This window comes from Heterocephalus glaber, unplaced genomic scaffold (genome assembly GCF_053883595.1).
Source record: "Heterocephalus glaber isolate CG9 unplaced genomic scaffold, H.glaber_assembly_v1.0 deba00001761, whole genome shotgun sequence".
Taxonomy (NCBI): Eukaryota; Metazoa; Chordata; class Mammalia; order Rodentia; family Bathyergidae; genus Heterocephalus; species Heterocephalus glaber.
The window spans coordinates 4,084,806-4,328,955 of NW_028258458.1; the positions used below are offsets into that span (position 1 = coordinate 4,084,806).

General features: G+C 42.7%; 8 protein-coding genes and 4 pseudogenes across 17 annotated transcripts; 8 read left to right on the top strand and 4 right to left on the bottom strand.

Annotated features, from left to right (window-relative positions):
- The first annotated feature begins 6,174 nt into the window (after positions 1 to 6,174).
- Positions 6,175 to 13,392, top strand: Map1s (microtubule associated protein 1S). The gene is made up of 7 exons (XM_004873469.3): positions 6,175 to 6,312; positions 6,950 to 7,051; positions 7,824 to 7,906; positions 8,509 to 8,649; positions 8,832 to 10,890; positions 12,362 to 12,594; positions 12,962 to 13,392. The coding sequence occupies exons 1-7, from the start codon at positions 6,216 to 6,218 to the stop codon at positions 13,115 to 13,117; spliced, it is 2,871 nt and encodes a 956-aa protein (XP_004873526.2). The 5' UTR covers positions 6,175 to 6,215; the 3' UTR covers positions 13,118 to 13,392.
- Positions 13,393 to 16,896: 3,504 nt separating this feature from the next.
- LOC147821145 (vomeronasal type-2 receptor 116-like) lies at positions 16,897 to 35,301 on the bottom strand (the record flags this gene model as incomplete). Its single annotated transcript, XM_087201998.1, has 2 exons — positions 16,897 to 21,132; positions 35,118 to 35,301. Coding segments are annotated over 2 exons (1,107 nt in total), but the record flags the coding sequence as incomplete, so codon positions are not given.
- LOC106007638 (zinc finger protein 433-like) lies at positions 35,301 to 63,640 on the top strand. Its single transcript, XM_013068696.3, has 7 exons — positions 35,301 to 35,602; positions 36,010 to 36,091; positions 48,370 to 48,496; positions 48,693 to 48,753; positions 49,516 to 52,838; positions 53,591 to 54,825; positions 63,513 to 63,640. Exons 2-5 carry the CDS (start codon positions 36,056 to 36,058, stop codon positions 50,246 to 50,248), a joined length of 957 nt encoding a protein of 318 aa, XP_012924150.1. The 5' UTR covers positions 35,301 to 35,602; positions 36,010 to 36,055; the 3' UTR covers positions 50,249 to 52,838; positions 53,591 to 54,825; positions 63,513 to 63,640.
- On the top strand, positions 43,452 to 48,198 carry LOC101696523 (WW domain-containing adapter protein with coiled-coil pseudogene; annotated as a pseudogene).
- On the top strand, positions 54,871 to 70,104 carry LOC101726653 (zinc finger protein 627-like). Of its 3 annotated transcripts, XM_013068685.3 has the most exons (5): positions 55,054 to 55,611; positions 63,513 to 63,639; positions 63,868 to 63,928; positions 64,775 to 65,217; positions 65,420 to 70,104. In XM_013068685.3, exons 1-5 carry the CDS (start codon positions 55,609 to 55,611, stop codon positions 65,692 to 65,694), a joined length of 909 nt encoding a protein of 302 aa, XP_012924139.1. In that variant the 5' UTR covers positions 55,054 to 55,608; the 3' UTR covers positions 65,695 to 70,104. The 3 variants fall into 3 exon arrangements, with proteins under 3 accessions (XP_012924138.1, XP_012924139.1, XP_012924137.1); XM_013068684.3 differs by having other exon boundaries at positions 54,871 to 55,611; positions 64,952 to 70,104; XM_013068683.3 differs by having other exon boundaries at positions 55,057 to 55,611; positions 64,775 to 70,104.
- Positions 70,105 to 90,099: 19,995 nt separating this feature from the next.
- LOC101710234 (uncharacterized) lies at positions 90,100 to 112,517 on the top strand. The gene is given in 5 exon segments (XM_021251088.2): positions 90,100 to 90,239; positions 94,243 to 94,369; positions 101,225 to 101,320; positions 109,122 to 110,264; positions 110,267 to 112,517. Coding segments are annotated over 5 exon segments (1,530 nt in total). The 5' UTR covers positions 90,100 to 90,152; the 3' UTR covers positions 110,344 to 112,517.
- LOC147821146 (U4 spliceosomal RNA) lies at positions 93,767 to 93,834 on the bottom strand (annotated as a pseudogene).
- Positions 112,518 to 124,489: 11,972 nt separating the features above from the next.
- LOC147821147 (kinectin pseudogene) lies at positions 124,490 to 129,660 on the bottom strand (annotated as a pseudogene).
- On the bottom strand, positions 124,490 to 158,625 carry LOC101725930 (uncharacterized). 5 transcript variants are annotated; one of them, XM_087201903.1, is made up of 6 exons: positions 157,785 to 158,625; positions 156,117 to 156,237; positions 152,550 to 152,685; positions 137,694 to 137,820; positions 137,429 to 137,489; positions 124,490 to 135,740 (listed from the first exon to the last, which is right to left on the bottom strand). In XM_087201903.1, the coding sequence occupies exons 4-6, from the start codon at positions 137,725 to 137,727 to the stop codon at positions 133,841 to 133,843; spliced, it is 1,995 nt and encodes a 664-aa protein (XP_087058029.1). In that variant the 5' UTR covers positions 137,728 to 137,820; positions 152,550 to 152,685; positions 156,117 to 156,237; positions 157,785 to 158,625; the 3' UTR covers positions 124,490 to 133,840. The 5 variants fall into 5 exon arrangements, with proteins under 5 accessions (XP_087058029.1, XP_087058028.1, XP_087058027.1 ...); XM_087201902.1 differs by lacking the exon at positions 156,117 to 156,237; XM_087201901.1 differs by lacking the exons at positions 152,550 to 152,685; positions 156,117 to 156,237.
- An 81-nt stretch (positions 158,626 to 158,706) lies between these two features.
- On the top strand, positions 158,707 to 183,937 carry LOC101709872 (uncharacterized). Of its 4 annotated transcripts, none has more exons than XR_015447601.1 (4): positions 158,707 to 158,885; positions 160,399 to 160,758; positions 161,427 to 161,997; positions 163,404 to 176,215. XR_015447601.1 is itself a non-coding variant. In XM_013068681.3 (4 exons), the coding sequence occupies exons 1-4, from the start codon at positions 158,877 to 158,879 to the stop codon at positions 182,678 to 182,680; spliced, it is 1,773 nt and encodes a 590-aa protein (XP_012924135.3). In that variant the 5' UTR covers positions 158,726 to 158,876; the 3' UTR covers positions 182,681 to 183,937. The 4 variants fall into 4 exon arrangements, 1 of the variants encoding a protein (XP_012924135.3); XR_015447602.1 differs by having other exon boundaries at positions 158,708 to 158,885; positions 161,427 to 161,550; positions 161,653 to 176,215; XM_013068681.3 differs by lacking the exons at positions 160,399 to 160,758; positions 161,427 to 161,997; positions 163,404 to 176,215 and adding exons at positions 178,712 to 178,838; positions 179,036 to 179,096; positions 181,105 to 183,937 and having other exon boundaries at positions 158,726 to 158,885.
- An 11,901-nt stretch (positions 183,938 to 195,838) lies between these two features.
- LOC106008527 (uncharacterized) lies at positions 195,839 to 227,741 on the top strand. The gene is made up of 5 exons (XM_087201907.1): positions 195,839 to 196,003; positions 197,802 to 197,828; positions 223,480 to 223,606; positions 224,175 to 224,232; positions 225,811 to 227,741. The coding sequence occupies exons 1-5, from the start codon at positions 195,941 to 195,943 to the stop codon at positions 227,576 to 227,578; spliced, it is 2,043 nt and encodes a 680-aa protein (XP_087058033.1). The 5' UTR covers positions 195,839 to 195,940; the 3' UTR covers positions 227,579 to 227,741.
- A 393-nt stretch (positions 227,742 to 228,134) lies between these two features.
- LOC110347278 (N-chimaerin pseudogene) lies at positions 228,135 to 234,527 on the top strand (annotated as a pseudogene).
- Positions 234,528 to 244,150: the final 9,623 nt, after the last annotated feature.

The window sequence follows — 244,150 nt, forward strand, 5'->3', positions numbered from 1 at the left end:
GAGGCCATGGGTCAGTGGCCTCCGCAGCCCACGCGGTGTCTTCGTTTGTGGCTCGAGGCGAGCGATGCCGCCGGTCGTGTTCTTGTTAGTGGCGCCCCCAGTCTGCTTCGGTCACGGGCACGGTCGGCTCTCGTGCCTCCGGTCAGCGACGCCGCCCGCACGCTGCTCCCTGGCGCGCCTCCCTCGAGCTGCCGGGCCCTGTCTTCCCATCTCTCTTGGCTTCCGATGTCTCCTCCCTCTCCATCACCCCGTGATCCTCAGAGAAGCCCTGCAGCCAGACGTGGCGCACCCCTGTGAGCCGCACTCTCTGGGAGGCTGAGGCAGGAGAACCGCAGGCTGGAGCCCAGCCTCGTCAAAACTGGCCCATTTCTTACGTTAAAACACAGGAGAAAACAAAACAAAAACCAGGAGAAGCGGCCCCCTCCCAGCAGCTGCCAAGTTCAGCTCTTTCTCGGGAAGAGCGGGGGTTTCCCCAGCAGTATCAGGTTGTCCCCGGTGGACAGGACGGGGCGCGCCTCGGGAGCCGGGCTGGGGACAGCGAGGAGAGCCTCAGAGCCCAGGCGTCGAGGAAAGGGCTGGGGGCGGGCCCAGGGCCATGGGGAGCCCTGGAGAGTGCTCTGCCGTGTGCGCTCGAGAACCCTTCTACAAGCAGGCGTCGGGGCGCACGCCGGTCCTCCCAGCACTCTTGGGAGGCTGAGGCAGGAGGGTCGCAAGTTCAAACCCAGACTGAGCAGTTTAGTGCGGCCCTGTCTCAAAATATAAAAAAAGGATTGGGGAAGCAGCTCAACCCGAAGGCCCTGAGGTCAGTCCCCAGCACTGAAAAAAAAAGAAGCCGGGCGAGGTGGCTCAGGCCTGTAATCCCAGCACGAGGGAGGCAGGCAGGAGGATTGCCGCGAGTTCGAGGCCAGCCTGAGCTACACAATGAGTTCAGGGCCAGCCTGAACTACAAAGTGAGACCCTGTCTTCACAAACAAAACAAAAATAAAAAAAGAAAGAAAAGTTTCCTGGAAAAGTTCAGGAGCCAGGGGCTCCAGCGACCCCCGAAGGTGCAGCCCTCCCTCTGCAGGCTGCACGGCGGAACTAACGCGAGGAAGGAAGTGATTGGATTGGCCTGTGAAGTGCCCGTAATGGAGAGGAGCTATCGAGTTGGCCAGAACGCTGACACGGGGGCGGGAGTTATGAGACTTGAAGGAACGGGATAGGCCCAGACTGAACGGGGGCGGAGCTGCAGGCTCGGAGCCCGGACTCAGCCCCAAGGTGCGACGGCGGCCAGTAGGGGGCAGCACGAGGCATGCGCGGTCCCGGCTGGACGCGCTCTCGGCCGGCCTGGTTTACTTCACAAAGGGCTGCAAGAGGCCGTGCAGAGCTCCACGGCCGCTAGTTCTCTGACCTGCCCCCATCGATTCTAGGGACGGGGAAGTGGGAAATCCGGTAGATTGCTGGCCCATGTTGACACAGCAGGTGGGTGGCAGAGGTGGGGTTTGAACCCAGACAGCTCAGCCGGGCCCCAAACGCTACCCCCACTGGCTTTCCTTCCCCAAACCTCCTAACACAGCAGTTTATAAACCGTGTAAACCTGGAGTAACGGCACACGTCTGTCATCCCAGCACTGGGAGGCTGAGGCCGGAGGATTGCAAATTCGAACCCAGCCTGGGTGATTTAGCGAGACCCTGTCTCAAAAATCCAAAATAAAAAGGGCTGGCACTGCAGGTCAGCGAAGGCCCTGGGTTACATCCCAGCCCTGCAAAGTTAATACTTGAAGTAAATTAATAAATGAAAAAGCAGGGGCAGGGGATTTAGCTCAGTGGTTCCAGTGGCTTCCTTGCAAGCGCGAGGTCCTGAGTTCGATCCCCGCTACCAAAAATAAATAAATAAATACATAAATAAATGAAAAAGCGAGGGCTCCCTCTCCATTCTTCCCCGGGCACCTCACGTGCCACCCCGGGAAGACAGCTCATTCCCACTTTACAGATGAGGAAACTGAGGCACAAAGGACTGGGCTCTCCACGGTGGGGCCTGGACCCTGTGCTCTTGGGCCGCTGCCCTCCCCTGCCACTCACGGCAGCCCTGAGTCCCACATCTACACCGGGCTGGGGACCCTGTGGCCCCATCCAGGCCGGCAGCGTGGCCGGGACACCCACTCGGGGATGCCTCCGCCATTGCTGGGGGCAGCGCGGGCAGACAGGCCAAGGCATCATCCCTCCTGGCAGCGCCAGGCCCCGCGGACCGCATGCATGCAGTAGGAGACGATAAACCGCAAGAATAACTAAGCCGGGGGCGGTGGTACAGGCCACAATCCCGGCACTCCGAGAGGCAGGAGGGCCGCAAGTTCAAGCCCAGCCTGGGCAACTTGGTGCCTTATTGAGACCCTGTCTGAAAATAAAAATAGACTGGGGTACAGCTCAGTGAGGAGGCCCTGGCTTGATCCCTAATACTGGAACAAAACAAAACAAAACAAAACAAAACAGAACTAAAATAGTTCCCTGGGCTGGGCCTAGGGAACACATGCTTAGCGCGCATGAGGCCCTGTGTCCATCCCCAGCACGCACAAGAAAAGAAAAAAGAGAGAGAGAGGAAGGGAAGGGTGGACTGCAGTTCCTTCTGCCCTGCAACTTGTTTTTTGGTTCTGGGGATTGAACTCAGGACCTTGCGCTTGCGCGGCAGGCAGCGGCACCACTGAGCTAAAACCACGGCCCCCTGCGCCTTGTTTTTGTTTCTTTCTCTTTTTTTTTGTAGACAGGGTTTCAATATGTAGCCCAGGCTGGCCTTGAACTCATGATGACCCTCCTGCCTCAGCCTCCCGAGCGCTGGGGTGACAGGTGTGCGTCTGGAAGTCTCCTCCTGTCGTGCTTCATCCGGGCCACTCCTAAACTCCCTCCTTCCTTTTGGAGGCAGCAGCGGAGCGCCTAACCCTGAGGCCCCCAGGCCACCCTGGAGTCGACTGGGAGGCCAGGGCTCCAGTGCCAGTCTCCGTGTCTTCGTTTTCGGGCCCCAGGGGTGAACTCTGAAGGCCCTAACGGAGCTGCAGCCCGAGCCCCTTCTGCCTTGCGTTTTGAGACAGCGTTTCGCTGCATTGCTCAGGCTGGCCTGGGACTTGGGATCCTGCGGCGCCAGGAGGGTGTTTCCAAGCGCTCTCCCGCTCACCCGCCCGCCCCTGGAGCCCGCCCTCGGGGCCTGGGTGGCCTCAGGCTGTGCTCGCGGCCTGCTCCTCCTCCTCCCGGCCTCTTCCCGGGAAGTCCTGGGGCCCTGCGGGGCGGGCAGGGGCGTCCCTGTTATCTGCGCCCCGCCGGCCCACCGTGACCCCGCGGGCCACGGCCGAGGTCCCCTCCGTCACCCACACTGCCGGGCCAGGGGAACGGCCACGCCTGTTCTCCCTTGTGCGTGTCTCAGTTGGGGAAACTGAGGCCTACCGGGGAGGCGGCTTGGGCTGTCAGCGGCAGAACCACAGACTGTCGGGCGGGTTCAGCTGAGCTTCTCCACCCACGCGCCCGCCCGCCCCTATGCCCCCAGGCTCCTCCAGTGCCCTCATTTCCGGCGCTACCCGCCCCGCAGGGAATCCCTTGGGGAACCTGCATCTGGCCCTAGCTCCCTAAGCCCTAGGTATCTTCAGGGCCAGGAGGAAGTGGGGTCAGCACAAAAGTCTTGTCTAGGAGGATGTTCATTAAATTAATAAATCCTGGTGAACTCCTATGCATGCTTCTACAGCCCAGCTGCAATGTCCCTTTTCCCAGGACACCCTCCCTGTCTCCTAGACGTATCCATGCTCCCCCAGCTCCAGTACCCGGCTGTGTGTATCCAGCTAGTCCTCTTCCAGGCTGATGGCTCCTTGGGGACCAGAACGACCACTTAGGGTCTCCAGCAGTGCCCCTCCCGGGGAAGTTTGGAGTGTTTGTTGAATGAAGGAATAAACGTGTCACAGGGGCCTGCAGTCACTTGCCCCACGTCCACATCCGGCCAGCCGCTCTGGCAGACTCTGCCCCTGGGCCTCCTGGAACCTCACTTTGCCATGTGTGAAATGAGTTTACCCAACTGGGGCCAGTGGCGCACAACTGCCATCCCAGCTCAGGAGGCTGAGGCAGGAGGATCTCTGTGAGCTCAAGGCCAGCGGGCCCTGTCTGAAACAACAACAATCACCCAAACAAAAAAGTTTACGTAGAGCCCAGGCCCTGGGCGGTGGAAAGGATGAAATTAACACCCAGGGCCTGGGATGTAGCTCAGTGGTGCCACGTCTGCCTGGCAAGTGCAAGGTCCTGAGTTCGATTCCCCGTACCCCCCCCAAAAAAAGTTAACACCCAAAGGTGACAAGGACCTCGACTCCCTTGCACTGCAGCCCGGGGGCCACCCACACCCAGATGAGGAGGCACACACACGCGCCTGCGCACACACAGACACGGGCACACACTTGCGCATGCACCATGGGTGTGGCCCGCAGGGAGGGAGGCGGGATGGGGTCAGGTGTGGAGAGGGGCTGCGGGTGCTGCTGAGGACCCGGGGCCCCTCAGGACACAGCCTGGTGCCCCCTGAGCCAGGGAACCAAACCCAAACAATCTTACCAAGACATGCTCGGAGTGGAGAAAGGCGCTGCCGGGGTGGGCGCCCTGGGCCGCCGTCCCGAGGCCGGGCTCGGTGCCGCCTCCTGGGCCAGCTGAGCGGGAACCGGCAGGGAGCCTGAGGCCCGCGCGGGGTTCCCTGGGGTTGGGGAGAGGAGCCCCTCCGACCCGGAAACGTGGCCCTTGCGGATGGCTCCAGAACTCAAAGCCTAGGAGGGGCCCGGCCTGGTGGCTCCCCCCTGAAATCCCAGCACTTGGAGGCTGAGGCAGGAGGGTTGCCACAGCGAGCTCCTGTTTCAAAGCACCAAAAAAAAAAAAAAAAAAAAAGGAAAAAGAAAGACAAGAAAGAACTTGTACCACAGACGACCTCAAGGCCTTGGGCAGAAGGCAGGGCAGGGAGGTCGGTGGGAAGGTGCTGGTTGAATCTTCGTCAACGGATGACACACAAGGAAGGAATGTATGAATGCGCGCAGGAGGAGAGTCACCCTGGGTCGCCCGACTCGGTCCTGCACAAGGTCAGGCCCAGGCCCGACCCAGTCCTGTGTGCCGGGGGCCAGGGAGCTGGGCCTGGGCACTCCAGCCTCGAGCTGCAGGGCTGTACCACGGGGTGGCCAGGCTGGAGGAAGGAAGGCTGCGGCCCGGGTGGAGGGGAAGCAGAGGCCGGGGTTAGGGCAGGCAGCCGCTGCTGCACTCTCCCTGACTGGGAGTGGGAGGAGCCCGGAGGCTGAGGGTGAAACGGATCTGCAGTTAGAAGTTTTTGCTAGGCCCAGTGGCTCTTGCCTGCAATCCCAGCACCCAGGAGGCTGAGGCAGGAGGATCGCTGTGAGATCCAGGACAGCCTGGGCTACATATTGAGACCCTGTCAAAGAACACTAAACCAAACCAAAACAGAAATTAGGAGTCGTTTCTTTTGGAGATGTACCGTTTCCCCAACCTCTCTCGAGTGAGGTTAAACTGAGACCCTCCTCCTCAGGACTGGGTGACGCCACCCTCCGCCCTGGTCCAGCCTGGCTGAATCCCAGCGGGTCTCTCCCCCTCCGTACCCCAGGCTGCTGAGCATCCAAGGGCGGCTGCTGCCTTCCCCACTTTGCCTTGCCGTGGTCAGGAGCCTACCAGACAGGGCAGGAGAAAGTTACCTGGGTTCAAATCTGCCCCACCCCTTCTGGCCCAGCGCGTCAGTTTCCTCTCCGGTCCTCTGAAATGCCCACGAGGCACAGGAGGTGCACAGTAAAACCGTGGCCTGTACCCCCCATAAGTGCTAGGAGAGTCCCCAACACACAAGCGCCTGCCTACCTTCTGCATGGCTGTAGCTTCTGGCCCCCTTGCTGTCGCTTTGCCACCCACAACTGCCGGACTCCTACACATCCCTGGAGGCCCTGTCTACAAGATCCATTTATTTTTTCCATTGGAACCCTGACCTAGGCAACTGGGAACACCCATCAGTCCCTGGCTCTGCCTGGGCCCACCAAGTCGCGGGTGCAGAAATGCTGACCCCACGAGTGGCAGGCGTGAGGTCAGAGCCTGAATGAATGGTCACACGGGAGGGGCAGCAGCCCCGCCCCCACCACCGAGACCCCGCCCACCAGGGGAGGGGAGACTTCCGGGCGGGGCCGAGCGCTTCCGGCGCGGGGCTTTAAGGGGCGGGGCCGGCGGGGCGGTGCGAAGATGGCGGCGGCGGTGGGGGGCGCGCTGCTGCTGGTGGTTGGCGGCGAATGCGGCGGCGTGGGGCCGCTGGGGCTCGTGCTGGAGGAGCTCGAGCGAGGTCGGGCGCGGGGCGTGGGGCGCGGGGTCCCCGACGGGGGCGGCCTGGGCAGGGCGGGGCACAGCTGCGGAGGAAGCGGCGTCCGGCCCCCTGCCCCACCCGGGGCGCGGACCCCGGAGGAGCCTGGGCGTCCCTCCGGTCCGGGCTCCAGCACCTGTCGGCCGGCGCCCCGGGGCCCGCTTTCCAGGGCGGCTAATTGGGCGTGGGCGGCATGGCGCGGCGCGTGAGTCAGGCGTGCACCTGCGCCCCGGGCGGGGACCCTCGTGCCGCTGGGTGGCGCTGGGTGCCGGGGCTGGGCAGGGGACCCGCCGGGGGCGCAGGAGCCCGGCCACGCCCTCGGGCTCGGGCGCTGGAGCCCTTGTTGGGGCACTGGGAAGGTGTCGAGGGGTGGGGCGGGGTGGGCAGGACCTGCTGGCCCTGGCAGCGGGACCCGGGGAGGGCGTCAGGGGCTGCAGTGGAAAGGCAGCCGGCCTGGCCGGCGGAGGAGGGGCGGATGGAGGGAGGATGCCCGGCGCGGAGGCCGCTGGCCGTCGGGAACGTGTGAAGTGCCCTGGGGCCTGGGCCTAGGCCTCCGAGGGCTGGGGCTGGGCGGGGGAGGGGCCCAGCTGAGCTCCGCCTCTGCGGCCTCCCCATCCAGGCATCCGCGCCTGGGACGTGGATCTTGGCGTCTGCAGCCTTGACCAGGAGCTCAAGACCTTCGTGTCCCAGCACTCGGCCACCTTCTCCAGCATCGTCAGAGGTGAGGCGGAGCTCCTCTTGCTCAAGGGCAGTTGCTGCTGAGTGCGGGCTGGGCCAGGCCTGTGGCGGGGCGCGGAAACAGGAACAATGATGCAGCCCCGCCTGGTTTAGGGGTGACAGGCAGAAACCTTTGTCTTCGGGCCACGTTGCAGACGAGGGACTTGGGGTGTTGTGGGCTGGGGTCTGGCGATCCCCCCGCCCCCCCAGGGGCTTGGATGAGGCTGCTGGGCTGGGGCCCTGGGTGGAGGGAAGGGCCCGGCGCCGGCAGTTGGGGAGCTGAGGCGACGTCAGGGGAGCCCATCCAGCGCCTGGCCTTGGGGGCCAGGATGCTGGGGTGACCTTGGATGAACGGTGCTGGGCGGGGCTTGGGTATCACCTGCACCTCGTTCTGGCTGGCCGGTGGAGCCACCTCCCGACTGCTGGAGGGGGAGGAAGTGTCCATCCGCGTCTCATTGTCCCACGGGCCCTGGTGGCTTCCTGATCCCTCCTGGGGTGGGGCAGAGAGCGGCTGAAAATCCCGTCTGCTCTGTGTGACCTCGGCGGCCACCTCTCTGTCTTGGCCTTGCTTTCCCCCGTGTGGGGCAGTGTCTGGTTAGCAAGCATGAGAAGGGTGGCCATACTTGGAGCTAGGGCTGAGCGTTTAAACCAAGTCTGGGCTCTGGCCACCGATCTGTGCGGCCTGATCCCAGAAGCACCACGCCCTGCCCACAAGGCCCCGCCCACCACACAACCCAGAGGGCCAGCCTGGCGCTCACTGGCCAACTGTCCTGCAGGGCAGCGGAGCCTGCATCACCGCGGAGATGCCCTGGAGACCCTGGTCCTTCTGAACCCATCGGACAAGTCCCTGTGTGATGAGGTGTGCAGGGTGGGCTGCAGGGCAGTGCCGGGCCCCCTTCATCTCCCCTGTCCTGTCCTCTGCTGCCTGGGATCTCTCCAGATGCCCAGCGCCAGCGCCCTATCCCTGTGGTTCCCGCCCCAGCTTTGTCCCACCCGTCGGGAGGGGAAGAAAGGTTGGCGTTTGGGACGGGTTCAGCACCCCCAGCCCGAGGCCCTGAAGGTTTGGAGGGGAGGACAAGACCCCAGTGACTGTGTCCTGCGATTTCCCACCGGTGGGGGCCGGGCCGGAGCTCCTGGGTGTGGCTTCTGGCTCTTCTGGCAGGTTTACATTGGGAGGAGGAAGAGGAGGAGCCCTGGGGCGCCCCAGGGAACCCCCTTTGATGCCAAGCCCTTCTACTCCCTTGAGGGGCTCTCAGGCCAGAAGAGGGACAGAGCCAGCCCCAGATGGCCGGCCGTCGGGTCAGGACTGGGCCACAGGGACAGCGGGCCGGAGGGGACCCTGCGTGTAGGCCGGGCAGGAGGCCTAGTGCCTCATCTCCCACTGGCGGCCTTGGGAGTGGCTTGGGGTCAGGGAGTGTCCCAGGGCCACGCACTGCATGGACCTTTAACGCTGTCCTGCAGCTCCGGAACCTTCTGCTGGTCCCTGCCCCTCACAAGCTGCTGGTGCTGGCTGGGCCCTGCCTGGAGGAGACTGGGGAGCTGCTGCTCCAGACAGGGGGCTTCTCGTCCCACCACTTCCTGCAGATCCTGGAGGAGAGGGAGGTGAGTCCTGCTCCCCTCTGTGGAGCAGTGGCAGTGTCCTGCATGCCCTGGTGTCAGAGCAGCGCCTCTCTCCGGGGAAGGGAGGCCTGGGCTGTCCGCAGAGAGGAGAAGGAGGGGGTCCCAGTGTCCCCACGGGGCTGGGCATTCTGGCTCCAGAAGCCCTATCCTACTCCTCACCGCAGATCCGGGACCTGCTGGGCCGCACCCCTGCCTCGGCTGAGCCGCCCACGCTCACGCTCGGCTGCCCGCCTTTCGGGGCCTGGGCGCAGCTGTGCGCCGCCGAAGCGGGCCTGCTTGGGCATCGGCTGCGGCTCAACCCTGCGGCGCGGCTGCCGGCCTCCGCTGGCCTGCGGGAGCTCCTGGAGTACCTGGCCGGGTCCCTCGAGCCTCCGTCCCCCTTCGAGCTGTTGGAGCCGCCGACCTCTGGGGACTTCCTCAAGCTCGACCCGCCCTGCTGCTACATCTTCCCCGGCGGCCTCGGGGACACTGCTTTCTTCGCCGTCAGTGACTTCACTGTGCTGGTGAACGGAGGCTCGAACCCCAAGGCCGCCTTCTGGAAGCTGCTGCGCCACGTGGACCGCGTGGATGCCGTGCTGGTGACGCACGCGGGGGCCGACAGTCTCCCGGGCGTGAACAGCCTGCTGCGGCGCAAGGTGGCCGAGCGGCGGGAGGCGGCAGCCGGGGCCTCGCGGGAGGGCGGGCCGGGGCGCCTGGCATCGCCCGGCCTGGGCGTGGTGTTCCTCCACGCCCGCGAGCCCGCGCCACGCCTGCTGGGGGGCGAAGACGAGGCCGAGGTGGCGCGCGGGCTCCTGGCGCAGCTGGGCATCGCGCCGCTGCCCCTGCGCCGCAGCCTGCCCGCCGCGCCCACCGTGCTGCTAGAGAAGCTGGGCGTTGGCCGCCTGGACCTGCACGTGCTGCACCCACCGGCCTCCGACGCCGGCGCCGCCTCGGCCTGCGCGCTGCTCGTGTGGCTGCCCGCCGACCCGGCCGAGAAGGTGGTGCGCGCGCTCTTCCCGGGGCGCACGCCGCCCGCGCGCCTGCTCGACGGCCTGGGCCGCCTGCAGCACCTGGGCTTCCTGCGGGAGCCGGTGGTGACGCCGCAGGACCTGCAGGCACCGCGGCGCGCGGGCAGCAGGGACAGCGTGGGCTCGCGGGACAGCGCCAAGGCCAGGCCGGTCCCCGAGCGGCTCGTGGCGGCACGGAAGGAGGCCCCGCGCAGGGCGCCGGAAAGGGAAGCGAGGCCGCCCCGGGAGCCAAAGAAGGACCCCAAGAACAGCTTGCCCCGGACCCAGCCTCGGGAAGTGCGCCGGGCCACGCTCGCCGCCCCGAACATCAAGAAGGCAGGCGCCCCCCGCGCAGTCCCGACCCCCTCGCCGGCGGCCCGGAATGGCCTGGAGCCAGGGCCAAGCTTGGGGGCCCCCGGCGCAGCCCGCCCCTGCCCGTCCTCTCCCTCGGAGCTGGAGCGGCCCCTGTCGCTGAGCCCGCCCCGGGACGCCTCTCCCACCACTCCTTCGCTGCCCGCCGAGGTGGGCTCCCCGCACTCCACGGAGCTGGATGAGTCTCTGTCTGCGTCCCTGGAGCAGGGCCCGCCCTCGGGCGAGGCCAGGCTGAGCCTCCCCCTGCGCGCGCCCGGCGCTCCACGCTCGGCCTCCCCACACGACGTGGACCTGTGCCTTGTGTCGCCCTGCGAGTTTGAGCACCGCAAGGCCACCCCCGCCATTCCCGCGTCCCCGGGCAGCTCCCAGGACAGCAGCGCCGGGTCCCAGGAGCGGGCGGCACCCGAGGAGACGCCCCCCGCGTCGGTCAGCGAGTCCCTGGCCACCTTGTCTGACTCAGAGCCCCTGCCCGCCGCCCCCGGGGCCGGGGACTCTGACGAGGACACGGAGGCCTTGGGCGCTCCTCGGGACCCGCTGCCGGAGCCCCTCAAAGACCGGCCGCCGCTGCTCGGCCCACCCGGCCTCTGCATGGTGGACCCCGAGGTGTTGCCGCCTGCGTCTGCCAGGACTGCCGACTGCTCCAGCCGCGCCCGGAAGCCCCTGGCCCGTTCCACTTCCGGCTCGGTCAACCCCAGAGCCACGCCTGCAGCTGCGGTCAAAACCAAGGGGCTGGCTGGGGGGGACCGGGCTGGCCGGCTGCTCAGTGCCCGCAGCGAGCCCAGTGACAAGGCGGCCCGGGCGGCCCTGGCCAGGAAGCCCACCGTCCCCAAGGCCGTCGCCCGAGTTGCAGCCACCGCCGCTGCCAGTGAGTGCTGGGCCGGGGGTGGGACCAGGGGGTGGGGCAGGGGCGGGGCCCTAAGCTGCAGAGAAGCGACTCAAGTCCTCTTCCTGCGCCTTGTGCAACCCCAGCCGCACCCGCCTCCCTCTCTGGGCCGTACTTTTTCTGTACAAGACAAACTCTGGTCCCAGTGTTGAAGCACCGGCCACTTCCCAGTGCTTGGGCAGGACCCTCGGTGGACAGCGGGTCTTGCCTGGTGGCTTTTCTGTTAACCACAGTGAGTCCGAAGAAAATGGCAAAGTCAATTTTAATAGCCTTGCAAATCCGCAGGTCCCAAATCCAGAGATCAAACCAAGCCAGGTTGGGGGGGAAAAAAGCCAGGTGTGGTGGCTCACGCCTGTGTTCCCAGCACTCTGGGAGGATGAGGCAGGAGGACCGCACGTTCAGGTCCCACCAGGTCAACTTTGTGAGACTGTCTAAAAGGCAGCAGAGGCTGGGATGCAGCTCAGTGCGAAGGACCTGGGTCATTCTCCAGGGGGCGCTAAACACGCAGACCAGCGCAGCTCGCCAGGTGGCCGAGTCCCACGGGCTCCCGGGCTCCCGGCTCCCGGCAGGTACTGCAGAGGCCTAGAGCCCTCGCCAGGCTGTGGCTTCCGCTGAGGCTGCGCGTGCTGAGCCCGTGTCGGTGCAGCTCGCAGGGCCTCGTCTCCTTGTTAGCCGGCGCTGACCGCGCTCGCGGAGGACCTGGAAGGTCGCCAGCCTTCACTCAGCCCTCGCGAATGGCTTTGGCCTGCTGTGCTTTTATTTTTTGCTCAGTTTTTAAAAAGCGGCACACGCGTGGATTTGCCACCTGAGCTCCGTGAAGGTGGTGCTGGGCCCGGACCCGGGGCCTGTGCAGGAGCTGGCTCCGAGCCCCTGTGCCTTACTGTGCGGCGGTCCCGGTCCCGGTCTCCCTCTCCCTCTCGCTCAGTTTCGGGCGGGCCTTGCCCGAGGGCCCCCCCCCCCCCCCCCGGTCGGTTGGGCCTCGGCTGACGCCGCCCGCCCTGCTGCTTTCTGTCTGCTGCCCCGGGAGCTGGGTGCCCTAACTCGTTCGGGCCAAGTTGCCGTCTGCGAGGGCAGCGCCCGCTGTGGGCTTCCTTCTGCAGACGCCCTGGTCCCGGGCGGGCGGGCGGGGCCTGCGGTGTCTGTGCCCTGGAGCCACGGCCTCTGTGCTTCTTGGCTGCGCCCGTCTCCCCTTCCCGAGGCTCCAGGTGCCCGGCACCTCAGTCCGGTCCAGCGGCTCCCCCAGGAAGGGCCCCATCACCCCTTCTCCCCGACCGGGACTCCTCAGGGTCCCCCTCGGGCTTCTGGCACACGGTGGGGTGTACCCAGAGGTGTTTGCACGGGAAAAAGATGAAGTGGCGGGCGACGTGGCGCTTGCCTGAAACCCTAGCACCCTGGGAGGCCGAGGCAGGAGGGTCGCAAGTTCTGGCTGGTGACCTTCCCGTCCTGCCCACAGGCCCAGCCAGCAGCCGGCCAGCCGCGGCCAACAGCCCGCCGGGCCCCCCGGTCTATCTGGACCTGGCCTACCTGCCTGGCGGCAGTGTGGGGTCTCTGGACGCCGAGTTCTTCCTGCGCGTGCGCGCGCTCTGCTACGTCATCAGCGGCCAGGACCAGCACCGCGAGCAGGGGCTGCGGGCCGTGCTGGACGCGCTGCTGGACGCCAAGCGGCAGTGGGACCGAGATCTGCAGGTGCGCAGCCACGCAGGCCTGGGCGCAGAGTGCGTCCACCCAGCCGCCTCCCTACGGGGCCCGAACCAGGGGGAGGCGGGCGACTCCCACCGGGCGCTGCGGCTTCTGGCTGCTCCTGGGTTGTGAGGTCCAGCGCGGCTGTGAACCGACAGCCAGGGTTGGGCAGGGGTCACCCCAAGGGCTGCTTCCCGGATGTTCAAACGGCCTCGAAGGGTGGGTGCGCGCTGAACACCCCGCAGCTTCAAGGCCTCTGGGGACTGAGCCCAGGCGCGGGGCAGCCTCGTGGCCGAGCAGAGGCTGGGGCGGGGATGGGTGCGGCTGGCGGGAGCCGGGACGTCCCATGATCGCCCGTCTGCCCCGCCCGCAGGTGACCCTGGTGCCCACCTTCGACTCGGTGGCCATGCGTAAGTGGTTCGAGGAGACGCGCGCGCAGCACCAGACCCTGGGCATCCGCGTGCTGGGCAGCAGCAGCATGGTGTTCACGGAGGACGACGCCTTCCCGGCCTGCAAGCTGGTCTTCTAGTCCCCGCCTGCCCGCCCGGAAATAAACTGCCTGCCCTGCTCGCTACGGCCTATGTTCCGCCGCCTGCGGGGGCCCTGGGGGCCTCAGCGAGCCCCAGTTCAGCCGGCCTGGCCCCACCCCAGTGGCGGGACAGAAAGCTCATGACTCACATGTCCGGGGAAGTCCCTCCAGCGCATTATTTGTTCCTAGTTTGTGTTTTTTTGCAATACTGGCAGTAGGGCCCAGGAACTATCTGTTTTATTTTTTAAGATGACAGAGGCACTGTTTTTGTTCAACCCTTATTTTATTTCGAGACAGTCTTACTGAGTTGCCCAGGCTGGCCTCAGACTTCGAATTCTCCTGCCTCAGCCTCCTGAGTAGCTGGGCTTGTGGGTGTGCGCCACCACAATCAGCAACACAAGTATTTTCATGTTAGATAACTCGTCACGCATCCTGGGCTGACTGGCTACCCCCAAAAGGCCACCCACCCAAATCCTGACCCCGGGTGTTGCATGAATTTGTCGGGGACCAGGAAAGAACGTGTGCTGCCGAGTTGAGGGGGCCGACAGTGCAAGGAGCCGGGGTGGCGGGGCGAGTGGCCGAGTTTATGGGGTGAGCAGTGCCGCCCGGGCGGGGCAGCAGCGGGAGGGTCCGGAGAGGCTTCGAGCGCCTTGGGTCCCGCGAGGGGTGGGGGGGTGGGGGGGGATGTCGGTGGGCGCTGTCCAGGTGCTGAACTTGTGAGCCCCTCTGAGCAGGCAGGCGGCCTGGAGCTCCGCCCTGGAGCCGCCTCAGTTGGTGGGGGGCGGGGGTGGGCGGGGCTGGGATGACCTTCCAGGCCCCCCACTGACATGAGAAGGGGCGACCGGTCCCAGGGCCCTTCTGGCTCTGGCTGACTGGAGGAGCCCAGGGCAGTGACCAGGTGCGGCCCGGACTCGGGGCTGCCGGTGACCCCCCACCTGCTACCATTGCTAATCGAGCGCCGGGTCGCTAAGGTCACCCGGGGCGTGGGGCCTGCATGGGAAAGGCGGGGAGGGAGGGGACCGGGCTGGGCCGGGGAGCCAGTACCCCTCCCCGTGACGTGCGCCGGCGCTCAGGGCTTCCCCGGGCACAGACGTCCTTCCCGCGGGACCTCCCCAAGTGCCCTTGGATCCTCTCCGCGCTGTCGCTGTCGGGGCCTCCCCTCCAGAGACCCTGGCTGTCGGGTGGGCGTGGTGCCCACGGCTCACAGACACGGGACACAGGACTGATGCGTGGCGACCGCGTCCCCGGCTGCAGGTGCCGCCGCGCAGGGGTCACCAGGGACGCGGCGGCCTCCTGTTCCTTCCCGGCTGGGGGGGCAGGTGTGCCCGCCCACTTTCACTTACACACGACCCTGACGATCACACCCACCCACGCCCTCACGCACCTCACACAAGCGCCTGCTCATTCTTTCTCACCCGCGTTTCACACTTGCAGGCGCATGCGCCCACCCACTCGCCCGCCTCCCGCACGCAATCACGCGGCCCGCTGGCACACGCGTCCCCGCCTGCGTCCCGCACACGGAGAACCAGGGCGCCCCCCGTGCCGTGTCCCTCCTGGTCCCCGACTCTGTGCACCAGGCGGCTGGCTGACACCCACAGCTATGCGGGGCCCAGAAGCCGGCCGACCCCGTAGGAGCTCAGGCCGCTGTAGGAGCCACGCCTGGCCACAGCCCCCGAGGACCGCCCTGCCCGCTCGGTCGCCCGCCGAGGTGAAATGACAGCCCCTGCCCCGGGCTCGGAGGACGATGTGGAGGGCGGGCCGGAGCCTCGGAGCCCGCAGGCCTGGGCCGGGTGGAGGCGGCGAGCCATGGGGACACTTGGTGAGCAGGGCTCCCGGCCCCAGGGTTTCCTGAGCGTTTACACTGCTTACATGGGCTGGAGCTCAGAACTGTATCTTAGGGTGTCTTTACTGTCTTTCTGGTTTTTGTTCTTTTTCCCTTATTAAGTACACTGCTAGGCTGGAAACACAAGTCAGAAAGACTGAACTGAAGTAGCCTCTGGGCACCGGAGGGAGAAATTAAAAGTACCAGAATGGACGAAGAGCCACAGCTGCCCGGAAGTAGACCACAGAGGCCTCCGAGCGCGGGTCGCACCGACTTCCTGGTGATTCGGTGGCCGGGAACCAGGCGAGGGCCGCGCGCGCGCCCCCTGGCGGCTCCACGGAGCACCTGCAGCGCGCCGCCACTCCGTCCTGCAGGGAGCGCCATGGCCGCGTCACGGTGGCAACCTCTCCCAGCCGGTGACCGCGTGCCTAGCAGGCAAACTGCTCCTACCCCGCCGAGCCCCTGCCCACGGGTGCCGGGGCCCCACTTCGGGCGCCCCAGGCTACATCTTGGGTCTTGTAATTACAGAGAGCGGAAGTTATACAAAGGCGCCTGTACTAGGACCTGATTTTGCACAGTGCTAACTGCACCTCCGCCGTGCCGCATTGCTTTGGCCGGAGACACTGAGGGGGAACAGGCCGGGCTGGTTTGGGGGTGCCCAGCGGGGGGCGCTGTGGGGACAGCGCGAGGCAGGGCCGGGGGCCACGGCGGGCCCTGGGGAAGTGGCAGCGAGGCACAGACCGGAGAGGCCCACATCCGTTAGGCACCCGGGGGTTCTTTTTTTGGTTTTTTTTGGTACCGGGGATCGAACTTGGGACCTTACTCTTGTACGGCAAGCGGGGCACCACTGAGCTAAATCCCCCGCCCCAGACGGTTCTTTCTTGACCAACGCAGTGGGCCCTCCCTACACGCACAGCCCCGGGCCGCTCACGTAGAGAAGCCCTTGTCGCGCCTAGGGTCCCCAGCACGGGCCCCGTCTCGCTGTGCTCCCAGCGCGACACAGTGCCGAGCGCAAACAGCCGCAGGTGAACGGCACACGCTTTCCAGGCGCTGTGGTCGGGCCACGGCCGGGAAGGCTGTGCCCCTGCCTGGGGAGCTCTCTCCCACGTCCAGGGTTCATTGCAAACAAAAGACTTCAGCCAAATTAATTATGGACGAGTAAAAATCCCTAAAACATTTAGGACAACCATGATTTAAAAAAAAAATTCAGGTCTAAATTGCCCGACCTTAAAGAACAAGGCCAGTATAATTGAATATTATAGTAATGGATAAATTGGCCATAAATTGTCAATGACAATTATTTCTCAGCTGCCACATATAAACATGGTTTTTCAAATAAGCTTTAAAGGCAAAAGGGGCAGAAAGATGAAACATTAAAAGCTCATATATAAACTACCGGTAGGTTTTAGTTTTCGAAAAGAACAAAAAAGATAGGCTGTTATTATTTTCCAAATAAGGACTGCCAAGTATCTTTTCTTCCTGAAGAAATTACTAAGAAATATACCCAATCACTAAGTAGCTGCACATTAAATCATTCTGTTCTGACGCTTGCATGGAGTCCAGTGTAATTAGATCACTTCATAAAAGGGAGATTCTCATGCGGAATGATTTAAGTAACTCACTGATTCTAATTTGGTTGTCGTGGGAGGAGACCCAGGGATCAAAATGTTTTAAACTGCATTTTGCTGGGGATTTAGCTCAGTGGTTCCGCCACCTGCCTCACAAGTGCAAGGTCCCAAGTTCGATCCCCGGTACCAAAATAAAGAAATAAATAAAATTAATGCAAACAAAAGAAAAAAACAAAAATTATTAAAAAAAAATAAAAATAAATAAACTCTGCATTTTAATATTTAACAAAGACTCAGAACCACTGAGTCAACTAATTTTGAAATAAGATAAATGGAAAATTGGGGAGGAGGGTTTATGTGTGTAATTCACAAATCAAATACCCACTGTATATTTAGTGTGTGCTTAATTTTATTTATGAACCATCCATTTATAAGATGAAAAGCTCTTCATTTTTCGTTACACTAGACCACGATTGTACAGCTTTGCCACTGAGTTTTCCTGTTGTCAAGATTTAAATTCTGAGGTGCAGTATGAGAACTGCACTCATGAAAACAAAACAGCTGCTGCTCATGTGCAACAGCCCCAAGCAAGACTACTGCATTTGGCTCCTTAAGTGACCCTTATTTTGAGAATTATAAACAGGTAAAAAAAACCCCACATAAAGAACAGATGGTGGATTAGTGTAGAAAAAATTTAGCTTACTCAATTTACTGTTTCAACACCAAAAATTTAACTTGGGTGAAAGTTCTGAAACAGTCGAGACATTGAACTAGGAAGCTATAGCTTTTGATAAAATGTTGATACACCCTGAAAAGCTACTGTAGCTGTAGCTATACTAAAATAAGACTTTCACGGTTAACTTCCCCTGTAGTGTGAGAATAAAGCACAACAACAACCTCTAATAATTTTACAATTAAATTAAGCCAGTAACTCTTCTATTACTTTGCTCTCAACATTTTAAAGACATCAATTAATTTTGAAGATATACAATTTAAGAACAGGATCCCATCAATAACAACCCCATTTTGTGGTGGATGAAAGACACATTCAACTATGCAATCCAGTGTTCAGTACCTAAATGATAAATAACAATGCTGACTGACCTTTGCTCTGAAAAATCACTGAAAACCAAGATGATACTGTGAGACTCACAAACATGCAAAGATAAACATTTCTATTTTTCCTGAAGAAATGTTACAAAATGCCCACTTTTTTGTAGGATTGATTTTTATGTCACATTCTTTATATTTTTCAATCCATCATCTTCTCTTTAGCATCTGTCATCTAAATGTATTTTAAAGTACAGATATTCCTGTAAGTTGTGACTGGAGATGAACTTTAACTCTTTAATTTCAGCTTTTAAGAAGATCTCAGTCATAGCCATATCTAGTTGCTGCCTTTTAGTAAAATAGTGACATTTGGTGGACAAGTGACAGAATCTTTCACAGTTTCCATCTGACTTGTAAACAAGTTTTCATTGCTGAATCCAGCTCATTTTGTGGGGACGTGGTGCTGCACACTTGTGATCCCAGCACTTGGGAGGCTGAAGCAGGCCAGCCTAGGATACATAGTTCAAGACTGGTTTGAACTACATGATGAGACCCTGACTCAAAAAACAAACAAACAAGTCCAACTCATTTTGACAGTATGCAGATTCTTTTTTATTTTTACTTTTTTGAGGCAGGGTCTCTCTTTGTAGTTCAGGCTGGCCCTGAACTCACTGTGTAGCCCAGGATGGTCTCAAACTCACGGCGATCCTCCTGCCTCGGCCTCCCAGCTGCTGGGATTTCAGGTGTGGGCCACCATGCCCGGCTCAGTGTGCAGATTCCTACACTGCCTTATAACTTTGGTACATCTTAGTGTAACCTCTCCTTCCTATTTAAATCCACTTCCTTTTGAGCTTATAAAATGCACAGCTCTTGAGTCTCGTGAGGTTAAAGGTGTCACTTGCTCTTCCTTGCTTCTGTGGTATCCCACCACTGACAATTGGCTCCTTTCTACACGTGGAGGAGTTGAAACCTGAGAACCAGATCTAAATACGAATGAACACTGAAGAAAATTTGCAAAGATGACATCTAGAATTATTTTACATTCCTAATTTAAGATATATTTTTGAATATAAGAGATATGATCAGTAATAAATCACATCCTCTTGCCTCATTGCTCAACTATGAAAGAATGCAGTTTGGCAATGCTGATTTCAGTGTTTAAACACTTATGAGTCAGTATCAATGTATGCCCATTGCACATTATATTTCAATTCTTCATCTCTGCAGAGCTCTGTTTCACCCTAGGTTATGCATGTTAGGTGTCCATTCAAAGTATAAAACGCAGCAGTGTCATCCCATCATTACTGGAACGTCTGCAGGTCTCAGCAAGGGCTGTTGGGTCACATGGGTGGATGACCTTGTGCTGCATTGTGTCACATGGCCTCAGTTCCTCTCACGGGGACACCAGACAGGTGAACAATGGCCCACTACCAAATGATGTTACTTTGACTAGGGATCGGAGGATGTTATCCTAATAAACATTATTAGCAGATCCTAAAAATATTCAGGAATAAATATGACAAGAACAGTTATTGCATGGATTTTTTTTTTTTTAGTACCGGGGATCGAACTTGGGACCTTGCACTTGCAAGGCAGGTGGCGGGACCACTGAGCTAAATCCCTGGCCATGAATGGATATTATTTATATATGCATGTAATGTGCAAAAAAGGATATGAATATATAGACACGTGTCTCACATTACAAAAGATTATTCAACAAGGATAAATGGCAGGGTATATTGGTTTGTGGAGAGAAAATTCCGCTACTCCACTTTAAAAAGTTACCTCCAAAGTTAATGGGTAAATTCAATACCCTGTTTTCTTAAAGTCAGAGTATAACAAGCTATGTCTAGAAGTCTGAACATCATATATCAGAGAAGTTCTGCAAGACTAGCTTCAGGAGTGTAGCACAAGGCAAATGTGAGAAGCAGAAGTAAACAGCTATAAAGACACACTATTGCTGGGGATGTAGCTCAGTGGCACCACACCTGCCTCGAAAGTGCAAGGTCCTGAGTTCGATCTCCAGTATGGCAAAAACAAAACAAAACAAAAAACCATACTATTACAGGCATATTAAATGCCTGATATGTTCTGAAGAGAATAAAAACCATAGGAAAATGCATTAGCTGATTGAAAAGTATTGATTTTTAGATAAAATTATATTAAAATTAGTAAAAGTAATCTAGAAATTTAAGAGGAAGACAAAAGAAAAGTGAATAATTAAAAAACTGGACACAGGGGGCTGGGGATTTAGCTCAGTGGTACAGTACCTGCCTCACAAGTGCAAGGCCCTGAATTCGATCCCCAGGACCAAAAAAAAAAAAAAAAAAAAAGATTTAACAGAATAAAGAAATCCAGAAGAAAATTCAAATTTAAAAGGTATTAGTGATTGGAAGACTATTAGAGAAAGAAGTCATTGTCATTTATATAAACCTCATATTTCAATCTGTGACTAGAAAAATAGTACAGATTTATCTCAGACTCTTTATGTATTTTAGGAAAAAAATTTTTTAACTTAATAAGTGGGCCAGGGATTTAGCTCAGTGGCATTGTTGCCTGCCTTGCAAGCACAAGGTCCTGAGTTTGAGCCCCGGTATAAACAAAATGAAACAAAACAAAACAAAACCCAAAACAAAAAAACCCCCACCAAACTTAATAAGGCTTCTTTCTCCCAGAATGTGTTTTATCCCTGAACTCTTGCAGAGAATTCCTCTCTGGCCTCAGCAAAATAATGTAGCACTTGGGGCCAAAGATGCAGCCCGGCAGCCCCGCACTGGAGGCCAAGATGGAAAAGACCTCCATGGCCACCATGACCTTCCCCTTGGTGCTGTGGTACACAGGGAGGAAGGTGACCCACACACTGCAGAACACCAGCATGCTGAAGGTCAGGAACTTGGCTTCATTGAAGGTGTCAGGCAGGTTCCTGGCCAGGAAAGCCACAGTGAAGCTCAGCAGGGCCAGGGAGCCCAGGTATCCCAGGACACAGTAGAAGGCAGTGAGGGAGCCCATGTTGCACACGATGATGATGTGGCCATGTTCAGAGTGTGCATCTGTGTCAATGTAGGGTGGATTTGTTCCCATCCAGACTCCACAGAGAGTGAGTTGGATCAGGGAGCAGATGAGGATGATGTAGTTTGGTGCTCCTGACACCAGCAACTGCCTCATCCTTCTGCCTGGAGCAGTGACCTTAAAGGCCAACACCACCGTGATAGTCTTGGCCAAGACAGTGGAAACAGCCACAGTGAACACAACTCCAAATGTGGTCTGCTGGAGGATGCAGGTGGCTGTGTTGGGCTGGCCAGTGAAGAGCAAGGAGCAGAGGAAACAGCAGGTGAGGGAGATGAGCAGGGTGTAACTGAGGGCCAGGTTGTTGGCCTTGACAATGGGAGTGCCTCGGTGCTTCACAAAGAGCCCAAGAACAGCAGCTGTGAGGAGAGTGAGAGTCAGGGCAGTGCCAGCCAGAGCCTTCCCCAAGGGGACTTCATAAGCCAGGAAAGTCACAGATTTTTGGAGGCAGTGGTTTCTCTGGGTGTTGGTATACTCATGATCTGGACACACTATGCACTGCTTTGCATCTATTGAGAAATACAAATGTTCATCAGCTCAGGTTTAATGTTTCTCCCTTATTTACAGAGCCTCACAAATGTTCATTTCCCTGATTTTGCTGAATTATTCTCATATCCATAGTGTTTTTTCTAGATTCTAATAGAAAATATATATATATTATATATGTTTTTTCCCAATTAATAATGCCTATCTTCTTTATGTTGTATGGAATACATTTTCTTTATTAACCTAGAATATTCATAAGAACTATTTTCTTTTTTCTTTTTTTTTTTTTTGAACTGCTAGACTTTTATTTCCCTAGAACATCAGGGCTGGTATAAATTATTTTCCAGAAATGAGGTTTCCTTTTTTTCTCATTGTCTGTTTTCAAGTTTTAGAGAACTAAATTTGCATTTGTTAAAATCAAAACATAGGAAAGATGTTCTTCACAAATAATCGTGATCAAGTATGTGTTCAAAGACAGCAGGATAAAAGGGCTTTTTCACTAACATTCTGCATCGTACTGTACCGTTGTTCAATAGGAATGAGCTCCTGTCGTTCGCTAAATGAGTGAGTAGTGGGGAAGGGGATACGTTGGGGATTCCAGACCTGGTAACAGGAGCATTCTCTGGGCAAACCACAGGCAGGGGCCCCTGTGCTGGAACCGTGCGTGAGGTGTTGTAGCCTGGAGCTACTCAGCCGGGAGCAGCTGCAGCCCCAGCCAAAGCTCCCTCGTCAGTTCCTTGTCCTCTGCCTCCAACCGCCCTTCCGCGCTGCTGCAGACACAGCTGTATCCACAACACCTTTTGCCTGAAGAATAATCTCCTTTTTCTTATTATTTGGTGTACTGGGTCCAGGAAACAGCTTCTCCAGAGCAGCTAAAGCTGCACTTGCCTCTGCCACTTTCTCACTTGGACCTGTGGCTCTGAACTTCTGTCATCCACTTCTACATCCACTTCAAATCACTTGTCGTGGCTTCCACCAGCCTCTGGGACGGGTTCCCACTTGATAGCTCGTCTTTTCCCCGGAGCTCCATTACAGCCTTTTTGCACATTGCTGTGAGGACAGGGAGGGCCCTGCATTCCTACCTGGAAGCTTCTGGAGGTTTCAGCTACAGAATTCCCAATATCATTGCTTGACTCTGAAGGCACTGTTTCATTTTTGCTTTCATTATCTGACTTTCATGGGAGCCCATTCATTCCATATCTGCATCAAAGCCTGTTGGGCATCATTGCCTGGAATACCTTCCCTGCTACGTAAAGTTTGGCAGTTTTCTTGGATGCTCCTGAGGCTTCGCGTGCTGTGCCACCCACATCTATGGACACCGTGAAGACCGAAGCATTGTCCTGGCCATGTTTAAAGCAAATGTGGAAGAACAGAAAACAGAGCAAGCCGCTTTCTCTTCCACTTGACACAGCCGTGGGCCCTGCGGTGGTCGTGGTCGGGGAGGCGCCTGCTGCTCCCCTGAGGGGCCCGGCTGGGGGTGTGGAGAGCCAGCTCTCTCCAGCGGAGCTGGGGATCCTCCCTGAGCTAGGGAGCCCCGCCTCGGCTCTCCTCGGATCCCCTAGGAGAGGACAGCCAAGCCAGGGAGCCACACTTCCACCCTACTCTTTGGACCAGTCCTGGGATGGGGACGGCCAGTCCCGAGCCCTGCTCCACAGCTGATTCTCCATCTGCAAGTCTGCTTATTTCACTTCATTTCATTTCCTGTTATGAGATGGGGTTCTCACCATGTGGGCTAGGCTGGTCTTGAACTCTGAGTTTCAAGGAATCTTCCTGCCTCAGCCTCTGGAGTAGCCAGGACTACAGATGCATGCCAGCAAGCCCACCACTACTTTATTCTTTTGTTTGTTTTTTTATTTTTTGGTTTGGTTTGGTTTGGAGACAGAGTCTCACCGTGTAGTTCAGGCTGGCCTTGAACTCACCATTACAGCCCAGGCTGGCCTCGAGCTCATGGTGATCCTCCTGCCTCAGCCTCCCGAGTGCCGGGATTGCTTTATTCTCATCTGAATCGAATGTGTGTTATTTCTCAGTGACTCCAGAAGCCAAAGGTGAGGGCTGCTGTGACCAGCACACCTGGCAAGACCTCTAGGGCTGGCAGGGTCGGCAGGAGGAAGCGAGAGTTCTGAGGTCAACCCTAGCACCGTTTCCATTTCTGACACTCTCATTTCAGAATGTGTGTGCAGGATGGGTGAAGAGAGCCACAGAAAAACCAGCCTGGGATGGGCAAATCTCAGTGCCAAAGGCGTGAACTATCTGGCCGGGCACCGCATCAGTAGCAAAGGAAGTCTCGTTGCTTAGTAAGTGCGGACTGACCTCCTTCCACCTCCCTCCTGCAGGCCACGGTTAGGTGTTTCTGATGCTCTCGTAACTTGGAAAGCCTCTTGCCAACACTGCTGCACACAGAATTATTCTGAGTCACCAAGGAGCTCAGGATGAAGCAGGTGCAGAGGAGGGAGAGAGACAGCGCAGCCGAAGCCCAGACCTCTGCCCACAGCCGCTGCGGGCCTCTCCCTGTCACCCACGGGACACGGGTGCAGCCAGGATCCCACCGGAAACTGCGGCGACTGTTTACTGTCCCCTGCAGCCGACCTCCCAGTGCCACCGCGTCCCGGGGCAGCCACGCCGGCGGCTCATCCTTGACTCTGCAGCGGGATGCGCAGAATGGGTTTTCAGGTCCCGGGGGAATCCGGTCTAGGCTCTGCGCGCCTGCGCACTCCCTAGGGAATCCACCCCTGTCCGCGGGTTTCATCCTTGTAGCTTGGTGCAGAGCGCACCTCTTGGCCCAGCTACTCCGGAGGCTGAGGCAGGAAGATCGACTCCGTCTGCGCGTTGGAGGCCAGCCCGGGCAGCACAGCAAGCGTATTGCACATTGCTCGCGTTTGGGAAGAACTTAGACCATCTCAGCCTGGGAGGTGAGCCAGGGTCCGCTCGCTTGGGGATGGAGGTAACAGAGAGGAGCTGCGGACCGGAGGCGTCCGGCTCCCTCCCACCCAGGCTCGGCTGGCGCTGCCTGTCCTCCTCTACTGCCTGCAGGCCCAGGCCTGAGTGTTAGGGCTCGGCGGCAGGGGCGACAGCTCTGGCTGCTGTGGGGCCATTTTCAATTTTTATGAAAACCTTCAAGATGTATCTATTTAAAACCATTTGTAAGAGTTAGCAAGAAAACTCGTTCAGTACCAGCACCTATTCAGAAATCACAGCGATGTACTAAGCTCTAGGAACATAAAAGCTGTGCTACCTGTGCTCCCTGGCTGCCATGATGTGAGCAGTTTTCTCCAGTGTGCCTGTCCACTGTGACTTCCAGGAAAGTATGGGCTGAAACTTCTAAAAATGTGAGCCAAAATAAAACACTCCAATAATCAGATAAACATGGTGGCAAGAAAGAAGAGAGTCCCCCATGGCAGCAGGAAATCTTGGCCATAGAGGAGGTGGCATAGGTACTGGAGACCCTGAAACTTGCCAGAGCTGCATTTGCCATGGCTGAATTCATGTTTGTGGATTCCACACCCTGTCTGAGGCGAGGCCCATTCTGTGTTTTGTTCCCATTCACACAGAGGAGCACAAGGACAGGATGTTAGAGGAAAGCAATGAATCACTTATAAATTTAAATGCATTAGGATTATCTCACCCTTCACAATACAAAAAAGGCCAGGAGAGCTTGAGTGGAAGTGTTTTAAGCCCTGAAAGAAAGCAATTTTCCACCAAGATTGATATATCCTGCAAAACAAACTTTCAAAACTGATGGTGAAGTAAGGTCTTTCCACAATAAAGAGTAAAGTAAGAAGCCACACTGTAAATATTCTCAAGGGTATCCTAGAAAAAGACAATGAAATCAGCAATGCCAAATTTATAATAGAATGAATACATCAGGCTGTGTGAACAAGAAAGCAGAGGGCAAAAAGGAAATCAGCAACAGGAAAATAAAGCAATGACAGGAATGAATAAATACCTTTCAGCATTAACTCTCAATTTGAATAGTGTCTATTCCCCAGTTAAATAACATGGGTTGGCAAAATGGATCAAGAATCAAAACACAGTGGTATATTGTTTAAAAGAAATTCAGACCAAAAATCAAAGTATGGAACACAATATTCCATGCAACCAAAATAAAAAAAAAGGAGTAGTTATCCTGTTTTCAAAGTGGACTTACTTCAAGCCAAGCAGGAAAAGAAGGTCACTACATGATGTTTAAGGGAACAATTTGACAGAACTCTTTCTGCAATTATACTCTTTCTAGCTATTATAAACCTATATGCACCAAAGTCTATTGTAAAACTTCATAATACAAACAATACTAGGCATAAAAGATCAAATGAACATCAAGATAATTACAATGAAAAAAAGACAATTATAATGGAAACCTGGATTCCACAGTTCACAAATCAACTAGACAAAAAATCAACAAAAAAAATCAAAATTGAACCATATCTTTTAAAAAATGGACTTAAAAGATATCTAAAGAATGTTCATTTAATAACAAGAGAATACACAATCTTTTTAGCAGCACATGGAACTTTCTGCAAAGCAGACTATGTACCAGGCCAGAAGCACACGAAAGTAAATGCAAAAGAATCAAACTTGTCCTATACATACTATCAGATCATACATAGCACAAGAAACCTAGAAATCAATGAAAAAAGAAATCACTGACATTATACAAAACATGAAAACTAAAGAATACAATCTTTAATAATCAATGGGTCACAGAAGAAATTAGTTCCTAGAATGAAGTGATAATCCCAGTGCAACACACCAGAATTTATGGGACACAATGAAGCAGTCCTGCCAGGGAAGTTCACAGCTGGGAATGCCCAGAACAGGAAAAGAGAAAAACTCCAAATAAATAACCTAATGACACAAATTGGGGTCCTGGTAGAAAAAGAAAAACCTAAATCAAAACCTCAAACAAAGAAGAAAATTATAAAGATAAAAGTAGAAATTAATCAAATTAGGAGTAAATAACAAGACAAAGAAATCATAGTTAAATAGCAAGTTTAAAAAAATACACAGAAGAGACAAACCCTTAGTGAATCTTACTAAAAAACAAAGAAGATACACAATTAAATAAGATGAGAAATCACAACTGACACTGCCAAGATTCAGAAGATCATTAGTATCCACTTTGAAAATTTTTACTCCAAACAATTGTAGAACTTATAAGAAATGAATAGATTCCTGGCTACATATGAACTACTGAAACTGAAAAATTAAAAAAAAACCCTTAAATAATACAATAACAGGCAATGAAATCGAGGCAATAATTAAAAAAAACCTATCACCTAAAAAAGCCAAGGAGCCAATTGTTCACTCCTAATTCTACAAGAACTTCAGAGTAGATCAACACTTATAGTACACAAGCACTTTAATAAAACTGAAATGGAAGGAATACTGTCAAACACAGTTCCTGGAAGCAAGCATTACCCTGATTCCAAAACAGAAAAGTACTCAACCATAAAGGAGACCACAGGCCAATTTCTTTAAAAAACAATGCACATAAACTCTCAATAAGACACTGGCAAACAGAATGCAACAAGGTATGAAAAGAATCAGATATCACCACCAATTAAGATTCGTTCCAGGGATGCAAGGATGTTTCAACATTTACAGAAGAAAGGAAAAACAATCACATGATCACCTCAGTAGACATAGAAAAAGCCCCTGACAAATTCAACAACCACTCATGATAAAAAGGAAAATCAGTATAGAAAGACGTCTCCATGTCATGAAAGTGATTTATGATAAACATACTGCCAACATCATATTAAATGGGTGAAAACTGCAAGGTTTTCATTTAAATTAGAAACAAGACAAGGATGTCCACTGTCACTGGTCCTGTTCAGTATAGTACTCAGAACATAAGCCAGAACAACCAGGTAAGAGAAAGAAATAAAAGAAATAAAGGAGGGAAGGGAAACTAGTACAACCACTATGAAAATCTGTGTGGAGATTCCTAAAAAACTAAAAACAGAAATTCCGTTTGACCTAGGTCTTCCCTTTCTAGGCATTTTCCTGGAAGAGTTAAAGACATCATAATATATATATATATATATATATATACACACATTTTTTTTTTTTTTTTTGGTACTGGGGATTGAACTTGGGACCTTGTGCTTTCAAGGCAGGCTCCGAAACCACTGAGCTAAATCCCTGGCCCCCGTAGACATCATATTATAGAGATGCATGCACACCCATGTTTATAGCAGCCCAACTCATAACACTTAAATCTTAGAAGTTGTCTATATGTTCATCAACAGATAAATGGATAAAGAAAATGTAGTATTTAGCTGGGTGTGGTGGCGCATGCCTGTAATCTCAGCAGTCTTGAGGCTGAGGAGGATGGCCATGAGTTCAAGGACAGCTTGGGCTACATAGTAACTTTAAGACCAGCCTGAACTACAGAGAGAGACCCTGTCTCAAAAAAAAATTAAGAAAGGAAAAGATATTGTGGTATGTATGTATGTATGTATTTATTTATTTATTTTTTGGTACCAGGGATGTAACTCAGGACCTTGCGCTTGCAAGGCAGGCACCAGAACCACTGAGCTAAATCCCTGGCCCTGAAATTGTGGTATTTATTTATGTATTTATTTATTTTTTGGTACTGGGGATTGAACTCAGGACCTTGCCCTTCCAAGGCAGGCGCCAGAACCACTGAGCTAAATCCCCAGCCCTGAAATTGTGGTATTTAAACAGAATGGAGTACTTTTCTATCAGAAAGGAAAAACTTGAGTCATCTGTAGGAAATTGACTACAGTTTCAGAACAAAATGGGAAATGACATAAGTTAGACACAAAAGTTTAAATAGTTTTTCTTATGTGAGAAACCCAAGATATTAATAAAGGGCAAAATAAAAGACAATAAGAAGTAGAGAGATATTTTGGACCTGAAAGAAAGCAAGAGATAGAGGGAGTGAGAAGAAAGAGGATGAGAAGGGAAAAAGAATTAAGAAATCTATGTACATGTAACAACTGTTCATGAGGGGTGTAATCACTATGTACTGCAAATACATAGTAATAAAAAACAGAGGAGCAGGGGATTTAGCTCAGTGGTTCCACCGCCTGCCTCGCAAGCCCAAGGTCCCGACTTCGATTGCTGGTACCAAAAAAACGCAAAAAACAAAAACCCAAATAGAACGAACAAATGTTAACCCGCCCTCATTTAAAAATATTTCTTATTCATGAATGTTTCAGGAGTTAGATGTAGAAGTAGGGTTTTAATACTTATATGCAGCTATCACTAAATGTAATTATCAATTTATTAATTTATCTGAATTTTATACTCACACTACTATCATTTGAAAATAATATCAATTGTATGTATTTCCAATAAATGTTTGTCTTTTGTTCCTTGAAAATATTGTACTGGCCAGGACTGTAAGTGTGTTCCTTAGTGGGGGTCTTATTCATAATTATGTTCTCATTCTTGCTTTCAATATTAAATAGCAAAATGTGATGATTTCTTTAGGGTTCAGTAAGGACTATTTGTGAACTAAGATTCCTCTTAGTCTTAATTCTTTTTTTTTTTTTTTTTTGGTACCAGGGATTGAACTCGGGTCCTTGCGCTTGCAAGGCAGGTGGCAAAACCACTGAGCTAAATCCCTGGCCCCTTAGTCTTAATTCTTCAAAAACTTTTGGGATTATTTTGTAAATCATAATGTGTTTGATTTTATTATATTTTTCTTCCATCATTGAGATTATTTCTATTTTTCCCAAAAACCAAATGTACTGAATTATGTCTTAAAAATCAACCTTTGTCATTATATGAGCTCCCAGGAATATATATATCCGATTTTCTGGATTAGTATGGGTAATATAAGAAAGGAGAATTTGTACACAATTTGTCACTTCTGGGTGCGCAAGATAGCCCACAGCACATGCATGCTCTCTTCGCCAGGTGTTTCAGAAACAACTGGAGTTTTGGAGAGATGTCTTCCTCTTTGACTCAACCTTTCAGGCCCCATCAGGGACTTCCTCCATTTACTTCCTGACTCACTTGGCCTGATCTGTGCTCTGCAAGAAATCCTTGGCTTTTCTGAGGGCCTAGGCTGAAATCTGTCTTCTCACTGGCACTACCCAGGTGTGCCATAGCTTCCCTTGTCACTCAGAAGTGGAGTTCCAGATCACTGGCCAATCGGCAGCACTGTACTAGCCATCCAATTGTGAGGGGAGACAGAGGTATCTGGTTCCATCCAATGTTCTTCTATAGTCAACCATGACCTCCTTTGTAGAATATCACCACAGGTGCACAAGTCTTTGACAGTCCCACCAGAATTTCCCCACTCCCCCTATCTAACTGCTATTCTGCTTGTGTAACCTCACCTGCTGTTTGCCTACCAATGATAGAAACTGCCATAGAATACAAAAGTGAAAGCAAAATCCCATTCCAGGCTCTCGAGACAGGAGTCCCTTGCTGAGCCGCTGGTAATAAAGCTGCTTTTTGCTCCTACTCCACGTCTTAGTGCTCTGTCCAGTAACCTGACTCTTTCCTTCTTCATTTGGCAAGCCAGCCGGGAGGCTTTGGAGTCTGACACAACCCCTCGTGGTGGATTTCCTCCCTCACAGGTGGAGCAGGGGGGCTTGGCTGCTGGATGGTGAACTCCTGCTGAGCACACACTGACAGAATATTTCCTGTCACATGGGAGGTCTCTCTTCACTGCAGGCTGAGGAACCCCAGCTGGCTATCTGAAGAGGGCTCACACAGAGAGGACTAAGTGGCATTTGACGGACATCTGACTCACGGTAATGTCAGGGGGCCCCACTTTAGAAAGGAGATCTGGAAAAGGATCTCCAAAGAGAACTGATCACCCTCGGTGTTCCCCACTAGCTGCTGGAGTGCAGAGAAACTGGAACACTTAAATCTGCTGCCCCTGGAAGGCTGGAGTCTGGTTGGACTACTTGAGTGAGCGTGTGTGTGGGTGAATGTGACAGACAACTCACTCCAAACTCCAGTTTGGGTGAACAGGACTGAGGTGAGTGCAGAGTCCTGAACCACAGGTCCAAGGCCACCTCACATGGATTAGGGCAGCACTTTGGTGACAGTTAGGATCACTGGCCTGCCGATACTAAGAGGGGCCTGAAATAGCTCTGTGAGGAGACTGGCCAGTGACAGATGAAGCAATCGGTATCCTGTTGTCTCTCTCTGTGGGAGGTGGAACTATGGGCAGGAATCAGGGTAAGAATACTCCACTGGAAATTATGATCAAACACTTCAAGAAGGGATTTAATGGAGATCATGGTCAGAAGCTTACTCCTGGGAAACTCAGGACCTTTTGTGAGGTGGGTTGGCCATCCTTTCACATTGGTTGACCCCCACAGAGGTCTTCAGAGAAGTCCTTGATCCAGGAGATGTAGCATGTCATGACGGGGAATCCTGGGCACCGAGATCAGCTCCCCTATGTGGACTCATGGTTGCAATTAGTTCTTTGCCTATCCCTTGGCTGAGAAAGCCCCTTTCCTAATCCCTACACCCTCCTAGGACTGCTGCTAGCCTCAGATTTCACCTGCAAAGATGTTTTCTTTTCCATCCGATTGGCCCCTGAAAGCCAGCCACTCTTTGCTTTCCAAGGGATATCACCTGACACTGGACAGCACATGGACTTGGCTGTCCCAAGACTTCAAAAATTCCCCAACCACCTTCAGAGAGGCATTGACCCAAGACTTCCAATCATTCCTGGCACAGAATTTAGGGTGTACCTTGTTGCAATATGTTGATGACCTTCTTCTAGGACACAAAACCTATGAAGACTGCATAAAAGGTACAGAGGAACTGCTTGGGCACTTATGCTGGAAAGGATATAAGATGTCCCAAAAAAGGGCACAACTGTGCTGCACAGAGGTAAAATATCTAGGATTTTATCTGTGCAAGGGAGAAAGAAAATTAGGGACAGCCAGGAAGGCAGTGATACAGAATATGCCAGAACCCAAGACCCAGAGACAATTACGAGAATCCTTGGGAGCCTCAGGTTTCTGTAGGATATGGCTCCCAAACTACACCATCTTAGCTATGAAGGTACAAAAGGGGAAGAGAAGATCCCTTAAACTGTGAAAATGAGCAACAGACTACCTTCAAGTTCCTAAAGGAGAAGCTCCAAGAGGCTCTGGCACTAGGCCTCCCTGACCTGAACAAGCCTTTCACCTTCTACATGACCAAATGAAAACAGACCATGGTGGTTCTTGCCCCGACTCTTGGTTCCTGGGAGAGACAAGTGGCCTACGTGTCCAAACAACTATAGACAGTGACACTGTAGTGGCCTCCTTGTCTGAAGGCTCTGGATGCAACTGCTCTAACCAAAGAGGCTGACCAACTGACTCTAGGCCAGAACATGTGAGTGCGAGTCCCCCATGCTATGGTCACCTTTATGAATGCTACAAGTCACCCACTGGCTTACCAACTTGTGTCTGACCCAATATCAGAGTTTGGTTTGTGGGATCCCTCAAATCAGGGTGGAAATTTCTAACAACCCAAACCCAACCACCCTTCTCCAAACGGATGAGCCTCTACATGACTGTGAAGAGGCCAAAGAACAGGTCTACTTCAGCTGGCCAGACCTGAATGACCAACCTCTTCAGCAGCCAGACCTAGAGCTCTTCTTCTACGTGGGAGCAGCCATGTAGATGAGACAGTTACTCAACTCTTACCTTAGAAAAGGTCATGGAATCCCGACCATTGCCACAAGGGACTTTGACAGAGGGGTGAACTGATTGCCCTAACCCATGCATTAAGAGTTGGGAAGAGGAAACAGACTAAATGTCTATATAGACTCGAAATACACCTTCCTAATCTTGCATGTACATGGGGCCCTCTACAGAGACAGGGGCCTGCTCACTGCAGGAGGTGAAGAGATTAAGCACCCCTAGGACATACTCCAGCTTCTAGAGGCAGTCTGGGCTCCTAGGGAAGTCACCATCTTCCACTGTAAAGGATATCAAAGGGGAAAGTCCAAGAAAAATTAAGCAACAACAGGGCACACCAAGAAGCCAAGGCCACGAGTCTGACAGCAGAAGGCATACTTCTCCCTTTGGTTCCCTAGAACAACCCCTATCTCCCCCAGCACCAAAATATATCCCATAGGAAATCCAGGGGCAACATCAAACGGGGAAAATAAGGGACCAGATGGATGGAACTGGCTCTCAGATGATCTGCTTATAGTACCCCTCCACCTAGGACCTTGGTTAGTCCAGGCTCTGCATGACACCACCCAGCTTGGGAGGGAAAAATTAGAAACTTTGCTTGGCCTCCACTTCTATGCCCCTCAGATGATGGCCCTGATAAAACAAATCACCCAGCATTGTGCTGTCTGTGCCCAATGCAATCCCAAGATGGCACTGGGGATCCCAGCACAGATCAGAAGACAAGGGCAGTGCCTTTTGAAGACTTCCAGCTCTCTTCACCCCTTTGCTCTGGGTAACTCAGTTTGAGTAAAAGATTGCCCTAAGGAGAGTCTCAAACCCAGATGGGAGGGGCCACTAATAGTCATTCTGACCACCCCCATAGCAGTTCAAGTAGGAGTCCCCATGTGGACCTACCACAATCGAGGGAAGAAGGCAGTGACCCCTGAATGGAGATGTACCAGGGACCCTCGCCACAACACCAAAATCATCCTGATTCGAAAGGGACCCTCATTGGCCTCCCCCTCCAAACGCGGGTCCTCCTCTTCCTCACACCAGGGACAGTGCTCTTGAGATTGCTGAGGCCAGAGGGACAGCCAACAAGAATGATGACTGCTACCCTTGCGTATGGGTCACCTGGACAGGGAACTCTATCACGACAACCTATTATTCTTGTTTTTCCACACCTATTATTTTCCACACCTATTCTCGTATTGGGGAAGTTGTTAGGACCTGTGCCCACAACCTGACTATATATGAGATCTGAAGCTGAGGGATGATACCACCCTCTGCTTAAGCCCCAAAATAGGAAGAACCTAGGAGTTCAAACTCATGACTATGTCTGGTCATGGGGAGAGATTAGGACCCATGAGAAGTAAAACCAAGAGATTAAGGCCTAGTGAGAGGGTAAACTTGTATTTTGATGCCTTCACAGTCATTAATTCTGCTGCTGAGAGAAACACTGTCCACACAGCATGGGGAGGTCTAGGATGGGAGAGGGAATATAGTCAGGATGATAAATATATGTGCCCCTGGAGTGATGGCATGTCTGGCTGTACTACTGTCGGCCTATTCAGTTGTCCATATTGGTCATGCATTAAATGGACAACTGGGCAGCTGGAGTCTCCCTAAAAGAAAAGAATACCTCCTCCACTCTGTGGTTCTGGGGCCTGCAACCCACTCTCCCTAAATATTTTAAACCCCCAAGACCCAAACTGGGAGAAGGGAGAAGACTTCGGACTTCCATCCTTTGGATGGACGGGGTGATAACTCAGGGGTTCTGATCTGCATCAGAAGGGTCACCTACATGCCTAACCCCTCCAGCTCCCAGGCCTTCCTCTGATTTATGAGAAGATGCCAACCCTTACCAAAAATTCCCTCTGGGACCCAAAACCTCTTCATGGGTTCAGCACACTTGCTGAACGTCACCTTGTACTGTGTGGGGAGGAACCCTGATGGGAGACCAGTGGCCACTGGAGGCCAGGGAATGGGACTCCCCTGAGGAAGGTCCCAGAAGGAACCCCCTTCTGGGGAAGGTTGAGGACAGGGACATAAAACCCTCCCTGAAGGGAAGCAACCCATGGATCCTAAAGACTGGCAATATCAGGAGGCATGCCTCACCAAAGGGGTAAAAACTTCCAGGTTCAGGTAGGGGAACTAATTTGTCTAGGGCAGATTCTACAATGAGATCAATGGAAATACAGAATGGTGGGGAAACTTGGTCCAGTGTCCTGACTTGAGCCCCAGCTGGGAAAACCTCATTGGTCAGCCTGAAAGGGCTGCACTGGGTATGTGGGAACAGGGTTTATGGCCAAGTCCCACCTAATTGGGTAGAAGGCTGTATCTTAGGAACTGTCAAACTGTCCTTCCTCCTGGCCATGCGCTGTGAAGAAAGGAGCATATCTATAGGTGTTGGAAAGATGATGAGCGGCCCCCAGAGAGCATAATCCAGTATTATGGACCAGACACCTGGGCCGAGGGTGGGATGCACGGATATCAGACTCACATGCTAAATAGAATAATTAAGTTACAGGCTGTATTAGAAATTATAACCAATGAAACTGCCCGAGCACTAAATCTCCCAGCCAAACAGCAGATGAAATTTCCCCATGCTTGAAGGACCCTAGTTAGCAGGACAGACTCCATATTGCTGCTTGACCCTGCCTGCCCTTTAGATGAACTCAGAAGGAGGAAGCTTAGAAACCTCCTCCCCTTAGAAAGTCTCTTTAGAAATAACAATTAATCAACTATTGTTTTACAAATGTTCTAGCAGCAGGACGTTCCGCTTCTGTACCTTTTGCTTGCTTTGCTAGTTCTATCCCATAGGGGTCCTAGAAACTGCTGGCCTCAAAGGTGTATAAAACAGGTTTGTGTCCCCCGAGTCGGGGCTCGAGTCCGAGGCTCGGCTCAGGTCCCAGCCGGTAATAAACTCCGGTGTGGATTTAATATCGGTCTCTGGTTGGTTCTTTCTCGCTGGGTCTAACAATGGTAAAAATCAGAACTGCTTGGCTCCCGACTACCTCCCTGCTAAGGTGGGAGGAGTTAGTGGGAAGCTCAATCTAGCTGTTGCCTCCACATAGATGATCAGGGACAGATAATAGAAGAAATCACTAGAAAAATGCAAGAAATAGTCCATGTGCTTGTCCAGACCTGGAAGGGCTGGAATTCAAGGGAAATGTTCAGTGGATGATTCACAGCACTTGAGATTCAAAACATTAATGGGAAGAATCATTGTTATCACTGGGGCCTGTTTAATCATCCCTTGCCTACTACCTAGAGCAACAAGAGCGACAAACACCGTGACTCAAGCCACTGCCACCGTGGACCAAAGAACCCCCGCGTGGACCCCCGAGTGCCTGGGCTGGGGTACCGGCGGATGGGAGAGCGCGTCAGGATTAATCGGATACCTGGGGTCAATGTAAGAGCCTCGAGGGGGGATGAGAGAGGAAGCTGAGGCCTCGGCTCCGTGCAGGGCACTCCCGTGGTCACCCACACCGGCTCTGGACAATCAGCACAACAGCACAGCGGTCTGGAAAGTCCCGTCAGAATCGCCCGGTCCCGCCGACCTCGCCTGCTGCTCGCCCGCCAGTGCTAGAAAGCTCCGTAGATACACAAGAGTATAAAAGTGAAACTAAAGTCCTGTTCGGGGCTCTCGCGGAGACAGGAGTCCCTCGCTGAGCCGCAATCCAGCGCTTTCAGCGCCTGCTCCCTGTCCGAGCGCCCCGAACCGCAGCCTACCCCTTCCCGCCGCAGTCGGAAGCGCAGTTGAATAGAGGCGTGCGGCGTGGCAAATCTCGCGCGATCTCCTTCCGTCCCGCGCGGAGCTTGTGTTGCTAGGTCCGCGTCGCACAGGCGCGTCCGTCGGGAGGAGCGGGCCTGGGCTCCGGGAACGGTGAGTGCCCGGCTGGGGCCCGGAACGTCGGGCTCAGAGCGGACGGGCTGCCCGCGGGGCCCCGCTCCGACCTCTGCGGGCAGCGCGGGGTGGGGCGGAAACGGAGTCGGACGCGAGTTGGGGCGTTTCGAGCGGGAATCGAGAGCTGAAGTGAGGGCCGGCCACCGGGGGCGCCGCTGACGCTTCCGCCTTCGCAGCGCGGGCGGGGGGCGAGGTGCTGCGGCAGGCTGCGGGCGCCCTGCCGCCCCGCGCCGGTGAGCTGGGGGCGAGAGCTGCCACAGGGGCCGCAGCTCGGCCGCTTGGGAGTCTGAGGATCCGATGGACAAGAAGAGACCTTCGCGTTTCGCCTGTTGTGACAGCTTCTTCGGGTCCGTGTGTGATAAAATATATTTGGTCTTTGTCCCCAGTCCCTGGCACTGAGGTCCCGAAACCTGGGGATTTCCCGGTTGACAGATGGAGTGGCCAGTCGTTCAGGACAGCCCCAGACAGGTAAGAGTGAGTCGGTCCTGCTGAAGCGCCTCAGTGAACACTTGATCTGGCGCTCTGGACTGGCTCCTGCAGCGGGAGCTTGGAGGGACCGATCCCTGAGCTTTGGCGTCTCTGCTCACTCTGCGCGCTGTCCTGAGTTGTTAGGACCCATTTGGTGTCGGAGGCTTGGTTGGTTTCAGCAAACACCACACATTTCGGGTCAGCAGTGATTTGAGAAAAGACTCCGGCAGCCAGCCCCCTAGACTGTCTGAAAAGTGTTCAGAGTGGGGTCCTAGAGGGAGATAGCTGTGTACGGTGTATGTGTGCTCCTAAAATTCTTGGCTTCTCAGGTTTCATCACACACTACCTAGGTGTGAGCCAGTCTTTGCTACCTCCTTGCTAGTAGAAAGTTCTCCAGGGATGGGGTTATGTTTATAATCCTACTGTTGTTTCTGGATCTTTTTGTTTGTTTGTTCGTTCTGTTTTTTTTTTCTTTTTATGGATTCAGGGAATCGAACTCAGGACCTTTGCACTTGTCAGGCAGGTGTGGCACCGCTGAGCTACATCCCTGGCCCTATCCTACTGTATTCTGAAGAGTGAGTGAAGCAGGCTGCGTCCTCAAGCTGCTTTTCTTTCCTTTCCTTAGTAGAATCTTGTTGCTATGAAGTCTGCATATGCATTCAAGGATTTTATTTCATGATTTGAGCATAAGATTGTGATTTTTCTCGTTTGGAATTTGAGTGCATGCAGTGGTAAGACCTGAAGATTCCAAGAGAATTATTTGTTTATACTGTTTTTTTTAAGCAAAACATTTATTGGCACTTTTTGACATGCATAATAATAACATTCATCATAGGGAATGTGTACCTGTACATGATATATTTTGCTTTCTTTCCCCCATATCCCCCCTCCCTCCAACCCCTCTTCCTGTCCTCATATACAAAAGGTTTCTTTCCATTTTTCCTTCTATTTTCTCTTTTTTTTTCTTGTGCAATACTAAGTTTAAATAAGTGCATATGTGTGCTTCATGGTATTGCCACACAGATGAGTACACTGGCCATGATTGTGTGTGGTGTGTTTCCCTGGTGTAATACACCTCTGCACCCAGAGCTGACTGTAGGGTTTTCTTTTTTTAAAAAAAATTCTTTTATTGGTACATTTTAGGCATACAACACAATTACATTTCTCATTGGGAATTGTACCTTTATATAATGCATCTTGGTTCTTATTTTTTCCTCATTCCTAGCCCTCCCTTCACCCCCTCCACCCTTCCCTATTTACAAAGACTTTATTTCCATTTTTTCCATTTCTCATCATTTTTCCTTTCCCTTCTTTCCTTTCCCCTGCCCCTCCCACTTCCCCTATACCTTTGAACTTTTTCTTCTTATTTCGCATTATCGAATATTCATTCTAATCATTGGTACATTATAGGTATACAATATAATGACATTCATCATTGGAAATTTGCACCTTTACATAATCTCTCTTGGATCTTATTTTTCACCCTTGCCCATCCCTCCCTTCAACCCTCCATCCCTCCCTATTTACAAAGACTTTGTTTCCATTTTTCCATTTTCACATATTAATTTCATTCCCTTCTTTCCTTTCCCCTGCCCCTCCCACTTCCCCTTCCCCTTCCCCTTCACCCCTTTTCTTCCTATTTCACATTATCTATTGTACCTTTTAGTCCTTATTTACATTTTCAGTTTCTCACACTAGAGAAACTATTCTGTATTTATACATGCATGTCCTATTTATTTCACTTAAGAGTATTACCTCCATGTGCATCCATTTAGCTATAAATTTCTCTAATTTCTCATTTTTTATGACTGAGTAGTACTCCATTTTGTAAAAAAACACATTTTCTTGATCCATTCTCCAGTTGATGGGCATTTGGGCTGTTTCCAAGTTTTAGCTGTTATAAATTGTGCTGCTATGAACATGGGTGCACATATATCACTGTGGTATGATTCTTTTAATTCTTTTGGGGAAGATACCCAGCAGGGGAATAGTGGGGTCAAATGAGACTTCCAGTCCTAGTTCTTTGAGGTATCTCCATACTGACTTCCACAGTGGTTGCACCAGTCTACACTCCCACCAGCAGTGGAGCAGGGTTCCTCTTTCCCCACAGCCCCGCCAGCATTTGTTATTGGTTGATTTCATGATAGCAGCCATTCTTTCTGGGGTGAGGTGGAATCTCAGCATTGTTTTCATTTGCATCTCTCGAATGACCAGTGATGTTGAACACTTTTTCATGTACTTATTTGCAATTTCTATTTCTTTGTCTTTAAAATATCTGTTCATTTCAGATGCGCATTTTCGGATTGGGTCTTTAAATTTGGGAGGTCTGATCTTTTAAAGTTCTTTACAGATTCGAGATAGTAAGCCTTTGTCTGAAGAACAGCAGATGAAGATATTTTCCCACATTGTGGGTTGTCTCTTCACGCTGTTGGTGGTTTCTCTTGCTGTGCAGAAGCTTTTTAATAAGAAGAGATCCCACTTGTTGATTTTTTTGTTCTAGTTCATGGGCAACTGAGGTTTTGTTCATAAAATCTTTTCCTACACCAGGGTCAAGAGTTCTACCTAAACTCTGTTCCAGCCAGATCAGCGTTTCTGTTTTAATATTTAGATCTTTAATTCATTTTGATTTTAGTTTAGTGCATGGCGACAGATATAGGTCTAGTTTTAATCTTTGGCAAGTTGAAACCCAATTTTTCCAGCACCATTTATTAAAGAGGCTATCTTTCCTCCAGTGAGGGTGTTTGGCTCCTTTGTCAAAGATGAGGTGGCTGAGTGTGTCTGGCGTTGTTTCTGCATCTTCTAATCTGTTGCACTGGTCCTCAGGTCTGTTTCTTTGCCAGTACCATGCTGTATTTATCACAGTAGCTTTGTAGTATAATTTCAAGTTGGGGATTGTGATACCCCCTGGGATGTCTCTGTTATCTAGAATTGCTTTTGCTATTCTGGGTCTCTTGTTCCAAATGAATTTTTGGATTGTTTTCTCAAGGTCCATGAAGTATGCTGCTGGGATCTCAGTTGGAATTGCATTGAATCTATATAGCAGTTTTAGAAGTATGGCCATTTTCACTATATTAATCCTCCTACCCAGGAGCAGGGGATGTCTGTCCATTTTCTGATATCATCTTCAATCTCTCTTTTCAGAGTGCTATAGTTTTCAGAGAAGAGGTCTTTGATTTCTTTTGTTAGGTTGATTCTTAGGTATTTCAGGTTTTTGGATGCTATTGTGAAAGGAATTATTTGCCCTGTTTCTCTCAGTGACTCTGTTGTTCATGTAGAGGAAAGCTATTGATTTTTGTGTGTTGACCTTGTAACCAGCTACTTGACTGAATTTGGTTATTAAGTCTAGAAGACTTTTGGTGGAGTTCTTGAGGTCTTCTATATAGAGTATCATGTCATCTGCAAATAATGACAATTTGACTTCTTCCTTTCCTATTTTTATTCCTTTTATTTCTTCCTCTTGTCTAACTGCCATGGCTAATGTTTCCAAAACTATATTGCACAAGAGTGGTGATAGTCGACATCCTTGTCTTGTTCTTGATTTTAGTGTGAAGGATTTCAGTTTTTGACCATTTAGTATAATGGCTGTTGGTTTTTCATAGATGGCTTTTGTCAGTTTGAGGTAGAGACCATCTATTCTGATTTTTTGTAGGGTTTTTATCATAAATATGTGTTGGATTTTGTCAAATGCTTTTTCTACATCTATGGAGATAATCATACAGTTTTTGTCCTTGGCTCTGTTGATATAGTGTATTACATTGATTGATTTGTGAATGTTGAATGTTGAATGCATCCCTGGGATGAATTCCACTTGATCAGGGTGTATGATCTTGATAATCTTCTGCATTCTATTTGGCAGTATCTTATTAAGGATTTTTGCATCTATGTTCATTAGTGAGATTGGCCTATAGTTCTCTTTTTCGGTTGGGTCTTTCTTTTTTGGGGGGTATCTTGGTGATGCTTGCTTCCAGGAATGAATTTTTGAATATTGCTTTCCTTTCAATTTCATTGAAGAGTTTAAACAGTAGTGGCAGCAGTTCCTCTCTAAATGTCTTGTAGAATTCAGGAGTGAAGCCATCAGGACCTGGGCTTTTCTTAGTTGATAAGTTTTTAATTACGTTTTCAATTTCATTGGTTGATGTTGGGTTGTTTAGAATTTTTAGGTCTTTGTTCAACTTTGGTAATTCATATGTATCTAGGAATCTGTCCATTTTTTCTGTGTTTTCCATCTTATTGGCCTATAGGTTCTGGAAGTAGGTATTAATGATCCTCTGGATTTCTGCTAGGTCTGTTGTAATTTCACCCTTTTCATTCCTAATTGCATGGATTTGGGCCTTTTCTTTCCTTTATCTGATAAGGTTGGCTAAGGGTTTGTCAATTTTGTCGATTCTTTCGAAGAACCAACTCTTGGCTTCATTGATTTTTTTGTATCATTCTCTTAGTCTCCATTGCATTGATTTCTCCTCTGATCTTTATAATTTCCTCCCTTGTATGAGCTCTGGGTTTGTCCTGCTCTTCTTTTTCTAGAAGCTTGAGGTGCAGCATCAGATTGTGTAATTGGGCTCATTCTGTTTTCCTAATGTGAGTATTCACTGCTATGAATTTCCCTCATAAGCCTGCTTTCATTGTGTCCCATAGTTTCCGATATGTTGTATTGTCATTGTCATTTAATTGAAGGAACTGTCTGATTTCTTCTTTAATTTCCTCTGTGACCCATTGGTTATTCAGAAGTGTGTTGTTCAATTTCCACGTGTTTATGAAATTTTTGCGGTTTCTTTTTCTATGGATCTCCAATTTGATCGCACTATGATCTGATAGTATACAGGGGATAACTTCACTTCCTTTGCACTTACTGAAACATGTTCTATGAGCAACCATGTGGTCTGTTTTGGAGAAGATCCCATGTGCAGCTGAGAAGAATGTGTATTCTGATTTTGTGGGGTGGAAGTCTCTGTAAACATCTGTTAAGTTCATTTGTTCAAGAGTTTGATTGAGTTCTAGTATTTCATTACTTATTTTTTGTCTAGTTGATCTATGTATTTTTGACAGTGGGGTATTGAGGTTCCCCACTATTGTCGTATTAGTGCATATATGACTTTTCATGTCCGTTTGTATTTGTTTTATATAGTTGTGCGCACTAGTGTTTGGTGCATAAGACATTGATGATTGTCGTCTCTTCCTATTGGATTGCTCCCTTTACAAGGATGTAGTATTCTTCTTTGTCTCTCTTAATCAGTGTTGGTTTGAAATCCACTTGATCTGCAAAGAGGATAGCTACTCCTGCTTTTTTTTTGGGTTCCTGTCACATGGAGTATTGTTTTCCACCCTTTAACTTTCAGTCTATGAGTTTCTTTTTGAATTGTGTTTCTTGTATGCAGCATATTGTTAAATTTTGCTTCTTGACCCATTCTGCCAGTCTATTTCTTTTGATTGGTGAATTGAGACCATTAACATTGATGGTTATAACTGATACGTATTGAGTTATTATTGTCACGACTTTTTTTTTGGTTGGGTTCTCCCCCTTTACATTTAACTTCTTGTTGTGCCCAATGGGTTCATTCTGGTGTGCTTTCTGGGGTTGTGATCCTCAGTGTCTTTTCCTAGGGTATTGTCTAAAATTTTTTGGAGTGCCGGTTTGGTATTCATGAAGTTCTCTTTATCATCAAAGTATCTTATTTCTCCATCAATTTTGAAAGATAGTTTTGCAGGGTACATCAATCTGGGTTGGAGGCTGTTTTCCTTGAGGGCTTGAAATACGTCATTCCAAGCTCTTCTTGCCTTGATGGTTTGCATTGAGAAGTCTGCTGTGATTCTGATGGGCTTTCCTTTGTATGTGATTTGTTTCTTTTCTCTAACTCCTTGTAGAACTTTGTTCTTCTGTTGAGTTTCTGGAATCTTAACAATTATATGCCTATGTGTAGATTTTTTTAAATCAAGGCTAGTTGTAGTCCTATATGCCTCACTTATCTATATGTCAAGTTCTTTTCCTCTGCTCGCTAAGTTTTCTGCCATCACTTCTGTGAACAGTTTTTTTATGTCCTCTGCACTCTCTCCTGTTTCTTCTTTGACTCCAGTTAGTCTTGTTATTCTTTGCATCATCTAGCAGCTGCTGGATTGATTTCTCGTGGTCCCTTACAATTTTGAAGCAATTTTTCTTTTTCTGGTCACTAATTGCAGTCTTATCTTCTATATCTGAAATTCTGTCCTCACATTCGCTTATTCTGCTGTGTAGAGTTTCAGTGGAGTTTTTGATCTCCTGGAAATCTATTTGCATCTGTTTTATGGATTTCATTGTTTCCTTTGTTGGGATTCCATCATGCTCCTTAGCTCCTTTCTAGATTTATTAATCATGTCTTCCACTATGAGCACAATCTCTGCTATTACCTGAGAAATTATTTCTCATTTCATTTTTTCCAGATCCTCTTTTGTTACAAGTTTAGGGAGTCCACGTGATTGAGTATCAGAGTGTTCCATCTCATTTCCCTTTGGGGTTGTTCTAGGTGAACTGGAAGTCTGCTTTTGAGACTTGTTTATGTGTCTGCTCATTTCGATGTGTGTGTGTGTGTGTGTGTGTGTGTGTGTGTGTGTGCTGTTGGTTCCCGCTTGGCTCACATCCTCTGAGCTGGGAGCCATGGGACAGTGGCCCAGAAACCCCTTCCTCTGGTCCAGGAGCTGCAGGATGGATGGTGGCCCGGAAGCCCCTTCCTCTCCGAAAGTCCTTCTCTTTACACCAAACAGAATTTCACTACGTGGTCTGTTGTGTGAAATTTAATGCTTGCCTGAAAAATCACAACTACTTCTCAAAAAAAACCTGAGTCCCTGAAAATCATAAGCCCTGGAAGGAAGAAAGTTTCCTTCAACCAGTGCCCTGGTGCTCCTTGAATCCTGTTAGAAGGACCTGTAGGGTTTTCTTTTTTGCTCACCATCTCTTTATCATGAAGAGTTACATGGTTTTGCTTCTTGCATTTAGAAGGAGCTGATTTTGCCATTAATACACTTATTAGCGTTATGCCTACAGGCAGTGTTTGTAGTTTCTTTCCTACTTTCACTTGTTTCCCTCCTTACGGGATTAGATTATTTGCAGATTATTTTTTTTATATTTTTCACAACATCATTTTTGATTTTTGTTTTACAAACGCTAATGCTTTATAAATTTCTGTACAGTGTGAGTCACTGATTTGTGTGTTAACTTCTAATTTGGTGTGACCTCTCCTATGTGTGCGTTCATTTATTGTGTGGTTTATCAACTCTTAGGATAATCTCAGTTACGTATTTAGTGCATCTGGTGTTGGAGAGGATCTCTGTATGATTATATCTTGCTTTATACCAATGACTACTGATGATGAGCGGGGTAGGTTGCTGAGAGACTAAAGAAAGTAAAGATGACTTGTGGAAGAGAAGGTTTAAGACTTACTTACAGGGCCCGCGATGGTGTCCCTCACTCCCCACCGTCCTCCTCCCGAAGGCAGCTCCCACCCTTCGCAGCTTGGAGCCCCTGGGACCAGCCTCCAGCAGGCCCCCGACCAAGACTACCCCTAAACTGGAACCACAGTGGCCAGACTTGTGCGTGAAGACGAGAAGTGACAACCGGAAAGGGCTGCTGGGCTGCGAGAAGGCGAGCCAGGCCTCGGAGGAGGAGGAAGGCCAGACTGAGCTGGGCTGTCACGACCGGAGGGGGAACTTGCAGCCTTACCAGGCACTTAAGTATTCATCAAAGAGTCACCCCAGTAGCAGTGATCACAGACATGAAAAGATGTGAGACGCCGCAGATCCTTCACCACCAAATAAAATGTGGCGGAGATCTGATAGTCCTGAAAACAAGTACAGTTACAGCACAGGTCGCAATAAGGGCAAAAATGTGCATACTCACAGAGTTCGAGAGAGGGAAGGTGGCACCAGTTACTCTCCACAAGAAAATTCACACAACCACAGTGCTCTTCAAATTCACATTCTTCTAATCCAAGCAATAATCCAAGCAAGACTTCAGATGCACCTTATGATTCTGCAGATGACTGGTCTGAGCACGTTAGCTGTTCTGGGAAAAAATATTACTACAATTGCTGAACAGAAGCTTCACAGTGTGAAAAACCAAAGGAGTGGCTTGCAAGAGAACAGAGACAAAAAGAAGGCAATAAGGTGGCAGTTAATAGCTTCCCAAAAGATAGGGATTACAGAAGAGAGGTGATGCAAGCAACAGCCACTAGTGGGTTTGCCAGTGGAAAATCCACAGCAGGAGCAAATCAGTATCACATTCTTGCACAATTCCTTCTACGTCTTCTGCCTCTGGACTGAATCCCACATCTGCACCTCCAACGTCTGCTTCTGCAGTGCCTATTTGTCCTGTCCCACAGTCACCAATACCTCCACTTCTTCAGGACCCAAATCTTCTTAGACAGTTGCTTCCTGCTTTGCAAGCCACACTGCAGCTGAATAATTCTAACACAGACATATCCAAAATAAATGAAGTTCTTACAGTAGCTGTGACACAAGCTTTGCTGCAGTCTATAATTCATAAGTTTCTTACTGCTGGACCACCTGCTTTCAACATCACATCTCTGATTTCTCAAGCTGCTCAGCTCTCTACAGAAGCCCAGGCATCTAATCAGTCTCCCATGTCTTTAACATCTGATGCCTCATCCCCAAGATCTTATGTGTCCCCAAGGATAAGCACACCTCAGACTAGCATGGTCCCTATCAAACCTTTGATTAGTACTCCTCCTGTTTCATCACAGCCAAAGGTTAGTACTCCAGTAGTTAAGCAAGGACCAGTGTCACAATCAGCCACAGAGCAGCCCGTAACTGCTGGCAAGCAGCAGGTTCATGAACCCATCTCTCCTTGAAGTCTTCAGCGCTCTAGCCAGAGAAGCCCATCACCTAGTCCAAATCATACTTCGAGTAGTAACGCATCAAATGCAACAGTTGTCCCACAGAACTCATCTGCCCGCCCTGCGTGTTCCTTAACACCTACACTGGCAGCACACTTAAGTGAGAGTCTCATAAAACATGTTCAAGGCTGGCCTGCAGACCATGTGGAGAAGCAGGCATCGAGACTGCATGAAGAAGCCCATAACATGGGAAGTGTTCACATGTCAGAAATTTATACTGAATTAAAAAATCTAAGATCTTTAGTCTGAGTATGTGAAATTCAAGCACCTTTGCGAGAGCAAAGGATACTGTTTCTGAGACAACAAATTAAGGAACTTGAAAAGCTAAAAAATCAGAATTCCTTTATGGTGTGAAGATGTGAATAATTGCACATGGTTCTGAGTACAGGAACTATAAATCTGTTGCCCAATCTTAACATTTTTGAGCTGCATTTAAGTAGACTTTGGACTTTTAAGCTGGGCAGAGAAAATGACAAGGGGATGATAGGGTCTGTGAGAGTCAATTCAGGGGAAAGATACAGATTGATTTGTAAAACCCTTGAAATGTAGATTTCTTGTAGATGTATTCTTCATGTTGTAAATATGTTTTGTAGAGTGAAGCCATGTGTAACAGAGCTTAGACATCCAAAACTAATCAGTGCTGAGGTGGCTAAGTACCTAGCCTTTTACATGTAAACCTGTCTGCAAAATTAGCTTTTTTAAAAAAACATGGGGGGGGGGTTAATTTATCATCCAGAAATCTTGCATTTTCAAAAATTCATTGCAAGCGCCAGGTGATATCTAAGGATGCGATTTTGAACCATATGGGCAGTGTACAAAATATCATGAAACAGCTGTTTCCACACCTGCACCTGATCAAGAGCAGTGCTTCTCCACTTGTTTTGCAGAGAAATGTGTTCCATTTCCCTCTTAAATCCTTGATCTGATTTACCCATTTTTTTAAGACTCCTCTTTTCCTCCTTTCTTAAGGCACTGTTTCTATGGCACTTTTCTATAACCTTTTCATTCCTGTGTACAGTAGCTTAAAATTGCAGTGATTATGCAATTGGCTGCAAATGGACTTTCAATAATTTATACTCTGCAAGAATGGACTTAAACTACTGCTGAGCATGTGTGCTGAGAGTACACGGATCGCTCAATTGTAAGGAAATGGCCCAATGAACATGGTTGTGGGAGGGGGAAGAGGAAACAAAGCTAGTCAGATGTGAATTGTGTCTGTTGTAATAAACATGTTAAAACAAACAAAAAAGACTTACAGGGAAGGAAGGGGTTAATTGGTACTTGCTAATAGGGAAGGATTTTAAATGAGTGCATTCAGGACCAGTGGCATTACTTCGAATATACACAAGGACCGTATATGCCTCAGTACCGCCCCTTGGCAAAATCCCATGAGGGTCGTGTCCTAAGCAGCATGCTCAGCAAGTCCCGTAAGTGGCATGTACTCAACTGTGACACTGCAGGGAAAATCCATGGGAAACACATACTATAGAACCACCTCACTTGGTAAAATCACGAGGGGTGCATACTTAATAATAGCAGTCATCACAGGGAGAGGGTTTTCTAGGTGACACTATATAGGTAGTGACATCATTAGTTTGCTTTTGTTCCATTGTATTATCAGCATACCAAGGAACAGCTAACTAGTATACGACCAGGAAGGTGGTTTCTATAGATACTGCTAGTTACCATTTCCCAGTGTCCTTTGGATAATACTCATCTAGACAGTTTGTTCTCTTGACTTGGCCAGAGTCTTGGGGTACAGATGTTGTGTTTCAGGAATTTGATGCCAAATGTCTTTTTCTCAGGGACAATACATTTCATTCCCCATGTGCCTGAATTCCTTTTCAGCCTTATTGTGCCCATCCTTTGCAATATCCTGTGGGAATTTCCAAGATGTACATTGCAACCAAATCCCACAACAACAGTATGAAAGGTAATGGATTGTGACAGGCCCTGCTAGGCGAGCAAGCAAATTGCATAAAACATTTCTTCAGGTAGCAGGAAGAGGCTGTGACTAACCAAGCAGAAGTTAGATTGTTTCTCTGTAGTTGTAAGGTGGTTTTGTAATTTATGGACTTAAAGATGTATTATTTGTTTGTTTGTTTTTGGTACCGGGAATCGAACTCGGACCTTGCACTTGCTTGGCAGGTGGTGGTAACACTGAGCTAAATACCTGGCCCAAAGATGGATTATTGATAGAGCAATATTATACAATAATATAGGCCCTTGCCTTGCCTCCATGGTTTTTGTTTTTTTTTTCTCCACAAAGTGTTTTGTTCCAGATGTAAGTTTGTGCTGTGGGGCAACGCTCCTGCCCAATGTAGCAAAATGTTTTGTGACTGAACTGTGACCTCTCACGAATGTTCCGTTAGCCCTGCCCCTTTCTGGAATGTTCTGTAACTCCTCCCCCTTCTGTGAGCATGCTCAGCCACTAGGCCTTTCAGGATCCTTCTGTAACTCCGCCCCCCTGCTTTGGTGAGCATGCTCGCCTACCAAGTAGACCCCTATATAAGGAGGCTCCCGTTTCTAGTCAAGGGCTCAGACTTGAACTCCTCTGAGCCTGCCAGCGTAATAAAGGTTTTTTTGCACCTCTTCGAGACCCAGAACTGTAACACTGAACTGTAACAGCTGTGCCTCAGAGTTATGGCATGTGGCTGTGACACTGGGCTATGGCACTGAGCCTGAGCTGTTCCGTTTTCCACAGCATTATGAGAACTTATGGAAACACACACAGTTTTATTTTATGAGAGTATAGGTGTCTCCTTGTGCATTAGTAAACTAATCGAGACTGTCAAACACAGGGGATCCCAACAAAGACTTAGTTATGCCCATCTCTTCCCAAGTCTATAGAACGGTTGTCTTGTATTCATGAAACTGTTCCTATTTGTAAGTGTCATGCTCTGCATTTTTTAATGGCAGGTCTGTTCAATCAAATTCAAAGGGACTCAGGACAAACTTGTGCTTTGACTAGACTGTTGTAACAGTTATCAAGTTATCATAGGCACTCAGTGTGTGAACACTTTCTTTACAATCTTTTGGCTTTGGTTTTTGGTAAGGCTGACATAAATGACTCCATCTTGATTTTGACAACTCCAAAGCCGCCTTTATATTCCTCCCTTGTCTTTGTGCTTGTCTCTCTGAAGACATTGTTAATACATCATCCTGTAGTTACGTTGTTAGTATCCCCATTGGTGTGATGACGTTCTGGTTGTTGGTCTTATTTCATCCCACAGAAAAGTTCTGAGAGAGGACATGAGTGTGAACAGAAAGAATACAACCACCAACTCGTGCAGTAAATGTTGGGTTTGCAGCATCATAAGAATGCCTCATAAATTGAGTACAGATCACTGCTGCTGTCTGTCTCATCCTTCTGAAAACATATTTGGGATGTTTTAGGAGTCAGTGACCTTTGAGGATGTGGCTGTGAACTTCACCCAGGAGGAGTGGGCTTTGCTGAAGCCTTCTCAGAAGAATCTCTACAGAGCTGTGATGCAAGAGACCTTCTGGAACCTGGCTTCTGTAGGTAAGGGAGACCTCTCTCTTCACTTAGTTAGGGAGCAAATATTTCTTGCTCACTAGTGCTATTCAAAGTTTTGTAATATGAAAAACAAACACCTTGGTGAAAAAATTTAGCATGGTTACAATGGAGCAGAACCTAGAATGGAGCATTTTTATATAATATAATAATTTATCACAATTTTCCGATGTCTGCATTTTAGGTCAAAAATGGCAGTACCAGACCATTGAAGATGTGCACAAAAATCTCAACAAAAGTCTAAGGTAATTTCCACTCACAAGAGAAAGCATTGTTCCTCACAAAATTTGGAATGACAGGAAATATTTGAAAGAAGCATAGAAAACAATCCCAGCTGCAAAATGATTTCCTTCCAGCATTTTTTTTCTTAAACTACATACTAGTTGAGCATTCTTATTCTAAAAATTTAAAGTACTAAATGCTGCAATATCCTGAACTCTTAAGCACCAACAAGGTGCCACAAATGATACTTTCTGATTGTTCAATGTACACAAACTTTGTTACATGCCTAAAATTATTTAAAATGTATATAGCTACTTTCAGACTTTTCATATCAGGAATATGTGAAACATAAAGAAATTTTTTATTTATACCTGGCTTCCATTTCCCAGATATAATGTATATGCAAACATTTCAAAATCCAAATTAAAAAACACTTCTTCTCCCATGCATTTTGGTTGTGATCAATTAGTTTTAAACACCACTGCATGCGGACCAGCCCTCCCATGCATTTTGGAAGAGGGATTGTAAATCTGTGTGTAAATGTAACTTAGATATTCAGTGTTTGCAGTATAGTTACCTTGGAAACAGTACTAGGAAATCCTTGTGACTATCAGTGCTTTGATATGTAATCTTTCAGAGCATTCATTTCATGCAGGTTCTCACAGTTTATACAGGGAGTAAAGCTGACACATTTCCCGATGACATTAAAATATAAGTCTAGTACTTATTAGTAAATGTAAAGTCATCCATTAACCTCTTAGTAATGTGTTGTTCTTTTATTATAGATGTCAAGTGCTAAAGAAATTCTTTAAACATAAAGAAAGTAGACAACATGGAGAAATGTTCAGCAAGATTCCAGATCATAGAGTGAACAAGAAAACTTCTAGGGTAAAACGACATAAAAGCCACCTGTGTAGAGAAGTGGTCAGTAGTCTTTCATTGTTTCCGAGAGACATAATAATTAACCATGGACACAGGCTATCTGAGTATCAGGACTGTACAGGGAGGCCCCATGAATGTAACAAATGTGATAAAGCTTTTAAGTGGCCTTGTGACCTTCGAAATCATGAAAGGACCCACACTGGAGAGAAACCTTACACATGTGTGCAGTGCGGGAAAACCTTTGCTTGTTCTACCTACTATCGAAGACATGCACAAATTCACACTGGAGAAAAGCCCTATATATGCCAGCAATGTGGGAAATCCTTCCGGTGTTCCAGTTTCCTTGAAATACATGAAAGAATCCACACTGGAGAGAAACCTTTTGTATGTAAGCATTGTGCAAAAGCCTTCACTCGTGCCAGTACTCTTCGAATACATGAAAGAAACCATAATGGAGAGAAACCTTACGTGTGTGATCTATGTGGGAGAGCTTTCCGAGAGTACAGCAAAATGCTAAGGCATGGAAAAACTCATAATGAGGACAGACACTGTGCATGTGAGGAATGTGGGAGAGTCTTCAGGAGCTATGGTTACTTGCAAAAGCATACCAGGATTCATGCTCACCAGAAACCCTAAATACAGAATGTGGAAGGCCTCTTTATCTGCCATCCACCGTAGCATACCTAAGAATGCCTAGAGGAGGGCCTCCTGTCAAGGTACAGTGGGAAAGCCTCTAGCACGTGGGTTCCATTCACAGGGTTGAAAGAACACAGTATTGAGAAAAACATCATTAGTGGAAGAGATGTGCAAAACTCTAGTTGGTCCACTTGTAAGCATGTACACTGGATCAAAACCATGTGAATGAGAAAAATACAAGAAAGATATCAGTTGTAATAGTTTCAGTGTCCTGTAAAAATTCCTTAGTCTTGAAAGCCTATGAATGTAAGTAATATAAAGGGTATAATGCTATACCTCATCTGATGAAGGAAACCTAAAAGGTACGTTATTATTGTGTCCATCATTGGCTCTTTTTCAGGGTGGATGGTGTTTGATTGAATCAAATAATAAAAGTATAATTATTCTACTGTCCTCATGCAGCAGGTTCTAGATATTTCTCACATTTTGCACATTTTTATAACTGAGAATGGATTTTGTTTTACCAGTTTTAGGACACATTTACAGTATGTCTTTGTCTTGATCTGTCCTGATCTCTGAGGAGCATCGTTTGATGTTGTGTGTAACTTCTCTTCATAAGCCATGACGTTGTAAATGTGAGGCCAACTGAAGTCTTCTCAGCGTTTTTTTCTTTCTACTTAGTATCTAAACACTGAATCATTTCCTACATCGTACAGTACACTCTTCTCCATAAATCAAATATTCTTCAACACAGGGTAAGGTTACATTTCTATAAACCTGTGATAAAAAAATATGAAAATCTGAAGAAACAGTACACCTAACCCACTGATTATCAGTGAGTCTCCCCTAAAATAAACTCACATCACTTACAAAAGTCCATGGGCACGCAAAATGATCTAGCAGGTGTGTTATGTGAATAGGTGTTGTAAATGTAGTGTAATTCATTCAGTATAGTCATCATGTAGTGTGGATTGCTTACCTTCACGATCATGTGTGATTCTGCCTAGCATAATGAGAGAGTGGCCTGGCACCTACCACCATTGTGAAACATTAATCTTGAAACTCTACTGCATGCATATTACTTTCCTATCATCGTTAATATTATCAGTTGGTGTTCATCCCTGTGTCAGTTAAAATATATGCATTCACTGAATCCTTAGCAAGATGTGTAATTTATCTCTTGAAATCTCCTCTGCGGGTCTTAAGGAGAGCAGTATATTTAGGTAAGTTATCAGACTACAAGCCTGAGAAGGGATGGAGAACACATCACTGTTGCACATAAGCTTTTCCTCTTCAGAAAATACGCCTTTCATGGTAATTCTGAGGAGCCTCACATGCTAGCTTCATAGATACAGACTTAACCATGAGTAACCCCGGCCTTCTGTGTTCTCAATGTACAGCTGTTTAAAAATGAGTTGCTGTCATGCTGGTGTTTGCTTTTTTTGGTAAGAAAAGTAAGGTGGTGAACAGACCCAAAATCTGGTGTTTATCAGATGGACATCTAAAAGCTGTGCTGTCCTCTCTGTGGGAAGTCATTGTGTGTGCCATCATCATTCTCTTCTTTTCCACACCATCCAACTGTCAGGCCAGGTTCAGCAGCTGCTCCGCTGTGGTCTGACAGTATGGGTCCTGCAGAGCATCCTGTTTTGGTGGGATTGACCATCACCATAGTCTATAAAAATCAAGCACAGGAATGATTTAGCAGTGGTTGAATCTCTTATTGCCTGTGACTTTGTGAGACTCTGGGGACCGAGACTTCCCGTTAATTTGGTTCACAGGTATCAGGTACATGTGTTTGATATCATTTGAGGAGTTTCAGCTGTACTTTCTGTGGGCCTATATCATTCTTCTCTGGGGAGTGAGTGAAGCAACATGCACCTCCCTCAATGCCTGGAGCTCCTCCCAGTTTGAGAAAGGGTTATGATCCTGTACACAGTGGCAGGCCACAGTGGGTGTTCTGTGTTAGTGGAGTGACATCTAAGCAAGCCACTGATTTTCTCTTTGAAACACCAAAGGAAGTATGGATGCCTCAGGGTTGCTTATCCAAGGTGAACAGCAGGCATAGCTTATTTTGAGTGGAGACAAGGAAGTATATTTGGCATACTCACCACGGGAAACTTTGTCTGTGAGTATAGCTGGGAACACTGCATTTCAGTGACCCACAAAACCCAGAGTCCATTTTGCTGTCCAGAGGTGTCCCTTCCATATGCTTAAACTTCAGCACGTGTCAGGTTTCATTAGTCTTCCTGTGTATGTAAATGAAAATGTAATGTACTTGGCTTCATGGAAATATAAGCTAGAGCTCAGATTTCACCTTGAAACTGACATGTCTCATGGTATTTGAATTCTTTCCTCAAAATCCTATGTGGAAAATTAATCCCAATGCAAAGGTACTGGGCAGTGGAGCCTCCTGGGAGGTGTGTGTCACGTGTGCTGTGTCCGTAGGTGTTGATTAATGCTGCTCTTGCCTATCTGCATTCTGCCCTGAGAAGATAGAGCAAGAAGGCTTTCATCAGGTGCTCGTGCCATGATGTTGGACTTCACAGCATCCAATACTATGGGGACATTCTCTTTTCTATGAATTACCCAGGTGAGGTATTCTTTTATAGCCGTCAAACTAGGACAGATTGAGTGCCAAAAGTGCAATGGGTGCTGCCACAGCAAAGACCTGAACATACGGAAGTGGCCTTGGAAGTCAGTGGGTAGAGGCTGGAACGGTTTTATTATGAATACTGGGGCGGGGGGGAACTCGTATTGCTGTAATTAGATCATGAAGGTTGGTCAGGTAAAGGCTTGTGGAAGAGAAGAGCAGTTCCAAATCCTGAATCCACTTAGAAATTAAGTGGCTTTAAATTGAACACACGTGTAAATACGGCATTTTCTCTGGTGTGAGAAAGTGAAAATAAGAACCAAAATGTGTAATAGATACTATGAAATAGGTAGAAATTATTCAAAATTATACCAAGTATGAGATATTTTGTCAATCAAAATGTTTTATGCAAAAAGGTATAGTATTATTAGAAAATGAGATAGATTAGCAATTGAAAATATATTCCTTTAAGATCATGATACAGTGTATTTACCAGTTACTTTCTATTTTGTTATGCAAAATTATTTTTTCATAGAACTGTTTATATTTTCTTTATTAATATCTACTTGTATTATTAAAATAAAAATTTTAAAAATTGAATAAAGAGAAATTAAGTGGCCTTGAGCACTGTTGATTAAAACATGGATGGCAAAAGCCATTGATGGATTATTTAGATGAGGATATATTGTTGGAAACTTGGAATTATCTATTCTTATTGCACAGAATTTGCCTGGATTGTTTGTGTGTCCTAGGATCAATGAAGTACAGAATTTGTGAGTGATGGACTAATATACTTGACACAAGAAATCCCTAAGCGTCAATGTTTGAAGATACCCATTCTTCGTTAGCTCCATTGACTTACCACCAGTAAAAGGTAAAGAAAGGTAAAGATCAATGGTGTAATGGAAATGTCTCCACCTGCCCCGGTAAGAAATCAAAGTTTGCCTGGGAGAGAATACCAAGGAAGTGTCCAAGCAAATGCCTAGAAGATGGGTGTGGATAGAAGGAAGTCAGGATCAAGGCGGTGGGGACATGACCCCAAAGTCACTGTGGTGATATTCAGAGCTGCCTGTTCCTTCACGGGTCCAGGGTGCTAGCACAGAAGAATTTTGTGGCAGGGCCCAGGGTGTCCATGGTACTATTGAAGCAGAACAGAGGAGTTCAGTGCCGCAGCCAAGTGTCACAGCTCTGAGGCACGGCTGAGCTTTACAGCCCAGTGTGGCAGCTCTGGGTCATAGCTCTCATAATTTGAAGACTCTAGAATCCAATGATCAGTTGAAGAGGTGGAGAAAAAACCCCTTTATTCCAACGGGGAGCCCTGGCAGCCTCGAGTCTGAGTGCCCTACCAGAATTGAGAGCCTCCTTATATAGGGATCTATAGGGTAGGTGAGCATGCTCATTGAAGCGGGGGCCAGAGTTACTGAACATTCCTGAGAAGGGATGGAGCTTAACCGAACTTTCTTGTGAGGGGGCAGAGCTTCACAGAACATTCCTGAAAGGTCACACACTTCAGTCACGAACCATTTTGCTATATTGGGCAGGAGTGCTGCCCAGAGCACAAACATTTTCAAAACAACATTCTGTGGGAAAAAATGGAGGCAAGGCAAGGGCCTGTCTTACTGTGTAGCACTTCTCTATCAGTACTATGAGACTGACTATTCAAGGCTGCAGCGGTTCTGTTCTCTGCATTCTCACGGAGCACACCTCAGCCACTCTAGTGTTGGTTCTAGAGAGCCAATATTGTTCCCCCCACTGCACTGAAAGGTTCAAACAATAAACTTTGCACTTGGTCTTGGTTATCCATGTCCTTGGTACAAGAGACCGAAAAGAATGAGTTTCCCCACTTGTATTTCAAAGAATGTCTCAGTCTTCAGGCCCAACAGAAGCCCGCCACAGGGATGGAGCCGTTACAGAAAGCCCACTTCGATGAAGCTCGGGACTGTAGGCTTGGACTGCTGCAGAGATCGCCCAACATGGCGGTATCTAGGTGAGAAAGGAGAGAGCTCCACGGGAACGTAGCACAGTCCCGGGACTGCCTTATGAGCAAGATCAGAGCATGGCAGCCCGAGCACTGGCTTCACTCAGGAGATGGGCTGCCCGGGTTTCACGGGCGGAACTTGACCAGTGTACAGGAAGTGGGGTGTGAAGTATGATTCCGTAGGCTCCGTCATCAGCAGGTTCACGTTCGACAGGTTCACGTTCGACAGCTTCAGATCAACCACAGTCTGAAAATACTAAATGGGAAATTTCTTAAAGTTTTCAGTCGCGGGCAGTTGTGATTAGCGTTATGAAACGTGCCGTTCTCTGTCCTCCACGTCATTTCGTCGCCCCCTATTGTAGCTGTATGACGTCACTTCTGGACTCGAGGGTCGGTAGCCTGTAATCAACCACATCCGCATGACTTTTGTCAGTGTGCTAGCACTGGGTCCTTAGGTATTCTTAATCCCATCGGGCTTAGTTGATTAAACTGTCCTACAGGGCGGTGGTGGTGCTGGGCTGCAGTCTGTCACGTCGTTCTCCCGGGCCGGGTGTGCGGCCGCATCCTTTGTGACTCAATGGTAGAGTGGAGGTCTGGTCTCTGGCCAATCAGCAGTGCGGTACTAATTTCCCAATCAAGAGCACCGTTGTATGGCGTGCGCGTCGCCGCAAACATCGCGAGATTTTCTTGCCGCCGCCGCCATAGGGAAGAACTGTGTGGGCCGCGATCCTTGCTGTACACAGCGCCGGACGCGGAGTCCGCGGGGAGGCCCGAGAACCACGGGATCCAGGGATGGTGAGTGCCTCCGGCGCCGGGACCCGCCTGTCCCTGCCCGCGTCACAGCACTGCCCGGGAGACGGGAGGGTCGGGAGCGCGGCTCCGCTCTCCGCAGGGCAGAGCTGCTGTCCTGGCGAGAAAGCTTCAGTACGGTTTCCTTGTGCTTCCCAGGCTGGCCTCGAGTTCGGAATCCTGCCCCTCGGCTTCCTGCGTCGCTGAGACGCCGAGCCCGGCCTCTCTGGTCTGCGTCTGTGCCTCTGGGCCGAAGGGTCTGGGCCCGGGGGCCCGGGGGCCCGGGGGCCAGGAGGCCAGGGAGGCGGGAGCCGGGAGCCGGGCGGGGCCTTTGGCTGTCAGCGCCGGAGGTGGGGACCTGCAGAGTCGGGAAGGTCGCGCGCCCGTGCCAGCTCCCCGAGTGGACGTGATCGTTAGTGCTAGAAAGACCTAGCCAGGCCCATCAGAGCACTCCATTGATGCGTTCTGAGGCCCAATCCTGCCCTTTCTGTCCTTCCTTTCTGCCCTTTTTTTTTTTTTTTTTTTTCCTTTCTTGAGTCAGGGTCTCATTCTGTTGCCCACGCTGGGCTTGAAATTAGGATCCTCCTGCCTCAGCTTCCCTGAGCACTGGGATGACAGGCACGTACTGCCTGTCCTGGCTGAGATTCCCTTTTGAGAACATGACAGGCTGATGTGTCCTCAGCTCGCCCTTCTGTTGTCTCCTGGACCCACGTTTCAGGCATGTGTGACAGTGGTGATTCTAGATCTCCACAGTGGCTGTCTCTTGTCTGGCCTTGGGTCCTAGAGGACAGTAGGGGTAGAGGGATGGGGCTTTTTAGGGATCTACCTGATGGACTCCTGTTGTGCCCGTCATCCAAACAGGCACCCCTTTAGGATAAGACTTTCCTACTTAGGTAGAAAAGGGTTCCGTTCCTTGGGCATATTCAACCACCATTCAATAATTAGATGCTGGTATTGAGAGGACAGGTGGAAATGATTCCTGGGCCCTGGATTCTCTGACTCGTGAATGGAGACAAACAGTCCCAGAAGACAAGGAAAACACCCATTTGAGGTGGTGTCAGAATCGAAAAACACCCTTCACTTTGGGGACACAGGAGGCACAGCCCAGTATGCGTAGGAGGATGGGCTGATGTCTTGAAGAGAAAGGTGACCTCACGTGGCACTTAAAACTTGATTCAGACGTGTTTGGCTTCCAGTTCTGTGCTGATTGTCCCTGAATCTGTTGTCCTGTAAAACCATGTTTGACTTCAGATTTTCAGAATAGCTAGAAAGATAAGGTGAACTACAGTCAAACGAGCCAGTAACAAGTACATTTCAGGGAAAAATATTAAACATCTAGCTTTGTATTTTCTTTGTTAACATTTTAAATTTTATTCTTGGGTATGGTGGCCTACACCAATAATCTCAGTTACTGGGGGTGGGAGGTGAGTCAGGTGAATTGCAGGTTTGAGCCCAGCCTGAGCAACATTGAGAGACTCAATCTCAAAATTCAAAAAATGAAAAGGGCTGGGGTAGAGCTCAGTGCTCCCTAGGTTCAATCCTAGGTCAAAAACAATTTTATTTACATATTGTAATTTTTACTTCTCTTCTTTGTAGTGTATACAGTACATTTCTCTGTTCTTTTTTGGAGGGTTAAGGTGAGCTCACCTGGAATTCTAAGGCTTTGTCTTCAGAGTTCTACTGGGGTAAGAATCTCAGAGAAATAGGCATGGTTGTTGTAGGGAAATAAGTACATTTCCACAGGTCAGTATGTAAACAGACTAGTGAATTACAAACACTTTTCAAAATATCAAAATCTCACTATGTAGTTCCATCTGGCCTTGAACTCACTGTGTGGCCCAGGCTGGCCCCGAACTCGTGGCAATCTTCCTGCCTCAGCCTCCCTAGTGCTGGGATTACAAGGGTGTGCCACCACGCCTGGCCAGAATCTTTTTTTGGTGCCTGCTTTTCAGAGGCAACCCCCAAAAGTGTTCAAATATAATTATTTGCTAAGTAATTTTTATCATAAGAATTCAATGATACCTTTATTGTCTGAACTTGTGCTTTTCTTGTCAAGCAATGAAACATATGCCTAATTGTCCTCCTCTTGCATATACATACATAAACACTGAATCTCAGTGGTCTTGCTGGAATATTTGAGCACTGATATTTTCTCTTTTAAAATAACTGAGCAGTCTCTTCTGAGGACAGAGGACCCCTGCCTGTGACTTCAAGGTAGGGTTGATGAGCCTGCAAGGGCCGTCACAGGAGGCCTGTGTTTCCACCTGTGCGTCTGCTCTTTGGGTGTCCCTGGCTGCTCACAGGGGACCAAAACAGCTCTTGCTGCGAAGACACTGAAAAGCTGGGTCCACTTGCCACCGTGGGTTGGTGTGGCTGGGGAGGAGAGTTTACCTGTCTGAGCTTGTAGCTGTCATTCTGGGGCTAGTCTAGACATGGTTGCTTAAGAATGAATGACTGGGAAGCCAACCTGGTGGGGCGCCCTTTTAATCCCAGCACTTGGAGGCTGAAGCAGGAGGATTGCTGCAAGTTTGAGGCCAGCCTGAACTACACAGCGAGACCCTGTCTCAAAAATAACTAACTAAATAAGTAAATAAGAATGCCTGTTCAATTAGGACCTGACTATTTGAAAGGAGTATTACATTAGAGAGAAGCTTGAACTCAGGTCCGTAAGCATCACCCTGGTTAGGCAGAAAGTGGCTTTTCTCTCACAAGGAGGAGCAGGCAGGAGTAGAAAGGAGGTGGGAGAGGAGGGGCTGTGGAGGGTGGCAAGGTCCGCCCCGGGTGCAGAGTAGGTTTTCCGAGGACGGCTTGTTCTTGGGGCGACAGTAAAGTGGGGGTGTTGTGCTACATGAGGCTGAGGATGGGTTAAAGACCGCAGGACTGCAGGAGAAAAACCTGAAGAGTGTGCTTAATACATGTTTTATTAGGGCAAACGATTCGGCTAATTTATAGCGGAAGTTGGAATTTGTAAAGTGAGCGCTGGCCTCTGCTGGTCGGGAGGCAGGCCCTGTCTGGGGTGGTCTGCGTGGAGTGGGGACGTGCTCCTGCGCACTGGGCGTTTCTCCAGACCGAAGCCGCTGTGCCGCCTGTGTACACTGCTGGGTTGCTAAATCCAGCTACATAACTAATAGATGCATCCCCATATGTATCATTTTTTTTTCTGTGAGAACACTTGTACTACCCTAGTCCCGAAGTAGTTTTTCAGAGTACAATAGAAACCTCTCAAAATTTTGGTTCTTTTCAACAGTATCTTTTCAACTCTCTCCATTTCACTTTTTGTTTGTTTTGCAGAGTTGGTCTTCTTTTCTCTGTATTCTTTTTCACTCTGTCCTTCTATCAGTGTGTACAGATAGCGAATGCTTGAATGGATTGTGTTGGTCAGCTTTCCTATTGCTGGGACAGAATGCCTGGCAACACGGCGGAAGGAAGGAAGGAATGGTTTGTCTGTCTCCAGGTTTCAGAGGTCTCAGTCATGCAGAAGCATGGTGACGCGGGCCATGGTGGAGCAACAGCCGTGGGAAGCAGCAGGAAGGACAGGGCTGGGTTCCGGTCCCAAGGCCAGGGCCCATGACCATCCAGACACCCTGCAGTGTGCAGGACAGCCTGCAGAGTGTGCTGAGTCCGGTGAGATTGACAGTCGTGCTCAGCAGCCATTGGTTATGGATGTACTTGAAGAAGTACTGTACCATGCCTGTGTTTTCTACTTTTCTTTAAGTTGTGAGTTTTTAAGCTTTCATCTTTTTCTATCTTCTCACTTTAATTGGGCATTTTATATGATTCTGTTTTTACTCCATGATTAGGCGTGCTTGTTTCCTAAAATCCTATTAGTGATTTCCCAATGTTAGAACAACCCACTTGCTGTGAACATAAATCATGCTTAGTCTAACGGTGTACTGTTCCCGGACATTGGCAGGACTGTAGAAATGTTCCCACCTTCTCTTCCCGTACCATGTACAGTTGCTGTCCTTGAGTTCTCCATCTGGTACATTGTCGATACCATTGGTTTACACAAATGCTTGTCTGTTCATGAAGATGGAAAGAATACTTGTCTTTCCATTTTCTTTTCATCAAAGTTCCTTACTTACCTATTTGCTTCTTTCTACAGTTGTTACCTGGCAAGTATCCAGGAGACACATTCTCTGATTGTTAATGTTCTCTTTCCCTTCTTCAGGCTGTGTAACGTAACTGGCTTGTCTTCATGTTGTTTTGGGTTTCTTTTTTATTATTACTATTGAGACAGGGTCTTGCCATATATCTTCTTCGTGTTAGTTGATTCTGTGTTCCGCTTTCTGGGCTCTGCCCTGGAAATCCTGTAGTGATGGTCTTCTTTAAGCTGTACTCTGTACCTGAGTAATTGCTCTATGACCTTTTGCAGTAATTTCTAATTCTTTGTGTATTCTGTAGATAGACCTTCTTTTCCTGGTCTCGCTTTGTTCTTTCCCCATGGTTGCCTCTTCCTCTTTGAGCATAGGTAGGAAAGTTCCTTAAAAGACTGTGTCTTTTCCAAGTTCCATGTCTGAGGGTTCTCAGAAATTGTTTCTCTCAATTCGTTTTTCCAACGATGAGCTACGTTTTCCTGTTTCTGTGTATTTGTGGTGGTTTGTAATTATTCAGGTGACATTTGAGTGGTTACTCAGGTGACTTTGGAAATGAGCTGCAAAGATGAGAGAGGTTGAAATTGAGATTTTCAGTTGGTTAGGCTTTTGAGAAATACTTTTTTTTCTTTTCCCAGACAGAATATATAGTAAAAGAAGAATTTTTAAAATGCCCCCTTCTCTCTCCCCTGCTGTCAGAAGCAGCAGTTTTTGTCTGACCATCACAACAGGGCCTCCTGGAGGTTTTGCGTCTCAAAATTGTCTTCTCTGAGCCTTCAGCAGTTCACCAGGGACGCTTCAGATTTTCCTGCCTACAGGTTTCTGTTGCAGTAAGCTGTGCTACTCTGTGTCTGCCTCTTTGTTTCTCCAGTTTGTTGAAATCGGATTACATCTTGCCCTTAGTTGTCTGGATCCAGAAGAGTTTCTGGATTACAACTTTTTTGCTTTCTTCTAGGGAGAAAGCACTGCCCCGTGTCCTTCTGTGCTGTAGAGAGAAGTTGAAATGTGTGACTGTTCCTTGACGCTTGGTGACAGTGCTTTGCCCTCGGTACTCCTTTACCTTCCTGACACACAGCCAGAGAAGGTTCGCAGAAGCCTGGAAGGAGATGAGATCCTCTAGAGCTGTCTGAGGGAGGAGCGTACCTTTCCCCCTGTCTGAATGCACTTGCTTCCTGCTCAGGGGCCTGCCCACCTCATCAGGCCTCGCCTTCAGGAGCAGTAACCCTGTGCGAATGCTCTCGGTTTTCGGTCCTTGCCCTCCTCAGTGTCGGTGTCTGTCCTTAGCAGATCCACACCTCTGCAGGGAGCAGCCCCAGTGGCAGTGGAGCAGGATGTGTGGCCGCTGGCCAGCTCCCATGTCGGCTGCGCTGGCTCCAGCTTGCTGACCTGCCCTCCTCCCGTGGGCCACGCTCGCAGTCCCCTTCTTCTGGTGTCTGGGGATCTGCCACTCCGCTTGTCACTTGCCAGGTCTTTGAATACCGCTCACACTGCCAAGTTACAAGCAGACAGCGTATAGTACTGATGTTAGCATCAGTTCTTCCCACTGTAACCTCTAAATTATTAATGATGAAGTTGATTTTCAAAAGTAAATAATAAAGTTTCTGATCAAATTTTTAAATTATTATAAGTATTTTTGACACCCTCATCAAGATTCATAACAGGGCCTTGGTGCCCAGCCTGGGTCACCCGTATCCTGCTTTGTTGTAGACCACACCTTGATTCCTTGGCTGCCTTTCCTGTCTTCTCCACACGTGGCACTTTGCTTAGCAGTGTCCTTGGCCACACCCCAGCGCTCAGTAAGTGAGTGTTAAAGGGAGTGGAAAGAAACCCTGCCTGTCCTCCTTTCCCTCAGGGTGTTTTGCACCCACTGCTGTGGGATGTGGGCCAGCCTGTGCCTTCCTCCAGTGCAGTACATGCTGGGTGCCACCTTTTTCAAGGGTACTTTTTAGAGCAGTTACAAACAGTGCTTCTGTCCCAGGTGAAAATGCACAGTGCATTCTCTGGACATTGTGAAGAATGACTGGTGTGTACCTTGTAGTAAAGTTCAAAGTACGGGAACTGACACTGGACCACATCAGTTTGATCTTCAGGCATCACTGCTTGCTTGCTTTCTGTGGTCCTCAACACTTTCATTTACCTATCTGGGTAATTTCCTCTGTGAGGGCCGCGGATATTGTTTGAAATATGGTGTTTTCTCTTGAGTTAGATTTATTTTGATAATTTTCCAATCATGTTTTTATTTGTTCTACTCCACATTCTAATCCTTTTATAATGGATGTGTTCCAGGTACTTTTCTTCAACTTCTGTTTTTTACCTCCTTAGTTTTCCTAGATTTAAATTTCTTAAGGATTATTCTCTGTGTGAAGAAACTGTGTCTTCAGACCCAGAATTTATTTAATGGTGGCTTCTCAAAGTGTTCAGGTTTTGTCTTTCCTGTTTCAGTATGATGTGCTGATTGTCAGTGCATTGTGGATGTACAGAGCGCGTTCCAAGTCAGCGCCTGCTTGTCCCTGCGTCACGCATGAGGAGGCTGTGATTTCCAGCACTGTTTGTGGATCTGTTTTCTGGTCACGCGTGGAGTCATTGAACACCTTTTCCCTTTCCCGGTCTGTGTGAGCCTTGCTGGTGATAGCATAGGCCCTGGGCTGGAGATGTAGCTCAGTGGTGGGACCCTTGCCTCACGTGCCCATGGCCTTGAGTTCAAGCCCAAGTTCTGCAAAGAGAGACAAATAATGTAGTGTCCTGAAGAGCACAGTCTCAAATTTCCTATTAGAAGCATGACTCTTATTTTTCCAGGCTTCTCAGCATTTTTCAACTTTTGTTATATCTAGTAGATTTGGTAGAGTGCTTATTTGCTAGTGAAAGGTATAAAGTTCCGGATCTTTGTAAGAGCCGACAGCTTGGTGCCACTGCCTTCCTAACCATGTTTCATCCTTCCTCTTGCCTCAGCGTCCTTTGACATCCCGAATAAAAACTGAGGCTTTTGCATTAGCGTAATGAATTCCCTTTCATGATTCATATGTAATATTTAAGTTGTTCTGTAAAAACACAGGTACAGGGATCTGAATGTCTCTCGGTGCAATCACAGGATGCACTTGATTTCCTGAGTAACCAGAGATGATGAGAAGTTACACATAGTATCCGTCACCACTGCCCAGTGTAGTTGGGAGCCTGTTGACTCCCTGTGATGAATTTATCAGAAAATTGCTGATGTTCACAAAGACAAAGGGAGTTAAACATGCAGCACATTGTCGTGCTCTGGGAGCCTCAGATGGCCTTTGGCGGTAAATTCAGTGAGGTCCATCACAGTAGTACTTCTCAGATAACAGCAATGATCAGACTTTAACAACAACAAAAAATCAGACTTTGTTTTCAGCCGTTTCCAATTTTAGCAGTCTGGACTGCTGGTGTTAGCCTCTTGTGTACAGTAAGTAGCAGAACTTTGCTTTTTGGGGGTTTTGTTTTTTGGTACCAGGGATCGAACTCGGGACCTTGCACTTGCGAGGCAGGTGGCACCACCACTGAGCTAAATCCCTGGCCCTGTAGCGAACTTTGTTAGGAGGAATGCCACAGACCCTGTGTCCTGTGGGAAACTAATGTGACCCAGCAGTTAGGTGGGCGTTTCCCTTCTGTTCCCTTCCAAGTAGTTCTGATCTAGCCGCACAGTTTCTCTGTGAGAGAGGAAAGTAAGAGTGACAAACAGGAGTGAAGTATTCGGAGAGCACAGCACTGTACGAGCTCGTGACGAGGAGTCTACATCTCCGGTGCTGTGTGTCTCACCCTTTCTCCTTTAATACATGTGGGATGATTTAGGAGTCGGTGACCTTTGAGGATGTGGCTGTGAACTTCACCCTGGAAGAGTGGGCTTTGCTGGATCCTTCACAAAAGAGGCTCTACAGAGATGTGATACAGGAAACCTTCTGGAACCTGGCTGCTATAGGTATGGTGACTTCACTCCTTCCCTTAGTCAAGGAGGAAGTGTTCTCTGCTAATTAATGATGCTCCATGAATCAGAACATGAAAAGGGAGCATTTTGGTGAACGTACTGTGATATTGGCACTATACTTTACCATCCACCTAGTTAGAATATTATTTTCTATGATGTTGATGTTTCTGAGATTATTCATGTATATTCATTCACAATTACTTCCCTGGCTCTACCTTTTAGGAAAAAATTGGGAGGACCAGAACATTGAAGATGAATATGAAAATTCCAGGAGAAATCTAAGGTAATTTGCACTCATAAGAGAAATCAAAGTCCCTTAAGAACCATGGAGTGACTGGAAATATAGAAAGCAAGCAAATGATACCATTGAGATTCACATTCTTATAATCTCAAAAAAATTTCTCTAAAAATGGTGTACAGGTTTTCATCCATAATTGGAAAATCCAAAACTCAAAGCATTCCAGAATTGGAGACATCTGAAGTACCACCAGGGGCCTGAAGTGACACTTTCGGGTGGTGCATTATTCACAGGCATTGTTTCCATGCTCAGAATTATTCAAAATGTTGTCTGAAATTATCTTCAGGGCTTGGGTATAAAATGTATATGAACAAAGTGCACTTTGTGCTTAGACCCAGTTGAAAATATCCCATTATATATACACAAATATGTCAATAATCTAAAAGGGTTTGGGTCCCAAGCCTTTTACATGAAGACTATTCAAGTGCATGTAAACATGATATAGGCATTCAGACTGCAAAACAGTTAACTTGAGGGCTGGAGATGTAGCTCAGTGGCACCGCACCTGCCTCACAAGTGCAAGGTCCTGAGTTTGATCCCCGGTACCAAAAAAAAAAAAAGAACTTGGAAATGGTATAGAGACCCTGTATCAGTGGCAGCAAACCTATGGTGTGCATAAGGCAGCAGGCTGTCTGTATCACTGAAGCCTCTGAAAGGTTCGCCATTACTGCCCTATATGAATACCTTGTATTGCTCATAGCTGCCCTTGAGCTGTCTTGCAGACCACTCACTCCATTCATCTTCAAAAGTTCTTATTGGGATAAACCACCATTTCTCCTGGTAAATCATTAATAAACACACCCTTAGTAATGTGCTTCTTGTTTTTTACAGAAGTCAAGTGGTAGAGAGTTTCTGTGAATATAAAGAAAGTAGTCAATGTGGGGAAATCTTCAGCCCGCTTCCAGATCCTATTGTGAACATGAAAACTTTTCCTGGAGTAAAACTAGGTGAAACCCATGTTTGTGGAAATGACCTTATTGTTCCTTCATTCCTAAATTTGTCCTTCAGGGAGGACACTGAGCAGGAACCATATGTGTATGAGGAGTATGGAGAGATGTTGCATAAATGTGAGGAACATGGGAACGCCTTCCATTTTCCCCAGTGGTTTCATATGTATGAAAGGACTCCAGCTGGAGAAAAACCCTTTGAAAGTGAACCGTGTGATAACTTTAGGTGTCTCAGTCCTCTTCAGAACCATGAAAAGATTCTCTTTGGAGAGAAACAGCATGAATATAAGCAATGTGGGACACTCTTCAGAAGTCACAGTTATGTAGGTAAGCAATGTAGGAACACCTTCATGAGTCTTGGGCACAAGCAGAGACCCACAGTAGCCCACACTGGAGATAGACCCTATAAGTTTCAGGTGCCTTGCAAGGCCTTTGATGGTTCCGGGTCGTTTCTCATATATGAAAGAAATCACACTAGAGAGAAACACTATGAATGTAACCAATGTGGGAAAACTTTCACTTTTTCTAGTTCTTTTCGAAGACATGTACGAACTCACAGTGGAGAGAAACCCTACATATGTAAGCTATGTGACAAGGCCTTCAGTTGTTCCAGGTCTCTTCAAAGACATGAAGAAGCTCACAATGGAAAGAAACGTTATGTTTGTAAGCAATGTGGGAAAACCTTTAGTTCTACTAGTTACATTCGAATACATGAAAAATCTCACACTGGAGAAAAACCTTATGTATGTAAGCAGTGTGGGAAACCCTACCACATTCCAAGATCTCTCAGAAAACATGAAATAACTCATACTGGAGAGAAACCCTTTGTATGTGGGCAATGTGGGAAAGCCTTCCATTGGTCCAATTACCTTCGAGTGCATGAAAGAGTTCACACTGGAGAGAAACCCTATATATGCAAGTATTGTGGGAAAGCTTTTAGTTCTTCCAGTTATATTAAAATACACGAAAGAACTCACACTGGAGAGAAACCCTATGTATGTAAGCTGTGTGGGAAATCCTATTGTGATTCCCGTTCCCTCAGAAGACATGAAAGAAGTCACACTAGGAAGAAATCTTCCATACGAAAGGTGGGAAGGCCTCCAATCAGTACAGTTCCCTTCACAAACGTGAAAGAACTGGCACTAGAGGGTAACCCTAAATACAGAAAAGGAGAAAGCCTCATTGACACTGGACCTTTCTAGGAACATGGGAATGCACAGTGGAGAGAACCATGTTTGTAGTGTGTGGGAATGTGGCTAGTCCTTTGCTTCCACACTGATACAAAGCTACAGAATATGGGAGAGATTACCCGAATAGAAGAGATACGCAGAAGTCTTCAGATGGCCCCCATGTAAAAGGTACCCTGGGTTAAAAATCTGTGAGTATGATAAACCCATGAAATTTGCTAGTTGTAAAAAATAGTTTCAGAGTCTTGTGAAGAGTGCTCTTGTATGTAGTGGAATTTTGTAAATGAGATTAATATAATGAGGTTGATGCAAATTAATTTGTGTACAGTGCTCCAAGAAATATATCACCTGAAGGAATTGTACTAAAAGTTATATATGTATTATGTTTATTAGTGGCTCATTCTTAAGGTAGACCTCTGGACTATGTATTTATAAGTTTTTAAGATTATTTTCTGAGACAGGCTCTTGCTGTTTCTCAGGCTAGCCTCAAACTGGCAATCCACCTGCATCAGCATCCATAACTACATAATTACATAATGAAATTTACAGACGTGCTCCTTTTTTAAAAAATCTAATTGTTCTCAGAAGTAAACATTGAAGTGACATAGTAACAAGTTTTGTTTAAGCAATACGGTATGACTTTAATGGGCAGTGTTCTTAGGCTTAAGTTTTATGTCATTTTTTGGAATAATTTTGTGGTTAATGGCCTATTGAAACATGAATTGTTAAATTGTTGTGTTTTTCCTACTGGCCTAATGTGGCTGAATCTGAACTCTGAGTGTGTGGGTGTGGGTGTGCGTGTATGCATGCATATACTCCAACTTTGTATTTTATAAATAGCCTTTTTAGGTGATTTAATATTTTTTGCTTTTGATGTATATTTTTTTCAAGCAAGGTTTCTGTACATATTTTTTAGAGTTCATTTGTTTCAAACATCCTGTAGATTAACAATGTTACCTTGTTCATTTACTGAGAAGATATCTATCAATATCACATTGCAGTATTGCATTAGAGCAAGGTTATAAGTTTATCATATTTTTCACTTGCTGTTGAAAAGTACCACTTGCTTATAAACTATAGGTGTTTCTTTCTCCGTAGAAATTTTACTTTTCATGTTTATATTCTTATAACTTGTATTTTGATTGTAGTTTTTTCACTCATCATACCAAAAAGTACAGTGTGCTGGTATGACTGATATACCTTGCCAGAGTACACGAGAGTTATGCTTTTGGTCACTTATGGGGTAAAGTCCTAGCATAATAAATCTCTCCAGACACCATAACTGCCTGTGTGGTTTATCAGTGAGAGAACACTCTCCATATTTGCTAGGATTTGCATTTGTTTTAGAGGAATTGATTGCTATTCAGTTCAATAAGGCATCTCCCACTAGGACACAGTAGGGTGGTCACATTATTGACTAGAGGGAATTTTACTCATTTGTGTGTTCTGTCAACTTTAGATAAACACACTACTGTTTCGTACTGTTTTTTCTTCATCCGTATTTTTATGTAACTGAGGAGTATTGTCTGATCTTCAGGGTATGTGATATGTCTTTATGAGACTTGATTGTGTTGTGAATGGGAGGCCTGCTCCAGTTTTCCTTACCTGTTTCAGGCCTTTATGATGTTACCATCTAAACTAGGAAGTATTTCCTAAAGAATATCCAGCTCTCAAAGGTACAGAGGCTTTTCAGCCTGGGATGGGGTTACATTTTCATAAACTCATTGTGATGTCAAGATTTGAAGATACAGAACGCACCTTTCCCACTGAACCCTGGGCCTGAGCCAGCCCAGCTTTGCAAAGGAGGCTTAGATCAGTGAGATTTACCCACAGTGGGCACAGTCATCTACTGCAGGGTCTTCTCAATGCAATGCTGCCTGTGTGATTTTACACTCCTGAGCACGCAGCAAACCAGAACAGCTCACTGTTTCCACCCAGCCACATAAGAAAGCATATACTGAGCCAGGCATAGTGGCATATACTGGTAATCACAGCACTCGGGAGGCTGAAACAGGAGGATCGCTGTGAGTTCAAGGCCAGCCTGAACTACACAGTGAGACCCTGTCTCAACACCTCCCATCCCAAAAAAGACAAAGTCAGAGATGGCAGCTGACAGTATATTCATGGTGGGGTGTATTTCTCTGTCCTGTGTGGAAGTCCATGTGTGAGTGAGGATGTCGTCACTGGTCATTTTTCACATACCCAGTTCCCTGACCCCCGTGTGGGTCAGCAGCTGCTGTGTGTCAGGGTAGGCACTGCAGCTAGTCCTGCCTGGTGGGGCTGACATCACAATTCGTTCTAATGCACGGGTAGAAGACCATCATCTGTAGTGACAGCATTTTAGTACATCTGACACATTACCTGCATTTGGCACACGAGACTCTGGAACTTGAGATTCCTCAGTTCTTTGGGACACACGTGTCTTAGGTGAATCTGGTTGACATCACTGGAGGATTTCAACTCCGTGTTACATGCAGCCGTATCACTGAGTTGCAGGTCCTTCAGGACATCCTGAGAAGGGTGGTTCTGAACAGCTCTAGCCTAGCATGGCCTTTTCCCATCCACACAAATCCACAGCAGTTTCCCACTTGATGCTCCAAAGGAAGTCTTGATGCTTTCAGGTCATGTATCCAAGTAATTATTGAGGTGACTAGCAGATCGAACTTATTTTGAGTTGTACCCAAATTTAGTGGAAAAAGAGGCTGTATTTGACATCTCAGGTGGAATATTTTTGCTGTCTGTATGACGTCAGCTGGGCCATTGTATTTCAGTGGCCCAACAGAGCCCTGCTCTTCTCTCCACTGGGGTTGCTTCCACGTGCTTAGACTTTATTACGTGTTACGGAAAATGGGGAGACATAACTGCTTTTTGTGTAATATTTTTTTAAGAAATTACTTTTCATCCTTTTCTTCCTTTATGATTTATGTTTCTTTTATTCTGTTTATATTACATGACCTGAGTATTGTTAGTAACACAAGTTGATCCTGTCTGTTTTATTCTCCCGAGTGTTTTATTCCTTCTTACAGAGAATGAAATGACCTGCAGGGAGCACAGACCTTTGAAAAATCACATAACTCACAGTGGCAAATCTCTTAATGTTAGCTCCTAGCATGTTAGCAGGCATCCTCAGCACTATTGCAAATGTCGACTGAGAAGCAACACAAGTATTATGTTTTTATGCAGTTTTTCAAAGGTGGCATTGAGTATATGTTAGTAGCATTCCTATCAGTATTAGATGACATTAGTATGAATATGATACATGGTTTTGTATGTAAAAATACTTCGTGATTTTATTGATATGAAAACTTATTTTTAGGCATGCATGTTTTATGTTGACCATTTCTCATAAAGCAAGGTCAAAAATGGAAATGAGAAATCCTGCTCAGTTAAATGAACTGAAGTTGAAAGGTGAGGCTTATTCAGGGTTCCACATGTAATTCATTCCTTCACTGTGAGACAGTTCATTTACAGGCCCACAAACTTTTGTTGTGCAGTACCTTGCAATCGGAAATGTTAACATAAGTTACCCTGTCTCTTCATGTAATGTCAAGGTAAGATGATGGGTAAAAAGTATTGGAAAAAAAGCTATTTATAAATAAATAAATAAATAAAAGATACTTATAGAATTTTGTGAATAGCACAGTCAGATTTAAACTCATTCTTGAGATTGACTGTAAGAAAGAAGCAGCTCAGAGGTAGGACGGGGAACACTGGCAGTGTTCCAGGAGTCAAGTGGTAAAGCAGTCTGAGTACGGCATATGTCACGGGCCCGTGCTGGTGAGGAGCCTGGCACCGGAAACAGAACAGCTTCAACGCTGAGGTGACCTGTGCTTGTTTGCCAAGGACTGACCTGATGCTGCTTGCTTTTCCTGAGTAATGTCTCTTACAGCCTGTCTTTTGAATATGTTTTCTGTATTTGTAGAAGAAATGTACGTGGGTATCGTTACATGTAAGCTGTATTAGTTGAAATCAACTTTAATTAAATAAATTTTGTAGAAAGACTGAATAAAATCCTGTTTCTAGGAAAGATCAAGTCTTGCATCCTGATTTGTCCCATTGTAGGGTTTAGCTGTGCTCATTCCTCAATCGGCCAGGAGTGAACGGAGTATTTTGAAAGGTGTAGAAAAATGCGTGTGCCAAAGGCAGTTCTATCACAGAATTGCTAAAATAGACTTTCTGTTACGACTGCTTGTTAAGCAGCTTTTTCTCTCTCACTTAGTTTGATTTTAGAATTGCAGTCATTTGCCACGTGGTGTTTGTAACATCCATTTTAGTTATGCAAATTCAAATCTTTCTCAGTATCCTCCTCTGCCATCCTAAAGTCAAGCCTCCCTGGTTTGTTCAGCTTTGCTAGTCGATAATCCAGTCCCAGCACAGGTAAACGCCCCTTTCATGAGCTTGCCTCTTTTTACTCTGCTTCCTACTGAGTTTTGTCCCCTATGGTTTTATACTTTGAGGCCCAGCTCTGCACCATGACCATCTGGAGGTGGCGCTGTAAGAGGTTCCTGGGGCTGTGTCTTACTCTCGCTGCTGCTGAGGCACAGTACCCAAATCCACAGCTCTTAAAGGAGGAAAGGTTTACGTCACCTCGGGTTTCAGCAGTTCTCTTCATGGTGGGCAGGCCCACAGTGGTACGATGGAATAGCGCGGCACGGAGAGAGCCAAGGAGGAAGCCAGAGAAGGCGACACCTGCCCCAGGTCTCATGCCCTGCGACCCACCCGGAGCAAGCAGGCCCCACCTTCTCAGCTCGCTCAGCCATGACCTCACTAGGGGGTGATCATGGTACCCCATGACCCAGTCCCCTTCCAGAAGCCCCACCTTGAGTGAGTGCATCAGCGTTTGGGGGGACCATGGAGATCTAAGCCCTGACGCCGGGGTGGGGTGGGGTGGGGTCCCCATGGTGTGATCATCCTCCTCTGGAGAGTGGAGAAGTCAAGGTCACTCTGCCTTGTGAGGACACAGCAAGATGTCTGCCATCTGCAAGCCGTGAAGACGGCCTTCACTGGGAGCCGGAGTGACAGCAGCGAGACGGCTTTCTGGGCTGCGGCAGCCTGTCTTCTGTGTGACCTGCCGTTGTGGGATTGTGCATTAAGTTGAGCAAAGACCCCGCCCGGTGCGGCCTCACTTCCTCTGCAGCAACCGTGCACTGTCTTCTGTGGTCATCGCATATAGGTCTCACTGACGAGGCTCCAAACCCTTTGCTGAAGTCCTGTGGACTAAAAGGTCTCGAGTTTATGCCTTCTTCATCAGTGGGCGCTGTTAGTTAAGTTAGCGTGTGCAAACGTAAGTACACACAGACATACACAGGGTGCTTTTGCCCATCCAGAGGTGGGTGAGGAATAGGGAGGAATCCAGCCACCAGCCTCCTGGGCTGACCTGAGGCCACTTCAAGGCGCTCCCGTCCCTTCACGCCTGCGCACTGCCGACTGGATTTAATGCCAGGCTCGCAAGGCCCAGTAACCGCGCCCTTCTCCCAGCCCGAGACAGCCGCCTCACCCCGCGCTTCTCTAGCGGATAGCCACAACGCCTTGTCACTGCAGCTTTTGTCCTCACAAAACAGGCATCTCAAACAGATTGTTTGCCGTCCAGCCTCGAGGGAGCTGCAGACCCAAGCTCAGGCCGCGGCCCAACCCACTCGCCGTGTGTGGTCTGGGTGCCCACGGCATGACCGCGCGTCGCGGCACCTGGGCGGCTCTGAGGACGCCCAGCCGGGCCTAGGCAGCTGAGTCCACTGAGGGGGCCTCAGAAAGTCTGGGGAGTGGACTCCCCCACAGCCCTGCCAGGCCCACGTCCCCGACCCAGCCCTGAGTGACAGAAGTGCGGCCTCAGCCCCGCCGCCCGCCAGGTCCTCCCGAGCGCCCGGCCCAGTCGGGGACGATCCACTGATCCACAGCTTCTCACATTCCCCAGAGCCAGGCCTGCTCTCGGAGCCAGAGGCCTCTTCCACTCCTTCCTCCTGAGAGCTGTCACATTTCAGACTCAGCTTCCCCAAGTCGACTCCCGACCTCAGAGAAGAAGAGGTGAGGGGAACGAGCCAGCCCTTGAGGGAACCAGGGGAGACCGGTGCTGCTAGCACCCCACGCATTTGGGATGAGGTACCTGGCTCTGTGGACAAAGTTCTCATTCTTTATCTCTGTTCAGTGCATTTCAGAGAAGAAAACGAAAACATGAGAACGATGGAATACGTCACTCAACACTTGCGGAAAATAGAGTTAGTGGCAGTGATGTTTCACAAAGGGGGAGAAGGAAGAAAAGTCTAAGAAGTAATTCAGACAGGCAGCCTGTTTTGCCCCAGTTCACAAGGAAACTAGAATGTAGAAGTTGAGCAAAGCCCCAGGTTTCCAGACCCTCTGGCTGCTGGACAGAACCCTGGAATGGGTCGCTCTGTGCTGTGGACAGAGGGACCCTGCACACTGAACTGCAGCAGTGTCCCATCCATGCTCCCACATGTAAACCCATGGCCTTAACTCACCAGAGGGGTGCTGTGGCTGCAGTAGCGTGGGGTGGTGACCTACAGACACCAACGCCAAGTCCCTGAGCCCTTCTCCGGGAGACAACCCGAGGGGTGACCCAGGAAGGCAGTATTCCTCGTGAACAGCAGTTGGAGATCAACCCCAGATGCTGGTGAACGCCCAGCCCACACACTCCAGAGACAACAGCAGAGTCACCAGATTCTCACCCTCAGGCAGATCCCTGCTTCCTGGGTCTCCAGCTCCTTGCTGTGAGTCTCCTGGAGCTGCTCCACACCACCGCAGAGGAGGACGCTGCCAGGGACCCACCCAGGGGCTTCGGGCCCTCGCTGTGCCCCTGAACGTGGCCTCAGTGGGGAGTCACTGGGCTTGGGGTGCTGTGTCCACCGGGTCCGTCCATCCGCTGCGCAACACCGTCCATGAGTGAGCAACAGTTCTCACTGCAAAGTCTCAGAACTCGGAAAAGTCCTCCTTCCCCTCTGTGTGCTGATGAACAAGGACAAGCCTAAGATGCTTTCAATGGGTTAAAAAAGTAGCAAGTAATTATTCCTTGAGAAGACAAGTGTGCCAGAAAACCCTCCATTCTGTGGGAGCAGACTTGCTTGGAAGCACCTAGGAACTCTCCTTTTTCATCTGCCTCTGGAGTTCCCAGGGCTCCCAGCTGTGACCTTGGGTCTGACATCCTCTGCCCTGTTGAAACTGACTGGAACCCAGCATCACCACTGCCCACCCATGTCTTTCTAGTCCACAGACGAGTTTGTAGGCATCCTAGCAGTAGGCTAACTCGCTCCAGCAGAATACTCATGAGGACACTCACGCCCCTCTGTTTAAGTTTTTAGCCTGAAATGGTTTTTCGGGAGAACTTGCAGCATTTTGGGTGAGAACTAAGGACACTGTCTTTGCTGCTGTTCTTCAGCACCTCTCATACCACCTGCTTATTGAGGGCACACGTGGAATCCTCCTGTCTTTCGGAATCACTGAGGTTACAAGACAGTGTGCAGGTTCTGTGGTAACTGGCAGAGGAAGACCCCGGGTAACCTCGGCTTCAGGGAGTGATCGAAGAGGCAGAAAGTGCTGGACGGCTAAAAGAGAAATTTTAAAAAGTGTAGTTTTTTGTGTGTTTGCAGCATATTTAGAATGTTGACTCAACACCTGAGCCTCTGGGTAGGGGCAGGAATATAAGTCAGTATGTCAAGTCAGGCATGGTGGCACAAGCCTGTCATTCCAAAATCCCAGGAGGCTGAGGCAGGGATGTCACAAGTTTGAGGAACAGCACCGGGTCTCCCCGGCTCCCCTCAAGGCCTGGCTTGTTCCCCACGTCCCTTCTTCTCTGAGGTCGGGAGTCGTCTCCGAGACTGGCTGAGGCTGGGGTCTGGGACCTGGGCCCGGCTGGGCTGTAGGGGAGGCCGCTCCCCGGACTTCCTGCGGTCCCTCAGTGGACTCAGCTGCCGCAACCCCCTGAGTGCTGCGACCCCATGGACTGCAGGAGAGGCCTCAGGGTGACCCGGCCCCTGGACGCGTGAGGAGACTGGGGCCTGGATCCTGGGCCTGAGGAACCTGCTGGAACTGGCTGCGGCTGGAAGGACCTGCCTGGGTTTTGGTGGCTGCTGTGGAATCTCCCACCCTCGCCTGGGTCCACTCTCTGCAGCGGGGAGGAGCTTCTCAGCCACCCGGTCCTCACTCGGTCCGCAGGGCCGCCTTGTGCTACTCACAGGGAGCAGGGAGGACGCGGGGTCCAGCAAGGTCATGGGAAACGGGGAAGTTGGGTCCCGATGCAGAAAGGACCCAGCCTCTGCCTGTGCTGGTCTCCACTTCTCTGTGCCCTGGATGAGGGGATCCAGTCGAGACACACACAATACCCAGAAGAATCGGTAAAGGTGATTGTGAAGTCGATATGGGAGAATTGTGCCTTCAAGGAGAGGGTAGGCTGGGCCACTGCTGTCTGCAGCCAGTGAGATTCTGGATCCTCTTTCTGCACCCCCAGGGCACCTGCAGGGTTAAGGGAACTGGGGTGATTATGATGCTTGTTAAGATTTTACTTGGAAATTATTTTGGAAGTGCAAAGTGACTTCCTATCCTTTCTAGATGGTCAGTGTTTCCTCAGGGGCTTTACTTATGTGAGAAATTGAGGGATGGAATTTAAGAAAGATTGGATCCTAATCTAAACCAGTGCCCAGCCAGGGCAGGAGGGTCTGCATGGAACGTTTCCTTCCTGGTGTCGCTGGGCGGCAGGCTGTGGCACCCAGACGTGCTCATGCCTTTGCTGGAAGTGGACGGCCAGGTGGCCAGGCTTCAGAAAGGACCCTGTACATTGTGCCACCTGCAGATGTCACCGTGGTCTGTGGGATCCCTAGGGGTCCGAGATCTAACAAGTGATTACAAACATATTAGACACTGCCGTCCGCTTCTTTACTTAGGTGGGAAAGTGTACTGTTTCACTGTTGCCCCTGCTTGTCCCCCAGGCCTGTTAGAGTCTAACTACCTGCCTAACATTCCCCCTGAAGAGTTGGGGCCCACTCACCTGGCGCCACAATGGTGCATACCTGTAATCCTAGCACTCAGGAGGCTGAAGCAGGAGGATCCCACAAGTGTATGGCCAACCTGGGCTACATAGTGAGTTCAAGGCCAGGTAGACTACATAGCAAGACCCTGTCCCAAAAAAAAAATTGAAACCCTAAAATCATCTAGGATATTGGTGCATCCTGCCTTTGTGGCTTCTTCCTTCTTAGATGGGTGTTGACACGCACTAGATATCTATCTCAGTAGTGCTGAAGTTGAGGAACCTTGTTGCTGGTGTTTCTTACCTGTGTTCATCATTACTAGATTTACACAGAATAATCTTATGCACATGTATTTTTGATGTGCCCAAGTGGAATTCTGTTAGAGTGTTCTTCTTGTTTTTGCTTTATTCCTGCAGTATTATTTACAGGATTGATTGACATTGTTATGTGTGTCTGACTCCTCCTATGGGCTCAATTTTGCTCTAGCCCACCCATCTTACTTGCATTTTGCCTAGTTATGGGCAAGCTAGCTGACATGTTTCCCATACAAAAAGATTGCTGCACAGGGTGTTCTCTTACTTGCTGCCCTGTAAACAAGTTTGAGAAACCACCATAGATACCCAGTGTCTTAGTTACTTTTTGCATTACTGAGACAAAATAGCTGATACCTACATGTTAAAGGAGGAAAGGTTTATTTGGCTTACCATTTGTACAGACTTCAGTCCTTAGTCATCTGGCTCCAAGGGAGGGCAGTATGATAGAGGGGCATTGCAGAGGAGAAACAGTCCATGGCAGGGTAGGCAGAAGGCAGCAGCAGAAGGAGCAAGCCTGCTTTCCCTTTTATCCCATCCAGCGTACCTGCCTTTTGGGTGATGCCACCCAGAACTATGCTAATTCCAATCAGTGGACTAATTTAGTAATCACACACCCTTAATCCCAGTATCATATGCCCTAGATTCAGCCAGCTGCAAAAAGCCCCACCTATGAATGCATGAGGCTTTGGGACATATGGTTACAAGCCATAACACCCAGGAGTAGTCTGCTGAGGTACAGAACACCCGTGCATTTAAATTCATAATTTTCACCCTTCTACACTCCCAGCAGGGGTGAGCAAGTATTCTTTACTTCCCGTAGCCCATTCAACAATGAGAATTTTCTAACTTGTGGAATTTTGTCAATACATAGTAAAATTCAGTTGGCATTTTCCCTTTCCTATTCTCTCTCTCTCTCTCCCTCCCTCCCTCCCTCCCTCTCCCTCTCCCTTTCCCCTTTCTTCTCCCATAGTTCTTTTCTTTTTGAACATCCTTCCATCTACTTGGCTAATCTCTTCTCCAATGTATTCACTCATATCCTCTAATAATTTTTTTGCATTGTTTCCTACTTCTTGGTATCACTGTGTTGTTCTGGGTATTATTCTATCAGTGATTTTTCTGTTGCTCCTTTGTTTTGAGACAGGGTCTCACTATGTAATCCAGGCTGGTCTTGAACTCACTATGTAGCCGAGGCTTGCCTCAAACTCATAGTGATCCTCCTGCCTCAGCCTACTCAGTTCTGGGATTACCAGGGAACCTGGATTTTGACTACATGAGGTCACATGAATTTTCTGTGGTGGCATCACACCACAACTCAAAAAGTTTGGATTTTGGAGCATTTTAGTTTGAATTATCATATTAGGGATGTTCCCAGTATTGAAGGGTTTTTTTCTATTAGCACATGTTTGTTGTACATCATATTTACCTTTCTTGTAGGGAATTGGTACATGTACATAAAACATCTTTGTAACTTTTTATCAATCCCCATTTTCTTCCCTCCCTTACCCCTTTATCCATCTTTTGATCCGCTTTTAAATCCAGGTTCTTAGGTTATATTAGAAGTTCCAGGCAGAGGAGGCTTCTGGGTAGGCGTGCCACAGCTCCCAGCACAGAGAAGGTGAGCCACACAGGCACCAGCAGAACTCCCTCACCCCCTCACCCCTCGGTCGAAATGAGAAGACACCTAAACAAGCCTCAGAACCAGACTTCTGGATCACCTACAGCAACCCCAAAGGGAAATGAGATGAAACACTCTGATATGCAACCACCTGGACTCCCTGAACTAGCATTGAAAGAGGATCTGGAAAAAATGAAATCAGAAATAATTTCTCACATAATAGCAGAGATTGTGCCCATAGTGCAAGACATGATTAATAAATCTAGAGAGGACACAGATAAAAAAAATAGAGGAGCTGAGAAACATGATGGAATCCCAACATAGGAAACAAATGGAATCCATAAAACAGATGCAAACAGATTTCCAGGAGATCAAAAACTCCATTGAAAGACTATGCAGCAGAAGGAGCCAATGTGAAGACAGAATATCAGATATAGAAGATAAGATTGCAATTAGTGACCAGGAAAAGAAAAATTTCTTTAAAATTGTAACTGACCATGAGAAATCAATCCAGCAGCTGCTAGACGATGCAAAGAAAAATAGTGTAAGACTGATTGGAGTCAATGAAGAAACAGGAGAGAGTGCAGATGACATAAAAAAAACAACTGTTCACAGAAGTGATGGCAGAAAACTTCCCAAGCAGGGGAAAAAAACTTCACATACAGATAAGTGAGGCATATAGGACTACAAATAGCCTGGATCAAAAAACATCTACACATAGGCATGTACTTGTTAAGAAACCCAACAGAAGAACAAAGTTCTACAAGCAGTTAGAGAAAAGAAACAAATCACATACAAAGGAAAGCCCATCAGAATCACAGCAGACTTCGCAATGTAAACCCTCAAGGCAAGAAGAGGTTGGAGTGATGTATTTCAAGCCCTAAAGGAAAACAACCTCCAACCCAGACTGATGTACCCTGCAAAACTCTCTTTCAAAATTGATGGAGAAATAAGATACTTCCATGACAAAGAGCACCTTAGGAACTTCATGAATACCAAACCAGCACTCCAAAAAATTTTAGACAAAATCCTAGGAAAAGACAATGAGGATCAGAACCCCAGGAAGCCCAGCAGAATGAATCCACTGGGCACAACAAGAAATTAAATGCAAAGGGGGAGTATCCAAGAAAAAGAAAAAGTCATGACAATGGTAACTCAATATGTATCAGTTATAACCGTCAATATTAATGGTCTCAACTCACCAATCAAAAGAAATAGACTGGCAGTATGGGTCAAAAAGCAAAATCCAACAATATGCTGCATACAATAAACACACTTAATTAAAAAAGAAGCTCATAGACTGAAAGTTAAAGGGTGGAAAACAATACTCCATGGGACAGGAACCGGAAAAAAAGCAGGAGTAGCTATCCTCTTTGCAGACCAAGTGGATTTCAAACTCACACTGATTAAGAGAGACAAAGAAGAACACTACATCCTTATAAAGGGAACAATCCAAGAGGAAGAGATGGCAATCATAAATGTCTATGCACCAAACACTAGTGTGCCCAACTATATAAAACAAATACTAACGGACATGAAAAATCATACAAGCACTAATACAATAGTAGTGGGGGACCTCAATACCTGATTGTCACAAATAGATAGATCAACTAGACAAAAAACAAGGAACGAAATACTAGAACTCAATCAAACTCTTGAACAAATGAAATTAACAGATGTTTACAGAATGTTCCACCCCACAAAATCAGAATACACATTCTTTTCAGCTGCACTCAGGTTGTTCTCCAAAATAGACCACATATTCACTCATAGAACATATTTAGGTAAGTGCAAAGAAACTGAAGTTATCCCGTGTATATTATCAGATCATAGTATGATGAAATTGGAGATCAATAGCAGAAGAAACCACAAAAATTTCATAAATACATGGAAATTGAACAACACACTTGTAAATAACCAATGGGTCACAGAGGAAATTAAAGAAGAAATCAGACAGTTCCTTCAATTAAATGACAATGACAATACAACATATCGGAATCTGTGGGACAAAATGAAAGCACTCTTATGAGGGAAATTCATAGCAGTGAATACTCATATGAGGAAAACAGAGTGAGCCCAACTAAACAACCTGATGCTGAACCTCAAGCTTCTAGAAAAAGAAGAGCAGGACAAATCCAAAGCCCATAGAGAGGAAATTATAAAGATCAGGGCAGAAATCAATGCAATGGAGACTAAGAAAGCAATACAAAAATCAATGAAGCCAAGAGTTGGTTCTTTGAAAGAATAAACAAAATTGACAAACCCTTAGCCAATCTTATCAGAAAAAGGAAAGAAAAGGCCCAAACCCATGCAATTAGGAATGAAAAGGGTGAAATTACAACAGAACCAGCAGAAATCCAGAGGATCATCAATACCTACTTCAAGAACCTATGGCAATAAGATGGAAAACCCAGAAGAAATGGACAGATTCGTAGACACATATGAATTACCAAAGTTGAATGAAGAAGACCTAAAAATTCTAAACAACCCAATATCAATCAAAGAAATTGAAAACATAATTAAAAACTTACCAACCAAGAAAAGCCCAGGTCCTGATGGCTTCACTGCTGAATTCTACAAGACATTTAGAGAGGAACTACCACAACTGCTGTTTAAACTCTTCAGTGAAATTGAAAGGGAAGCAATCCTCCCGAGTTCATTCCTGGAAGCAAGCATCACCTTGATTCCCAAAGTAGAGAAAGACCCAACCGAAAAAGAGAACTATAGACCAATCTCACTAATGAACACAAATGCAACAATCCTTAAGATACTTGCAAATGGAATGCAGAAGATCATCAAGAAGATCATACACCCTGACCAAGTAGGATTCATCCCAGGGATGCAGGGATGGTTCAACATATGCAAATCAATCAATTTAATATACTATATCAATAGAGCCAAGGACAAAAACCATATGATCATCTCAATAGATGCAGAAAAAGCATTTGACAAAATCCAACATGGATTTATGATAAAAACCCTACAAAAATTGGAATAGATGGTCTCTACCTCAATCTGATAAAAGCCATCTATGAAAAACCATTAGCCAATATCATACTAAATGGTCAAAAACTGAAATCCTTCACACTAAATCAGGAACAAGACAAGGATGTCCACTATCACTACTCCTGTTCAATATAGTTTTGGAAACATTAGCCATGGCAATTAGACAAGAGAAAGAAATAAAAGGAGTAAAGATAGGAAATGAAGAAGTCAAATTGTCATTATTTGCAGATGACATGATACTCTATGTAGAAGACCCCAAGAACTCCACCAAAAGTCTTCTACATTTAATAACCAAATTTAGTCAAGTAGCTGGATACAAGGTCAACACACAAAAATCAATAGCTTTCCTCTACATGAACAACAGAGTCACTGAGAGAGAAATAGGGCGAACAATTCCTTTCACAATAGCATCCAAAAAACTGAAATACCTAGGAATCAACCTAACAAAAGAAATCGAAGACCTCTTCTCTGAAAACTATAGCACTCTGAAAAGAGAGATTGAAGATGATATCAGAAAATGGACAGACATTCACTGCTCCAGGGTAGGAAAGATTAATATAGTGAAAATAGCCATACTTCCAAAACTGCTATATGGATTCAAAGCAATTCCAATTGAGATCCCAGTAGCATACTTCACAGACCTTGAGAAAACAATCCAAAAATTCATTTGGAACAAGAAGAGACCCAGAATAGCAAAAGCAATTCTAGGTAACAGAGACATGGCAGGGGTTATTACAACCTCCAGCTTGAAATTATACTACAAAGCTACTGTGATAAATACAGCATGGTACTGGCAAAGAAACAGACCTGAGGACCAGTGCAACAGATTAGAAGATGCAGAAACAACTCCAGACACAGTCAGCCACCTCATCTTTGACAAAGGAGCCGAACACCCTCACTGGAGGAAAGAGAGCCTCTTTAATAAATGGTGCTGGAAAAATTGGGTTTCAATTTGCCAAAGACTAAAACTAGACCTATATCTCTCACCATGCACTCAACTAAAATTGAAATGGATTAAAGATCTAAATATTAAAACAGAAACGTTGAACTGGCTGCAACAAAGTTTAGGTAAAACTCTTGAAGACATTGGTGTAGGAAAAGATTTTATGAACAAAACCTCAGTTTCCTGTGAACTAGCACAAACAATCAACAAGTGGGATCTCTTCTTACTAAAAGCTTCTGCACAGCAAGAGAAACCACCAACAGTGTGAAGAGACAACCCACAATGTGGGAAAATATCTTCACCTGCCGTTCCTCAGACAAAGGCTTACTATCTCGAATCTATAAAGAACTTAAAAAAATCAGACCTCCCAAATTTATAGGCCCAATCCAAAAATGGGCATCTGAAATGAACAGACATTTCTCACACAAAGAAGTAGAAATGGCAAATAAATACATGAAAAAGTGTTCAACATCACTGGTCATTCGAGAGATGCAAATGAAAACAATGCTGAGATTCCCCCTCACCCCAGAAACAATGGCTGCTATCAAGAAATGAACCAATAACAAATGCTGGCAGGGCTGTGGGGAAAGAGGAACCCTTCTCCACTGCTGGTGGGAGTGTAGACTGGTGCAAGCACTGTGGAAATCAGTATGGAGACACCTCAAAGAACTAGGACTGGAAATCTCATTTGACCCAGCTATTCCCCTGCTGGGTATCTTCCCCAAAGAATTAAAAGTATCATACCACAGTGATATATGTGCACCCATGTTTATAGCAGCACAGTTTGTAATAGCTAAAGCTTGGAAACAGCCCAAATGCTCATCAATAGGAGACTGGATAAAGAAAATGTGGTTTTTTAATAAAATGGAGTACTACTCAGCCATAAAAATTAGAAATTAGGGACATTTATAGCTCAATGGATGCACATTGAGGCGATACTCTTAAGTGAAATAAACAGGACACAAGTGTAAATACTGAATATTTTCTCTAGTGTGAGAAACTGAAAGTGTAAATAAGGACTAAAAGGTGTAATAGATAATGTCAATTAGGAAGAAAAGGGGCAAAGGGGAAGGGGAAGTTTGAGGGTCAGGGGAAAGGAAAAAAAAAAGAAGAAGTTCCAGGGTTGGTAAGTAGCAATACTTAGGAGTATCCTTAGCTTTCCCTGCAAAACGTGGAAGAGTCCCAGATGGTAAACTCATCCCCAGAGTTGTCATTGGAAAGAGCAGGTTTAAATGGCTGATAGTCAGGTTCAGCTCATGCCTTGTAGCACAGCATTGTTCTGAAGGCCAATTTGAATGGCTGGGATTCAGGTCAGAACTGGATTGTGTGGGTTTGATGGAACTGATGGCACAGCTGGCTTCTGAGTTGTACCACAGAAATGTCATCGTGGTTCCCCTTGATCACAAGAGGAAAAGACACCTTGCTGTAGTTTAGATGAACAATGGTAATGTGTTCTGAAATTAAAACAAACTATTTTTACTCCTTCTTAATTTCTTAAATTAAAAAAGGGAACCCAGGGAATATGTTTGTTTTCATTTTATTTTATTTTTGTTTTTTAAGTAGCATATTTGAGACCCCAGGTCAGGGCAAGGAGAAAAGCACAGGACCAGGAAATGGCAGCGTGGTAACCTCTCCATTTAAAATGCGGATATGTTCTTCATCATAGAGTTTTAAAAGCTAACTTTGATTTACATGTATCAGAGTATCACAATGTACCCTGTAAATACCTATAATGTAAACATACGTGAAATAATTTTGAATGAAAAACTGCTGCATGAAATGTCACTTGGTTCCTGCGTTTTTTGGTGACTACTTAAATTGAATGCAAGAGGTGACCACCTCACCTCCCTCAGCGGCCCCTAAAAAGGGACAAAAAACCCCACTTGTATTTCTTTTCCCTCCAAAGACCAAAAAATAGAAGTTATCATTAATTTATCTGATGACCAAAGATGGATAAATGCAAAAACCGGTGGAACGCGGAGCCCCAGCTCTGGCTGCATCCCCCGCAGCCCTCTGTGCCCTGTCTCCCTCACTGATCAGCTCTCGCTTTCTGAAGTCCCCACGCCCTGCGCTCCTCACTGCTTCCAGCTCCTGGTCAATGATCCCCTCTGGGCCATGTTCTTCGATGTCCCCCAGGGAGCGCGGGGGAGGCATTGAGGGGACGTGCACAGAGAAGGGGACAGGCAGACTTCCGGGCAGCCTCTCCCCGTGCTGACTAGCACTTGGTGTAGTGGCGCCCACGGCTAGAGACCATGGCCTGCTCGAGGGAGGCAGTGCATGGGCTTCACGGCACTGGGTCCGCTCTTCCTGTCCACCCAGTCTCTTTTTGCATGGATCAAATGCCAGTCCTTTCCAGAGGGAAGGTTTTCTTTCTTGCTCCAACCCAACCCCTCAGGCTGTCTCTGTCCAAAACAAGAGGGATCTCAAAGAAGGGAACTCCTAAAAATGCCCCTCTATTAAACTCTCTTCTTTCTAGGACATTGTTCAAACTACTGTGGCCACGAAAGCCGCTTTCACTTATGAGCCCTCCCCAGCTCTCCAGTCTCAGCAACCTCCTGTGGAAAACCAAGTACACTCAGACCACAGGACCTTTGCATCAGCTCCAGCTTCCACCTGGGATGCCTTTCCCCTATTTCTACACATCTTTAGGTCTGACACGTCACCTCCTCAGGAAGCCTTTCCCTGACCCTGTCCCCCGAGACACCACCACCTTTATGAGCCCTCATTGCCACTGATTTATTTCTTTCAGTGCTTTTGTCTGTTTTATCATTTATACATATTAACTAGTACAATCAAATCTGGGTATCCATGAGGACTGGTTCCAGGACACCCCACAGATACCAAACTATGAGGATGCCGAAATCCCTTGTGTAAAATGATATAGTTTTTGCGGACAACTTACACAACTCTGTCATATACTTCAAATCATTTCTGGATGGCTCAGAGTACCTAGTACAACATAAATAGGTACTATGCTATATTTTCAGGAAACCATGACAAGAAAAAGTCCGTACGTATTCAGTACACATGTTATTTTTAAAAGGATTTTTAATCTGCAGTTGGTTGAGTCTGAGGATACTGAATTAGAGGATGTACATGGGGTGTCAACTGTTTGGTTCTGTTGAATATCTGTGTTTTCCTTTGTATGTGTAAATGCTGAGATTGGGGATTCTGTCTAATTGGTTCAGTGTGACATCGGGGAGATAGGAATGGAATATCTGGGATGTCATAAAAAATCAGCAAAACTCTCAAAGAGAAAAATTTTAAGTATTAAAATAGATGATCCAAATACACGTGCAAATTGGATAAAATGTTCCCGCATTGAAAATATTCCAAATTTCTAAAATACTTCCAAATATTCTAAAATATTCCAAATTCCTTCAATTCTAGTCATAAAAATAAAAGTGCAATACTCTATTAATCTCTGAAGATCAGATTTAAGGATGGATATTATCATCTCCCAGTTGATGATACACACTAGAGAGTTATAATAGAGTTATAGTCACTTTTAAAAGTGTGAACCTAATAGCATGGAGACAGACTAAACTCTCTAGAAAATTCAAAATGTACTGCTGCATTATTTAAACTGATAGGATAAATCAGACAACACAAATCAAGGGGAAGAAGTCGAGCTTTCACTTGTTTTGTGGCAGATAAACTCACCTATTTTGAAGCCAAGTAAATCTGATCCTGTCAGACAGCATATTGAAGAGGTGGGATTCAGATGGTGTCAAGATAGAAACATGAAATTCCAAACCCTAAAGTACAGTATTCAGGACTTTTAGGCAAATAACTTTGTAATTTGTGATTGAGAAAGACTTAAATATGCAAAACAAATGCCAAGGTGACTTGCAAGATATTAAAAACCCATTTACAGCTTACGATCAAGAAAAGACATCTTAGACCATGGTAAAATTCAGATGGAAAACTGGGAAAGATATTTGCATTGTCCATAACTGGGAAAGGAGTAATATGCAGAACAAAAAAAATCAGTTAGCATCAAGAAGTTGGAACCTCAGGGCCAAACATGAGTTCAGGAGATGAGTAGAAAATTGCAGAAGGTGTTAGACAAGTGGAAGGACACTCAAAAGGAAGGAAGGAGGGAGGAAGGGAGGGAGGAAGGAAGGAAGGAAAGAAAAAGAGAGCAACTAAATTTCACTGTATATGAACATTTCCCAAATTAGGAAATTCCCGATGCTGATTGGACTATGAGGAACAAAGAAGCCTTGGACACTGCTGGCAAAAGTATAGATTGTGGGATTAAGAATTTAAATATGTACATACTCTGCACCAGCAAACGTGCTCCTGGATGTGCATGGAGGTTTCTCAAACCCATCTGTAGGACACTTTATAAGAGAATGTTCTCTGCTGCATTTCAAATAGTGAAGAAATTGGACAAACCTTCTCACCTATGTCTGAGGAGAAGGTAGGTAAGAAGAAAATGAGACAAAAAAGCAGAGGCTCAGTAGAAGTTTGAAATACATGTAGCAATGTCAGTGAATTTGTATAAATGATATTGAGTGAATAAACCAAAAGCCAAGATAAACTCCAGCCCTGCTTCCCTATGTGGAGAGGCACATAAAACATACAGGTACCATACATAAAACTTGGCTCTAGGATCCAGTAATGACAAGCAGGAACACAACAGCAGAGGAAGCACACCTGCACTAGGGACCTGGGCATCAACACTAGGACATCTGGGGCCGATAGCGCCTCTGGGGGGTCTGCCTGTGCATCCTATGATGTTCAGTAGTATCCTTGTCCTCCACTCAACAGGAGCCTGTAAAACACGCTCTCTCTCCATATCGGAAAAGAGAAACATCCTGACACATCTACATGCTCCCCGATGACCACAGTTACTATTATGGGAGTTGAAAATTCTTCACCTGGCAGCTGCAGTGGGCACCTGGGCTGGTTAAAGACAAGGCACCCAGAGTGAGCAAACCAGTATGGCAGGCAGCCTCCCCAGCTGGAGGGTTCTCCTTTCTCTCCAGCACTGCACACAGTCCTAGGGCAAGTGACTTTACCCACATCTCTCCTATTCTGTCCTGTACTCTTTCTCTCCTGCTCCCCTTTTCCCTGGGACCCCTCTTCCTTGAAGTAACTTGAATGAGAATGCAGAAAAAGATCCCTCACTTGACGTTCTCTTGTCAAACTCATAGGCAAGCATAGGAGCCAGATCAAGGATGCCTTGAACTGAAGCTCTGTGCCTTATCTCTGGTATGTCCTTGCGTGCAGGCCATTCCTGCAGGCTTTTCCAGGAAGCAGACCTGCAAAGGCTGGCCTCAGAGTCTGGGAGAGCCAGGGGGGACTTGGATGAGCCTCAGGGGCCTGCAACTCTCACTCTAGCCACCAGCACAGCACAAAAGCGCCCTGCTTCCTATATCTCCCCAGAGAGAGCACAGCGGAGTGACCCAGGGGAGAAAGCTCTGTCTTGGGGCAGAAAGGAGTGGATCCAGATACCTTCAGACCCCTGAGGACAAAACAGGGTTACAAGGAGGACAAGAGCGGAGGGAGCCCTGAGTGGAAAGGCAGGCAAGACTCTTCTTTGAAGTGAGTGGAGCTGGAAGACAGCCCAGACTCCGGCGATGTCGAGGTGGGGATTGGAGGGCAGTTTCTCCTGGGCATTTTGTGCCCTTTTTGCCTTCTGATCGAACTGGACAGCCCTGCCTCTCTCCTTGGTCAGCGTCTATTTCCTTGGACAGTTGATACCAGACAGTCTGACATGAGCAGTGTGCCTCTGTATAATGTACTAAAAACTAAATACCCCTTATCTGAGTGAGGTAGGAAGGGGAAGGGGAATAAAAGAAATCAAAATATGTCAAGTACATGTGCCTACTCCCTCAGGCGAGTGTAAAGCTTCAGGTACTGCAGACACGTTCTGTTACAGCAGAGTGCGACCGCTCAGCGTTACAGCCAAGTGTTACGGCTATCTGAAGGTCTCTGCTGGTGAAGAAGTCAAATGGCACTTAGCACTCAGAGTGATGGAGGGATTCTTTATTATGCTGCAGCCTCAGAGGAGTTGGTACCACGAAGTCTGAGCCCCAAATAGAAATGGAAGCAACCTTATATAGAGATCTATGGGGTAGGGCGTGAGCATGCTCATTGAGGCAGATGGGTGCAGTTAACAGCATTCTTGAAACCTTGGGTACAAACATGGAGCAGCACAAACAGGAACATCCTGCAGTACATTGCAGTTACATTGCTTGAACAGAAGGTCATGTGGCAACAACTTGAGGTGCAGGGCTTGGCAACAGAGAGCAGTGCAGGACTTCACAGTTAGTGGCCCAGCAGCAAGAGGAAAACACAGAAGTTGATGGAGATACGCCAGCCAGTTCAATTCAAATTATTTCCCTGATCCAGATTTAATATTTTGGTACCAGGGATCAAACTCAGGACCTTGTGCTTGTGAGGCAGGCGCTGGAACCACTGAGCTAAATCCTCGGCCCCAGATTTAACATTGACGGTGTTCCTCAAGGTGCATCAATTTTCCTACAAATGACTCAAGTTTATCCTTTCTGGCACAGTAGTACTTGGTTGTGTATAAGTGCTACATTTTCTTTAACCATTCATCTGTTGATGAACATTTACATCACTTCCAAGATTTAGCTGTTATGAATCATGCCATTATATACATGGGTATGAATAGATCACTAATACGTTGTCCTTAAATCTTTCAGGAAGATACCAAAAAGGGAACTAGCTGGGTTGAATGGTGTCTGAGTTATTTTTTTCTTGTGGTTGAGATAAAATACCTGACACCCAAAGTTAAAGGAGGAAAGGTTTATTTAGCTCACAGTTTGCAGAGGTTTCAGTCCATAGTTGGCTGGCTCCAAGACAGGGTGGCATTGCAGAGGGGCATCGCAGCGGAGAAACAGTTCACTGTAAGCAGAAGACAGCAAAAGCAACAGGGAGGGACCGCAACAGTGTCTTTTTGCCTCTTTTATCTTATCTAGGCTACTTAGGATGCACAGTACTCACACTCTTAATCCTTGTGCCCTTGACCCTAGCATTGCACCAAGAATCAATCCCAGTATCACACACTCTAGATCCAGCCACCTCTGAAAAAGCCCCACCTATGACCACATGAGGCTTTGGGGGACATCTAGACACAGCCCTAACATTGTGCCCCTGGCCCCCCAAAGACTTATGCATATCTCTTTATGCAAAAAAGAATTTAGTCTATTTGTTGTCAAAAGTCTTAACAGATTTAGCATTGCTGAAAACTATGTCTAAAGTCTCCTCTGAGATTTAAGTCAAATTCTTCACTGCAAGCCCTTGTACAAATGAAAAGAAAGTTAAACACTTTTAACATTTAATGGCACTAGGTAGACATTTTTATTTTAAAAGTTATAGATAGGGGGATATAAAAAAATGGAACTAAAGCAACTCTAAAATCCACCAGGGCAAACATTAAATCTCACAGTTTTACTTTTAGCATCCCCAGTAATCTTCGGCAAGTTGTGAACTCTAATAGGCTTGAGTGGCTCCGCCCCTGTGGCACTGCCAGCGCTTGTGGCTCCCATGGCTTCTCTCTGGGCCTGGCTCTGCTCCCTCCTTGCAGTTTTCCTGAGATGATCCAAATTCCTAGTTTTTGTACACTTCTGGGATCTCCACTGCACCTTTGACTTCACATTCACAGCTTCACACACTGCTGTCTCAGGGGCACCCTGCCTGACCTCCCAGGCCTTTTTCTGAAATCTAGAAATCTAGGAGGAAGCCTTCCTGAGCCCAGAACTCTTGCATTCTGCATGTGTCTAAAACCAGTGCCCCACGGATGATGCCAAGGTCTGTCTCCTGCTGGAGCAGTAGCCAGGCGTCCCTCTCTCTGGGCTGTAGGGGTACAGTGTCTATGAACCAAATCTTCAGAAACAACTCTTTTAGGCTGATGCCCATTTGGAACATGGTGCTCTGGAGCTCTTTTTTTTTAATGTGAAATATTTTATTTTTGAAATTTTGAGGCTACAAAGGGTGGGGTCTTACTGTTTCTTTGATGCTGTTTCTTTCTCAGCAATGAGAAAAGTCACTCGGACACTATTGGTTATTAAACTGGGAGACATGAGGTTCTCTCCTCCTGGGGAACCCATTGCCCTTTGTCGGCTCTGGGATTTCTGGAAGGGAATGGGTCTGTGCCCAGGAGGGTCAGGAGGCCGGGTCTCCCTCTGGCCACTTCCTGGTTGGAGCTCCCTGCTCTCTCTCAGGGCGGTCTCTCCCCTCCTTGGGCTGTAAGAGAAATATTCCCGGGGAAGGGTATTGGCCCACCTCCGGCATGAGAGGGAGGGAGGAGTTTAGGCCCTTTGCCTCCAAACAGTCAGGGGAGTCCTCGCTGTTAAAGCTGGAAAGTGACTGTTCAGAACTCAGACGTTTGGAGGCTTAAAATGGAGCGTGTTTTGAGCATTTAGTGCCAAAATGTATGTATTTTAGTAATTTTATATTGGCTACATGTAATGATAATACTATGGATACGTTGCATCATTGCAATCCCATGTGTTTAACTTTTAAAATGTTAATTCTAGGAAATTTAAAATCACGCGTGTTCCACTCGTTTTCTTTGTAGCCGACATTGCTGTCTGAGGGAAAGATTCCCATCTGAAACCCTAAGCTGCGCTCCCAGAAGACCAGAGAGTGGAAAAGCTAAGTATAGGGGTTGAATGCACCGAGCTACATCCCCAAATCTTTTTATGTATTATTTTGAGACAGGGTCTCCTTCTGTCACCCAGGCTGGGCTTGAACTTGTGTCCTTCCCGCCTCAGCGTTCTAGAGTGCTGGGATTGCAGGCGCGCGCCAGCCCACCTGGTTTAAGTGGGATTTTACAACCGTCATTACTTTCTTCCCATTTGTAAATAAAACACGCGTAGTTCTAGATCGGTATGCCTTTATATACGAGGATAAATGCAAATGGAAATGTGTTCTTGGTGGGCTCTGTCCCTCCACGTGGACAAGTCCTGTCTTAAAACAGCTGCAGCTAAAACCTGGGTTCAACCGGCAGCATTGCAATAAAAACCAACCCCTAAAACTAAAAAAAAACAAAACTGCGTTCAGGAAGCGGCCCTAGCCCTCATTCAGCGGTGGGTTGGCTCCCTCTATCACTCAGACCGTGGGGGCGGGCCCAAATCGGCCGCAGCCGGAGCACCGTCCAATCAGGCACGCAGCCGAAGCGCAGGGGTGGGCTTTCGCGGTGGGCCCTTCCGCGTCCTGGCTGTGAGTGGCCGCTGCTTCTCCCGAATGGCCCCGGTCCCTGTCCCCTGCGTGAGCCGGCGCCCCCCGGAGGACGCACACGCCGACGCCGACGCCGACGCCGACGCCGGAATGGTGAGCTGCGCCGGCGGCCGCGGGCTGAGGGCCTCTGTGCGCCGGGCCGTGCGGGGCGGGCTTCCCCGCGGTTTGCCGCCGTGCGGTCGGAGCTGGGCGCGGCCGGCGGAGCTCGCGGCCCTGAGGTGTTCACTTGGGATCGGACCGCACTGAGCGAACCGGAGCCAGGGCAGGAAGCGTGGTACACACGGAGAGTCCAGGCGCCCTCCGGGCCAGGCTAGAGGAAGGTGAAGCCGTGCGAAGCTCGATCCTGCAGCAGGAGACGGCCACTCGCTGACCGGAAGCGGCACGGAGAATGGGTGCACAGAGTAACGCGGGCGACGCGAATTCAGCCGTGCCAGTAATAGCCCCGAATGTGGCTTGACTGAATAGTCTTGTCAGCTGCTGGACATTTTTCCACCGAGAAGCTTTCGCCCACCTCCCCCGGAGTCGCCCTGTAGCCGCAGGCGCTGCGGCTGGGGCGGACACTGCCAGGCAGGCAGCTCCATCCGGTCACACCCTTGCTCTACTAGCGGGTCCCTTGCAGAATTAGCCCGTTTCCTTCCAGCCTTAATTCCCACTGCATCAGCCAGCTGGATGCTGCTGTGGAGGAGAAGCGCAGGAATGATGCCCCCAGTGCGTCTGTGGGGACTCTCCCAGCCTGCGGCTGGGGAAGCCAGGTGACAGGTGGCTGGCGTCACCTTGGGCGGTCAGTGGGCACTGCCCAGCCTGGGTCTGTCAGGTTGGAAAGAATTGTCCACTTAGTTCAGTTTCAGCGTTTCATGGTTGTAAAATGTATTTTTTCAGCGCAGGTGGAAAGGTAAGAAATACTCCCACAGAGGCATGATAGGGATGGATTTCAGGGAGGAAGAAGATCTCGTATTCCATTGAAGAAAAGTTTAGTTTGCCCTTTTTTCTCCCCCAGGGTTAGCCTACTGTGGTAGTATTCTCAGGCGTGTTCAGCTGGGGTGGGAGCTTCAAGAGAAGTGCCAAGGTTTAGCTTTAGTGATAGTTGCCGTGCAAAGAGAGAACATCTCCCTTCCAGTTACAGTTGTGGAAACATGAGTACATTTTCCCAAGAATGTACGGTAGATTGATTGGTGAATTTCAGAGATTCAGCAAAACATGAATTCCTCATTTTTGGAAGATGTGTGACAGCTAGTCCAAATCCTGTCATCTGGACATTGGAGATTGTTAAATCCTGTGGAACAGGACTGGACAATTCCTCGAAGGGGTCATGTGTGGCTTATTGTTTACCTAATCATTTATTATCATGGAAATAATTGGTGAAATTGTGTGTATATTATCTGAAAGGGTAGATATTTTTGCTTTTCCTGTTGAGGTATGAAATGTACCTTACAACGTTGTTCTGTCCTGTAGACATAAAAAATGAGCTTCAGGGCCGGGGATTTAGCTCAGTGGTTTCGTTCCCTGCTGCGCAAGCGCAAGGACCCGAGTACGATCCCTGGTACCAAAAAAAAAAAAAAAAGAGCTTCGGTATCTTGACTGGACTCCAAGCACTGGAAACTTTTTTAGAAAAACTGTGAATTAAAATGAGAGGTAGGGTGGCCCCATGACTGCAAGTTTATGCCAGTCCTGTGCCTTCACAAGGAGGCCCTTGAAGCCCTGTGTGTTCAGACGCCTTCCAAGACAGCTTTTCAGTGCAGGTTTGAATTGCAGGTACAACCTAACCTTGAAGAAGAAGCTGGGAGAAGAAAGAGGAAGAAGAAATGGCATTTTCTCAGGTCAATGTGTTGCAGGTCAGAGTCTGTGTCAAATTTTCCACCCAGAAGCACCATTTATTTATTTACTGTTTATTGTACCTTTTATTTAGAATGGACAAGCTGTTACTACTCCAACTTTCATGTTCTTGCCTAGCATGATTTTTCCAACTACTTTATTTCCATTTGTTCTTAGGATATCCAGATAGCTTTTAAAAATGTTTCTCCTATCTATGTAGAGCCTTCCCTCCATTTTTTCATTTCAGGCTTTTGCTGTACCATGAACAATTCTTGTGATGAATAAGTAACCTTTATTATTGAAAATGTTTTCTTTCTGACAGGCGAGCAGGGGAAGGTGTTAGTGTTCTAGACTTCCGTTGAGGGAACAATCTTTGAATATTGCAGAAGAATGGAAACATGCAGTGTTTTCATTCCATCTGGCTTCTTCAACAGCTCTATGTACACAAGAATGAATAAAACTCGACATTTAAAGAGAATTGCATTCATTGCCCATAATAACATAGAAAGTTCTGCAAAAGGAAAGTAATTAGAAGACAGTCATTGTCTATGTTTCCTAAAGGCTGCTTAAATAGCCTCTAAGAGTTTAGAGACCATAGGAGACATGCGCAGCTTGAATTTTAATGGCTTTTTTTTTTAGCGGTCAAGGCTGTAGTTCACTTTTGTTTTGTTTTTAGCCACAACAGCAATATGTCCTTCTCTGTCTGTGCATTGACACGTGATATCAGTTTGTTCTATTACAGCTGATTTAACTTTGATTAAAGTTAATCACTTGATTAAAGTGATGTCTGCCAGATTTTCCACTATAAAATTGTTTTTCTCTATCAGTAAGCCTATTGGCAGAATATCATGAGCAACCTGGGTGAACCATCATATTTAATATGGAAATCCTTCTTTTTAACTTGTCTTTGCTTGTAGCTTGTTTTCAAGAATGAAGGTTTTTACTTTGGTTTACTGGAGACACTGGCTTCATTACTGGATGTTCAAGAACAGACCTTAGTTCTTTAGGTTGTAATTGTATGCCACCCGCTTGTCACAGATGCCCACTTTTTCTTGTATTTGAAACATACACATTTCAGAGTGTCTTAAATTGTTAAATAATGACTCAGAACAAATGATAAATGAAAAGAAAAGACAAAGTAAAACATCAGTCTCAGAATGGAGCTTTCATTTTAGCTTCTGTCCTTAAATTGAGTGTCCAGATATGTCATAAAAAAGCATCATATCCACATAAACTTACAGGTCTTAGATGATTGAACAGATTTCTTAGTTTCATTGACACGAAATGTACTGTTTCATTTTGTGGTTTTTAACGTGTGTACATAAAATAATATTTAATCAATTTTGTATCACTACTTAACATGTCTTCCATTACTTTTCTCAGTTATGAAAACTACTATAAACATTCTTATTAATAATTTATTATTTTAGACTATATGTTCCTTTTATATAAGTTTTGGGTCAGATAAATTTGTGAGTAATTGGCTCTGTCATTACAGGATATTTAAAAAATATTGGCATGAAAGAGAAAAAAATATTATTGCTCTCATACGTTGGCTTGTGTCCATGCATTATTATGAAAAGTAAGAATTTCATTTAATATATCTTATATATATCCCAAAAGTATAGTTATATTTGCAGTTTTATCATGGCCAGGTACGTTTCTTAAAGTTCAGCCAGATCATCTGAATTCTTCCATGGCTATTCAAGAGTGTCCCCATGGACCATTGATAGTGGCCCCACTTACGAGCTTGGTATGGAGTCGTCAGAAACACAAGCCCCACCCAGAACCACTGAAGCTGAACCTGCATTTTAATTAGCAATAATCGCGCCTCGGATAAACCTCATTGGCTACGATACTGCCACTGCGCAAAGCTGAACCTGCATTTTAATAATATCTCCAAGTCATAGTTGTAACAAAAAGTTTGAGAAGTATCTCTCAAACTCAGCATGAATTTTCCATCTGAGAAATATGCACAACTTACCTTGTGTAACATAAATACCACACTAAAAAATATATAATCCTGCATTGAAGGCTTAACTTTCTACTTTATATTTTCACAGGAGTGTAGTGTCTGCACTGGTTTTATGGCTCATATGCCATACTCTTTCTCAGATTGAGATAACATATTAGAGAACATTGTTGTGTTTAAAAAGTATCTTAATTGAATAATTAAAGTCATAGACCTATGTCAGAACCAGTTCTAACCCTTGTTTCATATTGGGTCAAATAAAGAACTGTCAGTCACCCCACAGTCAATGTGGTATTTATTTCTGTTTTTCAGGAACTGTTGACATTTAGAGATGTGGTCATCGATTTCTCTCTGGAAGAGTGGGCATGTCTGGACCCTGTTCAGCGAACTCTGTATAGGGATGTGATGTTAGAGAACTACAGGAACGTTTTCTCCCTGGGTGAGGATAAATTCCCTGTGGAATTCCTAACTCACTATCAACATTTATTTATTTTATTTTATTTTATTTTATTTTTTTTGTTGTTAAATTCTTTTATTGGTACATTTTAGGTATACAACACAATTACATTTCTCATTGGGAATTGTACCTTTACATGATGCATCTTGGTTCTTATTTTTTCCCCATTCCTAGCCCTCCCTTCACCCCCTCCACCCTTCCCTATTTACAAAGACTTTATTTCCATTTTTTCCATTTCTCATCATTTTTCCTTTCCCTTCTTTCCTTTCCCCTGCCCCTCCCACTACCCCTACCCCTTTGGACCTTTTCTTCCTATATTGCATTATCGATTATTCATTCTAATCATTGGTACATTTTAGGTATACAATATAATGACATTCATCATTGGAAATTTGCACCTTTACATAGTCTCTCTTGGTTCTTATTTTTCACCCTTGCCCAGCCCTCCCTTCAACCCCTCCAGTCCTCCCTATTTACAAAGATTTTGTTCCTATTTTTCCATTTTCTCATATTCCATTCCCTTCTTTTTTTTTTTTTTGTATTAAATTATTTTATTGGTACATTGTAGGTATACAACACAATTACATTTCTCATTGGGAATTGTACCTTTACATAATGCATCTTGGTTCTTATTTTTTGCCCATTCCTAGCCCTCCCTTCACCCCCTCCACCCTTCCCTATTTACAAAGACTTTATTTCCATTTTTTCCATTTCTCATCATTTTTTCCTTTCCCTTCTTTTCCTTTCCCCTGTGCCTCCCACTACCCCTACCCCTTTGGACCTTTTATTCCTATTTTACATTATCGATTATTCATTCTAATCATTGGTACATTTTAGGTATACAATATAATGACATTCATCATTGGAAATTTGCACCTTAACATAGTTTCTCTTGGTTGTTGTTTTTCACCCTTGCCCAGCCCTCCCTTCAACCCCTCCAGCCCTCCCTATTTACAAAAATTTTGTTCCTATTTTTCCATTTTCTCATATTAATCCCATTCCCTTCTATCCTTTCCCCTAGCCCTCCCATTTCCTTCCCCATTGCCCCTTTTCTTCCTATTTCATATTACCTATTATAGCTTTTAGTCCTTATTTACACTTTCAGTTTCTCACACCAGAGAAACTATTTGGTATTTATACATGTGTGTCCTATTTATTTCACTTAAGAGTATCACCTCAATGTGCATCCACTTAGCTATATATGTCTCTAATTTCTCATTTTTTATGGCTGAGTAATACTCCATTTTATTAAAAAAACCCCACATTTTCTTTATCCAGTCTCCAGTTGATGGGCATTTGGGCTGTTTCCAAGTTTTAGCTATCACAAACTGTGCTGCTATGAACATGGGCGCACATATATCATTGTGGTATGATTCTTTTAATTCTTTGGGGAAGATCCCGAGCAGTGGAATAGTGGGGTCAAATGGGACTTCCAGTCCTAGTTCTTTGAGGTTTCTCCATACTGATTTCCACAGTGGTTGCACCAGTCTATACTCCCACCAGCAGTGGAGAAGGGTTCCTCTTTCCCCACAGCCCCGCCAGCATTTGTTATTGGTTGGTTTCATGATAGCAGCCATTCTTTCTGGTGTGAGGTGGAATCTCAGGATTGTTTTCATTTGCATCTCTCGAATGCCCAGTGATGTTGAACATTTTTTCATGTATTTATTTGCTATTTCTACTTCTTTGTCTGAGAAATGTCTGTTCATTTCAGATGCCCATTTTCAGATTAGGTCTTTCAATTTGGGAGGTCTGATCTTTTTAAGTTCTTTATAGATTCGAGATAGTAGACCTTTGTCTGAGGAAAAGCAGGTGAAGATTTTTTCCCACATTGTGGGTTGTCTCTTCACACTGCTAGTGTTTTCTCTTGCTGTGCAGAAGCCTTTTAATAAGAAGAGATCCCATTTGTTGATTGTTTGTGCTAGTTCACAGGCAACTGAGGTTTTGTTCATAAAATCTTTTCCTACACCAATGTCTTCAAGGGTTCTATCTAACCTCTGTTCCAACTGGTTCAGAGTTTCTCTTTTAATATTTAGATCTTTAATCCATTTTGATTTTAGTTTAGTGCATGGTGAGAGATACAGGTCTAGTTTTAATCTTTGGCAAGTTGAAGCCCAATTTTTCCAGCACCATTTATTAAAGAGGCTATCTTTCCTCCAGTGAGGGTGTTTAGCTCCTTTATCAAAGATGAGATGGCTGAGTGTGTCTGGCGTTGTTTCTGCATCTTCTAATCTGTTGCACTGGTCCTCAGGTCTATTTCTTTGCCAGTACCATACTGTTTTTATCACAGTAGCTTTGTAGTATAGTTTCACGTTGGGAATTGTAATACCCCCTGCCATGTCTCTGTTACCTAGAGTTGCTTTTGCTATTCTGGGTCTCTTCTTGTTCCAAATGAATTTTTGGATTGTTTTCTGAAGGTCCATGAAGTATGCTGCTGAGATCTCAATTGGAATTGCATTAAATCTATATAGCAGTTTTGGAAGTATGGCCATTTTCACTATATTAATCCTTCCTACCCAGGAGCAGGGGATGTCCGTCCGTTTTCTGATATCATCTTCAATCTCTCTTTTCAGAGTGCTATAGTTTTCAGAGAAGAGATCTTTGATTTCTTTTGTTAGGTTGATTCCTAGGTATTTCAGTTTTTTGGATGCGATTGTGAAAGGAATTGTTTGTCCTATTTCTCTCTCAGTGAGTCTGTCATTCGTGAAGAGGAAAGCTATTGATTTTTGTGTGTTGACCTTGTAACCAGCTACTTGACTGAATTTGGTTTTTAAGTCTAGAAGACTTTTGGTGGAGTTCTTGAGGTCTTCTATATAGAGTATCATGTCATCTGCAAATAATGACAATTTGACTTCTTCATTTCCTATCTTTATACTTTTTATTTCTTCCTCTTGTCTAATTGCCACGGCTAATGTTTCCAGAACTATATTGAACAAGAGTGGCGATAGTGGACATCCTTGTGTTGTTCCTGGTTTTATTGTGAAGGATTTCAGTTTTTGACCATTTAGTATGATATTGGCTCTTGGTTTTTCATAGATGGCTTCTATCAGTTTGAGGTAGAGACCATCTATTCCAATTTTTTGTAGGGTTTTTATTATAAATGCATGTTGGATTTTGTCAAATGCTTTTTCTGTGTCTATGGAGATGATCATATGGTTTTTGTCCTTGGCTCTATTGATATAGTGTATTCCATTGATTGATTTTCGTATATTGAACCATCCCTGCATCCCTGGGATGAATCCCACTTGATCAGAGTGTATGATCTTCTTGATGATCTTCTGCATTCTATTTGGCAGTATCTTATTAAGGATTTTTGCATCTATGTTCATTAGTGAGATTTCCCTATAGTTTTCCTTTTCAGTTGGGCCTTTCTCTGCTTTGGGGATCAAGGTGATGCTTGCTTCCAGGACTGAATTTGGGAGTATTGCTTCCCTTTCAATTTCGTTGAAGAGTTTAAACACTAGTGGCAGCAGTTCCTCTCTAAATGTCTTGTAGAATTCAGCAGTGAAGCCATCAGGGCCCCGGCTTTTCTTAGTTGATAAGTTTTTAATTACGTTTTCAATTTCATTGGTTGATATTGGGTTGTTCAGAACTTTTAGGTCTTCTTCGTTCAGCTTTGGTAATTCATATGTATCTAGGAATCTGTCCATTTCTTCTGTGTTGTCCATCTTATTGGCATATAGGTTCTGGAAGTAGGTATTGATGATCCTCTGGATTTCTGCTGGGTCTGTTGTAATTTCACCCTTTTCATTCCTAATTGCCTGGATTTGGGCCTTTTCTTTCCTTTTTCTGATGAGGTTGGCTAAGGGTTTGTTAATTTTGTTGATTCTTTCGAAGAACCAACTCCTGGCTTCATTGATTTTTTTGTATTGTTCTGTTAGTCTCCATTGCATTGATTTCTGCCCTGATCTTTATAATTTCCTCCCTTGTATGAGCTCTGGGGTTGTCTTGCTCTTCTGTTTCTAGAAGCTGGAGGTTCAGCATCAGGTTGTTTAATTGGGCTCGTTCTGTTTTCCTAATATGAGTATTCACTGCTATGAATTTCCCTCGTAAGACTGCTTTCATTGTGTCCCGTAGATTCTGGTATGTCGTATTGTCATTGTCATTTAATTGAAGGAACTGTCTGATTTCTTCTTTAATTTCCTCTGTGACCCACTGGTTATTCAGAAGTGTGTTGTTCAATTACCACGTGTTTATGAAATTTTTTGAGTTTCTTTTGCTATGGATCTCCAATTTCATTGCACTATGGTCTGATAATATACAGGGGATAACTTCAGTTCCTTTGCACTTACTTAAACATGTTCTGTGTGTGAGTATGTGGTCTGTTTGTGAGAATGACCCATGTGCAGCTGAGAAGAATGTGTATTCTGATTTTGTGGAGTGGAAGACTCTGTAAACATCTGTTAAGTTCATTTGTTCAGGAGTTTGATTGAGTTCTAGTATTTCATTACTTATTTTTTGTCTAGTTGATCTATCTATTTGTGACAGTGGGGTGTTGAGGTCCCCCACTACAATTGTATTAGTGCATATATGACTTTTCATGTCCGTTAGTATTTGTTTTATATAGTTGGGCACACTAGTGTTTGGTGTATAGATATTTATGATTGTCATCTCTTCCTCTTGGATTGTTCCCTTTACAAGGATGTAGTTTCCTTCTTCATCTCTCTTAATCAGTGATGGTTTGAAATCTACTTGGTCTGCAAAGAGGATAGCTACTCCTGGTTTTTTTTCGGGTTCCCGTCACATGGAGTATTGTTTTCCACCCTTTAACTTTCAGTCTATGAGTTTCCTTTTGAATGAAGTGTGTTTCTTGTATGCAGCATATTGTTGGATTTTGCTTCTTGACCCATTCTGCCAGTCTATTTCTTTTGATTGGTGAATTGAGACCATTAATGTTGATGGTTATAATTGAAACGTATTGACTTGTTATTGCCATGACTTTTTCTTTTTGTTGGGTTCTCCCCCTTTACATTTAATTTCTTGTCATGCCAGATGGGTTCATTCTGCTTTGCTTCCTGGGGTTGTGATCCTCAATGTCTGTTCCTAGGATATTGTGTAAAATTCTTTGGAGTGCTGGTTTGGTATTCACGAAGTCCCTAAGGTGCTCTTTGTCATGAAAGTATCTTATTTCTCCATCAATTTTGAAAGATAGTTTTGCAGGGTACATCAATCTGGGTTGGAGGCTGTTTTCTTTTAAGGCTTGGAATATGTCACTCCAAGCTCTTCTTGCCTTGATGGTTTGTGTTGAGAAGTGTGCTGTGATTCTGATGGGCTTTCCTTTGTATGTGATTTGTTTCTTTTCTCTAACTGCTTGTAGAACTTTGTTCTGTTGAGTTTCTGGGATCTTAACAATTATATGCCTATGTGTAGATTCTTTTTGATCAAGGCTATTTGGAGTCCTATATGCTTCACTTACCTGTATGTCAAGCTCTTTTCCCCTGCTTGGGAAGTTTTCTGCCATTATTTCTGTGAAGAGTTTTTTTATGTCATCTGCACTCTCACCTGTTTCTTCATTGACTCCAATCAGTCTTATGTTATTCTTCTTGCATCATCTAGCAGTTGCTGGATTGATTTCTCATGTTCCCTTATAATTTTGAAGCAATTTTTCTTTTCCTGGTCATTAATTGCAATCTTATCTTGTATATCTGAAATTCTGTCCTCATATTGGCTCATTATGCTGTGTCGACTTTCAGTGGAGTTTTTCATGTCCTGGAAATCTATTTGCATCTGTTTTATGGATTCCATTTTTTTCCTATGTTGGGATTCCATCATGTTCCTCAGCTCTTCTTTAGATTTATTAATCATGTCTTGCACTAGGAGCACAATTTCTCCTGTTATCTGAGAAATTATTTCTGATTTCATTTTTTCCAGATTCCCCCCCGCTTTTGTTGCCAGTTCAGGGGGTCCAGGTGGTTGAGTATCAGAGTGTTTCATCTCATTTCCCTTTGGAGTTGCTTTAGGTGATCTGGAAGTCTGGTTTTGAGACTTATTTACATGTTTTCTGATTTCGACTGGGGTGGGCTGTTGGCGACTGCATGGATTATCTCCTCTGAGCTGGGAGAGGTGGGACAGGGGCCGGGAGCAGCGGTAGGGATGGTGGCCCAAACGCCCTTTCCTCTGGGCTGGGAGCAGCGGGAGGGATGGTGGCCAGGAAGCCTCTTCCTCTGGACCAGGAGCAATGAGATGGCAGCTCAGAATCCCCTACCTCTGGTCCAGGAGTGGTGGGACTCAGTACTGTGGTCTGGTGGTCCAGTGTCCTCTGCGTCTTTGTAGTGTGGAACCAGGTGGCTGTACAGAGGAGCGGAGTGGGGCGCATCCAGTGGATTGTTGCCAGGGCGTGGGCTGATTTGGCGTGTTCTGCATGACTCGTGACCTCTCACTATCATTTAATTTCCTTCCTTTTTGAAAAATTTTTTGGAAGCTTCTGGTTTTCATGAATGCATTGCAGATACCTGTTTTAAGAAAAAGGTGGATATTAGTTAGTACAGATGAGAAAATTCTTATGTCATTCATCCTTGTGTTTAGCTTCTCCCCTCCTGGAGGTATCATGCACCCTTCAAGCTAGGTTAGTGGTAATTTTTGAAGTTTAGTGTCACACACTGTTGTTGTTGCCTGTATTTTAAAGGTCATTCTTTAGCTTTGACTTTGTAGTAGTTGAAAGTGGAACTTTCACATGCTTTCTGAATAGTCTAGTGGCCCTTTCTGAGAAGAGCACTTGGAGGAACAATTTTCTAGAATCCATCATGTCTTCTCATATCTACTGAGTACTGTACTTATAGGAAAACTTCAGTAGTTTCTGAAAGAATCCCAGGTGTGTCATGTTCCATTTCCAATAAACAGGTCTGGCGGTCTCCAAGCCCCACCTGATCACCTGTCTGGAGCAAAGCGAGGAGCCCTGGAATGTGGAGACACAAGGGACAGCAGCCACGCATCCAGGTATGTAGGGATGAATGGCACAGAGCCCACAGGTGAGAGATCCCAGGTCATGACTGAAACTAATGCTCTTTATGTTTATTAGCATACATTTGCTGTGTATAGTGATTACATTTGTTATGGGGAGTTGTTACATGCACATAAGATGTCTTATTTCTTTTTACTCCCTTTTGCCCTTCCTCTCCCTTCTTGCTCCCCCCAGCTCTAGATCCTCTTCCCATTTGCAAAAAATCTATTGTCCTATTTCCTCTTGTGTATCTTTAATTTTGTGCTTTAAATTATTTCTCTTTTGGGTTTCTCATATAAGAGAAACTATGTAATTAAACTGTGTGTCTGACATATTTTACTTAACATAATAGGCTGAAGGTACATCCATTTTCTGGCTGAGTACTACTCCATTGTGTATAAATATCACATTTATCCATTCATCTGATGATGGGCGTGTAGGCTGCTCCTAAGATTTAACTATTAAGAGTTGTACTACTATAAACATGTCTATGTATGGATCACTGTGTATATGATGTCTTTAACTCTTTCAGGAAGGTACATAAAGGCGAATAGCTTGGTGAAACAGGATTTCTATTTTTCCTTTTTCTCAGGAATCTCTGTACTGATTTGCATAGTGGTTGTATTAGTTTACACTTCCACCAACAATGTAGAAGTTGTTCCTTTCTCTCCAAAGCATTTGTTATTTTTTAATTTCTTGACCATTGATTTCTTAACCATTTTTTTTGGTACCAGGGATCAAACTCGGGACCTTGCTCTTGTGAGGCAGGCGCTGGAACCACTGAGCTAAATCTCCGGCCCCCATTCTGTTTTTAATAAGATGAAATCTCTGTGTTTTAATTTGCATTTCTCCAATGGGCAGAGATATTGGATATTTTTTCATTTATTTATTGACCATTTGTACCTCATCTTCTGAGAAGTGTCTGTTCATTTCAGTTGCACAGTTTTGTGATTCAGTCTTTTATGTGGGGTGTCTTAAGTTTTTTGAGATTTTTATATGTTTGAGATATTAGTCTTCTGAATGAGAAATTGCTGGCAATTTTTTTTTTTTTGCATTCTGAACTTTGTCTCTTCACTTTGTTGGTTATTTCTTTTGTTGATTTTTTTCCTGTTTCATCTGTGTATTTGTGATTGTGTGGTGTTGGGTTGATGTTTATCTAATCTTTTATGTCCAGTAGTGATTGTTTTATGAGGTTGGGTGCATTGTTACTTGGTGTATATATAGTGGAACCTCAGTTTATGAACTTAATTTGTTTTAGGATTTTGAGGAAGATGGATGCATTTGTGTTTGTGTAGGGAAGATGGCTGTGGTTGTGTTTGTCACCTGATGCAGAGTTGATGAACAGAAGGCAAATTTTGCCAAACACTTTTGTTTCTAAACCAAATTGTTTGCAAACAGAAATGTTCATGAACTGAGGTATTACTGTTTATTTAAAATTGTTATCTCTTCCTTTTGAATTGTTTCCTTAACCAATACATAGTGATCTTCTTTGCGTCTTCTGATCATTTTTGGCTTGAAGTCCACTTTGTTTTTAAAAAATTTTTATTTTCATTAGTACATGTTTGCAGTGCATGTATACAATGATTACGTTCATTGTGGGGAATTGGCACATGTATATAACACATTTCAATTCTTTTTTTTCCTCTCTTCCCCTCTACCCCGCCCCCCTTTGGAAATCTACTTTGTCTTAAAATAACATAGCTACTCTTGCTTGCTTGCTTTTGGGGTCTCATTGCATGGAATATTGGTTTTCTTCCTTTGATTTTTAGTTTATGTATTTCTTTTCAGATTAAATGCAGTTATTATATGCAGCATACCATTGAAGTTCTTTTTCTTTTTGATCGAGTCCACTGATCTGTGTCTTTGGACTGGGAGTTGAGACTATTTATGTTGAGAGTTACCTTGTCGTTACATTATTTATCTGTTGCTGATTTCCTTATTTTTTCTTCAGTTTAACTGCTCACTCTGCTCTATATATTCATTCCATTAAAGTTGAATGTTGTTGGCTTTTTTAGCTTTGTCTAGAGTATTCTTTGAAAATTTTTGGAGTGCTCATTTGGAGGTCATAATTTTGTTATTATGATCTTTATCATGGAAAGTCCTTATTTCTCTATCAGTTTTGAAAGATAGTTTTGCAGGAAATATTTGTCTGGTTGAATGTTGTTTTCTTTTAGGCCTTGAAGATTTTTTTTTCTCTCTTAACCTTTTCATGTTTCTGTTGAGAAGTCTACTGTAATTCCTAGTGGGCTTGCCTTCATATGTGATTTGTTTCTTTTCTATGACAGATTTTAAGATTTTTGTGCTTGTGTTGGACTTCTGAGATTTTGGCTATGCTGTACTGTAGGGAGATTATTTTCTGGTCATGGCTGTTTGGGGTACTGTATGGCTCACTTACCTATATTTGAATTCTTTTCCCATGCTTGAAAATTTTTCTCAATTTCTGTAAACAGATTTTTTTAATGCCATTTGTGTCATCTTCTAATTTTTCTCTGATTCCAGTGAGTCATAGGGTAGTCTTTGTGTCATTAGGCAGCTATTAGATCCATTTCCCATGATCTTTTGTGTTTCACAGATGTCTCTGAGTAAATGGTCACCTGCATCAGCCCTGTCTTGTTATTCGGACAATCTGTTCTCACACTAGTCACTGTATCAATAGAATTTTTATCTCCTGGATTTCTGCTGGGTACCTTTTCATGGATTACAGTTCTTTGCTAGGCTATTCATGTTTTGAATCATTTTGTTAGCTCCTAGTTTTTTATTTGTGTCTTCTTTAAATTTACTGATCATTTTTTTATTAAGTCCATTATCTGTTTAGTTATATCATCTTTGAGCTCACCAAGACCTTATTAATTTTTTTTTCTTTCATCACTTTTTATAATTCAAACGTTTGGTTATTTCCGCCCATCAATGCCCCTTGGGTCAACTTTGGGGGAGTTGATAGTTTTTTAGGCATAATTTTTTTTGCCTAGTTTTCTTATTTTCTACCTTGTTGTGCTCAAGGTTGAGGATTAGTTAGAGCTGAATAACTTTGTTGCCTGTATGAAGATTTCTTTAAATAGTATCTGCTTTCCAGAGATGTAATCTTGGATTTGTTTGTATTTTGGAATTTAGATCTACTCATTTTAATGGGGCTGGACCTGATTGCTGTGTTGCAGGGAGGGCATCCCTACCAGTTACATCACACATCAATCATCTACATTCAGACTTGGTTTAACAACTTCAGTCTTTTGTCAGTGCCCCATACTGCCACTAACAGACTGATATGTGGAGGAAGAAGGGAAAGGAAAAGGAAGAGGAAAAAGAAGTGGGTCAGTCAGTGAGAAGAGAAGGAGATAGAAAAAATACCAACAGATGAAAAACAGACGAGAGTGGAGTGTTGGAATTACTTTTATAGCTGGGGCAAGGGCTGGTACTGGTAGGTTTAAGAGAATTTTTGTGGGAGCAGGAGATGAAATGCAGAGGGAAGGAAGTGTAACTGGAGATTTAGGAAAGCTGTGAGGATGGTTGGAGCCTGTTAGTTAGTTAGTAGTTAGCTCTGTCTGGAGCCTCTATGCCCAGTTTTGGTGAGGTTGCTCTGACCTTCCCCTGGAAGGTGCTGTTGGACTGGAGGCATGCGTTAGTTCTTATTCCCTGTGCACATATGCAGACACCTGCCTGTATGGCATATGTCAGATGAAAGGAGAGAGGGAGAGAGGGGCAATAAAAGGGATAAGAAAGAGAGGAAGAGAGTAGAAAACAAAAAAAGAAAAGAAAGGAAACCACCACAAAAATCCCCTTGCAGTTACAAAACTACAAAATTAGAGCATCCCCTGTCCTGTTTCCTCACTGTCTGAGTTTGATTGAGGTCTCCCAGCGTGTTTCCTGGCCCCTCATCGTTGGTCACTTGTCTGCTGTGAGCCAGGCAGTGACAATCTAGGTGGCCCTCCTAGCCCTCCCAGGTGCAGCTGTGCTCCGGGCAGGGCTAACTGCAGGTCTTTGCCTCCGGCCCTAGATTTTACCAACTTTGTTAATTTGGGAAGGGGAGGGTGGGGTGTAACTGGGCCAGCAGCCAGTTCTCTGCCAGCTTCTGCCAGGGCCCTTTCTGTCTCCACAGCAGACCCCCGGCTGCCTGTGTGATTTCCCTCCGTGAGCTTTGTGCTTAGCACATCGCTGGACGCCCTCTTGCCAGGCAGCCACCCCGTCCCTCCTCCCTATCTGCTCTCTGCGGTCCTCATTTGGTTCCTCAGAGCATCACTGTCTGCCCCGTGCACTCAGCAGCCCCTGGGAGGACTGCTGGGGGCCCCTGTGTGGCATCCAGGGCTGGGCTCCCAGCTGCACGCAGTGGGGACTGTGGCACAGCACCCAGTGTCTGCGGGCAGTGTGCAGGGACTGGGTTGGGGTCTGTCTGGTCTGCTTTCTCCCTAGGTTCCTTTTCTCCCTGCCACTCGCAGATGCTGCTCTGATCGCTCCTCACCCCCTCTGGTTTTCTCAGAGCTCAGCTGAGGACAGGACAGGGTGCTGGTTTTAACCTTCCCAAGGGCCTGCTGCGGTTTTCTCTTTCTTACACTGCTCACTGGCTGTCAGTGTCTCTGGCGCACTGGCTTTTGAGTATCTCATTTGCTGTGTTCTCTTCCAGTAGAGCAAGGAGAAGGGTCAGGAGCCTATTCCAGTGGCCTGGATGCCCCTGAAGTGCCAGCTGCTTCCCGCAGGGCACCCAGGCCTCTCCCACGGTGGCGTTTCTACTGGACCTGGGTGTGAGGGTGCTGCGGGCTAGGTGCAGTCTGGCTTCCGTGCCTAGGCCCGATGCTGGACTTCGATCCACTGAGGCCCCTTTCCATTTGCCATCCCATGTCTGGTTTTCTCCACCATCCCCGCCTTGGCATGTGCTTGTCTCCAGTGCCCTTATCTGACCCTCTCTCCCTCGCTACTATTGTGATGTTGGCCACTGTGGATCTGAACCCAGGTTCTAAAATGTGGATTGAGCTCTGTTGCGTGGAAATGCTTTTCAGAAGCTCAGTGTGTTTCTTCTGCTGTCACAGATAGACGTCTCCTGTGCCGTGTTCATCAGAGTCGTAAATCCTCCAAGGCTTCTCCTGCCCCCTGGGATCTCCCAGGACTCTCATAGTGAAGGGCGGAGACCTCCCCTTCCCTGTGAGATCTGTGGGATCTGACTGTGCTCCATGCGTGTGGTGGCCCCACCAAGTCTGTGCACAGTTCCTCTACTGTAATGTTCCCATGGTGTCATTGACAGGTTGTTCTAATGTCATTTACTTATTTACTCATTAAAATGGCCTCATCACAACACTTTATGAATTATAATGGGTGTTCTGTAAAGTTTTCCTGCATACACTGAATGTCAGTGATTCAAAAGCCCCACTCTTCATGAGTATATAGTTACTGCTGAAAAGTTCCATTATCTAGAATAATTTTTTGAAATAGTACATCAGTGTTTATAAAGGATTTCTCTCGCTCTCCCTCTGAGTCTCTCTCTCTCTCTTTTGCAGTAGGTCTTTTCAGATAGGTTAGTCATGTTTTTAGTTTTTACGCTATTTATGTTATGATTGAATAAAAAGTTTGTCATTACATAACATTCTTCTTTATCTGATATGACAGTTTTTTTTTTATACTTAGGTTGTATTTCATCTTGTAGTGAGTTTTTGGCTTAAAAATATGTTTGTAACATTGTAACAGCATTCCTGCTCACTTTTGGTCACTTTTCCATATAACTTAGTCATTTACTTTCATTCTTTTTGGGTTAGTTTTAAGAAGAATCTCTAGTAGACAACATTGGAAAAGTTGGGATTTTTTTAGCTTCATTCTTGTTATCCAATTTATTGCTTTGATTAGGAGTTTATCTCCATTTGTATTTTAAAAAATTACTGAAAAGGAAGAAATTAGTATTTCCCTTTGTTAATTGCTTTTTGTATTTCCTGCTTCTTATTAATTTTTGTTTCCTTGACTGCCATAGTGATGTCCTTTGATTTCTGTCCTATTTCCTTTTTTTAATCTTACAGAGATATTTATTATGTTATCACCATGGGAGTTATGTAAAGGCACTGTAAACTTATCAGTTACTTTAAACCAGTAACTGACTTCAATTTTATATTAAAACTCTGTACATCTCTGAATGTTATGTGATTCATGCCACAACCACCTTCTCATTGTATATCTGCTAACGTGTCTATGATTTTTATACTTTTGTCTTTCAAATTGCATAGAAACTTAAATGTGTCTTAGGCAGCTTTGTTACAGTCAGGGAAAATTATTTATGTGAGTTTGCTGGATGCGTGTTCTGGATTGGTAATTTTTATTTGCTCAGCTTTCTTCCTAACGCTTTTCTGTATTTCAGAGTTTCTCCTGAAAAATCAACTGATAATCGTACAGAGCACCTTTGTAGATAACACCTTTTACATTTCTAGCCTCAGGATTCTTATTCTGTGACTTGTGATACTTTGGTTTTATTTTTTTTTCTTTACACCTTTGTATGACTATTATGATTTGAAATGTTGTGATCAAAAATATTTAATGCTTTTGTCAGTTTTAATTTTTTTTAGTACATGTTCCACTTCATAATGATTACATTCCTTGTGGGGCACTGGTCCACGTACATAACACGTAGTAATTCTCTTTTCATCCCCTTTCCCGCTCCTCCAAACCCCTCCTTCTGTCTCTCGATCCCTTTCCCGTTTGAAAAAGACTTTGATTTTAATGTGCCTTGTTTTGAACCTCTTTACATTCTTCCTAGAGATAATTGAGCTTCTTGAATTTTGATGTCTTTTTTCCTCAATTATTTTTGAGGATTTCTTGGCATTATTTCTAATTCCCTTTCTTTTTTGTCTTTATTGTTTTTGTCTTTGCTAATGTTCTCATTTTCCTGATTCAGTTATCTGTATTATTTGTTTATTTCATTAGGGACCTTCAATGATTGTTTTGAATTCTTTGGATAACTCACAAATCTTTTACTCTGTCAGGATCTAGTGTTTTATTTTGTAGCTTTAATTGGGCCATATTCTCATCATTCTTTGTTGTGTTGTGCTATCCTTTGTTGAGATTTGTTCAGTTCACAATGATCTTGCTGTAGATTAGTACATTTATTATGGAAAACAGTATGAAAGCTGTTCAGAATATTAGAAATAGGGATGGGGGTGTAGTTCAGTTCTGGAACACTTGCCTAGCAAACATGAGGCTCTGATTTTCATCTCTAGTGTCATAAAAAGTAAGAAATAAAAATAGAATAGTCATAGCTCCAGCCATTCCACTCAGGAATCTATAGTCAATGGAAATTGTATCCATATTTTGAAGAAATATGTCTACTGACATGTTTGGTGCATTATTATTCACAGTGGGCAAAATATGGAATCAATCTAATTCTCATCAGTAGTTGATGAGTAAAAAACATGTGGTATGACTATCTTGCCACTTGATTCTATATGGGCAAACATGTAGGAGTTTACAGTAAGTGAAATAAGCCACACAGTCACTTTATCATCTCATTAGTATGTGGAATCTACAGTAGTTGACGTTGGACACAGAAAGAGTAAAGTGGTGGTTACTAGGGTATGTGGTTGCTAGGTTTTGGCTTGGGATCATGTTGATCAAAAGCAACAAAATTTTAGTTAACTAGGCCAAAAACATTCATGAGATACTCTGTATAACATAGGGATTATAGTTAATATACTGTGTTCTTGAATTTTCAAAAAAAAAAGGTTTGCCCATATTTCATCTTAAGACTTCATAGTCTGTCCTATTCCAGTGGACTGTATAGGTTACTATGGTAATCACTTTGGTAGTATAATCGTTGCTTTCCTTTGATCTCAGGTGTAAAGTCTCATTCAAAATATACTGAACACCAGAGAATTTATGCTGGAAAGAAACTCCACAAGTGTAAAGAATGTGGCAAAGCCTTTAGTAAGCGCTCCAACCTTAGTAAACACCACCGAGTTCACACTGGTGAGAAACCCTACCAGTGTAAAGAATGTGGCCGAGCTTTTAACATGTCCTCCAACCTTACTCAACACCAGCGCATTCACACTGGAGAGAAACCCTACCAGTGTAAAGAATGTGGCCGAGCCTTCAGAATGTCCTCCAACCTTACTCGACATCAGAAGATTCACACCGGAGAGAAACGCTACCAGTGTAAAGAATGTGACAAGACCTTTGATGGACCCTGCAGGCTTGCTCAGCACCAGAGAGTTCATGCTGGTGAGAAACTCTACAAGTGTGAAGCATGCGGCAAAGGCTTTGATCGAAGTTCCAGGCTTGCTCAGCACCAGAGAGTTCATAGTGATGAGAAACCCTACAAATGTGAACAGTGTGGCAAAGCCTTCGATCAGTGCCTCCGATTCATTCATCACCTGAGAGTTCACACTGGTGAGAAAGCCTACAGATGTGAGGAATGTGGCAAAACCTTTGACCGCATTTCCAGACTTATCCGTCACCTCAGGTTTCGTACTGCTGAGAAGCCCTACAAGTGTAAAGAATGCGGCAAAACCTATGATAAAAACTGCAGACTTACTCAGCACCAGAGAGTTCATAATATTGAGAAACCCTACAAATGTCAAGACTGCGGCAAAGCCTTCAATCAAAGTTCCAGGTTTATTCAACACCAGAGAGTTCACACTGGTGAGGGCTTCTACAAATGTGAACAGTGTGACAAAGCCTTTGGACAGATCTCCAGATTTATTCAACACCAAAGAATTCACACTGATGAAAAACCCTACAAATGTGAAGAATGTGGCAAAGCCTTTGGCCGCAGCTCCAGGCTTAGTCAGCACCAGAAAATTCATACTGGTGAGAAACCCTACAAATGTAAAGAATGTGGCAGAGGCTTCAATCAGAATTTAAGGTTTATTCAACACCAGAGAGTTCATATTGGTGAGAACCCCTACAAATGTGAAGAATGTGGTAAATCCTTCGATCGAAGCTCCAGACTAATCCAGCACCAGAGAATTCACACTAGAGAGAACCTCACAAGTGTGAAGATTGTGGCTCAGCCTTTAGTCAGTACTCACAGAACACACACCAGAGAGAACCCTACTAATGTAATGAATGTGGAAAAGCCTTTAATGGGGCTTGTGCCTTACTGAACACGAGATAGTTCATACGAGAGAGAAACCCTACAAATGTAAGAAGTAAGGCAAAGCTTTTTCCATAATTCAAGTTTTAGACGTCACAGAATTCTTAATACAGTACATAAAAATCCCACTTGTAAAAAGAATGTGGCAAAGACTAATCAGATTTTACACCTTATTCAGTCAGACAGTTGATACGGAAATGAAACCATACAAATGTAAATAAAGCAAAGTATTTAATATTTGGTCCTTAGTCAACATCAGAGAATTCATATCAGATAGAAACCTTTTATCTGCAGTAACTGAGAAGACACTTATCAAAAATATAAACCTCTCAACAGTTTAATATTTATATTAGAAAAAACATGCAAATGTAGAGTAGCAAAGCTTTTATTCATACATATGACCATAATGCAAGAGGATTACTGGAGAGAAATCACACAAATATGAAAAATATGGCACAGACTAAGTTGTTTAAAACTTATTGGATAGTTTTAATTGGTGTGGTAGAAAAAGTAACCCTCACAGATGGTAAATAGTATAGATCACTTATCTCTGAAGGGACAGAAATTTATGACAAATCCATGTTCACTAGCCTGTTTTCAAAATTGGATAAAGAACAGTTCTCATGTAGATCATTGTATCAGAAGAACAGCACTGTTCCCTGACAGTTTAAATTCATTTTTCTTAACATACATTGGCTTTTGAAATACTTCATTGAGATTATGTGTAAACTTTACTCTTACTGTTTTTTAAAATTTTTATTTGTACGTTTTAAAAATATTTTTATTTTCTAGTACCAGGTATCAAACTCAGGACCTTGCGGTTGCCAGGTAGGTGAGGCACCACTGAGCTACATCCCTGGCTCTATTTGTTCATTTTTTGAGACAGGGTCTCACTATGTAAATTCAGGCCTTGAACTCACTGTGTAGCCCAGGCTGGCCTTGAACTCGTGGTAATTCTCCCGCCTCAGCCTCCTGAGTGCTGGGATTATAGGCATGTGCCACCATGCCTGGCACTTTACTCTTTTAATAAGTTAAAGGTTTTTAGTATGTGAAAACTGCAATATTGAATGACATGTCATTCTACAGAAAGTAAAATATTTTATCCCACTCAAGGTTGCAAATGACAGTATGAGTATACTATTGGGTAAAAAGCATGACGACATCTCTAGTAATTCTTTTCAGAATATTATTAAACTAATAATTTGGAGAACAATATTCTCATACTTCATATATCTAATAATTTTTGTCACTAATGGGAAATTATGATGGTTTTAGAAGTATAATAATAAGCTCCAGCTTTCTAAATCCTGAATTGCTGAGTATGCATATTGTCCTATAAATGTTTTCCATGTATCACCACATTAGGCCTACAAAGCATGCACAGACTTGGGTATTCATTTGTATTAATTCAGATATACAAATAACACAATTCAGTGACTTCAGGCATAAGAGAACTGTGTTGTGTATATGTGAATTTCTGTATATTGAGAAAAAAAGGGAAATACTGAAAAGCAAGATCTATCAACAAAGTTGATACTTTATTGGCAAACTAGAAATTTCAGATATTCTGAATGAAAAACTTTTGTCTACACTGAACTCATTTCTCCAGAATATCATGGTTCCTGTTTTAAAATCTTTCTACGCCAACTTTACCTTTTTTTTTAAACTTGCCTGTTACTCATATAAGACATTGTGGTTTACTTCACCAAAGTTTATGAGGTATAATATATTTCCCCTGTGCTGGAACTTTAACAATGGTTTTTTATCATATTTAATGGTGTTCAGAAATTAATTTGAAAGTATAATGCCACAGTGACCATATTAAGATATATTTCTTTAATTGGTACCTTTTATTATTTCCTTCTATATGGGAGATGACTTTTGAGACTTTTACTTTATTAGTGCATGATAATATTTCATGATGATAGGAAGTATTTTGGGAAGTTGATACAATTAATATATCTTAATCAGTTTTCTTCCCATTACCTACTCTCCTTTTCTTCCTCTCCCGTTTTTTCTCTTTCCTATCTCTAAAAGTCTGCCTTCTGGTTTTCTGTTTTCTCTTTTTATTATGTATTAATTTATGTATTTTGGGAGTTTATCCTATGAGAGGAAATATATGATATTTACCTTTCTGAGTCTGGCTGATTTCACTTTTGATGATTTCTATTTTCATACATTTTCTTACAAATCATATGATTTCATTTTTTCGACTGAATATTCTTTTTCTTTCTCTCTCTATATATTCTCACAACTTTTATTAATACATTTGTTGGTGAACATCTACGTTGTTTCCAGAGCTCAGGTATGGTAAATTCCACTGCTGCAAACGTGTATGCAATTACTGTATGCATGCTGTGTTTAAGACTGTTGGGGATATACCCAGGAGTGGTACAGATTGCTCAACTGGTATTTCTTGTTCAGCCTTTTAATAAGTCTCCATAATGTCATTTCCGTAGTGGTTGTCCTAGTTTACATTCCCAGCAGGAATGTAGGAGGATGCCTCCTCCCCCTAATCCCCACCAACATTCATTGTTTCATTACTTTTAATGATAGAATTTTTTTTTTTTTTTTATACCGGGGATTGAACTCGGGACCTTGTGCCTGTGAGGCAGGCGCTGGAACTGCCGAGCTAAATCCCCGGCCGTAATGGTAGAAATTCTGACTTGGTGAGAAGTAATCCCAGTGTAGGTCAAGGTTAGGGTTAGCGGTTAGGGGTTAGGAATATAATTTAGGTTATTAGTTAGAATTAGGGATTACTGGTTATGATTAGGGGTTAGGCTTACAGGTTAGGACTTGAGTCAGGATTAGGTTTGTGGGTCAGGGTCCAGGCCAGAGTCAAGATCTGGTTTAGGTTTTAGGGGTGGGGTTAATGTTAGGGTTAGGAGTCAGGGCTAGGGTCAGTTTTAGGGTCAGGATCAGATCAGTTACGACCAAAGTTGAGTGTAGGGTTGGGAGTAAGGATTTGAGGTTAGGTTTGAGTTTATAGGAGTAGGGTTATGATTGGGGTTTGGGTTGGGCTCATGGATAGAGTCAGGTTTGGGGTAGGAGTAGAATTAGGGGTTAGGGCTATTTTTACATTTAGGGTCACAGTCAGGATCTGAGTCCAAGTCTGGTTTAGGATTTAGGGATAGAGTTATGGTTAGTGTCAGGGTTAGGGTTAGAATCAGGGTCAAGGTCTGGGTCTGGATTCCATTTAGGGTTTAGGATTAAGATTGAGGTTATTGTTAGGAATTAGGGGTAGGGTCAAGGCCAGGGTTGGGTTAAGTTCACTGTCAGGGAAGGGTTTGGAGGTTAGGGTTAGGGTTTAGGTGTAGGGGTGTGGGGTTAGGAGTAGAGGTAGGGTTAAGGTTGTTAGGGGTAGGACTTGGGATAGGGTATAGATAGGGTTTAGGGTTAGGGGCAGAAGACAGGGTTGGAGATAGACATGGGTTAGGGTCAGAGGTAGGGTAGGATTAGGACTGGACTAGGGTTAGGGCTAGCTGTTAGGGTTACAGTAGGCTTACAGTTAAAGTTAGAATGTAGGTTTTAGGATAGGGTTGGGTTAGGATATAGGGTTAGGGATTAGAGTTCAGGATTGGGGATTTCTTTGGGATTGTGTGCTTGGGATGAAGGCCATGCTGTGTGGGTACCACACACACTGGTTTTGAAGTGACAGCAAGTGGTGGGGGCAGCTTGCCCATCAGATCCTCCTGGTGCTGAGGCTCTGGCCAGTGTCCCAACTCCCACCTCCTGGAAACCTACCCTACAGCTGGAGTGAAGGTTGAAGAAAACAAGAAATTTCTGTCCCCTCCATTCTCGTGCTCCTCAGGCAAATAGTAATTGAGTGCCACTGCATGTTGCTTAGTTTACCCAACTCCCAGTTGCTGTCACCACTGTCCCTGGACAGTGATGAGGCCGCTGTGCCTTTTGGTCCACAGTACAGGGCTGCATGGTGTCACTTGGCCCCATCTGTGATGGAAATGTGTGGTGTCAATAGTCCTGGAGAGGTGTGTGCCAGCCCATCTCTGCTGTGCCTGGAGATGAACTGTTGTGCCTAGACAGTGCTGGTTTAATTATTGCCATGGTGGATATTATGACCATGTTGTTTAAGATAATGAGAGTATGATTATGATATGGATGCCAGCATGGCGCAGGCACCACTGAGGTCAAAGCAACTGCTTCACATTAATGACAGATGGGAAATTGTGTACAACTAGATTTGGGAAACAGTGCTCTGCACAACATGCAAGATGAACTTGGGTTTGGAAGATCATGGGGACAGCGCAGCTTGCAAGGCTGTTTGGATTGGACTTTGGAATCAAGCAGAGGTTTCTTCATCTTTCACAATAACACCATTGCTCAGCTGACAGCAGCACTGGACATTACACTACAAAAGCACACATATTATTTATGCCTCCCTTGATTATTTCATTTCCTGACTCTGGGAGAAAAAGAAAAAAGGAAATTCTCACCCATGCCCTGGCTCCTCACAGGCCAAAGCTGATTCTGTCACAGGACATAGAACCTTGCTCTACAGTATATCCAGCAATGGGTCAAATCGGTGACAAGAAGAGCAAGATCTTCCTGATTTGTACGAACATTTAATGAAAGCTTGGGAAATATAAAACAGTTCTTGATATGCTGCTTAAATTTGACTTAGACCTTGCTCATTTATCTGTACATGTGGAAGACAGTGCAAATTCTGGAAAGGTCTATTCAGACTATACACTTCTTACAAAGAAAATGAAAACATGACACGTGATTGTAACAGGTACTTAAAGGCTACTTTCACTAAGAGTACTGACTCAGTCCGGGGATTTAGCTCAGTGGTTCTGCCACCTGCCTCACAAGCCCAAAGTCCCGAGTTCGATCCCCAGTACAAAAAAAAAGTACTTACTCTTCACTTGGGCCTGCAGATGTCCAATGGTAACCAAAAGAGGATGAAAACTTGGCATCTTTGGCTTCATATTGGATCTGTTTCCTTTTGCTGGATAAAACTTTAGATCAGAATCTTGCTCAGCTCTGGAAGCTGAGAGCACTGAGGTTGTCTTAGCCTCAAAATTTACTTGATCACCCTCCTCCTCCTTCAAGGTAGAAGACACCAAGGTAGAAAACACCAAAATATTTTCAAGATTGATAGGGACATCATAGTCAATAGATTGTCATCTCTAAGCTTTTGCACCTTCCTGCTCCATACTGCATTAACAATGCCTAGAAGTCTCCAGGTGTTAGAAATTAGCAAGTCTGAGAGATAAAGTGTCAGTGGTCTCTCTAGAGGGAGACTGGAGACCCCGGAGAGCACTGACCTTTAAAGAAAAAAGGAGACAGCCTGGGGGACGAACAGCAGTTTATTCTCCTGACACTGTTTGACAATCACAAAGGAAAGAAGTAAGGCTTTTATACATGTAGGAAAACAGCTTAGTCATTCTGGCTATTGTCTTTTTGGTTTTAACATCTGGTGATAACAAGTGACTCTAAGTGACTCATAAAAGCTACAGGCGAATTTACATGTCCCTTCTTTCCATTCACTGATCTGTACATCTAAGACTGCACCGCAGCCCTCTTCTTACCAGACGGTATCAAGAAAGCAGGGCGACCTCAGCAGAAGTCAAGCCCACCAGCCCACCGCAAACATCACAGATGTACATAGTGAATTGTATCTCACCACCCGTAGAGTCACTGGGTCATGGTCCTCTGACCCCAGACAATGGTTACTAAGAAAACTAGGAAAACCTGTTTTTCTCCTGTAAAACCTTTACAACATCTCTTAAAGTTTCCTGGAATTCTTTTAACAAACAGACTTGTGGAAATTCCCAGAAACAACTTCTTAATTTTCTCAGTTAACAAACTTCTTGTGATCATATTCTTACAACTAGATAACTAAATTCTACAATTTCCCACAATAAAGGAATAAGACCAACATGCAGGCCAGACATGGTGGTGCATGTCTGTAATACCAGCACTTGAGATGCAGAGGCAGGAGGATTGCCATGAGTTCCAGGACTATATAGCAAGACCCTGTCTTAAAAAAAAAAACACCAAAAATTTATAGACCAGACATCAGCAAACCACAACCCATAGGCCACATCTGACTTGACATCTATTTTTGTAAACAAATTTTTTAAAAAAATTGCAGTGCCAGTTATATGTAAACGAAGATCTCAGTGTATAATGGATTTATAGTCATGTGTTAGGTCTCAGATCCAAAAAAAGGTTTCTACATGGCACCACGAAATCTCAGGTCAGGAACTGTACACATCTGAACTTCATGGTTGGCCAAAACTCAGGGTCATTTATTCTTAAACGGGACATTCAGCATTCCTGGTTGCCATGGCCTCCCCCACAGAACTTTTAAAAAAGGAATAAAGTAACACTTTAAGATCTGCCCGTACTGGTGTAAGACCTTAACCCAGGGACATTCCCCAGGGCAGGATCAGTTCAAAAGTACCCAATTGATGTGCCCTGATGCCAAACAGACTCTGCCAAGGTTTTACCAGACCTCAAACGAGCTTATGTGAAGGTCTTTTCCTTATCTGATTGACATTTGAAAGGACTCAGAAGAGAGTTGAATGGGCCTGAAAAGGGAAAACACCCTAATAAAAATCACAAAATGAATCTTGCTCGGGAGAGCTGACTTCTTGGCTCTGCCTTCTGGGCGTATTTTACCACATACAGTTTCTTCATGCGAGAAATTCTGCTTTCGCTTGCAGAGTGCTCTTCTGTGTCTTAACTGAATTCTTTCACCAAGAGCACAAGGAACAGCTACACAGTCATTGCCCTAAATCTGAAGGAGGACCCGGTAGTCCTTAGTAAGCCTGTTGTGCCCCTAGAACCTCTTCTCCCCATCTTATATTAAGTTCCAGGAAGAATGAGTCCCATAGGCACTATCAGGATTCACAGAGCTAGACCTGGATGATCACCCACCAGGCCACAGTTTGAGCAAGACTGCAGCGCTGCGCAAGCATCTGCCTCCCTTTCTGTTCCTTCCCTTTCTAACCCAACACTGTGGTTAGTGCCTCGGAGACAGGGCTTGAGACTGCCCCCATTTCTTCCTAGGATGGCCACACTGCATCGGTTCATTTCCCATGTTCACCACTTGTCTCCTGTTTGGTCTGTGGAGTGAGCAGATGACATGGTCTATTGGGCCCCTCCCTCTTATTGATGGTCCCACTATGGTGACACCTGCCATGATGTGATGTAGCCAGGGACCCCTGCCCAGAAGCTGGACAAGATGAGATGACTAATGTAGGGCTTTCAACCTCCAGGACAGTGAGTTAAACTCTTCTTTTTACAAATGCACAGCTTCTATTATTTTGTTATATCAATGGGAAACAGATGAATACAGTATGATTACATTTATGATTTATCATAGTATTCACATTCTCAAAATGACAAGAACATAGAAATGGGGAGACAGGTGGTTGCCAGAGGTGCTGGCTGAGGCAGGAATGTTGTGAATGTAGCCATGAAGAGGGTAACAGAACCCCAATTGTGGCATTGTATGAAATGAGGGAAAGGGAATATGAGGTCCCTCTCTCTCTCTCTCCCTCTCTCTGACTTACAGTTACCATCAAATAAAAATAGAATGAAAAAATGAAATCGAGGACCTTGAGAACAACCCCTTGTAAAGAGATTAGAACAGGATCAGAAGAAGCTGAAATGAAACCACCATAGTATACAGAGAAAAATGATGGAGAGTCATGTCCCAAGGTCCAAAAGAAGATTGCTTCATAAAGAAAGGGTGGTAAATAGTTTGCATTTGATGAAAAATGATGTGTAGGCCCCAAAAGAAGCCAAGAGGTTTTGACAATTGGAAGTTGATGGTAATGGGCTCCTGGGGTTGGAGGGAGGAGCTGACATGCCCTCTCCCATCATGCCCGCCCTTCTCTTCCTGGTCCTGACACCGCCTCTGCCCAAAAAGCTGCCCAGCTACCAGCAGCCCTCCAATGTCACCACAGCAACTGCACCATACAACTACTCTTACATCTGAAATATGTCACTACTAGGGGCATGGAGTAGGAAAATCTTGCTTGCTTCACCACTGTACAGAAAAATGTATGGCTCATCGCCCTCACAGTTTCGTGTTGAATTTGGTGCAAGAATTATTGAAGGCAGTGGCCAGAAACATTGCAGATGAAAGATGCAGCAGGACAGGAGTGGTTTGGAGCTATTCCACGAAGGCCCTGCAGAGGGGCCGCAGGTGCGTATGGGTGGTGTGGAGTGTCACTAGGACATGGCCATTCAAGCAGCTGGTTGACAGATAAGAGGAGTCTCACCAATCCAAAAACTAACAGTTCCAGGAAGTAAAGCAGATTCAGAGGGACAGAGTGATTTTACATGTGAAAAAGCCAAACAGTTCACTGAAGAAAATGGCTTATCATTCCTTCAAGCAAGTACAAGACTGGGACAGAACGCAGAGGATGCTTTCCTGGAGGCTGCCAAGAAAATCCACCAGAATGTCCAGGATAGAAGCCTGGATCCAAATGCTGCTGAGTCTGAGTACAACACAAACCCTCAGCCCTGCAGGGCGGTGGCTCACAAGGGAGCCCCAGCTCCAGAGAGCAGGCTGTGGCTCCAAGGGGCCTCTTTCACCCCTGTCTGTTGGAAGCAGTACTTTTTACTGCTTTGTTGTCTTCTGTACATCTCATTCAGTTTAATTTAAAAAGAAAGAAAAAATAACTCTTGTAAAAGAAGTTTAACACAATGCATATTGGAGGGTGAGCAATATTCCAACTGCCTAGAAAGGGGGATGGTGAGGGCTAAAAAAAAACTAAAATAGAGACTTGAGTAATCTCAAAGTACATGAGGGCTAGGAGGTCAGTGCCTCAGAGTGGGCAAAGACAAAGACACTCTGAGCTAGCCATTATTTATTGGGTATGCAATAATTGGAGTATCGGTGATTTAGGAGGCCTTGGTGATCATGTGTTGATGCTGAGGATCTCATATTGATGAGGGCAGTAAGGAAAGCATTCTCACAACACTAGGTGGGACAAGATAGCAGGCTAATGAAGAACTTGACCTTCCCCCAGTGAGACCTTTCTCTTTTTTTTATTACTACTCAGTTCTCAAAGAACCAGCACGTTTTCAGCTGATGTACTCTTACCCTCGAGCATCACAGTATCACAGTACCATTGAGGCCTCAACTTGTGACCTGAGGCAAAGATGGGAGTTATTTTTCTGCCACAGCTGGCTTGTGGGCAAGGTGACATTGGCCTTCAGATAGCTATAGTCATACTTTAATTATGAAATGAATTTTCCCCAAAATTTATGTAGAATGACTCTTGACAATACTAAACTGCTCAACAACTACATGTGATCTGGCTATCAAAGGCAAGTAGAACATAAATTTCTACTGCATGGTAAATCTAGATGTTTTTCCCCCTTGATTGTCCTTGTGATAGTTACATCACCAGTATATGAGTTCTCCCTTGTGTTGGTCTGAGGGCCTATTTTATATCATGGTGGCATAAATTGTTTTGTAAAAGGAAAGTGTTTCTAATGATGTTTCAGTGTTTGTGCTGATAAAATGTAAGTTATTACTTTGCACTAGGTGCTTTGGCCACTGGAAAAATATGCATTGCAAGAGAAACAATCTTCTTTAAACAACAAATATTTGTTTTACTAAGTTCTTCATTTCTGTTGTGTAGGGAGCAGGGAAAAGGGATGTTACTAGAACCCCTGCAGTAAGTGCTAGTCTCCTGTGAGCCACGGCAACATGAGGCAAATTAACTTATTATACAGGAAAGGTAGAAAAAATAAGACTTTGAGAAGATGAGTTTTGGGCCTGATCAGTGTGCTGCTCTGGGCAGCAACCATACCTTTGTTCAGTACATGGGGAGAAACAAATGTTAACAAGTGACTCAGACAGAGACTTCAGTACATTGGGAGAAACGTAACAGATGACACAGGGCAGCAGAAATCCTAAAACAATGAGGAACTATGCAGATGAAGATTTTGTTCCTCCCAGGATGTCTCCAGCTGGTGTAATCCTGCCCTGGAGCATCACAGCATCATGGGACCATTGAGGTCTTAGCTGTGATCAGGGGCCAAAATGGAGTTATGTCCCGACATGCCATAGCTGGCCTAATCAAATGATTTTTCCCCAAAATTATGTAGAATTGCTCCCAACACTGTTGCTTTCTCCTTGAGAGCATGGTTCAGTGGGTGGGAACTGAGAAGTTATTTGAAGAGTAGGATAGGTAAACCTGAGTGTACCTCATAAAGTACACTCAGTTCAACTCCTGTGTTTACACATTGAAAAAACCCTAACAATGCTAAAGTAAAATTACATCTTCTGGGTTATAAACATGTGGTAGTTCCAGAGTGTTGTATAGTCAAAGTAAAATAAAAATGAAAACTGGAATGTTCAGAAAATAGGATTTTGTTTGTGAACTCACCTTTACTTTTGTCTTTGTTTAACTTAAAAAAAAAATAAGATTCCTGGAAAAGATTGTTATATTCTGTAAAGACTTACATTGATCCACTTAGCTTATACTGTTGCATCAGTAAGGCTTTGCCCAAATATGTGTATATAGTTACAAAGCAAAACAAAAACACCACCTGTTGGGATATAAGGTAGCAATCACAAACTGAAGACTTTGTCTTATTTAGGTGCAATACCCTGGTTCCCAAAGTTAGTTACACTGGGTCTTACTGTTTTCATTACAGAAGGATTACTCAGACTGGATTGAATGGAACAAAATGCTATTAATCTAAGTATTTATAAATAAAGAACATATATCTAGATTTTTTAAAAAGATCTTCACAAGAGCCAAGGAAACCAGGTGAGAGATCCCAGTACCTAGTTATTGAATAGTAATATGTAGTGAGGATTGTAGGAAAGACAGGTTTACATTACCAATATTGCTATCCCCCAATCTTTTGCAGCAGAGTATGGAAAGGTGATCAAATGCCATCCACTTGGAAGAAAGAGGAAAAGAAGCGGATTTTCCTTGGACTCCAGCATTGATCCCATGAAGGAAAATCAGCACCAGGTAAACTTCCTTGCACTCTGACTGCAGGTCAGTATCCTGTTCCGGGTCTACAGAGCTGTACCACACTTGGGAGGAGCTTGTGAGACAACTCAGCTTCTGGCTCCCATCAGCACTGCAACTGCAAGTGTCTTGCATTTCAGTATAACCTCACCGACAGGCAGTTGTCAGTGGCTGCAGACATGTAGCATCCCAAGAGCTGTGAAAGCCTCAGTAACCATTAGCATTGGAGACAGCACTGCACCAGCACCAACCTGGGAGGTATAGGACACCAGTTTATATCCATGTCCACCGTGGTGGACCTGGGCTCATGGCTTCCTCTAACGCTGCCATGGCCATGGGCTGTAAGAATGGTCTGGAAAACGTCTCCCAAATCTGTAGTGAAGCTTCCTGCTAAAAGCCATTCCATGAGCAAGCCATGCTGTAAAGACCTGAATAGGGACCTATTCCTTCAAACTACAGACTTTGACACATGACCAGGAAGGCCAAGAATACTCAGGTGACAAGATGTAATGAAATACCAAAACCAGGTGCCAATAACTGGCCCTAAAGCAACTATGAATCTATTGACAGAAATTTGATATAACTGTTTTAAGAAAGTGATCCCATGCTCAAAAAATATAAACAGTATAAATAAATGAGAAAAGAAAATATGACCAGAGCAAAAAATTTAACATAGAGATGTAGGTGAGTTTTAAACATCAAAAAGAATAGAACTCGTGTATCAGAATGAGAGTCAGACAGCATTCACAGGATGGGTCAGGATATTCATCCAAACCAACAGGTGTTCAGCTCTATGAGTAGATAGGAAAACCATAGAAAGTTTCTGGATTGCAATATGAGTGACCAAGCAACTTGGTGAAACCTAGGAATTCCAGCCTTTGGATACATATGTAAACCAGTGCTAACGGCACACAGCTGATTGGGAATGGGAACCTCCTTTCTGGGGGATGGGAAGGGAAAACCTCAGCACACTCTAGTGAGGGCTGAGTTTGTAACCAGACAGGAATAAAGCACTAGCAGAAATGTGACCTGGGTTCAGCCTGGTGACCAAGGGTAGGAGAGGTAATTCCTGGCACTTAGTGTTGGGGTGAGGAGCCAGCTCATAAGCACCCCATCTACCTGCTTCAGTAGAACAAGCAGAGGGTGGGTTAGGCAGAACTGGAAAGGGGAGCCACTCTGAGGAACTTTCTCTGACTTGGTAGGTGTGGGAGAACAGAAACTCCCTCTTTTCTGTCTGTGGCACAGCTGCTTCTCTCCAGGGAGGCACCATCCCTTATAGTTACCTCGGGCCCAGGGGAATGGTGATTGTGACACAGAAAAACTAAAGTCATGGGGCAGGGTGAAATACATCAGCAACTAGATCAGGGGAAGCCAGACTCCAGGCTCGGAAAGTCTCAGATGACAGCCAGAAGGTCTGAAAACCAGCTGACTGTGATCATGTTCAGGCAGACAGATTAAAATGCAGCCCTTTCCTCTGCCACCATAAGCAGGAAGCAACAAACAGGACAGTTTGATAATTGTGAGAGCAAAGAACTCAGCCACAGGAGGTTTTGCCAGAGGAGGGAGGAAGTCTCATCTGGGAGCACTGCTGTGGACAATAGCAGAAGGCTGGTCACTGACAGCTTCTTGGCCCATCACAGACCCTGGGCACCCAACTGCCTCTACTCTGCTGAGACCCTGCATTCAGCGTAAATGCAACAGTAGACAGACACTGGCCAGCCATGGCTCCAAGAGTAGAGAAAAGAGAAGTAATCCCAGTGGAATAATAGCAGAAATAAGCAGCAAAAGAAGTCATACAAACTATACAAACACATGAAGACTGAAAAAGTACACTTTTAGAAGATCAGTAGGTCACTGGAAAAATCAGGTGGGAAATTGAACAATTTTCAAGATCAAATGATAATGGAAACCAAGCACATTGAAATCTATGGGACATAATGAAAGCAGTACTAAGAGGCAAGTTTATAGCTATGAGTGCCAACATTTGGAAAACACAGTGACCCCAAAGAAATAGCAAAATGATGTGTCTCAAGGTCCTACACACACAAGAACAAGCAAAACCCCAAACCAGTGAAATGAAAAAGGTAGGAAAGATCGGAGCTGATGGTAATTATCAAGACTATGAAAACAACATGAAGGATGGATGACTCAAAGATTGATTTTTTGAAAACATAAGCCGGATAATAAACAGAGAAATTTATGAAAAGAAGGATCAAGGAGGCCCTGATTAGTAAAGTAGAGGTGACAAAGATGAAACCTCAAGAGACACCACTGATATTCACAAGATTACTAGGAACTATTTTGTAAAAATATATTCTAATAAATTGGTAAATCTAGAAGAAATGAATAAATTCCTAGGCATGTATGACCTATCTGCAGAAAAGCTGAAGCAAGAAGTTATAAAAATTGAAACAGAACAATAAAAAGCTATGAGAGTGAAGTAGTAAAAGCTATTCTAACAACAACAAAAAAATCTTAAGATGATGAATTTCTTGCTGAATTTTACCAGATCCTTAAAGATCCATTTTACATGAAATAAAAGGTAGAAATGTTAGGCTTCCAAATTCATTCTATGAAGCCAGAATTAACCTAATATGAAAACCAGATAAGAACTCAAGACCAATATTCATGATGCACATGAACACAAAAATCTTCAATAAGATTCTTGCAAATGAATCTCCACGACACATTGAAGAGATTGTATAAGCATTACTAAGTTGCTTTCACCCCATGAATGCAAAGGTGGTTCAACATACATAAATCAATGAATGCCATACTGTGTATGTAGAGCAAAGGATAAAAATCACACGAATACCTCAATAGATGCAGAAAAAGCATATGACAAAATTCAACATCCCTTCATGAGAAGTACTATGAAAAAATAAGCATAGAGATATGTTACCTTAAATTGATAACAACCATGTTTGAGAAACCCACAGCCAAAAACCACACTAAACAGGGAAAACCTGAAAACTTTTCCTATAAAATAAGGAATGAGACAAGGGTACCTATTCTCACCACTACTATTTTTAAACATCACTCAGACCAATTAGGGAAGAGAAGGAAATAAAAGGGATACAAATGTTGTACCAAGCGAGCTGGTATATCACCAAACACTGGGACAAACGACAAAGTTAAAACTGAAAGGAGTTTATTCACATGTGTGGACTCCACCCTCTAGTAGAGTGAAGCAAGTTTACAGCAGCAGAGCAAGTGGTTACAAAAATGGGAATTTCAGCACTCTGTAAGAGGAGGGGTACGAGGGGAGTTCATCTACAGGCCAAGATGGCGTTTCTTAGGTTCACTTTGGTCTCACATTCCCCACTGGTTTTTGCACAAAATCAAACCCTTGATTTAGCCTGATCATCTTTGTCTTTTGATATGGCCTCATATATTTGATTTAATAACATGATTTTTACATTGTCTATCTGTCTGGACACATATCTGGTTATGACCTTTAGTATATAGCGACACAACAACAAACACACAACCACAATTATGACTAAACAAAACTCAGACAGATTGATTGTGTCAGCTGAATCCAAACATTACCAACAAGGTCTAATTGTCTTTGGGATAATATTGTCAATGTTTTAGAAAATAATGACTTAAAAATAATAATCATAACATGTTGAATTACGGGTCAACATAGCAAACATTATTTGTCCCTTTTTAGTCTTAGCTTTTTGTCGCCTGGTTGACTGACGATCCTCCATTTGTCCTCCAGGGTGTCTTTAGGAGCCGCTTTAAGGTGACAGTGATGTATCCACCTTGTCTTTCCTGTGACCTTTATGGCAGATGGCGTCAAGATCACCTGGAAAGGCCCTTTTTAATGTGGCTCTAGAGCCTTAGATGAATGTCTTTTTTTTCCCTCCCTTCACCCCCTCCACCCTTCCCTATTTACAAAGACTTTATTTCCATTTTTTCCATTTCTCATCATTTTTCCTTTCCCTTCTTTCCTTTCCCCTGCCCCTCCCACTACCTCTACCCCTTTGGACATTTTCTTCCTATTTTGCATTATTGATTATTCATTCTAATCATTAGTACATTTTAGGTATACAATATAATGACATTCATCGTTGGAAATTTGCACCTTTACATAATCTCTCTTGGTTCTTATTTTTCACCCTTGCCCAGCCCTCTGTTCAACCCTTCCATTCCTCCCTATTTACAAAGATTTTGTTCCTATTTTTCCATTTTCTCCTATTAATTCCATTCCCTTCTTTCTTTTCCCCTACCCTCCCACTTCCTTCCCCTTTGCCCCTTTTCTTCCTGTTTCACATTACCTATGATACGTTTCAGTCCTTATTTACATTTTGAGTTTCTCACACCAGAGAAACTATTTGGTATTTATACATGTGTGTCCTATTTATTTCACTTAAGAGTATCACCTCAATGTGCATCCATTTAGCTATAAATGTCTCTAATTTCTCATTTTTTATGGCTGAGTAGTACTCCATTTTATTAAAAAAACACATTTTCTTGATCCAGTCTCCAGTTGATGGGCATTTGGGCTGTTTCCAAGTTTTAGCTATTACAAACTGTGCTGCTATGAACATGGGTGCACATATATCACTGTGGTATGATTCTTTTAATTCTTTGGGGAAGATCCCCAGCAGTGGAATAGTGGCATCAAATGGGACTTCCAGTCCTAGTTCTTTGAGGTATCTCCATACTGATTTCCACAGTGCTTGCACCAGTCTACACTCCCACCAGCAGTGGAGCAGGGTTCCTCTTTCCCCACAGCCCCACCAGCATTTGTTATTGGTTGATTTCATGATAGCAGCCATTCTTTCTGGTGTAAGGTGGAATCTCAGCATTGTTTACATTTGCATCTCTCGAATGACCAGTGATGTTGAACATTTTTTCATGTATTTATTTGCTATTTCTACTTCCTTGTCTGAGAAATGTCTATTCATTTCAGATGCCCATTTTCGGAGTGGGTCTTTAAATTTGAGAGGTCTGATCTTTATAAGTTGTTTATAGATTCGAGATAGTAGACCTTTGTCTGAGGAAAAGCAGGTGAAGATTTTTTCCCATATTGTAGGTTGTCTCTTCACACTGTTGGTGGTTTCTCTTGCTGTACAGAAGCTTTTTAATAAGAAGAGATCCCACTTGTTGATTGTTTGTGCTAGTTCATGGGCAACTGAGATTTTGTTCATAAAATCTTTTCCTACACCTGTCTTCAAGAGTTCTACCTAACTTCTGTTCCAACTGGTTCAGCATTTCTATTTTAATATTTAGATATTTAATTCATTTTGATTTTAGTTTAGTGCATGGCGAGAGATATAGGTCTAGTTTTAATCTTTGGCAAGTTGAAACCCAAGTTTTCCAGCACCAGTAAAGAGGCTATCTTTCCTCCAGTGAGGGTGTTTGGCTCCTTTATCAAAGATGAGGTGGCTGAGTGTGTCTGGGATTGCTTCTGCATCTTCTAATCTGTTCCACTGGTCCTCAGGTCTGTTTCTTTGCCAGTACCACGCTGTTTTTATCACAGTAGTTTTGTAGTATAGTTACAGGTTGGGGATTGTGATACCCCCTGCCATGTCTCTGTTACCTAGGATTGCTTTTGCTATTCTGGGTCTCTTCTTGTTCCAAATGAATTTTTGGATTGTTTTCTCAAGGTCCATGAAGTATGCTGCTGGGATCTCAATTGGAATTGCATTGAATCTATATAGCAGTTTTGGAAGTATGGCCATTTTCACTATATTAATCCTTCCTACCCAGGAGCAGGGGATGTCTGTCCATTTTCTGATATTATCTTCAATCTCTCTTTTCAGAGTGCTATAGTTTTCAGAGAAGAGGTCTTTGATTTCTTTTGTTAGGTTGATTCTTAGGTATTTCAGGTTTTTGGATGCTACTGTGAAAGGAATTATTTGCCCTGTTTCTCTCAGTGACTCTGTTGTTCATGTAGAGGAAAGCTATTGATTTTTGTGTGTTGACCTTGTAACCATCTACTTGACTGAATTTGGTTATTAAGTTTAGAAGACTTTTGGTGGAGTTCTTGGGGTCTTCTATGTAGAGTATCATGTCATCTGCAAATAATGACAATTTGACTTCTTCATTTCCTATCTTTATTCCTTTTATTTCTTCCTCTTGTCTAATTGCCATGGCTAATGTTTCCAAAACTATATTGCACAAGAGTGGTGATAGTGGACATCCTTGTCTTGTTCCTGATTTTAGTGTGAAGGATTTCAGTGTTTGACCATTTAGTAGGATATTGGCTGTTGGTTTTTCATAGATGGGTTCTATCAGTTTGAGGTAGAGACCATCTATTCCAATTTTTTGTAGGGTTTTCATCATAAATGCATGTTGGATTTTTTCAAATGCTTTTTCTGTGTCTATGGAGATAATCATATGGTTTTTGTCCTTGGCTCTATTGATATAGTATATTACATTGATTGATTTGCGTATATTGAATCATCCCTGCATCCCTGGGATGAATCCCATTTGATCAGGATGTATGATCTTCTTGATGATCTTCTGCATTCTATTTGGCAGTATCTTATTAAGGATTTTTGCATCTATGTTCATTAGTGAGATTGGCCTATAGTTCTCCTTTTTGGTTGGGTCTTTCTCTGCTTTGGGGATCAAGGTGATGCTTGCTTCCAGGAATGAATTTGGGAGTATTGCTTCCCTTTCAATTTCACTGAAGAGTTTAAACAGTAGTGGCAGTAGTTCCTCTCTAAATGTCTTGTAGAATTCAGCAGTGAAAAGCCCGGGCTTTTCTTAGCTGATAAGTTTTTAATTATGTTTTCAATTTCATTGGTTGATAGTGGGTTGTTCAGAATTTTTAGGTCTTCTTTGTTGAACTTTGGTAATTCATACGTATCTAGGAATCTGTCCATTTCTTCTGTGTTTTCCATCTTATTGGCGTATAGGTTCTGGAAGTAGGTATTGATGATCCTCTGGATTTCTGCTGGGTCTGTTGTAATTTCACCCTTTTCATTCCTAATTGCCTGGATTTGGGCCTTTTCTTTCCTTTTTCTGATAAGGTTGGCTAAGGGTTTGTCAATTTTGTTGATTCTTTTGAAGAACTGACTCTTGGCTTCATTGATTTTTTGTATCATTTTCTTAGTCTCCATTGCATTGATTTCTCCTCTTATCTTTATAATTTCCTCCCTTGTATGAGCTTTGGGTTTGTCCTGCTCTTCTCTTTCTAGAAGCTTGAGGTTCAGTGTCAGGTTGTTTAATTGGGCTCTCTCTATTTTCCTAATATGAGTATTCACTGGTATGAATTTCCCTCATAAGACTGCTTTCATTGTGTCTCATAGATTCCGATATGTTGTATTGTCATTGTCATTTAATTGAAGGAACTGTCTGATTTCTTCTTTAATTTCCTCTCTGGGATTTAAATAATTTGTTTTCATCTTGCACTTCCTGTAATACTTTGTTTTGCTAGAAAGATCTCTCTCCCTTTTAGCATAGCTTCTACTATCTTCATTTTCCTTTTTTCAACACAATTTCAAGTTCTTCAAATTGTGATGCAGAATGTGCCTCTTGCAAGTCATGTGATGCTTCTTGAACATGAGCATTCAAAGATTCATTTTCTTCTTGGAGATCCTGTAACCATTTCCCTCTATTGGCTAGGTCTTTCTCCTTCTCTTCTGAAACAGCCTTCATAGTATTCATCTGTTCCTCCTTTCCTTTTAGTAAGTTCTGAAACTCCGGAACTCGAGAAGTGATAGATAACTGTTGAGCCTTTTCAAGCTGGACATTTCCTATTTCTTCTTTTATAGCCTCTATTTCCTGTTTCAAATCCTGAACAGTTTTCTCCTTATTAGCAACTTTAAGAAGTTCAGCTTCCAAAAGTTCTATAGATTTGATCTTTCCATGGATCACTTAAGTTCTTCAACTAGAGAAGCAAAAGAAACCTGATCATTTTGCTTAGCCTTCAAGTCTTGAACTTCTTTCATCAAGAGATGAATTTTCTGTTCTTATTGCATTCAGTTCCTCTTCTTCGTTGGCCACCTGAATAAGTCCTGTTTCAAGTAATTCTACAGTCTTTAACTTCTCATCTTTTTCTTGAATGCATTTTTCCATTTGTTCCACATCTTTATTAGGGTGTTCAGAAATGAGTCTACAGTCTTTGAACTTCTAATTTTAATCCTTTAGTTTGGTCATTTAGAATCTTAAATTCCTCCATTTTGTTTGAAATTTCACATTGTAACTTATCTTCAAGCAATCTTATTTTATCATCCTTAACATGAATACTTTTTTGTATCTTCTCCAATTCAGGTGCTGCAGCATCCTTCTCATTTGCCAGAGCCTGTAATATTTACACTTTGGCTTTTAATAAGAAATTCATATTCTTGGGCCGGGGATTTAGCTCAGTGGTTCTGCTGCCTGCCTTGCAAGTGGGAAGTGCCGAGTTCGATCCCCGGTACAAAAAAAAAAAAAAAAGAGTAAGAAATTCATATTCTGTATATCCTTAAGTTCCTCCTCTTTATTAGTTAAATGATCATGTTCACTTGCTAGGGAATCTTCAGTTTGTTTTATCTGCTTATCCTTTTCTGCAATCCTTTTTTGGTCTTGCTATGTAGTTCAGGCTGGCCTCAAACTCATGGCAATCCTCCTGCTTCAGTCTCCTGAGTGCTGGAGTTACAGGGGTGCACCACCACGGTTGGCTAATTAGTATGAAAATTTTATCTTGTCCATTTTTTCTACATAAAAGCAATTGAATCCTAAACAGCTGAAACTGTTACTTCGAGGCTGCAGGCGCTGAGCCACGGCGGCATAGGAAGTGAACCTGGTAGCTTGAGCCCCTGCCACCACTGGCACTGCCTGCAGGAAACCCTAGTTTCGTTTTTTGATGGGGTCTTCAATGTGTATAAAATATTTTGCTAATATTCATTGGCTACATTACCCAATCTTATGTGAAGTACATATCAAGACTTCACCAGACACTGAATCTACTTTTACTTTGACAATGGATTTCCTAGTTTCCTTAAATATGTGATGGAAATTTACTCTATTAATTACTCAGTTTACAATACTTTGTTACAGCAACAGAAATAAACTAAGACAACTGTCTTACATTTCTGGATGTTACAAGTAGAAAACTGGTGTCACTGAGTTAATTCAGGTTGTTAGCAGGGGTCCATAATCATTTTGGAAACATTGGAGGATTTTTTTTGCCATTCACAGCTTTTAGACACTGCCCCATATCTTTTGGCTCATGGCCTCCTTCCCTCTTCAAAATAGGCCATGGTCAGTCTATTCTTTCTCATATTGCTTCATTCTGAATCTCTTGTTTCCCTTTCCATTTTTAAAGGACTTTTGAAATTAATTAGGTTCAACCCAGCTACTTCAGGATAATCTGTTTCAGTGTCATCTGGTTAGTAACCTTGGGTCCATCAGAAACTTTATTTCTCCTATTCCCATGCAACATAATATTTTTACTGGGGTCAAGGTTTACCATTGGGACATCATGGAGATGTGTTTACTTGGCCTACACAGTTGGAAAGTTTTTCAGCTGAAATTCAGTTTGGGTAAATTTCACATTTTTAGACATATTACATCTTCCAATTCATGAACATGGTACATCTTGATAATCATTTCCAGACATACTTTGCTTTCCTAATATCATTGTTTCTATCAGTTACTATACCTCTTCACTTCATTCCCAAACCTAACACGCCATTACAAACTGTAATTCTGAGCAATAAATGTACATCAGATGATGGGAGTGACTCAAATTGCTAAATGTTCTATTCCTATTCTAATTTTATACTTACTTTCAATTCTAGCAGAACATCTGCCTTCTGACAAATCTTATTTAGTGCATGAGGGGTTTTTTGGGGGTTTTTTTTGGTTTAAAAAATCCTGCAGATAATTTCATGATTACTTGATGTATACTTGAAAGAGATAAAATCACTATACTTGTATTTTCATGTTTATTGTAGCATTATTCACAGTACCCAAAATATGGAATTCACCCAGATGTCTGTCAATGGATGACTGGATACTAATGATTATATAATCATGTAAGTAGTGAATTATATAAAGCAATTCTGAAGGAATAAACTAAACATAGGCTATTACTATTAAAACACAAAACTTTCACCCAAGTGTAATAAAAAGCTAAGCCATATCAGTGGATGTGGGAGACTACCCTGTTTATTATGCCCAAAGCAGGCTGTAAGCAGTGCAGGGTGTAAAGAGTTAACCCCACAATTGACTTTTTTCAAGAAGTCTAACCAAAGCCTATGTGACTCAGCCAAGGTCAGAGTGACTCACACCCACATTCTGTTTCCAGAATTAAAACCTTAACTAAAAAGACAAGGTTAATTGTTAACCACAACCTATATCTGGTCTGTTCTGTTCCTAACACAAGAATGTTTTGTATCTTCTTTTACAAGCCTTGCCTGAGTCAGCAACATATCTTTAGCAACCACACATAGTCCCCTCACCCCAACTTAATGAATGATTGTGTCACCAATAAATATCACTGATTCTGGCTAATCAGGATCTTTGCTGCTTGCTCAGCACTGACTATCCCAGTTCCCCATTTCTCTTTAATTCTCTCTTCCCTTGGGTCACCAAGCAGATTGGTATCCACTGCAAGGATCTCTGATAAGTGGACTTTTCATGTTTTATTTTGAGATAAGGCCTAAGTTGCTCAGGCTGGCTTGACTCTTGCAATCTTACCCCACACCAGCTTCTTAAGTATGTGAGGTTACAGAAAGGAACCACCAGGACCAACAAGACTTTCTTATGCTAACATGTTAGTTCAGTAAGTATGCTCAAGATGAAATATCTTCTACTTTCACCATTTCATCTCTGGCTGGAATAGCAGTGTGCTCTATCCAAATTCCTGATGATGGTAAGAATTAGAAATTAGCTGCAGTGAAATTAGCCACATGTTTAATGATGTAAAAAGTGATACTATATCCTGCAGTGTAGTATATTTCATGTATTACATGAAACATTTATTTCATTATAAAATACTTAATTTTGATGGCATTGGCCACCTGATGGCCAATTTCAATGTCTAAGCCTAATTAAGTTAGGATAAGGCATGCTGTTTAGTACATTAGGAGTCTTTTTTTTTTTTTTGGTACCAGGGATAGAACTCAGGTCCTTGCACTTTTGGGCAAGGCGGTGGAACCACTATGCTAAATTCCTGGCAATTAGGAGTCTTTAATGCATTTATCACTTATCTTTTCACCTTACCTTGGGTTTTTCAAAATGTAACCCCAGGCAAAATTGAGCTGCTTCTGTATTCATGGGGAAAACAATCTAGAACAGTGAACTAAACCTTCAGTGTTAGGGAGTAAGAAAGGTAAAAATAAGTCAAGGATTCCAGGGGTGGCCTCACACTGACAGCATTTATGTCTTACATGGTTGAAAGCAAATATCACTCACCTCAGCCATCAGTGATCCTTATTGATGATATCAAAAAAGGGCATTGCCTAGACTTATCTTAAAGTTGGTGAAACAGAATACAACCTGAATTACAAAAATTAATCAATTTCCCCATTACTAAACACTGATATTTTTGATGAATTAGATTCTACTTCATGGCATTATTTGAATTTCCCAAGTAAAAAAAGAATGGTTACCAAAGACCAAATGGTATCTGCAATATCAAGGAACAGAATAAAGGATTCTGCTTCATTACAAAGAATAAAAATCATTCTCTCAAACAAACTTCAACCTCATCAAAATTCCTTTGAGTATGTTCTTAGTTACCAAGTGGAGAGACTAATATAATTATTTCATATTCGAGAAAAGGTACATTCTTGCTGTTCTCTAGCAGTGGGGGACCCACAGCAATGTATATTTTTGGTACAATAACTGATCTAAAAATTATCATCAAAATAAATCATGGCAAGATGAGCATGAAAATAAAGTTTACATGGTAAAAGAAACACTTGAAACTGGATACACATGATAATAATGGCTCTTGAAATAAACCAACAAAAACAAAACTGTGTACTGGAAGGAATCTATAATTATGTTGGAATATATAACTTGAGAGGATATGGAAAACACAATATTTGCTAAGCTATACTTTTTTTTAAGAGGTGAACTCAGTGTAAAACTTACCGAGAAATCTTTTTAAATATATATAATTATAAAATGATATCCAATTTGAAAATTCTGGTGCTGGAAAGAAAGCAAAACAGAGTGTACAAACCAAGAATTTATGGAGAATGTCCTGGGAAAATGACAACAAAAATTTAGATTGCAGTGCCTTAATACCCCACAATCACACAAAACAAAACAAACAAAACAATCCTACAAAAATATGAAATCTACTAGGACCCAAGAAATAATTTCATTCACCTATGGAACTATTAGTTAATTTCCCCTGTGATATTTTTGAATGCTATGATGATTGCTGGAATAAATGAAGACTTTTCCACATTGCTTATATACAGAGGGTTTTTCTCCCATTTTTTAAAAAAAAAATTTTAATCTTTGGCAATGGCTATGACTGATGAAAGCTTTCCCTCATTGCTTATAAACATAGTGTAGGGTTTCTACACAGTGTGACTCCTTTTATGTTTATAAAATGAATTGTATTTAGTGAAGGCTTCCCCACATTGCTTACATACATAGGGTTTTTCTCCAGTGTGACTCTTTTTATGTCTATAAAATGAACTCTTACTAGTGAAGGCTTCCCTACATTGCTTGCATTCATAGAGTTTCTCTCGAATGTGGTTATGTTCATGTCTATAAAATAATCTGTTATTAAGGAAGGCTTCCCCACATAGCCTGCATACATAGGGTTTCTCTATAGTGTGACTCTTTTTATGCCTATAAAATGAACTGTTATTACTGAAGGCTTCCCCACACTGCTTACATACATAGGGTTTCTCTCCAGTGTGACTTCTTTCATGTGCTTGACAATTACTGTGAGTGGTGAAAGCTTTCCCACACTGCTTGCATACATAGGGTTTTTCTCCAGTGTGAGTTCTTTCATGTGTTTGACAATTGTAGCGTTGCCTGAAAGCTTTGCCACATTGCTTACATACATAGGGTTTCTCTATACTGTGACTCTTTTTATGTCGAGAAAATGAACTGTAATTAGTGAAACCTTCCCCACATTGCTTACATACAAAGAGTTTCTCTCCAGTGTGACTTCTTTCATGTACCTGACAATATCCATGAGTGCTGAAAGCTTTCCCACACTGCTTACATACATAGGGTTTTTCTCCAGTGTGAGTTTGTTCGTGTTTTTGACAAGCACCACGTGCCCTGAAAGCTTTCCCACACTGTTTACATATGTAGGGTTTCTCTCCAGTGTGAATTCGTTCATGTACTTGACGAGAACTGGGACTGGCGAAAGCTTTCCCACACTGCTCACAGATGTAGGGTTTCTCTCCAGTGTGAATTCGTTCATGTGAATAACAGGAACTGGAACTGGCGAAAGCTTTCCCACAATGCTTACATACAAAAGGTTTCTCTTGAGTGTGACTTCTTTTATGGATACAAAATGAACTGCTATACATGAATGCTTTCCCACAATCCTTACATACTAAGGGTTTCTTTCTACTGTCAGTTCTTCCAGTGTGAGTTCTTTCGTGTGCCTGACAATGACTGCGTCTGTTGAAAGCTTTTCCACACTGCTTACATACATGGGGTTTCTCTCCAGTGTGACTTATTTTATGTCTAGAAAGTGAACCACAATCACCAAATGCTTTCCCACAATGCTTACATACATAGGGTTTCTGCCCAGTGTGAGTTCTTTTATGTCTAAATAATGAACTATAATGAAGGTATGTTTTCCCACATTGCTTACATACATATGATTTCCTCAATTTGTGAGTTCTTTTATGTCTACAAAATGAAGAGTTATTAGTAAAAGCTGTTTTACAGTGTTTACATACATAGGGTTTTTCTGTAGTGTGAGCTCTTTTATGTATTTGAATATTGTAGTGAGAATTAAAAGCATTTCCTCGTTGGGTACACACAGAGATATCTGCTCCACTGTGATATTTCTCATGCATTTGAAAATAATTGGGTGTATCGAAGGCTTCAGTATCTTGCTTACATACAGAGGGCTTCTCTCCAATATAAGTTCCTTCAGTACAATCAGAGTAGGATTTTCCACATTGCTTTCCCCTGGAGGGTTTCTCTCCAGGGCTTATTCTTGTGTGTTTCTGAAAAGCCTGGAAATCTCTGCAGGTTTCTCCATGTTCATTACTATTAGACAGCTTCTCTTCAGATCCCAGATACTCACATGATTTCACTGTACTGTGAGTTCTGATGGGCAGATTTAGTGATGAATAACTCATCAGGGGAGTTCTACAAGCAAGGCTTTCAGTTGGTTGTGTACCAAGTAGTTTCATGTTCACATTAGGGTCCGGAGTCCAAAAAAACATTCCTCCATGTTGATAGTATAATGTACACTGACAGCATTTCTCTGCCTCTTCACTTCTGTAGAAGAAAAAAATAACAAAACAACCAATCATATTTAAAATTGTCTCCTTATTAATGATTTATCAGGAGGCGATCTGGTGTGAGGCTCCTTAACCATATTTGACAATGAATTTAATGTACTCTTTGGAAGATGGCTTGAAAACAGCTTTTACTGAAAGACTATTATTCATTTGGGAGCTTATAACTCACAGTTGCAATACATAATATTTACTTTAATTTTGGGGAACTGATATATGCTGATTATTTTTGATACCATTTCATCCATACCACCACCCATCTCCCTTCCACTGAACCTCTTTGCCCTCTATAAAAAGTTTGCCTCTTTTCATTTTACCATCATCTCTCATTTTACCCCTTAATTCTTATTTTGAGTTTCTCATACAAACTATACCATGTGACATTGAACTGTCTCGCTTATTTTCACTTAGCATTATGAACTCAAGATTCATCTATTTCTTAAGCAAATGATATCATTTCATTCTCCATTGAGTACAATTCCATTATGTATACATACCACAGTATTTTCAGTACTGGAGGTTTAATGCAGGGTCTTAGCAACATGCTACATCCCCCAGCTTTTTTTATTTTTTATTTTGAAACAGAGTCTCATCAGTCATTTATGTTGCCCAGGCTGAGGATGACAGTCTGATCTTCCTGCCAACCTCCCAGAGTGCTAGGATTTCAAGCATGTACCATCATGCCCAGACTATCTCATATATATATATATATATATATATATATATATATATATATATATATATTTTTTTTTTTTTTTTTTTTTTTTTTGGTACCGGGGATTGAACTCGGGTCCTTGTGCCTGCACAGCAGGCGGTGAAACCACTGAGCTAAATCTCGGGCCCTATCTCATATATTCTTAATCCACTCATCTGTGGGTGGACATCAAGGTTGCTTCCAGAGCTAGCTGTGAGTTGTCCTGTTATAAACATGGATATGCATTTATCCGTTAATATGATTACTATAACTTTTGGCAGAATATACCCAGAAGTTCATCTGGATGAAATGAAATTTCTTTTTGTACTTGTCTCCATAGGCATTTTCATGGATGTTGTACTGCATGACAATGCCACCAACAATAAAGGAAGGTTCCTTCTAGTCATTTTGGAGGAAGAACGGACTGAATGATATGGAGGAATACTTGAAAATAGCAATTACCAAAACAGTGACATTCATTTCAATGATTTTCAATACATCCACAATGTTAGCAATTTTGCGAATACTGAACATATTTATTACATTTAAGTAAAGATAGCATTTTTTACATAAATTGACTGATACCAAAGTGGGCTTTAGAAAATACACAGATACATTGACTACATACCCTGAACTTGTGACCAGGCATAAACATACAATGTGTTTAAACACATCTATAGCCAATGCCTAAAGGGCAACTTCAAACATGTTTATAACCCTCAACATGAACAAAGTTTGTTTATTCTGACATGTTAGATAATGTCACTCATGTCACGGCAGTACTCCCTGCATTTCCAGTATTAGAATGTTTTAATGCCCAATCGCCACATCGTGGACAGTCAAACCATGTGAATTTTAGGAGAACTGTGAAGTTAAATAACTCTTGGACTTGGCCTCACTTGTCGCTTGCTTGGTTTTAAAACTTGCGCTCATTCCCTTGAGCAACATTACTCTCGATGTTGAGTGCAAATTACCTTAGGTTTCTCTTCCAACATTTGCACTCATCTTCAGTTTGCTGATTATTATAGTATTGTCCTAAAGTGTACAAACAGAAATATAATGATAAATTGCTACATTACATAAAAATTAACAGATTTTATTTACATTCAAAGTGTCATGTGACCATGCCTGAAATAGTCATCAAAATGTCTTCATATTCCAATGAATGAAACTACACTGGTGAGCAAGAAAAAATGCTCCCTAATTATGCAAATTAGAAAATAATAATATCTTTCTTACCTATAACAGCCACGTTCTTAAATGTTTCTGACATCACATCTCTGTAGAGCTTCTTTTGGGATGGGTCCAGCAAATTCCATTCCTCCAAAGTGAAGTTCACAGCCACATCCTCAAAGGTCACTGCCTCCTAAATTATCACACATATATTTCCAGGAATAAGAATGAGACTCGCAGTGCAGAACATTTCAATTCCACTCATGAAAAGTTGAAATGAGGCTGAATCCTTTATTTACTCCATGTTTTGGTCATCAAACACTTATTCTCCAACCAGATAGACACCTTACACAAGAAATCTGATGCTACACTGGAATCCATTGCTAAAGCCACAGAAGGCTGGTTAGATCCAGTTTTATTTGTACACTGTCTCTAAAACACAGCTCATTGAGAGAGTCTATAAAATCAGCATCTAAATAAAAAACTGGGGTAGATGAATATCTAATGAATTGCTCTAACAGATCATAGAAAATATCTCTTTCCAAAATCTATTTAGGGAATTGTTCTCTTTCTTCTCTGACTGTATTGAGACAAAATTTTCAAACTTAGACCTGGTTTCAGACAAAACCTTATGAGAACACTAAGTACAATTCATGAATGATAATTTAAAATGTTAATGGAAGGCATTACAGTTTTTAATACAGAATGTCTAAGAATAATGGAATTAAGTTAACGAGGTCATATTATCTTATATCTCAATGACACCAAATGGTCACATGTCGCAGAGATATAAAAAGTTCTAGGGTAAGGGCCAGGGATTTAGCTCAGTGGTGCCGCCACTTGCCTTGCAAGCGCAAGGTCCTGAGTTCAATCCCCAGTACCAAAAAAGAAAAAAAACAGTTCTAGGGTAATATAAGGAGAGAAATGTAGGGATGGATATGATCAAATTATATATGTACTGAACATCAATATTTTGCAAAGTTAACAAACACTAATAATAAAAGGAAAAAGTGGAAGAAAAATTTGTCACTTCCAAATCACATCTCTGATTTGTCAAAAGAATTACAGCTGTGTAGTATAATAAACGTTTAACAATAATCAATAACTAATAGACAAGAAGGTACAGCTTGCCTAATATAGAAGGAAGAAATTTTAAAATCCACTATTAGGGGACTGTATTAGTAGAGTGATCACAAGTAGTTCACAGGAAAGGAGGACAGTCTCTAATGGGCTTACATGTAAATAGAATACTGCTTCATGATAGACTGGTAATTGTATAAAGTGGCAGAAATCACAACGTGTTTAATACAATCAGGGAGAAACAGGTACATACATTGAAACATAACATTTATTCTCCATATTCTATGTATGACAATTAAGTTACATCTTGAAATGGAAAATATAAATATGAATACTTCAGAATTCACAGACAAATATCTTTTGGATGTGAAAAAGTGTTTCTTCAATGGAAAATCCAGAAGCCATCAAAATTAGAGGAAGAAATTAAAATCTATGTAAAACATGGGATATACAAGAGATAATAAAGAAAATGTATTTGCAGTGTATAGAATAAAAATAATTTGGGTAGAGAGCATAAAATCAATAAACACATAACAAAAATGAACAAAGCCTATATAACTCAAGAGAAAACACTAAAAATAAAACAAGGTCTATGAGCTTGGTCAAGGAAATAGCCAAAAGAAATGAAATTGTGGAAGGATAAACTAGTAAACAGATGTATGCAAGAGTAGATCAAATGATACACTCCACTGCCATTTCTTCTTCTTTGCAGTATACCAAAATCTATAGACCAGTGATGTTATTCCAACTTCTGAAAATACATTCAGCTGTTCCCTCCTGGAGACAGATGTAATTCTTTTCACATCAATTAAAAGTAAACTTGATAATAACTCCAACCATGTGACCACTAGAATGGATGAGAAAACACTTTGCTCCTGAATCAGATATGAGCATAGTGAGACACAGAAACCACCCATAATGGTTTTCTGTGCAACTTCTCCAGTACTCACTTATTGAATATTCCAAGGGGGCAAAACTAAAAGAATATTGCCCAGTGACATTTACACATAGCAAACAGGAAAAACAGCAATAGAAACAGGACAGTGTTCACCTATGGGAAAGGCAAGGGTGAGTAAATCAGACTTTCACCTGGATACTCTCATAAACACTGCCCAAGGCCCACTTACAAAATTTTCTGAGGGTTCCCAGGATATTTATACTGTTATTATTGTTAAATATCACCAAAAACTTTCTTAGATAATATAATTTATTGTAAAATATTTAAACACTAAGTTACCATGAGGAGAGAGGCAATTAATTTATATATGTATGCCTATATTCTAACATGGAAACTAATTTAAAATTCAAAACCCCTGAGCGCTAATGCATAGTCTCCAAACTGGAAAACAAGGAGGATAAAGTGCAAGTTACTCTGAAGAAATTCAGGAGCAGAATAAAGGTAGGAAAAGTTTGCCTGTCCTCATGAACAAAGATAATAGAAGTTTCAGAGGTAAAAACTCCTGGGGGCAGGTTTTAAATGTCCTAAATTTTTGTGTTGTGCCTCACAAACACTGCCAGGTTCTCACGGTGATAATCAGATAAAAATTGCTTCGTGCTTCTAATAGGAGGGTTGGGAGAATAAAACCATTTTGAAAATTCCTGTGTTTAAATACATTTTGACTTGGAAAAAAAAAATACAACCCAGTATTGCCTCAAGGCCTAAATAGCTGGAACATTTCTACATGCAAAGGCTTGGCACCAGTGAAACATCCAATTCCTCCCGCTCTGAAAAAGGAGGATATGATGTTTACCTTTGGCCTATTAGATTAGTCCAATGTTCGCTTGTAAGCAACAAATACTAACAACAGCACCAAAAGAATTCAGAAGAAAAAGTATGGCTCAAAAATTTAAACAAATGAATTAAGAAAATGGTATCTGGAAAAGGTGAATGAATTTTCTACAGAAAGGAAATCAGGCAACTGTCTAAATTATGCAAAAAGAGATAGAGGCAAACAAAGAGAAAGATCCAAAGGTAATAGGAAAAAGCTGTTTGTATAAAATTTATCAGCAAATATTATTAAGAAGCCATAGAGACATTACACAAGTACAGAGAATACCTGAAATTAATTTACTGGCATAGATTCCAGCTGTATTAATCAAGAAATTATTTTCAAATAGATAACATGAACAGTCTACTTGGTTGGTAGAGCTACAGACATACAGAATGTGTGACATAAATTGTACATGGGAAGCAAAGTACTTGTGAATACGCTAAGGTAAAGGAATGACTCTGAAACCACAGTGTTATTTCAAAATGAGTTTAGATAGGCTGTAAGTGGATGTTTCTAATATGAAAAATCAGGAAAAAATTGAACACGTGTGTACTGGATGTCATAATCAACAATAGAATATATAAAATGCTCAAACTAGAAAGATTAAATACCCAGAATCAGTTAACCAAATAGAAATGAATAAGAAATAGCATATTTTCTTTGTTATTTGCATAAACAATTAAAAGAGACTGAACTTCTGTTAACTATGAAAAAAATCCGTTTTAATAAAGGGGATAATGGATATTCTGTTCTAAAAATTTAGAATTTTATTTAGGCAAGGGACATGAGCCATGGTATTTATTAAACACTCATAAAATAGTTTAAAACATTGCAGTTTACTCTGGAAAATTAACACAACATTCAGTTTGAAGTGTTTTCACTGCAAAAAACATGTTTTCAGAAATAATCTGATCAGTTGCAACATCTGACAAAAAGCATCAGCCATTAAATTATAAATATATTCAATTTCCATTTTTTCAGGTAAAATATGCACAAATATTTAAAAAAATATAACAAATGCAAGATAAACTTAAAAATACAGAATACAAAGTTATACAAACAAGTAACTAGTCTACCACTGATTCAAGAAAACTGGCTAAAGCTATATTAATTTAACACTATTCAATCTGTACCTCAAAGAAAATAAGAATTATGGTAATCATATAATGATATAAAAGGTAGTTCTCCAACAAAAACTACCATTTCTTCACATGTATTACCCTAAAAAGAGCTTCAAATGACAAGGGGCAAAAATATAAAACTGAAGAAAAACATCACTGATCCATAACTATTTCTGACGACTCGAAAACACCTTCATGAGCCATTGATAGGTCAATAAATAAGTAATTCTACTGTTAGAAATCAACAATATCACTGGGTATGCTAGCACATGCCTATAATTCCTGCACCTGGGAGGCTGAGGCAGGAGGACTGCTGTTGAGTTCTAGGCCAGCCTGAGCTACAAAGCAAGACCTTGTCTCAAAAAAACCAAAGAAAAGGGCCAGGGATTTAGCTCAGTGGTTCTGCCATCTGCCTCGCAAGCGCAAGGTCCCGAGTTTGATCCCTGGTACCAAAAATTTAAAAAAAAAAAAAAGAAAAAAAAAAAAGGAAAAGACCAATATCATCCTTCAAGTGGACTCTCTGGATATTTCAAAATACTTTACCCAATAACTGCAGAGTACACAATCTTCTCAAAATCACAAGAACAACTTACCCAACATAAACTGTGTTCAGAACAACAACAAAGACCTTAATAAATCCAAACAGAAGTCATGCAAAGAAAGCTCCCACACCATATTGGATTGAAACTAGAAACTGATAGGAGAAACATACATAGAAAACTCTTAAAAATTAGAGATTGAAGACAGATGCAACATGGCTGAATAGAGGAGTCACATTTGAGAGGTCCAGAGAAGATCACCTAAAAACAGGTAACTGGGAGAAGAGGAGGGGTGTGCACCCTAGTACAAAATTAATTTGAAAGAAGAGGCTTGTAGATCAAACAAAACATGTATGGGAGTTAAAAACATGGACAGCACCCCAAAGGGGATGACTCACAGGGCATCTGCCCCTGCATGCGATGAGAACAGCTACTCTGAAAACTTCCCAAATAGCTGGCGGGATGCAAAGAGTGCACCAGAGTCTAGCCTCACAGGATAGACCTGGTGTATGTGAGCCCCTTCCTTCCCACTGTCTCCTCTCCAAACCCTGAGCAAGCTGCGCCCAGCAGCATTTTTACCGACACACACCAGGGGAAAATGATCAGTATCAGGAGAGGCTGCCTCCCCACTTGGCCAACCTCAGACTCTGAGAAAATAAACAAGTGATGGCTGCTTGTGTGGGGAATCTTCAGTACTGGACCACGAGCACACCCGAATCACTGCTAGGAGTCTGAAGTTTATCCTACACCAACAAGGACATTCATCTGGCACACAGAGCTAACGCTGGCCCAGTTTGAGTCTATACCCAGTACCTAGGGCTCACCTGAGTCTACACCGAGCTCTCACTACCCCACTCCAATCCTAGATCTGCCAAAGACTCTGGCTAACACCCAGCACCAGTCCTGGGTAGCCCGGTTTTCCATGGTGAACTCAAATCCAACACAAGTCTCTGCCTGGTACGCTTGGACTGTGGCAGTGTCTGTTCAGCACCAGGCACACTGCCTCCACTCTGGGCACCTTGGAGTCTCCACCTTGCATTTTGCCAGTCCTGGACAGTCCCCTGCCTGGTTAGCAGCAAGGATTAAAGGTCTCCCTGTTTTGCACAGTGCTCTGGATTCTTGTGATACATCTAGCACCCTCACTATGCCTGCTGGAATCTCCCCAAGTCAGTCCTGGGAGCACCTGTGTCTCATCAGGGCTGAGGTGCACGAGCCTCCATCTGGTCTGAAGCTGCTCCCACAGACACTGGACTATACATCAGGTACCCAGCATTGGTCACAAGCAGTAGGAATCCGTGTCAGAAGCCTCAGAATTCAGTCAATGCTCCACACTTTTCCTGGACTGGTGTGACACATTGGACAGTTACCACAAACAGCGGTTGATAGACAGGGGACCTGCTCAGCTGAGAAATCTCCACACAAACCAACAGACTATAAAGAAGGGCAAAGAGGAATGTGACAAGTAAGGTTAAAAACTGCAGGCTTAGAAAGAAAACACTATTCTGGAAACATGCAGAAATTTTTCTGTTTTGTTATTTTCTCTTTTCCCTTCATTTAACCAAACAAATTGTTTTCTTTGCTCCTCTGTTGGTATTTATTATTATTATTATTTACTATTGGTGGAGTCTGGAGTTGTATCATCAGTTTTCTTATTTCCCCTTTCAAAACATAACTGTTTTATGTTTGAATAGGTCCTCCTTTTTCCTGTCTCTTCTTTCCTTGCTTTCTCTTTCAACCAATATATCCTGAGTATTTCTTCTTATTCTCTTTCCCTCTAGTTTAATCACCATTCCCTTTTACTAATCCTTAAGCCTAGTTGGTTTTTTTGTTACTGTTATCTAATACTACTAATTTCTCTTTACTCTTTAAAACAATCTTTCACATCAAGCTTACCACCCCTTCCATCTTCCAATGCTTAATTTTTTATAACCTATTTCTTTTCTCTTCATGGTCCCATAGCCACACCATTTACCCTTATGAATCTGCAGGTAGTTAACAATATCTTACTACAGCTGAATACTGTTCTATTTGAAAAGACATAAAATTGCTCTATTGAATAGGTATTTAAGGTATATAAATACCTGATTTGTCTTACAGTTTGTTCTATAAATACAGATCTTAGCCCTATTGTTAAAAGTGGTACAGTATTATTAGTTTGTCATTAAAGACTTTGTGCTTGATACTCTTCTTGATTGTAATACGTTAGCCAAGGGGGACATAGATATTGTGATCAATTGGTGTTCAGTGCATGTAAATATCCATATTGTCTAGAGGTCATTAACATACATCACTACACTCCATGACCAAAGAACTGGGTACTAGACCTTCCCTCACTCACAAAGGTGGCAGGACCCTGGGACATACCCTAAGTCCAGCCACTACCTAAGCCTAGAGGACATCTCTGAAAAGTTGATGCTGTTATAACCAGAAGTAATTATCTCTGCAAAACATAGGGAAAGAAAACAAACAAATCACTTAAAGACTTCACATGGAGGCGATATCTTATTAAAGTCATATAAATCACAAGCTCTCTTCACTCTAGTAGAGCTCAACCCACAGTAAACTTCTCCCACCACAAAAAAGGAGGGAAAGAAATGACAGGGGTTATATATGAAAAACGTATACATACACACAGAACCATGGGGTACCAAAGCAATAAAAGAGCCCCGAGCTCTCCCAGCTCTCCCGAGGCAGAGCAAAAGGTCACAGAGGAAGAGGAAAGCAAACACCGGTTAGTGAATGCAGCACATCATCAAACAATCATATATCATGACTGAGTAGGTTTCACACCAGAGATACAAGGTTGTTTCAAATAAGTCAATAAATGTAATGCATCATATAAACAGAAGCAAGGTCAGAAACTACACAGTATATCAATAGATGCAGAAAAGGAAAAAACTAAAAGTATCACCCCCCCACCCGCCCCCACAAATCAGTAGCTAAAACATTAGCCAGAGCAATTAGGCAAAGTAGGCAAGAGGAAGAAATAAATGGAATACATACAGGAAAAGAAGAACTCAAATTATCACTCTTTGTAGATGACATGATACTCTATGTAGAAGCAGCAAGGAATTCCACCCCAAAACTCATAGAACTAATAACCAACTACAGCAACATAACAGGATATAACATAAACACATAAAAACCTTTAGCATTTATGCACTCCAATAATGAACTCAATGAGAAGGAAATTATGAAAACAACACCATTCACAGAAGCTTCAAAAATAATGAAATGCAATGGAATTAACCTAACCAAGGAAGGACGTCTCCAAAGAAAAGTACATTACTCTGAAAAAGGAGATTGAAGAGGACATCAGAAAAATAAAATACGTTCCCTGCTCTAGGACAGACAGAACCAATACTGTCAAAATAGCCATATTCCCAAAACTGTTACAAAGCTTCAATGCAGTCCCAACCAATACACCAACAGCATACTTTACAGAACTCGAGAAAACAATCCCAAAATTTATATGGAACAAGAAGAGATCCAGAATAGTAAAAGCAATTTTTAGCAAGAACAAAGTAGGAAGCCTCCAATATCAGACCTCAAGTTATTCTACAGAGCAACAGTTGATAAAAACAACATGATTACTGGAAAAATAAAACAATACATGGATCAGTGGAACAGAATAAAGGATAGAGAAACATTCCCAGCCACATTCAGCTATGTGATCTTTGACAAAGGGACCAAAAGCGTATGTTGGAGGAAAGACAGCCTGTTCAACAAGGGGTGCTGGGAAAACTGGTTACCTGTTTGCAGAACATTGAAACTGGACTCATACCTGTCAGGTGTACTAAATTAAAATAAAAATGAATCAAACATCTGAGCATTAAAACGGAAACATTAAACTTACTGGAAAATAAACACTTGAAGACATAGGTGTAGGAAAAGGTTTTCTAAACAGAACTTCAGCTGCACAAGAAATAACATCAAGAATCAATAATGGGATTATATCAGACTAAAAAGCTTCTGTACATCAAAAGACTCAATTAGTAGAGTGAAGAGACAGTCTACAGAATGGGAAGAAATTTTTGCCGGCTCCTCCTCAGACAGAGGACTAATATCTAGAATATATAAAGAACTAAAAAGAATTTCTGACCCCCTAAAATTAAAGACCTGGTCAAGAAATGGGCAAGTGACTGGGAAAAGTGGAGAAATAAATAAAGGAGGCAGAGTTTGTTTAAGTGCTAAAGGAATTATTCTAACTATACTATGGTGGTGATTATGATTATTTTAAATGAATGAATAAAATGATAAGCAAACTATATCCCAAAGTTGGCAGAAAAGACAACAACGAGTTGATAATTTTTCAAAATTTGGAGAGCTATTCACAATATAACTGATAATAATGAATGAAAGGAAAACGTCGGGAAAGAGGAAGAGAATGGGGAGAGAGGAAAATGCAGGAAAGGAAGGTGTGCGGGAGCAAGAAATTGAAGCCAGGAATAAAAGAAGAAGCAAAAGGAAGCAAGAAGAGAAGGGAGAGAAAGGAATAAAAAGCAATCAGAAAAGAAAACAATGAAGAAAGATAAAAGAACAGAGGATGGTAGGGAGAGAAAGTCCGGAGAGAGACAGATGAGAGAAAAAGGCAGGAACATAGATACCAATGTGCCCCTATTTACTACACTGCTAGACACAAAAATTCTAGATGAGAGCTTAGTGGGGAAGGCCTTCTTCCTGTTGTTCTTCTGATTTTTGTTCCTAAACAAGAATGTGACAGGATTATTGATCTTGAATGTCAGACTCTTCAACTAGCTACTTTGAGGTATTTCAGCATTTGAGTAGAAAGTAAACGACAAACGAGTCTGAATTCTTGACAACCACAGTAAGCCAGATTGCAGACATGAACAAGGCAATCTGGTGTTCCTCAGCAGAGGGGACTCTCCAGGTGGCAGTCCCATGAAAACAAGAGAGAACAGCTAGCACTAAGGACCTTCCAAGACCACACTCATGGTGAAGAGGACCTCTTCTCTGTACAAGCACACTTCACAAGGAGCAGTGTTGCAGATAATACCTTGGATTACCATAGACTTAGAGGGCATAATAGAAAATTACTATTGTCACCATAATTGCGGTAACTAAAGACATCAAAGGAAAAACCCACATGGTTATTTTATTCCATCAGTAATAACAGAAGACGTATTTATGGAACATTTAATGAGTTCCCATCCATCCGTCCTGCCTGTGGTCTCTGAGCCACTCTCATACTGAGCCAGCACACAACCCCTCCTTTTTGTCACACTGAGAACAATCTAACCGCGGGGAAGACCCTCTGTTACAGGTGCTGATTTTAGAACCCTCCAGCATGTTCTCCTCTCCTACATTCTTTCTCCTCCCATTTGTTCCACTCTACAAAAAACTCTTTTCTCCTGAACCATTCCTGTGCCAGCACACCTTGAACCCTACTGCAGTACTGCTTAATATAAAGTCCACCTCAATCCATATTTCAGGTTTTAAAACAACGTTCTCAAGCAGTCCAAGGACTATCACAATTGTATGAGATGACACCTTCACCCTTTTTGCTCCTCACAAATTACAAGTCCATGTAAATGGCCCACTGCAGAGTTTCTCACTATGGGTTTAACTCGCATACCCATTTGGAAGTTGTCCTTAGCATGGACACCTTCTGCTGCCTCGCTAACATACTAATTCCTCCCCCATTTTTCTCAGCATTCTGAACTCTTTTGGGAGGCCTCACTTAAATGGTCTACTCGTGCTGGGTGTGGTGGTGCACTCTGTAATCACAGCACTTGGGAGGCCTGAGCAGAAGGATCGCCTAGAGTTGGAGACCAGCCTATGCTGCATGGGGAGTTCAAGGCCAGTCTGAACTACACAGCAAAATCCCATCTCAAAAAAACAAACAAAAAAGGTCTATTCTGTGTACAGAGTAGCCACCTAATTAAGACGATACATTTTTTTGTGTTGCTGTGTGTGTAACACATGAGTTCACTGCATGCTTGGCAATTACTCCACCACCGAGTCACATCACCACTAATATTAACTATTTCTTTGGATTCCCATTGCCTTGTCAACACCTATCATGAGCGTGGCAATGAGGGTCATAATGGAAGTTTACAATTTCAAGGTCATCAGGAAGGTGCATTTGCACCAGAGGAGGGAAGTTGTTGGTTTGAGACCCTGCGTCACAGACATTTATAAAATGCAGGTCTTCCAGGTGTGCTGCAGGGAGAACTCGCTTCAACCCCTCACATGAGTCAGGGTCATCCCACGACCCAATCTCCCCTGCCCGGGTGGACACCTGGCTGCGGGCTGGGGCTGCCTGAGCCTGCTCTGTAGGCTGGTGTGACCGCTGTGGGAGACAGAATGCTGGGGACCCACAGCTGGACCAGCCCCAGCCCAGAGTGGGACAGAGGGTACCCAGTGCCGGAGACAGGGGGACCTCAGACTGCAGCACACAGCGAGACTGGTTCCCGCCACATCCACTAACACCTCACCCCCATGCATCCCAGTTTGTACCGTCACCATTGTGTGGCCACGCAGGACGCAGCCCGCAGGAGTCACGGAGAAAGGCGGTCGAGCCAGGTGTGTTTCTCAGCAACGCTCAGATGCGGACATAGGCGCCATGACACCGGAAAAGCCCTCCCTCTCCCCACCTGATTGGGCCGTTCATACGACGGCCTCCTAGTGATTGGCTCCTGTCCTAATACCCGCCTCTTAATCAGTGATTGGCGACTGCTCCGTAGCCAATCCCCTGAGCTAAGAGTGAACAGAGCTAAATCCCTGCCTGCGTGAGCTGATCTCAAATAGTGGATTGTGAGGGAGACTTCTAGAGCGGCGGCTCTCCCGGAAGGTCCACCTCTCCAGCCTGATGAAATATTGTATTTAAGCAGAGTTTGCTCCCGCCTTTTCAGCGTTGCCACTTTTTTGGTCGGGGGTGGCGGGAGGCCAGGTCTTGCTATGTAGAGTCACTTCTTAGCTGAAGCTGGCCTTGAACTAGCTGTGATCCTCCTGCATAGGCCTTCCCAGTGCCATGATCAGAGACATGCACCATCACACCTGGTACTCCCTACTTCTTACTCGACTCAGTGGGCTTTTCCTTTCTCTTGCCCCTCAGAATGGGGTCACAAGTATGCTGTAACAGTTCCAGAGTTAATATTCCGTGGAGAAATCACAGCCATGACAGAACCAGGCAAGGCCAGGACGTTGAGACGGCCTGACGTTGTGAGACAACAAAAATTTGTAATAAGGTAGCTGGCTATGTGGACAAGATTTTCTAACACTGCAGCGGTCTAAGCATTTTAAGCCAAGACAATAAATATACACCCAAAAAAGGAATACAATTATTGAGTAAATAAAGAAACTAACAGTAAATTATAGCAATATTCTACAAAGGAGTCAAGATGAAAAATAAGCAAACATTTTAACTGCAGCAGACTGGCAACCCATTTTATCTAAGGTCACAGAGCAAACATGAATTGTGAAAACATATTCCCAGGCCAGAGAGCCAGAATAATTCCTGAAATACAGCCCCTATATTGGATCATTGCCTGGCTTTGAAGTGCGGACACCCAAAGACTTCAGACTGTAAGCTCCCTCCCTATGCCCTGCAGTTCCCTCCACACAGGTTAAACTGTCCAACTTTTAACTCACTATATTTCTTCAGGGAAAATATTACCTGGAGTCATGTGAAACTCTTCATTAATATCTCGTTTGGCTTGAGACGTGCGGTATAGTAGAAAGCACACTTCTGGCGTCTGGTTGAGTGGTGGAGGGGTAACACTAGGGGCCACACCTTCTCCCTCCCCCTTCCTTTCAGGCACTTGTTCTATTCTGTGCTTCCTGCCCTCGCATAGTAGTTATTTTCTGTCTTCATTTCTTTCCACTATGATATTTCTCCTTAGGAGACAAATAACAACAGATTTCAATCTCTGAAACCAAAGGAGAAAAGGAAAAGAAACAGGTACGAGCTCAGCAGTACAAGTTTATTTCAGAATAAACCTGAGAGGGATCGCTTTGGCACTAGAGACCAGACCCGTTCACTCTCCTACAGACTATAAGGTCCTTATAGTCTCATGAGCATAAAAAGAGGGGGGTGTGGAAGGAAGAGGTACAATGGGACTTTTGGGGGAGAACGTTCAGTACAAAGGAGTGTGGCTTTCCGCCCGCCTGGGACAGGGCTTGAGAATGCACAGGGGCTGTAATTTGTCAAGAACAGGGTTGAACACAATTGGAAACTCTAGGGTGTGGCTGTCCTTACTGGGCCTTACGGCCCATGATCTTACATCTGCAGCAGGTGTGAAGCATAGCAGGATGAGGGGATTTAAAGTGCTCTCTGCTCAGACCAGGATGGTGGCACCAGATCCCTTAACCATGAGCCAAAATAAATTTTTTATCCTTAAGGTCTTTGTACCCGTAACAAAAACTACAACAATTAACATTTGGTATCTGAAACTAGTAAACTACCAAATGCATCAGCTTCTTCAGAAGACTGAGTCTTCTCTAGGACTACTCTTCACAGATTTCCTTCATGTGTACACGTTTCAGTGTGACTCCAGCAACAATTTGTACATCAAAGCATTTTCTAAGGAGCAGCCCATGATAACCAGTAAGAATGTCTGCAAAGACCAAATCCCAGTACCACTCACACACGTCACCTGTTTCACTGCTCTGCAGCATGTGTCTGTTAACATATATTCCAATCAAGTCTTTGCATTAAAACCAGGTAAGCCCTTGTTTTTCTTTTGTGCTTATTCACACAGTAGAAAAACATAATTCTAAGAGACTATATATGGATTTAAAACATGCAAGAAATATTACTTATTGGAAAACAAAGATGTGATGAAATATTTCCATGTGACAGAATGTATTGAAACATCTAATCAAATGTACATCGTTCACGTTCTCCTGTATGTTGGTGGATCCCTCACCATTCCACTTGAATGTTCTCACAGTCTGCACTGTGCCTAGGGACTTACACATCCTGGATTGCTTATTAAAACTGCCTCTTGATTCCCTCCCAACACTATTGATCCTTTGAGTCATTTCTCTAGACAAATGCTAAGCATCCTAAGTACTTCTCCCTTTCCAACAATGTAACTGACCCACATTTTAATTTGCCGGAGCCTCCATCACATCCCTCTACTTCAGTTATCCATTAGAAATTGAGTTAAGTGCATATGGTGATGCTTCAAATGTGTTCTATGGACAAATTTATTGTGGCTATTCTTCAAAGCCTGTCACACCACAGGAATTATGAGGACACACATAGAATATTATTTTAATGAATCATACTTTAGGAATTCTGATGTAAGGACTTCTAAGACTCTTGAAACTTCTTTAGTGAAAACTCTCTACCATGTGTATCATAATATGATGGTTAATAACTGTACAACTATTCATAGTTTCTTGATGTGGAATCATCTGAAATTCAGAAAGACCAGGAAATGTTTAAAAGGTGGAACATACAGAAACTATTTCAGTGGACATTGTCAAGTGCTATGAGAGGCCGGGATCCACCCACTTGACATGTGGAAAGAGGAAAAAGTATTGAGACTCAGTTGATAATGAAAACCAAAAAAGCAAATCAATTCTCTCAATATACTAGAAAATTATTAAATGGTAGGGAGGGTGTCTTGTTCATTGTATGATACTTATCATCATGTTTGGCCTAAACACACAACATGACAAAAAAATCCACTCCCCCTTTATGTCATGTGAAATAAATCTGCAGACACATCTACATGTTTTTTGAAAACCAAGATCACCACTGTTTGAAAATCATTGACCTAGCAGCTACATTCCACACTTGGGCTGGTTGAATGACCAGACATCCAGAATGAGCAAAAAGTCCAGGGAATTTCCAAACCTGGGGGATTCCTCCATTTTTCCTCCTCTCCACCACAAACCAGGGGGGAGGAGCCTTCTCAAATTATTTGATCTCTACATTGCACTGCCAGTCGACTTGTCCTACCCCATATGGGCTGCATTACAGAATGTGGCCTGTGTGAGAAGGCCAAAGAGATTCCTGTTTGACACTCAGGTGACACTCAAGCCTGGAGGAGAGGCCAGATTAAGGGCAGCCTTCAACTAATGCTGCACACTTTCTCTCTGCTGTGGACTTCCCCACATGCCATTCCCATGGCCTTCTCCAGAAAGCCAACATGGAAGCCTGTTGGGAATCTGGGCAGATTCATGAGGAATTCAGAGGTTGCAGCCCCTTTCTGACCACATAACAAAGATTCCCTGCAAATCCTCCATTCCCTGGTCTATAAGGGAGAGGATCTCCCAGGCTTGGTGGATACTGGACTGGACAGACACGACTTCAGCCCTTTGAGACATCAAGACAGGGACAGGTGGCATAGGAGCTGGTTGGAAATAGTGTGAAGCCAGTGTTTTGCTCTCAGGTAAATAAGCTAGAAGTCTTCCCAACATCAAGGTAATGTAGACCTGGCAGTGGACGGATGGCTCCTCTTGGGCAGTGTGGATGTTGCTTGTCTGGAGGAAGTTGTTCAGCCATGGCTCTCTGCTCAGACATCAGTGCTTCCCTGTCCAGTTTCAATGAAAAAGAAAGTGCGTACTGTCCCTGTATATGAGAAGGATATGTTTCAGTGACCCTAATGTATGCCTCCAAGAGAAAAAAAACACTGGATATTATACGTTAGTAGCTTTTCTCTCTACATACATGCCAGTGATAAAATTTAATTGATAAACTGCACAGGTAGAGATATGAGTCTGGTATTCTGTGCACCACAACGTCACTAAACTTGAAGTCTCAGATGCTCCTTAAATTACAAAGTGGCAATGATTGACCATCCCAGAAAAGCTGAAAAAATGTGAAAATGTATTTAATATGGTTAATCTAATGAATATTATTACTAAACCCAGGTTACATGAACATGTTTATCATGTTTAAATTGACATGTTAACTGGAAAAACTAACATAAGTTGGATTTCAAAATAAAATACTACATATCATGTTTAATGTACACAGCAACCTGATGAGTACTTTTTCCCCCTGAGTGTCCTGTTACTGATAGAGCAGGGGCCACTGCCATAGCAGGAACAGTATGAGAATCGTACTGTTACCATATGTGCTGGGCTTGAGCCTCCATGAAACATTGAAGAATGACGTTTCGAACCAAAGCAGGTTCAGAGCTTTCCTGGAAACAAGGAGAGGAGAATAGCTCCTAAATTTCCAGGAGGAGTCTGGACTGAGCTGTCACACAGCCCTCAGTTGAGAATTACTTATAGGTAAGAGGGCACAGAAAGTGCTTCAAGTGTCTATGAAATTAAAAAAACGACAAACTGGAACTCAAGTTTTCTAGCCCAGTTTCTTTATACGGTATTTACAGTAAGCTGGGATCTTAGAAGAAACTAGTCATTTTGCGTTACAATTTCCTCAAAATCTTTAGGAAGGGTTGGGCGGCATTCGGAGTTTCCAAGGGAGTTCTTTGTATTTTAAATTCCTCCGTAGGTGGTGGTGCCTCTCTAGAGAGGCCGAATTCCATGTTGCTCATATTGCCCAAGGAAGGTTCATTCCTGGTCCAAGTATAGTTTACTGTCTATTCTTATTTTAATTTCCATTAATAAGGCTGAGTTTCCCACTACTGGTCCTTCACTCAGCTAGCTGCCTCACTCCTATGCTAACTAAATAAATTATATTCTACGGTACTGTTGCAGATAGGTAAGTTGATTATATGTCTTGTAGGTAGTTAGACAGGGCCGGCCCTCGAGGAGCCAGCATGGAAGACAATCCAGACACTGTCACTGAAGGCCAGCGTAAAGAAAGAAGAGAAACTACACCTGGGTGCTTCCCCTAGGAATCTGTAGCAGTGATTGATATTCTAAATAGGTATCAATCAAATAGGACCCAGATCTTAACCCATCCCTTCCAAAAAAGATCCCTGACCCACCCCTTACCAGGAATCCTTGTTTGTTCCTTGTGTGCTTGCTGTGTGACTTGGTTCCCCAGGAACTGTCACTTAATCAATATTACCTAGGCGACTATATTTGTAACCTTATTGGTTGATCATAGTTTTGTCCCACCTCACGTCTGCCTTTTGATTTCTCATTGGATTGATATTGCCTAAGTAACTGTACCTGTAATCTTACTGGTTGACTGTAGTTTTGTCCCTCCTCATGTCTGCCTTTTGATTTCTCATTGGATTGATATTACCTAAGTGACTGCACCTGTAATCTTACTGGTTGACTGCAGTTTTGTCCCACCTTGAACCCACCTCACCTTGTGGCTTTGTCCAATAAACACCTTTGAGAAGCAGGGTCAGTTGGCAACCCACTTACCAGTCCCACTCTGTCTCTCTTAGACAGAAGCTATCTTTCTTTCAATAATTTTTCCTACTCTTAACCTCCATCGTTCTTAGAATTCATTCTTTGATTTTAGAGAACATGAACTCACATTTCAGATATCTAGCAGGTTTGAGAGTTACATCTATTCCTTCTGTATCAGTACTACACATCACTGGTGAGGGTAAAGGGTACAATTCAAAAATCAGAGTATGTATTTGCTGGTTGCATATCAATTTTCTTTTATTCCTAAATCCTAGAAATTTAACTTTAGGTTCCTGTGCATACTAGACAAGTGTTGTAGAATGTAAATACATCTCCAACATAATTTATTTTGAAACAGGGACTTTCAAGGGGAGGGGGTTTGAGGGGGGAATGGGATAAAAAATTAATTAAAAAAAAAGAAACAGGAACTTTCTCCAAGGCACAAGCTGGGCTCAGACTTGGAATTCTTCTGCCTCAGTGTCCCAAGTGGCTGAGATAACAGGAGTAAACCATGATGCCTAACTTTGTGTCACTTTTGTACTATCATAAAGCCAATATATTGTGAGTGGAAGCATCATAATATTGTAGACAGCTAAGTGAGTTAAAATACTATAGCCAGTCAGAGAAGTTGGGCACCTGTCCTGAAGGTCAGGATTCAAGACAAAGAGTAATGACTACACCCACGTACTTCCCAGGGGTGAGCAGCAGTGATGATGCTCGATGCATCAGTCACCTTGGGTGGGGACCAAAACATCCCTGGCCCAATTTTTCCAGGAAAAGTCCTTGTTTGGTCCACACACACTTACTATGTGACTTGCTTCCTCATTTGATCCCTATTCAATCAATATTACCTAAGCGACTATACTTTTAATCTTGCTGGTTGACTGTAGTTTTGCCCCACCTTGAACCCACCTCACTTCATGGCTTTGCTCAACAAAACACCCTTGAGCAGGGCTGGTGGGAAATCTGCTTTCCAGACCCTCTTCTGTCACTCTTAGACGGAAGCTATGTTTCTTTCAATAACTTCTTCCTACTCTAAACCTCCGATGTGCCTAGAATTCATTCCTTGATTTTATCGAACACAAACTTGGTGTTTCGAACTTCAAGCAGGTTGGAGTTATACTATTTCCATTACATTATTTGGAGGTCAACAGTTCATATTCCCTCTATCAAAATGGCCAGGCCTAATGCCTCCCTGGGGCTGTAACTTGAGATTATACTATAATTGGTGTCGTCTGGTCCAGTGACGTCCAGATAGACAGACATCAGTCACTCCAGTGAGTGACCTAAACCTCCAGACCCGTCCCTTCTCCACAATGACTTGGTTCTTCCCATGGACCTGTGCTATGTGAACTGCTTCCCCGCTGGGTCAATATTAGCTAAGCAGCTATACTTACAATCGAATAATTTTTCAAAATGATGAGAGCTGATTAAAGCCTCTGACAGTGGAAATTCTCCCACTGCTAATGATACCTACTAATCTGGCAGATCCGCTGGCTTCTCCATCATGCACTGTCTCCTAAAAAGCTGACCTGGGGCCGGAGATTCAGTTCAGTGTTTCCGCCACCTGTCCGGAGTTTGATGCCCCGGTACGAAAAAAAAAAGCTGACCTGTAAGCGCCACACAATTCAGACTGCCACAGCCTCTGGCTTCTGCTTGCTCTGCCTGATAGGAGGTATAAGCAAGAAAGCATGAGACAGGCAAAAAGTGAAGACAGGTATTTACCCTCATGCCAGTCATCCTGGTGCCTCAGAGCATGGCAGTCCTGCTGCCCTCTGTTGGCCGTATCTCCTGCTGGGTTAGTACGTAATACATAAAACTGTCTTCACTGGAACATGGCATCATGCTGTACATTGGAAAAATTTAAAAACCAACAAAAATACTACTGGAATTAGAATGATATTTTAGCATGGCACATATCCTTGGCTTAATATGCAGAAATCTTTCAATTAACTATGTTGTACTATAAACAAATGCATTAGGAATTGTAACTATTACATCAAACGCAGCACATGGAATGGCACAGACATAATTTCACATATGTAAAAAGTCCACATATAGAAATTAAAACAAAAAAACAAAGATACTTCTTTCTCTTAATTGACACCTTCTTGATGACAGGCTTGACCTGGTCATGAAATGGTTAATAAATATGCCCTTTAATTTCAAGAGGCCATGCCTCCTGGTCACTTCTCCTCTCCATGAAAGATTTCCCTTTTCCAGTGCACACCAATGAGACCCAAGTCCCTGAAGATCACAAAGCTGCCTCCTGTGACTGAGGAGATTGAAGACACACTAAACAGCCTTATGATTTTCTCTTCACAACTTTGCCCATTTCTTGACCATCCTAATAGAAGAACTTCCCCACCATTCACCTTCCTCCTTCCTAGACACCATAATCCAAGACTTAGGCTACGGGAAGGCCTCTCAAACTTCTCCCCAGAACAAATCACCACTTTTACTTCCTGTGTTCTCCTGCTCTGATATTTCCTTTCTCAATATTACTCATCCTCTTAACCCCTAACACCTCAACCCAGACCCTTCCTAGATACCCCAGTCAGACACTCTCTCACGGCTCAGCTCAAATCATCCAAACCTTTAATGGAACCATCCAACCACCCTCCTGAGTCTGCCTCCATGTTTCCCAGAAAGCAGACTCAGTAATCCCTGCTCCCCTTGCAACATGGATAGACACTTCTGCAGGGCTACACTTCTCAGACTGCCAGTCCCAGGCCCACAGCCCTAGCTGAAGGATCTGACATCAGACTCCCAGGCCCCAAAGGGTATCAGACAGCCTTAAAGGTTCACCAACTGCCACAACGGACTGCAACAGGTCCCTCCCAAATGGACTGCCTCTAACCCACCCTGCTCCTTTGTGCGTTTCTCAGAACAAACAAGATCACTATTCTGGTTGGCTCTTCAGTCACCTCCCTCTGCATCCATCTCCTCCCACCTTCTGATCACTACAACTTTAACCATCTGGGAACTTTTTTATGGGTACCTAGGTACACTTCCTTCCAGAGCAGTCTAAATGCTACCATATCTGAATATTGCTAAGACAGAGGAAAGACACTCCCCTAACCCATGCAGATGCCCCAAAATGCAATCACATCAATACACCTGACAGCAGAGTTTTCCTAAGCCAAAATTCACTGTTCTTAGCCAAGAGGGTCCTGCAGTATTTCAACCAGCATCATCCCTTTCCCCCTTGACAGCTGCAACTTTTAACTCCTCCTTCCATATATGTCACAAATTCAAGGCAGTCTGACATTTACTTCCTAACCCACCCCCAGACCTCCTCCACCTGTCCTGATTTGACCTCACAGGATGCCTTTCCTTAGAGACAGGCGTCTTCTGGGTGTGTGGAAACAAAGCATACATTTGCCTACTTACCAACTGGACCAGGTCCTGAGGGGTCCCCACCGCTTCATCAGGCAGTGATCCATTGTAGAGCTTGTATTTCAGCAATCATTCTGGCCCTCCGGCTTGAGAATAGGTTTGCTTCAAAATTCAGGTTTAAATCGTGATACTTGATAGAAAAGGTTGCCAGTCTGATGTAGGTAAAATGTTTGAATTTTTTTGTTCTGGCAGCTTCGCAGAATGTTGCTATAATTTATTCTCAGTTTCTTCAAGAATTGTATCTCTTTGGGGGGGGGCATATATTTATTTTCTTGGCTAAAATGAGTACATTGAGAGATCCAGTGTGACAAAAACATATCCATGAAGCCAGGTACCTGATACCAAGTTTTCGACCTTGCTCAACATCAGGCCCTCCCTCTGTTTCACTGTGCTCAGACCCACCTAGTTCTCTCACGACTGTGACTTCTCCATGGTGTAGTAACTGGCATTATCGTAGTACACGTTCGACACCATGCTGAGGGGCCAGTCAAAGGAAGAGCCCACGGAGCCCCGCAAGAATACGGGCGCATTCAGGCGTGTTGGCGCACAGCTCTGATTCCAGCATGGGGGAGGCCGATGCAGGAAGATCACAGCTAGCTCAAAGGCAGCCTGGGTACTTGGTGAGTTCAAGGACAGCCTAAACTACACGACCAGGCTACATCTAAAAGAAAAAAACAAAACAAAACAGCGGAAGCTCCGAAAAGCCAGGAGCAAGCTCTGAGTAAATTCAGTTATCCCTTCCAGTTAGGACGGGGGGACATCCGGGAGAGCCGCCGCTCTAGAAGTTTCTGAGTCACAATCCGCTATTTGAGCTCCACTCACGCAGGTAGGGATTCGTCTCTGTTGTCGTTCTCAGTTCAGGGATTGGCAACGAGCAGCAGCCAATCACTGATCGAGAGGCGGGTATTATGACCTGTCCAATCAGAGGGGAGCAGGAAGTAGGGCTCTTCCGGTGTCATGGCGCCCACGTCTGCAACCTGAGGACCTGGGTGAAAGCTACGTCACCTGTCTGGACCGCGTTGCTCCATGGCTCCCACCGGCTCTGTGCTGCGCGGGAAGGACCCTGGGCGACACTGATGCCACACAATGGCGACGGTACAAACTGGGAGGCGGTGGGGGTGAGGTGTCAGCGGAAGTGCCGGGAACCATCAATGACAGACCGGGGTCTCACTGTGTGCTGCAGTCTGAGGTCCTCCTGTCTTCAGCACTGGGTACCCACTGTCTCCACTCTCTGGGCTGGGACTGATCCAGCTGTGGGTCCCCAGCATTCTGTCTGCCACAGCGTTCCCACCAGCCCGGAGAGCAGGCTCAGGGAGCCCCAGCCCGGAGCCAGGTGTCCACCCGGGCAGGGGAGATTGGGTCGTGGGAAGACCCTGACTCAGGTGAGGGTTGAACTGAGGGAACTCAGGTGTCCCTGGTCCCGTTTCTCCCTGCAGCACACCTGGAGCACCTGTGTTTTATTAATGCCTGTGATGCAGGGTCTCAAACTCAAAGCTGCCCTCCTTGAGCAAATGGTCCTTTTCATGACAATGACATTCTAAATTTGCGATATGTCACTACATTGCCCAAACTTCTGATAGCTATTGAAAAAGGCCATGAAAATGTTAAAAAAAAAAAAAAAGTTTACCTTGGAGGCGATGTAACCTTGATGGAGCACTTGCCAAGCAGGCAGTGAAATCCTGTGTTTCACACAGAGCAGTGAAAAAATGTATCATCTTAGTGTTTTAGGTGTCACCTCTGCTCATAAGTAAACCATTGAAATGAGGTCTTGCCATATCATATAGAATGCTGAGAAAAATGGATGGGATTTTACATGTTAGCAAGGGGAGCTGAAAGTGTCCCTGTTAATAAGGACAACTTCGAAAGGCTCTACAATTTCAGCACAGTCTAAGAAAGACTTGGAACTTGAGTATCTACATGAGGTTGTGCATGGTAGGCCTGCAGAGGGAGAGGGGTGTCATCTCATATCTTTACCATAGCCCTTGGACTGTACGTAGACATTGTTTTCAATACTGAAATGCTGATTGAAGTGGACTTTGCTATATAGGAGTATTGAATTAGGGGTAAAGCCCCAGAGTTAAAGTCTGCAAGCATATGGATGGCTAAGGATAAAGAAAGTCTTCTGTGTAAGGAAGAACAAGTAGAAGGAGAAAGAAAGTGAGAGAGAAGGGGATACTGGAGGTTTCCAGAATCAGCACCTACAACAGAGATGGTTTTCCTCTGAGGTTACCTTGTCTTTAATGTGACAAAAAAGGAAGAGTTGTGTGCTGGCTCAGTGTGAGACTGGGTCAAAGATCACAGGCAGGAAGGAAAGAGGGGAACTCATTAAATGTTAGAAAAATGTCTACTGTTACCTCTGGTTAGGTACGCTAACCATTTTTGAGGAAACATTGAAAATTATGGAACTTCAGGGACCTGTGGGCTTAGGTAGACACCATCATGTCATCTAAGTGTTATGGGAAGAGATTATCTTCATGATACAAATGATTCAAAGATGTGATTGATGTTTTTATTGCATAGGAAACAGGACTGCAGACTTTTGTTCTGAGCTATATTCCCCACACATTGTGATTTCTTTTTTTTTCTTCTTCTTCTATTTTTATACCAGTTCGCACTAAGGTGCCCAGTGAACTTTCCGTCCTGTTTCAGTCTCCTGGATGGCTGAGATGACAGACATGTGCCACCTTGCTGGCTAAGATGTGGGTGTGTTACTCACCATTACCAACGACGATTACAATGGTTGGGTAAATTAAGCATCAGTAAAACATGGTGATGCCGCCTTACTGCAGCCACAGGAGATATTGAGACAGGAGTATTGCAACATGAAGTCCATCCTACACAGTTGAGCCAGACCCTGTTTAAACATAAAACATAAATATTGGAGATGTATCTGCACCCTAAATAACTTGTCTAACATTCATTAGGCCCTGAATTCAATTTCCAATGCTGAAGAATAAAAGAAAAAGTGGTAAGGATTCTTCCCTTCTTTGACTTTTGAATTATAAATGTCAATTTTAAAAGTAAGTAAGAAACCTACTTTGACTTTTGAATTGTATAATTTTTTCACACTAGTGGTGTGGGTTACAGTGCTTGCCCAGCATGCTGGGTACCAGCAGGAGTCACTGCTGTGTCAGCAACAGGCTACCAAGGGAAAATTTCCAGGGATTGGCACTGCATCGTATTCACTAAAGTACATAAAATGTTTATGATTTTATTATGAAAATATGCTTTGGTTAGAGAAATTTTCCTGACTAGAAGTCAAGGAGATTATGGTGAGCAGTTTTAAAGGCACCAAGTAGTTGTAATGATGTTTGCAAGATTAAGCATATTTAGTACCTTTTCAATACCTTTTACTTCTGCCTTCCTTTGGATTAATCAAGATTTTTTTTCATGCTAACTTAAGCAGCATTTGTAGGCTCATTCTTTCAACTCTGGTTGGAGTGCTTTTCTCTAGAATATGAAACTCAGCAGATGGGTTCCTGTGTGGAGTCCAGTGTTAATGAGGTTGTTCTGCAAAACTAACTGGGAGAACATCATGAGTAATGTTTGAGTAAGGGAGGTCTAATCAGGATTTTGTTTTCTAGATTTGTTTTGCTTTGGTGTGATTTGATCTGTCATTATTTTCCTGTGTTACAGAGAGATGCAGCACTGTGATAATACTGTCTGGTTTACATCACCAGGGAAGGGGATTGAATAGAAATAGTCCATGAACAGGCGCAGGACTGTAACTTTGACCAAAAGACACCAAGCTTCAGCAATGGTGAAAAAAAGAAAAACAACTCCATTTTTAGTTTTAATTTATGCTGAGTCTGGCAACCCCTCTGTCTTAACTTTGTAGAAAATACCTGGCTTTTTATTCTAGGTTTCTTTGCTGCTTCTTCTTTATCTTTCATGGACCGAAGACAGGTCTGCCCAGTACTGCCACCTCTAAGACTTGGGGCTCTTCACTCCTTTCCAGTGACTTACATCTCTCTCAGGAAAGAGGTGACACTGAGCCTTTGTTATGTGTTTCATAACTGACAGGAGACTGCAATCCTCAAAATCCCACTGAGGCCTGCTGAATTCTCCACACTCTGGAGCGCTCTCTTGCTGGTACACTGGAGAAGCCCATGAGATTGGCCTGTGGAGAATGGCACAGTGAGATAAAGCGCTGAGCTTCTGCTCAAGTCACACCTTGGTGTGGTGTCTACAACCTCCCAGTTAATGTGTGGGTACCAAGCACTGGACTGTTTTCTGGCTTTTTATTCTAACTGGATCAGAAATCAGCTTCGGTAGGGAGGTCTAGAATGTCTAGGAGTACAGACTCAGAGTCCCTGAGCTTGGCATGCAGAGCCAGAGAGATGGCAGCTCTTGCTTCCTTTTTTTTTTCCTTTTTCCTTTCAAGGCACTATGATGTTGAGTAGCTCACGTGTCTAGATGCATCTGCTAAGTTAACGAATTCAGTCACTGGTGATTCCATACTTGGAAAAACATGCAGATGCAGCATAACACCTTGTTTGCCTTTTCCTCACTTATGGGAAAGTAGGCTTCTCTGGTTCTCTCAGTGATGTAAATCCCACAGGGAACATTGTCTTGCTTGCTGACCTAAAGCCAGATTTTGATAGATGTTCAGAATCACATTTCCTGGTGCATAGACTGTGTATTCACTTAAAAATCTTAATATATACCATCCACACTCCCGCCACAAGTGGGCAGGAATTCCTGTCTCTCATAACCAAATTCCAATTTGATGAATTCACAATGAAACTCGTTTTGTCTTTTATGTCTCCTTTCTTGTATGCCTTTTTTCCTTTCTTGTGTAAGCCGTTATGTCCATTGTCTGCTTATATCCTGTGCTTCTATTTGTGATGAGGACCTTTCTTTTGTAAAACCTTTTTTCTCTATTCTAAATATTTCTTTGTTATGTCTCAAGAATGAAAATAGAGTACTTTCTGGTTTTTTTTCCTCTGCATGCTAATTTCTTCAGGGATTTTCTTTGCTGAAGAAATCCAAACTCCTATGGTTTTATATCTTTTTAAGCCACTTAACTTTTGTGACTTTAGAAATTTATTTGTGAATATTTCTTCACTCCTAAGGCAGAAAGTCCTTTTCTTATACTTTTGTCTGTATTTTGCAGTTCCATATTCCTTGTTGTCAATTATATCTGCATGGTGTGAAACTTTGAAAGTTTGCGGCAAAAATCAGCTTTACTAAAGGCCCATGAAATGAGCAATTTACCACCATAAGTGAATGATCACTCACCTCTTCCTCTTTATTTCTACTTCTGGCCTTAACAAATCTGTTTAGAATAAAACATGTACTTTTTGATATTTAGTGTGGCTACATGCTGTTTGAGTTCAGTCTAAATGAAATTCACCCTTTTGCATGTTCCAAAGAAATATATATCCCTTCTGTTTATTTTTATTTGAAATTTGAAAAATATAGTGGTTTCCTTTGTTTTTCAGAAAGTATTCTGGAAGATTTTTGTCACATTTATATGATAGCATTATTGTATATTATTATTATATTATAGTATAAATAGCACTGTATTAAGGATCATATATAAAGAATGTATAATGTGTCATATCAAAGTTGAGTCTGTATAGATCATCTTTTTAATTTTTTTTTTTCTAGTTAGCTTGAGACAGACTCTGTAACTCAGGCTGGCCTTGAACTCACTCTGTAGTCCAGGCTGGTCTTGAACTTGTGGACATCTGGTTTCCTGAGTGCTGGGATCACAGGCATGTATCACTATGCACAGCTGTCCAATTTTAGTTGTATGTAACATTTTTCTCTTTGAATATGTTGCAGATTTTTAGATAATTTCTTGATATTGTTAGTTAAAATGTATGGATAGATGCTTGGTAGTATGTGAAATAATCTGCAGTTGTCAGTAAAATCTTTCATTTACCATGATATTTGAGGAAGACTTTTTTGTATACAAGAAAATAATATAGAGTGAATGAAGAAGCGGAGTGGAACATCTTTTATATTCTTTCAGTGCAGACATAGGTAGTTTTTGCAAAATTGATACAGGTTCAATTTTTGTTTATTTTTTGAGACAGGGCCTCCCTGCTGGTCTTGACTCACTATGTAATCTCAGGATGGCCTTGAACTCCTGGTGATCCTCCTGCCTCAGCCTCCAGAATGCTAGGATTACAGGAATTCATGACCAAACCCTGCTACACGGTCAATCTTTTAATTCAATCTATTTCCATAATGTAGTTTTTTTTCCCTCATATGTTTATTATATTCACATTTCACAGGTACATTTTGCACTTTTGATTCTATTAATAACAAACAGGTTTTTATATTTTAACTAATACTAAATCTAAAACTGGTTCTTAAACATAAACAAGAGACCTTTTGTGTTCTGTGTTGTTATTGAGTGTCTATTGACCTTGAGAAAAGATATTTGAGAGCTATTTTCTTTATAATTTATCTTCAGATAGGGAATCAGTTGCTTTTATTATATGTACATGGTTTTTGCTAGAATTAAAACCAAGCAACACTGTGATTATTTTTCTAACTGATCTTCTCTGGCAGCACAGGAGTTCTTGTCATTGTTCTAAAAGGTTGCACCAGGATACTTTTATCATTTGTGGGTAGTGATTTTATCTCTTCCATTTCAATCCTTATGTCACTCATTTCCTCTTTCCTACAACCCCACACATGAAGTTTGGTTTCATGGGACAGAAGAGTGAGACAGTATCCTTGACTTATTTCTCATCCTGCAGGAGTTTCTGTATGGTCTCCATTCAGGGTTCCATGTGTTATTTTTGTGATATTTGTACTTTACCTGTTAATATCTTCTGATTTTTTTTTTCTAGAGGCATTTAAGAAATAATTAATAGGAATTGAGAATTAGAAAATATTTTAATGCCAAGATTGAAATAATTACATAAAGATTTTTGGGTTAATTTGGGCTTCTGATGCTGAACCATCTTTATCTTTGATAAGATAGAGAAACACTACTTAATTATTATATAGTGGCTGCATGTGTTCATATTGTACTTCAGATTGAGTTGAGGACCCACACCAGCTAGGAACCCATGCTACCACTCAGGTGCTTGCCTGTTTTCTAATAATTTCATGTAGTTGATGAGCTGCTATTTTATTCTGGATTCGAAAATCTGCATGCTGAGTTGCAATTAGCCTGTAATTGTTTTTTCTTTTAAACATATTACCAAGTTTTGGTAAAGATTGCATTTACTTGATGAAATGAGATGCAAAGATTTCCTAACCTTTGTAAAATTACTGACATTTGTCAGCTAAGCATACATTTTTTATTATAATGTTTGCATTGGTGTATGTTTGCTGTACATAACAAATACATTAATCAGACGGAATTGGTACATATCCTAATCTTAATCAATATCATAAAAGTTTTAGTGACCCTTGTAACACCTCTGAGAGATGAATTCATGGAGGGAAATTTTTTGCGTTTGTTTGTTTTTTTAGGACAGAGTCTCATTATGTGGTTCAGGCTGGCCCTGAGCTCATTATAACACAAGCTGGCCTTGAACTCCGGGCAATCCTCCTGTCTCTCCCTCCCGAGTGCTGGGATTACAGGCAAGTTTTTTAATCAGCACTTCACTTGCTTGGCAAATTACTTGATTCTCCAGCACCCTTCTTCTTATATCATGTTTGAAATTTTATCCATTCCAAGGAAGCTGTACATATACTCTCTGAAGTTAATTAAGTAAAACATTGGTTATACTTTTTATTTCTCTTACAATATTTTTGATTAACCAGGTGCAGTGGTAAGCATAGGTAATCCCAGCATTCAGGAGGCTGATGCAACACTATCAAAAGTTGATGCCCATCATGGGTCAAATAGTGTGACCTTTACTCAAATTAAAATATATATATGCCTTTTATAATTAGTTCTCATTTTCACTGTGATTTTATTGCTATTCCTGTCTAGTTGTTACTCCCACACCCGTTTACATTTTCCAATGTATTGATTCCTGCACCATTAATTATTGGTTGTTTTTCCAATGAAGTTATTTATATTTTAAAAAACTGAATATTTAAATGAAAAAGTTTTAATTTCAATCTTTGATGCCATATACCTAAGTTATCACCTAATTCACCTTTTTCTAAGTTTACTTCGTAAATAAAAGACAGAGTAATCCACAGGTTATTCAGTAGCATAAAAGTATTAAGATATAATTTCATCTGTATGACAGTGTTTGTTTTCCCCATTGTATATTTGGTTTGGGGTTTCAGGTGGTACAGCAGTCATCCTTGTTGAGAAATAAGGAACTTTCAGTTTGTCCTCTTTGGCTTTTTCATTTCTAAATTTATTTACTATTAAGACAAGAGATTACCTAAGAAGGAATTTTGTATCAAGAACACATGGGTGCCCTGGGGATGTAGTTCAGTGGTACAGTACAGCTCAGTTTTACTGGGGTCCTGCATTCCCTTCTACTACTTTATACTGAGCAAAGAAACCACATGGGATTTGTAAGCCTATTCCTTGTTTACAATTTCTAATTTTTCTTTATTATAATATGGACAATATCTATGCTTTGTAATTCAGAAAGATTTTATACTTAACAGAATTTTTGTAAATCCTGTCTGTTTGGAAATATTTGTTTTTTAAAGCATTCTAAATGTATCTAATATCTAAAGTATGAATATTATTAAGTAAATTAGAATAAATAATGTATACTTTGCATTTGTGGAGTCAGTTAAAATTTGAACTATAATAATCTACTTGCATATTATTCACTTCAGTAGTTCGACTTCTGTCTCAGTTAAGTTGTGCTATTCATTATTGCAATTCCAGGGAATAATTTTATTATATTTGTGATTTATGCTGGTTGCCTAACAACATAGAGCCCTGCTTTGAGCCCCTTCATTTAGATAAACAAGAGGCTGTTTGCATGTGTGTGGCACCATCATATTTTAGAGAATAGGAAATACGATGTGTGTAGTAAATATCAGTATTATAAATTAAATATAAACATGAACCAATATATTTTTAAGTAACCTAGTAAGGGCCAAACTATATCAAAGACATATTTTTGAACAACCCAATTTATATATATGTTTCCTAAAACATGCAAAGAATGAGAGGCTTGATCATCCCATGCCTGTCTGCAGTGGCAACGAAAGCATGTACTTTCCTGCATTCCATGTTTAAAAAAACCCCCCAAAACCTCAAATAGCTCCTAAACTCCAGCTTGAGGTCTTATTGTACTGGTCTCATTTTACCGTATCACTACAGTGACTGCTAAGATCATTATTATTGAATAGAGGAGGCAAAAGACAAGAGTATGCAGGAGGTGTTCCTCAGCATAGAAGTAATGAGGTACAGTTTCATCTGTGTGACAGCCTGTTTTCACCACTGTGTATTTTGTCTTGGGTCTCAGCTGGCCCAACAGCCATGCTTGTCGAGCCATAAGCAGCTCTGTCTCCGTGTATCCTCTTTGGCTTCCTGCCTGTCCCATGTCAGTTCCAGCCAGTTCCCTTCATTCTGCACCTGCTGAAGTCCCTGTGCGCGCTGCAGAGATCTGTCCTCATTAGGGTGCTGTCTGGAGTGAGTGCAGTCTGCACACACCCGTCTACCTCTTGGCAGCTCTCTCCATCTCTAAAATGGTGGTCCGTGTGGTCATCAATTCCTGCCCACCTGTGGCGCCTCCACATTTCTGTCTCCTGTGGTCCTGGGCTCACCAGATGTTTACTCACCTCTTGCTACACTGAACCCTATTCCATGATTGTGGGTTATGCCCAGTATGTGTTTTTATACCTGCATTTGTTTTAAAATATCCTCATTAGCCCTGTTTTTTGGTTTGTTTGTTTTTTGAGGCAAGGTCTCCCTTTGTAGTTCAGGCTGGCCCTGCAGTCAGTGTGTAGGGCAGGCTGGCCTCAAACTCACAGCAATTCTCCTGCCTCAGCCTCTCGAGTGCTGGGATTACACCACCATGTCCAGCTTCATTAGACCTGTTGTTGTGGCAGAGTGGAATAGCTCAGTGTTGCAGCCAAGTGTTACAACTCTGTGTTACAGCTACAGCAATTTTAAGACTGGAGAATCCAAAATGTACTGGAAGAGATGAAGAAAAACCTTTTAGTAGCCAGCTGTCTCAGAGGAGCTTAATCACTTCTGAATTCTAAGTTCTAAGTTGCAATAAGAGTACAGTTGGGGAAAGGAAGTTGAGGGGAACCTTTTAGGGCAGAGACATACCTAAAAGCTGGAACATCTTGGGTAGGAGTTAATAGAACATTCTTGAAACCTTAGGTAGAGACATTAGGTACTAACAGTTACATTGTTTGAATAGAACACTTTCACACATTGGGCAGGTACATCTGCAGCACAGTTACAGAACATTTTGATACACTGGACAGTAACACCATGCAGTACAAATGGTTACATTTCTGGAACAACATTTTATGGAAAAAACATGGGGGACAAAGGCTTGTGCTATTCTGTATTGTTGCTTTATCACTGTGACTGTGAGTATCTTGTGGATTTCTGCTTTGATGTGTTTAGTTGTGACAATTATGGTGACAATAGTATTTTTCTCTCTTATCTGAGTCTTACATCATTGAGATATTCTCTGCAACATTTCTTCTGGTGAAGTGGGCTGGTGCATAGAAGATATTCTACTCACCACGAGTGTGGTCTTAGAGTTCACTGTGGCTGCCAACTCGAGAATCCTTTCTTCTGAGGGACAGCAGGTTGCATTGTCTATGTCTACAATCTACCTCACTGTGGTTGTGGTTGTTCTGACTTCTCATTTTTCATTTTCCTTCCCAAATTCTGAAATATCTCAAAGTAGACTAGTTGCAGAATCTGACATATAAGCTCAACATCTTTTCAAATTCTTTCAGAATAAGAATCAAAGGAACAACAGGAAGAAGGCCTTCCCTGTCAAGCTCCAACCTAGAGATTTTATGTCTAGTGGTGTAGTAAACAGAGCACTTTAGCATCTATGTTTCTACCTCTTTCTCATCTGTCTGTCCTCTCTCCTTCTAATTCTGTCTCCCTAACACCCCTCTTTGTTTTCTCTTTCTCCCTTGTTTACTTTGTTCATTTCTTCCTTTTTATCTCCCCTCCTATTCACCTTGTCTATTTTTCATTTTCTCTCTCTTGCTGCTACTTCTTGGTCCTATTCCTTCTTTCTTTATGTCTATCTCTCCTCCTTCCTCTTTTCTCCCTTCCTCCTTTTATCAGTATTATCAGTTGCAATGTGACTAGCTCTCTATTCTTTGAATAGTTATCAACAAGATACTATCTTTTCTGTGGACTTTAAAAGGTATAATTATTGATTTGTTCATTTAAAATATACATAATTATTGTGCTAGTCCATTTAGAATATTTTCTTTATCTCCCGAACAATGATTCCTTTAGATTTCTCTCCCTTTTCTTTTTTTTTTTGGTACCGGGGATTGGACTCGGGTCCTTATGCTTGCAAGGCAGGCAGTGGAACCACTGAGCTAAATCCCCGGCCCTTCTCTACCTTTTCTAATCCCTGTCAACTGGAAATTGCTGTAAACTCTATAGATTTTCATATTTTGGCCATTCTTCTTGATTCAGCTTTGGTAGTTCTTTCCATTTCTTCCAAGTTTTCCATATAATTCAAGTGCGGGTTCTCAAAGGAGATGTTCATGATCTGCTGGCTTTCTGCAGGATCTATTGTGATTTCATGCTTTTCTTTCCTAATTTCATGGATTTGAGTCATTTCTTTCCTTTTTTGATAAGATTGCCTGAAGAGTTTGCCTGAGAGTTTGTCTATATTATTTAATCTTTTAAAGAACCAATTCTTTGATTCATTAATTCTTTGTATGTTATTCTTTGAAGAAGACAGGAAGGGGAAAAGGAAAAACACAGACAGGAACAAAGCAAAACAATGTTCTCATGAAACAAACAAAAACAATCAAAACCCAAAAATAAACAACAACAACAATAACAAAAAACACACAAAGAAAAAACAGAAGCAAAGAAAAAAAATTTTTTTCAGCACTTTCAAGCCTGAGGTTATCATCTAGTGCCTACAGATTTGTGGTAGTGTCCATTTCAATGTAACTGTGTTGCTCCTGGTAGACAAAGGAGGCAGTCAGAGCCCAGATCCTTGCTAGATAATCCCAGCAGTCCTGCAGCAGCATTAGGGAGGGTAGCTGTATAATACATCAAGTCTTCAGTAGCATTAGGGCATGGTATCAGTTCTGGTACTTTCAAATCCACTGTTGAGACTGATCCTGGCCTTTGGTCATGGTGTTGAGGCCTGAGTCATTCAGACTACAATATGCTGGGTGCCTCTTGCCAACTTAACCATCACTTCCTCACCCTGGATACCTCCCTTTGTTGTTCCTCACCCAGTGACTGTGGGATTTCAACACTGGGAGCTCTGAGACGAAGTCAACCCATGCCTTCTTCAAGTCCTGGGTTCTGTTGGCCCCTCACTAAAATGGCATCTCACCAAGCACCCTCTCCAGGGGACATAGCAGTTCTTTGGACTGAGTCACTCACTAGCTATTGTAGCCCACAGCATCCACTACTTTGTTCCACTGCTGCATTTCTCCCTCACTGTGTCTATGTAAATTTGGTCCTTTCTCATGCTACGAGCTAAGAGCTGAGAAGAATGTACAAATTGCTCCCTCCTTTTTCTGTGGCTAGGTTTCTCTTCACTGTGGAGGTCTGTCTCTTTTCCGTAGGCTCCAGTTTTCCTTTCAGATCCTTCCTGGGCCCAGGGGATATACCTCCCTCCTTCTTTTCTTCCCTGAATTGTTTTCCCCATGTCTGGATTCCAAATCTTACAGAAGTTGACTTGTTGCCCCTTAGCCTTCCACCAACTTCCTGGAAGCCTCTTTTCCTTTCTTTATAGACTGTTCTGTAGTGACATTCTTTGTCTCTTCTGGTCAATTTGATCTTGAGGTTCATATTTTCTGACATCAAAATTGCCACCCCTGCTAGTTTTAGGGGTTCTGGTGCATGAAATATTGATTTCCATCCCTTTAATTTTAGGCTATGAATAACTTTTTGGATCAGATGAATTTCTTGAATGCAACAGACTGTTAGATTCTGGTTTTTTATTCAGCCTGCCAATCTGTGACTTTAATGGGAACATTAACTCCATTAACATTGAGAGATATTAGTGAGAGGTGTTGATTAGTTTCTGTTGTTTCATTCTGTTTCTGTTGGTGACTCTTGTTTTTTTCTTGTCATCTTTTATTGTTGTTTATCCATTGAACTTGGTTTTCAGCTTTATTGTTCTTTTCATTTCTGTCTAAGATTCTTCAGTATTTTCTGGAGTGCTGGTTTAGTAATTATAAATTTCTTCAGTTGTTCTATTTCATGAAAAATCTTTATTTTTCCATCTATTTTGAAGGACACTTGAGCTGTGTATGTTAATCTAAGTTGGAAGGTATTTGCTGTCAGGTCCTGAAATGCGTCACTTCAAGTACTTGTGGTGTTTAAGGTCTCTGTAGAGAAGTCTGCTCTAATTCTCATATGTTTGCCTTTATATGTGATTTTCTTTTTTTTCCCCTCTGTTTTTAATATTCTTTTTTTGGACGTGTGGCAACTTGATAATTATGTGTCTTGGTGAGCCTCTCTTTGTATTATAGTTGTTTGATTTTCTGGAAGCCTTGCTTGTATATTGAACTCTCTTATTATGGCAGCTTGTGTCTAAATGTCCCCCAAAGCAGTAATAGGTGGTACTTTTTCAGAGGTGAATTAATCTAGAATGTGTGATTGACTCATGGTGAAATGCTAGGATTAAGGCTGCTAGGATTAAGATTAGGTGATTACTAAATCAGTCCACTGACTGGTTTGGCACTGCCCTAGTCCTGGTAGCCTGGATACAATTTAAGGGACAGAAAGAGACTTGTCTTTCGTCTTCCTTGCTTTGCTACCAGCTCATCATGTAGTGAAAAATCTACAGACTTTGAGCCAAATAAATCCTTCCCCTTAAACTTTGGGTGCTGAGTATTTTGTCTCAGCAATGAGAAAAGTAACTAAGACACGTCTTCTCATATTGGAAATTTTCTATTATGATAGAAAATAGAATTAATTAAAAATAATATCGATAATTTAGCCTGTGTTACCTTCTAGCTTTTCTCTAACTCCAATTGACCTTTGGTTAGTTTTCTTAGTGTCGTCTAACAGCTCATGGATGAGTTTTTCTTGTTGTCGCTCTTTTTTTAAAGAGCGGGACCTTCTGTAAGTATACCATCATAATTTACCATTTTGTCTTCCATTTCAGACACTGTCCTCACATTGTCACTTTTGCAGATAACTGTGCAGTTTTTTAATTTCAATGTCTGATACCTTTTAATGAATTCTATATCATGGATGAATTTGTCATTCATGCTTTCAGTCATTTTGGTCAGCTTTTTCAAATTTTTACTTATTTCTCCTAAATTGTCATTGGACATTTTAATGATACTTCCATAAATTATTGGGCTATTTTGTATCTGAACTTGTCAGATTTCTTCAGCTCTCTTTTAAAATTTTCATAAAACTCTGCTACCTTATATTTACTTTCTTCTCCACTGATGCCCTCAGATCAGTGTTGGGAGCGCTGGGAGACCTTGAGGAGATTTTGTTGCCTTCTTTTCCCATGTTCCTGTGTGTATGTTTATATATATAATTTTTCTTCTCCTTTGGAGCTGTGGATTGAGGTCTAGTACAGTGATGAGAGATTGTAGTTGATGTGAGGATCTTTTTATATGAGTTCTCCTTTGGATATATGTTTCCAGCTTTATTTTTCCAGAGATATTTTTCACCCGTTCGGGTATTTAATTTAAATGGTTTGGTCCCCAATACTGTGTTGTGTTGAAGAATTACTAGTGGCTATAACAGCATGCACAAATCTTACCATACAATTCTTATATAGTATGTGTCATGCCATGCATTTACACCCTTTATCCATACTTTTTATAGCCTGTACTCTAGTGGTATTGGTAGCTTAAGACATAGAGTAAAAGGGAAAGGGAAAGGGAGAGATGGGGGTTGGGTGAAAGAGACATGTGAGTCAGTAGAGGGAGAGGTAGATAGGAGAAATTATCAGATAAAATATTGGAAAGGACCTCAGGTTCTGTTTGAGGTTTTGTATTTGTGATGCAGGGTTAGTTGTGAGAGTATAAACAAGATAATTGTGTGTGGTAAGATTCAGTTACAGGGGGGATGTAATTTGGGATTTAGGATAGCTACAAACTTTTGAGAAACTGCTGATATATTTGTGTGCCTGTAAGTTGAAAAACAAACTAGGGAAGCTAGGTATACTAAGGCAGAACAAATGTAGACTATACCAGTCAGTGATTAATATGAGAGAGGAGGGGGGTGACGAAGACAGAGCAGACTATAAGAAATAAAACTTGATAGGCATTTAAAAAGTGGGAGAAGCCAGTAAAAAATAAGCAATAATATTGCTACAAATGCTGCAACCGGAGAAAAGAGAGAAACTACTAAATCAATTCAAAAAGGGGAAGAAGGAAGAAAGCAAAGTAACAACTAAGACGCTGTAGAGACCCAGTTGAAATGCTCCAACTGGAGCTCATACGTGCAGTTTCCATGTCTGCTGTACCATAGAGCCTGAGTGTCCACCCAGTTCCCTTGCCTGAGTTCCAGTCTGTTTCCATCCAGCCTCATGAATTTCCCCTTTTCAATTCCTTCTTCTGCCACCACGCAGAGTCAGACCCTGACCCCAGTTTTGGCTTAGTGACATATTCCCCAAGGAGTTGTAGCAGACTTGGTAGTTATTAATGCCAGGCTGATCTGAGGTGGGTACGGGTTTTGTGACGGAGAATCAGGTGATTTGTTGACCTATTTAGAGGCATCAGGTGGAGAGTGGGGTGGTTGCAGGGAGGGTCTATGGCACTAGTGGAGACTTTGGGGGATCTGGAGTGCCAGACAGAGATTCAAGTGGCCTGGCAAGTGTGTGTGCTGCTGGGTGCTAGGAGGAGGCTGACATGGGCCAGGGCAGCAGGCAGAGATTCAGGATGCCCTGGGGCAAGAACTGTGTTACAGGTGGAGATTGTGCTGCACAGGGGACCAGCTCAAGACACCAGATGGAAGCTATGGTGGATCAGGGGCACTCAGTAGAAACTCAAGTGGAGCAAGTAATTTCTCAGGCCAGGTTCCTTTCTTCAGTCTTTCAAGATAATTGGTGCATCATTGAGAGTCCTGCCATAATCTCCCTGAGTCCTCAATTATGTGAATAATATTCCTTTGCATGCCCTTTTGGCTTTTTATACCATATCTTCAGCACCATGAACATAAAAGCCACTCCGGTTGTGTTAGCATAGGATTTTGCATCATAAGTAGGATATCTAGGTGTTAATCAGCTCAGATTTCTGTCTTGTCTTAGCCTTTCTAACCTGCACTCTGCCTTTTTTCCCTTTCGGGTTTTTTGAGTCAGGGTCACACTAAGTAGTTCAGGCTGGACTTCACCTCACTGTGTAGCCCAGCCTGGCCGCAAACTCACAGAGATCCCTTGGCCTCTGCCTCCCAAACGAAGGGACTAAAGACTGTGCCTAGCTAACTTATCCTTCCTGATAACCAGCTAATATTCTGGCTCCTGTTGCTGTGTGTCTGGAGGTCTCATGTTGGTAACACTGTAGCTTTATTTCCTGCTGCTCAATTTGTAAATATTATCTCATTTTTCCATGTGAGAATATAGGCAAACATACATAATTTTCTATTTTCAATTTAGTGTTTTAATATTTTACCATGAATTTTATCATCAAAAGGGTTTTTTTATCATCAAAAAGTTTCTGGTGAGCTTTAACAATAATAAAAATATGAAAAAAATATATAAATATTCTGGCAACCCTCAGAAAGTTTTATACCTTCAGTGTTTATGATTATCCAGGTTAAAACCTGTTTGACTCACCCTTGTCTTTTCCATAGATGACCAGTGTCCTCTATCTATTGCTCTTTTTCCTAAGTCTCCCATCTGGTATTATCCCTGGGCAAGTATTCTTGTAGTTTTGTACCCATGGAATGCTCGGTAAGTGACTACTACAGAACTTGCACAGAAAAGCATTGTGGGTGTTTTCTTTGTCACTAGGCTTCACATGTGCTCATGTCTGAGACAGGGGAAAAGTGCTTCTTATCCATCCAGTAGTCACATGGTTGAAGTTGTCCCAAGTTTAGTTTTCATTGATATGAAAAGAATCATATCTGTATCCAGGAACAACAGCACAAAGTATTTTCTGAAAATTAGTTTAAAGTCACTGGTCTGTAGCTTTCAGTATACTCCAAAATAGAGGAAATGATAGTGGGGTATAGCACTTGACCTGCTATTCTTACATCTAGTTACTAGTTGTGTCTTTCCACAATTTCATTTCCTTTAACTATTTCTTTAACCAAGATCATGGATCCTATTGTATATTAGTTTTTTCTCTTGAGTTATATGTGTTTTGTTCATTTTTCTATGTGTTCATGGTTTTTTATACTCTGTACACAAATCATTTTTATTGTATACACTGCAAATTTTGAAAATTTCTTGTCTGTTTTACATTCCATTATTAACATAGAGTTCAATTTGTCCCCATATTTCCAGTGACTTCTGGATTTTGTACTGGGATAAAACTTTTTAACTTCCAAATTTATCAAAGTATTAAGTTCATATTTTCATGTGAAGATGTAACGTAATTATTACTCATGGAATATAGAGAATAAAATGCATATGTTGATTTATGTACCTGTTTCTTCCTGTGTCCTTTATTAAAGGTACTGTGATTTCTGACTCTTTGTACACTAACAGCTCCATCATGAATCAATGTTCTGTTTACATATGAGCCACTGAAGGCTGTCTTCACTTTCTGTGATCTGTGTGTCATTCACTCTACTAATAGTACAGTGCCCCAAATAGCCAATTTTTAATTTCTTTTCTATATATTAGGCAAACTGTCAACATCCTGGTTGCTAGGAATTAAACATTATTTGGTGTTGGTAAAAGCTGGATTTCAACCTGCCAAAGATTAAAACTAGACCCCTATCTTTTACCAAGCACTAAACTAAAATGGAAGTGGATTAAAGATCTAAGTATTAAAACAAACACTAAACTTACTGGAAGGTAAGTTAGATAGAACTCTCGAAGACATTGGCGTAGAAAAAGATTCTATGAACAAATCCTCAGTAGCATGGGAACTTGCACAACTGGGATCTCATCTTATTAAAAAGCTTCTGCCCTGCAAGAGAGAACGCCATCAGAGCTAAGAGACAACCCACAGTGTGGGAAAAATTTTTAGCAGTTGTTCCTCAGGCAAAGATCTACTATCTAGAATATATAAAGAACTCAAAAAACATCAGGCCCCCAAAATATAAAAACCCAGTTCAAAAATGGGCATCTGAAATGAACAGGCATTTTTCAGATAAAGAAGTAAAAGCAGGGCCAGGGATTTAGCTCAGTGGTTCCGGTGCCTGCCTTGTAAGTGCAAGGTCCCAAGTTTGATCCCCAGTACCAAAAAAAAAAAAAAAAAAAGTAAAAGCAGCAAATAAATATATGAAAAAAGGTTCAACATCACTGGTCATTTGAGAGGTGCAGATGAAAACAACACTGAGATTCCACCTCACCCCAGAAAGAATGGCTCCTATCAAGAAATCAACCAATAACAAATGTTGGCGGGGTTGTGGAGAGAAAGGAACCCTTCTCCATTGTTGGTGGGAGTGCAGACTGGTGCAACCACTGTGGAAATCAGTATGGAGATATCTCAAAGAACTAGGACTACAGGTCCCATTTGACCCAGCTATTCCCCTGCTGGGTATCTTTCCAAAAGAATTAAAAGAGTCATACCACAGTGATATATGCACACCCATGTTTATAGCAGCACAGTTTGTACTAGCTAAAACTTGGAAACAGCCCAAATGCCCATTAACTGGAGACTGGATAGAGAAGATGTGGTTTTTCTATAAAATGGAGTACTATTCAGCCATAAAGAATGAGAAACTAGAGACATTTATGGCTAAATGGGTGCACATTGAGGCCACCCTCTTAAGTGAAATAAATAGGACACGTGTAAATACTGAATAGTTTCTCTCATGTGAAAAACTAAAAGTGTAAATAAGGTTCAAATGATATAATTGATAATGTGAAATATGAAGAAAAGGTCCAAAGGAGTTGGGGAAGTGGGAAGAGTAGGGGAGAGGAAAGAAGGGAAAAGAAAAAATATGAGAAAAGGAAAAAATGGAAACAAAGTCTCTGTAAATAGGGAAGGGTGGAGGGGATGAAGGGAGGCCAGGGAAATGGGGAAAAAATAAGAACTAAGATACATCATGTAAAGTACAAGATCCCAAGGATGAATGTAACTATTTTATACCTAAATGTACCAATAAACTTAATGATAAATTAAAAATCAAACATTATTTAACATTTATTATACTGAACACATAATTTAACTGATGAATCAAAAACATGATTTGGAAGTGACAAAAATTTTTCTTTAATTTTTCCATTATTAACCTTGTAAAATTTGGAGTTCAGTACATATATCTATTTTGATCATATCCATACACTCCATTGCTCTACCTTACACCACCTAGAATTTTTTTGTAACCTTATGATAGTCGACTATTTGGTGTCATTGATTCATAACATGTTACACTTTCCTTACTTTAAATACATTGTCATTAGATACTCTGAATTAAATAATATGTTTTTCATTAATATTTAATTTTAATTTACCATTCATAAGTTTTACTTAGTGTCTAATTAAGGTTTAGCCCATGAAACCAAGTTCTAAATATTGTCTAAATAAAATATTGTCTAATATTGTCTAAATAAAATCAGAGAAGGGCCAGGAATTTAGCTCAGTGGTTCTGCCGTCTGCCCCGCAAGCACAAAGACCTGAGTTTGATCCCCAGTACCAAACAAACAATCAGACAAACACAAAACAAAATCAGAGAAGAGAAGTATCAATTTTCTAAGTGATAAGTTAAGAAAAGAGATTTTTTTTTCCAGTACCAGGAATCGAACTCAGGACCTTGTGGTTCCAAGGCAGGCACGATGTCCCTGAGCTAAATCCCTGGCTCAAAAAGAGATATTTTCTATGTGTTGGCAGAATAATTCATTAGATATTCATCTACCCTGGGTTTTTATTTGGATGTTGATTTGGTAAGCTCCCTCTATTAGCCATGATTTATAGATAGTGTACAAATAAAACTGGATCAACCACCAAGAAAACTAGTGCTCACATTCTGCTTTGGCATTATCAGTGGACTCAAATCTAGCATTGGATTTCCTGGGTGTGGTTTGCATATTGGAGAATAAGTTTTGGAAAATACATATTGATCAAAATGTGGAGTAAACTTTGAAAGGACTCACAGTCATTTCAACTGTTTATAAAGGAGTTGAAATGTTCTGTGATAGATTTCCCTCACCTTAAGATAGCTGCTATATATCATTATATATATAATAGCTGCCTTCTTCCCATAATACCTTGCTTCCCACCTAAACCCAGTTCCAAGATGGCTCCTTTCCCACCCAAAGTGGCCTCTTTCCCATAATGCCTTGCTCTCCCCACCTAAAAACCAACCCCAAGATGGCTTCTCCCACCAAAGGAGAGCCTTCTTCCCAACATGCCCCTTTTCCCGCCAAAAGAGTAACCTGATACTTGCTCTCCTCCCAACAACTAGTGATGTTACAGGCTCCTCCAGTCCCTAGCCACTACATCAGTCAACCCCCCCCCCCAGCTCCTACAAGGAGTGCTCCCTATCCCAGTCATATTGCACTTCTTTTTTTTTTTTTTTTGGTACTAGGGATTGAACTCGGGACCTTGCACTTACGAGGCAGGCGTGGAACCACTGAGCTAAATCCCCAGCCCCTTAGCCATATTGCTTTTGTCTCACCTTTTAGAGACACCCCAACAGATTGTCCCTACAATAAAGGCTTGTTGTGGTCTGGTCTGGTCTCGCTTTTTGACTCTTTTTACCTGACACTATGTTGGGTCTCAGTCTTATTGCTGGAAATGTATGTGTGATGATTTAGGAGGCAGTGACCTTTGAGGATGTGGCTGTGAACTTCACTTTGGAGGAGTGGGCTTTGCTGGACCCATCCCAAAAGAAGCTCTACAGAGATGTGATGTTGGAGACACTGAAGAACATGTCTGCTATAGGTAAGGAAGATAACCGTTTTCTAATTTGTCTACTTAGCACTGCTTCTTGCTTATTAGTGAAGTTTTATTTGTTAGAATATGAATGCATTTTGATGAACATTCCTCACATGGTTATATAATACCATGATTGTAACTGGTATCTATTAATTTTATGTAGTAATGTAGTAACTCATTATATTTCTGTTTCTACATTTCAGAACACACCTGGACTGACCAGCAAGTGGAAAATGGGAGCAACTGTTGGAGAGGAAATCTAAGGTAATTTGCACTCACAAAAAAAACCAATGGGCCTGGCATGGTGGCACACACCTGTTATCCCAGCACTCAGGAGGCTGAGTCAGGAAACTTGCTGTGAGTTTGAGGCCAGCCAGGACTACATAGTGACTTCAGGGTCAACCTGGACTACACAACGAGACCTTGGCTCAAAAAAAGAAAATAAAGTAATACTTCTTAGGGGTCAGAGAATGAGTAGAAATTTGTTCCATGCTCAAGATTACAAAAATATTATATGAAATTATATCTAGGCATTGGCTATAGGTATATATGAAATAAACTTCATGTTTAACCTAGGACCCAAGTGCAGGGTATCTCGTTATGTGTACATAGGATTATTTTCTAAAGACCACTTTCATATTAAACTTTTTATTTAAGAAATGCTATCTGTATTTAAATGTGGTATACACATTCAATATTGTCTAAATTGCTAACCTTGTGAAAAATTGAAATGAACCCCACTGTTTTGATAAGAGCTGTTGTCAGTAAATTTTTCAAAAGCATTTAGTCTGTTCTTGTTCCAAAATTATTAAATGTCATTTTCCTGGGGCCGGGGATTTAGCTCAGTGTTTTTGCCACCTGCTGCACAAGCGCAAGGACCTGAGTTCAATCCCCGGTACAAAATAAATAAATAAATAAATAGCCATTTTCCTATATTGTTAGTTGGAATGTCATATAGTGCAATCTCTATGGAAATGTGTGTAGAGATTCCATAAAATATTAAAAACAGAGCTTTCATTCAATCCAGGTGAACTCTCCAGTTGTTAAATAATCATATTATAGAGATACATGCATGTCCATGTTTGTAGCAGCACACCTCACAATAGGCAAGCTCCGAAACAAGCTAGATTCCCATGCACAGATGAGTGAATTCAAACCATGAGGTAGTCCAGGAAGGATGGTGCATATTTGGAATCCTAGCACCCCGGGAAGCTGAAGCAGAAAGATCACACTCTCATGCTCAGCCTGGCAAGTTAATAACTAATGAGAGTTCTTCTCAAAATAGAAAAAAAATAAGGCTGGGGGTGTAGCTCAGTGCTAAGACACTGGGTGAAATCACCAGTACTGAAACACTAAGGTATGTATATATAATGGAATTGTATTCAGTTTACAAGAATGAAATGCCATGACCCACGTGGTGAAGGGTTTATGGAGTGAGAAACAACGGTGAGAGGTTAAGAAAGACAAAGAGATTTAATAAGGTATAGTTGGGGCCAGGTGGGGCTCTTGACTCCTGATAGGAGGAAAAGACCACCAAGCAAATGGGCCCACGTTTATTTATAGTGGTAGAGGTAAAAGGGGATATTCTGTAACCGGAGGCAGGAGAACAGCTAAGGGCTGCAGCACATCATGTTTGGGTTTTGGCGAGTGGGTAGGGAGGAAGACAGTCTCCCGGGCCAGGCCTCACTCCACCACAGCCACTGTTCACGTGTTCTCCCCACACTGGGCCCTGCCTCATCTGCAGGAGGAAGCAAACAAGATGTGTGTTTTTTGTTCCACGTGGGGCTATCTCATTTTCCAAAAATGGATGGATTTCAAGCCCGTGGTATTAAGTGAAATAAGCAACACTTCTAAACTTCAGGGTCACATGGTATAGTTTCTATGAGAAACTCGAAATATGAATTAAGGAGTAAAATAAAGGAGAGATGGTAAATCAAAAATGAAGCAGACATTTTGTATTGGGTTAAGATGTTCAGTGGAAGGGAGCTGCAGTACTGTCATGGAGGAAAGAGTGCCGAAAACAAATATACAGTATACATGTATACTGATTCCCAAAATTGACAGTAAGCATTATGTAATATAAACGCATCGTTTGAAGCTCCCAGATGAATACCAGTGTTTTAGTGAGAGCTGCTTTCCAGCCACCCTGCAGAGTGTACATTAAATTCATGGTCACACATTCTAAGGGGCACCATACCAGATCTGCTCCTGGAAAATCCTTAGTAAGGAGACACTTTCAAATGGGATTGTCATATTGCTTTTTCTTTCATAGATGTGAAGATGTAGAGAAATGCTACCAGTATAAATTATGGAATCCACCCAGAGAAATGTTATTTTGGACTCCAGACCCTAATGTGAACATGAAAACACTTGGTGCACAGCCAGCGGAAAGCCTTGCCTGTAGAAATTCCCTGATTGGTCATGCATCAACAGATGTGCCCATCAGAGCTCACAGTGCACTCAAATCATGTGACAATCGGGTATTGGAAGTGAAGCTGTCTACCTACAATGAACATGGGGAAACCTGCAGTGATTTCCAGTCCTTTCAGAAGCATGTGAAAACAAACCCTGGAAAGAAATCCCATGACTATAAGCAATGTGGGAAATCCTACTCTCATTGCAGTGAAGGAAGTCACATTAGAGAGAAGCCCTTTCTATCTAAAGAAAAAGCTAAAGGCTATATATGTAAGCAGTGTGGGAAAGCTTTCAGAAGTAACTGCCATTATAAAATGCATGAAAGAACACACACTGGGGAGAAACCCTATGTATGTAAGCAGTGTGGGAAAGCTTTCACCAGCAACAGCAATTATAAAACACATGAAAGCATTCACACTGGGGAGAAACCGTATGCATGTAAGCAATGTGGGAAAGCCTTCAGGAAAAAGAGTCATTGTCAAAGACATGAAAGTACCCACACTGGAGAGAAACCATATGTATGTAAGCAATGTGGAAAAGCTTTCATCACACGAGATAATTGTAAAAAACATGAAAGAACTCACACTAGAGAGAAACCCTATGTATGTAAGCAGTGTGGAAAAGCATTCACCACTCACATTTACTGTCAAACTCACGAAAAATACCATACTGCAGAGAAACCCTATGTGTGTAGGCACTGTGGGAAAACTTTCACCACTCGCAGTTACTGTCAAACCCACGAAAGAATTCACACTGGGGAGAAACCATATGTGTGTAAGCACTGTGGGAAAGCTTTCACCAGTAATAGCACTTATAAAATACATGAAAGAACACACACTAGGGAGAAGCCCTATGTATGTAAGCACTGTGGAAAAGCATTTACCACTCACAGTTATTGTCAAATTCATGAAAAAACTCATACTAGGGAGAAACCTTATGTTTGTAAGCAGTGTGGAAAAGCATTTGCCACTCTCAGCTGTTGTCATATCCATGAAAAATCTCACACTGGGGAGAAACCTTACATATGTAAGCAGTGTGGAAAGGCATTTGCCTCTCAGCGTTATTGTCAAACTCATGAAAAGGCTCATGCAGGGGAGAAACCCTTTGTTTGTAAGCATTGCGGGAAGGCTTTCATCTCTCATAGTCAACGTCAAATACATGAAAGAAGTCACACTGGAGAGAAGCCTTATGTATGTAAGCAGTGTGGGAAAGGTTTCACCACTCACAGTAATCGTCTAACACATGAAAGAAGTCACACGGGAGAGAAGCCTTATGTATGTAAGCAGTGTGGGAAAGCCTTTCCTACTAGTGGTTCTTTTGGTAGACATAAAATGAGTCACACTGGAGAGAAGCCCTATGTATGTAAGCAATGTGGAAAAGCATTTCCTTATCACAGTTCATTTTATAAACATAGAAGAATACATACTTTGTAGAAATCCTGTATGTGTAAACAATGAGTGAAAGGCTTTACCAGTCAGTGGTTTTCAAAGACATGAATTCATTCTGGAGAGAAACCTATGTATGTAAGTAGTGTGGGAAAGCATTCAGTGTACACAGGTATTGTCAAATGCTAGAAAGAAGTCACACTGAAGAGCAAACTTTTGTATGTAATCTTCAGTTATTCCAGTTATCATGATAGTTATTAAAAAGTCACAGAGGTAAATTAACTGAATATGTAATGTAACACTGACAGAAAAGGACTCACAGTTCAGGGAAGCCCTTTGTCAGGAATAAGGAAAATCTTCAGTACAGACAGCTATTGTTACATACATGGATGAATTTCATAGTTGAGAAAATCTGAACATATGTGAGCCATCTGAAAAGGTTATATTTTTCCCAGTGCACTCATGTACACGAACGAATTCACATGAGCGAGAAGCCATGTGTATGTAATCCTTGGAGAAGACCCTTCAGTTCTTCCAGTTACCTTGAAATACATGGAAGGACTCACTGGAGAGAAACTCTATATAGAAAATTTGAGAAAGCATTTTGTGTTTCTCATAACCTCAGAAAACAAGAACAAATTGAGTAAGCATGAATAAAGAATGTGAGAAGTCTTCATCTATACATGATTTTTTGTATGAACATTGTATTGTGGAGAAATCCATATAAATGTATATTGTCCAGGAACACCTCTGGTCATTTACTCTTATTGATAGGTATATTTTGTGGGAACACCTCTAGTCATTTGGTTTTATCCATATTGCAAATGAACACAGTATGGATCAATGCCCTGTGAATGTACAAGGTTCTCAATTATAAGTCATAGAACCAAAATCTGTGGAACATTTCTCATGTACTACAACATACAGGATAATTGAAAATGTGATGTCAATTATTTCTGTGTAGAATTCTGCAGAAAACATACAATCAAAGGAGGTGTCCTGAAGGATAAATGTAGTGTGTTCATCTGCAACTCATTCTCAGAGTAGGTCTCTGGAATACATATTTGAAACTTCACTTTTAAGAATAAATGTGCTGATGTAATTCTGCTTGTGTATGTAATAATGCTAGAGCTTAGTATTGTCTTTTTAAAAAATTAAATAGTGTTACTTTTTCATTTCACACTATGATCCATAAGTGAATTGAAATGTATTTCTTTATATGGCAGTGGGCCTGCAATTTTGATATTGTGGTTTTCTTTGTTTTGTTTTTTTTAAATTGTGGACAATAGAGCACTAAAAACTGAATTTTTGTAAATTGTATTTTTCTGTACATTTGATGTAAATTCTTAGTGTATACAATCCATTTTTCTTTTTGCAAAAGAATTCTTAAATTGGAGGTTATATTATTATGAGGAATATTTTTAAAGATTTCTGTACATGTGTTTTACAGAGTTCACCTCTTTTCAAACATCATGAAGATTAGCAAATATTAATTTCGATATTCTGTAAAGATACATCTATATATATACATATATATGTCAACAGTTATACATTACATCCAGTACAGAATTTTGCCTGTTTTCCTTTGATGTCAACAGCCATTACATATTATCATGTGTATAAAATTTTAGGTGTTTTTGATATGAATTTTATATTGATATTGGCACTATTTATTATGCTGATAATTTTTCCATCAGTTATACCAAAAAATATACTTCTGAGGGTCTCCCAGTGCCAGAGACCAGCAGCACCATAACTATTCTCAAATAGGATCTAATGAATTTTACTAATTAGTCTCTCCACAAACTAAGAATGGTGTCATGGTTTGTCAGAATATACTCAAAGGAATTTTTTTTCCCATTAAAGTACATTTAGGTATTGGTACATTTTAGGTATAAAATACAGTTACATTCAGCTTTGGGATCTTGTACTATTACATGAGTATCTTGGTTCTTATTTTCCCCCCTTCCCCTGCCCTCCCTTCACCCGCTCCACCCTTCCCTATTTGCAAAGACTGTTTCCATTTTTTCCTTTTCTTATATTTTTTCTTTTCCCTTCTTTCCTTTCTCCTACCCCTCCCACTTCCCCTGCTCCTTTAGACCTTTTCTTCCTACTACACAATATCAAATATACATTTTAAAAATTATAATATCAAGATCTAGGAGACATTACCACAGATTTTACAGAATTTAAAAGGATATAGAAAGCATATTACATCTTTTTTGAAATAAATTTGACAACTTCTAAGAAGTACCTTGAAAGACAAATTAATGAAACTAACTGGAGGAAATATAAAATTTGAATAGTACCTATTAAAGAAAGTACATTCCTAGCTTGAAAACCTACCTATATGACAACTACAGGCTCATATACATTTTAACTGATAAATTATATCAAACATTTAAAGCAGAAAAAAGAAGGAACACTTCTCCCCACATTTTAGGAAATCAACATTGTGCTAATCCTAAAACTGGATAAAGATAATAGAAGAAAAAAATATGAACATAGATAGAAATTTGTTGAACAAAACAAACTATTAGAAGTCAGATCTGGCAGTATGTAGAAAGTGGTTTTATTATAGGGATAGCAGTGTTGGTTCAGCATTGGAAGATCCACCCCCAAAGGTCATCATTTTAACAGAGGAAAGAAAAAAGCCATATGATCCTGTCACTAGTTGGAGAAAAAGTATTGGACCAAATTCTACAGCTGTTCATGGTAAAAGCTATCAGGAGACTAGAAGTAGAACAGAACCTTCTCAACAGATTAAAGACATGTACTCCATACTTCCAGCAAGAACACCTTATATGAATGGAGAAGATACAATGCTTTCTCCCTAAGGTGGGGAACAAGGGCAGATATGCCTACTCTTCATCTGTCCATTAAACTTTGAAACACAGGCCCAAACCAAAATAGTCTGGTAATAAAATGACACAATTAGGTTAGGATTGGCAAAGTAGAAGCAAAATCTTTCTATGTAGATGAAATGATCATCTACAGAGAAAATACTGAGAAATCTCTAGGAGACCCTAGAACTTGTATTTGAATGTAGCAGGATTAGAAAACACAAGGTATATATAAAAATTCAGGTGTATGTATACTTGCTATAAATGAAGAATTGGATATTGAAATTTAAAAGTTATGTAGGAGTACAAAGGACCTAAAAAAGTGAAAAGAAAAAGAAAACAAAACCAGTGTTGGAAGACATTTAGTACCTAATTTTAAGACTTCTTCTAAAGCTACAGTAATCAAGGCAGTGTTAGTGTAAGGAAAGACATACAGATCATTGGAATAAAACAGAAACTCTAGAAATAGAACCACACATATATGGTCCACTGAGTTTTGAAAGATTATTTAACATTAACATTTTATAGAATATAAACTCAATTCAAGAGCAGAGGAAAAGATAGTGTTTTCAGCAAATGGCACTAGAACACCTGGTATCCATATATAAAAAATTAACCTCAACCCTTTATTTCCATACATGAAAATAACTTGAAAGGATCTATGAACCTAAATACGAAAGACTAAAACTATAAAACTTTAAGAAGAAATTATAAGGGAAAATGTTTATGAATTTAGAGTAGGCAAGAACTTCCTAGGATACAAAAAACATGATGTATAAAAGAAAGAAATTGATAAATGAGATTCCATCAACATTTAGAACTTTAAATGACGTCGTTAAAATGAACAGTAGTCCTTAAACAGACCATATTTACAATTCATATAACCTATGACCAGAATATATAAAGAACTCTTACAGCTCATTAATAGACAAGGCTATTAAAAAGTAGACACAAGAAGATGATATATAGCCAGTACAGCACAAGGAAAGATTGTGCAACAATAGAATCAGAAAAATACTAATCAGTACAATAATAAGATTGAATTATACACTCATTAGGGAGGTGAAGTCAAAAGTTTTAAAAGCCTTGTCATGACTTTTCTTTTTGTTGGATTCTCCCCCTTTGCATTTAATTTGTCACGTCCAATGGATTCATTCTGCTGGATTTCCCGGGGTTGTGATCCTCATTGTCTTTTCAAGGATATTGTCGAAAATTGTTTGGAGTGCTGGTTTGGTATTTTTGAAGTTCCTAAGGTGCTCTTTATCATGAAAGTACCTTATTTCTCCATCAATTTTGAAAGATAGTTTTGTAGGGTACATCCATCTGGGTTGGAGGCTGTTTTCCTTGAGGGCTTGAAATTCATGACTCCAAGCTCTTCTTGCCTTGAGGGTTTGCATTGAGAAGTCTGCTGTGATTCTGAAGGGCTTTCCTTTGTATGTGATTTGTTTCTTTTCTCTCACTGCTTGTAGAATTTTGTTTTTCTGTTGGATTTCTGGAATCCTAACTATTATATGCCTATGTGTAGATTTTTTTTGATCAAGGCTAGCTGGAGTCCTATATGGCTCACTTATCTGTATGTCAAGTTCTTTTCCCCTGCTTGGGAAGTTTTCTGCCATCACTTCTGTGAACAGTTTGTTTACGTTATCTGCAGTCTCTCCTCTTTCTTCATTGACTCCAATCAGTCTTATGTTATTCTTCTTTGCATCATCTAACAGCTGCTGGATTGATTTCTCATGGTCCCTTACAATTTTAAAGCAATTTTTCTTTTCCTGGTCACTAATTGCAATCTTATCTTCTATATCTGAAATTCTGTCCTCACATTGGTTCATTCTGCTGCGTAGGCTTTCAATGGAGTTTTTAATCTCCTGGAAATCTGTTTGTATCTGTTTTATGGATTCCATTTGTTTCCTATGTTGGGATTCCATCATGTTTCTCAGGTCCTCTATTTTTTTAATCTGTGTCCTCTCTAGATTTATTAATCATGTCTTGCACTATGGGCACAATCTCTGCTGTTATCTGAGAAATTATTTCTCATTTCATTTTTTTCAGATCCTCTTTTGTTGCCAGTTCAGGGAGTCCAGGTGGTTGATTATCCAAGTGTTCCATCTCATTTCCCTTTGGGGTTGCTATAGGTGATCTGGAAGTCTGTTTTTGAGGCTTGTTTACATGTCTTCTCATTTCCATGGTGTGTGTGTGGGGGCGTGTGCTGCTGGTGCCCGTGCGGCTCACCTCCTCTGGCCTGGGAGCAGTGGAATAGCAGCCAGGGAGCCTCCTCCTGGGCACTGGGATAGGCTCACTTCCTCTGGCCTAGGAGCTGTGGAATGGCAGCTGGGGAACCTCCTCCTGGGTGCTGGGATTGGCTCACCTCCTCTGGCCTGGGAGCAGTGGAATGGTGGCAGGGGAGCCTCCTCTTGGGCACTGGGATTGGCTCACCTCCTCTGCCCTCAGAGCGGTGGAATCCCAAAGGAATTTTGATAGGGTTCAGGTTTGAGGAAAATAATGTCTACTATTTGAAATGAATCAGAATCCTTTATTCTATCCCCTGATTTGCAAATACCAGTTGGTCTTTAGCAATCATTCTTTTTCTTTTAACCTGGGAAATTCAAGTAAAAGCATGAAGAAAAATATAAATCATGAGAAATGTTGGACAATTTAAAAAAAGATGATTTTACTAATTTTTGTGATTCAGATTATGTCCTGTTTTTTCCCCAATTTTGAGATAAGTTTAAAAAATCATTTTTGTCATCACTATTGAGGACCACTGTCTGATAGTTAAGGTGAGTGGCACATGCTTTCAACCACATAATTGAATTTTTGTAAATGATCTTTTTCTTGTAAAAGTTGTCAGTGTGAGGCCGGCTCTGGAATCCTTGACTCATTTTTCCTTTCTTACTCCTTAACACTGAAGGTTTTGTAGTGTTCCAGATTGTTTTCCCCATCAGTACAGAAGCTGTTCAATTTCAAGGTTATAGTCTATAAAACCTATGATAAGGTGAAAACATAAGTGACAAATGCATTGGAGACTCGTACTGAACAGTATACCTTATTCTAAACTAATTATGCTTAGACACTTAAATTAGCCATGAGGAGGGCAATATAATCAAAACGTAACTAGTTTGTAATGAAATATGACATGTCCCATGTAATTCATGAAATATACTAAACTGCAGGATACGGTATCAATTTTTATACCCTTGACCAGGTGTCTTATTTCACTGTAGCTCATTTGTGATTCTGACATCATCAGGAATTTGCATAGTCCTGCCAGAGATGAAATGGTGAAAGTAGAAGATAATTCATCCTGAGCACATTTATTTAGCCACCATCTTGGCATCGTATAAGCTTGCAGGCCCTAGTGGCTCCTGTCTGTTATCCTACATACTTGGAGAGTGAATTGAAAGATTGAAACCAGCCTGGGCAATTTAGTGAGACTTTGTCTGAAAAGAAAATATGAAAAGTCTACAGACATAGCTCAGTGCGTGATTTTATTTGTTTTATTTTATATTTGAGTCAGGTTTCCTAAGTATATTTTTATTTTTAAGATATACACACACATTAGGATAAAGGTGATGGTTTTAAGATCATCTCTGTAATTGTTCAGTTTATATTCTTTTACCTAATATTCTTAGAGTTTTTCATTACTCACTTATTTTTTTTGTGCATGAATAAAATCCATTTTATCGGTTTCTCTGAAAACCAGATTTTTAAATTATTTTTCTTTTGGACATGTTTGTTGTCTATTGTGTATGTGACTTTGCTTATTCCTTGGTCATATTTCCTAAATCATTTTCGATGTGCTTTCTTTCTTTTATTCCCTTGCTTTTAGAGGAAGAAAAATGCATGTGCTTTACTTTCCACTATTTACTTTTGAAGATAGGGAATGCTCAGATATTTTCTCTCATTGCAGATATTTTCAAACCTTTGTTTCTTCTTGACTAACTGAAATTCTTTGCTACCATGTTCTAATCATTTACATGACAAATTATGTGACCTGATACTTTATCATTAATGTCATTCTTGCTTTGTCCTGAGTTTTACTATGTTTTGGGTCTTAATGAGGATATTTTGCACTTATAGATCAACAAAAAGGATTCTGGATTTGCCTGTTGATGTGATGAGTGATGGAATGAGATTTTCTGTAGATGACTAACAACCTATTCTGGTTGATTCAGCAATGCATGAATGCATAATAGTAGAAGCTCCAGTTTGAATTTTTTTGCTGCCTGGGATCGAACTTGGGACCTCGCGCTTGTGGGGCGGGTGGTGGAGCCAGAGCAAAATCCCTGGCCCTCCAGTTTGAATCTTAATTGCCCCCAAACCCTTCATGTGCTTGCTCTGCAGCCTGTCGCTCTTGAGAAGTACTGATGATTGTGAAAGGTGAGCCCTAGAGAGATGATTCACATTGTGAGGGAACTGCACGCCTTCGAAGGGCACTGTAGGCTCCAGTGGCTTCCTCCCTTTTTTCTTCTAACAGAAGAAAAACACTTTCCTCTCTCACCTCCTCCTGCCAGGATGTCCTGCCTCAGCCCGTAGTCGCAAGCAATGAACCCCAAAAGGATGCCAAAAGCTCTGAGAGTAAGAGTCAAAAGAAACTTTTTGAGTTTATATACTGAGCATTTCAGGTATTTTTTTGAATAATGGACACCTGAATATAAGAAAAAATTGGTCCCATGTGATATAGCCGCCTTTTCCATTTTTATAGGCCTGATATATTGAGAGGATTTTGCAGTTGGCTTCCTTGGGGAGGTGGCATACATCTGGGGACACAAGCTATGTAGGGCTATAAGTAGACATTAACTGGTGGTTCATTTTGCAACATTTATTCTTTGATTAGCTGTTCATTTTAAAGCTTGTGTCATCAAATAAATTATTTGGTAACTTAACTTCTCAAATTAGGTGGTACCACACACACATTTCTATTTGTGATTTTTAAATTTAAGGACATCTGAAACCAGAATATCATATTTTCATTCACTAATATCCCTTATCATTATGGAATCATTGACATGTCTTCAACTTTTAAATTTTTGTCCAAATTTAATTTATCTAGGTGTAAGTTTTCCTATTTCATCATAGTATTTTTAAAATTCTTTGGGAAGTTTTAGTACATTGCAATTCTTAAAAACCCAAAAGATTGTTTTATTGATTCAGTGCTTACATTTATTTCTGTGATCCATGACTTTATCCAAAGGTTTTCCAGTATTGCTATAGATCAGAAATGCCCAGAAGTCTTATTAAAATTCTGGAACAGACAGATTTTCTCATTTATCAGCTGCATGTTGGTGCCAGATGATTAGCAATGCCATATGATAGTGGTCACTTCCATTTGTTCTTCCTCATTATTCAGTTCTAGAACTTGAGTCCTGACCATCATGTTCTTAGAGAAACTCAGTGAGAAACAAAAAATTAGGATACATAGTTCAATACTATCAGGAAAGTACTTTACAATCTCAAAGAGAAATTCAACAATAAGGTATTTATTATAACAAAACCAACAACTCCTGTAAATGAACAGTCAATGAATGAAATAAATACAATCAAGAGACACCAGACTAAATGTAGCAAGAAAACAAAGAATTTCTGGACTTTAATACAAGTCTTTTTATTATTGCAATGAAGGTGGGAAGAAAAAATAAAGAGCTAAGAAAACATAAAACTATGGGGATTCAGTTACATTATACACTGAAAGCATGTGTTAATTTTTAAAAATGAAAGTGAGTGCTTCCAAGATGCAGGATTTCGTCTGCACAGTAGATTCTTGAGTGCTTGTAATGACATCTTGATGTGCAGTTCTGCATGGCCCTTGTGTTCCTGCTGAAGCACCTGCAATTACAGAAATGTAATAATGTTCCAAATTCTCATAACTGGGCACAAGAAGAAATGCATGGGTCTCCAGATGTTGGATCTTTACAGTGCGCTGTCTAGTATAACTGAGAAATGTAATCCCTTAATATATAACCCATTGCCATAGGGTTGCTAGGCTCTGTGCCATTTGTTATAAATCTGAGCTGATTGATGTAGGTGGGTGCCACGAACCTGGCACCGGTTCCTCCTGTTATCTCCAATCCCATCATTAAGGGAGTAAGTTGAGTTGTCCCCTGGTTTTGTGGAGTCATCGCCTTGACCAGAATGGGGAGCAGCCAGGAGCCATCACAAAGGTGTACTTCAGGGCTCAGATACACTCAAATACGTATACCCGTCCAGGTGGCACGTGGACAAGAACATGCTGAGGTGCTGCAGAGGAATGTGGTGCTGTGCGTGTCCATGGATGTGGAGAGATGGAGCGAGAAGCGGAGTGGAATGGACTGTGTGGCAGAGGGACACAGGCAGCACAGGGGCATGGAATCCCCGTGGCAGTTAATGTGCTAAGGGGGTCCCTACTTGGAGTGACTGGGCCCAGGCTGCCCCCTGAGGGCCTGAGAGGGCATCAGTGGCTGCTTTGACTGTGTCTCTTATTTTCAAGAGGAAGCATCAGATATAGATATATATCCCTGAAGGCTTTGCCTTGCTCTGAATTCCAACCTGCTTTCAGTTCCCACTCGCAGAGTGGCCACTTTCTCAGACATCTCGAAGGAGAATAATGCCATTGCATTTCATTGAAGACTAACACAGCTCCAGTCAATTAGCTTTTGTATATGAGAATGTGAAACATGGGCTAATTAATGAAAAATCTAAGTACATTCTCTACACTTTCTAAGGATGGAAAGTGGGAGGGTGAGGTATTGATATCTAATGAGAGCCTTCATGCTACATGATACACTGTTGAACGTTTCGCACAGAAAGAGCAAAAGACAGCTCCTGTAAAAATAAGACCACACTGGTCATAACTAACATGCTTCAAGGTCACACACATTCCATTCTTGAGGGCCAATCAATCATTTGTTCATCACTTTAGAGGGATCCTCTCTCTTATCTGTGCCTCAGTAGCTATTCAGTTCCCGGAATGTAAAATGTAGAGGAACTGTAGACTCTCACAATGGGTTACTGTTGTGAAGTGTCTGACATGAGCCAGGAGGGAGTCCATGGTTCAGTGACCATAGTGTATCCTTATTCTTAAATTCCTTTTCCCTTAGACACAGAAACCTTAGTGCCAGTTAGTGTCTATTTATTGCTTCACTGTAAGTACACTAAGTAAGGCCCAATCCTGTGGCATCTTTCACTTTTATTTATTTAAAACCAGTGATTCTCCTTACATTACACGAAGATATTTAACACTCAAAACAGTGATAAAAGAGTTGAACTCAAAGATCCAAGGTCAGCTGGGAAACAGAGCTGTACACTTTATCAGAAGGGGTTGTGACTCTGCAGAGCCTTAGTAGACGGACATGGGTCTCCAAGGGGAGTGAATAGGATGCAATATCTGCTTTGGTTATTATGACATTATTTTTTATCCTTTCATTGACATAAATACCCTATAGAAGTATATTTGATGAAGTGTGGTATCATGCAGAGTACTCTTCAAGAGGCAAGGGCTGGCATCAACTGTATGCATTTTAATACGTCCCTAGGTACCTTTTGCACTTCAGCACTAGGGTGGAGTCCTCCTCTCTTCTGCCTCCAGCCTGAATTTTCTTGAGCCTGTCTCATATGACTCTTGACTCTTTTCTTTGAGGTCTAGTGTTTCCCTATATCTCCATTTATTCTCCATAAAAGAATCATTTGTTGTTTGATTTTATCATATCCAAATTAGTTCACACCCTTAACACTTCTATGTGATTATCAACGCTGAGACTGTGACAAAACTCTTTTTTATGGATTTTCACATAATTTCCTGGTATATTCACACGATTGACTAGCTTTTGGATTTTGATAATTAAGGATGTCTCAAGCACTTTTCCCCTTTGCACAGATTCATTAGGTGAGGGTTAACATTTCAACCCAATTGTCAGTTACAAATAAAAGTGATTTTTAAAATATCCATATTTTCATCATTCCATGGTCTTTCTGAATTTCAGTACATTCCAGTTTGAGAAGCTACCCCTAGTTCTCCAGCCACTAACCATCTTGTTAGCATACAAAGTGCAGAAGTTTCACTTCAGAGGTCTCCAGAGTCTTAGAAGTACTTGTGTTGGAATTTCTGGACTACGTTCCAGTGTTGGTGTATTTTCTGTGCATTCTCACTCACAATTGGATGAAATAATAGTGGTGTGGGTGGCTCAAGGCAGTTTTTAAGAAGTGAGCAGAGCATCGAAATCCATGAGCAAAAAGCAGCTTGTGACAGCATTCAAGTGGAATGGAGAGGGATAGGATAACTAGGATAAGGTGTACTGTTCACATTTGAGGATTTGTTTTCTTCCTATTTTATCATAGGAAAGGATGTTTCCTGAAATTTATCCTTTCCAGTAGGAAATACCTTGTTAAGTTTTGAATCCATGTGCAGTATCTTACAATCTTTTTGTACTTCATTAGTAAACACAGAAGGAAACATGGACTCTTCTCATTTAGTCTTTCAAGAACTGATTTGAGTGTGTTCATTTCATTTAACTCATCAGTGTTGGTGTAAAAGAGTTGAATAAAATGGAATTAGAAGGAGAAATTTTTACCCAGTGACTTGAAATGGAGTTGTATTTTGAACCTAAATAGCCAGAGCCAAGAAGATCCCCTTGGTGGATCCCAGGCTGCAGCCTTGCTGGGGCATCCAGGTGCTCAGAGCAGCTGTAGAAGTTTTGACAGTGCAACCACAGAGTAGTGCAAAGCTGGTGATTCATGTGTAAATTATGTTGACAGAATTCAGGCCTACCACAGAGATGATATTACCCTGAGGTTGGATTGTTCTTAGAGTGATAATAAAGGAAAGATTGTGTGGTGGCTCACTCAGATTGGGTCAAATGTCACAGGCTTGAAGGAAAAAGAGAAACTTACTAAAAGTTACATATATACATCTTCTGTTATAACCGACCAGTTAACCTAATCGTTTTTGAGGCATATTTGAAACAGGAAATTCTCTGATTGTGCTGTGAACTAAATAACTCTGTAGACACCATCATCTCAGTGTAAGCTGTTGGGGCTAATCAAACCCCAATCATCTGACCAAGGGTACAGCAGCAGGATTGAAAAAGTCAAGACAAGATCTTAATGCATAAATGGGGGCCCAGGACAGTCGAAGCTCTTATCTGGCTAAGACACCGCCTCTTGGAGTTTGCCACTATTTACTGAACACGCCGCTGCAGAAGGGGTAAGGGGCGCTGCAGGGAGCAGTGCAGTGGGGAGCACGGACGCGAGCAGCGTCCTAGCAACAAGGGAACAACAAGGAGACATTCCGGTAGGAGCAGCTCATAGATTAATGGGAAACTTGTTTCTTCGACGGATTAATTTTTGCCTCCATAGGAGTTTTCTGTTTGAGTCATGCTGCCCTCAGCTGCACTGTTATTGTCTTGCCATCCAAGATGTCAGTGTCACAGTGTCACAGGTCATTGAGACCTCCGCTGCGACCAGTGGTGTGGGGAGCTGTTCCTTTCCCACACACCGGCTGCTGGCTCTTCAGGTGAGCCACTGTAGGCCGATAGGCAGACTCCGACTTTGAATAGGAAAAGCCAGTTGATGACTTTGTAGCTCAGGGTGGTCTCCATCAGTAAGCAGAAAGGGTTCCTCCAGGACAAAGATGACTGCATGGTGGGGTTGATGCTTTTACTGTCCAGAACTTTGAACTCAGGATTACTGCTCCGAGCTACATCCCTACACTGTTGTTTAAATTTGGAGACGAGATCTCATTAAGTCAGCCAGGCCTTCAATCATGCTTCAGCCTCTCTCTGTGGTACGTGACAGGCATGTGGCATCATGCCCAGATAAGATGCGAGTTCCTTACTCACAACTGTTAACCAGGATCCCATGGTAAATTAAAAATCAGAAAGCCTCACCCTTCTGCAGGAGCTGTTCTTGCTTTGGGGCGAGAATTTGTGGTGAATCTTTATTATGTTCTAAATTGCTCAATAATCCGCCCAGATTCCCAACAGGCTTCCATGTTGGCTCTCTGGAGAAGGCCATGGGAATGGCATGTGGGGAAGTCCACAGCAGAGAGAAAGCGTGCAGCATTAGTGAAAAAACAGTCTTACTCAGGTTTCTCCTCCTGACTGTGTATGTCACTATATTCAGTATTTTAGAATATTCCTTTTCTACTTATTTGATGAGTACAGAAGGAAACAAGCCCTCCCCTGGTTTCAATTCAAACCCTTGATTTGAGTGTTTTTTCACTCCAACATGTTACAGAGAAGAGGAAAGTAGGTGACAAAAGTGTAAATGCTACCGGGAGTTTTGTCTTTCCAGGATTTGGATTTGTCTCTGTTGTCACTCTCAGCTCAGCGGATTGGAAATGAGCAGCAGCCAATCACTGATCAAGAGGCGGGGATTATGACCTGCCCAATCAGATGGAAGCATGAAAAAGGGCTCTTCCGGTGTCATGGCGCCCACTTCTGCAACCTGAGCACCTGGATGAGAGCTACACCTCCTGTCTGGACCGCGTTGCTCCATGGCTCCCACCGGCTCTGTGCTGCGCGGGAAGGACCCTGAGGAACACCCAAGGCACACAATGGTGACGGTGCAAAATGGGATGCGATGGGGGTGAGGTGTAAATAGAAGTGGCAAGAACCGGCAGAGGCAGCCTGGAGTCTCCCTGTTTGCCACCGAGTCTGAGGTCCCGGTCTCCAGCGCTGGGTACCCGCGATGCCTACTCTCTGGGGTTGGGACTACTGCACTGTGAGTCCCCAGCATTCTGTCTGCCACAGCGTTCCCACCAGCCCGGAGAGCAGGCTCAGGGAGCCCCGGCCCGGAGCCAGGTGTCCACCCGGGCAGGGGAGATTGGGTGGTGGGAAGACCCTGACTCAGGTGAGGGTTGAACTGAGAGAACTCAGGTGTCCCTGGTCCCGTTTCTCCCTGCAGCACACCTGGAGCACCTGTGTTTTATTAATGTCTGTGATGCAGGGTCTCAAACTCAAAGCTGCCCTCCTTGAGCAAATGGTCCTTTTCATGACAATGACATTCTAAATTTGCGATATGTCACTACATTGCCCAAACTCCTGATAGCTATTGAAAAAGGCCATGAAAATGTTAAAAAAAAAAAAAATGTTTACCTTGGAGGTGATGTAACCTTGATGGAGCACTTGCCAAGCAGGCAGTGAAATCCTGTGTTTCACACAGAGCAGTGAAAAAATGTATCATCTTAGTGTTTTAGGTGTCACCTCTGCTCATAAGTAAACCGTTGAAATGAGGTCCTGCCATACCATACAGAATGCTGAGAAAGATGGCTGGGATTTTACATGTTAGCAAGGGGAGCTGAAAGTGTCCCTGTTAATAAGAACAACTTCCAAAGGCTGTACAATTTCAGCACAGTCTAAGAAAGACTTGGAACTTGAGTATCTACCTGGGGTTGTGCCGCAGACCAGCTGCAGTCGATGTAGGGTAGGAAGGGGAGATGTCCTGGGCCGGCCGGCGATGAGAAAAGAACCTTCACAATCAATGTTCAGGTTTCCTCTGAGAAATCTCAGGGTCTGATTTATTTTTTTATCTTTAAGCAATAGCTGGGAGGCATTGGGCGGAACATGTTTACATTTTAAGTTGCCTTAGCAATTTCTATTGAAGTAAAGGTTATTTTTTGTTAAACAAAGTACAATTCCTCTAAGCTGTTTCATTTCATTGAACATCACGAATACATATTTAAAAATTACAATTGTCCCCTTATTTACCCACACCTAAACAGAACAGAAAGTAACTTAATCAAAATCTTTATATCAGCAGGGGTACAAGCAAGATTTAATTAACTAAGTGTCAAACTTGTGGTCGCCAGCTGGCCCTTGAGAAACTGCACAATGGTTAATATAGTTTGCTATTAGCTCTCTATTTTTCTTTACCTCTATTCATCTTAACTAAATGTCATTTGGGTTCATTGTCCATGAGCAGGAGATATTTATAGCACTTTGAGAAATATTGAGTAACTTGCCTCCTTAATGCATTTACCTGTTTTAACTTTCTTTCTTTTTCCATTTTCCACTATTTCTTACATCTAAAGTCTGTCCTTCCAGTCTCTTCATAAGACCCCTTTAGTAAAAAGAATGTCAGCAATAAGAGGGGGAGTTATAGTAGTGGGGAAACAGAGGGGGTTTTAGGAGAGGTTTCTTTAGAAGTGGATGTGGCAATAGAACTAAGAGAAACTGGAATTTGAGACTTGTGAGCCAGATCAGATTTCAATATATCATTACCAATTTGCTTCATGGAGAGTTTGTTGTTAGTCACAAACACAATGACTCCTGTGACCAGAGTAACAATTATAAACATTATGGCAAGAAAAAAATAACACATGAGGGTACGATGTGTTCCTCCCTTCTTTTCCCCAGCTGGAACTTTGTCAAGCAGCCTTGGAGGTCGGTTGGGCTTCGCCAGGGTTGTGCTTTGGTAGGCCTGCAGAGGGAGAGGGGTGTCGTCTCATATCTTTGCTACAGGCGTTAGACTGTAAGTAAACGTTGTTTTAAATATTGAAATGCTGATTGAAGTGCAATTTGCAATATAGGAGTATTGAATTGGGGGTAAAGCCCCAGAGTTAAAGTCTGCAAGCATATGGATGGTTCAGGAGAAATAGTTTTCTGTGTAGAGAAGAATGAATCAGAGAAGAAAGAAAGTGAAAGAGGAGGGAATGCTGGAGGGTTCCAAAATCAGCATCTACAATAGAGGGTTTCCCCTGAGGTTACCTTGTTCTTAAAGTGACAAAAAAGGAAGGGTTGTGTGCTGGCTCAGTGTGAGACTGAGTCAAAGATCACAGGCAGGAAGGAAAGAGGGGAACTCATTGACTGTTAGGAAAGTATGTCTGCCTTCTGTTATTACTGATTAGGTACACTAATCGTTTTTGAGGAAACATTGAAAATTATGAAACTTCAGGGACTTGTGAGCTTAGGTAGACGCTATCATGTCATCTAAGTGTGATGGGAAGAGATTATCTCCATGATACAAATGATTTAAAGATGTGGTTGATGTTTTTATTGTATAGGAGATTGGACTGCAGACTTTTGTTCTGAACTATATTCCCCACATAATTTGAATTCGTTTTTTGTATTTTGAGATCAGTTCTCACTAAGGTGTCCAGTGAGCTTTCCCTCCTGTTTCAGTCTCCTGGATGGCTGTGATGACAGACATGTGCCATCTCACTGGCTAAGATGTGGGTGTGTTACTCACCACTACCAACCAAGATTTCAGTGCTTGGGTAAATTAAACATCAGAAAACATGGTGGTGCACACCTTTTAAGCCAGCCATGTGAGATACTAATACAGGACTATTGCAACATCAATGCTATCCTAGACTATTGACCAAGACCTTGTGAAACATGAAAGAAAAATAGTGGAGATGTATCTGCACTCTAAAATAACTTGGCTAACATACATTAGGCCCTGAATTCAATTTCCAATACTGAAGAATAAAACAAAAACTGGTAAGCATTCTGTGGAAACCTACTTTGACTTTTGAATTTTTTTTAAACCAGGATTTGAACTCAGGGCCTCTCACTTGCCAGGCAGGCACTGCACCGTTAAGCTGTATCCCTGGCACTTGACTTTTGAATTTTATAATTTTTTTCACAGTAATGGTGAGGGTTACAATGCTTGCCTATTGTGCTGGGCACCAACAGGAGTCACTGCTTTGTCGGCAACAGGCTACCACGGGAAAATCACCAGGGATCGACAGTGCGCCCTATTCACTAAAGTACAGAAGACATTTGTGGTTTTATTATGAAATCTGCTTTGATTAGAGAAATTTTCTTTACTAAGAGTCAAGGAAATTATGTGGAGCAGTTTCAAAGGATCCAAGGATTAGCAATGATGTTTCAAAGATTAGATGTATTTAGTGCATTTTCTATACCTTTTACATCTACCTTCTTTTGGATCAATTAAGATATTTTTTTCTCGCTAACTTAAGCAGCATCTGTAGACACATTCTTTCAACTCTGGTTGAAGTGCTTTTCTCTAGAATGTGAAATTCAGCAGACAATTTCCTGTGTCAAGTCCAGGGTTAATGATGCTCTGAGAAACTAACATTGAGAGCATGAGTAATATTTGGATAAGGGAGGTCTAATCAGGATTTTGTTTTCTGGATTTGTTTTGCTTCTGGATTTGATTTGTTATTATTTTCCGGTATTATGGATAGATGCGCCACTGTGATAATACTGTCTGGATTACCTCACCAGGGTAAGGGATTGGACAGATATAGTCCATGAACAGACACAAGACTTTAACTTCGACCAAAAGACAGCAAACTTGAACAATGCTAAAAAGATAATAATTCCATTTTTAGTTCCAATTTATGCTGATTCTGGCAAACCTTCTAACTGTCTTAACTTTGTAGAAAATACCTGGGTTTTTTATTTTAGATTTCTTTTGCTGCCTTTTCTTCATCCTTCATGGGCTGAAGACAGGTCTGCCCAGTACTGCCACCTGTAAGACTTGGGGCTCTTCACTCCTTTCCAGTGACTTACTTCTCTCTCAGGAAAGAGGTGACACTGAGCCTTTGTTATGTGTTTCATAACTGACAGGAGACTGCAATCCTCAAAATCCCACTGAGGCCTGCTGAATTCCCTACACTCTGGACTGCTGTCTCATGCTGGTACACTGGAGAAGCCCATGGGATTGGCCTGTGGAGAATGGCACAGTGAGATAAAGCGCTGAGCTTCTGCCCAAGGCACCCCTTGGTGTGGTGTCTACACCTCCCAGTGAATGTGTGGGCACTGACTGGTGTACTGTCTTCTGGCTTTTTACTGTAGCAGCATCAGAAATGCAGCTCAAGTAGGGAGGTCAAAAATGAAGAGTGTGGGAGTACAGACTCAGAGTAATTTGCATAGAGTCACTGAGCTTGGATGTGGGATGCAGAGCCAGAGAGAAGGCAGCTCTCCCCCCACCCCGCCCCCTTTAGGGCACCATGATATTGAGTAGCTCACGTGACTAGATGCATCTAAGTCAGCAGATTCAGTCACTGGTGATTCCATACTTGGAAAACATGCAGATGCAGCATAGCACCTTATTTGCCTTTTCCTCACTTATGGGAAAGTAGGCTTCTCTGGTTCTCTCAGTGATGTAAATCCCACAGGGAGCATTCTCTTTCTTGCTGACCTAGAGGCTCAGAACCACATTTCCTGGTGCACGGACTCTGTATTCACCTAAAATCTTAAGAGACACCATCCACACTCCCACCACAAGTGGGCAGGAATTCCTGTCTCTCATAACCAAGTAACACCTGACTTTTTCTAATTTGATGAATTTTATGAATTCAAAGAGAAACTCATTTTCTCTTTTATGTCTCCTTTCTTGTATGCCTTCTTTTTTCCTTTCTTGTGTAAGCCTTTCTGAATATTGTCTGCTTGTATCCTGTGCTCCTATTTGTGATGAGGATCCTTCTTTTACAAAACTTTTTTTTCTGCTGTAGGTATTTATTTGTCACGTCTAGAGAATGAAAATGAGTACCTTCTAGGGTTTGTCCCTCTGCATGCTAATTTCCTCAAGGATTTTCTTTGCTGAAGAAATTCTAACTCCTATGCTTTTATATCTTTTTAAGTCACCTCATTTTTGTGACTCTATAATTTTATTTTTAATTTGTTTTTCACTCCTAAGTCAGAAAGTCATTTTCTTCTACTTTCTTCTATATTTTGCAGTTCCATATTCCTTTTTGTCAGTTGTATCTGCCTGGAGGGCAACTTTGAAAGTTTGCCATGTAATAATCAGCATTACTTGCCACATTATGAGCAATTTAGCACAATGAGTGAATGGTCAATCACCTCTTTCTCTTCATTTCTACTGCCAGGTTTTTTGTTTAAGGTTCAGTGTAAATGAACTTCACCCTTTAGTGTGTTCCAAATAGAAGAAGTGTATGGCCCTCCCTTTACTTTTATTTGAGATTTGAAAAATATAGTGATTTCCTTTGTTTTTCAGAAAGTATTCTAGAAGATTTTTGTCACATGAATAGTTGATTGAGTACTAGTATAAATAGAGTTTCTCAGGATTTAATGTGAAGGATATATAACACATCACATCCTCAAAGTTAAGTGTGTACAGATCATCTTTTAAATTTTTTTTTTTCTGTTAGCTGGAGACAGACTATCTGTAATTCAGGCTGGCCATTGAACTTACTCTGTAGTCCAGGTTGGTCTTGAATTTGTGGAGATCTGGTTTCAGATTCCTGAGTGCTGGAATTACAGGTGTGCACCACTATGCATGGCTATCCAATTTTAATTGTATGTAGTATTTTTCTCTTTGAATATGTTGCAAATTTTTAGTGAATTTGTTGATATTGTCAGATAAGATACATGTATAAATGCTTGGTAGTGTGTGGAATAATCTGCCAGTGGCAATAAAATCTTTCTTTTTGGTACCGGGGATCGAACTCAGGTCCTTGTGCTTGCGCAGCAGGTGGCGAAACCACTGAACTAAATCTGGGATGGCAATAAAGTCTTTACAGCGATACGTGAGGAAGATTTTTTTGTATACAACAAAATAGTTTCACAGATTGAATGACGGAACAGTGGAACATCTCTTATATCCTTTCAAGGCAGACAATTAGTTATAGGGAACAGGGAAGGGGATGTTGCCAGAACCTCTACTGTGGGTTGTGGCCTCTTGTGATCCACTACAGCACAAGGCAAATTCAAGAACAACAGAAACGAGACTTAGAGAGAAGTTGAGTCTTGGGACCTGATCCGTGCTGCTGATGGCAGCAAAGACAAAAGCCCCCAAGCACATCCAGTGTTTATCGAATACAATCATGGGAAGGAGTAGGGAGCCAGGTATGCTTTGAAGGCATCTAGTGAGATACTGCTGAAGACCTGGCATGATGGCGCCAGGTGTTAGAGAAGAAACACTGTTTATCATGCTTGGATAGAACAGAGCGGCACTGGGCCTGGGTGCAACCCATCGGGTCAATGAGAAGCCATAATTGAGGGAAAAGGGTTTTAATTGGGGTCATACTGACCTCAGCTGCATGTAACTCAGCAGACCCCTGCCACTTCACAGACCAAGACTTAGGCCCCAATGACAGCCATTAGCAAAGGAGCAATGCTAGCCCAGCTCTGCTAGCTGACATGCCCATTTGAGTCATGTAAGGCTTTGGTCTGACTCCTGATATAAAACAATATAGCCAAATTATGGAAAGCAAGAAGCAGGTGCCACTCATAGACCACTAATACTGGCCAGGGTTGTCTGCTATAATTAGTAGTTTTTGCAAAAATTGGTACAAGTTCAGGTTTGTTTGTTTTTTGAAACATGTAATTCAGGCTGGTCTTGAACTCACTATGTAGGTCAGGCTCACCTGGAACTCCTGGTGATCCTCCTGGCTGAGCCTCTCCCAGTGCTAGGATTACAGGCATTTTTGACCACAGCCAGCTAAAGTTTCAATTTTTTTGTTGTTGCGGAGGTCCAACTTGGGACCTTGTGCTTGTGAGGCAGGCGGCAGAACCACTGAGCCCTGGCCCTCAATCTTTTAAATATGTTTTTTATAGTGTAGTTTCTTTCCCTCAAATGTTCAATATATTAAAATTTTATGGGTACAGTTTTGCAGTATTATTTCTTTTAATTACAAACAGGTTTTTGTATTTTAACAGTAAATTTAAAACTGATTCTTAAACGTAAACAAGAGACCTTTTCTTTTCTCTGTTGTTATTGAGTGTCTACTGATCTTGAGAAAAAATGTTTGAGAGCTATTTCTTTATAATGTGTCTTTTACTTGGGAATCAGTTTTACTGTATATACATAGTTCCTGTGAGCATTAAAAGTGAGAAATACTGTGATTATTTTTCTAACTGATCTTCTCTGGCAGCACAGGAGTTCTTGTCATTGTTCTAAAAGGTTGCACCAGGATACTTTTATCATTTGTGGGTAGTGATTTTATCTCTTCCATTTCAATCCTTATGTCACTCATTTCCTCTTTCCTACAACCCCACACATGAAGTTTGGTTTCATGGGACAGAAGAGTGAGACAGTATCCTTGACTTATTTCTCATCCTGCAGGAGTTTCTGTATGGTCTCCATTCAGGGTTCCATGTGTTATTTTTGTGATATTTGTACTTTACCTGTTAATATCTTCTGATTTTTTTTTCTAGAGGCATTTAAGAAATAATTAATAGGAATTGAGAATTAGAACATATTTTAATGCCAAGATTGAAATAATTACATAAAGATTTTTGGGTTAATTTGGGCTTCTGATGCTGAACCATCTTTATCTTTGATAAGATAGAGAAACACTTCTTAATTATTATGTAGTGGCTGCATGTGTTCATATTGTACTTCAGATTGAGTTGAGGACCCACACCAGCTAGGAGCCCATGCTACCACTCAGCTGCTTGCCTGTTTTCTAATAATTTCAGGTAGTTGATGAGCTGCTATTTTATTCTGGATTCGAAAATCTGCATGCTGAGATGCAATTAGCCTGTAATTGTTTTTTCTTTTAAACATATTACCAAGTTTTGGTAAAGATTGCATTTACTTGATGAAACAAGATGCAAAGATTTCCTAACCTTTGTAAAATTACTGACATTTGTCAGCTAAGCATACATTTTTTATTATAATGTTTGCATTGGTGTAAATTTGGTGTAATATATAACAAATACATTAGTCAGAGGGAATTGGTACATATCTAATCTTGATGAGTATCATAAAAGTTCAGTGAATCACTTGCAACCCCTCTGAGAGATGCATTTATGGAGGGAAGTTTTTATATTGCCACTTCACATGATGGCAAATTACTGGAGTCGCCAGCACTCTTCTTATCATATCATGTTTGAAATTTTATATATTCCTAGGAAGTTATACATATACTCCCTCAAGTTTACTAAATAATAATTTGGTTATACTTTTCATTTCTCCTAAGATATCTTTGATTGGCCAGGTGCAGTGGTGAGCCTAGGTGATCGCAGCACTCAGGAGGCTGATGCGCAAAAGTTGATGCCCATCATGGGTCACGTAGTGCGACCTTTACTCGGAAAGTATGGTATATATGCCTTCTATAATTAGGTCTCATTTTCACTGTGATTTTATTGCTATTCCTGTCCAGTTGATGGTCCTACTCCTGTTTATGTTTTCCAGTGTGTCGATTCCCACTTCATTAATTATTGGTTGTGTTTTTCTAGTGAACTGTTTTACTACTTATATTTCTTAAAAGGTATATATTTCACTGAAAATTTTTATATTTCAAACTTTAACGCTGTATACCTAAATTATCACCTAATTTGAATATTTCTAAATTTTTTTCATAAAAGAGTAATGCGCAAGTTAGCATAGAAGTATTAAGGTATGATTCCTTCTGTGTGACAGTCTTTGTTTTCACCACTGTGTACTTGGCTTTGAGTTTCAGCGGGCACAACAGCCATGCTTGTTGAGAAATAACCAACGTTGACTCATTTTATCCTCTTTGCCTTTCTTATTTCCAAATTTATTTACTGTTATAACAAGAGATTACTGAAGAAGGAATTTTGCTTCAAGAACACATGGGTGGACTGGGGATGTAGTTCAGGGATAGAGCACAGCTTAGCTTTACTGGGGTCCTGATTCCCTTTACACTGAGCAAAGAAACCACATAGGATTTGTAAAGCTATTCCTTGTTTACAATTTCTCATTTTTCTTTATTACACTATGGACAATATTTATGCTTTGTAAATGGGGAAGATTTCATATGTCCTAACAGCAGTTTTGTAAGTCTTCTCTATTTGTTTGGAAATATTAATTCTTAGTTTTAAAGCCATTTAAATTTATCAAATACCTAAAGTACGGATATTAAGTGAATTAAAATAGTTTGTACTTTGCATTCTTAAAATCTGTTAAAATTTGGAACTACAAAAATCTACCTATGTACTATTGACTTCAGTAGTTCTATTTCTGTCTCATTTAAGTTGTGCTATTTTTTACTTCAGTTCCAGGGAATAATTTTAATATATTTGTAACTTTATGCTGGTTCCTAACAACACAGTCAGTTTTTTAGAGAATAGGAAATGTCTAGAGTGAACATCAGTAATACAAATTAAATATGAATGAATCAGTATATTTTAAAATAACCAAATAAGAGCCAAACAGCATCAAAGAAATGTTTTATGAAACAATCCAATTCAAATAGGTTTCCTAAAACATGCAGAGTATGAGAAGCTTGATAATCCTGTGTTTGTCCCCAGTGGCACCTAATGCATGTACTTCCCTGTGTTTCATGCTTTTAAAAACTCAATTTGTTCTTTTTTTTTTTTTTTTTTTTTTTTGGTATCGGAGATTGACCTCAGGACCTTGCACTTGTGAGGCAGGTGGAGGAACCACTTAGCTAAATCCCTGGCTTTCAATTTGTTCTTAAACTCCAGCTTGAGGTCTTACTATATTCATCTCATTTTACTGTATCACTACAGTGACTGCCAAGATCATTATTATTGAATAGAGGAGGCAAAAGACAGAGTATGCAGGAGGTGTTCCTCAGCATAGAAGTAATGAGGTACAGTTTCATCTGTGTGACAGCCTGTTTTCACCACTGTGTATTTTGTCTTGGGTCTCAGCTGGCCCAACAGCCATGCTTGTCGAGCCATAAGCAGCTCTGTCTCCGTGTATCCTCTTTGGCTTCCTGCCTGTCCCATGTCAGTTCCAGCCAGTTCCCTTCATGCTGCACCTGCTGAAGTCCCTGTGCGCGCTGCAGAGATCTGTCTTCATTAGGGTGCTGTCTGGAGTGAGTGCAGTCTGCACACACCCATCTACCTCTTGGCAGCTCTCTCCATCTCTAAAATGGTGGTCCGTGTGGTCATCAATTCCTGCCCACCTGTGGCGCCTCCACATTTCTGTCTCCTGTGGTCCTGGGCTCACCAGATGTTTACTCACCTTTTGCTGCACTGAACCCTATTCCATGATTGTGGGTTTTGCCCAGTATGTGTCTTTTATACCTCTGTTTGTTTTAAAATATGCTCCCTAGTCCTGTGACTGAGTATCTTGTGGATTTGTCCCTTGGTATCTTTAGTTATGGCAGTTATGGTGACAATAGTAATTTCCTCCCTTGCCTTATCGGAGTCTTATATCATTGAAAATATTCTCTGCAACATTTCTTCTGGTGAAGTGGGCTGGTACCAAGAAGAAATTCAACTCACCATGATTGTTTTCTTATAGACTCCTTTTTAAATAAATTTTATTTTATCCCATCCCATCCCCCCATGTCCCTTCCCCTATGTACAAAGGCTTTGTTTCCGTTTTTCTTTCTCATAAACTTTTTAGAGTTCACTTTCTTCCCCTGTGTCTCCATTGTGGCTGCAAGCTCACCAATCCCCTCTTCCGAGGGACAGCAGATTGCATTGTCTGTGTCCACAATCTCCCTCATTGTGGTTGTCAACAATTCTAACTTCTCCTTTTTCATTTACTTCCTTCCCAAATTCTGAAATATCTCAAAGTAGACTTGTTGAAGAGTCTAACATACAAGGTCACGATCTTTTCCCATTTTTCCTGAAAAATAACGATCAAAGAACATCTAGAAGGCCTTCCCTGTCAAGGTCCAACCTAGACCTTTGCGTCTAGTGGTGTAGTAAACAGAGCACATTAGCCTCTATTTCTACCTCTTCCTCAGCTATCTGTCCTCTCTCCTTCTGACTCTCCCCCTACCACCCATCATGGTTTTCTCTTTCTCTCTTGTTTACTTCCTTCATTCCTTCTTTTCTTCCTTTCTCTCTCCCCTCCTATTTTCCTTGTCTATTTTTAATTTTTTCTTTCTTGCTTCTACTTTTTGGTCCCATACCTTCCTTCATGTTCATCTCTCCCCCAGACTTGTCCTGTTTTCTGTCCTTTTCCTTTCATCAGTATTGTCATTTGCAATGTGAATAGCCGTCCAGATTCTTTGAATCATTATTGACAGGATATTTCTGTTTCTACTGACTTTAAAAGGTATAATTTACTTATGATTGATTTATTTATTTAAAATATACATAATTGTCATGCTAGTTCATTTAGAGTATTTTCCTATCTCCCAAATAAACTATGACTCCTTTATATTTCTCTTTTTCCAACCTCTGTCAACTGGAAATTGCTGTATACTCTATAGATTTTCATATTTTGGCCATTCTTGAGTCAGCTTTGGTAATTAATATGTATCTATGACTCTTTCCATTCTTCTAAGTTTTTTATGTAATTAGAGTTCAGGTTCTCAAAGGAGGTATTGATGATCTGCTGGATTTCTGCACGATCCATTGTGATTTCATCCTTTTCATTCCTAATGGCATGGATTTCAGTCTTGTCCTTCCTTTGAGAAGGTTGGGTACAGGTTTGTCTGTATTATCATGGAAGCCTCTTTTCCTGTCTCTATGGATTGTTCTGTAGTGACATTCTTTGTCTTTTCTGATCAATTTGATTTTGAAATCCATATTTTCTGACATCAAAATAGCCACCCTTGCTAGTTTTAGGGGTTGTGGTGCATGAAATATTGTTTTCCATCCTTTGAATTTTAGGCTACGATAACCTTTTTGAATTAGATGAGATTCTTGAATGCATCATACTGTTGTATTTTGTTTTTGCATTCAGCCTGCCAATCTGCGTCTTGTAATGTGAGAATTGAGTCCATTAAGATTGAGAGTTATTAGTGGGAGGTGTTGATTAGTTACTATCATTGCATTCTTTCTCTCTTGGTGACTTTTTTTTTTTGTACAGGTGGTGGAACTCAGGACCTTGCACTTAGGGTTAGGGTTAGGTGCTGTGCCACTGAACTACATCCCTGGCCCCTTCCTGTAATCTGTTATTGTTATTTATCCATTGAACTTGCTCCATGATTTCATTCCATCTGGATTTCTAGCTTTATTGGTTCCATCATTTCTGTCTAGGATAATCTAATGTATTTTCTGGAGTGCTGGTTTAATAATTATAATTTACTTGAGTGGTTCTGTTTCATGAAATGTCCTTATTTCTCCTGAATGATAGTTTTGCTGTGTATGTTTATCTAGGTTGGAAGCTATTTGCTGTCAGGTCCTGAATATTTCACTCCAACCCTTCTGGTGCTAAAGGTCTGTGTAGAGAAATCTGCATTAATTATCAGGAGCTTGCTTTGTGGGGGTCTCTGAAATACCTAACACTACCTTGTTATAAAAGATTACATTTACAGAAGGGCCGGGGATTTAGCTCAGTGGTTTCGCCGCCTGCTGCGCAAGCGCGAGGACCCGAGTTTGATCCCCGGTACCAAAAAAAATAAAAAGATTACATTTACAGATATAAAATGCTTTTATTCCCTCTAATTCTAATTACAAGAGATCTCTGTTAATTGACCTACAAAAGTTTTGACTAGTCTTAATTAAAAGAGATGTTATAATTCAAATTGGCCAAATACATTTGAGTACACTAGTTTCTTAAATTGTCTTATATGTTTGTTTGTGTTTGTCCAATTGTTTGTTTCTATTTATCCAAATTGTTTGAGCCTGGCAACCTTTTTTCCTTTCTTGCCCTTCAAAATTTTTTCCTTAAAAGATATCGTTTATATTATTAAAGACATGCTAGCTGATCAAAATAATGTCAAAGATTAATTTTGATTGTTATACATATTGCTGTCTACATCCTATAACTCAAAAAGGTATATAATTATTATTGCTTACAAATAATTTGTTAATTGTTGTCAGGTAAAAAAGCCGAAAACCAAGACCAGACCAGACCAGGCCACAACAAGCCTTTATTGCAGGGATGATCTGCAATTATATATATCAGCCAGGTTAAATAAAAAAAATTGTCGACAAACTGTTGGGTTTAAAAGAATAGCTAAAAGGGGCTCCCACTGATAAATTAAAAGACAGCTGCTCAAAAAAACAGTTATTTCTGGTCTTTGTTCACTAATGGGAGCCCCAATAATTTTCATAGCCTTATAAAAAGACACACCCCCAATTAACCTTGCTTAAATATATTATAAAATGTTTATATTGGTTATCTTCAAAACACAAAAATTTTTGGCAAAAAAACAAGGTGTTGTTTAAAAAGATGCCTTTGATACCAAGCTATATTATAAGACATAGTTTGATATAATTACAATAATTATTATGGCTACTTTTCTGATATACAAAATAGATTCATGTCTTCTAACTATACATGTTTTCTGACATATTGTATATGGTAATAACCTTTTGATTTAGGTATTTAACCTTCTCTTATGCTCCAGCTACTTATGATAACAGATACATTTATAAGCCAATATATTTTCTTTAAATAACAACCTATCAAAAGAAACAATTTAGACAAAAGTTTTTTGTGTGTTTTTGTGGGGGAGTGAGTACATTTATCAATGGCTATTTTATACTAAGATACATATCTAGTGTGTTACAAAGATAGTGTCATCATGATTGTCATGTTAAAATATTATGTGTGGCTCCTGATTTAAAGAGCTTTTTTCCTGTTAATATTCTATAGGAATTCAACTACTAAAACAACCATGATTGATAAAAGTAACAGTTCTCTAACTATATTTTAAATTCCAAAATGCTTGCTATTCAGCAAAAATTATAATAGTTAAGTTCATTATTCCTATTGCTATGCTAATGTTATTGATCTTCTCTTCTGGGTGTTCAACCATTAAGTCCAGAGACCAGCACTAAAAAGGTAACTGGGCTAAAAAGACAACCAGTATTTTGACTCTGGCCCTCCAAGGTCAACAAAGATCCAAGACATAAAAAATCCTCTTCTGTATTTTTGGTAAGTCACTCGACCTCCTGAGCAGGGAGATTGTTAGACACCAAAGCTACATCTGCGGTTCACCAAAAAACGTGTCACCTGAAAAGAAACCTCCCATGCTTTCACAGAAAGCAACATGGTCAGACAAGGCCGTAACATATCCAGATGCCTGACACCGACAGGAGCTCAGAGGCTCCATGCGTGGTTCCAAGATATTGCCTGGGGAGACCTAATTGACCTTGATAGATAACAAGAGGTTAATTTTATTTAATATAAGTCTCACTAAAACAGTCTTAAACACCCAATAAAAAAATACAACTACAGATATATAAAATCAAAAACAGTTATATAGCTACTTAAAAAGAGGCTCCAATTGCTGACCCCCTCTGACCACTGTTAGGTGTCATTATAAAATTTATAAATTTGATAAAATGATAAAATTTATAAAAACTCAACAACAGTCTTTAAAATATTTTGGCTCAAATTGTTTTTTAAAATTATTAAGTTTCTAGTCCTTTTATAACTACAATTAAAATTATGACAAAATAACAGACTTACAGATAAATTCCATTAATAAAAGATGTATGGGTCAACAAGTTACATTTATTGTGTTAGTCTCATAGAAACAGTTTCTAAACAGGGCTCCCAAAAATCACCTTTTTATTTTAGTGCTTATACTTTGCCTACACATGCTCTAGTTTCTTTAAAAAATTTTGTTTATTCTTGCTTATAGGCTGCCAAACTCAAAGTGATCATACAGATAATATCAACAACAAATGTGCTAGACATTTTTCTCTACCAAAATCCAGATTGACCCTGTAAAGAGAGTTTTAGCTGCTAGATTGCCATATGATTTTTATTTAAGGCCTGTTAAGTTAGCTCCCTAGAAGGGACCCCTAACCGTGGTCTTCCCTACATCGACCCTTCTCAGCTCAAAGCAGATGACACCTGTGCCCCTTCTCCCATAACCATGGTTGGGGAGAGCCCTTTCAAAAGGAGCTTTATAGACAGCTAGGCCAGTTAATCACTTTATAGTTCTTTATTACCCATAAAAAAGCCATTGTTAGATATGCTCACTTTTCCCTAAAAACACACACATAAGCTGGAAAGGGGGAGTACAGCTACCTCTACAAGCTCAATTAGATTTTGTCACCTTCTCTAGTTGCCGTCATGTAAAAATTTTGAATCCATTCATGGAAATTAAATATCTTCCATCAGTACTCCATTGATACTAAGATAATTCCCCAGACATGTATGTCTTAGACACAAATGTTGTCTAAAGATGTCTTAACTAATAGGTTTTGTGGCTCAATGCAGTTAATAACATAGGAGCCAGAGTATGCTTGTGTTCCTACAAAAGACAAACTCAGACCTGCCTTTGGCTCATCCCTTTCCTTACAAAACTCATTTCTACACCTATATTTTTCCAATCAGTCCGATGTCCTGGGGGGTCATTGTGATGCTCACTTATCTCCTACATCTACCACCTACACCGGGAGAGCAGCAGGCCTCCCTCTCTGTTGCAGCCCCTCTTCCCTCTGTCTCTCACTTCGGGTAATTGAAAAGACAGTCATGGGCTATAATGCATCAGGCACTGATTGAGATGAGTTGGAGCTAATTAATAGGTTCAGTCTTACCTCAACAGATAATCCTCACAACCTTTCATGCCCCCTCTCCTCTTGCCATAATGTCACTCATGTTCCTCTCCCAAAGTGTGCTCCTCGGGAGGACTGTGGCACCCATGAAGTAAATGAAATGCTTATACTAAATAGAATTTTCCAGGATTGATCTCATACAAAGTACAATGTTACGGGCCACCTTCTGGCACCAGCACTACACATGTCATCTAAGTACTTGCAAAGAGATCTTTGGTGATTGGCTGCCAGTGTCCAAGTGATCACTCTCTCTAGTCATAGCTTAAAGGACAGGAGTCACGGAGGGGCCAATAAAATCTGGACACACGCTTGTGTGCAAAACCCTTACATGCTCCTAATTAGACAAGTTACTGTTACTCCTAAAAAAGATTCTTTTATTGTCAGTGACAAAAATTATCTCATTGCCTGGCTTACTAACAGTAATAAAGACAAAGATGTGCTAATATTAAATAGGCTGTCTTTTGCCGTGATGCCCACTAACATTTCTGGCCCTTCATACCATGACCATAAAATACAGATTCTAAAAGAGATACACACAGTTTACTTGCCCCCATCGGATGATAAGACTTACTGTCCTAGGACTTACGTATGTAGTTACTCTGCTTGGCACCACTGTGGTTACATTCATGGCCTTAACACACAATATACAGTTTGTCAATCATTTAACAAAAAATACCTCTTATGCCCTTGAAACCCCAAAAGATGTTGATGTTTAGTTAAAAACACAGGTTAATGCCTTAAAAGCTACAGTGTTAGAGATTGATAATCAAGTCAAAGCCCCACAGTACCATCAAAGATTACAGTGCCATGCTAAATACCCTCATGTTTACATCACTGCTCTTTTGTACAGTGAGTCATAATGAGACTAAAAAAAGGTTGCTACACGTTTGATAGATATCTTTTATCATACCGGTCTCAGCCTAGATCTGCAAAAGCTTCAGCAGATGTTGTCCATTCAACACGTACATGTTAGTTTCCTCACCCTTAAAGACATGACAATATATGTTCTTGATTTTCATTAAATTGATTCAATCCTTTTAACCTGGGCAAACATAGCATTGCTATGATCCTAAAAATTCTAATTTTCCTGTTGCTACTAATAATGTTTGCTGGTCCTCTGCAGAGTTTTCCTAGGACAACTCACTAAACTTCCTTCGACATAATCACAAGCTACAGCTACAACTTGGATAAACTCTTGGGCTATTTTGTTTCTGAACTTGTCCAATTCCTTCATCTTTTTTTTTTTTGTACCAGAGATCAAACTCAGGACCTTGCACCTGCAAGGCAGGCACAGTGCCACTAAGCTAAATCCCCGGCCCCCTTCATCTTTTTAAAAAACTTTTCACAGAACTCTGCCACCTTATATTTACTTTTTTCTCCATTGATTCCCCTAGATCAGTGGTGGGAGTGCTGGGGGACCTTGGGTGGCTTTTGTTGCCTTCTTTTCTCATGTTCCTGTGAGTATATTTGTGTATATAATTTTTCTTCTCCTTTGGAGCTATGGATTGAGGTTACCATAGTGATGAGAGATTGTAGTTGATATGAGAATCTTTTTGTTTGGCTTCTTTCTTTGGATGATATGTTTCCTGCTCTATTTCTGCAGAGATAATTTTCACTTCTTCAGGTATTTGATTTAAAAGGTTTGATCCCTGATACTGTGTTGTCAGAAGGAGTTACTACTGAGTATAGCAACATGCACAAATCTGACCATACATTGCTTATACAGTGTGTGTCATGCCATGCATTTACACCCTTTATCTATACCCTTTACACCCTATACTCTAGTGTTATTAGTACCTAAGACATAGAGGAAAAAGAAGAGATGGAGGGGTGGGTGAATTAGAATGGGAGTCAGAGGGATAGGTAGATAGGAGAAATTATATTTAGTAAAACTTTGGAGAGAGCATCAGGTTCAGTTATAGGTTTTGTATTTTTGATGCATGGTTATTTGTGAGAGTAGAAAAAAGATAATAGTGGGTGGAGAGATGGTATTAAAAAGTCAGGATGTAATTTGGGATTGAGGATAGCTGCCAAGTTGAGAGAACCTGCAGATGTGTGTTGGAAAAGAAGCTAGGGAACCTAGATATACTAAGGCAGAACAAATACAGACTATAGCAGCCAGAAGATTAATATGAGAGAAGAGGGGTGTGATGGAGAAGCAGCAGAGTATAAGAAATATAACTCGAGGGCCGGGGATCTAGCTCAGTGGTTCCGCCGCCTGCTTTGCAAGTGCAGGGTCCCAAGGTGGATCCCTAGTACCAAAAAAAAAAAGATGATAGGGATTTTAAAAGTGGGAGAAACCAGTAAAAAATAACCAATAATGGTGCCACAAATGCGGGGGGGGGGGGACTACTAATTCAGTGGAAAAGTGGAAAAAGAGGAAACAAAGTAAACCCAAAGAGCCAGTGGAGACCCAGTTCAAATGCCCCAAGTGGAGCTCATACGTGCGGTTTCCATGCCGGCTGACCACACAGCCTGGGTGCCCACCCGGTTCCCTTCTTGCCTGAGTTGCAGTCTGTTTCCACGCAGCCTCAGGAATTTCCCCTCTTCAGTTTCTTCTCTGCCAGCAGGCGGAGTCAGGGTCTGAGCCCAGTTTTGCCTCAGAGACTCCTTCTTCAAGGAGTTGTAGCAGACTTGCTAGGTTTCGACGCCAGGCTGAGCTCAGGCAGGCAGGGGTTTTGTGGTGGAGAATCAGGTGATGATGGACCTAGTGAGGGGCATCAGGTGGAGACTCAGGTGGGCTCAGAGAGGGTGTGTGGCACTGAAGGAAGACTTTGGCCACTCTGAAGTATCAGGCAAGAGACTCCAGTGGCCTGGGTAGTGTGTGTGCTGCTGGGCGCTAGGAGGCTCAGGTGGGCCAGGGCACCAGCCAGAGATTCAGGATGCTGTGGGGCAAGCACTGTGTGAGAGATGGCGATTCTGCTGCACATGGGACCAGCTCAAGACACCAGATGGAAGCTATGGTGGATCAGGGGCACTCAGTAGAGACTCACGTGGAATCAGGACTGCTGTGGATTGCAAGACAGAAACTCCAGAAGGCCAAGGGAGAGAATAGGGCAGTGGAGACTGGGTGGGGACTGAAACAGGCTTGGGGCACCAGGGAGAGACTCAGGTGGGCCCAGGGCCATTAGTGCATGGCAGAGAGAGACTCCAGCAGTTGCAAGACCAGCTCAAAGTGCCAGGGAGATCTTCGGGTCCTTCCAGTGTATTGTGTGAAGACTGAGGTGGGCCCAGGACTGATACAGGGTGCCACATGGAGACACCATTATGCCCAGGTAGAGCACTGATTGCTGATGGAGACTTAACCTGGCCGGGATTGCCAGGTGGACACACAGGCAGGCCTGGAACCAGTACTGAGTGTCACACAGAGCTTCTGGTTGCTGGGGGACTAGCTTGATATTTTGGATGGAAGATCTGTTGAGCCAGAGGGGCTCGGTGGAGACTCAGGTGTGCCTGCAACCCGTGTGGGGTGACACATGGAGGCTGTGAAGGGCATGGGGCCAACTTGAGGAACCAGGCAGAGACTTGTGCAGACCTGAGACACTTAGTGGGGACTCCGGTTGATCCCGGACTGCTGCAGAGTGCCAGACTGAGATACCAGATAGCAGAGGGTGGGCAAGAGGCAGTGGACACTGGTGGAAACTTGCATGGACGGGGGTGCATAGCATAGAGTCTGTTTCTGCTGTTGGTTTCTAGTTTCATTCCACCGTGTTGTGAGAGCTTACTTTGCATGATTTCTGTTTAGAATTAAGGTCTTGTTGTTCTGAACGTGGTCTGTGTTGCTGAGTAGTTCTTTGATTTTGAGAAGAGTGTGTACTCTGCAGTTACTGGGTGAAGTATTTTGAAATGTCCAAAGGGAAAAATAAAAAGAAAACAAATGTCCAAAGAGTCCACTTGGAGGGTGATATTGTTCACTTTAATGGCAATTATAGATTTTTTGAAATCTCAGTTTCTCATGCAGGTGTTTTGAAATCTTCAAACATAATTGTGGGTATGTGATTATCCCTTCAGTTTCATGGTTTTGCCTCATGTCATTTGAAGCTCTTTTTAGTGAAAGCATAGGAAGAATTGTTAACTTTTGTTGGAGAACTACCTACATCATGATGTGATCACTGTAATCTTTATTTTCATTAGGTACAGATTGAACAGTGTCAGATTAATTTAACTCTAGCAGGTTTTGTTGAATCAATGCTAGTGTATGCTTTCTTTGAACTTTTTATTTATTCTATGCTTTTAGATTTGTCATGTGTGCCATACTTTTTAAATATTTGTGTACTTTTTCATTAAATGGAAATTGAATACATTAATAGCGTAAGGTGTGTTACATTGAAGAATTCATATATTGTCAGATGTTAAAACTGATCAGACATTTTATTTCACAAAGTTTTTTGTAGTGAAAACACTTCAAATTGAATGCTGTGTTCATTTTCCATAGTAAATTAAAACATTCTGAACTATTTCACAGTGTGTTTAAGAAGTGTCTTGCTGGGCTGGAGATTTAGCTCAGTGGTTTTGCTGCCTGCTGCGCAAGTGCAAGGACCCAAGTTCAATCCCTGGTATGAAAGAAAAAAAAGACGTGTCTTGCTGATGGAGACTTAAGCTGGCCAGGATTACCAGGTGGACACACAGGCAGGCCTGGAACCTTGCCCATATGAATTTCGAAATATTTGCACTGTGCATGTCATCATCAGTTCTCTTTGTGCAAAATGGAATTTTACTGACTTAATATAGGCTTGATCTTGTTTTCTGATTTACTTTCACATTCTCTAAATTGTTCATGCAAATATCACATAAAGTATGCTTATTTCTTACTGATTTCTATTTGGTTTACTTTTGGTTACTTTATTTAATCTTTTTATTTTTTCTCTCCATTTTTTTTTTTGTACTGGGGATCCAACTCGGGACCTTGCACTTGCAGGGCAGGCGGTGGAACCACTGAGCTAAATTCCCGGCCCTCTCCATGCTTATTTTAATTGACAGGTGATTCAATTATCTGTTGAGATAAACTGTAGGACTTGTCCTAAGTATTTTTCTAATTTTCCATGTTAGAAATATCTGTTTACAACGTCTCAAAACCCACTTTGAAGGCTGGGGATTTAGCTCAGTGGTTCCTCCGCCTGCCTCACAAGCTGCAAGGTCCTGCGATATCCCCAGTACCAAAAAAAGAAAAAAAAGCCACTTTGAAATAAAATTGTTGTTTCAGACCCATTCCTGTACATTAGCATATTCACAAGTATTTTCCAGCCCCTGTAAAATTTCTACCACTCATTTTACATGACAGTACCTTTACGAACTAAGTAGATTTTTTGATGTTACAACTGGAACATAATTTCTTGGTTAATACAGATAGAATCTATACTAATAAATTCATTTCAAGTGTTCTCTGTCCTTGAATAACTTCTGAATAGCTCCTGATAATGTTAAACCTTTCTCGTAATTATTTGATGCAAACAGCCTTCTCCTGTTGTCCCTTGGTTCTCTTTGTTGCCTCTACCCCTTTTTCCCTCATGCACACAGTTGCCTGATTGCCTTTTTGTAGATAATTCATTGACCCTTTGCAGATACTGTTTCCTCAATTCATTTGTTTTTCCATTTCTGAGCCATAACTTCCCCTTCCTCTGTAGTCTTTAGGTTTTGTTCTTGAAATTTGTTGCTCCTGTGTGAATATATGATTAGTCTAATGAGGTGAAAGTCAGAATCATATCCTCTCTTTTCAGTGTTGAGGGAGGTAGATTGGCTAAAATTGTATCTTTCCCTCGCTGCTATGTCTTTAGGTGCAGAAATGCCCCAGTGCTTTAGGCTTTGTGTAAATACTTTTTTTTGCAGAAGTAATTTAAGCACCAGAATTTTCAAAATGGCTTTGTTTCTCCCATATGCCACTAAAAAGCATGAAGTACTTTTTCACTGATTATCACTTTGAGACTTTGACAGTGCTTTTGGAGGAAAAATTGAAAATTTTAGGTCATTTCCACAAAAGCTATTACATGTCCACGTTCTGCCATCTTTGTTTGTGAGGACAGTATTTTCTGTCCTTTTTCTATCCTTCTGCTCCTGAATTTCTTCAGAGTAATTTAATTTACCCTTTTGTCAGTCTTCCTCCTTGTTTTTCAGTTTGGAGACAGTATGTTGCACTAGTCTTCAAGGCCAGAGGATTTTAAGTTAATTTGGTATTTGTTGTTAAAGAGGATACATTCCTTTCCATGTCCTTTTAAGTGGACTGCAAAGTGAAAGCCTGTGAGTTCATTGTTTCATTTTCAGTGAAAAAAAATGTAATATACATATATATATATAATATACATATATACATACATTATATATTTTTTCAATTTTATTGGTTCAATTTAGAGGTACATTATGATCACATTCATCATAGAGTATATATTGTTTTTTTAAGACATGGTCTCACTCTATAATTCTGGCTGGCCTTGAATTCACTCTGTACCCAGGCTGGCCTAAAATTTGCAGCAATATTTCTCCATTCTCCTATCTCAGCCTCAGGAGTGCTAGGGTTACAAGTATGCATCACCATGCCTGACACTTTAGCGACAATATTAACCCTCCACACTCTGGTCGTTTGTGTTCCACTTGAAAGTAATGTGATCAAGAGCCGAGGGTTCACAGCCTTGAATCTAACAGATACCTTCACTACCCAGTCTCTATTGATGAGAATAAATACTCAACTGTGAGCTCTCTGTAACCTCAATAATTTCTAAGGTCAAGCTCCTTTCTTCATTCTTTAAAGATAATTGGTGCATCATTGGGAGTTCTGCCATGATCTTTGTGAGTCCTCAGTTATGTGAATGACACTGCTTTGCATGTCCTCTTGACTTTTTTGTAACGTATCTTTATCAGCATGAACATAAAAACTACTGCTCTTGGGTTAGCATAGGATTTTACATCCTAAGTAAGATGTCTAGGCGTTAAGCAGCTCAGATATCTATCTTTCCCTTCTCAAGTGTTTTTACCTACGGTCTTCCTCCCCCTGCCCCCTTCTTTGGTCTTCTGAGTCAGGGTCACACTAAGTAGTTCAGGCTGGACTTCAGCTCACTGTGTAGCCCAGGCTGGCCTCAAACTCACAGAAATCCTCTGGCCTCTGCCTACCAAATAATGAGATTACAGGAATGTACCACCATGCCTGACTAACCTGTATTCTTCCTGATAACCAGCTTTATTGTGGCCCTTGCTTGCTATGTGTCTGGAGGTCTCATACTGATAGCTCTGTAGCTTTGTTTTGTGCTGCTTAATCTGTATGTACTCTCTTGTTTTTCATGTTAGAATAGAGGCAAACATATACAATATTTTTCTATATTGTAGTTAGTGTTTTAATATTTTATCATAAATGTTACCATCAAAAAATTTTGTGAAGTTTAACAATACAAAAAATATGAACATCCTGCCAACCCTCAGAAAGTTTTATACTTGGGCCTCAAGCGGTGTTTATGTATTCAGGTTAAAACTTATTTGACCCATCCTTGTTTTTACAACAGATGACCACACTGTCCTCTATCTATTGCTTTTTTTCTAAATCTACCATTTATTATTATCCCTAGGAAGTATTCTTTTACTTTTGTATCCTTGGAATGTTCAGTAAGTGAGTTCTCTGGAAATTGCAAAAGCATTGTGGGTGGTTTCTTTGTCACGAGGCTTCACATACAGCCATATCTGAGATGGGGGAAAAGTGCTTCTTAGCCATCTAGTGGTCACATGGTTGAAGTTATCTCGTTTAGTTTTCATTGATGTGAAAATCATGTCTGTCTCTAGGAACAACAGCACAATGCATTTTCTGAAAATTAGATGAAAGACTCTGGTCTGTAGCTTTCAGTGTACTCCAAAGTAGAGGAAATGGCAGTGGAGTACAGCAGTTGATCTACTCTTTGTTAGGGTTTGTTTAGAGGAGGTCCCCCAAGGCCTCATGCAGATGAGATGGGACTTTCTTTTTCAGAGGTAGTTGAATCTGGAATGTGTGATGCTGGGGTTAAGGGCCTGTGATTACTAAACCACTCCATGTGAGTGATTAGTTTAGCACCGCCCTGATCCTGGTAGTCTGAATAAGATAAAAGGGGCAGAAGGATGCTGTTAAACACTCTTGTTGCCTTTGCTGCTGTTTGGGCACCATATTGTTTCTCCTCTGTGGTGTCTGTTTGCCTTCCTTGTCTTGGAGCCATCGTACTGTGGACTAAAACCTCTACAAACTGTAAGCCAATTAAATCCCTTCCCCTCCAACTTTGGGTGTTGGGTATTTTGTCTCAGCAATGAGAGAAAAGTAACTAACACAGAAATTTGGTACCCAGAGTGGGGTCATTACTGTGACTTTATCTGGCCATGTGTCTCAAAAGCCTTTGGAACTGGCTTGTGGAAAGGGGAACAGTTAGGAAAGATTCAGAGATGTTGGCTACAGTAGTAGTGCTGGAAGGCCTTAGGCACTTCTGTATTGGAGACTCTGGTCCGAGCTCAGAAGGCCGGTAAAAACCAGGCCCAGGAGGTTTCTGCAGGGAAGAAGAACTGCATCGGCTCCTGGACTCCAGATGTGTGTTATGGCTTGACAGAAAATTTGTCTGCATTTTGCTTGTGTTCAAACTTTGCTGAAGATTCAGAGATACCAGCTGAAGAAGTAGATCTGGAGCACCTTAAGCTGTTCTGTTCAGGACGCTCTGGTCAGAGCTCAGAAGACCAGAAAGCCAATAAAGACCAGGCTTGGGAAATTTCTGCTAGGAAGGAGGACAGCATTGGCTGTTGGACTCCAGATGATGTATGTTATGGATTGGCAGAAAGTTTGTCTTCATTTTGTTCATGTCCAGAGACTTTGGCTGAGACTGAGGTTAGGGCCAGTGAACTAATTAATCTTGCAGAAGAAATTTCAAGGCAGTCAAATATTGAGGTGGTACCATGGCTACTGTTGGAGGCTTTTAGTCAGATCTGTGTTGAGAATGAAGAGCAAAGAGCACAACAGAATGACTTAAAACATTTTGAGATTGGCCAGAAAGGAAGCTCCAGTAAAGCTGTGGACTGTAAAGATAGAACAGAGGAGATCTTGATTACTGAGAAGGAATAGGAGAATAAAAAAGAAGGCCTGAGGGCATCACAAGCAGCATCAGGACTCTACTTTTTGCAGCCTCAAAATTGTAAAGGTGAAAGATTTTGCTTTGAGAAGCCCCACAGCACCATCTTCCAGAATGGTGGCAACCTAGAGAAGTTGTTTCAAAATGGCAGCTTATGGATGTTGTTCCTTGGGATGTGGTTCATAGGCATTGGACCCCTACAGCCAAGAGAGAGGGAAGACTGGCTACTACCGCTCCAGCTGACAGCAGACCTTGGCATGATTCATGTGGCACTAGTTTTAGGTGCATGCAAAGTGCAAGCATTATGGGTAACTGTGAGTGTGAAGCCAAAGGTTCAGTGGAGACCCCAGCAGTTTGGAGAAGCCAGGAGTGGGGATCATCAGAGGAAAACTGCAAAGAGGGAGCAAAGCCGGCCCCAGAGAGAAGCTGTGGGAGCTACAACCACCAAAAGTGCTGTAGGTGCGGAGCACTCCAAGCGCTTTGCAGTCCACAGCTTTTCACAGATTGCCTTGGATGCTAGACGTGGAACCGTGGGATTTGAAGTTTGGCCTGCCGGATTTGGGGCTTGCTTTGGTCCCCTTCCTTTGTGTCCTCCTGTTTGTACCTTTGGAAGTGGTAATGTGTATCTTGTGCCATTTCCTGTTGGAAGTGTTTCTTTTCATGTCGACAGGGCTTGCAGCTAAGTTTACCTTAAATCTCAGAGGAGATTTTGGACTTGGACTTTTCAGCAATGCTGAAACCATTAGGCCTTTGGCAACTCTTAGCTAAATGCTTTTTTGCATAAAGGGATGTGCATGGGTCTTTGGGGGCCAGGGGTAGAGTGTTTTGGTTTGTGTTTACGTGTGCCCCCAAGGCCTCATGCAGATGAGGTGGGACTTTCTTTTTCAGAGGTAGTTGAATCTGGAATGGGTGATGCTGGGGTTAAGGGCCTGTGATTACTCAACCACTCCATGTGAGTGATTAGTTTAGCACCGCCCTGATCCTGGTAGTCTGAATAAGATAAAAGGGGCAGAAGGATGCTGTTAAACACTCTTGTTGCCTTTGCTGCTGTGTGGGCGCCATGCTGTTTCTCCTCTGTGGTGTCTCTTTGCCATCCCTGTCTTGGAGCCGTCCGACTGTGGACTAAAACCTCTACAAACTGTAACCCTAAATAAACCCCTTCCCCTCCAACTTTGGCTGTTGGGTACTTTGTCTCAGTAATGAGAGAAAAGTAACTAACACAATATTCTTACGTACATCTACTTACTAGTTGTGTCTTTCCACAGTTTCATTTCTTTTAAGTATTTCCTTACCCAAGATCATGGATCCTGTTTTATAGTAGTGTTTTCTCTTGAGTTTCGTATGGTTGGCTTTTTTTTCTATGTGTTCATCAATTTTTGTACTCTGTATACAAACCATTTTTATTGTATACACTGCAAAATTTTTACATTTCTTGTCTACTTTACACCCCATAATTGACATAGCCTTTGATTTGTCCCTGTATTTCTGATGACTTCTGGATTTTCTACTGAGGAAACACTTTTTCACTTCCAAAATGTATTTGTCTGTGTTTTCTCAAAGTATTCAAGTTCATATTTTCATGTGAAGATGTAACATAATTATTGTTCATGGAATATAGGGAATAAAATACAAATATATACCTGTTTCTTCCTGTGTCCTGTATTAAAGATACTGTGACTTCTGCCACTTTGTACACTAACAGCTCCATCGTGAATCAGTGTTCTATTTACATATGAGCCATTGAAGACTGTCTTCATTTTCTGTGATCTGTGTGTCATTCACTCTACTAATAGTACAGTGCCCCAAATAGCCAATTTTTAATTTCCTTCTTATGTATTAGGCAAACTGTCAACATCCTGCTTATTAGGAATTGAACATTATTTAATATTTTTACACTGAACATGTATAATTTGACATCAAAAACTTGATTTAGGACTGACAAAATTTTTTCTTTAATTTTCCATTATTAGTTAATTTTGCAAAATTTGGTGTCAGTACATCAGTCTATTTTGATCATATCCATGCACTCCATTGCTCTCTCTTACACAGCCTAGAATTTTTTTGTAGTCCTGTGCTTGTTGACTACTTGGTGTCATTGAGACACAAGGTATTATACTTTCATTAATTTAAATACATTGTCATTAGACATTCTGAATTAGATAATATGGCTTCATTAACATGGAATTTCAATTTACCATTCATGAATTTTACTTAGTGTCCAATTAAGGTTTATCCTATGAAACCAAGTTCAAGTTTCCATACACTGGCTAAATAAAATCAGAGAGAGAAAGGATCCATTTCCTACGGAGCAGGTTGAGAAAAGAGCTATTTTCTATGTGATGGCAGAACAATTCATTACATATCATCTACCCTGGTTTTTTCTTTGGATGTTGGTTTGGCAAGCGCCCTCTGTGGGCCATGCTTTAGAAACAGTGTACAGATAAGACTGGATCCAACCAGCAGGAAAACTATTGCTCCCGTTCTGCTGTGGCGTTAGCAAGGACTTCAGTCTATCATCACATTTCCTTTGTGTGGTTTGCATACTGCAGAATAAGTGTTGATGGCCAAAATGTGAAGTGAACTTTGGAAGAACTCAACATCATTTCAGCTGTTTATGAGTGGAATTGAAATGTTCTGTGCTGTGAGGCTCAGTCTTAATTGTGGAAAATATATGTGTGATGATTTAGCAGGCAGTGGCCTTTGAGGATGTGGCTGTGAACTTCACTTTGGAGGAGTGGGCTTTGCTGGACCCATCCCAAAAGAAGCTCTACAGAGATGTGATGTTGGAGACACTGAAGAACATGTCTGCTATAGGTAAGGAAGATAACCGTTTTCTAATTTGTCTACTTAGAGAGCACTGCTTCTTGCTTATTGGTATTGTTTCACTCATTAGAATATGAATGCATTTTGATGAATATTCCTGATATTTTTATATAATGCCCTAAAATTGCAGTGGACCCTCGAGTTATGACCAGCCTGACATACTAACAACTTGGGTTATGACCAGGATTTTAGTTGTAACTTATGCCCAAAGTCTAGAGTTACAACCCAAATGACTGCTTCTTGTGCTTATAGAAGGTCTCAGGTACAGATTTAAACCTTAAAGAGTTCTGGAAGGAACATTACAATATTCTTTCCTGTGTTTTAAATTGAGAAACTAGGACAGTTTCCCTCTAAAGACAATGCGATCTGTCTGTATATGGGAGAGAGACTTTGAAGGCTGTATACAAGACCTTAGCCTTCAGTTGACCATCTTGAGATACAACCAGCCCTCACCAGTGAATTAAGTTCACCACTCAAGTGTCCACTTTCACTGAAACCCATTAATTTTTATTTAATAATATAGTAACTCCTCATAATATTTGTTTCTACACTCTCGCAGAAACTTTGACTCACCAGCAAATTGAAAATAGGAGCAAATATTGGAGAAGAAACCTAAGGTAATTTGCACTCTCACAGAAGATTAATAGGCCTCAGGAGTCAGGAAATGAGTAGAAATTTGTTTCATGCTCAAGATTATAAAAATGTTGTCCAAAATTATCTAGGCATTGGCTATAGGTGTATATGAACTCACATGGTTAGGGTAGGCCCCAAGTGCAGAGCATCTAATTATGGGTGCACGTGAGTTTTTTCTAAAGCCCATGTTTATATCGAGCAGTTCATTTAAGAAATGGCGTCTGTATTTGAATGTGGGACACACATTCAGTATTTGCTAAATTGCTTTTTTTTTTTTTTTTGGTACCGGGAATGGAACTCGGGTCCTTGCGCTTGTGCAGCAGGCGGCAAAACCACTGAGCTAAATCCCCAGCCTGCTAAATTGCTAATCTTGTGAAAAATTGAAATGAATCCCACTGTTGGGATAAGAGCTGTTTTCAGTCAATTTTTCTAAAGCTTTTAGTCTATTCTTGTTCCAAAATTATTAAAAGACAATTTTCTATATTGTTAGTTGGAGTGTCATATAGTGCAATCTCTACGGAAATGTCTATAAGAGATTCCACAAAATATGAAAAACAGAACTTTCAAGGGCCAGGGATTTAACTCAGTGGAGCCATGTCTGAGTCACAAGCATGGGTTCCTAAGTTCGATCCCTAGTACCAAGAGAAAAAAAAAACCACATACAACAAAAACAGTTTTCATCCAATCCAGGTAAACTTTCCAATAGTTAAATAATCACATTATAGTGATACGTGCATATGCATATTTGTACCAGCACACCTCACAATACCTAAGGTCAAGAAATAAGCTAAATTCCCATCCACAGATGAGTGAATTCGAACCATGAGGTAGTCCGGGCATGATGGTGCATATTTGGAATCCTCGCACCCCGGGAAGCTGAAGCAGAAAGATCACACTCTCATGCTCAGCCTGGCAAGTTAATAGCTAATGAGAGTTCTTCTCAAAGTAGAAAAAAAATAAGGCTGTGGTTGTAGCTTGGTGCTAAGACACTGGGTGAAATCACCAGTACTGAAAAGCTAAGGTATGTATATATAATGGAATTGTATTCAATTTACAAGAATGAAATGATGTCATTTTCGAAAAAATAGATGGATTTCAAGCCCATAGTATTAAGTGAAATAACTAAGGCTTTGAAACTTCAATATCACATGGTATAGATTCTATGAGAAACCCCAAATATGAATTAAGGAATAAAATAAAGGAGAGATGGTTAAAAAAAGAAAAGCAGACATTTTGTATGGGGTAAAGATGTTCAGTGGAAGGGAGCTGCAGTAGTGTCATGGAGGAAAGAGGATCACAAACAAATATATAGTTCACATGTATACTAATTTTCCAAAATGAAAGTTAAAGTTATCTATCGTAAACACATCAGTTAGAAGCTCACAGATGAATACTAGTGTTTTAGTGAGAGCTGCTTTCCAGCCACCCTGCAGAGTGTGTATTATATTCATGGTCAGACATTCTAAGGGGCACCATACCAGATCTGCTTCTTTCCAGGGGACACTTAAATGTGATTGTCATGTTATTCTTTTTAAATGTGTTTGTTGTTTTTTCTTTTATAGAAGTGAAGATGTAGAGAAATGCTACCAGTATAAATTATGGAATCCACACAAAGAAATGTTGTTTTGGACTCCGGACCCTAATGTAAACATGAAAACACTTGGTGCACAGCCAGCGGAAAGCCTTGCCTGTAGAAATTCCCTGATTGGTCATGCATCAACAGATGTGCCCATCAGAGCTCACAGTGCACTCAAATCATGTGAGAATCAGGTATTGGAAGTGAAGCTGTCTACCTACAATGAACATGGGGAAACCTGCAGTGATTTCTGCTCCTTTCAGAAGCGTGCAACAACAAGTCCTGGAAAGAAACCCCATGAATATAAGCAATGTGGGAAATCCTACTCTCATTGCAGTGAAGGAAGTCACATTGGAGAGAAGCCCTATGTATCTAAAGAAAAAGTTAAAGCCTATGTATGTAAGCAGTGTGGCAAATCTTTCAGAAGTAACTCCCATTATAAAATGCATGAAAGAACACACACTGGGGAGAAACCCTATATATGCAAGCAGTGTGGGAAAGCTTTCACAAGCAAGAGCAATTATAAAACCCATGAAAGAATTCACACTGGGGAGAAACCGTATACATGTAAGCAATGTGGGAAAGCCTTCAGGAAAAAGATTCATTGTCAAATACATGAAAGAACTCACACTGGAGAGAAACCTTATGTATGCAAGCAATGCGGGAAGGCTTTCATGACACAAAGCAATCGTAAAAACCATGAAAAAACTCACACTGGAGAGAAACCTTATGTATGTAAACAGTGTGGGAAAGCATTCATGACACAAAGCAGTTGTAAAAACCATGAAAGGACTCACAGTGGAGAGAAACCATATGTATGTAAGCAGTGTGGGAAAGATTTCATCACACAATTTAATTGTAAAGAACATAAAAGAATTCACACTAGAGAGAAACCCTATGTGTGTAAGCACTGTGGGAAGGCTTTCACCACTCACAGTTACTGTCAAACCCATGAAAGAATTCACACTGGGGAGAAACCCTATGTATGTAAGCAGTGTGAAAAAAAATTTATCACTCGCAGGTCTTGTCAAATACATGAAAAATCTCACACTGGGGAGAAGCCCTATGTATGTAAGCACTGTGGAAAAGCATTTACCACTCACAGGTCTTGTCAAATACATGAAAAATCTCACACTGGGGAGAAGCCCCATGTATGTAAGCACTGTGGAAAAGCATTTACCACTCACAGTTATTGTCAAATCCATGAAAAATCTCACACTGGGGAGAAGCCTTATGTTTGTAAGCAGTGTGGGAAAGGCTTTACCACTCATAGTTCTTGTCAAATCCATGAAAAATCTCATGCTGGAGAGAAACCTTATGTATGTAAGCAGTGTGGAAAAGCTTTTACCACTCACAGTTACTGTCAAACCCATGAAAAAGCTCACGCTGGAGAGAAACCCTATGTTTGTAAGCATTGCGGGAAGGCTTTCATCTCTCACAGTCAGCTTCAAATACATGAAAGAAGTCACACTGGAGAGAAGCCTTATGTATGTAAGCAGTGTGGGAAAGCTTTTCCCACTCACAATGGTTGTCTAACACATGAAAGAATTCACACTGGAGAGAAGCCTTATGTATGTAAGCAGTGTGGGAAAGCCTTTCCTACTAGCAGTTCGTTTGGTAGACACAAAATGAGTCACACTGGAGAGAAACCCTATGTATGTAAGCAATGTGGAAAAGCATTTCCTTATCACAGTTCATTTTATAAACATAAAAAAATTCACTGTAGAAATCGTGTGCATGTAAGCAATGAGTGAAAGCTTTCACCAGTCACATTGATTTTTGAAGATATAAAAGAATTCACATTGGAGCGAAACCCTAGGTATAATATGTGAGAAAGCATTTTGTGTTTCCCATAACCTCAGAAAACATGAAAAAACTCACACTCAGAGTAAGCATGAATAAAGAATGTGAGAAGTCTTCATCTATACATGATTTTTTTTTAATACAAACTGTATTGTGGAGAAACCCATTTCAGTGTGTATGATGTGGGAACACCGCTAGTCATTCTTATTAATATATATATTATGTGGGAATACTTTTAGTCACTTTGGTTTTATTCATAGTGCAAATGAACACAGAATAGTGATGAGCCATCTGTATATGGGAAGTACACAAGTAATAAAGCAGATTGCATTAAAGCCTTGTGAGTGTGCCAGGTTCTCAATTATAAGTCATATTATCAAAATCTTTGGAACATTTCTCATGTAGTGCAGATTCATACAAGTAAATTGAAAATGTGATGTCAGTTATTTGTGTAAAATTCTGCAGAAAACATACAACCAAAGGAGGTATCTTAAAAGATAAATATTGTGTGTACATCTGTATCTCTTTTTTTTTTTTTGGTATTGGGAATTGAACTCAGTGCCTTGCGCTTGCCAGGCAAGTGCTGCAGTCCTGAGCTACATCATTGGCCCTGTCTATAACTCATTCTTAAAGTAGGTCTCTAGAGTACATCTTATGTGACTTATTCATTAATGTGATTTCTGTTTTGTACATTGTCCTCAGTTTTACTACATTTGGGGTTTTAATGGAGATATTTTAGGATTGTAGATCAACAAAAAGGATTCTGGATTTGCCCGTTGATGTGATGCGCTATGAAATGAGATTTCTGTAGATAGCTAATAAACTCTTTTGCTGGATTTAGTAATGCGTGATAGTAGAAGCTCTAGTTTGAGTCTTAATTTTCCCCTTTTTGGTCCAGGTGATTGATACCTATTTTAGAATATCAGTTACTGCTCTTGAGGGCAGTCATGTGAGTGTAGTAGTTCTTTTGTAACCATGGCCTTAAGTAAATGGGCCTCAGTTGTCTTCTGAATTGATTCCCTCAAGGCCTGGCCCTGTCTGCCTATATCTAATTAACTTGGTGGTCTGTAACATTCCCTCCTCTGAAGAAGTATCCCTAACTGCCTAGTTTTCATCCAACTGCTTCTACTGAGAAGGCGCGATATAGGGAAGACCACAGTCAGGGACCCTCTCCAGAGAGCTAATCTAGTGGGCTTCAGACAGAAGTCACGTTGTAGGTTAGTTGTTATGAACTTTTTACCATGTCACTCTGGTGAATTCTGGTAAAAGGAGTCTGGCACATTTGTTGCTGGTTTCATCTGCATGGTCACTTGGAGTTTGGCAGCCTCTCAGCAAGAATAAACAAATTTTTAAAGAAATTAGCGTGAAAAAGAAATTAAGAAATTAAAGGATGAACACTAGAGTGGAAAGACATGTTGAGGAAAAAGCCATGTTTAGAAATTTCTTAAAGGACTGGAATAGTGATTGTAACCCACTGGCTCCTATACCCCTTTACTGAGGGAGGTTATCTATGTCTGATTTTTTTTTTTATGTCTGATATTTTGTCATAAGTCTCTCAAGTTGTTTTTTTTTTTGGTGGTGGTGGTTTGAAGGACAGTTTTAGCTAAGAAATTTTAAAACTCATGTTGAGTTCTTGTCCATTTTACTGTAGATTTTTTTCTTAATAAACCGTAACAGTGGTCAGGTAACAGTTTAGCTGGAAACTTCCAGGAGGGCTCAGCAGTTGAAGCCCCTTTTTATATCTAGCTTTTTAACTATGGTATTGACTTTATATATCATTTAGTTATCCTTTTCTACTGGGTGTTTAAGATCAGGTTAAAGTGAGACCAGTGTTAATTAAAATTAACCTCTTGCTGTCTATCAAGTTCAGTTGTCTCCTCCAAGGCAGTTAAGTCATGGCCTTACTTGACCATGTGCCTTTCTCTGGAAGCATGGAAGACTTTTTCCTCTTGGTGACCCTCCTTTGGCACACTGTATATTGTTGATCATGTCCTCTGGGGCCCAGCAATCTCCCTGCAGGGGAGGTTAGGTGACTCACCAAAATTGTAGGATCCTGTAGAAAAGGTTAATTTGTGTCCTGTGTTGATCTGGAGGGCCAGGGCCAAAATATTGCCTGTCCGCTTAGCCCAATTACCTTTCTAGTTCTGGTCTCCAAATTTGAGTTGTTCAAAACCCAGAGGAGAAGTTCATGGACATTAGCATTACAGCAGGAGCAGAGAGCTTAACTATTATAATTTTATCTAGATATCAAACACTGAAATATAAAGTACAGCCAGAGTATGCGTTTTTCTTTCCAACCATAGTTGTTTTAGTAGTCAAATCCCTGTATAATATTAACAGACAAGAGTTACATAGCTTTAGAGAGAAAACGTGCGATCAAGAGCCACACACAGCATCTTAGCATAACAAGCATGATGACATTGTCTTTGTAACATTTAAATGACCATGTTATTATGGAATAGCCTTTTTAGTCAAACATCTCCATCTGATTAAAAGATATTAAATGACGCAAGGAAAACTCTCACCTAATTTGTTATCCTTTAATAGAATGTCATCTAAAGAGGACACACTGGCCTATAAATGTGCTTTAGAAGTTTATCATGTCTAGCCTCTAATTTTAGTGTGTGGCATGCTTCTCTAGGCACAGTGCCACATGTACCCATCATATAAAAGAAACTGTTATTTGACAAGTGAACGCATGCTGGCTTGAAAGGTACCTCATATTACACATAGCTAGAGTGCAAGAGAAAGACAGATATCCAGGCCTGAAAAAAGTTTATCACCATAAGCAATCCTGGTTTATAGCTTAGAAGACCTGTACACCCAGAATGCATGAATACATTTAGTACACCATAAAATTAACAATAATGAGTATCACAGCTATATGAAACCCTTTGTCCCTTAATTTAGTTTTGAATCAAGAGCATCGTTGTTTTTTTTTTGTACCGGGGATCAAACTTGGGTCCTTGCGCTTGCAAGGCAGGCAGCAGAACTACTGAACTAAATCCCGAGCCCCCAAGAGCATCTTTTAATAAAACCTTATGCTTTTCACAGAAAACTTAACCTTTTTTAATAAAACTAATTTTGTTGGTACATTTTAGGTATACAATATAATGTCATTCATCTTTAGAAATTTGTCCCTTTACCAAATCTGTCTTCTTATTTTTCCCCCTTCCCCTGCCCTCCCTTCAACCCCTCCACCCCTCCCTATTTACAAAGACTGTTTCCATTTTTTGATTTTCTCATATTAATTCCATTCCCTTCTTTTCTTTCCCCTATCCCTCCCACTTCTCCTTCCCCATTGCCCCTTTTCTTCCTATTTCACATTATCTATTATACCTTTTAGTCCTTATTTACACTTTCAGTTTCTCACACCAGAGAAACTACTTGGTATTTACACATGTGTGACCTATTTATTTCTCTTAAGAGTATCACCGCAATGTGCATCCATTTATCTATAAATGTCTCTAACTTGTCATTCTTTATGGCTGAGTAGTACTTCATTTTATTAAAAAATGACATTTTCTTTATCCAGTCTCCATTTGATGGGGATTTGGGCCGCTTCCAAGTTTTAGCTATCACAAACTGTGCTGCTATGAACATGGGTGCACATATATTGCTGCGGTATGATTCTTTTAATTTTGGGGGGAAGATACCCAGCAGAGGAATGGCTGGGTCAAATGGGACTTCCACTCATAATTCTTTGGGGTATCTCCATACTAATTTCCACAGTGGTTGCACCAGTCTACACTCCCACCAGCAGTGGCGCAGGGTTCCTTTTTCCCCACAAGAAAACTTAACCTTTTGATGATGAACAATGTAAGTATATTACAATAATATCTTTATCAATGTTTATTGGAGTATGTCTCCCATAAAGTTATGGAAACTATTGGGGTCCCCTTTGTGAACAAAGGCTGAAAAAATATTTCCAGGCAGCTGCTCCCCTGTTGGAAAACTGTTAAGCAGTTTTCCTAAGACCAAGGAGTCCCCATTTAATTGTCTCAACAAACCTTTTAGATGACCTATGAGAATGAGATCATAACAATTAACATGCTATTTTTGACCAATGAAAGATTCCAAAGTTATTGTACACAGGCAATAAGTACTGTTTTTGTAAATCCAGTCTTGACATTATTTTGATCAGCTGGCACCCCAGGTGGAAGCATGTCTTTTACTCAAATGACATTTATCTATAATTTATCTATCTATATGCCAACTTATTTTACTGGCAGATATCTTTTAAAAATCAAAAAAAGGTAAAAAGAAAAAAATTGTTGAGCCCAAACGAAACAGCTGTGTGTATTGTAACAAATTGAAAAGACAGATGGACAAATACACATAAAACAATTTGTTTATAAACCAGAGTGCACTCATATGTATTTGGCCAAGTCAAATTATAATAACCATTTACAGTTTTTAGGTTTGTAACTACAAATAAGACTAGTCAGGAAGATGACATCTGTGAAGCCATGGATGTGGAGTAAGCATGCCCCACTGGAGGCTCCAAGAGGCTGCTGCATTCCCTACAGCCTCTGCTTGCCACTGTGGCGCTGCAGCCCAGCCTCCTGCTTCACAGTACCCCCCCACACAACCTGGCCTGCGACTGGCTCCACCACACACCTTGGGCACCAACTCCCTCGAGGCGCTAGTGTGTTGGCCAATGCAGTAAGCATGGCCTGCCCAGCAGAAGCGCATGGACCAGCAGGCGATGGCTGCCACAACCATGGCCCTGACACTGTTTGGTTCTAGAGCATCAAAGTATATTTATTTCTAATGACCAACTTAGAACAAAGGAGCAATGAGATGATAAAGTTGTGTGAGATGATGACACAAAGGTCAAGACAAGAAAAAATGAATGTGATGTCTATCTCAGATACAGATGAATATAGACTTTCTGTTTGGAAATCCTACTTGTATCAGCTACAACAGGAAGCCCCTCATCCTCAGAGGATTACCTCTACTTGTGAGGTAGAAAACAGACCAAAGTATTATGGAAGACAGTTTCACTTCATGATTGCCCAAGAAGCAGCTGACCAGCCCTTGAGTGTGGCTGAGGGGAGTTACCTCATTTGGGAGAGTTGGCGGCAGCCAGAAACCTACACTTTGACTTTAAGATTTGGAAGTCAAACCAGAAACTTCAGGCTCTACTATGACGGAAAGCACTTTGTTGGGGAGAAATGCCTTGAGTCCATCCACAGTCTGGTGATTGGTGACTTGATTACTCTCTATATTGAACCCAAGGCAGCAAAATACATTGCCAAGATGACAATAAACCCAATTTATGAGCACATAGGATACACAACCTTAAACAGAGAGCCAGCATACAAAAAACATATGGGAGTCCTGAAAGAGACACATGATGAAGATGCTGCAGGCCAGGATGGGTTATCAGAGAAAAGGTTGACATCACTTGTTAGAAGAGCAACTCTGAAAGAAAATGAGCAAATTCCGAACTATGAAAAGGTTCACAATTTTAAGGTCCATACATTCCAAGGGCCACACTGGTGTGAAAACTACCAACTTCATGTGGGCTCTCATTGCTTAGGGAGTGAAATCTGCAGATTGTACTTTGCATATTCATAAGCAGTGTTCCAAGGTGGTCCCAGATGACTGCAAGCCAGACTTGAAGCATGTGAACGTGTACAGTTCTGACCTCGTGATGCTCGTGAAAGCCCACATCACTAAGTGGCCCATGGTGGTAGACATGTGCATCCAGGAAACTTAGTCTAGAGGTCTTAATTCTGAAGGACTGTACTAAATATCCGGATTTAGTGACCTAATTGAAGATGTCATGATGGTCTTTGACAGAGATGATGAGAAAGCAGATATTTCTGTGAACATGTATGAAGATAACATTATCACCGATGCACTTAAACTGCACTTCCAGGATTTGCCAATTCCACTCATTACATATGATGCCTACCCTAAGTTCATCAAGTCTGCCAAAATTATGGATCCTGATGAGAAATTGGAAACCCTTTATAAAGTGCAGAAACTATTGCCGCCTGATCACTGAGAAACCCTCCATTATCTCATGGCACATCTAAAGAGTGACTCTCCTTGAAAAGGAGAATCTTATGAATACAGAGATCCTTGGAATGGTCTTTGGCCCAACCCTTATGAGATCCCCAGAACAAGATGCAATGGCTCTATTGAAAACTGACTGAATCTGCAGAGACTGATAGTGGAGCTGCTTATTAAAAATGAAGACATTTTAAATTTTTAATTTGAAGGAAAAGAAGTGTTTTACAGAAGAATGTTTTATAGTAATTTAATTGACTCCATTAACTGAATTATTTCTTAGAGCTTTGGGCAAATAACCAGATGAAAATGAAGGAACTTTCTGTCATTTCTTGTTTTTTTTTTCTTTTTTTGGTACCAGGGATTGAACTTGGGTCCTTGTGCTTGCGCAGCAGGCGGTGAAACCACTGAGCTACATCCCCGGCCCAACGTTCTGTCATTTCTATAGTACCACTCAGCTATCCTTGTAAAACTGTGAACACCTGCTTTCCAGTTCTAGTGATCCAGGGTCTTTATCATGTTAGGAGAAACTCAAGCTATTTATGATTACTCCCTATCTGGTGAGGAAACCCCATGCAACAAATGCAGAGCTGCACCTGCTCCGCCTCCATCCTGTGTAGTCTGTGATTGTAACCCAGCATGTTTCACTGAGTAAACCTGTTGTGGCTTTGCTTTGGGGTCCATGCCTTTGGTTTCTGCTGCTTGTACAAACGTGCATGTGCACAGATAAACTGGACACCTGCGTGTTGCATTGCCATAGACAATGTCATACACTGGCTTTTCACAAACAATTTCCAGTTTCTCTCAAGCTGTTCTCTAATACAGGACTTTCTTTCCAGCAAAAACGAAATGTGCTTTCAGATTGGTTGTTTTAACAAGTTATCCTACCAATAAAATGTAAAACACAGAGAATTTTCTGTTAAATTATTTGGTTTTCAGTTGTAATTTTGTATTTTTATCTGGCATGCATTAATTTATTAAATTTGGCTTTTAGAAATTAAAAAAAGACTAGTCAGAACTTTTGTAGGTCAATTAACAGTGATCTCATAATAAGAATCAAAAGGAAGAAAAACCTTTCACACCTGTGAAAGAAAAGACATTTTAAAAAGATGGGTCCCAGGCCGCTGGTTTATCTGATTGGAATATCTGTCTACACAAGGTTTTTCATTGTTTTGATAGCCATGCTTGCTGCACAGTCACAGCTGATAGCCAAAACTGCTGCTTCCTCTTGAGGGGCAGACTGCTAAAAGGTAATTTTAAAGTTTCTTAGGAATGTTTTGTTCTTTCAATGAGTTTATCTGTGTTATAAAAATCAGTCAGAGTCATTTCTGAGGGGCGAGGGAAGTAAGAGGCATTAATCTCTAGCTCTGCCTAAGGCTGAGAAGGCAGTTGAAAGGCAGGTAAACTTGGACTAAACTTTGATCTACATCTTATTTTTTAAGGGTTTTAGGATTAAGTCTAGACCAGTTTTTGAATATGGCCTAGAAATAAGTGAAGGTCAGCTTCACTCTGGTGGGGTCCCAGGAAGGGGAAACTTGGTCCTGAAATCCAGCAGCCACAGAGGAGAGAATTGCCTTGAACCAAACACTATTCAAAACTTATTTTTCAAGGGCAAGGCAGTGGAGAAAGGACAGAAGGGTGACTCCAAGATTGACCCAAGAATTAAATTTGCCAAGCAGAAAATTCGACCAATAATCAAAGAACCCGAATGGCTGCTTTTTGCCTCTTGAGAGAGAGTGAGAGAGAAAATGAAAGTGTTCTGACTATATTGTTTAGGGCTTACTTTTTAATAAATGACTGAATCTGCAGTATCTAATTTATGACTCAAATACTCTACAGTCTGTTGAGCAGCTCCCCCATCTTGTCTAAGCACTCCCAAAGCCATGCCTCGCCTTTTATCAACATACAGCTGAAACTGTACTCTGTTGGCGAACTCACTGCTGGGGCATTTAGAAGCGCTTCTTTGAGCTTCTGGAATGTGGTCTGGGAATCCAGTTCCTAGGTTAAAATATGGGCATCTGTTTTTTGGGCTTCTTTTATAAGCCAATAGAGGGGTTGCACAATTTCACCATATCCTGCTATCCACAGGCAACAAAACCTGTAACTCCTAGGAATCCCCTTAGACGTTTTAGGGTTTTAAATTAGGGGAAGGAAAGTATTGGTTTAATTCTTTCCTTCCCCTAGCCTTTGGATTCCCTTAGATATGATAGGGCCCAAATATTTTACCTCAAGGCTGTAAGTTCTGTCTTAGGTCTAGAAACCTTATAACCCCCTGTCTGTCAGAAAATTTAGCAGCACAGGAGGTGCCTTGGCTAGAGAGCTCTTTTGAAGGGCACTAAGAGTATATCATATACATATTGCAAGATTGTGACTTGGGGAAAAAATCTACAGTTCTTAAATGATAAAATATCACTCTCAGGATAGGAACTGGACATTTAGGCATAATTAAAAGGTGTGTGAGGACCGGGGATTTAGCTCAGTGATTCTGCTGCCTGCTTCACAAGCACAAAGATCTGAGTTCGAACCCTGGTACTGAAAAAAGGGTGTGTGGGCCGGCTGTGGTGGTACACACCTGTAATCCCAGCACTTGGGATTGTTGTGAGTTCAAGGCCAGCCTGGGCTACATAGTGAATTCAAGGCCAGCCTGGGCTACATAGTGAGTTCAAGGCCAGCCTGAACTAATAGTGAGAACTTGTCTCAAAAAAAGAAAGTATGTAATTGTTATATTTTTAAAAAATGTGTAAAAGAAAACCATCCCAGTTACAGCCCAAGGATTGTGGGAAATAGCGAGTTACCTCCTATCCAGTGACTCCTTTTACTGAGGTACCAGGGCTGGAAGGAAGGCCGGGGTTGAAAAGAAGGACCAAAAGACATGCCAGTTTTTTCCATAGTCACGATTACATGGGGCTCCTCTGTGCAGATGACAGTCTGGGCAGAGGGAGAAGGCAGAGAGTGCCCTGGGGCCCTTCAGTCTTCCTGGACCAGCTGAGATGGGTTTGATCCCTGAGGCCTCTGTCTCAGAGCCAGGTCCAACCTCCGGTGGCCACTGAGGCAGTCGGAATGGCTTAGGGGCCCTCTTACGGCAGCCCTTCTTAAGGTGGCCTGGATTTCCACAATGGTAGCAGGTGAGGTTAGTTATTGAGCTTTTTGGAGCCCCAAGAATCAGACTTAGGGTTTTTGTCTTTTAAGACTGAAATTAAAATAGTCACTCTCTTTTGGTCTCTGTTTTCTCCCCTTGGCTTTCTCTGGATCTCCAGTATAAAGTATTGAGGAGGTAATTTTACTAAGGTATCAAGTGAGCTATCTGGAGCAAAAGTCACTTTGGGGGAGAGTACCAGGGATCAACGTTGGGTCCTTGCGCTTGTGGGGCAGGCAGTGGAACCACTGAGCTAAATCCCCAGTGTAAAAGTCACTTTTTTCAGCCTTTTTCTAATATCTGGAGGTGACTGGGTAATGCCTATAAACCTGTCCTTGGGGATGTATGTTTTTTGAAAGCCTCTTGTAAACAATCTAAGAGGGCACGGGTTTCTTATCTTTTCCTGATAAATAATTGACAATTTAGAAGGGCCTAGTTCTCATCTTTCTTAGACTTTCAAGAATAAATGCCTGAAAAGTGTTTCCTCAATCAAACATTGACTTCCAGTGAGAGACAAGCAACGTTGCAAGCTGCTACTACGTTTGGAGATGAATATTATCTTAATTTTAGATTCCTACTGTAGCACAAGCAGTCCCCATATACGACCCCCACTGGCCTGCCAACCAGACAGAAGATTAGAATAGAAGACACTTTTCAGATATTTTCAGATGAGCCACCATCCAGAGTCTATGAAACAAAACCCAAAATCTATGACAGGAAAAGGCAGAATCTATAAAACAAAAGCCAACTCTTACATTGGTCCAATAAGCTTGATGGAATACCTCCAAATGATATAGGGTGTATGATATAGGACCTCCAAATAATCCAAATAATGTAAGGGAAATATTGGAACTCCCAACCTGCTAGATATCCTAAATGCCGAGCACATGTTCTTTAAAATCGAAGGATGAATTGTAGGAATAATGGAAGTTAAGAGTACAAAGAATTTATTGAGAGAAAGATATCTTCTGTCTAAGAGAGACAGAAGAGGGATAGGAAAGTGGGTTGCCGACCTTGCTTGCTCCATGCAGGCCCTACCCAGGCTGTGGTTGCCCAGACTCTGCATCCCTCAGCCTGCCTCCTGCTCAGGGCCCCCACACTCCTAGGCCAGGAGGCCCAGCCCAGGCAGTGCCAGGGACCAAGGAATCTTGGTTCCTTATGCTCACTCCAGTGGCTGCCCTTTTACAAGGAACAATGCCCGGCCTCACTTGTGCAGGCAGGAAGGGGGCACATGGTACTCAGGACACTGTGGGCATTGTGTGCTCCCATCTGGCTCTGCTCCCTCCCCAGCTGCTGAGCTGGGCTCCGGCTGTGCCTGACCCCACCCTCTTCCTTGTAGGCTCAGGTGCTGCCCCTGCAGGTCCTCAGGCTTAGCTCACCATTGCAGAAGGACAAATGTATGTTATTGCTGAGGGTTCTGATTTCTTTTTTTGGAAGGGAAGGGGTTTATTTGGCTTACATTTTGTAGAGGTTCCAGTCCAGAGTCAGCTGGCTCCAAGACAGGGATGGCAAACAGGCATTGGAGAGGACAAACAATATGGCATGCACAAGGTAGCAAAGACAACAAGGGACATTTCCAGCATCTTTCTGTCCCTTTTATTTTATTCAGGCTACTTAGGGCGGTAGCACTCACACCCTTAATCCTAGTACCCTTGATCCTAGCATTGCATCATGAATAAATTCCAGCTTCACACTCTAGATCAAGGCTATGACCACATGAGGCTTTGGGGTCTAGAAAGCCTGGCCCCCCAAAGACTCATGTACATTCCTTTACACAAAATGCATTTAGTCCACCTCTAAGAGTTGCTGAAATCCTAACAGTTTCAGCATAGCTGAAAAGTCCAAAGTCTCTGAGCAAACTCTTAGCTGCAAGCCCCTGTATGAATGAAAAGAAAGTCAAACACTTCCAACATTTAATGGCACAAGACAGACATTCCCATTCCAAAAGGTACAAACAGGAGGATACAAAAGAAGGGGACCAAAGGAGGTCCAAAATCCAGCAGGCCACACATCACATTCCACAGTTCCACTTCCAGGATCTGAGACAATCTGTGTCAAACTGTGAACTCCAAGAGGCTTGGGTGGCTCCACCCCTATGGCACTTCTGGTGATTGTAGCTCCCATGGCTTCCTTCTTAGGCCTAGCTCTGCTCCCTCTCTGCAGTTTTCCTCAGACTATCCGTGCTCCTGGATTCTTCCAACTACTGGGGTCTCCACTGCACCTTTGGCTTCACATGCTGCCCTCTCTGGTACACACTGCCTGGCCTCCCAGGCCTTCTGAAATCTGGGTGGAAGCCTTCCTAACCTCACAACTCTTGGATTCTGCATGCGCCTGAAACCAGAAGTGCATGGATGATGTTGAGGTCTGCTGCCAGCTGGAGCAGTACCCAGGCTTTCTTTTCTCTTGGCTGTAGGGGTCGAGTGCCTGGATCACGGAGCAGTCTGAACCCAATCCCAAGGTACAAATTCTCTAGGCTGCCATTTTGGAAAAACTTCCTTAGGCAGATGCCATTTTGGAACACCTTCCCTAGGCTGCCACCATTCTGGAACATGGTGCTCTGGGGCTTTCTTCTCAAAGCAAGATCTTTTACCTTTACAATTCTGAGGTGGAAAAGAGTGGAGTCCTGCTGCTTCCTGTGATGCCCTCAGGCCATCTTTTCTATTCTCCTGTTTCTTCTCAGCAATCAAGATCTTCTCTGCTCTATCTTTGCAGTCCACAGTTTTACTGGAGCTTCCTTTTTGGCCCAACTCAAAATGTTTTAAATCATTCTTCTGGGCTTTTTGCTCTTGATTCTCAACATAGATCTGGCTAAAAGCCCCCAACAGCAGCCATGCCACACCCTCAATATTTGACTGCCTTGAAATTTCTTCTGCAAGATTAATTAGTCCACCACCCCTAACCTCAGTCTCAGCCAAAGTCTCTGGACATGAGCAAAATGCAGACAAACTTTCTGCCAATCCATAACACATCATCTGGAATCCAACAGCCAATGCACTCCTTCTTCCTAGCAGAAGCCTCCCTAGCCTGGTCTTTATAAGCTTTCTGGTCTTCTGAGCTCTGACTAGAATCTCCTATACAGAACCAGCCTAAGGCCTTCCAGCACTGCTTCTGTAGCCAACATCTCTGAATCTTTCCTAACTCTTCCCCTTCCCACAAGCCAGTTCCAAAGGCTTTTGAACCATGTGGTCAGGTAATGTCACAGCAGTGACCCCACTCTCAGTACCAAATTTCTGTGTTAGTTACTTTTCTCACACTGCTGAGACAAAATACCTGGCACCAAAAGTTAAAGGGGAAGAGGTTTATTTGGCTTACAGTGTGCAGAAGTCTCAGTCCAAAATCAGCCGACTCCAAGGCAGGGATGGCAAACAGGCATGGCAGAGCAGAAACAACATGGTACACACAAGGCAGCAAAGGCAAGAGGAGGGTTCTGATCTTATGAACTCAATACTTTCCAAAGGAAGCACTTTCTCATTCCATCACCTTGGAAATTATGCTCCCATACATAAATGTGGGGAAACTCAGACATTCAGACCACAGGATTGAAGCTATAGAGTATGTTGAGCTGGGTTATGGATTCCATATGGTTTAATATAGCTTCCAGCAATTTACATGCTAATGTATAATCCAAATGTACAATCTCTTAGAGGACAGAAACTTAAACTGGCTGTTCATTTACTTTTTGGAAAAATAATGTAACCAAAGACTTCATGAACTGAATCAGACAAAAGTACTCAAACATAAAATCCAAGTTTGAAAACCTTTAATTTCAAGGTCCTGCAAAGCAAACAGTAAAAGGCAAATGACAGAATGAGAGGTCTTTCCATACTTATACAGTGGTGCTTCAGTTCACAAACTTAATTTATGGTATGTAAATATGGTTAATCCAACTTAACCCCTACAAATATGGTCCTGAACCGATTTTGATTCTGAACCAAATCCAATTTTTCCATGATTTTCAGTGTCAATGTTAAACCATTCTGAACCTATGTATTTTTTTAACCAGCCAAAAATGAAACTAAGTACAGTACAGTATAGTATGAAGACAGAGAACACTAACCTTATTGAATTAGCTTCTGTGAAAGACAAAAAGGTCGGTAAGGAAGAGGTTATTGTTTGGAATGAGAGTCCTCCTCCACATGGCTATTTTGGAGATCTGCTTCAGGGGTATCCTCGGTTTTTGTCTCTTAGTCGCAGGGTCAAATTTGACCAAAAAAAATATGTCTAATGTCACTTGTTTTCTCCTGCACTGCATACCCCTCCAGAAGTGAGAGACCACTTATGTTTCATCAGATTCAACACTGCTCATTACAGTTGTGTTGGGGTGGTGCTCCTCAAAGAAATCCTGGCACTCACTTCATTTTTCCATAATGGATTTGATCACATCACTGTGAACTCCCTCCCTGCCTTCCTCCTCTTCTTCCTCTTCTTCCTCCTCTTCCTCTTCCTCCTCCTCCTCCTCCTCCTCCTCCTCCTCCTCCTCCTCCTCCTCCTCTTCTTCTTCTTCTTCTTCTTCTTCTTCTTCTTCTTCTTCTTCTTCTTCTTCTTCTTCTTCTTCTTCTTCTTCTTCTTCTTCTTCTTCTTCTTCTTCTTCTTTTTCTTCTTCTTCTTCTTTTTTTTCTTCTTCTTCTTCAGAGCCGGGGATCAAACTCAGGACCTTGTGCTTGTGAGGCAGGCACAATGCCACTGAGCCAAATCCCCAGCCCTGTCTTCCTCTTCTTTAGTGGCTCCCCAACAAGAGCCTTCTGCTGTTCACGCTGGGGGTCAGCAAGTTCTTCTGTCATCAGCATCTCTTTATGATCCTGAACAAGCCTATCTAAGTCTACACATAGTCTCCATGTCACCTTCCTGCAGGCTGAGTCTAAGGTCTGGTGTATGACAGGCTGTGTCAATGAGGTTGATGTAGTGCAGGACATTGAAAAGATTCTTCCAGAGATCTTGCAGAGTCTAGGATGTCTCTTCAGTGACATTAAAACACCTCGTGAAGAGCGCCTTTGTGTACAGCTTCTATTTGCTGGTCCATGGGCTGCAGAAGAAGTGTCATTTTGGAGGGAAGAAGAACTTGACATGAGTATCTATATCAGCTCCCAAGGCTGAAGTGTGTACTGGGGCATCACAATCAGAAGGAGGCACCTGGCAAGCAGCTGGTTGTCAGAAAGATATTTCTTAATAGTGAGTCCAAATATACCATGCAGCCATTCCATGAACAATTTCCTTGTGACCCAAGCTTTGGCATTGGCCTTACACGTGACAGGCAGTGTGGCCTTGTTCACATTCTGGTCCTTGAATGCACAGGGGTCTGGGTTATGATATACCAGTAGCAGCTGAATCTTCAGATTCACTCTTGCATTCACCCACAGGAAAAGGGTCAATGTGTCTTTTGTGGGTTGTGCCTGAGCCGGGCCTTTTCCTCCTGAGTCATATAGGTTCTTTTCAGCAACTTCTTCCAAAAAAAGCCCTGTTTCATCGCAATTGAACACTTGTTGAATGATGTATATTTCTGGCTTCATGAATTTAGTGAATTCTGTCTTATAGGCTTCTGCAGTGGCCTTGTGAGAAATGGAAGCTTCACCATATCTTATCACACTGTGCATCCCTCACAGAATTTATCAACCCACCCTCTATTGGCTTTGGATTTATTACTTGCACTTGCAGAGGGGTTTTCCTGCAGTAAATCAGTGTGCAATTTCCTCGAGTTTTCACAGATCACAGCCCCACCTGCCAGCTGCTTCGCATTCAACCACACTACAAAAAAATCCTCTTCCTGCTCTTGTGTCCTCTGTTTGGTTAACATTGTTACTCCTTTCCCTACATCACCACTTAGGATGGTATCTTTAGTCTTCAAAACCATCAAGATTTTCAACATCACCATCTTGTACTTCAAGGCCAAATTGGTCACACAAATACCATGCTCATGTTTTTCTACAGTTTCTTTCTTCAATTCAATGGATATTGTCTTCAAAACCTTTTTCTTGCCATTCTTTCCCAGCACTCCTTGTTACCCACATTACCGCTCTGCAGGTTCTTGTAACCTTCATTTGCTCTCTTCACTGTTCTTACCACCATGCTTGACCTGAGCTTTCTGTGGAGCCATGCTGGATGGAATAATACCGTACAGTACTGTATTGCTTAAAAGCACATGCAAAAGCTTCACAGCTAGTGTGCACAGGTCTGTCTGTGACCATAATTTTGACTAGAGGAAGTCATGACCGCGTGTCAGACCAAGGAGGATGGCCACAGTCCTGCTCATCACTGGATGTGGAGTTTGCGAATGGAAGCAAAATTTTGCTGAACTATTCTGTTCACAAACCAAATTTTTCGTGAACAGAAATAGTCATGGACCTAGGTATTATTGTAAACAGATTTCTGATGCTACCACACCCTACTGCATCTCGAAGGCATGAAGCCCTCTGAAGCACACCCAACATCTGTCACATAAGACATAAAGAGATTATTGAAAAAACAGTTGAAAAGGTCATCAGGAAAGGCATAGAATCTGCCCAGAGTGAGGGCAAATTTGCCTCACAGAATCAGCTCCCTGCAGTATATCTATGGATTCAGTCCCCTTCTCATTGCTTTTCCAAAGTGGACATGGGTTTCAGCACGGCCCTGCGTCTTCACTTACCTCCCATAGCTGATTGCAGTCAAACCCACTCCATGAAATTCTCCACCAAGGACTTCCATACCCTCAAATAATATTTCCATGCCTTATCATTTTCTACCTTCAACAAGCACCTCACTGTTTAGTGCAGCTCTGCCTCCATTGTTGTCCTACTGGGTCAAAATCAAAGAATTCCATGAGATTTTATGGGACCCATTTCACCTTGGTGACACTTTGGCATCCTTCAGGCCTGTTTAACACTATGTGTGTTAAAAGAGGAGAATTATTTGTTTAGTGAGGGTGGGAAAATTCCAAAGCTACATTCATTTCTCTGGAATACACTTAGAAAGTGAGTGATTCTGCTAACAACATGATCTTATGATGTCTCCACTTTCCTACGCATCCCTCAAGTGTATCTTTTTTAAGATAATGTAGTACTCCATTGTATGTAAATATGACATTTTCTGTATGTGTTTATCTGTTGATGGACTTATAGGCTGCTTCCAAGATGTAGCTATTATGCATTGTGCTGCTCTAAACATGGGTATATAATATATGTGTCACTGCCATATGATGTCTTAACTCTTTCAGGAAGATACCTAGAAGGGAAGAGAGGGATCAAATGGAATTTATCTCTTCTACAAGAAACTCAAGTTATAAATAGCAAAATAAAAGATAAATTGTAGGAAGTAGGGACATAGGTTTTGGGGGGGGGGGCGTTACCGGGAATCGAACTCAGGAAGGACCTTGTGCTTGCCAAGCAGGTGT

Coding starts and splice junctions, on each gene's coding strand:
- LOC101725930 (XM_087201899.1), bottom strand. Junction 137,490..137,693: donor TAAGAACGTGGCTGTTATAG/GTAAGAAAGATA, acceptor TGTACACTTTAG/GACAATACTATAATAATCAG. Junction 135,741..137,428: donor TGTTGGAAGAGAAACCTAAG/GTAATTTGCACT, acceptor TTTCTTCTACAG/AAGTGAAGAGGCAGAGAAAT.
- LOC101709872 (XM_013068681.3), top strand. Junction 178,839..179,035: donor GAAGAACATGTCTGCTATAG/GTAAGGAAGATA, acceptor TCTACATTTCAG/AACACACCTGGACTGACCAG. Junction 179,097..181,104: donor TGTTGGAGAGGAAATCTAAG/GTAATTTGCACT, acceptor TTTCTTTCATAG/ATGTGAAGATGTAGAGAAAT.
- Map1s (XM_004873469.3), top strand. CDS start 6,216: ATGGCGGCGGCGGTGGGGGGCGCGCTGCTGCTGGTGGTTGGCGGCGAA. Junction 8,650..8,831: donor AGATCCTGGAGGAGAGGGAG/GTGAGTCCTGCT, acceptor TCCTCACCGCAG/ATCCGGGACCTGCTGGGCCG. Junction 10,891..12,361: donor TGCAGCCACCGCCGCTGCCA/GTGAGTGCTGGG, acceptor TCCTGCCCACAG/GCCCAGCCAGCAGCCGGCCA.
- LOC101726653 (XM_013068683.3), top strand. Junction 63,640..63,867: donor CTGGAACCTGGCTGCTATAG/GTATGGTGACTT, acceptor TCTACCTTTTAG/GAAAAAATTGGGAGGACCAG. Junction 63,929..64,774: donor AATTCCAGGAGAAATCTAAG/GTAATTTGCACT, acceptor TGTTTTTTACAG/AAGTCAAGTGGTAGAGAGTT.
- LOC106008527 (XM_087201907.1), top strand. CDS start 195,941: ATGGCTCCCACCGGCTCTGTGCTGCGCGGGAAGGACCCTGAGGAACAC. Junction 223,607..224,174: donor GAAGAACATGTCTGCTATAG/GTAAGGAAGATA, acceptor ACACTCTCGCAG/AAACTTTGACTCACCAGCAA. Junction 224,233..225,810: donor TATTGGAGAAGAAACCTAAG/GTAATTTGCACT, acceptor TTTCTTTTATAG/AAGTGAAGATGTAGAGAAAT.
- LOC106007638 (XM_013068696.3), top strand. CDS start 36,056: ATGGAGTGGCCAGTCGTTCAGGACAGCCCCAGACAG. Junction 36,092..48,369: donor TTCAGGACAGCCCCAGACAG/GTAAGAGTGAGT, acceptor GGGATGTTTTAG/GAGTCAGTGACCTTTGAGGA. Junction 48,497..48,692: donor CTGGAACCTGGCTTCTGTAG/GTAAGGGAGACC, acceptor TCTGCATTTTAG/GTCAAAAATGGCAGTACCAG.